General features: G+C 34.5%; 46 protein-coding genes, 3 long non-coding RNA genes, 1 other non-coding gene and 1 pseudogene across 67 annotated transcripts in view; 22 read left to right on the top strand and 29 right to left on the bottom strand.

Moving 5' to 3' along the window:
* Window positions 1-8,628: 8,628 nt before the first annotated feature.
* On the bottom strand, window positions 8,629-11,943 carry LOC106438409 (26S proteasome regulatory subunit RPN13). 2 transcript variants are annotated; one of them, XM_048775914.1, is made up of 14 exons: window positions 11,803-11,943; window positions 11,524-11,583; window positions 11,363-11,455; window positions 11,219-11,278; window positions 10,978-11,016; window positions 10,828-10,902; window positions 10,653-10,719; window positions 10,395-10,467; window positions 9,926-10,047; window positions 9,812-9,835; window positions 9,643-9,737; window positions 9,134-9,211; window positions 9,007-9,061; window positions 8,629-8,927 (listed from the first exon to the last, which is right to left on the bottom strand). In XM_048775914.1, exons 2-14 carry the CDS (start codon window positions 11,554-11,556, stop codon window positions 8,845-8,847), a joined length of 897 nt encoding a protein of 298 aa, XP_048631871.1. In that variant the 5' UTR covers window positions 11,557-11,583; window positions 11,803-11,943; the 3' UTR covers window positions 8,629-8,844. The 2 variants fall into 2 exon arrangements, with proteins under 2 accessions (XP_048631871.1, XP_048631873.1); XM_048775916.1 differs by having other exon boundaries at window positions 11,524-11,580; window positions 11,803-11,919.
* Window positions 11,944-12,719: 776 nt separating this feature from the next.
* On the bottom strand, window positions 12,720-13,819 carry LOC111214064. The gene is made up of 2 exons (XR_002663546.2): window positions 13,649-13,819; window positions 12,720-13,427 (listed from the first exon to the last, which is right to left on the bottom strand). It is a non-coding gene; the product is annotated as an uncharacterized LOC111214064 (long non-coding RNA).
* Window positions 13,820-14,021: 202 nt separating this feature from the next.
* Window positions 14,022-15,861, top strand: LOC106438410 (glucan endo-1,3-beta-glucosidase 11-like). The gene is made up of 3 exons (XM_013879550.3): window positions 14,022-14,392; window positions 14,470-15,482; window positions 15,568-15,861. The coding sequence occupies exons 1-3, from the start codon at window positions 14,329-14,331 to the stop codon at window positions 15,625-15,627; spliced, it is 1,137 nt and encodes a 378-aa protein (XP_013735004.2). The 5' UTR covers window positions 14,022-14,328; the 3' UTR covers window positions 15,628-15,861.
* A 242-nt stretch (window positions 15,862-16,103) lies between these two features.
* On the top strand, window positions 16,104-21,628 carry LOC106438411 (WD repeat-containing protein 11-like). 2 transcript variants are annotated; one of them, XM_048775913.1, is made up of 20 exons: window positions 16,104-17,047; window positions 17,129-17,480; window positions 17,551-17,638; window positions 17,741-17,922; window positions 18,012-18,148; window positions 18,224-18,290; window positions 18,374-18,515; window positions 18,596-18,713; window positions 18,791-18,866; window positions 18,937-19,119; window positions 19,215-19,375; window positions 19,478-19,583; window positions 19,662-19,866; window positions 19,972-20,234; window positions 20,302-20,423; window positions 20,510-20,654; window positions 20,732-20,824; window positions 20,893-20,966; window positions 21,161-21,214; window positions 21,300-21,628. In XM_048775913.1, the coding sequence occupies exons 1-20, from the start codon at window positions 16,122-16,124 to the stop codon at window positions 21,532-21,534; spliced, it is 3,729 nt and encodes a 1,242-aa protein (XP_048631870.1). In that variant the 5' UTR covers window positions 16,104-16,121; the 3' UTR covers window positions 21,535-21,628. The 2 variants fall into 2 exon arrangements, with proteins under 2 accessions (XP_048631870.1, XP_048631869.1); XM_048775912.1 differs by having other exon boundaries at window positions 18,012-18,290.
* Window positions 21,629-21,821: 193 nt separating this feature from the next.
* Window positions 21,822-24,492, bottom strand: LOC106438413 (hydroxymethylglutaryl-CoA lyase, mitochondrial). Of its 3 annotated transcripts, none has more exons than XM_013879553.3 (8): window positions 24,240-24,492; window positions 23,524-23,912; window positions 23,251-23,430; window positions 22,994-23,074; window positions 22,742-22,905; window positions 22,500-22,636; window positions 22,302-22,417; window positions 21,822-22,214 (listed from the first exon to the last, which is right to left on the bottom strand). In XM_013879553.3, the coding sequence occupies exons 2-8, from the start codon at window positions 23,902-23,904 to the stop codon at window positions 21,963-21,965; spliced, it is 1,311 nt and encodes a 436-aa protein (XP_013735007.2). In that variant the 5' UTR covers window positions 23,905-23,912; window positions 24,240-24,492; the 3' UTR covers window positions 21,822-21,962. The 3 variants fall into 3 exon arrangements, with proteins under 3 accessions (XP_013735007.2, XP_013735006.2, XP_022571797.2); XM_013879552.3 differs by having other exon boundaries at window positions 23,524-24,043; window positions 24,240-24,482; XM_022716076.2 differs by having other exon boundaries at window positions 23,524-24,162; window positions 24,240-24,441.
* Window positions 24,493-26,190: 1,698 nt separating this feature from the next.
* On the bottom strand, window positions 26,191-28,209 carry LOC106443708 (protein-lysine N-methyltransferase EFM3). Of its 2 annotated transcripts, none has more exons than XM_013885258.3 (9): window positions 27,996-28,209; window positions 27,784-27,872; window positions 27,634-27,701; window positions 27,441-27,560; window positions 27,105-27,178; window positions 26,974-27,022; window positions 26,784-26,885; window positions 26,579-26,690; window positions 26,191-26,503 (listed from the first exon to the last, which is right to left on the bottom strand). In XM_013885258.3, the coding sequence occupies exons 2-9, from the start codon at window positions 27,864-27,866 to the stop codon at window positions 26,383-26,385; spliced, it is 729 nt and encodes a 242-aa protein (XP_013740712.2). In that variant the 5' UTR covers window positions 27,867-27,872; window positions 27,996-28,209; the 3' UTR covers window positions 26,191-26,382. The 2 variants fall into 2 exon arrangements, with proteins under 2 accessions (XP_013740712.2, XP_013740713.2); XM_013885259.3 differs by having other exon boundaries at window positions 27,784-27,901; window positions 27,996-28,121.
* Window positions 28,210-31,043: 2,834 nt separating this feature from the next.
* LOC106443710 (Holliday junction resolvase MOC1, chloroplastic) lies at window positions 31,044-32,440 on the bottom strand. The gene is made up of 5 exons (XM_013885260.3): window positions 31,966-32,440; window positions 31,782-31,887; window positions 31,638-31,690; window positions 31,421-31,552; window positions 31,044-31,338 (listed from the first exon to the last, which is right to left on the bottom strand). The coding sequence occupies exons 1-5, from the start codon at window positions 32,293-32,295 to the stop codon at window positions 31,165-31,167; spliced, it is 795 nt and encodes a 264-aa protein (XP_013740714.2). The 5' UTR covers window positions 32,296-32,440; the 3' UTR covers window positions 31,044-31,164.
* Window positions 32,441-32,791: 351 nt separating this feature from the next.
* Window positions 32,792-35,181, bottom strand: LOC106438414 (transcription factor MYB104). Its single transcript, XM_013879555.3, has 4 exons — window positions 34,786-35,181; window positions 34,228-34,574; window positions 33,271-34,141; window positions 32,792-33,182 (listed from the first exon to the last, which is right to left on the bottom strand). The coding sequence occupies exons 2-4, from the start codon at window positions 34,534-34,536 to the stop codon at window positions 33,052-33,054; spliced, it is 1,311 nt and encodes a 436-aa protein (XP_013735009.2). The 5' UTR covers window positions 34,537-34,574; window positions 34,786-35,181; the 3' UTR covers window positions 32,792-33,051.
* Window positions 35,182-40,959: 5,778 nt separating this feature from the next.
* Window positions 40,960-42,583, top strand: LOC106386192 (dehydrodolichyl diphosphate synthase 5). The gene is made up of 4 exons (XM_013826072.3): window positions 40,960-41,135; window positions 41,506-41,728; window positions 41,814-41,881; window positions 41,952-42,583. Exons 1-4 carry the CDS (start codon window positions 40,981-40,983, stop codon window positions 42,394-42,396), a joined length of 891 nt encoding a protein of 296 aa, XP_013681526.2. The 5' UTR covers window positions 40,960-40,980; the 3' UTR covers window positions 42,397-42,583.
* A 1,615-nt stretch (window positions 42,584-44,198) lies between these two features.
* LOC106438415 (COP9 signalosome complex subunit 2) lies at window positions 44,199-46,511 on the bottom strand. The gene is made up of 9 exons (XM_013879559.3): window positions 46,331-46,511; window positions 46,027-46,198; window positions 45,718-45,958; window positions 45,576-45,650; window positions 45,366-45,500; window positions 45,100-45,287; window positions 44,893-44,961; window positions 44,742-44,832; window positions 44,199-44,665 (listed from the first exon to the last, which is right to left on the bottom strand). The coding sequence occupies exons 1-9, from the start codon at window positions 46,338-46,340 to the stop codon at window positions 44,327-44,329; spliced, it is 1,320 nt and encodes a 439-aa protein (XP_013735013.2). The 5' UTR covers window positions 46,341-46,511; the 3' UTR covers window positions 44,199-44,326.
* A 6,296-nt stretch (window positions 46,512-52,807) lies between these two features.
* LOC106438416 (ETHYLENE INSENSITIVE 3-like 1 protein) lies at window positions 52,808-55,574 on the bottom strand. 4 transcript variants are annotated; one of them, XM_013879562.3, is made up of 2 exons: window positions 55,117-55,574; window positions 52,808-54,780 (listed from the first exon to the last, which is right to left on the bottom strand). In XM_013879562.3, exon 2 carries the CDS (start codon window positions 54,740-54,742, stop codon window positions 53,027-53,029), a length of 1,716 nt encoding a protein of 571 aa, XP_013735016.2. In that variant the 5' UTR covers window positions 54,743-54,780; window positions 55,117-55,574; the 3' UTR covers window positions 52,808-53,026. The 4 variants fall into 4 exon arrangements, with proteins under 4 accessions (XP_013735016.2, XP_013735017.2, XP_013735014.2 ...); XM_013879563.3 differs by having other exon boundaries at window positions 52,808-54,773; XM_013879560.3 differs by having other exon boundaries at window positions 55,129-55,574.
* Window positions 55,575-56,596: 1,022 nt separating this feature from the next.
* LOC106443713 (lamin-like protein) lies at window positions 56,597-58,713 on the bottom strand. Its single transcript, XM_013885264.3, has 2 exons — window positions 58,484-58,713; window positions 56,597-57,882 (listed from the first exon to the last, which is right to left on the bottom strand). The coding sequence occupies exons 1-2, from the start codon at window positions 58,641-58,643 to the stop codon at window positions 57,539-57,541; spliced, it is 504 nt and encodes a 167-aa protein (XP_013740718.2). The 5' UTR covers window positions 58,644-58,713; the 3' UTR covers window positions 56,597-57,538.
* Window positions 58,714-63,734: 5,021 nt separating this feature from the next.
* BNAA03G22540D (NDR1/HIN1-like protein 13) lies at window positions 63,735-64,795 on the top strand. The gene has a single exon (XM_013885265.3). It carries the CDS (start codon window positions 63,892-63,894, stop codon window positions 64,660-64,662), a length of 771 nt encoding a protein of 256 aa, XP_013740719.2. The 5' UTR covers window positions 63,735-63,891; the 3' UTR covers window positions 64,663-64,795.
* A 473-nt stretch (window positions 64,796-65,268) lies between these two features.
* Window positions 65,269-69,013, bottom strand: LOC106438417 (protein FAR1-RELATED SEQUENCE 3-like). Its single transcript, XM_013879564.3, has 6 exons — window positions 68,853-69,013; window positions 66,677-68,782; window positions 66,504-66,593; window positions 66,143-66,292; window positions 65,657-65,773; window positions 65,269-65,574 (listed from the first exon to the last, which is right to left on the bottom strand). The coding sequence occupies exons 2-6, from the start codon at window positions 68,711-68,713 to the stop codon at window positions 65,530-65,532; spliced, it is 2,439 nt and encodes an 812-aa protein (XP_013735018.2). The 5' UTR covers window positions 68,714-68,782; window positions 68,853-69,013; the 3' UTR covers window positions 65,269-65,529.
* A 5,640-nt stretch (window positions 69,014-74,653) lies between these two features.
* On the bottom strand, window positions 74,654-76,486 carry LOC106443715 (pentatricopeptide repeat-containing protein At4g18840-like). The gene has a single exon (XM_048776980.1). It carries the CDS (start codon window positions 76,484-76,486, stop codon window positions 74,654-74,656), a length of 1,833 nt encoding a protein of 610 aa, XP_048632937.1.
* A 1,102-nt stretch (window positions 76,487-77,588) lies between these two features.
* Window positions 77,589-80,501, top strand: LOC125606890. 3 transcript variants are annotated; one of them, XR_007338150.1, is made up of 7 exons: window positions 77,589-78,355; window positions 78,484-78,569; window positions 78,657-78,717; window positions 78,897-79,026; window positions 79,153-79,283; window positions 79,368-79,781; window positions 79,856-80,501. It is a non-coding gene; the product is annotated as an uncharacterized LOC125606890 (long non-coding RNA). The 3 variants fall into 3 exon arrangements; XR_007338148.1 differs by having other exon boundaries at window positions 79,368-80,501; XR_007338149.1 differs by having other exon boundaries at window positions 79,121-79,283; window positions 79,368-80,501.
* A 2,858-nt stretch (window positions 80,502-83,359) lies between these two features.
* LOC106443717 (inactive protein RESTRICTED TEV MOVEMENT 2) lies at window positions 83,360-84,437 on the bottom strand. The gene is made up of 2 exons (XM_013885266.3): window positions 84,194-84,437; window positions 83,360-84,095 (listed from the first exon to the last, which is right to left on the bottom strand). The coding sequence occupies exons 1-2, from the start codon at window positions 84,303-84,305 to the stop codon at window positions 83,515-83,517; spliced, it is 693 nt and encodes a 230-aa protein (XP_013740720.1). The 5' UTR covers window positions 84,306-84,437; the 3' UTR covers window positions 83,360-83,514.
* Window positions 84,438-89,175: 4,738 nt separating this feature from the next.
* On the bottom strand, window positions 89,176-96,126 carry LOC106438418 (structural maintenance of chromosomes protein 3). Of its 3 annotated transcripts, none has more exons than XM_048775910.1 (29): window positions 95,968-96,123; window positions 95,793-95,868; window positions 95,625-95,663; window positions 95,432-95,499; window positions 95,263-95,334; window positions 95,035-95,114; window positions 94,874-94,952; window positions 94,656-94,773; window positions 94,369-94,544; window positions 93,936-94,181; window positions 93,655-93,776; window positions 93,358-93,502; window positions 93,042-93,214; window positions 92,877-92,976; window positions 92,656-92,792; window positions 92,380-92,581; window positions 92,124-92,211; window positions 91,892-92,041; window positions 91,648-91,799; window positions 91,361-91,552; window positions 91,104-91,287; window positions 90,937-91,007; window positions 90,709-90,860; window positions 90,469-90,637; window positions 90,240-90,395; window positions 90,039-90,122; window positions 89,777-89,951; window positions 89,437-89,635; window positions 89,176-89,358 (listed from the first exon to the last, which is right to left on the bottom strand). In XM_048775910.1, the coding sequence occupies exons 1-28, from the start codon at window positions 95,980-95,982 to the stop codon at window positions 89,445-89,447; spliced, it is 3,612 nt and encodes a 1,203-aa protein (XP_048631867.1). In that variant the 5' UTR covers window positions 95,983-96,123; the 3' UTR covers window positions 89,176-89,358; window positions 89,437-89,444. The 3 variants fall into 3 exon arrangements, with proteins under 3 accessions (XP_048631867.1, XP_048631868.1, XP_048631866.1); XM_048775911.1 differs by having other exon boundaries at window positions 95,625-95,714; window positions 95,968-96,037; XM_048775909.1 differs by having other exon boundaries at window positions 94,369-94,773; window positions 95,968-96,126.
* Window positions 96,127-99,292: 3,166 nt separating this feature from the next.
* On the top strand, window positions 99,293-100,282 carry BNAA03G22500D. Its single transcript, XM_013885267.3, has one exon. It carries the CDS (start codon window positions 99,662-99,664, stop codon window positions 100,118-100,120), a length of 459 nt encoding a protein of 152 aa, XP_013740721.1. The 5' UTR covers window positions 99,293-99,661; the 3' UTR covers window positions 100,121-100,282.
* A 1,507-nt stretch (window positions 100,283-101,789) lies between these two features.
* LOC106441955 (DNA polymerase epsilon subunit B-like) lies at window positions 101,790-104,894 on the top strand. Its single transcript, XM_048775908.1, has 13 exons — window positions 101,790-102,117; window positions 102,192-102,360; window positions 102,429-102,582; window positions 102,661-102,792; window positions 102,891-102,965; window positions 103,186-103,290; window positions 103,386-103,466; window positions 103,578-103,708; window positions 103,803-103,897; window positions 103,983-104,082; window positions 104,192-104,306; window positions 104,392-104,502; window positions 104,592-104,894. The coding sequence occupies exons 1-13, from the start codon at window positions 101,955-101,957 to the stop codon at window positions 104,730-104,732; spliced, it is 1,572 nt and encodes a 523-aa protein (XP_048631865.1). The 5' UTR covers window positions 101,790-101,954; the 3' UTR covers window positions 104,733-104,894.
* A 4,348-nt stretch (window positions 104,895-109,242) lies between these two features.
* LOC106443720 (NDR1/HIN1-like protein 10) lies at window positions 109,243-111,329 on the top strand. The gene has a single exon (XM_013885270.3). It carries the CDS (start codon window positions 110,487-110,489, stop codon window positions 111,171-111,173), a length of 687 nt encoding a protein of 228 aa, XP_013740724.2. The 5' UTR covers window positions 109,243-110,486; the 3' UTR covers window positions 111,174-111,329.
* A 1,648-nt stretch (window positions 111,330-112,977) lies between these two features.
* On the top strand, window positions 112,978-114,909 carry LOC106443721 (armadillo repeat-containing protein 7). Its single transcript, XM_048775907.1, has 7 exons — window positions 112,978-113,208; window positions 113,424-113,514; window positions 113,696-113,732; window positions 113,973-114,046; window positions 114,128-114,221; window positions 114,314-114,396; window positions 114,471-114,909. Exons 2-7 carry the CDS (start codon window positions 113,443-113,445, stop codon window positions 114,651-114,653), a joined length of 543 nt encoding a protein of 180 aa, XP_048631864.1. The 5' UTR covers window positions 112,978-113,208; window positions 113,424-113,442; the 3' UTR covers window positions 114,654-114,909.
* Window positions 114,910-115,862: 953 nt separating this feature from the next.
* On the bottom strand, window positions 115,863-117,241 carry LOC106438419 (F-box protein At2g27310-like). Its single transcript, XM_013879567.3, has one exon. It carries the CDS (start codon window positions 116,983-116,985, stop codon window positions 115,951-115,953), a length of 1,035 nt encoding a protein of 344 aa, XP_013735021.2. The 5' UTR covers window positions 116,986-117,241; the 3' UTR covers window positions 115,863-115,950.
* Window positions 117,242-120,355: 3,114 nt separating this feature from the next.
* On the bottom strand, window positions 120,356-122,170 carry LOC106438434 (small RNA-binding protein 11, chloroplastic-like). The gene is made up of 5 exons (XM_013879585.3): window positions 121,914-122,170; window positions 121,399-121,467; window positions 121,196-121,302; window positions 120,880-120,961; window positions 120,356-120,755 (listed from the first exon to the last, which is right to left on the bottom strand). The coding sequence occupies exons 1-5, from the start codon at window positions 122,011-122,013 to the stop codon at window positions 120,709-120,711; spliced, it is 405 nt and encodes a 134-aa protein (XP_013735039.2). The 5' UTR covers window positions 122,014-122,170; the 3' UTR covers window positions 120,356-120,708.
* Window positions 122,171-123,829: 1,659 nt separating this feature from the next.
* On the bottom strand, window positions 123,830-126,078 carry LOC106438426 (casparian strip membrane protein 3). Its single transcript, XM_048775906.1, has 4 exons — window positions 125,924-126,078; window positions 124,814-125,086; window positions 124,584-124,707; window positions 123,830-124,203 (listed from the first exon to the last, which is right to left on the bottom strand). The coding sequence occupies exons 1-4, from the start codon at window positions 125,983-125,985 to the stop codon at window positions 123,985-123,987; spliced, it is 678 nt and encodes a 225-aa protein (XP_048631863.1). The 5' UTR covers window positions 125,986-126,078; the 3' UTR covers window positions 123,830-123,984.
* Window positions 126,079-129,209: 3,131 nt separating this feature from the next.
* On the bottom strand, window positions 129,210-129,316 carry LOC125607742. Its single transcript, XR_007338812.1, has one exon. It is a non-coding gene; the product is annotated as a small nucleolar RNA R71 (small nucleolar RNA).
* Window positions 129,317-138,301: 8,985 nt separating this feature from the next.
* Window positions 138,302-141,690, top strand: LOC106441290 (putative F-box protein At1g46984). The gene has a single exon (XM_022717575.2). It carries the CDS (start codon window positions 139,560-139,562, stop codon window positions 140,754-140,756), a length of 1,197 nt encoding a protein of 398 aa, XP_022573296.2. The 5' UTR covers window positions 138,302-139,559; the 3' UTR covers window positions 140,757-141,690.
* Window positions 141,691-144,075: 2,385 nt separating this feature from the next.
* LOC111214599 (glycine-rich protein 3 short isoform-like) lies at window positions 144,076-144,672 on the top strand. The gene has a single exon (XM_022717574.2). The coding sequence runs from the start codon at window positions 144,139-144,141 to the stop codon at window positions 144,535-144,537; it is 399 nt and encodes a 132-aa protein (XP_022573295.2). The 5' UTR covers window positions 144,076-144,138; the 3' UTR covers window positions 144,538-144,672.
* Window positions 144,673-145,894: 1,222 nt separating this feature from the next.
* Window positions 145,895-146,772, top strand: LOC111214063 (putative glycine-rich cell wall structural protein 1). The gene has a single exon (XM_022716074.2). It carries the CDS (start codon window positions 145,945-145,947, stop codon window positions 146,524-146,526), a length of 582 nt encoding a protein of 193 aa, XP_022571795.2. The 5' UTR covers window positions 145,895-145,944; the 3' UTR covers window positions 146,527-146,772.
* Window positions 146,773-147,207: 435 nt separating this feature from the next.
* Window positions 147,208-151,697, bottom strand: LOC106438420 (U-box domain-containing protein 6-like). Its single transcript, XM_013879568.3, has 2 exons — window positions 150,930-151,697; window positions 147,208-148,273 (listed from the first exon to the last, which is right to left on the bottom strand). Exons 1-2 carry the CDS (start codon window positions 151,388-151,390, stop codon window positions 147,412-147,414), a joined length of 1,323 nt encoding a protein of 440 aa, XP_013735022.2. The 5' UTR covers window positions 151,391-151,697; the 3' UTR covers window positions 147,208-147,411.
* Window positions 151,698-155,531: 3,834 nt separating this feature from the next.
* LOC106438425 (probable calcium-binding protein CML48) lies at window positions 155,532-156,860 on the top strand. Its single transcript, XM_013879574.3, has 5 exons — window positions 155,532-155,988; window positions 156,079-156,125; window positions 156,205-156,383; window positions 156,467-156,485; window positions 156,574-156,860. The coding sequence occupies exons 1-5, from the start codon at window positions 155,673-155,675 to the stop codon at window positions 156,682-156,684; spliced, it is 672 nt and encodes a 223-aa protein (XP_013735028.2). The 5' UTR covers window positions 155,532-155,672; the 3' UTR covers window positions 156,685-156,860.
* LOC106438423 (dephospho-CoA kinase) lies at window positions 156,812-158,388 on the bottom strand. Of its 2 annotated transcripts, none has more exons than XM_013879572.3 (4): window positions 158,075-158,388; window positions 157,647-157,758; window positions 157,417-157,562; window positions 156,812-157,340 (listed from the first exon to the last, which is right to left on the bottom strand). In XM_013879572.3, exons 2-4 carry the CDS (start codon window positions 157,752-157,754, stop codon window positions 156,905-156,907), a joined length of 690 nt encoding a protein of 229 aa, XP_013735026.2. In that variant the 5' UTR covers window positions 157,755-157,758; window positions 158,075-158,388; the 3' UTR covers window positions 156,812-156,904. The 2 variants fall into 2 exon arrangements, with proteins under 2 accessions (XP_013735026.2, XP_048631862.1); XM_048775905.1 differs by having other exon boundaries at window positions 157,647-157,764; window positions 158,075-158,326.
* Window positions 158,389-159,744: 1,356 nt separating this feature from the next.
* On the bottom strand, window positions 159,745-162,069 carry LOC106438422 (glucan endo-1,3-beta-glucosidase 14). Of its 2 annotated transcripts, none has more exons than XM_013879571.3 (3): window positions 161,787-162,069; window positions 160,659-161,689; window positions 159,745-159,959 (listed from the first exon to the last, which is right to left on the bottom strand). In XM_013879571.3, the coding sequence occupies exons 1-3, from the start codon at window positions 161,842-161,844 to the stop codon at window positions 159,876-159,878; spliced, it is 1,173 nt and encodes a 390-aa protein (XP_013735025.2). In that variant the 5' UTR covers window positions 161,845-162,069; the 3' UTR covers window positions 159,745-159,875. The 2 variants fall into 2 exon arrangements, with proteins under 2 accessions (XP_013735025.2, XP_022571789.2); XM_022716068.2 differs by having other exon boundaries at window positions 159,745-159,978; window positions 161,787-162,045.
* A 2,483-nt stretch (window positions 162,070-164,552) lies between these two features.
* Window positions 164,553-168,872, bottom strand: LOC125607152. The gene is made up of 2 exons (XM_048776979.1): window positions 164,666-168,872; window positions 164,553-164,572 (listed from the first exon to the last, which is right to left on the bottom strand). Exons 1-2 carry the CDS (start codon window positions 168,870-168,872, stop codon window positions 164,553-164,555), a joined length of 4,227 nt encoding a protein of 1,408 aa, XP_048632936.1.
* Window positions 168,873-174,137: 5,265 nt separating this feature from the next.
* LOC125607151 lies at window positions 174,138-176,933 on the bottom strand. Its single transcript, XM_048776978.1, has 9 exons — window positions 176,592-176,933; window positions 176,239-176,506; window positions 176,032-176,122; window positions 175,809-175,933; window positions 175,218-175,299; window positions 175,007-175,118; window positions 174,765-174,928; window positions 174,576-174,696; window positions 174,138-174,446 (listed from the first exon to the last, which is right to left on the bottom strand). Exons 1-9 carry the CDS (start codon window positions 176,931-176,933, stop codon window positions 174,138-174,140), a joined length of 1,614 nt encoding a protein of 537 aa, XP_048632935.1.
* Window positions 176,934-180,152: 3,219 nt separating this feature from the next.
* Window positions 180,153-182,114, bottom strand: LOC106438432 (ferredoxin, root R-B2). Its single transcript, XM_013879584.3, has 2 exons — window positions 181,237-182,114; window positions 180,153-180,809 (listed from the first exon to the last, which is right to left on the bottom strand). Exon 2 carries the CDS (start codon window positions 180,782-180,784, stop codon window positions 180,320-180,322), a length of 465 nt encoding a protein of 154 aa, XP_013735038.1. The 5' UTR covers window positions 180,785-180,809; window positions 181,237-182,114; the 3' UTR covers window positions 180,153-180,319.
* A 6,012-nt stretch (window positions 182,115-188,126) lies between these two features.
* On the top strand, window positions 188,127-190,671 carry LOC106438428 (protein CENTRORADIALIS-like). The gene is made up of 4 exons (XM_013879577.3): window positions 188,127-188,846; window positions 189,729-189,790; window positions 189,879-189,919; window positions 190,244-190,671. The coding sequence occupies exons 1-4, from the start codon at window positions 188,643-188,645 to the stop codon at window positions 190,462-190,464; spliced, it is 528 nt and encodes a 175-aa protein (XP_013735031.1). The 5' UTR covers window positions 188,127-188,642; the 3' UTR covers window positions 190,465-190,671.
* Window positions 190,672-193,629: 2,958 nt separating this feature from the next.
* On the bottom strand, window positions 193,630-194,666 carry LOC106438430 (zinc finger A20 and AN1 domain-containing stress-associated protein 3-like). 2 transcript variants are annotated; one of them, XM_013879580.3, is made up of 2 exons: window positions 194,388-194,666; window positions 193,630-194,277 (listed from the first exon to the last, which is right to left on the bottom strand). In XM_013879580.3, the coding sequence occupies exon 2, from the start codon at window positions 194,248-194,250 to the stop codon at window positions 193,753-193,755; it is 498 nt and encodes a 165-aa protein (XP_013735034.2). In that variant the 5' UTR covers window positions 194,251-194,277; window positions 194,388-194,666; the 3' UTR covers window positions 193,630-193,752. The 2 variants fall into 2 exon arrangements, with proteins under 2 accessions (XP_013735034.2, XP_013735035.2); XM_013879581.3 differs by having other exon boundaries at window positions 193,630-194,261; window positions 194,388-194,606.
* A 3,099-nt stretch (window positions 194,667-197,765) lies between these two features.
* Window positions 197,766-198,890, bottom strand: LOC106441291 (E3 ubiquitin-protein ligase RSL1). Its single transcript, XM_013883124.3, has 2 exons — window positions 198,092-198,890; window positions 197,766-197,992 (listed from the first exon to the last, which is right to left on the bottom strand). The coding sequence occupies exons 1-2, from the start codon at window positions 198,700-198,702 to the stop codon at window positions 197,788-197,790; spliced, it is 816 nt and encodes a 271-aa protein (XP_013738578.3). The 5' UTR covers window positions 198,703-198,890; the 3' UTR covers window positions 197,766-197,787.
* A 1,004-nt stretch (window positions 198,891-199,894) lies between these two features.
* Window positions 199,895-202,622, top strand: LOC106438421 (protein SUPPRESSOR OF K(+) TRANSPORT GROWTH DEFECT 1). Its single transcript, XM_013879570.3, has 8 exons — window positions 199,895-200,505; window positions 200,575-200,680; window positions 201,246-201,444; window positions 201,534-201,602; window positions 201,680-201,754; window positions 201,847-201,945; window positions 202,051-202,206; window positions 202,311-202,622. The coding sequence occupies exons 1-8, from the start codon at window positions 200,034-200,036 to the stop codon at window positions 202,434-202,436; spliced, it is 1,302 nt and encodes a 433-aa protein (XP_013735024.2). The 5' UTR covers window positions 199,895-200,033; the 3' UTR covers window positions 202,437-202,622.
* Window positions 202,623-205,644: 3,022 nt separating this feature from the next.
* On the bottom strand, window positions 205,645-207,192 carry LOC106441956 (early nodulin-55-2-like). Its single transcript, XM_022717572.2, has one exon. The coding sequence runs from the start codon at window positions 207,057-207,059 to the stop codon at window positions 206,232-206,234; it is 828 nt and encodes a 275-aa protein (XP_022573293.1). The 5' UTR covers window positions 207,060-207,192; the 3' UTR covers window positions 205,645-206,231.
* A 3,354-nt stretch (window positions 207,193-210,546) lies between these two features.
* LOC106443722 (60S acidic ribosomal protein P2-1) lies at window positions 210,547-211,558 on the top strand. The gene is made up of 4 exons (XM_013885273.3): window positions 210,547-210,697; window positions 210,767-210,857; window positions 211,071-211,300; window positions 211,386-211,558. Exons 2-4 carry the CDS (start codon window positions 210,770-210,772, stop codon window positions 211,410-211,412), a joined length of 345 nt encoding a protein of 114 aa, XP_013740727.1. The 5' UTR covers window positions 210,547-210,697; window positions 210,767-210,769; the 3' UTR covers window positions 211,413-211,558.
* A 1,447-nt stretch (window positions 211,559-213,005) lies between these two features.
* On the top strand, window positions 213,006-221,025 carry LOC106438436 (syndetin). 2 transcript variants are annotated; one of them, XM_048775901.1, is made up of 25 exons: window positions 213,006-213,475; window positions 213,544-213,711; window positions 214,056-214,130; window positions 214,231-214,309; window positions 214,420-214,484; window positions 214,575-214,664; window positions 214,963-215,052; window positions 215,136-215,222; window positions 215,306-215,389; window positions 215,535-215,654; window positions 216,046-216,074; window positions 216,191-216,323; window positions 216,926-217,453; window positions 217,563-218,077; window positions 218,161-218,224; window positions 218,319-218,421; window positions 218,553-218,743; window positions 218,829-218,954; window positions 219,220-219,290; window positions 219,464-219,526; window positions 219,782-219,854; window positions 219,937-220,056; window positions 220,310-220,387; window positions 220,468-220,518; window positions 220,597-221,025. In XM_048775901.1, the coding sequence occupies exons 1-25, from the start codon at window positions 213,218-213,220 to the stop codon at window positions 220,708-220,710; spliced, it is 3,375 nt and encodes a 1,124-aa protein (XP_048631858.1). In that variant the 5' UTR covers window positions 213,006-213,217; the 3' UTR covers window positions 220,711-221,025. The 2 variants fall into 2 exon arrangements, with proteins under 2 accessions (XP_048631858.1, XP_048631859.1); XM_048775902.1 differs by lacking the exons at window positions 213,006-213,475; window positions 213,544-213,711 and having other exon boundaries at window positions 214,425-214,484.
* Window positions 221,026-222,563: 1,538 nt separating this feature from the next.
* Window positions 222,564-225,236, top strand: LOC125606889 (ruBisCO large subunit-binding protein subunit alpha, chloroplastic-like). 2 transcript variants are annotated; one of them, XM_048775904.1, is made up of 7 exons: window positions 222,564-222,812; window positions 222,988-223,159; window positions 223,229-223,350; window positions 223,449-223,656; window positions 223,742-224,194; window positions 224,286-224,737; window positions 224,810-225,236. In XM_048775904.1, exons 1-7 carry the CDS (start codon window positions 222,759-222,761, stop codon window positions 225,095-225,097), a joined length of 1,749 nt encoding a protein of 582 aa, XP_048631861.1. In that variant the 5' UTR covers window positions 222,564-222,758; the 3' UTR covers window positions 225,098-225,236. The 2 variants fall into 2 exon arrangements, with proteins under 2 accessions (XP_048631861.1, XP_048631860.1); XM_048775903.1 differs by having other exon boundaries at window positions 222,637-222,812; window positions 222,976-223,159.
* LOC106438438 lies at window positions 225,212-232,726 on the bottom strand. The gene is made up of 4 exons (XR_007338146.1): window positions 231,434-232,726; window positions 227,185-231,229; window positions 227,063-227,118; window positions 225,212-225,408 (listed from the first exon to the last, which is right to left on the bottom strand). It is a non-coding gene; the product is annotated as an uncharacterized LOC106438438 (long non-coding RNA).
* A 6,519-nt stretch (window positions 232,727-239,245) lies between these two features.
* Window positions 239,246-241,597, top strand: LOC106371843 (annotated as a pseudogene).
* Window positions 241,598-251,564: 9,967 nt separating this feature from the next.
* LOC106430485 (auxin-responsive protein SAUR50) lies at window positions 251,565-252,281 on the bottom strand. The gene has a single exon (XM_013871274.3). The coding sequence runs from the start codon at window positions 252,126-252,128 to the stop codon at window positions 251,754-251,756; it is 375 nt and encodes a 124-aa protein (XP_013726728.2). The 5' UTR covers window positions 252,129-252,281; the 3' UTR covers window positions 251,565-251,753.
* A 4,810-nt stretch (window positions 252,282-257,091) lies between these two features.
* LOC125607150 (uncharacterized mitochondrial protein AtMg00810-like) lies at window positions 257,092-257,973 on the top strand. The gene is made up of 2 exons (XM_048776977.1): window positions 257,092-257,654; window positions 257,745-257,973. Exons 1-2 carry the CDS (start codon window positions 257,092-257,094, stop codon window positions 257,971-257,973), a joined length of 792 nt encoding a protein of 263 aa, XP_048632934.1.
* Window positions 257,974-258,462: 489 nt separating this feature from the next.
* Window positions 258,463-259,542, top strand: LOC106430486. The gene is made up of 3 exons (XM_013871275.3): window positions 258,463-258,826; window positions 258,908-259,028; window positions 259,100-259,542. Exons 1-3 carry the CDS (start codon window positions 258,641-258,643, stop codon window positions 259,288-259,290), a joined length of 498 nt encoding a protein of 165 aa, XP_013726729.3. The 5' UTR covers window positions 258,463-258,640; the 3' UTR covers window positions 259,291-259,542.
* A 7,805-nt stretch (window positions 259,543-267,347) lies between these two features.
* On the top strand, window positions 267,348-269,446 carry LOC111207395 (transcription factor FER-LIKE IRON DEFICIENCY-INDUCED TRANSCRIPTION FACTOR). Its single transcript, XM_022705382.2, has 4 exons — window positions 267,348-268,359; window positions 268,432-268,626; window positions 268,798-268,974; window positions 269,076-269,446. Exons 1-4 carry the CDS (start codon window positions 267,892-267,894, stop codon window positions 269,175-269,177), a joined length of 942 nt encoding a protein of 313 aa, XP_022561103.2. The 5' UTR covers window positions 267,348-267,891; the 3' UTR covers window positions 269,178-269,446.
* Window positions 269,447-272,372: 2,926 nt separating this feature from the next.
* LOC111214062 (vacuolar fusion protein MON1 homolog) overlaps window positions 272,373-274,797 on the bottom strand; it is a 4,080-nt gene continuing 1,655 nt past the window's right edge. Inside the window, exons 6-14 of the mRNA XM_048775897.1 lie at window positions 274,777-274,797; window positions 274,144-274,276; window positions 273,808-273,899; window positions 273,634-273,715; window positions 273,489-273,553; window positions 273,122-273,400; window positions 272,958-273,049; window positions 272,803-272,867; window positions 272,373-272,720 (exon numbers count right to left, since the gene is read on the bottom strand). The exon at window positions 274,777-274,797 is cut by the window's right edge and continues 101 nt beyond it. Of these exons, the coding sequence (XP_048631854.1) occupies window positions 272,625-272,720; window positions 272,803-272,867; window positions 272,958-273,049; window positions 273,122-273,400; window positions 273,489-273,553; window positions 273,634-273,715; window positions 273,808-273,899; window positions 274,144-274,276; window positions 274,777-274,797 (925 nt within the window). The 3' untranslated portion in view covers window positions 272,373-272,624. The remainder of the gene's footprint in view (window positions 272,721-272,802; window positions 272,868-272,957; window positions 273,050-273,121; window positions 273,401-273,488; window positions 273,554-273,633; window positions 273,716-273,807; window positions 273,900-274,143; window positions 274,277-274,776) is intronic.

Below are 274,797 nucleotides of genomic sequence, written 5' to 3'. Positions count from 1 at the left end.
ATTGTCGATATTATCAGATATTTCCAGCCTTTCCCCCTTTGCCGCAAACTGATGTTGGAAAAATAACAACATTCAGTTTGTTGTGCCAGTGTCGGAAAGAGGGTCGTAGAAGAGACTTAGTGAAGATGTTGGCGAGCTGAGAAGTACTAAAAAATGTTGAATTTCAAATATAATGACAATCAACTTCAAAATGTTTGGAGCGATTATTAAACACATGATTGACAGACAAATGAACGACTGAGAAGTTGTCACAGTAAAGAATAGCAGGCTTTGTTTGAGATATCCCTAAGTTTTGAAGGAGAGAAGACATCCAAGGGTCTAACTGGTGACCATTCGGAAAACAAGATGAACGAATAAAAAAGGAACGTACGAGAATAAAATAGCAGGAATGAAAAAGAATGATTATTCCTTATCAAATTTAATAAGGAATAATTTTGTTCTTTAATTCTCTACAAAAAAAAAGAATGAAACGGAATGAGAAGGAATTATTATTTCTTGTGAATTGTGATTTTTTTCAAGAACGTTAGGGAATGCATTATTCATCGTCGTTCCCCGGTCACCATTCATATCCCAAATTAATTCAGAGGCGGTAGAAGCAAGAGCTTTTTACTCCATTTTGGTTGATGATCGAGAGACTATGGGTTATTTTTTGAAGGAGAGAAGACAACCAACGATAAAGAACATCACCACCTCTAGATAAGATAAAATCATATCTAAGTTGAAAAAAAAGTTCAATATGATGATAAACCTAAAGGGGGTTCAATTCACCAGAGGTTGCCTAGAAAAAAGAAAGGCAAAAATTGTTTTTAAGAAAAAATAGCAGCTATCTTAATAAAACCAAGTTATATAGCCTGCTTTGTTTGTTTATTTACTTCTTCGTAGATTTGATAAATTATTTATCATATGGAAAATACTTTTTACAGAAAAAACACGATAATTGTGTTTTGTTCATGATATTTAAATCTATAACAATAAACTGTTTTTAACAATAAAATGTATTTTTAATATGCTTAGCACAAAATGTATGTTAATATACTCGGTGAGATTTTTCTGTTGGTAATTTAATTATGACATTGTTCACTTGTTATGTGTTCAGTGAAAATACAAAAAGTATGTATTTGAACATTTTAAAATGATAATAAAAGTCATGCATAAAGGGAATATTATATATATATTGTATAATATTCCTCAAAAATGATTGCAACAAAACAATAATTTTGAATCAGGTAATGTTACAAACTTATACAACCAAGGTACGGTCGGCTATAGGCAAGATGTTGTAGTGGTCAAAGAATATTTGTATTCGTGAGAATATATTGTATGTCGGCCTTCCTTCCAAGAAAACTATATAATTGTATATTATCAATGACATAAAAAGATATGGTATAGGAGAACGTTCCCATATCTACTTTATTCGTGGAATACTTCAATCAACACTGGGATCGATTCCCTTTTTTCTTTGTGTCGTATGTAGGGATAATTAGTAATTTAGATGTAGTTAAATTATAAGATGTTTGTTTGTTTTCATGTTCAAAACAAAATGTTTACTTGTTTTACAATTACATTTATGTTCACTGATAAAAGTCACTGCACAAGAAACATATACAGTAAAAACCTTATAAATTAATAATATTGGAATTTTGATATTTTATTAATTTATATTGTTATTAATTATAGAAATTTTATTTTTAGATTTATTTATTTAAAATATGTGTAAATGTAAAAATAAGAATAATATTTGGTTTTACGGTATATGTATTGATTAAATTTTATAAATACAATTTTCTGTTGTTCTTCTTCACTTATTTGGTGTATTTAAATGTATTTTAAATATGAAATGACAAAATAACATCAATTTATTTAGAAATACTAAGAAAATTAAATATAGTTTTCACTATGAATAAAAACAATACAATACAATTTTTTATTTATATAAATTGTATATACATTAATTATAGTACTTTCATTGGAACCATACAATGACATAAGATTTTTCATTAAACTATTACTTTATTATTTTGTAGATCAGAAACTAATAAAATTTATAGATTATTAATTTATAGAGTTTCTTCATCCAATCAAGTTACAAAAATAATTATGCTGGAAAAATTGATGACCAGCTCTAAGAAAAAGCGAGAGTTTGAAGACATGATGATAATAATCAATATGTGTTTCATAGAAATGGGGAAAAAGAAAAGAAAAGGTCAAGACTAGTGTGGAAACAGAAGGGTGCAAAAGCTGGGACCAGCATGAAAAGCAAATTGGCCATTGTTTTTTATTCGCTTTCATTGGAAACTAAACTTTTCTGATATGTTTCAGGTTTAGTTAGGGATGAGCCAAATGGTTCATTTTTTAGTTTGGACAGCTGATTGGACATTAGGGTTTGTTAGAGCTCACCTATTTTAGTTTGGACAGCTGATTGGACATTCGTGTTTGTTAGAGAGAGAGAGAGTGCCAAACATATCAAAAGTGGGAGACCTTTATACGAGTAACCCAATCCATATATACTCATTTTTTAATCTATTTCTTCATTAGAGCATGTTTAATGGAGGATTTTTATATTCCGTTAAAAACCCCGTTAAAAATCATCCATTAAACATGCTCTTAGAAATCATTAAAATGGTGTATAAGTTTGACTGAAAGATTTTAATCTTACCTATTGACAGCTGCTCATTGATATTGTTGTCGATTACAAATTTGAGGTATACTGTGATCTATTGTGAATTATTTATCTTTAATACTAAAGAGAAGTTAGAACAGATCCACTATGAAAATAAAATCTAGAACATAGAGACTGGTGAAAAACGGTGGATAACCTAAAAATAACTTCAGAACTGAAATAAGATTCAATATTTAACAACCGTATTAATCAAATACTAGCGTAACTGCACGAAGTGAATGTTATATATAAAAATATTTTTTATCTACTATTATTTATTTGTATTTATTTACATATTATGTATATAACTAAATTAGAGTAAACACATAAATTAAAATAATACATCTTGTTTATTTAGGATACATTTTTAGTAAATAAATCAAAACAATCATGTTATTTATTTTATATGGTATATAACTAAATTTCAATGACATGAACATAGGTATGTAGTATATTTTAGTATAAATATTTATTATTGAAAAATCAAACTCATGTGATAAACACAAAATTTCTAATATGCGATTTTTAAATACAAATTTCAAAATTAAAATATTAAGGTTCCAATACTTTTCCAATACAAACTTTGAAATTATCATATTTAAGTATTTTATTATGCTTATAGTTTAATTTTAAACTATATTAATATATAATATAAATATCTAGTAAATGAGACTTCATATTCATACAATTTATGATCATTTGTATCTTGTTGTTACAAGAAAAAACTTAAACAATTGAAAATTTTAGTGTGAGACATTTAACATTTTTAGTAATTTATAGTCGTTTTAAAAATTCAAAATATAACATATAAGAAAAAAATTAATTTTGTTTATTATATGATTAATGTGGTTGTTTAATATCTTTTAATAATATAAAATTAAATAAAAAGAGCTAAGATACAAAAATTATTATCAAATATTTATGATTCATAATCATTAATTATCATATATACGTTAACCATATTAAGCAATTTCGTAACTTTTATTTAAGAAAAAGTGCGAAAATATTCTTTTGTACAGTACTTATCAATTTACTAGTTAGTTTAATAAAAAGTATAATATAAGTTAAGATGTACCTAACCTATTTCTCTAAGAATTTTGAATTTTATTATCATGGTGACACGTAGCTATAAAATAATGTTGTAATGTTTTTCAATTAATATACAAGAGATATTTACCCAATTTATCAATTTCCCTAATATATAGACATCTACATATATATCCCGACTTAATCAGGTGTACTAATTAGTTGTATCTATTTTCTGACGCTAGCTGGTCCCTCTATTAACAAGGAATGATTGGAGTATTTTAAAACTAACTATTATGCAAAATTGAACGAGTGAATATTTGTTTTGGAGTCATGCGGAGTTGAGTAGCTCATGTGATGTGTTACAAGGAGTTATCATGAAATCGATGTATCATCACATTTATGACTTCTTGCAACCCCACACCCTCTTCCTCCAGTCACCACCGCACTTGGGGGGCGATTTCTTTATATAAATGTATACATATAATGAAACTCTTGGCCTAAAATACTTTTGAGGAAATAAAAAAATGACGTAAACTTGAGTAGTAAAGAAAGATGATTCCCTTAAGTTTGCCGAACCCATCCTTAGCCTTTCTCGTCTCGTCCTACAAGCATTTTTCTTCAGGTCTAGCGTCGCTCGTTCTTGGCTCACAAGTGTTTGGATAGTGATAGAATACGGGGAAATCAAGATAACAAAATTAATTACTTTATTCCCACAATGAACTTCCCTTTGTTCGGAAATAGCTGGTAGACATCGGATGATGAGAGACTACTCGCCTACTAAAAATATAAATGTCATATAATATGAAATTATGGACTAAATAGATTTGGGTTATTCGAGTTACAGACTGAAATACTTCAGTGTCAATAATCGATAACTACTAATTAAGGACTTGAATATGTTTTGCCCCAACTCCTCTTCAAAAACTATTATTTCCCCCTATAATAAAATATATATTATTTTTTTCTTTTAAATGAATAATGTGGCTAAAGATAATCAATACTATTAAATTAGGAACATGTCCTATTGATAATAGTTAAATCCAACTTAAAATATAACTGCAATTAAAATCAATATTACATGTTTAAATATTAAAACTACTATAATCTATCTATTACGAAAATGGTTATCAAACTAATTCCCCTTTAATTCCTATATTTTCGGGACCATCTCTCTTATCAATACTAACTGATTAAAATCCACGGTTACGTATGTTTTATACATATGCGCATGCGTATAAAACTATATCACAAACTCATAATGCGCATAACAGACAATACTAACTAATTAAAATCCACGGTTATATGGAATAACAGTCGTGTACTAGACATGTTCATAATGACACAATCATAAAATCTGTCTATTACCTTTTAACCAAACTATATTAAAGCACACACAAAAATATTAAAAAATAAATTAGATAACTAAACTATCTATTTTGATTCAGGTATTTTATTTCTAAGTTACTTAACTTATTTAAAAATAACTGAAATTATCAAAATACAACATGTTGTTAAGATTTATATATCATAAATTGTCTCAAAATCACTCTCCAATTAACCTATATAAAATATCCAAAATTTTAAAAGGTACGTCTACCGTATTCTAAAACAAGATTTAGAATTTACGGTTACGTAATATATCTGAGCGGGTGGAAGAATAGAAACCATAAGATTGAAATATATATATATATATATATATATATATAATATAACCTTTTTAAATTAATACTCTTTAAATCAATATACACTAAAAATTTCTATAAAATAATATAATTTTATAGTCTCAAATTGAGTTTTTTGTTTAATTAGTATATCAATAAATTAATATCTCTATAAATTAATAAAAATTATAGTTTTGGTGTAATCCCAACATTATTAATTTATAGAGGTTTCACTATATGTATATTTGTGTGTTCAGATGCTCACTCGATTTGGTGTAATGTTGAGGAGTGAAAAACTGGACAAGAAAACCATAATTGTAATCTTTATCACACTTTTGAAAAATACGATAATTTTTAAATGAAATACTTCTACATAAAAAAATGTTTATTGCTGAAGTATACTATTTTTTACTTGATAAATTTCTCTATATATTACTATTTCAAGTGTTCAATAATATCTTAAAATTATCATAAAAATAAATTTTAAATCTAAAATAAATAACATAATCTTATAATAGGTTATTAATATTTCATATCAACTAATTTTATTTTTATATATTACCATTTACTCTTTTTTTGAATGACATCTTAACAATTTCATCAAAATCAAAAGAATCACAAAATTATTCAATTTTATTTTATTTACCGAAGACCATATTAACCCACATATATATATATATATATTTAATAGAATTTATTAAAAAAATCAAAAACATTTGTTCGGTTTTCAGTGCGGATTGGGTTTTATATTTGTTTTCTGATATAACACTTTAAGAACCACTTGAGTATATGGGTCCAATCTACTCATATGATACTTTGATTTTTGGGTTGATTCCGAGTCGGATTTTTTGGGTACGGATATTTTTGACGAATTATGTTAGGTAACTATTAAAAAAATATAATATGTTGCAAATTTTAGGAATAAAGTTTAAAAATAATTTCTCAAATGCATATGACACAAGTGTACAGTTATGCAACCATTGACATATTTAATATAATTACCAAAAATTATATTAAATTAATATTAATATTAAACACAAATATAAAAACTAAAATTCTCAAAATTAAAACAAAAATATACCCGCCCTTTCAAAGGGCGGATCAGAATCTAGTTTGCTTCTTAAAAGAATAGATTATTTACAAAGGCCAACCAAGAGATCCAACCCGTTTAAACTCAACTCTAAAATCCGATCCACCTAAAAATAAACTATCGTGTTTCCTTCCCCACCTCAAACTCTCCCTCTCATTTGATTTCATCTTAAACGTCTAGGCTTTATAATCCAAGCACGAGAAGAATAGTGGTGAGCAGAGACGTGATCTTTAACGAGAACTCATGTTCGAATTGGAAGGGAGCCAACAACGAGATGGAGATTGAACCTAAAATGTTTTGTATTTCTTGGGGAGTTACAATGGACGACAGTCATGGTCCATTCGTAATTGGAAATCAACAAGAAAGTGTGCAGCTGCAGAAGAAGAAACTCAAACACTCGAACTAGTTAATACGGAAGGAGTAACATAACAAGATATGACACAAGAACTGAGACGTTCAACACGTCAAGCAAGCCGTCCCACTTATTCTGGTAGCTGACACAGAATGATAGATGTTTCTTCTCATACTTAACGACGAACCAATTAACAATAAAGAAGCCAGCATGAGAACACGATGGAGAGATGCATGCTCGGATGAGATCGATTCAATTAAAAAGAATGAAACATGGATATTGGTGGAGAAGCCACCATGAGTAAAACGATCAAAATCAAGAGAAACGCAGACAAAACGATCAACAAATTCAAGTCTAGGCTCGTTGCAAAACAATATGTTCAAGAGCTTGGAATTGACATTGACGAAGTGTTCGCTCTAGTAGCCTGAATAGAGACAATAAGGTTGTTAATTGGAGTAGCTGTTGCGAGTGGATGGGAGATCCACCACTTAAACGTCAAGACAGCGTTTCTACACGGAGAATTAAACGAAGACGTGTATGTGTTGCAGCCTGAAGAATTTAAAAAGAAGGGAGAAGAACATACAGTTTCAAACTTTCTAAGGCATTATATGGTTTACGACAAGCTTCAAGAGCCTGGAACACAAAGCTTGACCAGATTTTAAAGAGTTTGACTTTTAAAAAAGTGCTCTAAGGTCAGAAAGAAGGAGAGACACTACTTATCGTGGCCATATACCTAGACGACCTGTTTTTGACTAGAAACACCCTCAAGTCGATCATGGAGTTCAAAGCATCAATGTCATATAAATTTGAAATGTCTGGTCTCGCAGAATTGGCTTATTATCTCGGCATTGAAATAAGTCAACAATAAATCAGCCATTGCACTAACGAAGAACCAAGTGTTTTATCGTCAAAGCAAACACATTCATAAGAGATATTGCTTCATACGTGAATGTGTTGAAAGATATCAAATCGATGTGGAACACATTCTTGGAAAAGAACAACTCGCAGATGTTTTGACTAAAGCTTTGGCAATGATACAAAGTCAAGGAAATGAGGGATCAAATTCGTGTACAAGATCTAGCTAAGAAAGACTTGAAGCTTAAAGGAGTGAATGTTGGATAAGCTTCAACATTACTTGTAATAGAAGTTATCCTTAATGAATCTAGGATAACTAAAGATATGTGTATTAGAAAAAGAAAATAATGCTATATATAAATAGGATAGAAAAGGACTTCTATTACCTATATAAGTAGTCATCGTTTCTGATGAACTACAAAAGAAGATTACAAGCTTGTTGTTTAGTTTTGAGATAATTTCTAAACATAATAAAACAAAGAACTGTTTTATACAAGTTTTATGTTTGTTTATATTTTAGTGTAATAAAAACGGTTTAAGAAAAGTAATCCCGGGTAATTAAAAAAAACTTAAGAAAAATTTAATGATTAATGTCATGTTACCATTGTAAAATAGTCACATGTCACTATTGTGAAATAGTTGAATCATCATTATGAAATGGTGAACTAATCTAATTATAACATTTTCACTGAACCGTGTTCTCAATTATCAGTTAGTAGTATGATGTCTAGATAGATCTATACAAAAAATTTTTTTATTAATTATTATATTTCGGTTTAAGTCAAATTTAAGTAACAGTAGAAAGGTGTTCCAAAAGAAAAAAAAAGTACCGGTAGTAAAATAAAAAAAATGTAATAAACAGTTGATGAACTGCCTTAAGGACACAGATGGCCTCAAGTGCCTAATTGACAAAGAAACTTTTCTTTCCTTCAAAGTTTTTCAATGATGATTCATCAGATCATCAATATATAGAAGGTCTAACTGGTAAAACCGACCTGGCTTTATATATATTTTTTTGTTATATCGAATAATAAAACTCAAACTGATAACAATGCTTGAAAACCTGTGTTTGACAAAATAAAAATCCTAACACATAAACTTCAGCAAAACTTCATAAATCCAAATTCATCGAACAACGAAAATAAGTATCTTAGTTGAAAGGTCGAACTTGGAACAACATCATGAGAATATGAAAAGATCAACTTTCATCCATTGCGTCGTTTGATTGCGATGAAACCGAGTCCTCGAGTGCCTCTAGGAATGAGACAACTGTGAACTTATCTACAATAAGAGTGAAAACTGTATTTATAAAAATGAAACAAGAAGCCTTTGGAAATTTTATTGCAAGAGCCGGACTCACATTTACTTGGGTCGATACCGAACTGAGTCAAATCTATCTGTCCTGTGCGAAGTACCTAGAGCGAGAGTAAAGTGGAGTCAGATTATCAAGCCAAGAACGCAAACAACATTGTCACAGAGAGGCTTACATAGGTAAATGCATCTACTTGTTGACGAAAAGGAGGGCTCTGTAACAACTCCAGTATATCTTCTGCCCTACAGTGACCCTGTCAAAATCCTTGGATTAGTCCAGTGCATGAACATTGTTATTAGCCTAGTGGACTCGGCAACAATAGTTGACGTCAGTGAGCTAACAGATTAAAATGGAAGTTAGGGCCAATCCGAATTTGTCTATGGTATTAATATAAAAGAAATTTCTTGGTGTCAATTCTATTGTTCTGTCTACCCAATCAAAGCTATTCCACTCTCAAACAACAACACCAACAGATAAAACGCTCTCCTTTCACCACATACAACTTTTTAATCCCACCCCTAAATCATTTAATAATCTAGAGACCCTCTGTGCCTCTTAAGTCCCCTAAATTTACAACAAGACTCGGTTGCTTCTATCACACATTTAAAAGAAAGAAAGAACTTACAAGTCCATGTAAATAATCATCTTCATTAGATATATAAAACACTGACGCCCAGCACATACCTCGGGTAAATGCGAAGACAATCGTTCTTGTACCGGTAACATCTCAAGCAATGGCATAATCAACTCCGGCTTCAGGATATCCCCTAATGCTAGGCCTTGGGAAGATGAAACATGAGGACGATGTGGTAAATAATGAATAAACAGAATACCTAAAATTGAAAATATTCACCTTCGTCTTCATCTCCAGTGATACCTAAAATAATATCAACGTACCGGAATGAGTATATAAGAGGGAAACCAGAAAAGCTTATTGAAGGGAGTACCAAGCGGTTGATAATTTTACCTGCAGGACCAGAAGAGAGGTTGTTCAGAATTCTTTGGAGGTCTGCCAGCTTGACTGGTCCAGACGAAGATGACACATCACTCACCTCTGTAGACACATTTGGTACAACCAAGTTTCCAGCTCTATGAAGGATAAATAAGTTAATACCATTTGTAGCAAAGTAATAGCGTTCTTACAACACCAAAATATAGCATATTCCTTGATAACATAATAAAATTAACTGTTAAGCCATTCTTTATATCATAATCATGGAGATAGGAGATATTTTTTTTTTTTTTTTTTTTTTTTTTTGCCATAAGAGAAGGAGATAGCTTTTGATAGCAAAATTTGTCGACCCCTTGTCAAGAGAAACTATAATTCGCAAAGTGTAGTCACAAGTAAAATGCAACATAAGGAAAACAGTAGGATAATATCTGTTTCACGAAGATAAAATGGCTATGCAAGACTAAGAGTTTGACAAAATCAGTACCTGGATGAAACATCGTCTTCTGCCATCTCTTCCACTTCCTCCGGGATAGCAACGGCATCTCCTTCACCAAACTCTGGTGAACAGAAACTTTATTAGAATTATTCAATACTGTCCTGCTATATAGCGACTAAACATTGAGTGCTTGCATTATCAGGGGCATATGTTACACCCAGAGAGATGGGAAAAACATTTTCAGGCTCATATGCGAATTAACGCAGAGTCCTAGACTGTTTGAAACAAGATAAGAATGTTACGTGCCTAGTGGTTGATTAAGGTACTGATTGACCGCAGAGCATATGTCTGCATCACCCTCAGCTCTTGGCTCCTGCAAAATTAGTTACAAAAAGAGTTCGCAGAAACAAATAAGATCAAAGATCAGCAAGGCATCAAGATGAAATTGATTAGGTCACAAACATATCATGTATAAAAGCACCTGTAACCATAAGAATAACTTGCGGTCATCACTGTTGAACTTCAGAATGTACACCCTGTCTGATGATTGATTAACCTAAACAGGAAGCAAGTTGTGGGAAATTAGAACATCAAAAATGCTAGCAACTTAAATAGAACGGAACGGGCATACCTTTTCAAATATCGCTTCATCAGGGAAAACAATTTGATCCTACAAATGGTATCGTCAAGGAGAAAACACTGTAACTGGAACAACTACCAGCAACAATTAATAAGTCTCTGAATTTGTTTTATTTCAATGGAACAAGTTGTTAGGCTCAGGTCACAAATCCACTGGGCTAGCAAAGACTTGAAATTTGAATAACCTTTGAATCTATATCTAATAATAATTATTTTAAAAGTGCAAAGGATACATCTTCAACCGCATTCAGGGTTCGATCAAGCCACTGGAAATGAACCAGTCCCTCCTCGCCCTGAAAGAGAGAAGAGATAAGATTAATTGTGCAGAGAACCAACCAGTAACGTGCCACTGGTAACAAGTGTGGGGGGGAGATTACTCTAGCAATGCGGACAAGTCCTTTTCGTGCATCAGGGACAACCCTTGTTCCCTGCAAAGACATCTTACCAGCACGAAACTCAAGCATGATTTCCTGCCAAATAAATCAAAAGTTATTTAGCAGTTGCAACTTTATATTCAACAATCTGAGTAAATTTGTACCTGCATCACGGGAAAAGCTTCACTTGAACTCATATCACCGACTCTCTCTCTTTCTTTCTACTGCAAGAGTACACGAAGAAATCACAATCCTGCTCTTCGATAAAACTAAACGCTAGAGCAGGAGGTTCTACTACTTGCAGCTTCGTAACGATAAACGACGCACTTTGTAGGAGAGAATACAAATTTAATATATAGAAAGCAGATCTGAAAGCGAATCCTTAGATACTGATGGAAGAACAAAAACCCTAGGCACAAATCTTAAGCAGATTAGATTAATACCTTCTCACAAGAAAGTCCGCTACGAATGGATTTAGCTGATAATCAATCTCTTTCTCGGCTTTTCTTTCTTCTCTTCCTTTTAACCTTTTTTTTTATTTTATGTTTCCTCCGATTCCTTCCTTCCTGTTTGTTTGCGCTTTTATCTTCTTATTATATAAAGCTCTGTTTTTTTAATTCCTAATTAACTTGGACATGTATTAATTAATTAAAAGTTTGATGTGTTAAAATATATTATTCAAATATCTTTTGTTTAAGTTTCAAAACAGATTTAAAAAAAGATAATTATTATTACAAAAAAATTCTTTAATGGTTTCTTATTTACATTTTAGAAAAGGAAAATTGATGTTATATAATCTTTGATAATTATATTTCGGAAAATTCTCCTCAATAGCCTTATTAAGTTTTTATCCTAAACTAGTCTCTCCAAGTAAAAAATCAGAAATATAATTTTCACTAATAGATCAAAAGACAATAATACCGTTAACCATTAATATAGCTAAAAACAAACGATTTTTTTTAAAAAAAGACTCGTCGAGGTTCTCTTTCTCTCGATATCAAATCATGAAGAAACTGAGCTATAAAAAAAGTTATCTTATTTAAGTCGTGAAAAAAGTTCACTAGTTGTTCTTCTACAATTTCTCGTGACCTTATTTTTTTGGATAGCAATTTTGAAGCATCTAAAAATATCGGAGGTTGTCAATGATTCAAAAAGCATCTACAAGTCTCGTGGCTTTGATTGTTGGTAAGAAATTTTGAATCCCGATGTCACATAGCAACATAAACATCAAAAACTCAAGAATGCTATTTTGTTTCTTTTTGTCTCCTACATATAAAAAATGTACTTTTTCATAGTCATCTATGTGTTGTTTGACTTGTTGTATTCATTTCCTCGTTCTAGCTTATTTCTTCTAATATCAATCTGCAACTAGTTATACATAAGGCTTGATAACAAGTGTTCATTCACTCACACGTGATATATCAGCAAATTAACTAGGACAGTTGTGACCTCATTAAAAACCTAACTTGAAAAATCTAGTGAGACAAAACCAAGTTAGAGAAAAAGAGCACACACAACAGGATTTGCCAAGTGTTTATCAGTTAGTTGGATAAAACTCTACAAAGAGGAAGGCTTCGTGATTGGAAATTCGGCCGACATTTTTCATAAATAGACTTAAGCATTCCAGTGTCAGCTTCTTTGGTCTAGCACGAGTTATTGGATCTTATGGAATAGCTAAGACATCCTCATTGTTGATCTCTTCTTTAACTGTTTCATGTTGCATTCGCATGATCACATCATCCCCTCTCTCTTGAAAAAGATTTGTCCTCAAATCTAGATTATCTGCAACAAAAAAAAGCCAAGTTAGAAACATTAAAATTATCACAAACATCATTCTTACCTTACATATCGAGTTTATAGGCATTGTTGTTGATTATGTGTGTGACTGTCAAAAGACCATTAATCCTTGACATTAGCTTTGATTTCCTTTCATTTGGAAACCTCTCATTTCTCAAATGGACCCAAACTTGATCACCCACATCAAAGATCATCTCACGCTGTCCTTGTTAACTTGTCTAACATACTGCTTGGTTTTCTCCTCCAAGTTCCTTCTAGCTTCAGTATGAAACTGTTTCACCATTTATGCCTTTTTTTTTTACCATCAACATTAATTCTTTCACTCAAAGATAAAGGCATTAGATTCAAAGGTGAGATGGAATTGGAATCAAATGGTGAAAACTTAGAAGCATATTGCATAGCGTGATTATAACAAACTTAGAGGCAATCTCAAATGGTGAAAACACAAATCTTGGCATTTCAACAAAGTAATATAGAGAAACAACTACATACCCGACTCCTCGCTTTCGTGGGGTTACACCCTTGGTTAGTAAAAATATCATAGTTTCAATGTTATTAGATAATAAAAAAAACTTACTGTAGAACGAAACAAAATCACCAGAGCCGAGAACCGGTAAATTTAAGCTCTGGGAAAGTTAGAGAGAAAGGAGAGAGAAAATTAGATGTTTTGTTATACTAATAAGAAAACAAAAGCACTTGAGGAAAAGTGATGCAATGAGGTCCATACACGTCTGATTTAGCTGTAATGCTGGTACGTCCAAAGAAACACACCGTCCAACCACATCACTACTTAACAACTACGAAATTTCCAATCTTATTTTCCCTTTTCATATTATTAATTATATTCACTTAAACACTTTATTTAAAAGATTAAAAAAAAAGTGAAATTGCCAACTTATTCTCTCTCCTTTTTTTTGTTTCACATTGCAACTTATTCATATACTCTCGACAGCGACGAAGACGAATCCCCCCCCCCCAAAAATATCTCTCTCTCTCTTTTGCAATCAATCATTCATTCAAGTCAAGCAGAAAAAAAAAATCACTTTGGGTTTCTCTTCCAGACTTTTAAGGGTTTTGGTTGATCCGAAGAATCTAATGTTGCTGTGGAACCAGATTCTCGGTTAGCTCTCTGTGACCTGAATCGTCTATCTCTTTTTCCCAAAAAATATCAGATGAGAAGTTCTCGGTTGCTTCTTCTCAACTTCCTCTTCTTCTTCTTCAGTCCGATTTTAACAGGTTCAATCCGATTTCAATAAAAGATTATTTAATACAGTTTATGGGTTGAGTCTAATAGTGTTGTTGATTGTCTCCAGCAAAAGGAGCATTCGTTGGAACTTACGGGATAAACTATGGAAGGATCGCTGATAACATCCCCTCGCCTGATAAAGTAGTCTTACTTCTTAAGCAAGCTAAAATCCGTAACGTCCGTATCTACGACGCCGACCACACTGTCCTCCAAGCCTTCAGCGGCACTGGTTTAGACCTTGTCGTTGGTCTCCCTAACGGCTTCTTGAAAGAGATGAGCTCTAACGCTGACCACGCCCTCACTTGGGTCAAAGACAATGTTCATTCTTTCTTACCAACCACCCGGATCCGTGGTATCGCCATAGGCAACGAAGTTTTAGGAGGCGGCGACTCCGAGCTCTCCGGAGCCTTACTAGGCGCTGCGAAGAACGTCTACAACGCCTTGAAGAAGATGAATCTTGAGGAAACGGTACAGATCACCACGGCTCATTCGCAGGCTGTGTTTGCTGACTCGTACCCGCCGTCTTCTTGTGTTTTCAAGGACAATGTTGTTCAGTTCATGAAGCCGTTACTGGAGTTCTTTGATCAGATTGGCTCTCCTTTTTGTCTGAACGCTTACCCGTTTTTGGCATACACTTATAACCCGACTCAGATCGATATCAACTACGCGCTTTTCAAGCCGACTGAAGGGATCTACGACCCGAAAACCAATCTGCGGTATGATAACATGCTTGACGCGCAGATTGACGCGGCTTACATGGCCCTGGAAGATGCTGGGTTCAAGGAGATGGAGGTCATGATTACTGAAACGGGGTGGGCTTCTAAAGGTGATTCGGATGAACCAGCTGCGACTCCTGAGAACGCCAGGACTTATAACTATAACCTCAGGAAGAGGCTTGCAAAGAAGAAAGGGACGCCTCTTAGGCCGAAAAAGGTGCTCAAAGCGTACATCTTTGCGTTGTTCAATGAAAATTCCAAACCGGGGAAAAGTTCAGAGACCCACTTTGGACTTTTTAAGCCTGATGGAACCATATCTTATGATATCGGATTCAACAGCCTAAAGTCCTTTTCATCGTCAAAGGTATGATGATGAATAATACTCTGATTATGTATGTATGATCTTTGAGTCTTGTATTCAGACTATTATCTTCTGTGTTTTGTTGCAGGTAGCTTCTTGCTATGTGACATTAGTCATCTCTATCTCGGTTCTCCTCGTGATGATATAACTGCTGAAATGGTGTATGAGATTTGACGATTGGATCCTCGGGTTTTTTATCATTACATTACTACTAGAAGTGAGAGGCTAACGAAATGCTAGGAGCACAGAAGCTCTCATATATAATATTATTATATCAAATCTTATGTATACATAAATTTGGCTCTCTGCTTATTAGATTAAAAGGATTATGAATATTTTTGTTTCGTACGATCTAGAATTAATAAACTCTGATTTGATGCTATGCAGCCCAAATGCTACAAACAATACATAATAATCATATTCATCTTTTATAATAGTGCGGAAAGATAAAAATAGGTAGAAATTTAGTAAGTTGAAAGTAAAGCAGAGATCCTAACGGTTTGGGGGATTCTGTTATTAGAAACATGAGATAGAGTCTTCAGCCTAAACAAATGCTCAACATCATTTAGTTTCTCCCTCCAAAACTCTAAAAAAACATACAAATCATCCTACAGTTCTCAAAGAAAGCTAATAAGAAAAAAAATGAGTTCGTCCTCTAATTCTATTCTACCTGGACCACCTAGCCGAAGCAACTTATCAGCTGCCGACCTCAGCACCTCCGGCCTGCTCGCGTTTGCTTCTGGTCCTTGTGTCTCTCTCGTCGACTCACAGTCTCTGCAGCTCATTTCCACCGTCTCTCTCCCTTCCCCTCTCTCTTCTGCAAGTCCTACAGTCACCTCTCTTCGGTGGGCTCCTCTTCCACTCCGTCGTCAGCGTGATCCCTTCTCCTCTCATCTCCTCATCGCTGTGGGTGATAACCTCGGCCGCATCGCACTTGTTGACTTTCGCGTCCCTTCGGTCCGCCTATGGCTTGAACAAGACTCTGACGGAGGCGTGCAGGATCTCTGTTGGGTATTGGCTCTACCCGAATCTTACATCATTGCTGCCATCTCCGGTTCATCTTCTCTCACGCTCTACACGGATTCAGGACACGTGTTCTGGAAACATGACTCATCTCCTGAGTTCATATCCTGCATTCGCTGTGATCCCTTCGACTCCAGCCATTTCTGCCTTCTCGGACTCAAAGGGTTTCTTCTTTCCGTTAAACTGGTTGGGATCACTGAGAACGATGTTACTTCCAAGGAGTTTCACATCCAAACGGATAGCACCGATCTGCAGAAGCTAGAACGTGAGGCCCTTGTTAGTAGCAGCAGCAGCAGTCACTCTTCAACAGCCGTTTTCCCTTTTTATTCTGCGAAATTCTCTTTCTCACCACACTGGAAACACATCATCTTCGTCACCTTTCCTAGAGAGCTTGTCGTGTTTGATTTACAATACGACGCAACCCTCTACGTGGTTGCTTTACCTCGTGAGTACGCCAAGTTTGTTGATGTTTTGCCTGACCCAAACCAAGAGTTTTTGTACTGCCTTCACTTTGATTGCAGGCTCAGCATTTGGCGACGACAAGAGTGAGGAGCCACTCTCATCTTTGTTTCTCTCTTTGTTTGGTCTTTTTTCTCATTGTAGTCTTTTTTTTTTTTTTTTTGCAGAGGGGAACAAGTCCATGTCTTGTGTGGAATCGAAGAGTTGATACCAGCAATTGGTATTTCTCCACCGTTACCCTCTCTTCTGTCGCTTCTCATCTCCCAGTTGGACTCAACCCTCCAAAACATTAGGAAGATCCATTCAGATCCTGTTCTGGATGCTTCAAAGGTCGTCGATGATTCTTTTTATTTCAGTGGAGATGATGATGCTTTTCTTGGGTTCAAGACACATTTTATATCTATATCTGATGATGGTAAAATATGGAGTTGGATTTTGAGCGTCAAAAGAGATAATGATTCTTCTAATCTTCAGAGTCATGACAAGCCACTAAAGAGCTCAACTGATACATCTTTTGAGGTATATGGCGAAATCAGAAAACATCTCTACTTTTTCGCTTGCTTGATTTTTTTCTATCTCTTTGATGCAGATCTCTTTAGTTGGACAACTGCAGCTTCTCTCGTCAACAGTGACTATTCTTGCGGTACCAACCCCTTCAATGACAGCAACATTGGCTCGTTAGTTGCATCAACATCTCTGTGAATTTTTGTATATGCTTAGATAAAAAAATGAAAATCAGCAAAAAAGTTGATGTATTGTGTAATGTAATGGTTATGAAGGTGGAGGGAACTCTCCTGCTGTAGTAGTACCTCTCGTAGCTTTGGGAACTGAAGCTGGCACAATTGATGTTGTTGATGTGTCTGCAAACGCAGTAGCTGCAAGTTTCTCTGCACACACCAGCCGTATCAGGGGTTTAAATTGGCTAGGAAATTCTAGACTCGTTTCATTCTCTTGTAGCCGGGTAAAATAAAAATATTTATTTCGTAGGGTCACACTATGTTTTTTGTTTGATTTTTTGAACAACGATAATGTTTGCTTTTGCGGTGCCAGGTGAGTACACGAACAGGTGGATTTATTAATAGGCTCGCCATCACATGTCTTAGGAGTGGCGTTAGTAAAGGCTTTCGAGTTTTGCAAAAACCAGAGCGAGCTCCCATAAGAGCTCTAAAGGTTTCATCTTCTGGGAGGTTGGTCTCTTTTTTTTCCCTAAGGAAACGAAATAGAGCTCGCCGAATAAAACAAACCACCCTTGGTTTTACTAGGTATCTTCTTATTTTATTCCGTGGTGATCCTGTAGAAGTGTGGGCAATGACTAAAAGTCCAGTGATGGTAAGTTAGTTTCTTACGTGTTAAAAGAAATATTTATGATGAAATAGAATTGTAATTACACTATGGCTTGTACCTTGATGTAGATTAGATCACTAACTCTTCCATTTACGGTTTTGGAATGGACGCTCCCAACTATTCCAAATTCAGCTGAAAAGAGCCTCTCAAAACAGCCTTCTATCTCTTCTAACCAAGAAACAATTGTCTCTGGAACTCCAAAAGCATCAGGTTTTAGTGAGCTAGTTTTTATAATAATTTTTTTCATATTTACATTGAACCTTATTATAAAAAGAATGTCTTTCCAACAGAAGTTGGCACTGCTGATGGACAACTCCAAGATGATACTTCTGAAAGTTTTGCATTCGCACTAGTAAATGGTGCACTTGGCGTTTTTGAAGTTTATGGACGAAGGATTCGAGATTTCAGGTTGCTTTTGGAAAACATTCTCAGAGTTTTTTCTTCATCGTGCTCTGACATGTATATTCATCTTTTTTTTCTTTTAGACCGAAATGGCCGGAAGCTTCTTTCAATACTTTTGATGGGTTAATTACTGCTATGGCATATCGCGTGCCTCATGTTGTATGTATTCTTTCCTATTCATATTATCTCTAGTGAACTTTAAGAAACATCTTAGACAATCATTTAACAGGTCACAGGTGACAAGTTAGGAAACATACGGTGGTGGGATGTAACGTCCGGTAACTCTTCGTCGTTTAACACATGCAAAGAAGGAATAAAGAAGATCAAATTTTCACCCATCTATCATGACAGTATTAGCAGAGGACGGATCTTTGTGCTATTTTTTGACAACACCTTCTCCTTCTACGATATAGTAAGAAACGTTTTTGACATTGTTATAGTAAGATATTGTTTTTTTTTTCCTTACAATTCCTCTGTAGACAGTGATGCTCTTATATTTGATTGTAGGATTCGCCGGATCCATTAGCCATTTCCCTTATAAGGCCTCAAATACCTGGCTCCCTTATACTTGAACTTGATTGGTTGTCCCTGGGAACTAGCCGATTTGACACCCTTGTATTGTGTGTTGTTGGAACTGATGGTAGCTTCCGCCTGGTCGAAGTCCATGTGTAAGTGATTCATGTAACATCATACAAATGATATTTGAGAGTAGGCAAATCCTATGTATAGTCATTGATGTTCCTAATTTAATTTAACTCCTGTTCCTGTAGAAATGAAAAAATGATAACCCAAAAATCCCACACAAAACCTCCCAAGGAAAAATATCGTCCAGTACCTTTATGCACTCCTATGCTATTGCCTGTATCGCATGCCTTGGTAAGGTATATTAATATTTTGATTTCAAGTGGATCATAAATACCTTATCTTATAGTATATATATATATGTGTGTGTAGGCATTTCGGATGATCTTGCAACTGGGTGTAAATCCATCTTGGTTCAACACATCTAGTCAATGTATTGGAAAACGATCACATTCTATTCCGGAAAGAACTTCATCTTCTAAAGACCTTAGGAGTTCCATGATTGATTTCCCACCAATCGGTGACCCTGCCGTGATAGAAATATTGCTTAAAGTACTAGAACCATATCGTTTAGAAGGTTAAATTCATCTTATTTCTTTTTCCATCATATCTTGTATGATTTTTATATGATGATTTAACATTTTATTCTGTAAGAAAATAATTAGAATTCTTATGGCTACAGGCTGCCTACTAGATGATGAGAAAGCAAAACTGTACTCCAGACTAGTAAATAAAGGTTATGCTGCAAGATTTGCATTCACGGCTGCCATTTTTGGAGAAACTTCCGAGGCATTTTTTTGGTTAAAACTACCTTGTGCTATGAACTATGAAGCCAACAAAATTAAAAGCAAGATTTCCGCGAAGCATTTTGAAGAGGCAACTATGCTAAATAAAATTACATCAAAGGGACCCTCAGTTTCAGGATTTGAGAAAATTGGTTCTCTGGTTAGTCATCTAGTGGCATAAACTATAAATAAATAGAGTGTGCTAATATTTTGGGGTTGGTGAACAGGGTGAAGGTCAGCTAAAATTAATGGCTTTTGAACAAAATGAATTATGGTTATACGCTAGTGAACGAATCCCGTGGCACGAGAATCTAGGAGGGGAAGAGGCCATTCAGAACCGAGTACACGAGTTAGTTATCTTCAACCATATTCCTTTCAGAACTAAAAAGTTATTTAAAAGATTTGAGCCTAACATACATTTTCTTTGATGATCAGACTTGTATCAGTTGGGAACTTGGAAGGTGCAGTAAGTTTGTTACTCTCCACTTCTCCAGATAGCTCTTATTTCTACCCCAATGCACTGCGTGCTGTTGCTTTATCTACTAGCGTGTCCAAATCCCTCGTTGAGCTAGCGGTGAAGGTATTAACACTGTTTTTTTTTGTGTGTGAATCATATAACATGAATTATTTCTTTCTTGGCATGGTTTCCGAATAAAGGTAGTTGCAGCCAATATGGTAAGACCAGACAGGTCACTTTCTGGAACTCATCTTCTCTGCTCAGTTGGAAGATACCAAGAAGCATGCTCCCAGGTTAGGTTTTGTTTCAATGTTAACAGGTTTTACATCCCAAGTTTGGCTATATGTTTTCCTCAATGCAGTTACAAGATGCTGGTTGTTGGACGGATTCTGCTACATTGGCAGCTACGCATTTAGATGGATCTGACTATGCAAGGTGTCCCCTAATTTTTTTTACTATATCGATCAAAATTAAGAATCAGAACTTTCTTATCAAAATGAAAGACGAAAAAATGTCACAAGAATAAAATTCCCAAAGAGACCTATCTGGATGCCCTCTCGACCTATATATATACATACATAATTACTTAGGAAATAAATTTAATTGATGTTTTTACTTATTTTACTTAGAGTGTTGCAGAGGTGGGCAACACACGTCATGCAAACTGAACATGACATTTGGAGGTATGTAATGCTTACTCATTTTGAGAAAATGCACACCCTAGGAAATAGGTTTCAGGTAAACTTAATCTGGATTTCGAAAGTGTAGGGGTGTGATGCTATATATAGCGATAGGAGCATTTGAGCAAGCTCTAGCAGCATTTCGCAAAGCTGAGCAGCCCGAGACAGCAGCTATTTTCATTTTAGCCTGCCAAGAAACTCTAGCAAATAGTTGGAGCATTGATGATGACAATGAAGACGTGATAGCAATTACTAAATGCTATGAGTTGTATCAGGAGAAGCTGGTGCATATATGCATGGATTCACCACCTTTTCTTCACTAAGGTTGTATGTACACTGTTATGTAAGAATCAGAACCTCCAACTCTATCATCCTACTATTGTTATAAGTGATAAATCAGTTTATACTTTCAAGTCATTCGTATAATTCATACTCAAATAGTGTTTTAACAAAGTATCGGATATCTTAAATGAATCTACACACCACTAGTTTTTTTTTCTTTCTGATCAACGACTACCGATTTAGAATTGTTATGTTTCTTTGATTGGCACAGAAGCACGTTATGATCTTCAGTGAGATTCATACTTACAAAATATATGACATGGTTTGCTTAAATAAATTCCACTGCATCATTTATACCAACGAGCCATTAATATATCATCTTGAATATATAGAAGTTGTATTTACTTTCTCCTCTTAGTCTTTTATTCATATGAAGTTTACATATGTGAACAGCCTCTTTTATAAACACTCAAATCTTGGAGGCATCAGCTGTGACCCGACGGTTGAGGGCAACGGCAGCCTTGGAACCGTTTGGACGGCCAAGATGCTTGCTGATGAAATCTCCAGCAGCTATAAGCTTTCCCAAATCCACATTGGTTTGGACGCCTAAACCGTTCAACATGTAAACCACATCTTCTGTAGCTACGTTTCCTGAAGCTCCTTTTGCATATGGGCAGCCGCCTAATCCAGCGACTGATGAGTCTACTATGTTTATTCCCATCTGTATTATTTTTCGATATATCAATAACACATGTTAGTCTCAAGCCCACACTATAAAATGAAATTTTCTTCAATTTGCTTGACTTACTTGGAGAGACACCAAAATGTTTGCAAGAGCTTGCCCGTAGGTATCGTGGAAATGAACAGCCAGCTTTTCTGCTGGCACAACTGCCATCACAGCTTCAAGCATCGGAACCACAGTACCTGATGCATTCATATATGACAACAGAAGAAGCTGTAAGACAAAACAGAGAAAAATTGATTAATTAAGGGAAATAGAAATTACCGGGAGTGCCGATTCCTATTGTATCACCAAGAGAAATCTCAAAGCAGCCCATGTCATAGAGCTCTTTTACAACATGCGCCACTTTTGAGGGTGGAACCGCCCCCTCTACTGGACACCCGACAACGCAAGATACATACCTATAACACATTTTGGTTAATGTCGCATTTACAAGAGAGGTGAAAACCATAAAGCGTTTGAAAGGCGAGAAACCAGAATCAAGTAATGAAGCAGAAGAAACGTACCCACGGACAGGAATGGAATGCTCCTTTGCAGCGGTGACAACAGCACGATATCTCAAGAGACTCTCTTCAATGGTACAGTTGATATTTGACAAGGAGAATGACTCAGAAGCCGATGCAAAGATTGCAACTTCCTTGGCACCTGCAGATACAGCCGCTTCAAAGCCCTAACAAGAAGCAAAAGCATATTCTATGTCGGTGTTCGAAAATAAGAAACAAGAATTCTTATTGGAGAGAAAAAAAAATGTAGCACACTTTTAGATTCGGAGTCAGAACCGGCAATCGAGCCCCATCTAGAGCATTTACCCCATCCATTACATCCTTTGCATCTGCAAGCTACAAGTAGTAACAGTAACAAATTTATGTTTTCAGTCAAAGAAACTAGTTTCATCTGTCTGTCGCAGAAATAAAACTGTTTCTAACATCTAACTGGTAACTAACTTTCATTTTATAAAAGTCAGTCTGTCTACAGCAAACAAATATTATTACAATATATATAAACAGCATTTTACCTGGGGAACCCATTTAGGTGATACAAAGCTTGTAGCCTCGACAACGGGCAATCCAGCAGAAACTAATCTCTGAATAAGTTCCACCTTTACAGACGTGGGTACTATAATTTTCTCGTTCTGCAGACCATCCCTTGGACCAACTTCAACAACCTTCACAAACTTCGGTACCCCTCTAACCAGCTGAGTGCCATACATAAATATTAGAATATGAATCATTTTGGAGGCACGTTTAAAAAAAAAGAAAAAACAATTTTCCAGCATAAAGAAAATTACTTTGTTACTTGAATGTGAGATGCCATTGTCATTGCTAAAGGTGTGAAACTTATGCTCCTGAAAACTTTTGGATACAGTCCCAGAAACTGTGGAGGAGGAGTTTCTTCCTGAGAAAGAAATACTCCGAAGCAGAATCTCTCCTTCAGATACTTTCCGAGTATGCCTTTTCCACGGGAATGACTCTTTACCAAAGCTCTTATCATCATCATCATTGCAACAGTTAGAGGTGGTGCAATCTCTTCCCTGGATCCAACGGTGACCCATGCCGACATCATCATCCCTGGGGCGACAGGCACCACCGGATGAAAACCTCTGGATCCTGTCGATGGTGTTCATACTTGGCAGCTTGTCAAAAGCAAGTGGCTCCTCCAAACTCGACATGGTGGTGACTGGAACATAAGCATGATGCAAATGAGTGTTGTTTGTTAGTGTCTTGCAGCACCATAAAGAATGGGCTCTCCTCACCCCATTCCACTGCATTTTTCAGCAATAGTTTTTTGGGGGTGGTTTGTTTTATTTTCTGGAGAAAAATGGTCAGATCCATTGCTCAAAATATGTTTCAACAAAATGACAACAAACTTTCCATTGGTGATCGATCAGAAACTCAAAAGGGAATCCATACAAGACAATCGTAACAACCTAACAATCATTAGTGATTCAATATAATCAGGAAAGAAAAAGAAAAAACAAAAAGGGGAGAGAGGCAGAGATTTTACCGGAGAAAAGAGTGATTGATTCCTCCCAAAGGATTCGATTGACGAGGAGAAGAAGATGAATATATGAAATAAAGAAAGAGCGTTCGATTTTGGGAGAAGGACGCGGCAACTTTATCTCCTCTAATTCTGGTTGGGAAGCTCCCTCTACCTAAACATTAATTTTACACCTCAATTAATAATCTTCTTCTTTTTTTTCTTTCTTTCCCACTCTTCTTCACTGATTGGACTATAAATTTTAAATAGAGTTTGTCTAATTCCTCGTTTTTATAATGATATATATGGTGGAGGCTTGTTTGAAAATTGACATTGGAACAAAACTCTAAATAAGTGGAGTGTGTGATATCGTGAGTGTTTTAAATAATTAGAATGAATTTTGTGCATGTTTTGGACTTAATAATATGTTATTTTATCTCAGTCAATGAATATATTGTTTTACTTATGATGTAATCACTAACTCTAATTATTTTATGATATCGTCAATATATTGTAAATAAATTTCCATAATAGTTTCATATTTACCTAAATGAATTTTTCAATGTGGAAATCCCTTTGGATCTACTCCCTCTGTATTTGAAATACTGGTGTTTTAGAATTTGCTTACATATTAATAAAAATTAAATTCACATTTTTATTTATTTATTTTTGTTTTGTTTTAAATTTTTTTCTTCCTGGTATAATTATATCACTCATATTTTTGGATTTAATTTTTTTTTAATTTTAAAACGAAATAAATTAAAGTTTAAAATATCAATCTTTCAAATACAAAAACAAAAGTTAAACATCAATATTTTGTGTATGGGGGGGGGGGAATAGTGATTAATGAAGAGTTTGATAATTTATAATAATTAGAATTTAGATTCTAAAAATGTGATTTAATATAAAATATGAAAAGTTAACTTGTATAAAATTATTTGTGTAGCAAAATTATGTTTCGCAAAAAGTATATAAAATGGTGTAGTATTGTTTGGCATAACAATTCTTATAGTTTATAATAGTAATAAAATAACTTAGTATTAAAATAAAAAATTTAGTATAATAACTAAAAATCATTTATCATCAGTGGAATGTATAATTTACTAGAGTATATTAATATTAATACCAACTATAATTTGCTAGATTGTATTTCAAATTTTTTTTGGCAAATTTTCAAATTTTAAAATATTCACTAATAAATATGAATTTACTTTTGTATGTTACATTTAAAAGTTTTGTTCTCTGTTATCTACATTTTGACTTTAGAAAATTTATTTTATATTTGTATTGTTTCACTATTTTAATTTATTTTATTTATAAAAAAAACAAACTATTTTTCATATTTATTTTTATATAATTATTTCTTGCATCAAAATTTTGATAAACTAATTCATATATATCAAGATCTTATTAAATACTAAGTTTAAGATATCAAAATTTATAGAATAAGTTTCGACAAATTAAATTAGATGATTTAAGCCTTTCTGAATTAGTAATAAAAGCAACTAAACTTTTCAGAATTTATAATTATGGTGACTTGTTAAATAAAAACTCTGACTATGTGTTATAGGTGATTATCCCCAACGAAAATATATTGGCCAAATGACTTTATTAGTTGGTCAATTAGCCAAATATGCAACCATATGTTTATATTCTACCTAACCTTGACTGAACTTCTAATTATTGTGATTACTTAATTATATACTCCCTCTTGTGACCCCAATTATAGTATATAGCCAATCGGATTCCTATGTAACATTAGCCAATTGGACGGTCGACAAAGAACACTTGTGACCTGAATTGTAGTATATATAGCCAATCGAGTTCCTATGTAATGCTTGATTTTGTCTTCTTTAAATTTAATGCTATAACAATTTACAAATCTCTTTAGTGTGACTACTAGGATCTGTTCAAAAATTACTTTTGAAGGTCACGCAAGTTAGCTCCAGTAAAAAGAAAAAAAAAAAACCAAAAATCATAATCACGAATCGGATATATCATACATCAACTATCAAAAAGAAGATAATGTAGTTGCAACAGTTCTTCACCAACCGGTGTGGATTATCTTCAAAGCATCCACAATGTCAATGCATACTTTCACCAAATGTATGCAGCTATGAAAACATAAAAGGAGGAAACTACTACTCCAAATATTATGCGTTTCCTTATTTTATATAAGAGTTATCTCAAATATAACACCTTCCAAGTTCCCCACGGTACACCTAGTCCCAGGTACTTCATTCATCAGCATCCCGTGCTGAGAGCCTTCCTTCAAGATCGCTGCGTCCATCCTGAAACAATATTTAATTTAGTTTTTATTTTGTGGCACAAATGAAAATCGAAAACGTTGTGCCTGACAAGCTTACTGTCTAGCCCGTGATACGTATGCTAGTATGAACTTGCAATTTCCATGTTCTCTGATCCGAAGAAGCTGTTCTACACTGTCAAATAGCAACGGCACGCTAGATTGCTGAAAGCGTACGTACTGTCAAGGCTAGCTATCTTTTTAAAATACAAAAATCATAAGAGTTCCGAAATTGAACCAAAACCAAACCGAACATAAAAGGATATAGATATCAGCTCCAAGAATAAGATCAAAGCCATCACTGTGTTTCAGTAAAATTTCACCAAGATGATCAGTGTTTCCCCATTCTAGCTTTGCAGCCTCTAATTCTGTAGATACAAACGCGAAACAGAAGAAACAAATAAATAGCATGTAAAAGATTGAGAATAAAAATAACAAAGTTGATTTCTTTCTCACCAGCGGAGGGGCTTGAATGTTCATGAAGCTCGATGTTTTTCTTCAGTATCTGAAAACAAGACCTGATTACTTTTCAACCAATGGTGAATTAATTATTTCTCAGAGAAAATCTTTAGCAAAAGCGACGTTACCTTGAGCACTTCATCGTTGTGGTCAGTAAAAACAACTTTGCGGCAAAATTTGCTACAGAGGACTCCTGTTATACCTGGGTTATATAACAAGATCAAAGATCAACGACTACAAATGAATTCAAACGAGAAAAACAAAGAGCCTCTACGCTTTGGGAGAACATTCAATAATATATCATCAAAGACCAAATGTTCCAAGGAAATAACAAAAAACATTTCTATCACGGATTGTTTGTGTTCACTATATCAAACATTCCTAACTGAAACTTGAAGGCACATAGCACAGGAGGTGATTTGCAAAGAAACTACTAGGATTAAAAAAAAAAAGACAGGACTTACCAACGCCAGATCCAAACTCCAAAACGGAACACCCTTGGAGAATGTCAGCATTATCTGAGAGATAACCGTTCATAAGCATAGCACCAGGCCAAACCAGTTGCCCTGTTAAATCAAAATCAGCTGCCCAAGATAACTTACGTTAGATAACTAATTACAAAAGTACGTCGGTCGATAAAAGAAAATGAAAACCCACTTGAAGCTGATTGGAGACAGTAGAGCTCAAGAACGTTGGACCCAAACGTAAAGGTCGTCAACTGATAACTGCATTCAAAACAAAATGTCTTACTTACTTACTAAGCAAACCAAACACTTGAGTTAATCAAAAGCCAAACAGTTGAATTACTCATCGTTGACGAAGAAGGACTCATCTAAGCAAACTATATCTTCCTCCTCTTCTTCTCTCCCTTTCTCAATTTCGCTGCCCATCTTTGGCTGCAGAATGTAACGATGCCCCCAGTAAACTGTTCAGTTTCTTAGATTGAATCCCAAATAACTCGTGTTCATAATTTCGAACTAAGGAAATGGGCAAGCAAGGTGCATAAAAGAGTATATTACATGAGAGAAGAAGCGGAAGGCGCGGCAACAGTGGCGTCGATGGGCTACAGCTTGCGGCGGTGGGAACAGAGAGAAAAGTGTGGTTTAATTAGAGAGCATGCTCATCGTTTTGGGGGTTATCTCATTTTTGTTCCATTATTTTTTTATATTAACCGGTTGTGGAGCCAAACCACCAATTTTGATTTAAACCATCAGAGATGAGACTCAGCACTGCAGGATTCTTTTCATGAATTATTACTTCCTTTCCGTCTGTTCCTGAAAGTAGAATTTTGTAGATTTATTTTTTGTTCCAAAATAATAAATTTTCTAAAATTTTAAAGTATTTTTAATAGTTTTTTTTTTTGAAACTCAAGTACTTTTAGTAATTAATGTTGAAAAATTGTATACTTTTAAGAAACATTAATTGAAAATATTTGAATTGGTTGAATACTATTGGTTGATATTTATTGAAAAATGTATAGTAAAATAAATAATAAATTCAATTGTAAAAAATTAATTGTTTTTTTAATATGCATGAATACTCTAGAAAATTCTTCTTTTGGAAACATAGAGAATATTTTTTATATCTGGGTATGACTGGTAACCATCATAGGAACAGTAGGAACGAATAGAAAAAAAATGAGTATGAACAAAATTTTAGAAATGATGGTTCCTTATAAAACTAATGAGAAATTGATTTATTCTATAATTCTCTACAAATAAAAAGAATGAAGAAAAAGGAAAAGGAAAATCTATTCCTTATGAATGGTAAAAAGTTTAAAGAATATTAAAGAACATAGTGTTTCTTCTCATTCCTTTGGTCACCAGTCACACCTTTAATTTTGTTCATCAAATTTTGGAAAAACAAACATCCAAACACAAACAAAATAATATAGTAAATAAAATTGGCATAAAACATGTTTGAGTTACATTTAAAATAATCCATGATAAAATTTAGTTTGAAAATATACAAACTGTTTACAGTAATCAAATATTTTTAAATTTTCACTAAATAATTTGCTAGCAAAAGTGATTTAGCAAATTTATGATTTTTCAAGTGTAGAGCTTTTCACTGTTGTAGCGGTCCGATCGACAATAATGTTGGGATATCTAGAAGATCATTCAGGACACACGGCAGTCACTACTACATGCTGTTGTTGCTTTCTTTTCAAATATCCACTTTTACATCTACGCTTCATCAAGCCGACACAACTACTAATACTTCTAATACTGCCGATTCATCAAGCCGCAGCAACTACTAATACTTCAAACAAATTTCTGCAACTTTGACATCATTTCGCTGTTTGTGGCAGGTAGTACTATTTTTTATTTATTTTACTTTTTATTTTGAAAATATAATATGATTTGTTAAATTCTTATTATTTGTTCTTTTTTTCAAACTATTATTGGTTGGTTAATCTGGGGTGAATCTAAGAAAAAGTCTAAAAATAAACTTTAGTTCTGAACAATTCCAAATTAGCTCTTTCAGCCTCAAGTCGAACGAAACAAAATCTTTCAAGCAGTCACCCGCAAAAACTAAGAATCCTACGCCATCATTCAACATCTCCATCCCTATTATATAGGGGCTGTTTGTTTCACCATTTGTCATCTCCATCCAAATGATTCATTTGTATGATCTATTCAAATGATCCATTCAGATTTTTGTGATTATTTGTTTGTTCATCCACATGGTTCATCTAGATGAATCATCTAAATGGATTTTATGTTTGTTTTTTTATTTTCATTTCCATTCAAATGAGTTTAGTAAACAAATCACCAAAATACCCTGTATTGGTTTAATCATATGTTTGATATTAATTTTAACTATACTACATTTAATTATTGAGTTTAATATATTTACATTAGAATTATTTCAAAATTAACGTTCCTTTTTGCGGTTTGGGCGGAAAAAAAAAATTTTGGTTTTAGCGAGAAAGCACATTTTTCGGTTATGGCGGAAAAACACAATTTTTCGGTTCTGGCGGGAAAACGAGATTTTTTTGTTTTGGCGAAAAAACACATTTTTTTGCGGTTTTGGCGGGAAACGCGTTTTTGCGGTTTTAGCGGGAAAACGTGTTTTTTGCGGTTTTGGCGGGAAAACGCGTTTTTGCCGTTTTAGCAGAAAAACACATTTTTGCGGTTTTGGCGGGAAAACGCGTTTTTTGCGGTTTTGGCGGGAAAACGCGTTTTTGCCGTTTTAGCAGAAAAACACATTTTTGCGATTTTGGCGGGAAAACACGTTTTTTGCGGTTTTGGCGGGAAAACGCGTTTTTGCCGTTTTAGCAGAAAAACACATTTTTGCGATTTTGGCGGGAAAACACGTTTTTGCGGTTTTGGCAGGGAAACACGTTTTTGCGGTTTTAGCGGAAAAACACGTTTTTGCGGTTTTGGCGGGGAAACACGTTTTTGCGGTTTTGGCGGGAAAATACGTTTTTGGCAGGAAAACGCGTTTTTGCGGTTTTGGCGGGGAAACACGTTTTTGGTGGAAAAACGCGTTTTTGCAGTTTTGGTCGGAAAACGAGATTTTTCGGTTTTGGTGGAAAAACGAGATTTTTCGGTTTTAACGGGAAAACTCGTTTTTTGTTTTGGTGGAAAAATACGTTTTTTGCAGTTTTGACGGGAAAACGTGTTTTTGCAATTTTGGCGGGAAATTACGTTTTTGGGGTTTTGGCGTGAAAAAATAGGTTTTAGGTTTTCGCGGAAAAACGTGTTTTTGTAGTTTTGTCAGTTTTCGTATGTGACAAAAATGATATTATGTTTAGGTTTGTAATCTGTGAATTACATTAGGGGCATAATAGACATTATACCATTTTGAATGAACCATCTCCATTCAAATGATCCAAATTGGTTCAGCTGAATGGACTTTAAAATTAAGCCTAAATTTCCAAAAGTCATCCAGATGATCCATCTGAATGAGTTGCACTTTTAGTGTCTAAACAAACAAAACTCTCATCTTCATCCAAATGACTCATTCAAATGGAGAAACAAACAGGCCCATACTCCATCACCATTTCATGATCATAAAAAATGAAGCAAACATCACGCAGCTTTTTACCAAAAGCACAATAATTGATCAAGAAATGTTATTTAAAAGTCAGTTAGCAATGGTAAGAATCGACTACAAATCAGAATTGTTTGATAAGAAACTAATGAGTTGAGGAGAGTGACAAACATTAAAATGACTAGCTTTCTACAAAACCTCAGAGGAGACAAACTCTTGAGGCGTGTACAACAATTTCGCGTGTTTAAGAGTTTCCCCATATGCCGCAATGAGCAGTGCTTCAGCTCGACCATGGTCCTTTTTTCTCTGGAGTTGCGAACTAAGCAGAGGAAACAACTCCGATGCAACTCGTCTACTATCATCCTGTAACAACAAAATACTTAGTTTTCAAATTAGATTGATTTTAAATCATAAAACTTTCCACAATTTTTTTAAAATCAATCACCTTTGTGCAGTTACCACCAGCAAGTTGAAAATGCCTCTTCCACACGGTCGAAGGAACGGGAACAACCGAAAAGCCTGACGTAACAAGTGTTCCTATCCAAAATCCAAATCCAAAACCTCCGCTATACCAACCCTAAGACATATAAATCACACAGTCATGCATCATCAGCTTTAAGAAATAAATATCATAATAATTAAAAAAAGGCAGTGTTATTGACCTGTTTCCCATCTTTAGGAAAGGGAATTGATTGCTCTATATACGCCGTACTTCCTGCATTGTGGAACACAAAATTGCTTTTAAGCCAAAAAAAAAAAAAAAAAAAAAAACAGAACAACATTGTGTAACATCATCATCTTCTTACCAGAGGGTATATCTAAACTTCGAATCAACTCAACTATTGACTTTGCATCCAAACGTTTCCGCACTCTTTTCCCAACTAAAACCGGCAGGTGCGGAGTATCAAAGACCTAAAATCCAAACACAATCAACCTTGTAATGATGAATTATTTAATCAGAGAGAAACAAATCCTCGCAGAGAGACTGACCTGAGCTTCAGAAGAACCCAAGACGTGGTTAATTTTCAAGAGAGCCAAAGCACCGGACAAGTCTGGGTCTACCCCAACGACATAACTCGACTCCGGAGTCACCACGTGTTCTTCTTCTGGTGAGGGGAGAGTGAGAGACTCCAACCATTTCTCCTTCATCAACGCTGCGTCGACGGCTTTCGTCTTTGTAGGAAGTGCGCTGAACGCGAGACTCCGCCGCCGCCGGAACGGAGCAGTGAAAAACGGCGGCGAGTGAGAGAGGAGAGGTCGGAGCTTGGAGAGGAGACTGCACATCGGAGGATGTGACGCTTGACCGTACGCCGTTGGCATTAAAAGAGAAGAGTGTCCCCCCAAATTAAATTAGATGAGCCCTTTTTGCGTCCGTTCTTGTTTATATAGAAGTGATTAGAGATTGACTGGACTAATCTACCTTTATGTGGCCTCACTGTATTTCGTTTCTAAAGGCCCAAAAGAACTGTTGTCTTGTTTGCCTATCTTGCTATGAAATGGATTTGTCTAATTCAGTTTTTTTTTTTGGAACAAAGTCTGATCTGCTTTTCCAGCAAAAAGAAAAAGCTCACATGCTCATTTTCTTTTCTATTTTAATTACTATTTTATTTAAATTCAAAAATAGAGTAAAAACCCACAAAACCAGGGTAAAACAAATAATTACAAATTTATCAAGCGGACTATCTAACCCGAAGCCTTTGTTTCCAAGACTTTTATTTCGATTTTATTTGTTTCTTTAATTTATTTTAGACTGTTAGAAAGTCCTAAGCTTGAGGGAGTTAAGCTTGAGGGAGTTACACAACCGGCAAGCAAAGTATACAGCTATGAAAATCTATTTGGAGATCCAAAAATAGCTTGGCATGATCAACAAGCCGTTTGATCAAAAATCTTTAGAAACCTTACATATCATAATCTCGTGCAGCAATAATGCTTGCTTATAAAACCGACTAAAAACTAATAGGTCGTTTATTTTTGTAAGCCACAGTACTGATTGATTATATGTAAAGACAGACAGACTAATCTACTCAGAGATCGAGCTCTTTATGCGTGTCCTGCCATCGAGAGAATCCTCCTCTTCTACTTGGTGTAGTCCCTATCCTCACCAAGAAGTTGTCTTATCCAATCACCGCTCTCAAAGGATGTGCGTCTCTCATCTGAGGAAGTTGGACCAAAATGAACCAAATCGGTTTCAGCACTGGAGTTGTGTCCTGCAGATGAAGAAGAATATGGAGCTTTGTTCGGAGAGAATTAAATACGCAAAACAATGACACGCCTAAAGAGGTTAAAAATGATCACCTGCTGTGTTTGCAGTGTCTGGCGTAATCTCGATATGGCCAAGTAGAGAGGAGTGAAGCAGCGGGGAATCTGGATCCGGATCCGTAGTAGTAGTCTGTTTTTCCCCTGATGATCCATAGACAACTGATTCCAACAATCCATCACAGAATGCAGATGGACACTCGGATGGTGTCTGGTCTGTCAGAGGGGACGACAGGACTAAAGTATTGTCTGACTCAATAGCCTGCATTGGGTTATTAGAGTGTTGTGGTGTTTCCCAATCGCCAGGGTCTTCTTGAGTGTCAAAACATTGGAATGAAGGGAGCTCCAACTTCTCAGCCCCGAGAATGAGAGGCTCAGAAGGAGAAGAGTATGTAGTAGCATTGCCAAGAAAATGGCTATCTGGTGCAACGTTGAACTGTCCTGGAGTGGTTTCGACAAAAGGAGAGTTCCAGAGCTGAGCACTTTGTTCGTCTGTAGCATAACCACCCGTGTAAGGAAACGCGGTTTCTGGTTCCCTGAAGCGTTTGCGGTTAGGCGGTTGTTGGTAAGGAGATGCAATAACGTTGTAGATATTAGGCTGAAACAAGCTCGGATTCTGTCTCATCTGGTTACCCGTGGGAATACTGCTAAGCAACGTCTGTAAGAAGGAGGAGCCACCATTGAGTTGCAAGTGCTTGAAATTAAAATCAGGGATCTCGAGACAGTCCAGCTCCAAAGACTCTTGACTATGATGACCGTCCAACGAGTCTGCGTTGTGACCATTTTGAGCTGCGGCGTTCATGGCTTGCTCACGAACTTCGTCAGGGTAAATTGGTAAGCCAAGTCGCTGCAGTCTCTTAACTCTCGTGTTCCAGAAATTCTTGATCTCGTTATCCGTGCGACCCGGTAGCTGAAAAGAAAAGGAAAACACACAAGATTTAGAACAAAAAAAAAAACAAGATTTAGGGGGAGACAGAGTAGTTTTATGTTACATACTTCAGTAGCCATTCGTGCCCATTTGTTACCCATGGAAGCATGAAGTTCGATGACACGCTGCTCTTCCTTGTCGGTAAAAGAGCCTTTCTTTAAATCAGGCCTGAGGTGATTCACCCAGCGAAGGCGGCAGCTTTTGCCACAGCGAGAAAGGCCAGAGTGTTTTTGAACAGCGTTCCAGTTACCATCACCATGTTTGTCAACATAAGCTATCAGAAGCTGGTCTTCAGCTGATGTCCAAGGGCCTTTGTGAAATGTTTTGTCTATTGCAAATTCATCGCCTGATCCCGAATCATGGCGAACTTTACCCATCTTGCCTGACTTTCATCTATCATTCTAACACTGCCTCTCTGAAAACAAACAAAACAGAATCTCCATTTAAAACAAATGTACTAATCAGAATATTATATATATTTAAATAATCCAGCAATAACACATAATAAGTAGAAACAGAGGATTCAAGAACAGTGTGATCTACAATCATTTTCATCTGAATAGATTAAGATTTTCTAAACATGAGATTAATAAGTTTAAATTAAAGCGAAGGCCGAACAGGGGTACCTGGCTGAATCTCGAACAACCAAACAGCAAAGCTCTTATTCTCTGTCAAAATAAAATCCCACCCAAAACAAAAACCCTAATGCCTAATAAATCGAAAACCTAAAAAAAGACCTGAAATGAGTTAAAGAAAGAAACAAGTTGGAGAAGAAAGAGAGAGAGAGAGGAACGAACAAGAAAATAGGAACGAACTGTTTAAATAATAATAAAAAAAAATCAGATATTCGAGGAGAAGATCTGCAAAAACCGGAATTAGAGAGACTGGTAAAAACGGCGATGAGATAAGCGTGGAGATTTTAACTCCTCTTTCGAATTTCTTCCCCTTTTTTTCTCCCTCTCTCTCTGAGAAAAGTGTGCTTTTTTTTTTTGCGTTTTAGTCACTTTCCGGCACCTGAGAATCCAAACGAAGGGAGTAATATTAATTCGCTTTCACTATTTATACGTTCTGATTGTGTTAACATATTTCATTTAATCAAAAGGTAAACGTGTTAAAAATTACTAACGATAAGACCAAATCAATTTCTCCAGGAAAATCACAATTTTTTTGGAGTATTTTTTTTAAAATGACCGTCGTTTCCAAGTTTAACACAAATCTAACTCAGTTAACTATTTTCTTTTTTTTTCATACAAAAAAAACTCACAGGGAAATATTATTATTTTATAAGAAAATTATAAATAATGGAAAAACAAATATCTATCAGATTATCACCAGTTACAAAATGCCAATTCCTACAATTTCCTGAAAAAATTATATTTTATTAATTTTAAATTATAATATAAAATTAGAATTCACCAAACATGTTATTTGCTGATTATATTATTTTAAATAAAAGGTTATGAACTAATAGTTATAAATTGATTGGGTAATATTAATTAAATGAATATCTAAAATTTAAAGATTTTCATTATCTTAATTAGTAATTAAAATTTATAGATACAGTTAAATAATATGATATATACTAGAAAATGTCAAATTGATATTACATATTTTGAACTTATAAAACAAATATTTAAAATTTAGAAAATTAAAATTAGAATGGTTGTTTAGTGATAAATGAAAAAAAATGAGAACTTTAGATTTTTTTTTCTGTTATATAACAGCGTTATGGCGCCTCACTCTCAAAAAAAAAAAATCTATTTAAATACTTGATTTTTTTTGTGCAAGCTTTTTTCTTCCACATTTGACTTTGTTCAAGGCAAATCATTTATTCATTTTGTAGTTTTTGAAATACATGAGGGCTTGGTATTTGTTGCTCTTCTAGGGGAAGTTATTTTTGATTCAAATCTCTTATTGGTAAGTTTATGAGACAGACAGACAGTTCATAGGCTGACCATGCATGTTGTAATGTATTTTTGGAGGTGTCAATCTTGGGAAAGGAAAATCCTTTCAATTTTTCAATTTTCTAGAGGACCAGCCTGATTTCTCTAAGGTAGTTGCTGAATCATACAATTTATAGGAACCGCTATATTCGTCGTGTTATGTTTTGTTCTTTTCCACCGTAAATTGATGCTTATGAAATATTCTCTTCGGTTTCTGAATATGACTCGTTTTGTAGATATCCCGTGTCGAGCTAAGGAGGCTTTTTAGAGCATGTGTGGAAGCAGGAGCAAGCCTCGTCATGTCCAGACATCACCTTGTTTGAATTTGATGTATAAGCAATGATCAACTGGACGTGCCAACGCTCCTACTGCTGATATGAAAGAACCTAAAGAAAAGAAGCGAAGGTGAAACCTTCTCTTCAGGCGAAGCTTTTATCAAGATACCGAATTCAGTTATTGAAAGGAACACAAAGTCATATGAGACTGCTTCCTTCTAGGCCAGATTTACACAGACCCATCTACTTGTTGTCTTTTTCCAGCTTTGTTGAGACACGAGACTATCTTCTTCTCACTTGTGATTTTAGCTGAAAATTTTGGAGTCAGACCATTACTCGACTAAGAACACCCACTGAACCTATTTAGCTCATATGATGAACTCTTTTTTTGGCTGCGAACCTCAACTATACAGGTTCCAAATCTCTTGCGGAAAATTGGTATCTCACTCAATAATGTACAACCTGTGAAGATAGAGAAACAAAATTGTTCACAAACTAAGAGGTTGATTGTTTGTGGTTTTTACTTTAGTTTTTAGGTTTTGTTTTTGCAAAAACTATTTTTCATCCAATGAAGTTTTTGTTTTTAGTTTTTGTTTTTGTAGAAACCATTTGATTTGCCAATCAAGATTTCTAATAAATAGATTACCTAATGCCCAAGGAACTATATCACCACCGATGTGGGATATATTAATATATGACTACAAATTCGGTGGACTGGCCGGCCTTCGCTTAAGAAATTTATGTGTTTTGAATTTTGCAGGAGGAGTTTTATAGTGTGAATTTGTTTCATATCTCCAGGAGCAGAAATGTCCGTGAGGACTTATTAGCAAAAAAAAAACAAAGATTAACGGTGTATCATTTCCATGTAGGTTAGACATAGTTAGATGAAAGTGTTGCTTGGAATAACTTTTTGTCTGATAAGAACTTGATCTAGTTGAATGGGTAACTGAAAAGAAAAAATCAATCTTACTTTCGTTAGAGATCAGTAGACAAAAATCAAGAATCTGTACAAAGATACAGACAAAATCCGTGGTAAGAAGTAAGAACTAACATTTAAAAAAGAGTACTTACGAAATGGAGTCATAAGTACTCTTTTTTAAATGTTAGTTCTTACTTCTTAGGGGTTAACATCGTAGGGTAGAGTCATAAGTCTAATAGGTATAGCATGGTTATGGACCGCTCAGGGTCATGTGCGCCTACCCTATGGTCCGCTCTTTGTTTTTATGTAGCAGGCCTCCCTGTGCATTCTTTCCTCTCACATTTATTTCGTTAGTGCTGCCCGGCGCACAACATGCAAAATTCAACAAATTTCAGGTTCTCTGTTCCTTTTATTTCCCTCTGAACATATAACGATACTGCACTCGTTTTTATTATTCACCAATTCACCTTCCAAATACATATGATTGTCCGATGCACTGCACTCGTTTTTATTATTCCTTCCAAATAAACTTCAAAATGTTAAGCTTGAGTTTGAATAAACCGAACTATTCATAAACTTATCATACCCGATGATATTAGTGATAATACCAAGGTTTGTGAAGCAGTGGCCACATGATTAACTGTTTTTCGTTTGTTCCCGCGTAATGTGGTAAGAGGTGGAATAATAGAGCTCACCTTGATATCTCAAATAACAATTAACCAAATGCAACCTGTGATATAAACTGTTCGATTTTTGTTGGGAATTTGAGATTCCAAATGCTGCATTCAAATTTGTTTTGTCAGCATATTGAGCCTTAGTATAGTAACATAAAACATAGTTCACGTGACATTGACCGGACTTTAATTTTTAATGTTTACTCTCATTGATCTACTCGAAACTGGAAATTTAAATGTCGAATACAACTTTAAGTCGGACAAAACAATCTAATTCTAATATAACCAATCTAGCTTCGGTCAATCACCCCACCGGCGCGTTCTGCTACACCGTTCTATAATCCTTAGAAAATCAATTCTCGTTCTCTCCATTAATGTTGATCACAAAAACGTGGTGTTCACCTCATGGCCTCGATTCCCATGACATCTCTAGAGTAGCTAAGTCATAACGTGGCCCTGGTCCGAATAGGGAAACACCATCCGGTCTTTTTGCGTTTCCCCGCTACATGTTGCTGGAGACCGAGGCGGAGCCGACGAAACGAACCTGAAAAAGCCCAAACACCGCACTCGAAATGGCTGGAGCCAAAACTTGAAGCTAGAGCCGCGAAGAGGAAGGGCAAAGGAAGAGAAACAGCAGGGGAGAGATTTATTTCTATATAAAGTTCTAAATTAGGCCGCTTGTCGTAATAATTATATCGAGAGAATGCGCTAGATTGCTCTATCGTCTTAAAAGAGAACCCCTCGTGTTTGAAGTAAAATATTTTGTGTCATTTATTTTTAATACAAATCAACCTCATTTTTTAAAAAGATAACTAGACACTAATCAAGAAGTAAGAACTAGCATTTAAAGAAGAGTACGAAAATTTTGATTAAAAAAAAAAAGAGTACGAAATATAAAGCTAGAGAAAGTGAGTAAAGTAGTAACTACGTAGGTCATATCCTCACAGGGTAGAGTCATAAGGCTAATAGGCATAGCATGTTTATGGACCGTTCAGGACTTCAGGGTCCGCGGCTCCTACCCTATGGTCCGTCATCTCTTTGTCTTAACGTCGCAGGCTTCTCTGTACCATGTGCATTCTTCCCTTTACCTCACATTTATTTCGTTTGGGCCACCCAGCCAGGGGGCAACAACATGTCAAATTCAACAAATTTAAAGCTCTCTGTATTTCTTTTAACACATCACGAAATGACAGATATAACCATTGTACCATTCACAGTTTAGTTGTTGCTTGATCACTGAAAAGTAAATTTATAATCATCAAATAATACATATGATTCTCAGATTTAGATTGCAATTCTGAAGGTATTTTTATGATCAATGGAATTACTCGTTAATATGATCTTTTTGCAACGGATATCTAAAAGCAAAACCATCATAAAGACGCAATCACCATTACGATTCACCTCAAAGACCTATAAAGGGAAGAGGACAAGTCAAGAGAAAGGGATCCAACCTTCTCCATAGCTAAACTATAGTCTCGTTACATTCATACTCTTTGTATTCATCGGTTGCCTTTAACCTTATTATCAATAAAACATACATTTTCTATAGTTATTTATCGCTCCAACTTGTTTCTTTTAGATAACTCCGTAAACAAGTAACCACAAATGCTACTTTTGGATGGATTTTAGTATCTAACATTGTTTTTTAACATTTTGTCCCTTAATTTACTAACATTTTTGTCTGAAAAACATATTTCACGTGGCTAGGATAACCAGTAACCCCTGACTTGACCGTTTTTTACCCACGTAAACAAGTCATCACAAACGCAAACCCTATTTCTGAATGGATTTAGTAGGGTATCAGGTTTAAAGCTGGTCAGACAGCAGTGCATTTAGTGATTTGGATATGCAATAGATTCGTTAATTCATGACGTACAGAAAAAAAGCAAAGAAAAATGTTAAAAGCATGACTGTATCTATGCGATTAGCTTCCACAGATGTTAATATAATGTAGCGACATTAGGTCTTTGGGGACACATTTACGAGACTATTGATTTAATTAATGCAAAGGTTAGACTGATCTAGAGTTTAAAAATCTGATCTCACAGAAACGTCTTAAATTAAATATGTAACTAGGTGACAAAACCATTAGCGATTTTCATGTGTTGTAAGATCTGTCGGTTACCAGAGCTGGGCGCAAGGCGAGTAATCACTATTTTGTGTGTACTTGCGATTTACCTTGTACGAGTAATAAAAATTTTGATTTATATTTGACTTGTTAAAAATGAGTATTTGCTATTTTGGGTACTAGATCAAAAATAAATTACTTGCAAGTTACTTGTTCCGCTCTATTACTTACTATTTACGAATATTTGTGAACTATTTACGAATTTTTATGAGTATTTACTAATTACTAAATAATAATCTATTAGAAATATACATGAAAATTTATTTTATTTATTATACTCAACATAACATGTGAATTACTTTATACGAAATATTTGTTCATATTATAAAGAAGAAAAACAAAAAATATATGAATATTTTGATATATAAACATTGTATAATTTTTATGATGACAAAAATATATTCTCTAAACAAATAACGGATAATAACAAGTTATGTAGTTAAATTTTTAATACTTGTTACTATATAATACTTGACTAGATGACAACGAATATTTAAAAATCAAGACAAATATGAAACAAGTAAGAATAATGTGTATTTGTGTCTAAGTGCAAGTAAAAAGGAAGACAAATATAAACACGTATTTAATAGATCATGTAACAAATGGTAAGTAATGAAGTAAGTAACAGGGTGTAACGAGTCAAGTACTAAAAATAATAATAATACTTGATAAAATTATCGATTTGTTATCAAGACGGATACGTGTCAAGTAACGAGTTTAAGGCGAGTAACGCCCTATCGGTTACGAAATTTCAATTATTTTCATGTGGCGTATGATCGGTCTTTGCGTAGCATTGATCATGTGTGCGTCTTCGAATACGACCCATTCAAGCATCTATAAATAGACGAGTAATTGATAAGATATTGAGAACAAAAAAAAATGTCGTCTCTACTCTCTATTTTCTTGACTTGTCTTGCTCTTATTCTCATCCCTTGCCTCTTTATCTTTAGGCGTCCAAGTGTTCCCCTCTTCTTAAAAAAACCCATCATATTCATCAAAACCGCAACTTCTCAATACAATGATGAAGAAGAGAGGTAGTGTGGTTCTAATTATCATACGTTTTACATGACAATCTTCATAGTTCTGTTCTGTACATTAAGGAATGGTTTCTCTTAGTTGAATCTCAAAATAACTAAGCTTAGAACATACAACATAGTTAGTGTGAATTCCATAGAAGCCAAGTGCATGCGTGTGTCATCAACCAACCAACCTAACAAAACTATGTACACGCACAGTACAACTGGATTGAATATGATTAATGACATGGCAACAGCATTATAATTAGCACATACCAGTAGACTATAAGCAATATACATATATTTTGCCCAACTGGTTCCTAATTTACTTCGACAACATGTTATATGAATGTTTTATCCAATTTTGTTCACACTAATTATTTTGTAGTGGTACAATCGGAGGGAAAGAGAAACGAGGGAGAATGCCAAAGCATGTCGCGATTATATTGGACGGAAATAGACGTTGGGCGAACAAAAGAGGACTTAGGGTGTCGGAAGGTCACGAAGCCGGAGCAAGAAGATTATTGGAGCATGTTATGGACTGTTTCGCTATGGGGATAAACACTATCTCACTCTTTGCTTTCTCCACTGAAAATTGGGGAAGACCCGATGTAAGCTTTACAAAACCAAATAATGAGCGACTGATTATTATTTTTTCCATAAATTTCAAGATTTTCTTATATTCCATCATTTCAGGGTGAAGTTAACTTCTTGATGGCCATGTTTGAGAAAAACTTCAAGTCTGAAATGGCTTACTACGACAGGTACTCAACCAGTAGTTTTGATAATTTTTGAACTGTTTGTTATATGTTAACTTTCCCGTTTGGCTTTTAGATATAAAGTCAAGATATCCGTTATCGGGAGACGGACCAATATGCCCGAGTCGCTTCTAGGTTTGATACAGGAAGTAGAAGAAGCTACAAAGAGCTACAAAGAGAAGCATCTTATTATGGCGATAGACTATAGTGGAAGGTTTGATATCTTACAGGCGTGCAAATGTCTTGCTGAAAAGACTAAAAATGGGCTCATCCAAGTCGAGGATATCGACGAAAGGATGATTGACAAAGAGTTAATGACAAGCTGTAGTGAGTATCCAAACCCTGATCTATTGATCAGAACCAGCGGAGAGCAAAGGATCAGTAACTTCTTCTTATGGCAATCAGCTTATACTGAGCTCTACTTTCCTAATGTTCTATGGCCTGACTTTGGCGAGGCTGAGTATCTCAAGGCCTTGACTTGGTATCAGCAGAGGCAGAGGCGATTTGGTCGAAGAGTCTGAACTTTGACTTTTCATGTTTTGCAAATAAATGGTTCAGTTACTCAATGCTACTTTAAGTTATTACTTATTAGTTTTTCTTTTTCTAATAGCACTATCATTTAATAACTGGAATGATTAAATGTTATGGTATGAATAAAATCGTGTAAACTGCGGTAGGAAATGCATTAATTTATGTTGTTATGTATTATGCTGGTTTGCATTCATTGAGAGGAAGGACTAACAAAAACCACTAAGTTACAGGGCACAAACTACATTAGTTTAATTTATATAACTATATATATACACATAAATTGTAATGTTTGTTCAAAGAAAAAACCCCCATAAATTGTCATGTTTAATTAAATTTTACATCTAAAAAGAAAAACAGAGTACACAACCGAGAGAGTTGCTCATTTGATTGCCGAGAAAAGAAAATTTGATTGATTGGTCCTCGCTGTATTTTTGTGCTAAGTAGTAGTTCCTGTGGACTTTTTTGTCTACGCTTTTTACTAGACGAGTTCTCCGTGAGAAACTCACAATTTCAATCATCTACTTATCAATTAATTCAGAGAGATTACTAATCTTTTTACTAGCTCTTCTTCACCTATAAAATTTAAAAGTAATTGCAGAGCCGGCCCTTAAATTCTTCTAAATGGGGAGTTGCATTTTAATGGATTTGAAAATCCGAACTAATTCTAGTGTTATTGGTTCTATGATTTTCAAATCTGTATTAAAATCATGTTTTATTGGTTTAATGATTCATAAATTCTATATCAAATCAAGTGTTATTCAATCATACGGATTTACTAATAAATTTGATTTTATAATAGATTTTTTCGATTTTTTGGTTAAAAATACAAAGACTGGAAAAACCTCCGGATTTGTAAATAATAATCCAATTTATTTTAAAAATCAGCATATTTTACTTGGATTTATAAATACTATATGGATTTCTAAATACTATATGGATTTCTAAATCAATCAAAATATATAAACCAATTCTTCTAAGTTTCAATAAATGTATTTTCAGTTTACAATAAAGTTTATGAGTTTTTTTTTTTTGAGAAAATATAAAGTTTAACCTCTGAAAAACTTCTTTCTGCTGCAGCAATGAAAAAAAGAATTGTCATCATTATACAATATGTTAACCATACGTTTGGCTAACAACTTTCTTTCTTTTTAAAAAAATCCAATATGTTATCAGTCTTCTTAATACCTTCAAGTAAACTCCCTTTCAAAAGCTTTAGTTCCAAAAAAAATAAATCATTACTATCAAAATCAGAATAGTTACCATGTTTCAGAAAACTTCAAAATTAGCACAAGAAACCATCAACTTATCATCTTTCGCTAGTTTTAATTTTTTGAAGTCGAATTAGAATCTAAAAGCGTTCTCATAACCTCGAAGTTGATCAAACCTTGTCTCAAGAGAAACCAAACCTTGATCCACACACTACAATATTGGGAAAAAAGTTGATTCATAAATCATACATCAACACAAGTAGTCTGAACACAACCCAACAGTCCTATACACATGAATTCTCAAATTAATACACCAAAAAATATATTATAATTCAATTCATACATGAAGTAACCCATTATGATAAACATAGTCAAACAGTCTGACGTGGCAATCCACTCATGAATCAAATAGTCTGACGTGACAGTAATTATTTCGTTGATTATTTTATTGTCTAGAGTTTAGTCCACAACTTCTTTCCAACCAATGACAAAGTATGAGCGGACTGATCTTTAATATTCAGATAGAGAATCCCGCTGTTTTATAGCAGCCACTAGAGGGTTATAAGTTTCTAACAAGAGTAAGATTTAGGAAAACTGAATTTTAAGAATAACATAGTAACTCATCAGTCAAATCCAGCTAAGTACAAAATAATCCATCAAACCAGAAAAGGTTAAACCGCGACGACCATCCAAAAGAGAGGTGGAGGGAAATTTAACAAACTCGGTTGGTGATACTCATAGAAAGAGACTTGAGTTGTGTGTTCCATTTATCAACCGCCTTGTGAAGCTTCCTTCCATTAGCACTGTCCCCTCTCAGCAAGTAACGGTTGATTTCATCAATGTGACCATCGATTCGGCTGTCCAGTATCAGCGACACCAGCAACTCCGTCACATCATTCTCCGGCACGTTCAGCTCCTTTGATATAAACGGAATCTTGATCTTCGTGTAGGGCTTTATCAGCTTCAGCAACACCTGTGTTCTCACCTTCTTCAGCAGATCTTCCATGTAGTTTCTGATGAATGGATCATCCATTATCGTCCTCCGGTTATTCTGCATCATTCCAAAACCATTCCATGAGTAACCATCGCTTCTAGGTGTATAAATCAAAGAATGATAGTGTTCTTACCTTTAGTATTTTCTCGAACTCTATAATTTCGTTTCGTTGATATGCTGCTATCAGATTCGTCATTGCCAAGATCTCAGGGTCGTTTTTGTACCTGTAGAATATAGCCAAATTATATATGAAACAAATTATAACTTTAGGGGAATGGACTTACGGCTTCGCCTCTTGACCGTCAAATGGATTCACTTCTGATTCCATCAGCATATTTGCAAGAACAAGATACCTTTGCAAAGCCAAAAAAAATTCAATAACTCTAAGCAATACTGTTTTGCTTTGTTCATCACATAATATATATATAGTAACAATCAGGATATCAGATAGGAAAAGACAAAAGAGATGAGAAGGCAACAAGGAGGCATACTTTAAGCACTGAATGCGCCTTTGGTTGCCAGCTTCATCATAGTTTTTGAAAGCCTCAAAGAAGTCTGTGGCCGCTTCTGCCCACTGACGTTCTGTCATGTGCATTTTGCCACCACACTCGCGGATTATGCCCATGATCCTAGGATGAGGTATAGCAGATTTGATAGCAAGTGCTTTCTGGTATAGTTGCTGCATTCATTCAAAATGCGTCTTGGTCACAAAAGACAAGAAGAGTATATGCAACAATAAAAGGCAAGGAGTCGAAACCTTGAGCTTTTTGTTGTCCTTTGTTTCAGTGTAGATCTGAATTTCAATCGCATAGACCTCAAGCAGCTGACTTCCTTTCTTCTGATCATCAGTTCCATCTTCCTTTTGACAAGATTTATGTAGTTCCTTCAGGATCTGGGAGACGGAAGAAATTAAAATAGATATTATTATTGTACATAATGAAACGAGTTAACTAAACCAAGCTTATACCTTAGTCATCCGTCTGTATTCACCAATGTCAAACCAGATATTGCAGAGCTTTAGATTCGTCTTGAACCAGAGTCTCTGCGAAAGAAACCAAAAACGTCACATCTCCAAACAATTAACGGTAGTAGCAAAAAGGAAAGCACACCTCGTTCTTGGCCTCTTCAAGGGCTTTCAAGGTGGTCTGGTAAAACTCTTGAAGCAGGCCAGTGTTCTGGCTAGCAGATCCAGAGACGAAATCCATGATATTGTTTATACATTTCTCGCTGTAGTTCCTGGTCACTGCTGACTTGATATAGGTAAGCATCTCTCTGTACGCATCCATCATCTCTTTGTACTTACCAAGTCGATAGTAAATCTTCACGGTCTGCTTCAGCGCTTTGAAACCCCTGACAAAATAAATAGACCCAATTTAAACTCTTTAGAAAGAAAAACACACAATGAGTATCTTTCTTACCACTCGGCCTTGTCTGGTTCCATCTTAACAACCATAGCGAACTCAGAAAGTGCATCTTCGGGCTCAGCCTCAACCCTACCTTTGGCGCTGTAATACTGGTTCTCAATGTCAACGTCTTGTTCCTCCGGTTCGTCGTCCGAATACTCGAACCCATAGTCCTCCATATCAGCATCTACCAATTTTTACAAAAAAAAAGACTAAATCAATTTTAAAACCTTAACTCTTATTTTTGGGAACTCCGAATCCTAAACGTTCACAGTCGAAGATTGAAAGAAAAAAAGAAAAAAGTAAACAAAAACAAGACCTGAAGCCATGACGACGACCAGATGAAGAAGAAACCAACACCGATTCGAAGGCTAAGCAGAGTAGAATTCGATCGGAGAAGTAGGGGAAAAGGTTGAAGAAGGGTTTTTCTGGAACAAGACGGTGTGGTTTAGCATTTTTGGTATTGGGCCCGACTTCTCCTAATATACCTCTTTCGAGATTTTTTATGACAATAATGAATAGGGCAATTGTCAATAACAGCACATTTTTAAGTTTATGTCTCAAAAATAGCATTAAAAGGAGAAAGTCACAAAAATGATATTCATTAAAGGGTAAAATATTCATAATATCCTTGGTTTAAAATTAAATAAACAAATAAAAATAAATAAAATAAAAATTAAAAAAAAAAAAAAAAATTTTTATAGTTTCACATTACATGTTTTCAGATTCGAAATTTTTATAAATTTTTTTTTGAAATTTTTTTTTCGAAATTTTTTTTATTTTTTTTTTCAAATTTTCTTTTTATAATTTAAAAATACTTTTTGAAACTGTTTTTAAAATTTTTATTTTTTATTTTAGTATTTATTTTTTATAAAATTTTAAACCCTAATTCCAAAACCCCACTCCTTAACTCTAAACCCTAAGGTTTGGATTAATTAACCCAAGGGGTATAAGTGTATATTTACCTCTTTAATGAAACCTATTTTTGTGACTTTGAGCCTTGAGTGCTACTTTGGGAACAAAAACTTGGTTTAGTGCTATTCTAGTCTTTTTCTCTAATGAATATTACAAAAAAAAATTTATTTAGATTTTTTTTTTTTTTAAGATAAAAAAAATATTTGATTTTAGTGCATAAATATTAATTGTTATTTTTTTAAAATTTAACATTTATATTAATTTTATTATATTATTTGATATATATAATATATATTGCATAAAACTTAACTGTGGTTTTAGATATAACATTACTAAATCTCATCAAAAATATATTAAATGTTGAAAATATAAAGACAGTTTATTTGTGAATATAGAACAAAAAATATAACAGTAGGTCTTACTTATTTAAAATATGTATACATATAAATTATCAATTTAAAATTTTAATAGGATCATATATTTACATAAAATTTTCAAAAAATAATTATCTTATTATTTTATTGATTTGTGCCAAATTTTAAATCGGGTTGGAATCAGTGAAATTTATTAATTAATAGAAATTATTAATTTATAGAGGTTGTATATATATTCTCTAGCAGTGAAAATGAAAAACTCGGATGGCCAAATCAAAAGAAAATATCACCTTACAACAAAGAGAACACATCTTACATTCCATAATGACGTCTTTTTCATGGTGGTTTCTATGGTTTCAACGATAGTCCATATATATCTATACATTGATATCGAATATATTGTGTCGAAATATATAATTTAAAAGCTTCATTTGTTTATGAGCTGGATCTTCTACTCATGATCTCAACATGTGTTGTCTTTAACAATTCTGATAGTTTGCCTGGATCCCAATATTTCTACCCAAACACCATTTACAGCGATAAACAAGCAATGCTCCAATCAAAATTTGACAATTTGTTAAACTGACATCGCAGTGAGAAATTTTCACCACGGAGATGGAAAATGTCAGAGTGGAACAGCTAGGAAACAGATAAGCATGAGTTCGTATCATGTTCCTTTAATCAATACTAAATTTCCTCTGGTGAATTTTTAAATTACACTCATGGTTTTATGATCTCTGCGCATGAACTGATGCATATCTGGTGGTTTCCATAGCTCGATATGGTTGATAATGTAAGTGTTTCGACCACCTTCCAAATATATACGACCCCAACTGACCTTGGCTTGAACAAAGTGTTCACCATGGGTGAGTAGTAGACTTGATATATTCTACATGTTTCCTCAAATAAGTATGCAACCTTTCAACCAACTCAGATATAAACATTTCTCGGGATCGACCAAAATTGATATGTTTTGGAAAATTGGCAACATTTCTCAGGACGTACTCAGTAACATTCTACAATTGGTTTCATAAAGAAACTCTTGCTGAGATGAGATGTGCAAGACCTTATCACATGTTTCACACCTTTTTCATGCCTCAACAGCTCCACTGCACTGTACTTTTTTTCCAAACAAAAGGATCGATCAGAAAAGTACCCGAGAATGTCTTTTGGAAATCACATGGAACAAAGACAGTTAGATGCTTCACTCCACAAATTGTTGTAGTTCCTTGGGTGTCTCGTCCTATACCATGTCTTGTTTTAAAGGAATAAGCACGTCTATAAAGTGTTGCTTTTCTTTCTGAATGATGGTGATTGGTACTTCGGTTTGATCCACTTGGATAGGCGTGCTGATTCCGGTTCTGCGATTTTGAATTCTTAGATGGCAGTGAGTGGCTCTTGGTTTGATACTCATAAGGATGGACGTGTTGCTCTGGTATTTCTGATTTGTTCCTCCCAATCCTTAAACACTTGTGAAAACTATTTCTTTATTTTATCACAAAATTGTTCAACATCCATAGTCGGTTTAGAGATTGTCTTCTCCTTTCTGAAACAGTTGGTGTCTTGCTAGATGAACCAAATTCACTGGTCGGACATGATCTCCTACTGTCAAATTGTTTATGAACCGAGGGTGAATGATATTGTTTTTTTCTCAAATTGTTTGTTTCGTTCAGTATTCCACTTGTCACGTTCAGTGCTCCACTTGTCTCGTTCAAACCTTCACCTTCTTTGTTGAGGAGTTTCATTGCTAATAACAGAACTGCTCTGTCTCAAACAAGGGTCTTCTTATCTCGATTTCCTCTGCCTTTGATTCATGGATTAATATATCTCTTGGCGAAAGGAATAAAATATGGAATCCATCATTTTTTCATTCTGACAGTCATTGTTTCAAGCAACAGTTTATTAGCAGTGATGATTCTTTCTTCATGTTCACCTGCCATGGTTACCTGAGACACACGGAAAAAAAAAGACAGTAACTAGTTCTGCATAAACAAACACTCAGTGTTTAAAATAAATCAGTTTCATTGCAGGTTTGAATTGATTCAAGTGAGATGATCAGAAACAGAATTGTCAGAGGATTCAAACAACCCTAACAACTCGTGATGGAATATGAACAATCAATCACTCTGAACCAGATCAAAAAATTCCTTGACTTAACAGTTTGTGATCTATGATGATTGAACAACCTATGTATTAGGGTTATCACTCAGAGTTGTATTCTAAGCATAAATGTGGTTTCATAACTTTCTAAAATAAGTGAAACACACAAAAAGTTAAATTAGAGGTTCTAAGGTTTTGTATTCAATTTTATGATGTGTGAGACTAGTACAATAACTCAAGGGTCTCTTGATCTGGTTGAATGTTTTGTTTAAAAAATACTTCTAAATTCACTTTTAGAAATCCTATTAAATACTTATATCTCTGTAGAGATGATTGTATATTTTGTGTTGTAGTTAATTCTTGCATTTACATCACTAAGTTATAGCTAGACTACATACCATGCACCAACCATCCTATCTATAAATATTCCATGTTTTCTCTTTAGGTACAACGAATGATTAACCGTAATAAAATTTGAATAAAATTCATAAAAATACTCCAACTAAATTCCATTAAGCTTTTAGTACTCAAATTTTCCTACCTGATTTAATATCCAAACTAATTATTTTGCTCATTTAATACACTTATTTAATATGCTTATTTTAATAATCAAACTATGATTTTTAATCAAAAATAGTAAGTTTCAAACAAAAAATTTAAAATCTCTAAAATTCAAAAACAAATCTTTGAATCCAAATTTTCTTTTATTTGTTAGGAATAAAAGTAATTAAAGTGTCGGTAGTCTTTAAAAAAATATAATATTAGCTATTTCAAATACAATAATTTATAGTTTACATGTTGTAAATAACTAATTGTTTAAAGCTGTCACATGCATTTGTTGTTTTTTATTATATATTTATTTTATTGTATTTGCATTTAGTTATTAAAAAAAATATGTGCATGACAAGAATATATTTAAAAATTATTTTGTATTCAATTTTAGCAATATTTTTACGTCTATTCATTTTAAATAATATATTATTGTATGTACAAAATCTAAGATATGGTAGTTTCTATACATGTATTATATATTCTACTAATGTTAAGCCGTTCTGTCATCATATTACACTTTTAAAATAAATATTTTATATTTACGTAAATAAAATTTATAAATCGATCATTTTAATATAATTTTATCATATTTAGTTCAATATAATAATTTTAACATGATTTATTTTGATTATAAAATAGATAAAAGTAAGATAATTTTTATTTTTAATTTATAAACAATAACTGAATATATATTAATGTATAATAATTATTCATTGTTAATTACGAAATTAGTGAGAATATTTACATAAACTTTTTGAAAATTAATTAAGATATTTTTAAAATATTTAGATCAACATAATAATTTTCTTTTAATATGATTGATTCTGATTATATAATAGATAAAAATAAAATAGAATATATTTTTTCATTTTATAAATGATAACTGAATATATTAATGTATAATAATATTTTAATACTAATTACAAAATTAGTGTAACTACATACAAATTTTTTGAAAATTTTAATATATATATTTATATTTTAAATAACAAGATATTAAAAATATTATGATTAAAGTAGTTTAAAGATTATATATATTATTAGTCTTATTAAAATACATTTAAGAAAAACTTTAAGGGTGATCCAACTTAAAAATCACAAATGAAAGAAGTTGTGATTTTTGACTAAAAAAAAAAGAAGTTGTGATTTCTATTTTAGTAAAATAGATTGATTCACATTTCTACTTTTTTACTCTTGAAAGTTTAGTCAAGACACGACTATCATGTTTTAGAAATGTATTTTGCATTGACATTTTTCTGGTGTGTGGCAATTTTGCTGTTTTTCCATGTTTATTGAATCAATTAAGTTTTAAAAGTTGGTTATTAGATTCAGGAAAGCCCTTTGCCTCCCGCCCTCAGGTATTACTCAAAACATCCTCCCTTGGATAGTGTGGTCTATCTGGAAGTCTAGGAACACTTTGATCTTTGATGGTCGATGCTAAACACCGGAGGAAACAGCATTGAGGGGTATCAAGTTAGCAAGAGAATGGTCAACGTCGCAAGCACAAGGTGAAAAAGGAATCAATTTATCTCAGACTAACCGTGGTCAAACGCGAGCTTCGCATCGAGGAGCTACAGATTTAAATCGAGTTATCTGCAAGACGGATGCGGCTTGGAACAAGGACAATCTGATGGCGGGTTTGGCTTGGATTTTCTCAGGCCAAAAGCTCGAGGTCCCAATCAAAGGATCAGTGATTGAACACTCGATCGGATCACCCCTAATCGCAGAAGCCTCCGCAATGAGATCAGCCCTCTGCATGGCGATCACTCTTGAGATCACCGCTCTCGATGTGTTCTCCGACAATCTAACGCTCGTTCGAGCAATCTCCGGCATCACTCAGGTTAAGGAAATCATCGGAATTGTGAAAGACATCCGGTCGATATCTACTGAGCTTGCATCATTTTCGTTTTCGCATTTCTCTCGATCTCTGAACGCTGAGGCTGATGCCTTAGCAAAAGAGACTCTTCGAGCTTCCCTTTCGTTGTAACAAACTTATTGGGCCTGGGCTTATCGGGGCTCATTCCCTCCTTTTAGTTTTAATGAAGTTTATTCGTGACAAAAAAAAAAGGTTATTAGATTCTTTATTTCTGCATCATCTAGCTATCACATGAAAGGCATAATAAAAAGAAATAAACAAACAAAACGGGTGGATGAATGTAGTCAGATTCGGCGATGAAAAGTCTGAAAGAGTGGTGGGGTTTCACTAAGCACATCACATGGGCTGTCCACAACCAAAGGAGACAACCACGTTTGTCTTCTCTTCCTCCAAAACCAGTCTCACCATTTTGCTTTTTCGCACCCTTATTTTATAAATATCCATTTTGGGGTTTTACAATGTGGATAAAACTATACTACAATTTGCCTGTGGAGAAGAAGCAGCCGACAATTCTTAGCTAAACCTTACACTACCTGTTGATTTATTTATTTATTAAAAAAATATTATGTAATGGATGTTTTGACTTAAAAAAAATTATAAGAGAATATACACTTTCTACAGCAATGAAAAAGATAACTTATATTATAAAATATGCTTTTTATAACCCTAACAATATAGCTGACCCATGTGTTCTTTTCTTAAAATATTGATTGTGAATTGACTTTACTAGCACCAACCAACAGAAATGACAGAATTTTCTGTTCATTTTGGTTACTCATGCATAAATATATGTATCTGCCTATTTTTAAATTATTTGTAAGGTTAATACAACAAAGTTATTATTTCTTTCAAAAAGTTAAAAATAGTTTTATCTTGTTTTCATGTTTATTATACTAGTTTTCATGGGACTTAAAACCAAGATTCAAACAGCTTACAGCTCAAACAATTATTATCATTGTTTTCAAATAGCATTGACAAAGATGACCAAAATGATAATGAGTTTATTAAACATAAGCTGACTCAATGACTTCACACACACACACACAACACATACAAAAAAAAGAAAGAAGATGGCTTCATCATCATCAACAATACAGATGAGCGTTGGTGCCAATAGATATAAACTCCAAGAAGTTAAGAAACATGGAGTTTAATTACACAGTTAATAAGAAAGAATGTTGCAGAGAAGAGATTACACTCAGAACCATATTGATACATCTTGCTGCTGCTGCTTCCCCATTCCTTCCATAACTCCAGCTTGCCAGTCATTTTTGTAGTCGAATGATGCAATATCAAACGAGGTCGAATCAAACACCATCTGAGACTGATTGTTAATCTCACTGTTCCCTTGTTGCATGAACATCTGATTGCGGTTGAAACAAAGCTGTTGTTCTTGATAATTCTGAGCTGCTGTTGAATCACTGATCATGCTTTGATTTGAAGCTTGGCTGCTCTGGACATTTCTGTCATACATAGCCATTAGCTCAGTGATCATCTTTTGCCCATTTTTGGGAACTCCATAGCCTGATAGGTCGACCGGTTGGACTGGCTGAGGAAAGGGTTGTGACTGTTGTGATACAACTACTGGCTTCACTCCATACGCTAAACGATTATCTCTATATGGACAAACCATTTGGTGATTGTCCCTTGAGCTCCTGTCCTGGAAACCAAGATTGATCTTGCTGTGAGGACACTGACCATTCTCACAAGTGAAACCTGGTCTCTCCATCATCATAACATTCAGATCATTGTTCTGCTTCCTCTTCAAGTTTCCCACGGTGGCCACGACTTCTTCCTTCACAGGAAACTGCTGCATTCTACAAATCCCAAAGCTTGTTGGATGATTCATACTCACCACTATCTCAGGTTTTAGCTCTTCCACGTCAAAACTCTGTTGCTGTTCCTTGTCAAAACATTCAACATCATACTCACTACAATCATTGATGAGAAGAGATCCACTTCCCACAGATGAAGAAGAAAGAGGAAGACATGACTCGGGATAAAGCTCCCGAGCCACAACCTCTTCTTGGTTGATAATGGCAAGCCAAGTGGCACTCTCTTTCGCCGTCATCTTATCCTGCAAGCATTTCGATTGCCTCACAAGCTTACGGATTTTCGCAATATCAGGCGACATATGCTTGATAACAGCAGTCAAAACACCTACTTTCCAAGCTTTCTTCAAATCATGAGGCTTTTTATAAGGAGGAGAAGCTTGATCACTAGGTAAACCAAGCTGAGGCCACCACTCTTCTCTCCCATTAGGCCACCACGGCGGTGGAACACCTTTCTCCAAAGGAAACCGTCTCTGGGGAGGATCACAGTGTTGCATCAACGCCGACAAAAGCGATCCAAGAGTTGTGTCTTGAAGCTCCTGAAGTGTGTGAGGTGTTGGTCCAACCAAACTATTACAATCATTACTCCCTCCAGCGATATTGTTCTCCGCTTGGTACTTGGCAATGGCGGCTGGACCATTACGGTCAAACCTGACTTTGTCTTTCCACCACTCCCTCAGATTGTCAGAAGCACCGGTCACTGGTTTGCCTTTCTCAGGGATGATACCGTAAACAAAGCCTTGAGCTTTACAAACTTCCATCATCTTCAACATGTATTTCAAGATCCCATCTTGTGCTCTCGACATTTTCTTCCTCCTAGCTTGCTCTTGTGACTGTCTCTGCTGCTTCGAAGCGTCCACTCCTTCTTTACACTTGCTCTGCTGCTCCTTGAGGCGTTTTAGACGCATTTTGTCTCTCCACATCCTTCTCTCCAGCTCATCAACATCCACCTCATCGTCTGTGTAATCATCTTCAACCACTGGATGATCTTTTGGAAATGGACACACATCGGTTTCTCCAAGAGATGTCGAAGAGAACAAATCCATGTTTCCATACATGCCCATCTCGTTAAACATCATCATCTCTCTCTATCAAACCAGATCCAATCCACTTCTGTTACCTGAAAAAGAATTATTAGTATTTGTTTTATCTTCATATAGTCAATTAAGTATACAATCAGATTTATAAAGTAAACAGAAGAAGAGAAGCCTTAATTAATTGCAGACTAAATTCAAAACTAATTAATCAGATCATTGACGTAGAAAAAAAAAACTAAAATATCAACAACAAAAAGAACTTTTTAGTTGATTTGACAAGAAGACATCAAACTAAACTAAAAGAGTCTAGAAAGTAGAAAGTAATTATCTCATCTACACTTAGATAACAATTCAGCCCAAAAATCTGGATAACATTAAAAAAGCATCAACATAAACAGAAACAATAAGAGCAGCAAAACCAAGAGTGTTGCCTGAAAGAGTTGCAAATAGAGAGCACCAAAAGTGGTCTCTCTCTCTATAGCTTTTGTTTGCAGAGGGTTTTAAAGAAAGAAGATGAGGAAGTGTTGATTGTTTTTGTCGAAGCCTCGGTTTTGAAAGATGAACAAGGAAAGGAGAAAAGTCAAATGAAGATCAAATGTAGCGAAAGAGATATTGATCACTGGAGTCCGTAGGTGAGAGAGAGAGAGGAAGGAAGATGCTATGCTGGTGGGGATTTAAAGATAAAAGTTTCACCGTTTCATCTTCTCTTTTTCTCCTTTTCTTCTATAACAATTAAAATAAAACAAACATTGATTGACAGTCAACCACTAAAATGTGAAGTTGGAATAAAACCAAATTTAATATTTATGGTGTTATATTTTATTTTCCGTCATCAATCCTAATGCTAAACTTTACAATAAAATAATATTAGTATTTTTAAATTTTTAATTTTAATAATTCAAAATTTAGACTATTGATAATTTGTAAATAATTATTTTATCACTTTAAATTTTATATTTATTAAAGTTTTGTAGTTTTAGTTTATAATATTTATTTACATTTTATATTTTAACTATATATTTAGGTATATATTTTAGGTCAGTTACAATTAACATTTCATACTATTAAAAATAAAAATGCATGGTAAAATGATATTTTTTAAAATCTTGTATTTACATATAATACAAAAGTAAAATTTATTATCAAAAGAAAAAAGAAAAATATTTTTAATGGATGGTAAAATTAATAGTATTACATTAAATTTTACGATTGTATTATTAAATCTAAATGACTAAGTTTATAATAAATTTAGTACTATTAAGTATTCATTATTGATCATTGTAATTTAAATAAAGACTAAGTTTATGATTTTTAAATATTTTTCATTTACCGTTTTTATCTTAAAAAAATTATATTTCATAAATATTCCAAATTTGTTTTTATAAATTCAAGTTTTACAAAATAAATAAATAAAAATTTTAAAATGAGATTCAAAATATATTAACTTCGTGAACAGTAACTCGGTGAAAAATAACAAATATATTTTGATTTTTAATGAAATTTTTATTGATTTATTAATATATTTTTAATGAAAAAATATTTTATTTTTAGTTATAATTTTCACTATTTTTACTACAAATTTATTATTTTTTAAAAAAATATATTTGTTACTATATTAAAACAATTCATAAAATATAACTATTTTATTTTGTTCACAATATTTTCTTTTCTTAAATTTAATAGATTTTAATACATTTCTTCTTAGGTTTATATTTAAAAATTCGAAAAGAAAAGCCAATTTATTATTTTTTAAAAAAATAAGCAAGCAGCATAAAAATATTTATGTATATTTGAGAAAAATATATAATACGGAATCCAGAATCATCAATGAGCGATGGGTGTTAGAGTCCCAATCATTCAGGATTGTGTCTCTATGATTCTTGATTCATCGATTTGTTGTGATCTTCACTGATTGTTACTTGTTTTGATCCACACAGCGTCCACCGGTCTTGAGCTTCAAGATTGGTCTCCACTCGGCGTACTTGGCCTTAACAGAAGACCTGAAGCTATCAGGAATGTTTTATGTTCTTTCCACGAACATGCTCTTGTTTCTACTAAACTGGTTGGATGGGGATTAGTTCGCCACCACGCTTGACTTCTTCCCAGAATCTGAGCAACTTAACCTCAACGGTAGAAGAACAGCGACCTGACTTCAGATCAGAGGAGTTAGCCTTTTGAAGATTGAGAGAATGATTATTGTGGATCGCCTTGGCTTCAGATCAGATTCTTTTGAAGAAGACAGAGTTGTATACACCGCCTTGGAGAAGACAGAGTTGCACTGAATGGCAGATCGTGTTGTTGTGGATCGATAGCCTTAATAAGGCAATAAAGGAGATGAATCTGTAACTATGAACATTACGCTTGATTACGACCGAAGACAAAAAGACACCATTGAAGACCAGAGAGATCATACACGTCCATTTTAGCAACCCAGTCACTCCAAACTCCATTGTTGTTGTCTGAGTGTGTGTGTGAACGACACCGATGTCGGAGATTGAAGGGACTGGTAAACCCTTAAATTTCGGTGTGCAGATGAAGAAGACGTAAGGGTTAATCGTGGTCTGGCTCAAAGGATTGAAACAAAATTTGCTTTAATGAAAGGCAAAGTTTAGAGGAGAAATGACAAGTGGCAGCTCTTCTCTATATAATAACTATCGAAAATGGTTCACTAGATTTAATCAACTAGAACATAAGAACAAAATAAAGAGATAATGTAATGAACATGTCAGAAATTGAACTTTAGTTTCAATTTAAAGCAACAAAATCCATTTCAACAAAGAAACGAAATAGTCACATATCACCAAAATCCAATTCAACAAAGAAACGAAATAGTCACATAGCCTACTCGAAGTATAAAGCTTTAAAAATGAAGACCGTAAGAATGGTGGTAGCAATAGCGGTGAAAGCGTTTGAGTCTATTATGAGAGTGTTGGCGGTTGAGGCGGGAATGATGGGAACAGTCGAAGTTGAAGGCGGCGGCTGAGGAAGGACGTTAACGGAGAGCTTCATTCCTTTGAGGCAATAACCTCTACCGCAAATAAAGTAATAAGGCATTGGTTGAAGAAGTTGGAACACATCTCGTCCTCCTCTTGTCACGTTGAATATAAAATCATTATCGATGCACTGCTCGTAGCTACTCTTGTTTACTTGGAGGATGTTGTGACGGGTCCGATCGAACCCAAAATCTACCAATTTTAGATGAGAAATTAGATTAAAATTTACCATAATTCATGTACAAATAAAAAAGTGGACCAACCAAACTCTAATCTATATCATCCAAACTAAAAATGGCTCAATTCTAAATCCTAAATTTTTAAATTAACCTGAAATTGCTGTATTATAATAGTTTTTCAAATAATTGGTCTACTTTTATAAGTTTAACTTTTTTTACAAGGCTTCTTTAAAAACTTAAACTTAAAAATAGTAAGTCGCTACTTTGATTTTTTTATCATAAAAATAGTAAGTTGCAAAAACAATGAGGAAATATTTCTCACCTAAATCAGCAAAATAAATCATATTTTAAAAGAAATAATTTAATAAATTATCTAAAACTCAACCCTCAAATACAAAAACATTACTCTAAAATGGATTTAAATCTTGAACACTAGGTCTTAAAAAAATAAAATAATGACCCCTAAAAACTTAAATAATATGAAATGGTGTATATATTTCTTAAGTTTAAAATATTTGACCTACTAATTAATTTGGTTTTGCAGTTTTTTTTTGTTCAAAGAAAATAATTTAGGAAATTGAAAAAAATAATGAAATAATGTTATATATACTAACAGAGCCAGTCGCCGGAGTAGAAGCGTTGGTGGTTGGCCCAATCGGAGAAGTTAACATCGGGTTTCCAATTGTATTTTCCACCGCCTACTCTGTGAAGACTCGACTCTACTTCAATTATCATCATCATCATTAATAATGCCCAAATAGTTCTTATCCCCATTTTTCTTTTACTTTTGTGGTCAACTTGGTTTGTGCTTGAATGGGTTTGTTTGCTTTATGTATATATATTGCAAGGAGCATGAACATTAGCGTGAGTTACATATTTGCATGAACCACAAAAATTCAGTTAACTTCATTGTATACGCATGAGCTTTTTTCACACACCTCTTTTTTGTTTTTTTTTTCTCTAAGATCTGGTCCCCTTCGAAGAATTTTTCCTTCTTTTTGGTCTACAAGGATTCTAATTCGGCCCTATATTTTAGCTTTTTCTATTTTAAATTATGGAATAAAAAAATTATAGAGAAAGCAAAGAATTACTTGCATCAAAAGAAAGTTATCAAAAAAAAGAATCCATATCTTACACGACATTCATTTCTAATCTTAGATTTTCATATACTCCCTCCATTTCTTAATAGATTCACATTTTAGAAAAATATTTTTGTTTCAAATTACATGTCGTTTTTGATTTTCAATGTAAAATTTATTAACTCTCATGTAATATGACTTTGTATATAAATGGTTTCACATGAACAATCTAAAGTGTTGATCACTCCTCTTGCTGCACATTTAATATTGAGTCAACGAGTCCGAAGACATACACATAGAAAGAAGATATGGCGAGAGTTCCATATGCTTTTACAGTTAGTAGTTTGATGTATTTTATGTTCTGCAAAAGACCAGATTTAACCTACGTCGTTGGAGTTGTCAGCAGGTTTCTCTCCAATTGGGAAAGATTATACTGGAATGATGTAAAGTGAATTTTGAGATATCTCTAAAGGACTCCTGATTTTAAAGATTACATTTATAAATATGAAGCTATTGCTTATCAGTTATACTGAAGCTGACATTTTTGGAGAAGTTCATTCTAGTAAGTCTACTTCGAATTACTTGGTAAAATGTGCAGGTGGATATGTGGTATGGTAGTTAAGGTTTCAAAATTGTGTTTTACTATTCACCACTAAGGCAGAGTTCATAGATGCAACATAAATCTGTAAATAGTTTTTATGGATGAAGAACTTATGTGAAGAGGCCAGCTTCAAAAGGAAAAGTATGTATTGCTTTATGACAGTGAAAGCGCTATTTGTCTCGAGAAGAACTCTACAATTCATTCGAATTCGAAACACATTCATAGGAAGTATCATTAGATACATGATATGGTTGCTTCAAAAATAGTGGAACTTGAAAAAGTTCATGCATAAGAGCTGATATGATGACAAAGACATTAGCAAGGGGGAAGCTTGAGGTTTGCAGAGCGATAGCCGGAATGGCTGCTTCCTCTACCTAGTCAGACGGGAAGTTTGTTGGTTCCTTAAAGTTGAGAAATCCAATGGGTTTGGTTGAAGAGAACCAATTAACTTGGGTTTAAGCCAATGGTATTGTTCCATGAGATTAGTATTGGGACTTTAGGGTTAGTGAGACACTACAAAAAAATTTATTAATATAATTAGTGTGGTTAACACTTAGTAAACAAAAGAAAATAAAAAATATTTAAGAAGATTTTTAAGACAAAAGAGAGAATGAGAGGAAGAAGACATAATTTATCTGAGTTTGTCAAGGCAGGTTTTGGAGGGTTAAATGGATTCTGATCTGGCTGATATTTTGTGTGATCTTTTTTCACTCAGTGGATTAGAGATTTACCGAATGGATTTGAATTTCAACGACTGGATATTCTGTTATTTGGGTTTTAGTGAAGCTGGTTGTTATAGTTCTTCAGTAGTATTGTCTTGAGTGTTTCGTAAATCCGACAGTGAAAACTTCTCTGATTTAGCCGAAATTTGGCAGAGGTGTTGTTGAATTTTTCATCGTGGATTTGTATTTTGGGATTAGTCTCTGGTTACCGAAATTCTTGTGAGCCGAGGTCGTTTTTTGGCTGCATGTTTTGAAGTTTTTGTGTTGCTTTTTTTTTGTTCTTATTGTTGTATCGTGTGTGAAGATAACTCTTTGTAAGTAGGGTTTCTAGATCTGTTCTGTGTTGAACATGAAGGATGTGATTTTATTCATTCTCATTTATACAGTGTATTGTTGAGTAGACTACTGTCCTATGATTTTTTCTTTTTAACATCAAAGAGTTTTCCACGTAAAAAGTTATTGGCTCATTTAGTTTTTGTTTATACAATATGTGATACTTTCATGTTCACATAAGTGTGGAGAACACATCAAATATCCCGTTGCGCATGTTTCCCAAAAGAGTGATCATAAAGACTCCGCTCGTAATAACTTGCTTGTCCGCGAGATTACCTAACAGGAAGGAAGGGTAGTAGATCTCTTTTTAAAAAATAAAATAAAAATACTTTTACGACTTAATATATAAACCATGAACTAAATTGAAAAGAATAAAAACTCTTCATAAAGTTACTTATTTCACATTATGTTCTTAAGACAAATGTGGAGTAGTTGTAAGTAAATCGATGACTATTTCTATTACAAAGATATAACTAGTTTTGTTTAGTCAAAGCCTAAAAATAAAGAAATTCCATAGAAACAACAAGCCTAACGTGAAGTCCACAATGACAATGTGATCTCCACATAAAATTAATTATTAGACATCATGACGTTTCTAAAAATAATGTTTATCCGGGTGGCATATCTGTCCTGCGAGTACATATATAACTTTACTGTAATAGGTAATACATTCATTACAAATCCGAATATACCTAGGGGCATATATGGGTGTCCAATACAGATATCGGTTCATTTTTGGTTCTGTTTTTTCAGTTTTTTGGTAATTTAGTTTACAAAAAATAGCTACCATGTTAAAACCATACCTACTTTGATTTGGTTCAGTTTATATACCGTTGGTTTTTGATTTATTCGGTTTTATACAAAAAATCTATAAATGTATTTATCTTTTAGGGCAATTATCAATAATAGCACCTTTTGAAATTTATGTCTCAAAAATAGCACTAGAAGGAGAAAGTCACAAAAATGACATTCATTAAAGGGTAAAATATCCCTAATACCCTTGGTTTAAAATTAAATAAACAAACAAAAATAAATAAAATAAAATAAAATAAAATAAAATAAATGAAAAAAAAGAATTTTTTTTATAGTTTCAGATTATATGTTTTCAGATTCGAAATTTTTATAATTTTTTTTTTGAATTTTGTTTTTTGAAATTTTTTTTATTTTTTTTTCAAATTCTCTTTTTTATAATTTAAAAATACTTTTTGAAACTGTTTTAAATATTTTTATTTTTTATTTTAGTATTTATTTTTTATAAAATTTTAAATTCTAATTCCAAAACCCCACCCCCTTAACTCTAAACCCTAAGGTTTGGATTAATTAACCCAAGGGGTATAAGTGTATATTTACCTCTTTAATGAAACCTATTTTTGTGATTTTGAACCTTGAATGCTACTTTGGGAACAAAAACTTGGTTTGGTGCTATCCTAGTCTTTTTCTCTATCTTTTATAATATTTTGTGAATTTTACTTTATATGAATAAATATCGGCTTTAGTATAACATGAAAATATTTTGGTTTTTAAATAGACGATTTTTATTTTTTATTTACTATTTAAAATGATTAATAAACATATTAAGTTAATAATAATAATCTTATAGAGTAAAAATTAGAAAATTAGTAATAATATTATTATATAACTAAATAGTAGCATATATATTTGTCAACAAAAAAGTAAAATTTATGTTTTGTTTAATTTGACAAAAATGAAAAAATAACTTTATACCTTACAATAAAATATTAAATTATTAAAATTGACATTTTAAGTATGAAGATCATATCAATAAAATAAATTAGGTAGACATTGTTAATTATAATTTACATATAATTATACTACTATATTTTTATTGAACCGTTTATTCGGTTTATTTAGTTTGATTGGTTTATATAGTAAACCATATTTATATACCGCGTTTCTTAAAAATGTTATCCATTCAGTTTATTATATATTATCAAATCTAAACTACTTTTTTATTTCGATTCTATTGATTTTTAATTAGTTTGAGTTTACCGGATTGAACACTCCTACGATACATGTCTTAGGATTTTGTTTAAAAGAAGTGTCATAAAAGTTATATGACTCCCTTTTTTAGCAAAAGCATTTAATGGCTAAAACTTTTAGATCACCTAATAAACAGCTAAAAGGTCTTTCGAGCCCAAATGTACTAATCACTAAAAAAAATACTTGTTCATCATTTGAAGTCTGCGGCTAATGTGCAGCACTCCGAATGTACTTAGGCTTTGACCGAATGTCGTAATTACCAATATTATATCTTCCAAAAGTTATTACTCTTAATTTAGATGATATGCTTACCATTACCAGTCAAGTGAAACAAATGATAATATTTTTTATTATGTTTATGCAAGTTACTAATTATTTAGAAGTAAACACGTTACTTTTAACTTCTGTAATTTTTAAAGAAGAAAACAATTTCTCTGATTTGACGCTTGTTTACTCTACAACTTTTCCACCTTATTTTTGGTAATACTCTTAATAACCTTGTGTTTGTAGTTTTTTTACTTTTTGCCAAAGAACTTGCGCTTGTTATCTTACACGTGCGGCACGTAATTTTATTTATATACTCTCAAATACAATTATCTATTTATTTATTTCATTTCTACGGTTTGATCACTCACTCCCTTGTAAATATTTTCTACCTTATACATATATAATAACTATTTCATAAAACACTATTAATCATTTATCTGCAGTACATAACATACATCTTAGTAATCACATGTTTTTAGTTTCAGTTATGATTAATTATTGTTATAATAGATAAAGAAGAAATAGGCAACAAAACTGCATCATATAAATTTAGGAACTACATAACTTGTCTGAGCTATTATATTCAAAAATTTATTGGTTAGTAAAAGAATGTTTATTTTATAATTCTATATTAGAAAGAAAATCTATGGACAGATAATCGTAAAAATAAAATAAAAATATTTTTTATTTTTTTGTTTAAAAAATTGTCTGAGCTACCTAATTCTATTTTTTTCATCACTAATCACGGCTTGATTTATTAGCTAATCGTAAAACTAAAATAAAAATATTTTTTTTTCAAACAAAGGATTTCATGTGGACCCTTCACGCGATCTATTTTTTCTCTACGCGGTTTCTGCCGCTTAAATACTTGCATTTATATATGTCCCATAAACGCTTCTGTACTAAACACAGTTTTGTGCGTTTTTATCATTTTCAAATTCAGTTTCGTTCACTTCCTGTTTTTCCTTGTTAGTCTTCAGTTGTTTCTAAGTTAGTGTCTCTCTCTCTATCTCTCTTAAATGGCTGAAAGAGTATATCCCGCCGATTCACCTCCAGTGAGCGGTCAATTCTCAGACAATTTCAGCTCCGGCGAGTTTCCAAGAAAACCAGCGACCTACGTCATCCAAGTCCCCAAGGATCAGATCTACCATGTTCCTCCTCCAGAAAACGCACACCGCTTCCAACACCTCTCTCAGAAGAAAGTCCATCGAAGTCGCTGCAGGAGCTGCTTCTGCTCCTTCCTCGCCGCCATTTTCATTCTCGTCGTCCTCGCCGGTATCTCCCTCGCGGTTATCTACCTCGTCTTCCGTCCCGAAGCTCCGAAATACTCCGTCGAAGATTTCTCAGTCTCGGGCATCAATCTGTTGTCGCCGTCTCCAAATTCACCCAAATTCAATGTCACCGTTATGTCACGTAACGGTAACGGAAAAATAGGGATCTACTTTGAGACAGGAAGTACGGTGGATGTTTTCTACGAAGATGTGGATCTTTGTCACGGTGCCTTGCCTGTGTTTTATCAGCCGGCTAAGAATGTAACGGTGGTTAAGACGGTGTTGACGGGATCGAAAATCCAGTTAACTAGTGGTATACGAAAGGAGATGCGTAACGATCTGAGCAGGAAAAGTTTTCCGTTTAAACTGAAGACTAGAGCGCCTGTGAAGATTAAGATTGGTTCCGTTAAGACGTGGACGATAACCGTTAATGTTAACTGCGATGTTACGGTTGATAAATTGGCGGCACCAACCAGAATTGTGTCGAGCAAGTGTAGCCATGACGTGGACCTTTGGTGATTTATAAAACAAAAAAAAGAAAAGTACAGAAGCCATTTTGGATCGTAGGATTTTTATGTATTTTTAAATATTTTTGGTTGTTTGACTTGCGTATTTTTGGAAACTTTTAATCTATAAAATCATACATTGTGAATTTGTAATTGGATGGCACGTATTTGTGAAATGAAGAAGATTCCAAATTGAAACTTATTTGATGATATTTTTTTCTTTTACCGAACTTATTTGATGATGATATGTTGAAAACTTCTTTTTTGTTCAAGTTTGAGATGCATTTAAAACGCAGTTCATCAATAAACAAAAAAAGCGATGCTTAGCTATGTTATGTCGAAAGAGTCAAACAGAGTATATAATTGAACCTCTTCACGCAACCAGAGAAGCTCCCATGTCAAACGACTGCCAGCTCAAAGAGAAGAAATCGCTTTTGTAATATCTATATTCTATACCTATATAATACATTAAAACCAAATCACAATAAAGATGTAACCTTATTCTCATGTGGTATATTACAGTATCATTAAAATTAGAAATTATAACTATTCCTAGAGTTCTTTATTTTGTCCCTCAACGCAGCTTTCTTTTTTGAAACAGAAAAAAAATAATTCACTGTGACCATCAATCAAATCTAACATTGCATTCAAGCGGATGGGTTCATGAATGTCTGAAAAAGGATATATATATACAATTCAAAACCTGGCTTGAATCAAGACTCAATGCCCCCACCTGTTTCTCCACATTTGCACATATTACACATTGTATCGTACAACATCAATCACAAAGATTGAACCAACGAATCCTAATAAGGAATCTTCCTACGTTGAAAAAGTTTTTTTTTTTTAAGTTTTCCGTGGTTGCTTCTCCCTTTCAACATCACTTGCGTTGTTTCTTCCCTTGTGGTTCTGTCGGTTGATCTCCCTGCAAATGCAAAGTTACAGTTTAAAGTCTTGATAAGTAGCAAATATGGTTTGTAAGTAAATAAAAGGGAGTGTGTGCTTACAACAATAGAGAGCTGCTCACGGATATAGGCCATTGATCTCAACATTGCCCCTAGTGTATCCCTGGACACCTGAAACTTGACCTCTGATTCTCCTGTTGTTGTCTCAGTATCTTGCAGCTGGAGTATAAGATACACAAAAAACGTATTTTTTCACTCAGTTGAAACTCTTTATTTCAATCAAGTCTCGCTAACTACTAAAGAAAGACAAGACAGTAATTTTGTTATCCCATGAATAATGAATGCATCATGAAAGAAGATGGCTACTACAGCCTTTCATGAACATGAGTCCCTATGCAGTGGTGAAACAAAATTCTCGAGCTGTTTTTGTTGTTGCTTAAATTCAAGTGGGTTTCAAAAGAACACTTTTACATATTCAAATAAGTACTGATTCTAGTCTTTACTTGAAAGTGACATACAGATAGACGAATTCCGACTGAGCAAGTGAAGACTAGTTGAGAAGCGACCTATAGAGTATAAGAAGCATACCTTCAAATTGATGACAGCAACTCTATTCGCTGGAGCTGAGAGTTGTTCGCTGATGTAAGCCATAGACCTTAACATAGGTTCAAGTGTAACGCTAGATAGCTGAAACTTGACCTCCATATCCGCTGAGGGAAACTTTCTGTAATCGTGCAACTGTAACACATCGTGAAAAATAAATCCTCACTTATGCGGTCACAAATTTGATGTCCCTATACTTTATCACTAATGCATATTTAGCTTGCCACGAAGGCCAATGTCAACTGTTCAAATCTTCAGCATTCTGATTCTTACAGATATCATTTCATCAAAAATTAATGAACGCAAAAACCATACAGAAAACGTTTCTGGTTCGTATAGTGCACACCTTTAAATTGATAACTGCAACTCTGCCACCCGGCATTGTATTTTTACTCTCCATCCCCCAAGTCATTGACTTAAGACAAGGAAGAGCTACCTGCAAGACAAAGCAAGTCAAATTATAACCCAACACCGACAGAATAAAACAAATGACTCTGTGAAACGGTTTACTCTGGGTACCATATTCTCAGGAGCACCATCATCTCGGTGAAGGGACACTGGTGCCATACGCGGCAGATTCAAATCAGCAACAGATTGAGCTCTGGCCCCACCATCGTTAAGATTAAATCTGCGTGTCATTTCATCCTGACGCGGCCACAGCAGAGGGGTTGAGTCAGATGCTGATAGCGAGGTCTTTGCATCACCACCGTGTGAGCTAGGAGGTGGTGCAGCTCTACCAACACTTTTCCTGACAGCTGAAACCTTCTTCCCACCTTCTCTTAGTGCTCCAAAAGCAATATTATAAGTCTCAGGTGTAGCCGCACCTTCCTCAGCATACTTGATGGCCTCACGACATAAATGGTTGTAGCGGTGTAACAAGCCATCACTAACATGCTCATCCATCTCTACAACGCTCTTAGCATTTCTAGTCCACCTTCCCAGAATATAATGCGGTGGCAAAGTGAGTATATTTGTGACAGTAAACACTGTCAGAACGTGTCGGCAGAGTATGCCGGAATGCTCAAACATTTGACAGCTGCAGTTTGCTCTCATCTCCGGGTAGCAAAAGGACACCATATAAGCTTTGTTGTCATTTTCAAATTTCGCAACCCTAAAAGTGGCGGTGGTACCATCATCATCAATTCTGTTTGCAGTGTGAGCAAACGTCTCCACCAACTCCGCCTGAAACTTCTCAAAGATTCTCCGTGTATACAGATTGGCAGCCTGGCTCTCCATGGGCGATGGAGTCTTCAGGATTGGAGGGGTGTTGACAGTGTCGAGATCAGCTTCAATCTCCATCTCAAACCAGCTCTCCATAGCCCTCTCGTAGAGCCTAAAGAACATGGGAAGTGTTGTCTGCTGATTCACATACCCATCGAAAAAAGAACCTTGTGTAGGGAACACTGCAGCAAAGAATGAATCCCGGAAAAAAACAGGTACCCACTGAGCTCGAGCGTTATATATAGAAGAAAGCCATTCATGTCTTCCCAAGTCATACTTTTCAATGATGGAACTCCAAGATGATTCAAACTCCTCTATCGTCTCAGTGAAGTTGATACAGTTATACAGCTCAACCTGAAAGCTAGGATAGGCGAGACAGACATGAGCCAGCTTTTCCTGACCTTCTCTAAGCACATCCCACTTGTTAATACAGTGACGAGCACCGGGAAACACCTGAGCAGCAGCGACCTGTATGGCTCTATCTTGATCAGTCACCAAAGAGAGAGGAACGTGATCTCTCATGGCGGTTAGAAAAGTCTTGAAAAGCCAGATAAAGGAAGCCTCGGAGTCGTCAAGAATCAGCGCACAGCCGAAAAGTACAGCCTGACCATGATGATTCACACCAGTAAAAGGCGCAAAAGGAACAAGAAACTGACTCCACCTGTACCTCGTATCCAGCGTAACCGTGTCCCCAAACCGAGCATAAGCAATCCTAGACCTAGAATCAGCCCAGAAAACATTAGTCATCTGATTACTATCATCATCAAGCTGAACCGCGTAGAAGAAGCCAGGGTTCTCCGCCTGCATCCTCTTGAAATACTCCAAGAGGTTATGCGCGTCACGCCCCAGCGTCCTCTTGGACTCCTTTAAAGCAACTCTAGCTCGACTACCATCCATGGAAACATACATCATACCGCTCGGGACATTAGATTTGTCAGAACTCGCGAAATGCCTGCGAGGGCGAAGGCAGTGGAGCGTGGTGGGAGTTGCTAATCCATGACTATGCTCTTTAACGAACTTGGTGACAACCCATTTGTTATTATTATCATCCACACCACCTTTGAGCTCTATCCTAAGCATTGCATCGCAGGTTTCAGCAGGTCTTCGTCTCGACCTTTTGCTGCTATTACTACATACGAATTCACGAGAAGAAGAGGAAGAATCTGTGGTAACAGTGAGGGGTTTGGAAGTGAAGGAGAGCTGCCTAGCGTACTCGTCGTAGAAAGATTTGGCTTCTTTCTCGGAATCGAACTCCATGCCAACACATGGCTCCGCAACTCCGATCTCGTCTTGAACTCCGAGTGGATTGTCCATGTCCAAATGAATATCATCCATCTTCACACTGATTCGTTTCCGACTAAATAGGGTTTATCAATCGGTGGTCTTTTGAGATCCACGACTAACCTAGAAAAAGGCAGAAACTTTTTTAGAGATGCAATCACACAAAGGAGAATGGCAATCGAACAAGGTTTACCTTAATGAGCAAATAAGTTTCAACAACTCGGCGCTGTGTTGCGCTGCGCAGAAGAAGGAGAATGAAACAAAAAAAAATATAAGAAAACAGAAAATTTAATTTCCGGCGCACGCAGTTGAGGTAAAATATAGAAAATATTACATCCAAGGTCAGTTTCATGTTTTTAATATCATCATAGGTCACTTTACGCTACAAAGGCACTTCTCTCTAACCTTTAGCTGATTTTCAACTGATTTAGTTTATTCTTAAACATATCATTGACTAACAAAACTAGATAATTGGCGGGATTCAACCTCAGCCATATATCTCTCTTTTTTATCGACGGCTAAAATCCACTCTGCCATATTTTGACAAGACTTATATCTCTCTAATTTTCCAACCATTATATTTATATTTGTACTTTTAACTAGAATGGCCAAGATTAATCCAAAATTATTGAGCTGATCTATCTCCTTCATCGTTACTTTCATTTTTATTTTATTTCAAAAGAACCCAAAAACTGATATCTATTAATCTACAATAAACTACTATCCAAATTTTTATCTCTTACAAACATTGATTTGTTTCTTTTTTTGCTAGAAAAATTCCTAAACGACGACAACGACCTAAAAACAACGATGAAGCTGTTTACGACTGTAGTGACGATGACGACAAAGACAGTGCAACGAAGACAACGGCGAAGTAAATAACAACGATGTAGACGACGATAAAACTAAAATGGGGATATAAACCCCGCCAACGTAGATGACGAGAAAACCCAAACACATCTCACCTTTTTTCTATGTCGCCAAACTAGAAGATGAATTCCTATGTAAATTAAAAAAAATATTCTAAAGAGATAAAATTTGTGTACATGAACTTGGAGAATAATGTGTACATATGTGTACACTCCCTGTGTTGACAAGCATGTTCATCCATGTGTACACCTGATTCCTTGTAAAACTACATCAAACCTTCCTCTGTCTCCCATCCACCTGCGACCTCACCCGTGTTGATATCAGCGACGAAGAAGTACACATATTCTTTTGATTACCCTCGATGTACGCATGTACACACCGCAAGTTGTACACAAATAGCTATACATAACATACTAAAACATCCAAAAAACAAGTGTCATGCACATTACATCAGAACAACAACCATACACAACCAAGTTTTTTTGTTTTCAATGCCTCCTACATAGCATGGAAACACCCACTTCTTGCAAATGTCCTTATTTAATGTACACATGTACACCACCATATTTATTGTACACATATTCACCATTAAACTTTATTGTGTACATGCATAACAATCTGGTATGGTAGATATCTTATCAACGTGAGTCGTATAACAAAAACATTTTAGTTTAGTGTTCCTTTTTTTAGATTTGTGTATTCATTAAAGTTCAAGTCTTTTTAACAAAAACATATCAAAATTATAGGTTTGTACTTTCTTAAGAATAGCATTAGAACAATGTTTGCATGTGAAGTCAAACATGATTCACATTCACATATATGTGTACACCACCAATATATAATGTTGTACATGTGTACACCACAAATATACTGTACACAAAAGTTCGTTGTACACATGTACATACATGTAATATAGACAATGTAAAAAATACAATATCAATGCTGATGTTACCAAGAAGACAACCAAGTTTATTTCTTTATAACCAACAAAGCTTATACTGCTTGTACACATATTCAAATAAGCAATTCTTTAAATATATTAAAAAAACCAGATTAACATACGTAAACTAAACTCCGACTAGGGTAGTGGTTCGACGCAAACCGTCTCTTAGGCAATCGCTCATTCACCCCTTCCACAACCGCCAAACTCTGCAAAAATCCAGTTACCAGTTTGGATTTACTGCGGCAGAAACAAGATCTGAGCAAAACATACGAAGAGACAAGCCAATAAACAACTCAACATCGGCTTTCTCTTTCTCGGGTCGTCCACGTCTCGTCTTTATCTTCATTAGCAACGCCAACGCAGTTGGAAACTTGATTTCGTCGTCGTCGGTAATTCTTCACTCTTCTTTACTCTTCTATTTTTTCTAGGTGACCGTGAAGATGAACTATAAAAGATAAATAAAGTGAGATAGTTGTCTGAGAAAACGAAATCATGCGTCTCCAACTATTAAATCGAATTAATCTTCTGACTCGGGTCCACCACTCAACAACTATTTTAAAATTCAAAACAACAAACTGATAAAAACATCAGTAACTAAATAAAAAGTCCAGTTTCACTTTTTAAGGGGTAAATTAAGTCATTTCACATCAAAAACTACCTCAGTATAAGAAAGTGACCTAAAGTGATATAAAAAGTCAGAAACTGACCTTGGGTGTAATTCACTCTAAAATATAATATGATATTTTGCAAAAAAAACATGAAAGTATTACACTAGGAGACAGTTTCAAGTTTTAATATTACACTATAAGGCTATAAGGCAGTTTGTGCTACTAAGGCAGTTTATTTTAACCAAACTCATTTTCTAGTCATAAACTAACTAAATAAAAGAATGTGGATCCCATGTATCTTCTTCTTCGTTTCTTTTCCTTCAGTTCTTCATCTTTTTTTGTAAAATCAACTAGAGCTTGACCCGCGCATCCGCGCAGGTGTTAGTTTTTTGATAAATGAATATTTATTTGTATAAGTGATAATATATATTTTAAAATTTACCCGTTTAATTTTTTTTAATATGACATTTATAAACACAATAATTTTATAGTTTATATTGAGTAGTTTTATTTTATCATGTAAACCCTTAATTATATCATCCATTTATTTAGAATACGACCTGTAAAATCACACAAATGTATTTTTATTTTTTATGGATCAAAATTTTATGATTATATATAATAAAATTATTGTATAAACTGTTTTTATGGATCAAAATTTTATGATTATGTATAATGAAATTGTTGTATACTATTTATTATGTATATGTGGAATTAGTAAAATAATTACCGTATAATGTATGTAATTACGAAATGTATATATGGAATTAATTATTTTCAAATACACATATGTATAATAAAAAGGAAAAGACAAAAAATATTAAAAGTTAGGTTTATTAATTATTGTTGCCATGATTTTTTAGTTAGAATTTGATTTTGGAAATACATTAATTGAAGAGAAAAGACAAAAATCCTAAAAGATAGGTTAATTAATAACTTCAGTGGCATGCCATTGTAAATATAGTGGAAAACTAAGGGATAATCTAATTTTGTACTCCTATTTTAATAGATTAGATGTTGTTTTTTCAGAACATTTTTTTAATAAAATATGTTTATAATCAATATCTTTATTATTCAATCTATCTTTTGAGATATGTCAAGCTATGTTTATTATACACCGCAAATCACAGCCACAACGAACTCCACCGCCACAGTCTCCTTTTTTCCACGGGACTTATCTTTTGCGGTGTCTCAAGTCCGGTGGATGACGTATGTTACGTCTTTGCCGTGATCTTAGCCTCTCTCTATTACCTCTGGTGGACTATAAAGCGAAGCCGCTGTTGCATCGAGATATTGATCGCCATTGTTGAACTTTGAGATGAAGTTTCTTTAATTTTCACTTTTGGTCCTTGTAAAATAGTGTATATGTGGACAATGAATATATGTGTACACATTGATGATTCTGATATACAACTTTTTGTAGATTTTCTATCTAAAAAATTAAGCTTCTACGACTTTTAGAATTCACACCAATGTTAACATAATGTAGATAGTGTTAACACAATAAATACATTGTTTGCACGATGTACATTTAGATTCTTTTCGTCTTCTCATGTACACATGTACACTGAACAAGATGCCAAGATCATATTCATGTGGTTACTCAATATACTCGTGTACATGAACAAGATGTACATAACAACAAAAATGCAACATGGAATTTGTTTACTTTATTCGAATAAATCATATATGTACACATGAACAATTTTTGTATGTACACATCGATGTACATATATGAAAAACATACTAGTATACACCGGTGTACATGTGAGTCGTTGTACAAGAAGACAACGATATGTGTATACATTTGAATGCTATTTAAATTTACAAATGTTATAACTTACAAATGTATGTTATATATCTTTATGGATTGCATGAGGAAAACCATTTAGGTATGCTCCTCCAGGAAACCATAATCAACGTGGAACCATAAACAAGGGATGTCTCGTTTCATGTACATATGAATCGTTGTACATGTGGATAGTGTATTTGTATGTACAACATATCATGTACATATAAATCATTTTTAATGAGGGGTATTTTAGTAATTTTAACTTCATCTTCCCCAAAATCAATTAGGGTTTTCTGCAATTTTCCTCTATGGCCGCCAGCCATTATTGTCATCTTAATCATCCGTTTTTTTTCTTCTTGCCTATTATACCTTTAAACATGTATAATATCATATAAGACACGATTTCAAGCTCTAACTGATTTTGTTTCTACGATAAAAACGTAAATCTTGCTTCTTCTTTTTATTACTGTCACAGAGCGAGGCGGATTAGTTGGGGAGCACGGCGTGAAGGAGGAAGCTCTTCGACAGCTTCCGGCCAAGCCGTTTCTATCACCGATGTTTTTATTATATGGTTACACAATTGCTTACGTGGTTACAAAAAATAATGAAGAAGATGAAATATTGAGTGGGTCCACTTAATTATAACTAAATTATACTTTAGTTAGAAAAGAAGAGAACAAGTTAGAAGAAAGTTAGAAAAAAGTGTCTAAGGAGCAACAACTGCTCTAAAGTGTAATAGAAAACTTAAAACTGCCCTAGAGTGAAAATAACTCAAAAAACATCCACAAAATTGCCAGTTGCAAAGCTAACAACAATTCCAAACCTGTATAGTTTAGTTTGTACAAAATACATATTTTCCCTTTCACAAAAATGTTATTTTAACACTTTGTATTATAACAAATATCATTCAGAATCTGAATACAAATTTAAAAATACATATTTTAACCTTCAATATAAATTATAGATATATTTTGATTTTAGAACAATATTTAATCATCACAATGTTTATTAACTACATTTAAAAGAAATTATAGAACAAAATATTTTTATTAAATCAAAATATTGCTTAGTGTATTGCTAAAATTGGTGCACCATTGATTTAGCAACATTACTTTGCAAAGCATTCTATTGAGATCTTTATGATATAAGGTTTATTGAAACAGTCTAGAGCATTTTATGTACTCCTTTAGGTTTCATGATGGACAGTTATTTTTGGGGATGTTGTTGTTTAGTTAAGACCTTGATTATCTTGTAACTTTATCATAGGTGTGGTATCTTCGTTTATCTGCTTTTTTCCATTGGAAAAGTTGTTTTAGAGTTCAACATGAAAAATCCTACTGTCTTAACAAATCTTTAGAATTAATTATTTCTAAGAAAACACTTAATGGATAGAAAAATTCCAGGTTCTGACAAGAATAAGAAAAAGTATAACTAGAAATTATTATGTTGGCCGTGTTTCTGATTTCTTCTTCATTCTGAGCATTTCATATCTTTACTAGGTGATGCAGCGTATATGTAAATCATAAATATTACTCTCTTCTCCCTCTGTGATTCATTGTAAGAATCTCATGTGTGTTTCTTATAGAACTTCCGTTCTGTAATATTTTTTTTTTATATAGTTTAGTGAATTTGAGTTCTAGATTTATGAATGAGATAACCAGTGATTAGAATCTGTGAAAGAGAAGTTTTATTACAGTCAGAAAATCTATTCTCAACCAAATACTACTACTGTTGTTAATAGCTTGTGAAGCTTTCTTTCTCCTTTGCCATGCTCTTAAGACTTAAATTGCAATTGGCTGCGTCAAAATCTTCAGTTCCAAGCCTATCTCACACAACATCGAGTACAGAATCTTTGTAATGCAACTTGAGTTACTACTTTCTTTCCTTATTCTACATAGCTTTGCATCATCCATCATCCTTCTCACTTTCTCTACTTCCTCCCACTTTCCATCAATAGCATATACATATGATAGTAACACATATGGTCCCACTTCACTTGGTTGTAATCTCATGAGCCGCTTCGCCAAGCTTTCTCCAATGTCGAGATTCGAGATTGTCCAAATAACAGACTGAGACTCCTTTCCTTTAAGCTCTTCTGAGTCTTTGGTCAAACCTGCTAGAGCAAGGAGATTAACCAAGCAGCCATGGTGCTCCACTTTAGGTTCAACGTTATAGATTCTGGTTAATCGATCATAAACCCACCAGCCTTCTAAAACCATCCCTGAACTTACACAAGCAGACAACACGCAAACTAAAGTAGCACCATTGGGTTCAACGTTTCCATGCTTTTCCAAATCTAGAACCATCTCTACCGCTTTCTCTCCATCCCCATTCATGCCATATCCCATGATCATAGAGTTCCACGACACAATGCTTCTCTCTCTCATCCCATCAAAGACCTCTCTAGCCATATCCATAACACCACATTTAGCATACATTGTAAGCAAAGCAGTCGAGAGAAGCATATCAGGTTTAATACCATTGCTGGTTACATATAAATGTATCCTCTTCCCTATATCAACCCGGCCTAACTTTCCACAAGCTGTCAAGACGCTTGTAATAGACGCTTTGTTTGGCTTAAATCCATCTCCTTTATCCACCATCTCCTCGTAAAGTCTAAGACATTCTGTATACTTCTTGTTCCTCACATAAAGAGCTAAAATAGTATTCCAACAAACAACATTTCTTCTCGGCATTCTATCGAAAAACTCGCGAGCCATTACAACATCTCCTGCTGCTGCATAACCATCAATCATACAGTTCCAAGAAACAGCATCTGGAGCAGGCATAGCCTCAAAAAAATACCGAGCTTCCTCCATATCTTTAACTCTCGTGTAACCGCAAAGCATAGAGTTCCACGTGAAAACATCTCTTTCAGGCATTACGTCGAACAGCTTGCGTGCAATATCTACTTCACCATTCTTGACATATCCATCGATCATCAAATTCCAACTAACCAAATCCAACGTAGACCCACCATCGAACACCTTGTGTGCATCTCGTATCCGTCCAAAAACAGAGTACATATGAACCAAAGAGTTCCTCACAAACAAATCTAAATCAAACCCTTTCTTCGAAAGCAAAGCATGAATCTTTTCCCCATCTTTAACAAACCCAATCTCCGCGCACACCTTAGCCACCAACGGAAACGTGTAATGGTTCTGCAAAACGCATCTAGCCACCATTTTCTCGTAGTAAAACCTCAACGCACCCAACGGTTGTCTTGAATTCAATAGACATCTCAGAATAGCGTTACCCAAAAACGCGTCAGGTTCATGGATGGAATCGAAAACTGAAGCAGCTCGTGAAACCGTGTGAAAACACGTGCAGAGCTTTTTGATCACTCGTCCTGAGACGAGAGAGTGTTGAAGGAGCCCAGAGACTACTACCTGGGTATAGACTTGATCAAACTCGTTCAAGGATCTTAAAGATTCAAGCTTTTGGAGCAAGGGATGATGAATTCCCACGGTTTCGTCGAGATGTGTTGTTTGAGGTCGAGGATCGTCAGGCCAGAGTCTTGGCGATGGTTTTGAGAGATTTTTCCTGCATTCGATGAATTTATCAAGAGATATCGAGTTTCCTCTTCCTCTTGATCTGGCTAATCCTAGACTCATACTGCTTTGTGTTGTGTTTCTCAGTGGTTTGGCGGTAAAAAGACCAGAGAAATTAAGTTTGAAGTGCTGTTTATGATTACGCACAAAAAGATATCCTTATTGATAGTCTCTAATAGCAAACTTATGAATATTAAAATAAAAATTGGGTTTTGCGTATATTTGCTTGATGCATGTGAAAAAAAAAACTCTTAACTGATCAAAAACAGAGTTAAGAGTTTTTTTTTTCTTTAATAAAAAGGGAAAATCAAAAAGAGCTGATCCAAAAAAGAAGGAAAACAATGGCTTGGAGAGGTGTTCTATTGTCTCTCCTTCTCCATGCTGTAGTAGGTTAGAGAAATTAAGTTTCGTTTTGAATCACTAGAGTAAGGTAATCAGAAATATAGTTAGTGTTGTTACTAATTGGAGTGATGAAATGATTGGCTGGGAATCTTATATATGGAAATCTGTTTCGTTGCTATTTTGTACGTGGACTATCCCTCAAATTGGTTATGTGCTGGTTAAACTCACAGTTAACCTTGAATTATAGTATTTTTGATATTAGTGTTTCTTTCTGCACTAGCATAGCGTAGCTTGTAGGGCGCACCAACTTATTTACTTCTGTTCATTCTTGCAGGGATCTTGGAAACGAGGATAGGGCGGTCCTGTACTAACTGGGGCCACAAGCAAAAAAAATATGGGGGCCCATACAGAAACATAAAAACTTTGAAAATGAGAAGAAATTCAGTCAAAACTATTTTTTTTTCCTATTAGATCCCATTGAAATGATGATATTTTTGTTAGGACACATTTCTAACTTTATTGGCAATATTCTTTTGTACCATAAAACTTAAAAACATATATAAGAAAAATTTTTTTTTAAATGGGGGCCCAGAAAATTTGGGGGCCCAAGGCCGGTGCTTCATCTCGCTGTGCCGAGGGACGCCCCTGCTTGTCCGTCTTCACCTGTGAAACACCCAAACGAAATCCCGTGGATCAATCCTTCTTGACGTGGTTACTGGGATAGCATCCACATCTACTATGATGGCGGCGAAGGAGCTTATGGTGGAGGTGGAGCTCATAAAAATGGTTATAAGTGGTAGTGGTGCAAGAAGTGTGAATAGTGGTGCGGCTGGAGGATATGGAAGTGTGATGAAGGTGATTCAGCTGGAGACGGAGGTGGCATGCTACACATAGGGCACCCGGGTTTTTATAGGGTCAGAAATCATAATTTACCAACTGAACTTTTGGACAATTACTTATAAAAAACAATATTATCATATTTTTGTGGTGTCAGGTAACTCTACTAATCATAAGGTGGATCCGCTCCTGAGCATGTGTTTAAAAAATAAATCTGATATATATCTATCTAATACTAAAAGGGTTATATGAGGAGTAGGGAGGCTGTCCACGTCCTCATTTTAAATCAGCCAATAAGTGAGTTCGATTTCGCCACGTCAACATCGCTGGATCAGAAATGGATTTCGGGTGGGTTTTATAAAAATTATAAGTTCATCCTTCGCAAGCCCAAAACCTATTTCTTCTCAGATTCCCCTCCCCCCACCCCGACTCTTTGGCTTCATCTTCTCCGATCTATATCAATCAATGATCTTTAAAATCTTTCTCAATGTTTCATTTTACCTCTGACGATTCTTCATCTTTCAAATCCAGATATTTCATGAATTTATCAACCACTTGGTATAAGTTTAGGGCCATACACACAAACCCTCACTACCCCAAACCAAGTTCTCTGTAGTTCCTACTTTTCTACTCTTCTTTTCCGTCATGGCTCACCTCGATTTTCTCTTCCTAATTTACATTCGACAATCACACACATGGCTATACTTTGTGGCTATCGATGGTTTGATAACACACAATGATTGACTCTTGCAGGTAAGTTTCACTTATTGGCTCTATGTATATTTATATATATTGTGTGTCAAGTTTATGTACTTAAATGCTCTACAAGACCCGATGAATTGTGTCAGTTTAATCCATCTGTTCTTATTCGTGATTGAAAGGCTGGTGGGCTGCTTAGATTTTGGGAAGCAAACGTCAAATGCGGTTGGGAGTTGATGGAGTGTATATGTTTCTCCTCCATGCCAAGGTTTTCTGATCTTAAATCTCAAAAAATAATAATTTAAGTTTTAAGTTTTTTGATCTTAAATCTCAAGTTTCCCGATCTTCTCGCAAGATTGCTGAAGACACTAAGGGCTAAACAATTGTCTCACCAAAAGGTCAGAGTTTCATAGATTGTAAGTAAGGTTCTCTTTGATTTGTGTAATCTACACTTTGTTTATACACTATGTTTATCTAATGCTTTAAACTCACCCGATATGCTCCTTATGTGATTTCATAAGATGCAGTCAAGTTACTTGAGTGTTAGCTTAATTCATAATAGACTGTTGCTCATCCGTTTTTTTTTGTTTGGCAGATGACAACTGCAATATCTATAGAGGATGTGAGAAGATAAGTTAAAACCTACGGGCGTTATCTGGATATAACGATCTGGTATAATTCTATGATGAGTTCGAGGAAAATGCCAGTGACTACATCGTTATAGAGTAAGAGAATCGTTTTGAATTGTGTTTCTTTTTATTGCATGTTTTCTTGAATCTAGCCTCTGAAACAATAGTAAGTAAAACTCATTGAATGTAGAATTATATAAACTGCTGTTGGTTTATTTGGAGGTGGAGAATACACTAATGGAGTGGATGCAGCAGCGGTTATGGTGGCCAAAGCTGGGAGCAGCGACCGTCCTTCCATTTCATGCTTAAACAGCCCAACTTTCCTTCATGTTGAGCTACGCCGAGAAACTATGGTACACAACTAATTTAGCTCTTAATAGTGAGCTAAGATTGATCATTATTTGAAGCCTTTTTATGAGTGATCATCCATGTGTCAGGTGAAGAAGCGTTACAGAATACAAGGCTCTGTTTCCCGCAATCGTTTTTCAACAGTACGTAAGAACATCATACTGGTTACATCTGATCAATATCTCTACCGATAATATATTGTTAGAAAGATTCTTATGCTTGAAAGTTACAATGATATTTTGTGGAAGCCGAGTCTCCCCAGACGAAGTTGCAGCTAGAGGTGTAGAGTTCATTAACTGGTGGTTACCATGTATACTAAAATAACATTTTTGTTCCTTTTTAGTTACTAATTATTTTTCCATTGATTTGAAAATATATATATGCCATTTGCTTTGTCAACTCTCTGGATAAGGAAAGAAAAGGAGATTGCAAATATATCTCACAGTGTCTTTCTGCATGGCGTCTTAACATAAATTACGACATACGATAGAGTTGTCTTTAGAGTAAGCTACCTTAATGCATAAACCTGAAGAAATGCATGAACTGTTTGCTAATGAAACTATTCAACATTTTCCAGCTTCAAAAAGGTTATGATCAATATTATAGTCTCTGAGATGCATGCATCAGACGTGCATAAAGCTATTCATCATTTTCCAGCTTCAAGGTTAGAAGGTCAAGCTCCTCAAATATTCCCCACTATTTGTCACACAACAAACCGAGATGTATCACAATTAAAAAAATAAAATATCACACTGTAATACTATTTGTAGCTCTAATGTAGTATTTGAATTCATTATTTTATTCCATCCTAAACAAATATTTTCATCGCTAATATATAAAACATGACCAGACTGTCTGCTTGAATTGTGTTAGCAACCTTCTTGACACCAAACTCATATTGTTCTTTTATTTTGATACTTTATGCTTGGTGTAATGTAATTTTGCTGCAGTAAATATATCAACTTTTCCATTTTAATTAGTTAACTAATATTTTTGACTAAGTTATATGTTAGCTTCGAGTGAAAGATGTTTCCAAGAACTGAAAAGTGGTTGGAATAGATGGAAGAAACAAGCTACTTTTGAAAGAGCCATCGGCAATGCAATTTTGTCAGATTACATTTCATCTGATTCTTGAAAAATTCAAATACTTCAAAGATTTTGTTAGACTACATTTGGTGACGTTTCCAAGTAAGCTATATATACACACACCGAAAATGAAAATATATGGACGAAAAGAATTCTTTTCTTTTTATCTTTTTCTAACGTGAAGGCAATTATTTCCAATAAATAATTAAATCCTAAATAATACTTTAAGAGAATTTTTACAATAGATAATTATTTATTATTTAAAAAAATAGTGGAAACATATACATGCATGTGTTAGACAAATCTAGGACTCACAAATTACCAACCAACAAAATAAAAAATCTACATAAACAGAATTTACAATACCCACAGAAGATCAAGAGTATATAACACACCATATATTATAAAGACAAAGAAAAAAAAAAAAACAGAAATACCAACAAATCACAAGTTATAATGTACTTCACGCTTAAATATTTGTAGTATTGGTATCTTAATGTAACTTGAAAAGACATAAACTGAAAACCATCACAAAATATCCAATTGTAAATTCAACGAACAAACAAAAAATTTTAACAAAAAAATATAACTTAAATAAAAATAAATTACATTCTGCATGTAGCGTGGACCGACCACTAAAATTTTAAAAGTATGTAATTATATTTCTGTTCATCTCTACTAGAAATTGTGTGTAACAAAACAAAACCATAATTAAAGTTTCAAAAGATAATAAATGTAACTAAACATTTAAATTTCAAAATATAATAAATTTTCTGATATTGCAAAGTCTTTCTAAAGAAAAATAATAATACAAGGTGATACAATATTTTTATGTAAAAATAATATATTTTCATGTATATATTTAAACTTTACTTATTTCTAATAATCTCAAAATCAATGATTTGTGAGTGAAATAAAATTAATATATTTATAAATTCATTCTTCAAAAATATCAAAGAAAATATACTAATTTTTTAAACTTTCTTAAGAAACATATTAACAGTAAAAATATGTATTTAAATTACCATTTCAAAGATTATTCGGAAAATTGATGCATAGGGAAATTTCTAACTTATACTATTCTGCAACATAATAAATATTTAAAAAGTTAAGAAAAAAACAAGTTAATGCTTAAGAAAAGAAAACAATATACTTATCAAAATTACACAAATTTTTTATTTTTAACAAAAACAAATACATCACATTCCGCGCGTAGCGCGGACCGATCCTAGTATATATAACGATGTCAGGTTGTGCACTTGAAGTCTTGGATTTAATTCATAAAACTGCATTTTTAGTCATTTTCTGATTTGTGTTTAAAAAAAAAAAGTCATTTTCTGATTAAAGGTAGCAGACCAAAATAAATATTTACTGTCAAAAAAATTCAGATCTGGCTCTGCCTACATAGTTAAACATAACCACACGAAACGTGATCATATCCACATACGAGATCTCTTTGCCATCAAAGTTATTTTCATCATAGAAATGGTATAACCAAGTATACCATATGCTTAAAGTACCTTAAGGTGCTAAAGAGAGAGTCCAAAGTAACTACATATGTAAAGCTCTCCTTTTTAACTACCAAACTAGATTTCCACCCGCACAACCGTGCGGGTATATATTTTCACATTTATATACATAGATATTTGTTTTACATAATTATTATATATTTTTAATGTTACTCACATATTTAAATATTTGTATAATTATACCAAATATAATAATTTTATAGTTTTCATACTGTAAATTAAAATCATCACATATATATGTTGCTTATTATATATTTGTCTTATTGAATTTGTGTTTGATTACTAAACTAAAATTTTTAATGCATGAAACAACATATATGAAAACAATTTTGTATTTAATTTATTATAATCATGATCCGTAATTCAAATCGCTAGATTTTTTTAGTAATTTTTTAATGTTTATTAATTTTATATAATAAATTACTGTATATTAAAAACTTTAAGATAAGTTAAATTTTTATACATGTATTATATAGTTTACTAATATTAACTCGTTCTACCAACATATTATATTTTTAGCATAAATATTTTATATTTATGAAAATAAAATATGTTAACTTATCAATTTAAAATAATTTTATCATATTTTGTTCAATATAACATTTTTATTTTAAAATAATAGATATTATTATAAAATTGATAAAATAGGATATAATTTTATTCTTTTAGTAACATTTCATTACTAATTACAAAATTAGTTGAAAATATTTATATTCAATTTATGACAATTAAGATCTTATTATAATCTTTTTCAAGAGATTTGTTAGAATATTATTTTTTTTGTATACTAAAATATTATGTATATTAGCATTAGTGATATACATTTAATATAAAATTTAAATGATGGTCCAAATAAAAATATCACTCATCAAAAAATCATGATTTTTATTTTATTAGAAAACAAATTTGAAAAAAATTAAAATAAAAATAAATATTTATTTATAACAAAATCTTTAAAAATTATTAATAAATATATTTGTGAAATTAATTAATTTCATTTTATTTAAATTTTCGTTTATAAACCAAAACTATATTCAATTTTAATTTCTAATTATATTTTATGATAATTTAAATTAAAACTAACTAATTTTTGAAAGTAAATTTTAAAAGATTCTAAGAAGATTTTAAAAAGATTTTGTTAGAATATTTTAAATATATTCATTTGTTTTTCAAATAAAAAGATAAAGATATTAAAAAATATAATAATGAACTTATGTTAAATATGATATTTTTTAGGAATGGTCCAAACTAAAAAAATCACACATGAAAAGAAGTCATGACTTCTGTTTTAATATATAAGATATTACGTTAGTCAAATTTTGTTAAGTAATTTCGTTACGAAATTTAGCAGAAAACGAAAAATGTGAAAACACAAACAACGACAAATTCTCTTTGTTTTTGGTGAATATAACTGATTTTTCAGGTCCTGATTTGTTTTGTTTTTCTGGACAATGTATTTATTGAAAAGTAATGAAGTTCTAACATAAATTTCTTATTATTCTGAACAACATTTGTTCCTTTGTTTTTGCGTTATTACTTATTAATTAATATGATTTCTTATATATATGCAAAGTTAATACATTTTTCTCTGCCTTTTAGGACTCTTCAAAGGGGTTGTTAATTAAGAAGTAAACATTTGACCAGCATAGAATCCAAGCGACAGCAACAGAACCGCGGCCGCGGGAGCAACCATACCAAGTGTGATTGCTTTCTGGTTATTCTTCATCAAAGCCACATATCCTCCAAGATTCTCCTTGTATGCATTCACGTTTCTTCTGTAACCTTGCTTAACTCCATCACAAACGTTTTCCTTCTCTGTTTCTTTAAGAGCTTTCTCTTTCTCATCCCGCTTGGTCTCTTCCTCTCTTGATGGCTTTGGCAATTGAGCCTTATCTGCATGTTTCTCTACTCCCGCTTCTTTATCTTTTGTTGGCTGTACCTTCTCGGTTTCCTTAGGAACCGGAGGAGGTTTTGCGGTTGTACCCATCGGAGAAGTTTGTTTGCCCATTGGTAGTCTAGGGAGCTTCACAACAAGATTTGCGCCTTCGAATTTAGCACCAATGGAGTCAACATCAATGTTTGCTTGAATAGGAAACTCCTTGCGGAAACGGATCCATTTGTTGGCTCCCGCTGGACGTTCTCCCATCACTCTTACTTTCCTCGTTGTGGTTACTTGCACTTTAAGCTGCTCTTTCCTAAAGCCTGTTATTTTAAGAATCGGTTTACACAATTAAAAAACCGAGAGTAAACCAAAATCATGAAAAATTATGCCAAAGATTTTGTTGAGTAGTAATTAATACCTGGAAGGTAAATGGTGAGAGTTTCGAAGCCTTGTTCAGTTTTCCAATTAAAGATTGGATCAAATTCATCGTAAATGCGATTAACAGTAGCATGATCAGATTTTCTCTCCATCTCTTAGTTTCTTGGTTCGAATTTGGATCTGGAATAAGGATCTTTAGGTTATGTTGATAATTAGAGGGTGCACAGCTATTTCATTATATACTACTGTTCAAATGTTTTTTTTTGCAAGTTGTTTTCTTTGAGATTGGGTTATTCCTTTTCTTTGCCTAACTGTTATGCTCCCCCTCCTTATTGTTTTCCCTTTTATGACACTTCTTACAACTTTATTTCAAATTCTCAAGAAAATAAACAAAAAGGGTTGAAAAATGCTTTGCTTTGTTGGGACGGCGGCTTCATGCAAGAAACAAGCAAAAGGTTTTAATTGTTCAGATTGAACGACCAAAGTTTTTTATTCAGGATGATGCTTTTTCTCAAAAGATTCTCTTAAGTTTAACGTGCACCCAAACCCCAATTTCACACTATAGATGTTCAAAGAGTAAGGGTTTTCATTTAGCCCCTTATGAGTTTATAGATGGTTACATATTTAATGTCAAAAAAATCTAAATAAAATTACAAAAGAAAAACCCAACTACAACACACCAAAAAGAGATTTGTTTTTTCAAAATTTCTGAAATTTACAATTTATCAGTATCAAATTTCGTTGGAAAAAATTGTTTTAAACTAATTTTTAAAATATTGAACTGCAAGTCTGCAACATATGTGATCACAGCCTCTGTTGAAAGCCAGTCCCCCGCATAATTATGCAAGCGAATATTTATATTTTGTTCTTGTTTCTGCTTTGTTACTGTGTGGTAAAATTGTGTTACCATCTGTTTGTGTGTCACATTCTTTTACTCATTTGTTGCCAACACGTTTCCTCGTCTATATATGCTTCTTTTATTCTATTAAAAAAAAAAGAGATGATGTATCATAGATATGGATGATACGATTCATCACCAAAATAGTGAAAAGCTAACTTTAAATAAATAAAAAATATATCTACTAATAATAGCAATTTCAATTAATTGCAAAGGTTGTGAATCCACTTATGTTGAAAGATTGTGTCTTTTGAAAAAGAAGTGTAAATGGTTGTGTCTTTTCTAAAAGTTCTATGTTGTAAGGTTGTGTCTTTTCAAATTAATTCCTAAGGTTGTGTCTTTTCCAATTAATTCCTAAGGTTGTGAACTTCACTTATGTTGAAAGGTTGTATCTTTTGAAAAAGATGTGTAGAGGGTTGTGTCTTTTCTAAAAATTATATGTTGTAAGGTTGTGTCCTTCTAAAAATTGTCTAAAAGTTGTGACTATTCATAAGTATTTTTTAAAAAGTGAAAAGTTGTGAGTATTAGAAGAATGCGACTATTCAGATTGAAGGGTTGTGACTATTCAAATAGATTTTAAAAAATCTATAAATAGTCTCTCCCATGCATTTTTCAAATTTAAATTTTCACTAATCTACTAATAATAATAAAATGATGGAAAAAAAGTTCTAAACAGTTACATGGATACAGATTTTTAAAAGACATTCAAATGAAACGTTATAAACAAAAAATATTAGGAAGAGTTACGTGTTTGGATAGCTAAAAATCCAAAACGAAATAATGAAATCATTAGTCTTAAATTTTTTATACTAGATGAAAATGTTTGTTTTCCACACATACAAATTTGTTTATATCCATTCATGTTATTGCGTGATTTTCCTGATATTGTTGCTATTGTTAAACCAATCACAATTTGATATTAAGACGTACGAAACTTTAAATATCAGGAAAATATTGTATATGTTGGTGATTGTAGTATTTACAAATGAACTATTACAACTATGATAAACAATTGTAACTATTCATAATGGTAAACTTTGGTGATGAACCATTGCAACTTTTGGTGTGGTTTACTAATCATTGCAACCTTTTACTCTTTATATAAAGGGTTGTGAAATTGTGTGTATTGCCAAATCATAATTAAAAATCTTGAAGAAACAAATCAAACACAAAATTTTATTTGTTATTCATGTATCTCTTAATTAGCAAACCGGCTTTTTTTTGTTAACCGTTGATGTTATCATTTTATATAGGAAAAAATTGCATCTAATTGTGAGGCTTGATTAAATTCTACAATCAAACGGACAAGATTTAGTTTTCTATAAGAAAATGACGTCTTCGTTTATTAAAGCAAAGAACATCTTTTATCATTCCCGAACCAACTCCTTCCCTCGAATAACAATGGCACCTCTCTTTTTTTTAACGAATATAATCGTGATTCAAAAACTAATAATCTTGGTTCAAAAAGACTTTGCCATCGTGATTCAATGTTTGATGTCCTCAATTTCAGAAAATATGTATATTTTGTAAAAGCATCCAATCCAGATTTTTGAGTTTATATCTCTACATAATCGTGATTCAAAACTAATAATCCATGTCGCTCTATCTCCACATCTAAAAGGTACTTTTCTAAATTGTATTTTCATCCATATTAAGAGAGAGACACTGGGTATCATTTACAACTTTGAAAATTGTTTCATTCAGCAAAAATTACAAGCGAAGGGTATCATTTTTTTAACAATAATTTTATATATAAAGTGTAACATTATATATATGTATTCGCTTCTTACTAATTTTACTTCTGATGAATAGATTTCTCACTACATTCACCTTAAACCTTGTCATAAGAATGTGTTTTTTTAGTGCACCAAGAATGTGTCTTTTATCATAATTTTTGTAGAAGTTATCTTTTTTTTTTTATCTAAAAAGATGTGTTTTTTTACATTTTAAAAACTGCATAATTTTTTTTAACGATCCTCAAAATGTAGTGGAAGTATTTTAAATTTGACACATTATTCTTATATAGCAGTTAAAAAAAAGACATATTACTCTTATATAATATGTTAAATTAATAAATATTATATATAAATGTGTCCCAATACGTATGGAACATTAAACTACGTAAAACCATACATGCAATGCAATTCAGTACATCACCGCCTAATACCTTTATAATTTTTAACTACTAAAATCAAAAGGTTTAGTGCATTCATTCGAGCATGGAAACGTTTACTTACATGGTGACAACAAAACTGCACTTGTTATTTATGCACATGAACTTTTTTATTTTTTGTGTCAACATGCACATGCAGTTTAATATGTGAAAGCTTACTTTCACAACTTTTCGTTGGTAACCGTCAATCCAGAAAAATTAAAGACATGCAGTACAAAAACAATTTCAAGTACACGCTTGATCTTCTTTAAACAAAACATGATTATCTATGATTTTAATCACCTTAATGTAACAAGAGTTTCACTTTTACAGATTTATTCACAATAAAACCATTCATGTAAATCCACTCACGCTAGCTTATACATTTATTAAATTCTCATGCCAAAAGATAATTGTTTTCAGAAAACATGCATGTGAAATATAAAACATGTAAGGTTGTGTCTTTTCAACATAAAACTACTGAAATTATAAAATTTTGTTTAAATATATCTTTTCATCATAAAAATGTATATTTAAATCCTTAAGATGTGTTTATAATTATTTAAAAGTAATCCCAATTAATATTAAAATTGTGTCTTTTCAATACGTAACTATTGAAAAGAATTGTAAAAAATGTTTAGATTATTCGTCATAAGAACGTTTCCCCACATCCAAAGGTTATGTGTTTTTCATTATTTAAAATTTAGGGTAAAGAATCAAGTCTTTTCATTGTAATTTGTATATGTTTTAAGTAGGTTTTCATAAAACATTAGGGTGCTTTTTTAATGATGTGTCTATTTAAAATATATTGTAAATGTACCATTTTAAAATAATTACTTATAATCTGAAAAGTTATGACTATTCATTAGTTATGTACATTAGGGTGCTTTTTTAATGATGTGTCTATTTCATGTCCATGAGTTTTTATGATTGAATATAGTTATAGATGAACATTGGTTTTTGAGAATTGCATTACTTTTTAAAAAGTTGTTAAAATGTTTAAAATACGTCTTTTTTTTTGGTTAAAGGCTTATAATTAATAAGGATATGATTCATCATAAAAAATTGTATTTCTTAAAAAATAATTGTCACAATGTCTAAAATGTATATTTTCTCTAAATAATGTCAAAGTTGCAACTTTTCATCTAAACAAGGTGTCTTTTCATCTCAAAGTGGGATTGCTTTAAAAATATTGGTTTTATTTAAGTAATGTGTTAGTTTATATAATAAGTATTGGTATTTTATAAGAACTCTCCCAAAAATTAAAAAAAAAATATTATAAATGAGACGGTCATATTAACGTAAATCAACATATATTTATTACAATATTCAATTTTCTGAATATTCATTTTCAATAAATAAAGCAGGTAGATAAATATACAAAATAACAATTACCAACATATAAATTATAATTGTTTAAAATTATAAACTAATAATTTTAATATTATGTCTTAAATAGGAAAAAAAATTATATATCATGCAAAAAAAATTGCATTTTGTTCAAAAAGTGGTTGAAGATAACTATCATGTGAAAAATGTATGAAAAAACTTAAAAAGGATGAAAACACAATTGTATGCAATATGTCTTTTGATAAAAAATTAAAGGGAACATTAATGTTTATAAAAAATATATATATATATATATATGAATACTTTGTAAATTATATTTTAATCATCAAAATTAAATTTAATTATTTATATAATTTAATTTTTTTATCAGACATATAAAATTATAAATTATAGATTATAAAATATTTTTTATAAAATGAGTTCCCGTGCGATATCGCACGGGCTTTTTGCCTAGTATATATAGGGCAATTCCTAAAATAGTCATTTTAAAACTTTTGTCACAAAAATAATCTTAAAAAATGACCAAAATAGTTTTTTTTTATTTTGAAATTTTTAATATTTATTTATTTTATATTTTTTTAAATTTGAAACTCTATCCTAAAACCAATCCCTTAATTCCAAACATAAGTCCAGATTAGTTAATTATAGAATAAAAATGTACTTTTACCTTTTGATTTTTTGAACAAAAACTTAAAAATGTCATCATAGGAAATTTCTCTATATATATCGTGCAAGCAAACCGGGTGGTGTTAAATGCACTTTAAATCACTCTAGATCTCCGAAGACATGCAAATACACCAATTCCCTGGAAAATAGTAAAGCATCGCTTAGCTTTACATACAGTCTAAATAGAGATTAGTACTTAGAAGAAAGAGTAAACAACCTGAGTGATCAAGTATCATGGGACTGATCATTCTGGATGAAGTTCAACGCCTGTTCCTTTGAAATAACTTTTACAATACTCGCATTATTCTTATGAAACACTCCATACATCTTATCAGCAACTTTCACTAGCTCCGGACGAAAAGTTGTGGTTATGAACTGCGTGCTTACGCTGTCATCAGCTAAACCACGAATCATGTCTGATAAAATTGTTTGGTTAAGAAATCATCATAATTCCATGCACAGCATGCTACTGAGGCAGAGAGGAGCGAGTTTTTGTGCATGTGTGAGAAAGTTGAAGTAAAAGATTATATATAAAAAGGATAGATAAGAAAGGATACTGCCGACAGCAGTTCGATACTGAGTATCAAGTGCCGCATCAATCTCATCAAAGAGATAGAACGGTGCAGGATCGCATTTCTGGATGGCAAATATTAATGCAAGAGCAACAACGGTCTTTTGTCCTCCCGACAACTGTTTCATTGACCGTGTCTCCCCTTGACCAGTAAACGACACCTACCACACAAATCCCAAATGTGATCAGCCTGAAAAACTAGATAAGTCTTTTTTTTTAATATCTAGTGTCGACGATTCTTTCTGTACCTTCACTGTTATACCATCGTATTTCTCAACCCTTCTCTCTGTAGCAGCTTCACCACACCCATCTTCGTCATCATGATCACGGTCCTGTGATGTCCACATAATTTTAGTTACCCATTTGACAATGTAAACTCACAAGGGACTAAATTAAATAAAAGATGGAGGAGTGGAAAAAGAGTGTTATCAAGGAAAGCAGAAGCATGCCTTTTTTTTCGTCTTCTTCAGCATGACAAGGTGACCATGTCCACCTTGCACAAGCTGAGAGAATATTTCCCGGAAGTGAAATGAAACCATTTTGTAAGTACGTTCTATAGATTCGTCTTTCTGCTGATCCAGAACTGTAATCAGTTCTTTTATTTTCTGAAAGAAAGTCAAATGTGTCAGTTAACTTTGTACTTTCTACATAGAATTCAGTAAGGAGTATGACGCCTACCTCATCTGCTTCATCAAGCTCAGCTTTCCGTTTCTGAAGTTCTTCTCGCTGTTCTGTGAAATTTACATATTGATCAAGCGCTTTCTTGTTAACATGGCTGAACTGTTGCAGCTGTTCACTGCACCCGTGTAGCATCTTCTGCAGCTCCTTTATATTTTTTTGTTTATACCTAAAATATACCATAGCTTATAAATATCATAGGACTCTTAGGAGAAAAAATCAAACAAAGCTCAAACATACATGTCAAAAGATTCGGATGAAAATGGACCCAATCCCATAATCTTCTTCCTATACTCTTCTTGCTTAGAAAGGAGTGTGTTACGAAGGCTGAATAGTTCCTCCAACTTTTTATTTGCATCTTGCACTTTCATCTCACAGTCATCTTGCAATGTCTGAGAGAACAAGAAATCGTGTCAGATACCTTATAGGAATAACGATATTCTCTTAATCTACAGATTGTATTATTACCTTTAACTTCTCCTTCTTATCTTTAATTTTCTTGACCTGCTTAGTCTTCTCATCAATGCTTCGACAGAGACCTAAACCCGTGAAATGGCATTGAGTCTACTAGGCCAAATAGTAAAAGAAACTTAAGAAAATGTCAAGCAATGTAGATAAGAGTGTTTGGGGCTCACCTTGGAGCTCGTTTGTGAACTCTTTAACCAATAGTTTTGCATCATCAAGTTCTTGTGTTTCTAAGCCAGCTGAACTAGGCAAACTATAATCGTCGATGGAAGCTATAGTAGCATGTAACTCATCTATTCTCCTCTTTAAGTTGGTAGACAAATTAGTCTCCAACTCTGCTTTTCTTGTCTCTGTCTGTTTGTAAATCAGACATAAATTAGAAATTAACACAAAAGAGAAAGCAAACATTCAAACTATTTTGTCTAACCTCAATCCGATCTGTCTTGAATGCAATAAGTTTGTCCTTAAGATCCTCAATTTCTGGGTTTAATCGTGATAATTCTTCCGTTTCTTCTGGGGTAAGGTGATCCACAAGTTCCGTGGCCATTTCAGCTTCCTTCATGGCCATGCTAGATCTTAACTGCTCCATTTGTATTCTAACATCACCTAGTGATTTCTCCTGCAAACAGGTGAACAAATATATTATGTTTCACACTGAAAGCTGCTAAAAAAATGAATCAAAAGAGAGAGAAAAAAAAGCATCAAAAGAATGACCTTATGTTCAAGGGCTATATGTATAGCATGTTTCTGCTTAGTCTCGTTAGCTATCTCTTGCTTCAGTTGCTCCACCTGTAATCTGCTATGCTTCCAGTCTGATTCAAGTCTCTGCTGCTCAGTAACAATCTGTGTGATCTGCTGATCTATCAGTGAGAAATGTTAAGTAGAATGCTTTGACTTGAGAAAGAAAAAGAAAAAAAAAATAACACAATTAAACCAAAGTAAATTATGGAAAGGATATCTTGCAGCTGTCTTCTAACATCCTCCAACACCTTCTCCTTCGTATCTATAGACTTCATATTTTGTATAATGGTATTCATTAATCTCAATTTCGACCGCCTGTGGTCATAAAATCCACCGGTCATGCCACCCTTCCCGCTCACCTGGTCACCTGTCATGGCACACCAGAACGTTATCACATACATGTCAAATGGGAAGCGTAGTCAATATAAATGCATTTTTTCAGTTCCAACCTTCTAAAGTTATGCAATCCAAGCCATCACTCTTAGCAACTCTTGTTGCTACATTCAGATCTTGACATACAACTGTTCTACCAAAAACCTACATCAAGACAAGGAAAATATATAATGACACTATCGAAAATAATAAGCAGAACTGCTCCATTTAAGATGTATACAAACCTAAATAAGAGGGCTTTAACAGAAAAAGCACATAGTTTAGATCAGAAGGTGACAAGAAATAGTTTACGTGAGAGAGCAAAAGAAGCACCTGGCCAAATGCTGGTGCAAATTTGGAGTCGAACTTCAATCTCCTCAGCAGTGGTATTGCATCAGAATATTGTGGATAGTTTACATGAGGTGCATTTAGCCGATTCAGCGGCATGAAGGTCACACGTCCACCCTTTCGAGAATTCAGGTGTTTAATTATCTTGGTTGAAATGTCGTCATTCTCAACTACTACGTGAAATAGGCTGCAGATTAAAAGAGAAAATTATAAGCCAGAGATAGTAAACTGAGTGAACATTATAGTAAGTTTCAAGCATACCTGTTACCAGCAGTGACTTCAACTGCGGTGAAAAACTTCTCATCGCAATCAACCAGCTCAACAAGTGGACCAAAAACTCCATTGATCTTATGCTCAGAGCAAATCCGTTTGATAGAGATCAGTCCTCGCCTTACATCCTGAGACAATGAAACAGCTGAAATTACTTCAAACTAGCAGAGACGTATCTAAGGTGAAGGGCCCAATCAATCTATATTACTCACTCCTGGAGTTGCATGATCAAGATTTTTCTTTGCCCTTTCAAGTTCCATTTTCAACTTGTCAATTTCAGAAGATAGTTGACTTTCTTCTCCCCATTTTTCCCTGGATTAACATATCTTTTGTTATACTGGAGAAATTTCTACTATACTTGTGACAGCAATATTTACCTTCTTTTTCTATGTTCTTCATCCCTCTCCCTCTTTTTAGTACTGAATTGTTCATGGGACTTGGAAATGTGAGTATCCAGTTCACTAATTTCAACTTCATGGTTCTTGATGTGTGCATCACGCTCCTTCAAATCAGTATTGAGGCGAAAAATTTCATCCTGAAGTTTTTGCTCCTACAATAGACGAAACATGTTATATATCACCAATCATATCAAACTGATTGCATTTATATCAGCTGCTAAACATAATAGAGATATTCAAATGTTATAGAACAAAAGATTGGGCAAAGTTTCCATATAAAATAATGCAAACTCACTTGATACATAGTTGAGTCTAGAACACGCATGAGATCTTTAATTTCTTTCCGGAGCCATTTGTCTCTAGTAGCCTTATCTGAGAACTGAGTTGCACGACCCTGTTTCTGATAAAGAATATTAAGCTTCTTCTCCAGCTCCATGATTCTTTAAGAGAAAAAAAAATTAGTTGTCAAAGTAAGAGGACTCTTATTTAAAAACGAAAACACAAAAAGGTTTCCAATCTGTATCTATTGCTACATACAACCCACTCATTTTCAGTAGATAAAAAGCTAATTTTCTTGACACTACACGCCTACCTTTTGGTCGTTTGCTTCTCCTTGTCAACTTGACTTTCATATAAAGGAGTAATCACCTCTAGTTCCTTCAAAGAATCCTGCATTTCTCTTTCCACCATACTAATTTGCTCAAGTGCATCATTCTGAAAGGCATAATACTTCATTAGTACATATTAGCTACAAATATATAGAAAACTGACATATTTAAATGCATACTTATGTACACTTCTTTCCCAAAGATTTTATAAAAAAAAAGTGACTGAGTATCAGCTTGTGTGATCACATGTGAAGCAATCAAATACCTTTGACTGGATATTTCCAGCAATCCGTTCCTTTAAATCATTCTCATCAAGCTCAAGTTTTGTCTTCTTCTTTATAGCTTCAGTTTTTAGTGCTTCAACAGTTTCTTTCTTTTTGTTCATTGTCTGAAGCTCCTTTGTCAGTCCTGCCAGCGACTCATCTAAGCTCCTGCACTCGTCCTGGGCCTTCTCAACTCTGTCATACATTTTTGTAGACTCTTCGGATGCTTTAGTTCTTTCAGCTTCAGTCTGGACCATGACATAAAACGCCCAGATGTAGAAAAAAGTAAGCCTAAGTGATGAGTGAACCGATAATATAATAAAAGCTGAGAGTCTGCCAGAACTCAATAAAACATTAAAATTTGAGTAGCAACAGAACTACCTATAAAACTAGAAAGACAATACTGAAAACATATCCCTAAATTTATTGGTTCACCTGTTCCAGTTTCTCCCTAGTATCGTGAAGCTCTTTTTCATAAATGGTGTATTCGAGTGATTTTCTCTGCTTATCAAGTTGTTGGTATTTTCTGAGTTCTTCTTTCTCTTCGTCCAGTTCCCTTAGTTTTTCATCCAAGTATTGGACAGCTTCGATGATATGATTTCGTTTAATCCCTGTGAGACAAGTCATGCGACTATATGTATTAGATTTTCGAGATACCCATGCATGCACGAGAAATAATGAAGGAGGTTCCAGTATTACTGCAGTGCACACTGATAACTTGCCTGTATCCTGCATAACTTTCAAACTCTCACAGCGTTTCTCCTCATAAACACGGGTACCACCAATCTCTTTTAGCAGATCTAGCCGTTCTGAATCTTTCATCATTGTCAACGAGGCTATCTACAAACGTACATTTGTTAAAGCCCACATTGTATCTTCTCTAATGTTCTTAGCAACACACAAGAATAACCCAAGAATATTTTCTCTTGCAGGAGCATACCTTTCCTTGTTGAACAACATAGTAACGATTAGAACGAGAAAATCCAGCACTCTCCAGTAAATCCATAACTTCATTTTTTCTGCAAATTTTGTTTAAAATTAAAATTTCACCAATCCACGAAATAGAGCAATTAATGGAAAACTTATAGAAGAGTTACGAACGTAATGTGTTTCCCGTCCAAGAAATATTCATCCTTCTTCAGACCAATAGCTCGGCGCAAGCGAATTTCATCTTTATCAACCTAGTGGAGAAGCATAAGCCAAAGATCAGACAACAAATGAACTGTTTAGATTTTTAAAGGTTTTTTGTTTCTTGCAAACTTCAGATTTTTAAAGGTGCGGCAAATATATATTACTCATAATTTGAAAATATCAATTATGAACTATTACAGGGATGCGGTTGTCAGAATTATCAAAGACAATCTCCACGAACGCAGATCCAACTTGATGACCAACACCTTCCTGTCCAATACAAAGCTCGTAGTTAAACAATTTGCAGGATACCTAGCTATAGCACCAAATGCACTCAAGAGTCAACAGAGCAAACTTAAGGACATACATGGAGTAACGCATTCCTATCTTCATTACGCAGATTTTGGAAGATGTCACTCAATACAAAACGAATTGCTGCATTTGAAACCAAGAATTCAATGAGAATCAAAAACTGGAGATGTTTTCTTTACATACAAGGAAACACACATGTGTGAGAGAAAAGGTAAATAATAGAGGATGATGAAGAAGCTCAATCTAACCATGGAAAAAGTTACTTTTCCCAGACCCATTTGCCCCAACTGAAACAGATTAGAAGAAGTGATCATCAGTGTCAGCGACAAGTTTAGACTCTACAAAAAAAAACATAGGTACAACAATTAACACCAAGGACATATCATTTATCAAACGTGTAGATCCATGAACATTACCAACACAGTTAACTTTGCGGCTGAAATCCTCAGTAGCAGTTTGCTCATTGTAACTCTTGAAACCTTCGATTATAACCTTGCATGCCAAAATCAAAACCCGAGAAGAAATTCAGTAGAGATTATATAGCAGATGAAAAGCAGTTCCTAATACAATTTTAGAGGGAGGGAATGTCACCAGCTTGATGTACATGGCGAAAGGTCACACTAGCTACTCCCCACCTATCGAAGTAGAAAAAAGATGGATTAAACTCCACCTAATTTCGGAAGTTGAACTCTAGGGTTTTCTAGCCATACGACGAAGCAAATGACCGGGAAAAAGATCAGCCACAGAAATCATATATTTATAAATATATACACGTTTCCTTTAATCTGTACTTTATTCATTCGGATTATTTTGTATATTGGAATCAGCCGGTCCACGCTTATTGAAGGCCCAAGTCCAAAACTAAAAAGTGTGCCCTGTTTTTTTTTTTTAATAAATACTACTGTTTTACATTAGGTACAAAAGCAAAAAAAAAAAGAAAAAAAAACAGAGTAGGATATCATCAGAAGACAGAGTATGTTATCATCAAAATCAGAATTTTGAAAAAGAACACAAATAAAAGATCCAACGAGAACGTGATCTTCATCGTCAAGGTTTTGTGATAAAGCATCTGGAACAAGATTAAGGATCATATTCACTAAAACTAAAAGAAAGAGAACGAGACTTCTTACTAATCACAAGCAAATAACCGAAGGTTAATGATTGATGACACCAATTTAGCAATTTGTAAAAGTTATAAACCCTTGTTTTGACGGAGACCATTAGTAGTCAGTGTTTTCAAAACGGGATCGATCCGATGGTTAGACCCAGTGGCGAACCCAGGAAATTTTTTTACCTGGGTCATAATTCAAATTCATTTAAACATTAAACCCAATTAAAACAAATAATGATTTTATATAAAAAAAGATGACAAATATCTGTGAATGCTGAGGTTCGAACTAGGGAAAGGGGGTCACTGGGTTCAAACTATAACCAACTGAGCCAACATCCAATACGTAAACAAGCTTACAAATTAACGTTTTATTTTTAACCTGTGTCAGTTGCACCCCCACCCATCTACGTAGGTCCGCCTCTGGTTAGACCAGGTTCGACTGTGAACCGGTCATGTAGCATGTAGCAGGGTAGAGTTTAATAAATGGTTTGATCATAGATAATTAGATTGGGTCTCAAAGCTATTAAACTGAATAAAAATCATTAAACTATCAAAAATTCATAAACCAACTATATAAACAAAAAAATAGTTTATATATACAATATTTTATATATGATATTATTTATATACTAATTATATATCATATTTACTAATATTACTTTAAATTCATATAGTATTAAAATATATTGAGCCAAATTATTAAACCTGGCCGAGTCAAACCATATTGAACCATGAACCAAATATTTTTCGGTTCAGCTTCCGATCCGATTTTAAATTGTAAATATAAACTATTCTTTGAGTAATGACTCAAATATTCACAAATCTCAAATTTGAATAATGGAATAATCTTTTGATGTTAAAAAAAGAGACATCTACCTGAGCAAAAAAAAAAAACTAGTCTATCAATACACACTAGGTGAGGGCTCATACCTTGTCAAAACTTTTCATAAATTCAAATCAATCCATTTAGTAAATGGAAGTTGGTAAAAAATATGTAGTCGATGTAGGAGATGGGTTTCACCCCACTCTAAACCTGATTTGTATCGGGACTAGTCAAAAAACCTATTAAGATGTAGAAGAATGAAGGCCCATCGCAAAACCTATGGTAAAGGATGACTTAACACGTTTGATTAATGATTTCCTTTTCAATGGTATCATTGCGAAATGACTAATTGACACAAACATATGTCTCATCCCGAAGAAGGAGAAGCATACTAAACTCAATTTAGTTCAATCAGTCTCTGTAATGAGCTATAAAATAATATCAAAAGTCTCTTATACCAAAGGCCGAAGAAAGTGTTGCCAAACCGAATATCTGAAACCATGTCAGCCTTTGCTGTTGGATGATAGAAATTTGATAATGTAATGATTGCACATGAGATGTTTCATGCTTTACGTACAAACCCATGCGGAAAAACAAGCGAATGGCTATTTGTACCTCAAATGCAGAGTAGAGGATGAATCCTTTAACATGCTACTTTTAAGTGTCCCTTAGCTATACAAACATGGGCCCTAGTAGAAACACCTTCCTCCCCATTAGTATTCCACAGTTCGAGTGCATATGCAAATACAGATTATCTCTTTTAGTGTAAGAACAACATTGAAGATCTGGAAATGGTTAGAAACTCTTACTCATGGATAATTTGATATATATATGTGGAAAAAGCAAAATGATAAATCATTTAGAGGAATCAACATGGATCCCTTGGAGACGGGTAGACATGGGGAATTAGAATACCAAACATGGCCTGAGGCTAATATTATAAGGATGGAAGTGCATGAGGAACAACATAATATCTATCCAAGCCAAGAGATTTGTACAGTTGATGGATTATGGAAACATAACTCATTCTTAATGGTTGTGAATGTGTTTGGAAATGATCTACATGGCAAATTCAACTTCTGGGAGCTAAGAATCAAATGAGAAGAGTGTCATTGATACATGTAGAGCCTGAGGCTCTTTCTTAGACTACGGATTGCATGCTACAATTATTGTTGTGACAACATTTTGGTACTAATTGATACAAGAGACCGAAGCGTGCAAGGGCAAAGCAGGTTAATATTTGTTGGGCATGTCATAGTAATATTATTACTTATAATTTTCTATACAAAATCATTACAACTTTGGTGTATGAGATGGCAAATGTTGAGAATGCACTCCTAATAATTCAAGTTCGATGCTTACTTATATCTTATTTACATATTATAGCAATATGCACACATTAGATATTATTTTTGCCCTTGTAAGCATGACCAAACTTCTTAACGAAGTTAAATGAGCTATAAGATTAAAAAGTTAACGATATTATTTGTAGATTTCTCTATTGTTTAACGTCTTTGTTTTGGAAACAACATGTGATATTCATTATCTAAGATATCAAGAGCATATCATACAGATTTGTATTATGTTGGTTGTTTTATTCTGGTTTGGTTTGTTAAACAATGTCAAACTTGAATAATAGACTAAAGATAATCCTATATCTTTCCTAGTAGACCCATTGGAAGACTTATCATACAAAAGTGATAAAACAAATATATTTTTGTTTTGTCATTTGATTTTTTTTTCTTTTTTTTTTGTTATTTCACATTTGGATTAATGAAGGGTCCTACACCGCTGGAAGTTCCACAAAACAAAAAATCAGACAGATAGAAATTCAGGAGCTTTGATAAGCAAACGATTGGTGGGTTACTGTCGAGAAGAGAACTCCAAAAATGACTTTCTTCCAAACATCAGTTGCGTCATGTGTGGCCCAAATTTTTATTTTTAGTTATTTAGTTTTAGAAAAAAGACCAAAATCTCAAATTCGTTATTTTCTATTTTTCTCTGACCAGACGTTTGGGAAAAAATCTTTCACTTCCACAGAAAATTCCAGCCAATTTCGAGAAAATCCATACAAGTGCTATTATCGTTTCATCTGCACCCTCCCCTCCTCCTATTTCTATTTGTGATCCACCCTTTTTAAAAAAAATTCTCGTCCAGGGATCATCATGATTTGATTGGCAACTTAACCAGAATCAATGATGAATGACCTGAGCAAATACAGGTCAATTTTCACTAGATTCTATTTTCTTGGGGAATAAGTTTCTCTGAGACGGTTATCTTCCCTATCATCTGAAGATCCCTGAGACTTTCGCCGCTCTCATCTCTCTCTCTCTCTCTCTCTCGGTTCGGGAATGACTCGTCACGTGATACTGACATCAGAAGAAAGAAACTCTTCACCGACCACGATGATCAAACACGCGGAGAGGAGGAAGGTGGGAGAGGTAGCGGGAGGAGCCGCAGCTGAGTGTGCGGCCGTGTGGTGTTGCGGTCCTTGCGCCGTGGTTAACCTAGTTGTTCTCGCTGTGTATAGAGTTCCCGCGGCCGTTTGTAAGAAAGCTTGGCGACAAACCAAACGGCAACGTTTTATGAGGAGACGACACGGTTTACTTGCGTCAGCGGCTGCCGAGAGCACCGTGCACGCTAGACTAAAGGAGGAAGATCCAACGGCTGAAATTGTTTTCGAAGAAAATGTAGTGAATGGCGAGTTAAACGACATCGTCGTGCTTGAGGATGAGATGTTTGAACGTTTCTATGGGGCAGGATTTTGGAGAAGCCCGTCACAAAGGGACACATCATCAGGAAGTATATGAATTCTTTGTGAAAATATTAATAATTAATTTGATTTTTATATGTGATTCTTTAAAATTATCATGCGGGTATTTGAATAGGAGAAATGTAGTAATATTTATACATTGTTCGTTTTTGTTTCGTTCGATTTAAATATAACTACGTCTCAATTGGGACTTGGGGTAGCTTTTGCAGACCAAAAAGTTCATCTCTCATTATCCTTTAAGAACATGAACTGGATATAATTGAACCGTACGGTTTTGCGCTGGTCCGTGCTAACACAATCATATACATAAACCTTATGCTAACTATGCATATTGGCTATAATCGTGTCAGGAGAGACTCTGCTACAGAGTTTAACAAAGTGTTTATCGTAAAGGGAATCTTCTGGACAATCCTAAGAGAATTAGAGACTATGACATAACTAATAGAAAGAAAAAAGAAAAGAAAGACATAACTAATAGATAACCTAGAGTAGTTAATTTGAACATATCAATTTGAAGCTAACAGATGATTATTCTAACATATCTGTGAATAACCCCAATAATCAATGATTATCAGTTTGACATTAAACTCATGAAATAACAAGATGATTATCTAGGCTTGATCAATGAAAACACAATCAAAGAATGAATATAGATAAATTCACATGAGTTCCAATAAGACTTTTGAAGGAGTTATTCTATTCTCTTCCAATCTTAAAACAAAGATTAAAAGAAATTAAATAGGTTAAAACATGTTCAATGATCTTTTGCAAATAGAAAAATTTTTGGGATTAAAGTGCCATTCTTGACCATTTTATATTCATGGATGCAAAACTAACCATGTGATTTTTTGATTGTGAAGACATAATCTACCATAACAATCAGTCTGAGAAAGTAACATCTATCTTTTCAAAAAATAAACAGAGATCATTACTCTGAAATAATAAAAAATAAAATATATCAGAAAACATAAATTAAATCTAATTTAACAAAGCATCGTAACCTATTGGTTAAGGTTTAAAGGCTTCTACACCCAGGTCTGGGGTTCGAATCCCAGACTATGTAATTTATTGCAGATTACCGGAAATCCAGGTTTCAAGTCCCGGAGAGAGCGGTTTATTAAACAATTATGCAGATTACAGAGGAAAGATTTGCAAGGGATCTTTAACATGGTGCAAGTAAATCTGGTCAGACGTGGATCTTCATAAAACGGCTCAGGTGATGCAGTTAGGCGTAGGTCTTCATAAAGCATGTAGTATTGTCGGTTGTCGAATCATCTATGTAATCTTTCTTATATCATAATTGTAAGATCGTAATAAAACAGCGTTAAAAAAAAATAAAGCTCTTCCTGATAACGTATTGTATTATGCCTAAAAATATTAAATACATATTTATTTGTTTTTGTCTTTTAATAGAGAGAGTCACAAGAAAAGGAGCAAAGAGTTAAAGAGAAATTTGTGATTATCAATTGGCAAAAAAGAGTGGTCTATTTATAAGGAGAGCAAGTCAGACAAGACCAAACCAACTCATATGAAAAGACAAAACTATAAAATTGACATGTGTTAAATAATAATAAAATTGGAAAAGAGGATAGGTGTTCATGATAGATATGTCAGACGGATCAGCCCCGTCGCCCAAATCATCATCTTTAAAATAAACCATCCGGTTTAGCTCCATTGATTTGTCGCTGGAAGGGGAAATAATGTTAATAATTTATATTTAGCAAAAAAAAAAAGCAAAAGGTTTCACTTGCACCGATTAGGGCTTTCATTTCCCGCCGATTTCTCCCGCCCAAACCAAACCAAAACAAAACAAAAAGGTTTGTGAGATTCAGAAAAAGAGTCATTGCTTGCTTGATCCGAAGAAGAAGAAGATGAGTAGTATGAGGAAGAAGATACAGAAGAAATTCAAAACCAGAGGTTACAGCCTCAAGATCGACGCCCTCAACAGCATTCTCGCCTTCGCCGACCAATTCCCCGGCGACGATGAAGGAGAAGCCATCGATCTTCTTCTCGACCACCTCCAGATGGAAAATCGTATCTATGCCCCTCCTCAGATTACTTCTATTGATTCGATTCGATTCGAATATACTAATTTGGGATTTGTGCAGTTAATTCATCAGTAGTGGATGCGGAATCAGTTCAAGGAGTGATTAATCTCTTGTTAGGAGCTAATGATGCAGCGGAGGAACCTGCCTCCAACGCTTCTTCCTTGGCTTTCATCGACGCCTTTCTCGTCCCAAAGTATCGATATGATTCTGTTAAGAAGCAGTTCATCGAGTAAGCTTCTTCTACTTTGTAAAAAGTTAGTTGAGTTTCTAAAGGTCAAGTACTAGCTTTCATTACAGGCACACGAGTAGTCTGCCTGTTCACGGTGAGGCTTCTTCGAAAACAGAAGTTTACAGGGAACGGTTCATGTTGCTGTTGCAGAGAGTTTCTCGCGCTGAGCTTTTTTCTATGCCAGCTTTTGATGCTGACAAGTCTCAGTTTGAGAACTCTGAGGTTGGTTTTTAAAAATAATAATAATAATAATAATATGTGTGTTTCTTTTGGTGTTAAAGTCATCTTCTTTCTGAGCAGATATCTCCAATACAGTCTCTAGTGGTTCAAATCGGAAGGAAATGGGTGATGGGTGTGATATCACAGTTGGAAGATGGACATTTCTATTTGGAAGATCTTTCTGCTTCTGTTGAGATTGATTTGTCCAATGCAATATCCTTTTTTTTCTTAGAAAAGTTGATAATATCATTAATTACATTTATTAAGTCATAGCAATTGCTATTTGAGTACTTTTCTTTGACAGTCAGTACAAGATAACCACAGGGTTTTTCACTGAGAATACTATCATTTTGGCAGAAGGTGAAATGCAAAATGGTATCTTTCAGGTAAAATCTATAGCTTCACATTCTGAGTTAGTTTCTTTGTTTTTTTGACTAGGGAGATTTATGTATTAAGTATATTCTAAGGTGCACACTCATACTAATTTTACTCAAATGTTCAACGTGACATCAAAATGTTAGTTATATTGGTGGGAATGTAAAACGAAGTCGTGTGTGTGGTCTCCTCTCCTCTTTTAAGACCTTTTCCCCCATGTTTTGGGTATAGGTTATTACATGCGGATTTCCTCCTTTAGAAGACAGGGATAAAACACTAAACACACATTCTGGGTACGACTTCTTCGGAAATGGCATGCTAACTAAAGAAGACAGGGTATGCCCTGAGTCCTTGTTTGTACTTTTGGTTGGATTGATAAAGCTGTAAATTCCCATTTGATAGTGAATATGTTCTTTTGTTTCCGATCACAGATTAGATTTGCAGACCTAGAAAGACAAGCAGTAAATGAAACATTTGTCATATTGTCTGACATATGGCTGGATGACGAAGAGGTATGTCTGAGTACCATCTTCTGTGCTTTTAGCATTTTTTTAATAATAATGCCTCCCTTTTGCGATTAAAGAGCATTGCTTGAACGCCAAAATGTGTTGTCCGTAGAGAAGGTTCTCGGGAAGCTGGAAAAGGTTCTTGATGGTTTTGAAAGTGTGGAGGTTGTGCCTTCCCTTTTTGTTTTCATGGGAAACTTTTCCTCTCACCCATGCAATTCATCCTTTGGTTCTTATCCACGCCTTAGGTAAGGGGGTTCATTGTAGTTACATTCTTCTCAGTTGTTATCGAGATGTATGTTCTTATATATTCCTGATGACATGTATCCATTTAATTTTCAGGAAGCAGTTTGGTAAACTTGGGAGAATGATTGGAAACCATCCACGGCTAAAAGAAAGTAGTCGGTTTTTATTCATTCCAGGTCCTGATGACGCAGGTACTACCATCTCCATCACTCTCTAAATAAAGATAGGGTCCATGAGGAAGATATATGACTAATAACAACTTATTATATCTGACAGGTCCCTCAACAGTCTTGCCAAGATGCGGCTTACCAAACTCTTTAACCGAAGAGCTTCGAGATGTTATTCCCAATGCGATATTTTCAAGCAATCCATGCAGGTAATTTCTATGTACACTCGATTGTTGTTGATCATTCTGAATTATGAGTAAACATTTGATTTATTGTTGTTGTACACACAAGTTTTTTTTAAATATTTGTTAAATGCAGAGTAAAGTTCTACAACCAGGAGATTGTGTTCTTCCGGAAAAACCTTCTGTACCAGATGCGCCGTTCATGCTTAATACCCCCTTCTGCTGAAGAAACTGATGACCCATTTCAGCACGTAATCACATCTCTCTTCTCCATTATCTTACAACTTATGCTTCTAAATGTTTTCCGGGAATAATCTGAAACTTTGTTTGGTTCAGCTTGTCTACACAATAACTCACCAGAGCCACCTATGTCCTCTACCTCTCATGGTGCAACCTATCATTTGGAACTACGATCACTCTCTTCGACTCTACCCAACTCCTCATACGGTATACTCTTAAGTCCTCTTCTCCGTTATAGTTTCTGTTCCGCCTAGTTTGGAAGAGCGAACCAAAGGATTGTTGTTGTTTTGAAACAGATAGTATTAGGTGACACGAGTGAGCAAAAGGTTTGCAAGTTTGGGGGAACAACATGTTTCAATCCAGGCTCCTTTTCAACTGATAGCACCTTCGTAGCTTATCGACCTTCCACTCAAGAAGTCGAACTCTCTGGTCTCTGATTCTCTTTTCAGTCAAGCCTGAGCTTTAAAAGATTAAAGGAAGAGTGAACAAAAAAAACATACTTCCATGTACTCTTCTATGCCTCTGCCGTAGTCGTCGGAGATGTCTTTGATTTTAACCAAATTTGGTCATAATTTATGGATAGTTTAATTTTATCATCATCATATATCATGCAACTGCGTGCATATAAATCATACTATATAAAGCAACCGGTCGGCACAAATTATCGAAAATTTGAAAATGCATAAACTCATAATAACTTTTTAGCGGGGCCCTTAGGATACTATTGAAAATATATTTTCAAATATATTTTCTTTACAAATATAATAAAATATTTAAAAAAATTCTTTCTAATACCTATTTCTAAATAATTAGATAAATTTGAATATAATATTAAATATAATTAATTAATCATACATTAATATATTATTAAATTTAAAGTGAAAATAAGAACATGACAATATTACATACTATATACACTCCAATAGTTCTAATAATTCACGAAAATATCATTTTTATCTTTAAAATCAGTGATTTTCATTCAAACATCTCTAATTTCTTTTGTTATTTACAAAATTATCATTGTCATAAGTACACTGACCACCATTAACAACCAAAATCGATGCCTAAAGTCATTTGAAATTAATTTCTACATCTTCTTATATCATTCTTATATACAAATCATTTATCTTGCATATTCTCTCCACATTTCATCATAAAAATTCAAAAATTTGAATATCAAGATTACATTTTTATTACTAAGTTAGATGATTCTCAATCTAACGAATGGATATCTTGACTTTCATACCAAGCTTTTATACTATTGTCTCACTAGTTACATTGGTACAACTTCATCCATCTATAATGAAGCTACAAACCGTTCCTTGTACCAAACAGCAAATGTGAAACAAGTTCTCTCTTTGCTCTTGCTACTCCGTTTTGGTTTGTAAGTTAAACAACCAACAACTAACCTTTCTTTGATCTTCTAGCAACCAACAACTCGCCTTTCATTGGAGATCTTCTTCATGATCCTTCTAAGAGTACTCTATCAATTCATCCTCTATTTCAAACTCGCCATTCTCCAACAAGGCCATGACTTTTTGTTGGTACACTCACTAGTATAGGGACCTCTGCCTTGACACTTGAAACACTTCAAATCACGAATCCTGAATGTAGAAGCTTCAGTCTTTCCTTTATTTTTGCTGAATATGCTGATTGGCTTTACCTTTTCTTTTGGTGTATGAAAATATTTACTCTCTTCTGATAGCTTGGTTTATCTTATTTATGATAGCTAATCCTTCATGATCCATAGTTTGATCCAGAATTACTATTTCTTGTAAATTGTTGCCCAACTAAGATATGGTTTAGATTATTTGAAAATTTGCTGCCTGAGATGTTAGAGTTATAGAAATAACAAAATGGTATATTATGGAATTTTACAACCAAAACAAATATGCTCGCTGACATTTCGAGCTAGAAATCTATAGTACATATATCAATTTGAAAACTTCTGTCAGAATTATGAAACATCAAACATGTATGTGTATATTTACAAATTCTAAATATATTATATGTCTACCCATATATCTATACTAATAGTTTTACGTCCATTGTTTATTGGTTACTTCATTTTTTATCTAAAAGAATGTATAAATATCATTAACAATGCAATGAAAGTTTGATTACAAGAGATGTGGCAATCTCATTTTGCTCTAGAGCATAATCCGATCCTTATAACCCCAAAAAGGTAAAAAAAAAAACTCTAAATACAACTTAATCGTCTAAGCCTAGAACACAGAGCAAGCCTTGGAAATACAATGAAGAACAAACAACAGCATTCTAATTTGCAAGTTTTGGGCGTTTTCTAATCCCAGGACAAATCGGCAGGACAAGGAAAAGGTTGATCCATATATAATATTAAATGTTTACTTAAATATGGAGAAAATTCCTTAAAAATACACTGACTAATTTTCATTTGCTAATAAAATACACAAACTATTTTGACTCCCCGTTTAATACACGAATTAATTTCCGTTGCCTATTAAATACACAAACTTTCGAAATTCGCAGGTTTTACACATAGTTTTAGACAGCGTTATCTATATTTAACGGAGGTGAAGACGATGTTAGTGTTTAATTAAACATGTGCTTAATTTATGAAAATAAAATTCCTTAAAAATACACGAACTAATTTGTATTTGTTAATAAAATACACGAACTAATTTTTATTTGTTAATAAAATACACGAACTATTTTGGATCCCCATTTAATACACGAACTAATTTTTGCTTCTCATTTAATACACAAACTTTTAAAATTTTCAGATTTTACACATCGATTTAGACGACGTCAACTATGTTTAACATGATTTAGTGGATGTCAACTATGTTTAGCAAAAGTGAAGTAGATGTTAGTGTTTAGTTAAACATGTGGTTAAACTGCGAAAGACAATTAAAAATCGTTATGATAGATTATATTGGTAGTTTTCTTCTTCATTACACTTGCATAGTGTAAATTAACCTTGATTGACGAAAAACAAGAATCAAAAACTAATTCCAAAATCAGAAACTCGTTTAAAATTACCTAGTTTTCTTCGTCATTTTTCATGACATGGAAATCAACTCCACTTTGAAGCAATATAAAATGAAATCAAAGCGAAGAAGAAGAAAAGGAACATAGTTTGATGAGTAAAAGAGGTTGAAATAGATTAGGGTGTCAAACTTGAATTGATGCTAGCTTGAATATAAGGATCAATCGATTCGAGTGGTTTTGGTTGAGGGTGAGCGTGCTTTTCACATTTTAACTATACTTTTAGTTAAAACTAAAGTCATTTCTGTTAAACGTAGTTGACGTCGTTTAAATCGATGTGTAAAATCTACAAATTTTAAAAGTTTATGTATTAAATGGGAAACAAAAATTAGTTCGTGTATTAAATGGGGATCTAAAATAGTTTGTGTATTTTATTAACAAATGAAAATTAGTTCGTGTATTTTTAAGGAATTTTCTTTTCATAAATTAAACACATGTTTAATTAAACATTAACGCCGTCTTTACTTCCGTTAAACTTAGTTAACGCCGTCTAAAACGATGTGTAAAACCTGCGAATTTCAAAAGTTTGTGTATTTAATAGACAACAGAAATTAGTTTGTGTATTAAACGGGAATCCAAAATAGTTCGTGTATTTTATTAGCAAATGAAAATTAGTCTGTGTATTTTTAAGGAATTTTCCCCTTAAATATGTATATCTTTACATGTTGTGGTTTATTTGAGTACTACGCATTGTTTTCCGGACTCACATGCATGTAATGACTTTTTTGACTAACACATGCATATAATGACTTTATATGAATTCCTTCATATATATTTCCTCCCTTCCATATTTTACTCCAATACACATATTAAAAAAATATTTTTTTTTATCAAAGTATCATTAAATCAAAAAAATATTTATCTGGTTTAGTTTAGTTAAAATAAATGAAATTAGTTAAACTTATATATATATTTATTCTAATAAACTAATTTTTAATCACACAACCAATTTATTGTATCGAGTTTAAATCCAAATAAACTAAAACAACTTACACTTCTTGATTAATCATCTATATACAATGATAAGTGAATCTACCTATAATATAAAAATTTAAATATCCATTTTCTTAAATTTTAATCCAAATGGTCTACAAATATTCCACCTAAAGTGATGTGAATTAATTTTTTTATTTGAGATTATATTACTTTTTGGGATATTATTAATATTATACACTAAATTTAAGTTTATGGTAGCCAGATTTAGTTATATTTTTGAAGAATCTTTCCATAAATCAAAAATATTCTATCATTAAAAATTAAACATGTCATAATAAGATGAAAACAATGTCATATTTTTTACCAAACCATGTCTATTTTCTTTTAAATGAACATGATGATGATACATAAGCAATTTTAAAAAATCATTTCTGAAATAATGTTTTAGGGATATTTTCCCCATGTAATAAAATTATATCAGCTATCACTAATGCATAACCAAAAATTAAAACTCTGGTTCACCTATTATGAATACAACTTTGATATTTTAATATTTTGTAGTTTTTTCATGTTTTATGTATAGTTTTTTTTGTAAATTTCATGGATTTTGAAATTTTTTTGAGTATATCTTTGATTATTTGAGAAAAAATTTGGGCTTTCATATATATATATTTTAATTATTTCAAATAGTACCACTTGAACCAAGCCATATGTGAAAAATATAATTTTAGGTTTTCGAATATGTTTTGGTTATTTCAAATAATAACCACTTGAACCAAGCCATATGTAAAAATAGCAGGTACTAAAAGATTCCAAATTTTGAATTTTGAATTTCGAATCTTGAACCAGCTTATAACCAATATGAATCGAACCAAAATAATAATAAATTTTATTTTAGACCCATCTTTTTTTATAAAACTTTTGTTGCCACCACATAATATCTCTCTTCCAATTAATGCATCAAAGTGAACTAGTGAAGTAACTGATTGTTCCGTATATCGATCGTTTTTTTTTTTGCAATCTTGTTCGATCATTATCTTCCTGAATCCTTTACTACAAACATGTTGCATTGCCATAAGTATTTCTTGTAGTTCACTTTCAAGAGCATTCTTAACTTGCTTTCCAGTCCTGAAATGCTCCATAATAGTAACCATTATTGTCTCGATAAACCCATCCAGCATTGCTTGTTATCATTTGGTCATTCAAAGATTCATCGATATTGCACTTCATCCTTCCTTCTGGTGGTCTTCTCCATTGACTTTCTTGATGTTCTTGCCATTTGACTATTAGTATTATGAGTTGTTTTTACGCAGAATTATGAGTACATTCCAGCTTTTCCAAACTATCCATATTGGCAAATTTTGTAGGTGTGTGAATCATGTGAAGAAACTACATCGTAGGCATTCTTAAATTTTTTTCCTCCAAAGAAGTCTTAGAGCTTTGGATTATATAATTGGAGACTCCACAAGCTTTCCATATTGTTTTGACATATATAGGTGTATTCAAAGAACATGTGTTCCCCTGTCTCTGCATGGTTACAACAATGCCTACATTGATCATCCTGCATCATATGTCGTCTTTTGAGGTTACTCCCAATAGCCGAACCGTTTGATAACAGTCTCCATAAAAAGTGCTTCCGTTTTGGTGGAGCCTTCGAGTTCCAGATTTTGTGTTTGATGTTATTGTTTCCCGAGATTGGTGTAAATGAGCACTGAGCCAATAAGCCAGATTTTACCGAGTATCTTGTAATGTCAGCTGACTAGATCCATCTTTGCATATGACGAACTGAGTTTGATTTTTAGGATCTTGTCCACATCCTCATTAATAATCTATTCTCTTAGCTTTGTCTCATCCCACCTTCTATTTCCTTCTGTTGAGAAGAAACACTTTACGTTCTTTTTTTTTTTTTGCTTTGATCGTGCTCTTGGTGGACGTGGCTGATGATGGTCAGGGATTCATGTGTCTGTCCAAACATTTATTACAGAACCATCTCCTTGACATGATTTTAGACCCATCCTTAGATTTCTATCTAAAGCCGACTTGAATATCCAAAATAATTAAACCTGTAATAAATAATGAAACAAAACCGTGTCCGAAATATAAAATACCACCGCTCAAGAAATAGTATATCCTTTTCTTGTCGGTTCGCATTTCTGGCTTTAACTTAAGACAGTCAGTTTCCCTCTTCTTCTCAGATTCTGTCGTCTCTTCGAATCCAAACTCAAGCAATGCAGCAAGACTCGAATTCTAGACCCGCCAGTGGATATCCATACCCGTATGATCCACCTCAACAATCCAACGCCAACGGTTACCAAAACCAGTACTACGCGCCGCATCATAATCCACGCGCCATCCTAATCCGCCGCCTCTTCATCGCCTCCATGGTCCTTCTCCTCATCTTAGGACTCATCCTCGTCCTCTACTTCGGCCTCGTCAGTCCCCAATTACCATACGCTTACGTCAACTCTCTCTCCCTCTCCAACTTCAACGTCTCCAACAATCATCTCACTGGAAACTGGGACCTCCAGGTCCGGTTCCAAAACCCTAACTCAAAGATGTCGCTTTACTACAACGCTGTCGTCTGCACTCTCTATTACAACAGAGATTCTCTGTCTGAAACTCGATTACAGCCGTTCGATCAAGGGAAGAAAGATGAGACTCCCATCAACGCTACGCTCTCTGTCTCCCGGACTTACGTTGACGCTCGATTGGCTGATTCTATCGGGAAAGAGAGAGCGGCGGACGGAAGCGTAGAGTTCGATTTGAGGATGACTTCTTCGGTTACTTTCCGGTATGGAGTGTATCGGCGGAGGAGGTACGTTACGGTTTACTGCTATGATGTGGCGGTTGGTGTTCCCGCGAATAGTAGCTCAGGGAAGATGGTTGGTTCCGCTAAGAGATGCAAATCTTTTTGAAAATGTACAAGTTAGTTTTTTTTAATTAAAAAGAAATATAGTGTAACCATTTTCTTTTGTTTCTTGCGATGATGAGTGTAATCAATGTCGAGAAAGAAGCAAAAAGAAAAGAAAATTTTGAGCTAATATGTTGTTGGAAATTGGAATTATCATTCTCCGAAAATTGCTTTTGGTGATTCTATTTTCTTATCTTACTGCCTTGCAATAAGGAGTAGATTATGTGGCATGATTGAAGATAATCAAACTTGAATGATTTTAGTATTATCAAGATTTGTTTACGCATTTTCACATGATGTGTTCTTCTGGATTTCAACTTTCTCCCTGCTATGATTAGGTATCTTAGAGGTTGTAGCATAAGCGAGCCGCTTTTGAGAATATATCAACTAGCAAGATTAGTTACGCTTCCTTTTGTTGGAGAATACGAGAATTTATGGGTTCTACTGCGTGAGTAATGATTCTTAGTCACGTATATTTTTGACAAGAGTTGTCTATGTCAAAAGATTTTTATTATTAGAGGTGACTATCAGTCTATCAGTTTACATTAGGGTTACAAGTACACATAACACATGATATATATCTCGCCTAGCTCTGAAACTCATGAATTTATGTCCAATTATGATTGTTTGCCTTGACGTTAGGTTCGAGAAGTTCAGTTTTTTTTTATAAAAAGAATTATGTGGAGACAAATTTCATGACCAAGGGAACTCTACTATGGCAAATTAGGTTCACTTGTATCTTACAAGTCTCAGGGGCGGACCCAAGTGAGGAAATGGTGTGTGGCACATGCACCATGCTCACTAATATAAACCATTTGTGTGTTAATTAATATACAGAGATTAAAGTGTTTTGGTCTTTTGGTCAAAACGTGCCCTTGTGCCCCTACCTAATTCGTGTTCGAGGCCACCATGTCTTTTTTGTTCTTTCTATTTTTGTTTAACCTCTTTTTTTCTTTTTTTAACTCTGGATTATTATGCTATTACAATTATGAGAAATATTACAGACGATTCTACAGCGATAATTCTACTTGCCATATGAAGATTCACGCCTAACAGCATCACCTGAGCCGCCCTATTGGATCCACGCTTGCTGGTACTCCTTGCGCCAAATTTGTTATAAGTATTTTCTTTTTTACTTCGCATAATTCCGCTTTCTCTAGGAATTGAAACTCAGAACTTTTGGTGTAGAAACATTAATGAATCTTTAGTCAAACCACTGAACCAGAGGGCTTCCACAAGTAATCACCTTTCATGCAAGATTTTTGTTCTTTTTTTGCTTATGCTATACATTGCTACCTAAAGTTATCTTTATTTTTATCTTTGTTTTATCTTTCTTTTATTTTTTTTGTCAATGTTCTTTCTTTTATTTCGTATTAGTGTCTTCCAAGATAAATAATTTATTTTCGCTCACACACACACATATATATATATATATATAAATTGTATGCTAAAAATTATATTTATCAAACTTTTTAAAAACTGTTAGATTAAAAGTAAAATCTAAAATGAATAAATGTTTTATAATAGTATTGATTATTTGCAATGTATAATTAAATAATAATACTTAAAATGTTCATATACATAAATGACACATGTTAAATTATTTCCTAAATCCACCCTGACAAGTCTCGATGTGTTAAAATTGGTTCGAAGTTGTTGGTATTGGTGATTCGACTTCGAAAATCAAAATTGGTTCGAACACAAATTCGATTCTGGTTTTGAAGTCCCGGAAGCAGACGTCCGATGAAGTGATAACATGTAAAGAAATCACTTGGTTTAGTGGATTTAATTACAGCAGGCCCAATATGATGTATTTTTTCTAGGAATATCAATATCACCTCCGGCAACAAAACGAACCCAACGACGAGGCCTGAAAGAAAATCATCATTGAAGCCCCAAGCAGATCAGAGCCCAACCGCCTCAAACCAGGCAAAGCCGCCCGTCGGAATTTAACGCTTCGTCGCAACTGCGCCACAGATTTGGCCGGAAAAGTGGTTGTGCGCCGCCGCATAAGCCAGCATATCGGATTCTACATCTAAGTTAGTGGATTCTTTCACTTTCTCTATATTTTGTTTTTTTTTTCTGATCTTTTCATCTCCTAATACGGCGTCAGGGAATTGGATTTGAGTTACTTAGCAAATATTGCATATTATCTGGATAAATTTCCAGTCAATTTGATAAATGTATCTCTATCTGGATAAATTTCATTTTACCAGCTAACTTGATAAATGTATATCTTTTCATGTATTACCAGTTGAGAGAGAGGGAGAGAGATGTTTACTAATAATCAAAGACAAGAAGAACGTACTGGCAAAACTGGAACACCAAGGCTTCAATATCTACAGGTCTCTATATTTTCTTCATGAATGGGTTTAACTTCTACTTGTTCATAATCGGTTTGTACCATTATGCATCATGGAGATTGACCCGACAAAACAAAACAAAATGGAAAAGCTGCGTTTTTAGTTTTGTCTGCGAGATCCTTTTTCCGTGGGAAAAGCTGAGTTTTTCCTCTTTTTATTGCAGGAGCTTGTGAGTCAGTTTCAGAATGCAACTGATGAACGTATGACTACTTTAGTCTTAAGTATCTTCTCATGTTTTTGTTATAACATTCACAATGTATAAGACTGCCTTTGGTGCTTTACATCTATTGACATCGCGTTGCAGTATGATTTTGAGGACTGTGTTTGGCTGCATATGGAATATGAGATCACTTTCAAATCTTCTGCTAGGCTATAGTTTCTGGTTTTGTCTCTTACACAGTTAAGTCAAGCGTTGATATATTAATGTCTTCCACATGCAGATACTAAGGAGAGAATTGTAGCAAATTTGGCGAACTTTTCCTATGATCCTTACAACTACACCATCTTACGTCAGGTAACCTCGAGTTTGCTCCTTTTTTTTTAACCATAGATAACTCGAATTTGAACCCCAAATCTTGATGGTGTACTGGAGCAGCTAAATGTCTTGGAACTATTCATAGACTGTATAACAGAGCCAAATGAGAAGCTTGTCGAATTCGGGATAGGAGGAATATGCAACGCTTGTGCTGGTAAAACAAAAGAAAGCCTTTTATATGCGAATATACTCTGTTGATTTTGTTCTTGTCATTACTGATTCTTCAAACGCATGCTCTTTCTACAGAGCCAAAGAATGCTGCTACCATTGTTGAGGCTGATGGAATTCCTCTTATAATCAAATGTTTATCAAGCCCTGTCCGGAACACTGTGAGTACACAATGGTTATCGCCTCATTAAATGTCTTTAAAACAAAAGTAAAAGACTGTTTTGTTTCCTATTAGGTGAATTACGCGCTGGGGGCTTTGTATTACATTTGCGACTATAACAGAGCAACAAGGGAGATGATTCTGAGAGCAGAAGTACTGGATCTCATCGAGAGGTATGCAGCCGCTGAGACGGTCTGTGTAAGCTTTAGTAACCTGGCTAAGGCGTTTCTTGACAAGCATGCTCATGCAATCACATGAGAGAGATTCTGGAGCTTTTCCAAGTTTTGGTTTATATTGAGTTGTATTCAGCTTGAAAATTCCAAAGTTCTATAGCAAAGGGCCAAAACGTAAACATTACGATTGGTGTTTCGAGGATTTTGAAAGTGTTTAGTTGTTGTGTCTTTTGAAAATCTAGACGCGTAGTGAGGAAGTTTTAAATGTTGAATTGGTGTGAGTTGGAGCGGGATTTAGGATGGCCGTTCTGGTTAAGATTTAAGTTTTATTCGGATATTTATTCTGGAATCCAAGAAGTTAGAAAAAGAAAGCTCTCTCTCTCAAGCATGTGTAAGTTGTTTGGGATGATCAACATGTTCGCAGGTGGAGATTTGTGAAGATGAGAACACTTGTTGATCAAGCAAATGAATATCAAAAGCAACCAAGGTCTAACTCTCGTCAAGCTGAAGTTGGGTTGAGTTACTTTTATGACCACAAAGAGGAGCCTTGTCACTTTGTCATCTTGTGCATTAGATTTGAAGGTGTCTCTATTATAAAGAGAAGCTGAGAACGTGAGAGAGAGATTGAGCCACATAAATAGCTTAGAAGGGTGAGATAAACATGTAAGCATAAGTCTAATAGTAACAGGCCACCGACTCAGGAGGGAGGGCAAACAGTGCATCCGACGGGATCCACCCTCAAAACAATAAAATCTAATGATAAAAAAGGCTCCCAATTTTTTTCTTTTTTAAAACAAGGGTCCATAAATTTTTTTTTATCATCTATAATTCATAAAAGAAAATTTTTTTGCTCATGGGGCCAATGAAAAGTTAAGTTGGCCTTGCATAGCAAGATACATTAGAGTGAGTTCATGAGTGAATCACTTGTATTTTTGTAATTATGTTACACTTTCTAGTAGATTCCAAGCTGCAGCTTCGAGGAGATGTAGTGACCCTCGTTAATGAGCGCCAACACCTTAAATTGTATTTTTGCTCCCATTTTCTCGAACCTTTACTCCAAACTCTGTTATTCTGTTTTATGCAAATCTCTGTTTTGTGCCGTCTCTTTTTTAGGAGTAGTTAATCGGTTCATACAGTTCATTCATTTGTGACATTTATACATGTAGAAAACAAAATTTAATCAATATTATGTACACTTTGTTTAGACAACGAGCCGGTTCTCTCACAAACATAGCCTCCAAATTGAATACTAAAAATGTATCAACTCTATAGCTTTATCATGATGAATCAATGATTATGTAAAATCTTCTTAGTCAATATAAATTATAAAAAACCTAAATAACTTAGAAACTAATAACAAAGATAATTTCCTTATTAGCATTTTACCTTAACAAAATAAAACTCCACAAAAGCACAAACAAAGAGAAGCCAAAGATCATACAAATCGTGTCTTGAGCTTTCTCCCTCCTCTCTTTCTTCTCTCTCATATGTGTCTTCATCGCCATGTATTCCTCATACCTTCCTTTACCTCTTCCTCCGCCACCAGCATCTTTACAACATCTCTTCCCTTCCAACATCCCTTGTAAAATTACCAAACTATCCCTCCCTTTTAAACATTTCCCCTCAATGTCCTCTAGTTGCAACCTCACGTCCCTCACGTGCACTTCTCCTCCCACTTCCTCGTCCACCTCCTTCCACGTCTCCGCCGATCCACACGACACAACCACCGCAACCTCCGCCGCATTTTTCTTCCCAGCCGCCTCCGCCACAACCGTTGAAAATCTAATCTCTAAATCTCCGGTTAACCAGTTCCGCTTCGCCGAAACAGCCTTTCTGCTAGATATATTCGCCGCACGTTTCTTGACCGGGTCGATCAATATCCAGTTAAGCTCCATGCTCTCTTCCATGTTTCTCACCCACGCTTCGTAATCCCCACCCGGATATAGTATCTGGGTCTGAACCGATTCTTTCTCTTCGAGTAAATCGACTCGAAACGGAGCCGACAAGAACCATCCTGCTTTACCGTTCTCTGTCTCCATCTCCTGAACCTTCGAGTAGATTAACTCTCCGCTATAATAAAGGTCAACGGCTGAGATTAGTCCCGTGGTCGGTGGATCTTGTTTCTCCGACTCCCACGTGTATTCAGTGAACGGGTACGAGTCAGCGAAGAAGGAACGGTAACCAGAAGGGAAGGAGGAGATAGCTTGAACCACACGTGAATCGTTGATGCAAGGCCACGTGGCAGTGGCGATTTCCCGCCAGAGTTTCTGCTCATAGCAGAGAGTTTGGAGATAAGAGGAAGTTGACGCGGTGGAGGCTAGCGTCGGACCGTCCAGACGGGTCAAGATTTGGGTTTGGATGATGTCAGGATGAAGTGTTGAGATTGAATCACCGATGCTGCATTCGACGGATGCCATTTAGGAAGTGAGGGAGAAATAAATAAATTTTCGGGTCTTTTGAAAAAAAAAACTATAAGAAGATGTTAATGAAATTAGACAGAGAGATATATATAATGAATGAATCAGAGATATAAAGAGAATGATGAAGGAAGGCGATGGTTCAGTCAGTCAACCGTGGCTGTTTTTAGACTATTCTATTTCAAGGTGCATTATTCTCCTTATTTTTTATAATTTCTATAGATATAAATTTATACACACACATGTGTGAACACACATGCCCCATTTTCTTTTCAGAAAGGACTTTCTTTTATCAACTCTCGTTTCAACATTTATAGCTTTTTTTTCGTGGTGCACAAGATAAGGTTGTAATCGTTTTCTTTTTATGCATTATCTGTCATACGAAATATACAAACTCTTTTGTCAAAATAAATATTTATGGATTGCCGTCAGGACTCAGGAGTAGAAGGTGTAACCATCAGGATTTAGATTATAGTTTGATATTTGAAAAAAAAAAATCAAATATTTAAATGTATGATGTTTGGATCTGAATTTGATTGACAGATTTGGGATTCACCTTTTTTTTATTATAAATCATAATTCATTGAATATTTTATTTACTTTTGGAGTGTATTTTCATTCCATATTTTAGATTATGATAATAATTAATTTTTGGTTGATTTTGATTACCAGTTTTTGCTCCTATATATGTAACTCATTATTTATAATTAATGTATTGTGATAGCTTAAATTTTTATTATCTATATTTTTTAAAAATTATTATTTAGTCTAATATTTTTACTCGTTCTCTAATTTAATATTGTGTTAAATCAATTCCAAAGAGAGAAAAGACTTATCTTAGTAGAGAGGTCACGTAATCTCTGCAACGAATTTCATATTCCACGTTACTTTAATATTTAGATTGACTTTTCAAGCTTTTTGGTTTTGGTATATATGAGAAAGTTTCCCATATTTTAAACAACACATTTTTGATATGCTTCTCATGGTCGGTTAAAGGGGTTTTAAGTTAACCAACGTCAATTAATAAAATACGAAATAACTTTGATCTGCAATGTACTTCATCCGTTTCATTAAAAAAAGTTATTTTGGCATTTTATACACAGATTTAAAAAATGATTAAAATATATTTAGATTCTTACTAGTTATATTATTTAGTTAATAGTATATGAGATATATAAAATTAATTATAAGATCATGTAGTTTTTAATTTATATCAAGTTGAAAATAAGTATAAATTGCATTGAAATTTTAAAATAATTTTTGTAACAAATTTTTTTTTAAATTTTTTGTTTTTTTTTGTGAAATAAAGAGAGTAGTAATTAGAATGTAGATACGTAGCGTAAGTTTGCTCTGAAATAGTGATTAGTGCGTGAATTGTTAAGAAGGTTAAGTGTGATTTTCGTTATAGACTTTGGAACTTTGTGGGTATGATATATTATATATTATATATTATATTAATATATATATATAAGTATATTTTAGTGATTAAGTGATAATCCACACGTCTTTGTTGCTTATAGGTTCAACTCTTGTTGCGATTAATATTACTAGTGTACACGCGCTCTTTACCACACTGCTAATATATCTCGTATTTATATAATTTTCAATTGCAAATTTTTTTTACAAAATATTGAGAAGAAATGCAAAATTGGACTTCAATTGCAAAGTGAACAAAGAAATATATATATTAAAAAGGAATAAAATTATAAGAAAATAAAAGGAGCCAAAGAAAAAACATCAAAACGCAGCCTTATCCCAATGTCACCAGTCATGTGCTTTTTCAATCAAACCTAAAGACTACCAACTCTTCAATGTTCATCTCCTTCTATTCCATAAACGACATATTATCCTTCTGTTATGTTTTCTTTTGTTTCGTCTAACACAGTCTACTTTTTCTTCGTTGGCTCATGAAAATAAAGATAACCAAAGAATGGTTGAAAGGATGTGGACTGCGTATAAATATTACGATTGGGACAAGGTAGGCGGGCCTTATTGTAGTTATAGTTGATGTTGGACTACACAACGAACCAGACTTAAAATATTAAGGTTAGACGGGATTGCACGTTTGTGGATTTAGAAACGATATGGTCTACGTACGCCATGTATATTTTATTTCAAAACATAACCATTCACCTATACTGAAAAAGTAATGACTCAGAAAAACAACTTGTAACGACAGGTTACTAGACCAAATCTGATTTAATTTAATTATTATTATTAACCTAAGCCCGAGCCACCGTCTCAACACGGTCGACCACTAATCTGAACCTCATGAGCCGTTAGTTATTGTTGATGGGCATGTATCGTTGAAGGGGAGACAACCATCTATTAGAAACAAAATCTCTCATATAATAAACTGGAAATATATTAATTAATGCTATATAATATAGATAAATTAATGAGTATTTGTATTTCCTACACACAACTTCTTCTCTATTTGCATCCTATACCCTATTTCCCTTCAATTTTTCCCCCCCATCACTACCATTTTTCCCCAATTCAATGGTATCCCACTCTTTTGAGTATATTGAGCTAATTTGCTCAATTAATCCAGTTATCATCAATCGATTTTTAGATTAGAAGCTCATCTAATCTAACATAGTATTAGAGCCTCTTAGAGAAAAAGTAATCGTTCCAGTTTTAACTATGTCTTCGTATTGGGTAACAAGTAATGCCGCAAAACATTAAATAGTCAAATAAACAGGAGATATTCTTATTATGTTTTCCAAAACTTCACAGTTGTTTAAATATGAACAACTAAATTTTGGCTAGAAAGATTGGGTAAATCAAAGCGTTTGGCGAGCTTTGTTATACAAAAAAATTAGCCCTTAAGTCAGAAGAATGAGATAGTAGTTTGATAATTGTACTCTACTAGACTAGATAACTTGTCGATTTCAACATTTGCGAGTGTGGAAGAGAATAAATGCAACAAACGTCTGAACATAATTTTTCAGATCCTGAAAATAAGTGGGGGCTATTTACAAGGAATGCATTACTTGAATTTGGATGTTCGGTTATGTTACGTTATGTGGCTACACATCGCCATGTATCGTATCAATACGGAAGGAAGGACAAGACCACGACCCATTTTACCTAAATCCTGAAGATGGTACACATCTTCTAGAATAATGAGGTGGATTTTATCTAGAAGCAGATATATAAGTACCATGTGAAAATCAGTGCACACGCTCTCAACAGCTTCACAAAGAGTGTGTGCCATTGAGGCTTCCCTATATAAGTAGCGTTAGAGAGAGGCTGGTCCTCATTACAAACAAGGTTAGTACTCATGACTCACCTTGTTCCCGTTTGACACTGAACATTTTGCAGAGACAGAGTCCTGGAATAGAATTGATAGTACAAAGAAACTAGCTAGCTCAAAAGTCAACTCAGTTTCTGCATTTATCAATATTCAGAAATTCTTCAAAGGTGACGAATGAATAATTACGTTACATGTGGTGCCTTTAGTTGTGTAATTTCAAGAAGATGCCAAAACATGAAGAAACTTGTGAAAAGAAGAAAGAGTAAATTTGTCCAGAGAAAAAGAGAAGAACGAGTAAATATGAGGTAAAGAAGAAGCACAATCATCCACAAAAATTAAAGACTATCAGGTAAATGTAGGTTAGCCTGGACCTGGAGTAACTTCACATGATCATAGACTCTTGATAAGTCAGAGGCTTTCTCGTCTTTTTTTTTTCTTCTGCTGCCAAAACAGTAAAACGTTGCCTAACTTTCTGAAGTAACCACGTGTTGGCTGTTCGGAACCTCTTCCACTGAGTCAAAACAAAAGTTGAGACGACATTTAGCAATTCAATGAACAGGTACATGATTGTGTCTCAAAAATTTCACCTAACAATTAGCTCGTAAGAGAAAAGAGAAGTATCAGCTATCACCCACCTGCATGCTTCGGCTTGCTGTCTGGTCGATTCTGTTTGACCGCTTTCGTTGTGTCGAGGATCACAACCCTCCCGTCTACCAACTGAGATCGAAATAACAAAGATTTTCATGAATATTACGCAACATAACCAGTTCAAAGACTTGATGTTTCAGTGTGGTCGGATTATTCCAAGCAAATAGTTCCCATTATCTCTGACATATCTTGTTCTAATGCTCCCCCCGGGGATTCACAAATATTCATCATATACATTTCCAACCTAACATAGAAAGCTATATGTTCGAAAGAAACTGAGGTAATGAAGAAGGGAATTCATACCTGTCCGTTTAGTTCTAATAAAGCTTTTGCGGCTTCTTCTTTAGAAGAGAATGTGACATAAGCAAACCCTTTTGGCCTACACCTGACTTCGTCCATTAACACATCCACTGAAGCAACCAAAAAAAAGTTGAAGAAGAGAAAAGAGATATGTAAATGCAGTTGTGTCAAGAAACGCAAATGCTGTAGAGGTCTAAGAGACGGACCTCCAAGAACTCGACCATATTGAGAAAATGCTTGCGTTAATGTTTCTTCTGTGCTTGAGAAAGTTACCCCTGCCACAAACAAAGCATTCAATTTCAGTGACACAACATAAGAAGAAGCTCATTAGATCTGCCTGCCCTAAGCCAAAAGACGATGCTTATTTTACATCTAAAGTTTGAAACTTGAAGACCATACGGGGGAAATTAACACAACATAAAACAGAACCAAATCACAATAGTGGTCAGACCATATCTTCCACGAGATGCAACTTTCGATAAATTGAAAACAAACCCTTCAATTATAGGGGAAAGAAATCACTAAAAACATCGAAAGTTTGAAACTTGAAGATTGGTAAGAAAATTAGACAGACCCTTGTCTTATCCCTTATCAAAGCACTGTCCCTAAGAGTTCGTAATCAAAGCATACATGCAGTTTACAAAACAGAATCAAACCAAGAAATGAGAAATTAGATTGGTGGGAAGATGGATCAGATGAAACGAGAGAGACATAATGGAACCTTTGACGAAAAGCGTAGAGGAGGAGGAGGAGGAGGAGGAGAAGGCTCTGGAGAAGAGGAGAGAAGGGGTGTGAGAGCGATAGAGCAAATGATTCAGCATTTTCTGCCTGTTGCCGCCGGCGACTCCCAACTCTCAATTCTCTTCTTCAGGCTTCGGCCCACCGATTCTTCCCTGCATTGTTTTTAGTTTTTACCCCTTTTTTACGAATAATTAGATAATTTTGCTTGCATCTTTTTGTATTTATTTTGTTTATCCTACAATATATTTAAAGAGAATCAGTGATTTTGTTTATATAGGTGAAATTTTAGAAAATTCTCTTGTCTTGATTAGAAAATAATTTTTATTTTTATTTAATCAAAAATAAATAAAAAATCTAAAAGTTTTTTAATAGTTGTTGAGACATGCGACAAAAAGAACACATCAACAAAATCTTTTCAAGGACCAAAAAGCTCCTACTATACAAATCTTTTTCCACCTCTCACAACACTGATCAACCATAGTAAAAACCAATGGAATGTGAAAAAATTATCTGATCTGAGAGTGAGAGCACATGAGGATCATCATCTCATTCAGAAGATTTATCTTCCTAAAGCTTATATATGATGTTTTTCACTTAATAATATTTCAACCTAAAATTACGATATAAAATTTTCAATAGTACATATTCGAAGTAACAATGAATTTAGTCAAGTTTGTATTTAGTAATTTATCAAGTTTGTATTTAGTCTACATTTAGAGTCATTTTTATTCATATAAGAGATTGTTGGATCAATTATTTTAGTTAAATAAGCTTAAAAAATAATTGTGACAGTGTGACATGAAACGCCGTACGGGTCATGAGTTAAAAGTCTTTGGCTTTAATGAATAAATAATAAAAACCTATCATATTATAAAAAGCAATTTGAGTCATATATGTGTGTGTTCACATGTTAAGCTGATCAAAAACTTTAAGGTGACAGGCTCGGCTCGCCCCTCACACACACGCTGCCGAGCCCTTTACGCACACGCTGCCGCCGCCGTCCGGCTCGGTGTGGACGTGGGCGTGGATCTTGGTGAAGGGCCATAGGAATAAGTTCTTTTTGGGGAAATTAGTTTCAATTTTTAGCTCATGTTCGAACCAAAATAGCATGATGTTTGTGTTTAAAAGACACATAGTTTGTCTAAAAACGACATGAAGTATATTTGTTCGCCAAAGATCATAACGAGTCAATAGATGGGATAATTTGTGGAGAAAGTTTCTCAATATTCCACTCCCGATATTTATTCCACTCCCGATATTTCTGAGAGATTTTCGCTAACGTGCTGCAATAGTTTCGAAAATCAGCTCCTCTTCTCCTTTTTAAATAACTCGTCTCCTCCTCATTCACTACTCACATTTTGCACAAGAAAACTAGCAAATCTCTCAGCATAAATTTTAGAAAGTGTTTCGTAGAATCTTAGTTTGCAGAGACCTTAACAAGTGATGTATGAATCGTATTACATGATTGTATCATATTTAGAGTTAGGAAAAGAAAAGTATCTCGACTCCATATCTATTTATGAAAACGTTTTTAATATCAGTTTTCATTTAACATGATTTATATTATCATTTATTATTGACCTTCATTACATAGCCCATCTCTGATCGACTAGGAGCGCCTTGCGTCATTTAAAACATAGTAATTGGTGAACCATCAATTATCTATTCCGTACAAGTGGAATTTTTTTTGTAAAATATGTGTATGATTCTTTATCTTTATTCGCTAGGCTACACAAGTTTTTAAACCAGAACCTAAGTGCGGTTTTGACAACTCTGGCAAGCTTCTAACTCTGTGAATTTAAACATGGTGAAGATGTTTCAACCTGACGACTGCCTGGCCAAAAGTGCCTCTAAATAGGACGTCAAAAACGCGGAGTACGAGATTAATGATTATCATTCTTTTTGTGAGTTGATTGATTTACAACACAGTTCACAATACAAACCCGAGTTACACAACTTAACAAAAACCAAATCATATATCTTACTCTTTTCAAATTCACACAAATGAATATCAGAGCACACAGGAATTTAATAGGCACAAATACAAATTTTCACGTCGATCTCTTGAGAGCAAACGCAGAGAGAATGACGAGGACCATGAGAAGAGCTGCTGCAATGAAGGAAGCCACCACGGCGCCGCTGGTTCCTTGGCAAAAGTCACCGAACTGCTGGCAAACGGGAAGCCAGTTCGAGCTTGAATTCCCATTGTGCGCCAAATAAACTATGGCTGCAGAAGCAGATGCCGCTATCATAGTGAGGCCCATCATCGCCTGGACCACAGAAATCAATATACGTATTAAATACGGATGTGCCATATGTACTCAACATATACATATTCAAACCTTTGAATATATACGACCATATTCTAGACTATGCATTAACGAGTGTAATATAAGCCTTTAGAAAGCAGGGTTTCTGGAGGTTTTGATTGAAACATTGATTATATTCAGTGTTGGTTTTACGTTTACATTTTATAAAAACCTGTTTTTTCTAAACGGTAGACACTAAACTGAAACGAAATGAGGAACTCTCTTTGTGGTGGGCGTTTGCGTTTATTTTTTCTCTTGATTTTACAAAAGAAATAACAAGTGAACGTTTCTTAAATTTGGCTGTTGAAATTCTCAGCAATCTAACACATAAAAAATGTTACCGTGTCACATAAGACGAGGAAGAGCCTAGGTGGCACTGCGAGAGGCCGGAGGATACAGACAATGGAAAAAGGCAATGATAGGGTTAGGTAGCCGCCCACGATTGAGTTTACTACAACAAAAGATCTGCAAAACAGAACAAATAAATTAAGCTTCAAACAATTTCGATCGATAGTTATTTGTATTATTGGCATGATATTTAATAAGAGTGAACATTTTGAGAGCAACTTACGAAAGCGTTGGTAGATCGGTGTAGTCAGCACTGAACTGCAAAAACTGAGTAAAGAAAGGGAGAGTCTCTTCCGTGGTTGCCATCTTTGCTGCAGCGGCCATGGCCGTGATGGCTGCAATGAGTCTAAGAACAAAATCGACGATAGCCACGCCTCTTTTCCACCCAGGCATGCTCACCTTTTCTTGCTTATGTTTTTCCATAATTCGACTGTAGTTCATGGGAGGAGCAAACACATGAGCTTTGCCTTTTCCTTTGTCTAGCTTTGGCTTAGGGCTGGGCAAATAAACCGAACCCGAAAATCCGAACCGAATCCGATCCGATAAAAATGAATCCGAACCGATCCGAACCCGACGTAAATACCGAATGGGTCTTGTTTTGTGGTATTTTGGGTTATGAGTATTATCCGAACCGAACCCGAATCTAAATGGATATCCGATAGAACCCGAAACATTCAAAACCTCGAAAAGATCTTGTACCAAACATGATCTCAATTCCTAATATGTATCCAAAATACATTAAGAAATATTGAACATCTAAAATACTTATCTATTACATGAAGGTTGGTGGTTCTATTACATGAAGGTTGATGGTTAAAGATGGCCGTTGAATCTTGAAGTATTTAGATTTAAATTTTGTTTTCGTTAAACAATATTTCTCATTTCATGAGAATTTGGTTTTCGTTTTATGCTTTTATTTATTTGGTTTTCTTTTTATCAGTAAATATGTTTACTTTTCGTTTGATTTTGAATGATCACGGTTGATGTTCCTTATTTTTGAATCGATTTTACTTAAGTTTTGGTTACAAAATAGGTACAAATCAGGTATTCTAAAACTGGAGAACCGATTTTACTCATGTTTTGGTTATAAAATAGGTAAAAATCAGGTACTTTTAAACCGAAAAACCGATTGGGACCCGAACCCGAAAGTATATTGGGTTGTACCGGTTCTTTGAAGATTCACTAACCCCGACCCGAACCCGATAGAACCCGAACCGGTCCCGAACCGAACTTTCATATAATCCGAATGGGGCTGATTTTGATGAACCCGAAAAACCGAAACCCGATTGGATAAAACCGAAACCCGATTGGGACCCCGAATGCCCAGGCCTACTTTGGCTTTTGGACAATGGGTTCTTCTTCTTCTCTTCTGCTCCCTGCCTTTTCGATATCCATAGGAAATAACTGAGACTCAGAAGAAGACTAAAAATTAGGGTTGACCTTGCAAGTTGAATTTGGAAAATATTCAAAGGAGAAACTAGATATTCTGAGGATAATGAATCCTAAGTCTTGCATGTAGGATATATATGCATGCATGTCAGTTTAGTTGTTGAAGTGATGGAATAGGTTTGGGTGTGTATATTTTTTTTAATGTTTCAAGCAAAACTTATTCATAATCTTAATTTCACGATCTTTGTTTAGTAAAAAAAATATATAGGAGACGGCTTGCTCCATTGACATATAAAGCCAGATTGAATATTATTAGTTAATATGTGTCAACAACCATGTACCTTCTTTAACCTATACAATACACATATATACATAATTTTAAATTATACTTTTTGACCAGTACTGACTCTGAAAGCTGAATGTATACTTTTTATAGGATTAGGTTACGTTGAATTAATTGAAATTTGCTTTTAGGTTGCAATTATTAGGTGATGCAGAATATTAATTAATTCGTCTACGCAATTCTCTCAACTTTCATAGCATGCATGCTAGCTACATGAAAATTTTAACATTTCAAAAATAATAATATGAAAATTGTAACGCGACGACTATACTAATGCAAAACCAAAACCACTAAAATACATGTTTTCTCCATTTTTTCTAAATATATCAAATATATATTGATACTAACACATCCAATCCAATGTATTTTGCTATTTTTGTCCGCAAAATAAAAGAACTCTAAATATAAATAAATATTTTTTTAATAATAACTGTTTATTAAAAATAAAATAGGTATGATTAGAAATAGATTCTACTCTATATTCAATAATTAGGGGTATCCGGAGCTACGCGCCGAATTTTTATACAATAATATATGTTATAGTAATTTTGAACGATAGGTTTCAGGTTAGGTTAGATAACCTCTTGCGATTGAATATCGATGGAGAAGATTTGACGAGAAACCAATCCAGCCCAAAAATGTTTGTTTTAAAGAATTGAACTAAAACCTATCAAAACTTAATAAAATAAATAAATTATGCCACATGGCATGATCAGTGCCGGTCCTATAAAATATAAGACCAGAAGCAATTCTAAAAAATTGGCCGCTTTACTGGGGAATCGAACACAGGTTGGGGTAAGGGAGTTTGTAAACTTGAGATTTTACCACTAGACCTAGTGAAACTTTTGAAAATATGTGGCCGAAAATTAATTTATTATAAAGCGGCCGGAAGCCACGGCTTCCTTGGCTTGACCCAAGGGCCGCCTCTGGGCATGATTCTCCCTATAGACATAGCCAAGTCTACTTTATATATTAAGAAGTGAAGAGTAGAAGGTGGGATTACTGGGTCGTCTTGATTGATTGCTGATATATGGTGTTTTTCACATCATTGTATAGGTGTTTTTGTATTGATTCGAGTCCATAATCCGAGTCAGTCTAGTCCTTTTTGATCTTTTACAGGTCTGGAGTTGGTAGAAGAATGAAGAGAGCATGCTTGAAGAGAAGCTGTCCTTTTGGAACATTTTGCGGAGAACACTCAAGACGAACAGTCCCGAGACTGTTCTCTAGCAGAACAAGCATACGGAGTGATCCCGAGGTTGTTCCCGACAAATAAGGAAGCTTCTATTTTCGGGAATTAAGGCCTTGTTGCCCTAATTTCTTTTCTACCTATTGGCGCCTCCATATAAAGACGCCATCTATCCTATTTTATTTCTTACGCTAGTTTTTTACAAGAGAACTATTAGCTTTTGCGATCTGCAACTTGTAAGGGAGAAGAATCCATTCTCTCATAGAGAAGACCTTCTGAACCCTTGTTTACTACTCTTATTATTATGCAGTTTCATTCAGGATCTATGTCTTTGATTTCTTGCATCATGATTGAGTAGTGATCTAGCTCGCCTAGGGTTTTTAGGGTGTTGAAATATGAGCTAAACATAGATAAGCTATTCTTGATTATTCTTCATCCATACTATTCATAAAGCTTTCATTAATCTGATCACTTGATGTTAGATCCTAAGTTTATCGCCTAGCTAACCGCTTAGGAGATAGCTTGACATGTATTGAATGAGCTTAGTATCCCTAATCAGCGAAAGTAGATATTAGGGTAGTAAGTGAACTGATCGGACCTGTCCTCTAAGGCTTGCAGTCGTTTCTCATCTCAACGACAGTTAGATGATGGGACCGACCAGCAAAGAGATCACCACCACGACAGTGGGGTGTTCCAGCTGAGTGATCCGAGTTCTAGAAAGCACTGCACCGCGCTTGAATAATTGTTTGGCTCTCGCTCAACACCCAATGAAATACCCTAGGCTAGCTTCTTGTTAAATTGAATCAACCTCTAGTTTACTTGTTTTCTGCGCCACCAATTGAATTGAAAACCATTTTCTTCTTAGCTTGATATTGAGATTTATAAGAGTAAAGTGTAGACTGGTCCTCTGGATTGAATCTAAAGTACTATAATCACAACTGTTAACTTGGCAGTAGCAAAGATTCATATTTAGTGTATCAAGTTTTGGCGCCGTTGCGACGGGGACCAGATTTTTTTACCTCTACTTTTCGGTTTCATTTTAAGTCTAAGATATCTAACTCGCCTCTGTTTCTTTGTCACAGCTAATGATCCAGGTGCATGACCAGTAGACATACTCGGAGCAACGCCCAAGGACCATTGCATCAGCTTACCAACGAAGAACTAGCGAGATTAGAACGTCAGAACCGTCAACTGCCTAGACCTACAAGCACCAACATGGGTGATCATCAGGATGATCTTACTGCTGCGTTTGCACTCATGCAACAACAGATGCAGCAGATGCAGCAAACTATCCAAGCGAACGCTGCAAACCAACGGAATGCACCGGAGGAAGTTGATCAGATTGGCCAAAGGAATCTCTTGCGTAATCTACCTGCTACGCGATCCGCCATCAACCCTCCACCTTGCACTAGACAAGACTTTGAGATCAAGCCCGCCTTGATAGGTCTGGTGCAGAGGAAGATCTTCAACGGACTTCCTGCAGAAATACCGATGGACCACATTGAAAATTTTGAGAAGATGTGTGGGTTCACTAAGGCGAATGGAGTACCACCAGATTACATCAAGTGTACTTTGTTCCCTTTCTCTCTCGATGGGAAGGCTGCTCGCTGGCTAGATTCCCTACCAACTGGATCGCTCACCACATGGGAACAAGTCAGATCCGCTTTCTTGAGCCACTTCTACACGAAATCAAAGACGGCAGCTCTGAGACAGAAGATCGCCACCTTTAAACAGCTGGTAGATGAGCCGTTCTGCGACGCATGGGAGCGATTCAACGTCTATCGCAGAGAGTGCCCACATCATGGTTTTGAAGAAGATTATCTACTCGGAGTTTTCTACGATGGAGTAGGTTGGGAGTACAGGAATGCTTTAAACTCAGCCAGTAATGGAGATTTCATGACCCAATCCACTCAAGGCGCTTTCGCGCTAATTGAGAACATGGCCTCAAGCTCAGCTGACAGCAACCGAGAGACAGACCGCACCCAAAAGGTGAACAGCATCGACAATAGCAAAATAGATGAGCTCTCTGCCAAGGTCGATCAGCTGATTAAGAGTAATCAGAACCATGTCTTCATCATGGAAGAGTCTCCTCAGGATAAAGGAACCATAGACGCTACATCAGAAGCGGACCAGGCGACTGAGGACCACCATGAGGTTAGCTATGTCAATGGGCAAGGATGGCAGTTTAAAAACTATCACCCGAACCCTAACGTGAGGAACAACCCCCACCTGTTCAACAACCCTAAACCCGATGGTAACACAGAAAATGCTCAAGGCAACCAGGTTCAGAACAGTGGCTACCAACGGGGGTATGGAAATCAAGGAAGAACCTTTGTCCTCAGCCCAGCTCAGAATACTCAGTTCCACAACCAGAAACAACCGACTAACCAGCAGCCTGCACAGCCTGCTCAAACTGCTCCACAAGACGAGATGAAGAGTCTTGCCAATATGATGAGCCAGCTGCTCCAAGGACAACAGATTCATGGAAAAGCACTGAATCAGGTCACAAACGACATCAATACCCGAATGAATCACATGTTCAATGACCTGAGTGCCAAATATGATAATGTCTCGAGCCATATGAGGCAGATGGATATTCAGATTGCTCAGACTGCTGAGAGTGTGAAGAGACAGCAAGGCACTCTTCCTGGAAAAACAGATAAAAATCCCAAGGAGTGTAATGCAGTCGCGCTTAGGAGTGGGAAGCAGTTAACTGATCTGGCACCCAAGAGATTCACAACAGCTGAAAAGGGGAAGCAGAAAGAATCAGAACAGCCACCTGTAACCGCACCAGCAGACGAGGAAGAAGCAGAGCTTCCTGTTAAACATACTCCGACCACTACAGAGCAGCCTACTGTGGTTGTTCGGCCAATGGCAGAACCTGTTCCCACCCGTGACTATGTGCCAAAGGTTCCGTACCCTGTTCCTGCTAAGGCCACACGCAAGGACAAGGAGGAGATGAAATGTAGGAAGATGCTGGAAGACTTAACAGTCAGACTCCCTCTCATGAGTGCAATCCAGATGATGCCATCCATGAGTAGCTTTGTGAAAGGACTAATTTCTGGAAAGATAACCGATGACAGTGAGTTCATGGTAGTCTCTAAAGAGTGCAGCGCTGTTCTCCAGAACAAAAGGATCAAGAAGCTAGGTGATCCTGGAAAATTTGTCCTTTCCATCCAAATAGGGAGAACAGTCTTCTCGTGTTCGCTAGTCGATCTGGGATCAAGCATCAACCTCATGCCGTACTCTGTGGCTAAGCGCCTAGGATTCACAGATTTTAAACCTACCAGGATGTCCCTAGTATTTGCTGATCGATCAGTGAAATCTCCAGTCGGAATCATCGAGGATATCCAGGTTCTGGTTGGGAACACACTTGTCCCTGCCGATTTCGTTGTTCTGGAACTTGAGGAAGAATCAAAGGATCCTCTGATCCTAGGCAGACCATTCCTATGCACTGTCGGAGCTATCATAGATGTGCGACAGGGAAAAATCGACCTCCACCTAGGAGACATTGTGATGAGGTTCGAGATGAATCAGATGCTCAAGAAACCTATGCTAGATGGACAAACCTTCACTGTCCAAGAGGAGGGTGATCCGCTGGAACCGAGTGATCAGATGATTGAGGAGATCCTAATAGATGATCCGCTGGAACTAGCTCTGACTAGAGCTGAAGCAGAACAGAATGTCCAGAACATCGACGCTGATGGGTACGCCAAGATGTTGGACTCCGCCAGAACCATGGAAAGATTAGTGGCATATCTTAGTCTGGGGGAGAACAATGCCTCAGACTCATCGAGCTCGCCTGTTCCACCAAGTAGGAACAATGACCCGTGGAGTGAATCCAAAGCTCCAAAAGTCGAGCTCAAAACACTCCCTAAGGGGCTCAGGTACGCATTTCTTGGACCAAATTCTACATACCCAGTAATCGTAATGCTGACTTGAACAATGCTGAAACTGCTCTTCTCTTATGCGAACTTAGGAAATATCGAAAAGCATTAGGATATTCCCTAGCTGATATACCTGGCATTTCACCTGATCTGTGCATGCATAGAATACACCTAGAAGATGAATCAATGACTTCTGTAGAACATCAGAGGAGGTTAAACCCAAATCTGAAAGATGTTGTAAAGAAGGAGATAATGAAACTTCTAGAAGCTGGTGTAATTTATGCGATTTCTGATAGTAAGTGGGTTAGTCCTGTTCATGTAGTGCCTAAGAAAGGAGGAATCACTGTTATAACAAATGAAAAGAATGAATTAATCCCTACTAGAACAGTAACTGGTCATCGCATGTGCATTGATTTCCGTAAATTGAATGCTGCGACTCGCAAGGATCACTTTCCACTTCCCTTCATTGATCAAATGCTTGAAAGATTGGCTAACCACCCTTACTATTGCTTTTTAGATGGTTATTCAGGTTTCTTTCAGATTCCCATCCACCCAGACGATCAAGAAAAGACGACGTTCACATGTCCTTATGGAACATACGCCTACAGGAGAATGCCTTTCGGGCTGTGCAATGCTCCAGCGACCTTTCAACGCTGCATGATGTCAATTTTCACTGATCTAATTGAAGACATAATGGAAGTTTTCATGGACGATTTCAGCGTCTATGGGAGCTCCTTTAGTGTCTGTTTGTCAAACTTGTGCAGGGTTCTGAAGCGATGCGAGGAGAAGCATCTCGTGCTGAATTGGGAAAAATGCCATTTCATGGTCAGAGATGGGATTGTTCTAGGACATAAGATTTCAGAAAAAGGCATCGAAGTGGACAAGGCAAAGATCGATATCATGATGAGTCTGCAACCCCCAACTTCAGTGAGGGGAATAAAAAGCTTTTTGGGACATGCTGGTTTTTACAGAAGATTCATCCAGGACTTCTCGAGAATCGCAAGACCACTCACTAGACTGCTCTGCAAGGAAACAAAGTTCGATTTCGACAACGAGTGCTTAGCTTCATTTCACACGATCAAGGGAGCTCTTGTCAGTGCACCGGTTGTCCAACCGCCAGACTGGGACCTCCCTTTCGAGATCATGACGGACGCGAGTGACTTTGCAGTGGGAGCAGTGCTTGGACAGCGGAAGGATAAGAAGCTCCATGTGATCTACTACGCGAGCAAGACACTGGATGAAGCTCAATGTAGGTATGCCACCACAGAGAAGGAACTCCTGGCCATCGTCTATGCTTTTGAGAAGTTCCGATCATATCTGGTTGGGTCTAAGGTGATAGTCCACACGGATCATGCAGCTCTCAAGTACCTGCTTACGAAAAAAGATGCCAAACCGCGGCTCCTGAGATGGATTCTCCTCCTTCAGGAATTTGACCTGGAAATAAAAGATAAGAAGGGGGTAGAAAATGGAGTAGCGGACCACCTTTCCAGAATGAAAATAAACGATGATACAGTGATTGACGAAGAACAACCAGTGGAACACGTCAGTGCGATTGGTCTTTGCTACAGAGAACCACCAATGCGCATAGAAACAGCTTGTTCTACGCAACTAGAGCAGTTTGTGGCAACGATCCAGAAGCAATATCCTGATCTACCGTGGTTTGCTGAGATTGCAAATTTCTTAGCTGCTGAAAAGGAGCCTCAGAAGTTCACGGGGAACGAGAAGAGGAAATTCTTAAGAGAGGCAAGGCACTAATTCTGGGATGAGCCTTATCTATACCGACAATGCAAGGATGGGATCTTCAGACGATGTGTTCTGGAGGCTGAAATTCCAGGGATCCTACACCACTGCCACGGATCTTCCTACGCTGGACATTTCGCCACATTCAAAACAGTCTCCAAAATTCTCCAAGCGGGATTCTGGTGGCCAACAATGTTCAGAGATGCTCACGCTTTCATATCCAGATGCAATGCATGCCAGCGAATGGGCAGTATCAGCAAAAGGAATGAGATGCCCCAGAACTACATATTGGAAGTTGAGGTGTTCGACTGCTGGGGGATAGATTTTATGGGACCTTTCCCACCTTCTCACAAAAACGAGTACATCCTAGTTGCAGTCGACTATGTCTCCAAGTGGGTAGAAGCAATTGCTAGTCCGACCAACGACGCACGAGTTGTAACCAAGATGTTCACCTCCATCATCTTTCCAAGATTTGGAGTACCTAGAGTGGTTATCAGCGATGGTGGAACTCACTTCATCAACAGAGTGTTCCAAGGATTACTGAACAAGAACGGCATGAAACACAAGGTTGCAACCGCCTATCATCCTCAAACGAGTGGCCAAGTGGAAATTTCCAACAGAGAGATCAAGAACATTCTGCAGAAAACAGTCAATACCACGCGAAAGGACTGGTCCATCAAGCTTGACGACGCTCTCTGGGCCTACAGAACAGCCTATAAGACCCCATTAGGGACCACTCCCTATCATCTGGTCTATGGCAAGGCATGTCACCTACCTGTGGAACTTGAGTATAAGGCAGCTTGGGCTGTTAAGCTGCTTAACTTCGATATCAAACCTGCTAAGGAGAGGCGAACAATTCAGATCCATGAGTTGGAAGAGATTAGGCATCTGGCCTATGAGAGCTCCAAAATCTACAAAGAAAAAACCAAGGCATTCCATGACAAACGGATCATCAGCAGAAGCTTTGCTCCGAATGATCAGGTCTTACTATTCAACTCAAGGATTAAGCTGTTCCCTGGAAAGCTAAAATCCAGGTGGTCAGGACCTTTCACCATCAAGGAGGTTCGCCCCTATGGAGCTGTCGTGTTGCTGGACACAAGAGGAGGAGAATTTGTTGTTAATGGGCAGCGCCTCAAGCCTTACCTTGCTGATATAACAATCGCTGAAGGTGTAGAAATACCCTTAAGTGATCCCCTTCAAGCCTAATCGGCTCACAAAAGTCAAGCTAGTGACTGAAAAGAAGCGCTTGGTGGGAGGCAACCCACTGGTGAGTGTAAATATTTCTTTTATTTCTAAAAAAAAAAACTAACTTGCAGGAAGAAAATCGAGCACTTTTCAGGGAAGTTCACTTCTCGCAAGGCTTATCAGTCACAAATCCGAAACCCCACTCTGCGTATCATTGCCAAGATCGTCTCGAACATCCTATTCGCAAAGGAACACACCTCCAAGGTCACAAACGGAGAGCTGCAGGTTCTATACACCGGCATCGAGGATGAGATCCGTAGAGACAGAGTCATACCGATACAGACTATGAAAACAAACCCTGGATTCCTTCTCATCACGATGCTCTCTGAGCGCAAGGATTCCATGGTCCGAACGGAAGACAAGAAAGATCGCTGCGGCAGTGTTCTCACACCCTTGTTCAAACGCTTCAACATCGACCTGGATTCCTACACGGTTGTTCCTGAGCTTGAGCACATTGACACCGCCTATTTGATCACGTGCCACATCCTGCGCGACGAAAGCACATACAAGTTCACAGACAAGGACGGGATCACTCTCTACTGCAAGCTCCCTCTTCCAGGGTTAACAGATTTCACAACCTTGGATAACATAGTGTTCTTGCCAAACGCAGAACACTTGTGCGTCGACCCCCGAACGCCAATTCCAGATGAGAATGCGGCAGGGGATGATGTGTAGGACATAACTCCACCTGCTGATGGTGCTTACGACCTAGAGGATCTCACGGATGTTACAGATGACCACGCCTACAGACGTTGGATGGTTGACTCCCAGAAGAAAAACAACAGCCTCATGAAGAGGATCCTCAGAGCACTCACTGGAGGCTGCATCAGAAGTCAGGATGAGCAGACGACACAAGGAACAAGGCGCCCAGGCAAAGAACCAGCGGGCACTTCAGCTAGAGAAGAGAGACTTCCGAGGAACCGGAGAACAGCCGGCCACTCCGGCAGCGGCGATTCAGACTGAGTCCAAACGGACTATTCCTATTCCCTTGTTTTATCCATCTGAACTATTTATTTCCCTGCTATTTGTTTTTGGTTTGGTGTGTTTTAGCCTTCTCCGATTTATTTTCACAACCAGGGATGGTGTGAAGTAAGTCTGGGGGAGAAACTCTGTACGATTTCCATGTTTTTATTGAGTCAGTCCCTAGGATCGAGTCAGTCCAGTCAAACTTATTGTGGTAATCAGGACCTTATTTTGTGATGATTTCTTAACCACCTCGTGCTTTAACCTTCTTATTCAGTGACCTTAGCAGTGATGAAAGACCCACACATGGACCTGGAACACCCTGACTTATCTCATTTGACACTCCAGAAGTTCTCCACCGATCAGGTTACACTGGGTAGACTCAACTCCACTATATCTGAACCTAATCTGGACTTTAATTCTTCTTGTTATGGGTACTAGATCAGGGAAACGAGACCTATACTCAGGACTTCTTATCCTTTTTATCCATCTTGCTGTTCCTGAGTAGCTAGCTCATCTTTAGCTAGTTCCCACCTTGTACCTTAGCCTTCGTTCCAACTTGAGGCATTTGTTTCTCAGTGTTATATGTGCAGATATGTGCAAAAAGGTTGGAGAGGAAAGGATCAACGCAGCCTTTACTCGTTACTGCTGCAGAAATTCAATCAGAAAGGAGAACAAGCAGATCAAGGGACCAACTGCTCCATGACCAATGGATCGTGCAAGTATAGCAGAATGATGCGAATCAGATCCACCAGTGGCCTTCTCAAAATCACATGCTACCTCCTTCTTCGTCACCTCATCTCTACTTTCATGCCATTTGAAAAAAAAAAAAAAAAAAAAAAAAAAAAAATTATTACCTTTCGTTTTTGGCATTTGATGATGGAGAAGGAGATGAGTTCGAGGGAACATGAGCCACTGGGAAAGCCAAGAAGGAGTTCAGGCTAATTTTCGGAGAACATAGAAGCGGGCAAGCAGAGCAGTCTGATGACTGTTCCAGAACAGAGAGCAACCGTTCGAAAGAGAGCAAAAACGAGTAGAGGCTGTGGACATCAATGGATCCGTTCTCTCTTGCCATTTTGTGCGATATCCTGCATCCTCTAAGAAATCGGTAACCCCTAAACACTCTCAACTCCACCATTAAAAAGCTTGTTCCATACCTAGACCGTCCACCCTGAGTAGCGCCCATGACAAGAAGCTCACGAAAATTCTAATTGAACAAATGGAGTTTGGTCTCGAAAGTGTCGCTTTTTCAGGTCAAGATGTAGAGTAAGGAGCCGATCTGTGAACAGCGATCAGGGGTTTCCAGTAAGTGTGTGTGGTTCTAATCAACTGCTTGTATGGTTCAGAGATTTGTGGTAAGAGTATGGTTGCTGAGAATAAGCGAGTTCCCACACTTTCAAACTTTTCTCCTGTTCTTGATACTTGCTTTGTTCGAGGACAAACAAGGATCTAAGTCTGGGGGAATTGATATATGGTGTTTTTCACATCATTGTATAGGTGTTTTTGTATTGATTCGAGTCCATAATCCGAGTCAGTCTAGTCCTTTTTGATCTTTTACAGGTCTGGAGTTGGTAGAAGAATGAAGAGAGCATGCTTGAAGAGAAGCTGTCCTTTTGGAACATTTTGCGGAGAACACTCAAGACGAACAGTCCCGAGACTGTTCTCTAGCAGAACAAGCATACGGAGTGATCCCGAGGTTGTTCCCGACAAATAAGGAAGCTTCTATTTTCGGGAATTAAGGCCTTGTTGCCCTAATTTCTTTTCTACCTATTGGCGCCTCCATATAAAGACGCCATCTATCCTATTTTATTTCTTACGCTAGTTTTTTACAAGAGAACTATTAGCTTTTGCGATCTGCAACTTGTAAGGGAGAAGAATCCATTCTCTCATAGAGAAGACCTTCTGAACCCTTGTTTACTACTCTTATTATTATGCAGTTTCATTCAGGATCTATGTCTTTGATTTCTTGCATCATGATTGAGTAGTGATCTAGCTCGCCTAGGGTTTTTAGGGTGTTGAAATATGAGCTAAACATAGATAAGCTATTCTTGATTATTCTTCATCCATACTATTCATAAAGCTTTCATTAATCTGATCACTTGATGTTAGATCCTAAGTTTATCGCCTAGCTAACCGCTTAGGAGATAGCTTGACATGTATTGAATGAGCTTAGTATCCCTAATCAGCGAAAGTAGATATTAGGGTAGTAAGTGAACTGATCGGACCTGTCCTCTAAGGCTTGCAGTCGTTTCTCATCTCAACGACAGTTAGATGATGGGACCGACCAGCAAAGAGATCACCACCACGACAGTGGGGTGTTCCAGCTGAGTGATCCGAGTTCTAGAAAGCACTGCACCGCGCTTGAATAATTGTTTGGCTCTCGCTCAACACCCAATGAAATACCCTAGGCTAGCTTCTTGTTAAATTGAATCAACCTCTAGTTTACTTGTTTTCTGCGCCACCAATTGAATTGAAAACCATTTTCTTCTTAGCTTGATATTGAGATTTATAAGAGTAAAGTGTAGACTGGTCCTCTGGATTGAATCTAAAGTACTATAATCACAACTGTTAACTTGGCAGTAGCAAAGATTCATATTTAGTGTATCAATTGCCATAACGGCGGAGCGTTTCTTTACTGGGAAAAGGGAATTGGGAACGATAAGTTTCAGGTTAGGTTAGATAACCTCTTGAATTGAGATATTAAGATAACATTTATAAACAAATATGAATTAATACTAAGATTTACACCATCCAAGAACTATTAAGTTAATGAATGTGCTACATGACGTTGACCTAAAATATTAAGTCATCCAATTTTTTTAGGTCATCCAATTTTAGTTACGTTTTGTTAACAATTGTGCAGTTATTTTGATTCTGTTTTTTTTTTCTAATGTTTTGTAAATATAAAGCTGAAACTAACTAGAAGTCTCAAAACTTCACCGACGTGGCTTCTCATCCGGTTTTCTTCTGATTCGATATCTAGAACTTCTTCTTATGCATCAGAAGCTTCGGTTTACTAAACTATAGCCGAAATTCTAGAGAAGTTATCATCAAAATTCTCATAATTGACATCTAAAGCTTTCTTGTATGCTGATAGACTTCAATTACTATATCAATAATATCCAGCCTGATTAACTTCTGAAGGTTCTCGGTTCTTATGGGGGAGCGACATCTAAAATAGAGACTTGAAAAAAAAATCTAAGAAATGAAATATGTCGACCAGGACTAGGGCGGAGGAATCTTATCATGCATAACTAAACAAAACGCTTTTGGACAGGAATATCGACTAATTGAAGCAATTATGATCCCGGCCAAGGAACAAATGCAACAATAAGTTTGTATGGTTCAAACCAGCCAGACCATTGACCAAAACACTGCTCTATGGGTTCATAAAATGTCCAGCATAATTTATGAGTTTTAAGACAAGTGATTCAGAAACCCTGCTCTTGTTTAAAACCTGCTGGACATTGATCAAAACACTGCTCTTGTCTAAAATCTCATAAATTATGCTGGACATTTTATGAGGTTTTAAACAAAAAATTCAGAAATCTAATTGGGGATGCTACCAAGCCCAACTCATTCCAAGCCTTAAGAAGCCCAAGAAAGTCCATCACATATGATTTATATGTCTGCCAAACATACCAAGAGCATGGTGTGAGAAGGCTTGTGGTGCTTAGAGCATCTGCATCGTGTCTCTAAAGGTAGGGGGTCCACGATTTTGGACAAAACCGTATACAATGTGTGCACAATAAGAAACGTATAATGTGTGATTTTTGCACTGTTCACGGACCCCACTGACACGTGGCGGCTCGAGATTAGTGCGCTTTTATTTTTTTTTTAAATAAGAAAAAATAAAAATTAAAATTAAAATAAAAATAAGAAAAGTATATGGGATAAAGATGTTCTTACCACCTCAACATAGCATACCTGTAAAAAACTTTCAAATTAAAATCTACCTTTTAAAATTGATTTTCTCTTAATATATAAGGGATTATATATTTACCACATAAGGGATGATATCTTTCCCACATAAATTTGAAGTTCAGTTGATGACTGGTTGAATAAAATAGAAGTCAAAGATACGGTCAAATATTACTAAAGTTAAAGATTTTGAAAAGTTAATGCATGATAAAAAGAACGATATTTTTTGACAAACCTATAAGTTTGTACGCAGTACGCGTCCTAATTGTATTCTTAGAACGGAACAAACTTTGCCATGAACCGAGAGAAGTACAATCCAATGAATCACTGTAAGATCATCAGACGCCGCACACAATCATCCACGACCTCCTCAACGTATGTAGGAGGGAACCTAGAGACGCTTCCCATCGATCTCATCGTGGAGATACTCAAGAGATTACCAACAAAGACCATTGCAAAATGCCGTTGCGTCTCGAAGCAGTGGGGTTCCTTACTTTGCGATCCATATTTCACGAAATCATTCCTGACATGTTCATCAACTCGGCCACGTCTTCTGTTCACATTCGAATTTGGCGGCAAGTGGCATTTCTTCTCGTCCCCTCAGCCTCAAAATGGCGATGAGCAGGTTGTAATAGCAGATTATCATATGGGTTTCTCTGGAGATTGGTACAAGGAAACTTGTATACTCGCCAACGGGTTTATCTATCTAAATGATAGGAAGATGTTAAAGGAAAAGATGGAAAGGGTTCCTGTGATATGTAACCCTAGCACGGGCCAGCAGGTACATTTACCTAAAGTGTTAGCAAAGAATAAGGACTTGAGAAGCTTTTTAGGGTATGATCCGATCGAGAATCAACTCAAGGTTTTGTGTATGACTGTGGCAAGGTATAGAGAACAAACTAACTCTAGAGAGCATCAAGTTCTGACGTTAGGGAAAGGAAAACCATCATGGAGGAAGATCGCATGTTTGTTTCCGCATTTTCCTGAGAATTTCGGAACTGGGATATGCATCAACGGGATTTTGTATTACATAGCTCGGAGCAACTTGAATACAGTGATAGCATGCTTTGACGTTAAGTATGAGAAATTTAGGTTTATACAAATAGATGATGAGAACTCTAAGTTGTATTGGTTCTTGACGTTAATAAACTACAAGGGAAAGTTAGGTGCCATAGTCTATGATCGTAGTGCCAATGGTCAGTTATGGGTTCTAGATGATCCTGAAAAGGAGAAATGGTCGAAGCATATCTTTCATTTGCCAGATGCAGCTTTTTGGATCGTGAGATCAATTTGGGCAACTGATACGGGTGAAATTGTTTGGACGCGAAGTCGTTGGACCCATCCATTCTATGTCTTCTACTACAATCTAGAGAGACAGAGTGTTAGAAGAGTAGAGATCAAAGGAATTGAAGGGAAGGTATTGATGGGTCACTATCGTCCCGAAGCAATCTTAACCTTCACAAACCATGTTGAGAATGTGATGCTTCTGTAATAAATATGTGGCTGATCTCAGTGTTTTTTTTCTCTCTTTTTTTGTTGTTTCCTTGTTTGATTCTAACTTTTAAGTCTTTTCTTCAATTGATCATTTCTGAATCTTAATGTTTAGTTTTTTTTATTTGATTTACTTGTGTATTTTTCTGTCACTTAACTCTCAACGACATTGATCTCGTTATTGTTTTCCTGCTACTGCTTTTTTTTTTATATGCATGATATCACTTACAGATTACGTAAACTTGAGAAACAAATCTTACGTAAAAATATATAAGCCACATAACGTTAGTCCTCGTGAGCTGTGAGGTTTTGATGATGCCAATAAGCAAGTATGATTGAGGTGCGCGGGTGTATTCACTTTTTAACTTTTAATATTATCATAAACATAATTGTTTATGTTATTGTTATAGATTCATAAATTTTTGACAATGGTGTGTCTTATTCAATGTGTTTTGCGTCCATTTATGAACTATGAGATTATGTTTTTATTTTATTGTGATTTTATTTACTTAGTAAAGTGAAAATTAAATTATAAAATTTGAAAGTTTTTGTTTTATGAAATTAAACTATTAATATTGGGATTTAAGTTGAACATTAAGTTCAAATTTTATATTGATATTTTTAAAACAAATATATTATTTAGACAGAAACATAAAAAATAATGAAAGCAAGTTACGCAAAATACAATTGTACCACATTTTTGAGAAAAAACTCCAGTATAATTTTGTAAAGAACAAAAACACAGTGGATAAAAAATAGAGTCTCATATTCTAAAACAATACCTATTGGGAAAAGAATGACTCAGAGTCCATCACGTCAACCTTCACTTGTACCACAAGCAATACAATTACCATCTGCTCTAGAATTTGAAGATCACATACCGCTACTTGAGCCAGGCTTAGAGCTTGGTCAAGATCACATAAAAGAGCAAGCTTTAGAACAAACCCATCAAAGTTACTTGTTTTCTTGAACATCCTTTCTCTCAGAGCTACCAAGACAGGGATCTCAATCTTCTCCTCACTACTCTTCTGCAAAGCCATTTTCATATATACAACAAAGCTACAAAATAGATAATTAAACCATTTGAAAGAGCGACTTGCCTGATTATAGAGAAACTCTGAGACTGTTACAGCAACCACAAAGAGGAGATTTTTTTGTAAAGCTACTGTAAGACCATAGAGTAAAGCTAAGTAGTTTGCTACAGTCTCTTCAGCGTAAAAGTCCAGCTTCTTCTGGACCTGAATCTACTCAAAATCTCCTGATCTCTTCAATACAACACCAATTCCTGAATAACCAGAACTTGAATCTCCTCTCTCGGTTATTGAAACTCCTTTAAAGAACAACTTAACAGAGAATTCATCCCCAAGTTCATCTATTTTCTCCTCATCCTCAGCTACTTATGCTGTATTATCACTTTCCTTAGACCATACTTGTTCATTAGCACAATAGCTTCTAAAATCTTCCTCATCTACTATGTGGCTCAATGGCAGCTCATCATCACAAGAAACCTCTGGATTCTCCATGTTTGGATACAAAAGGTACAAGCTTTCTTTACTTAGCAACAAACCAAGGAAACCTAATAAAAACTGTGACAAAGCCAAACCTTCTAGACATCATCTAACCTCAAACTTAGAGAGAAAATGAAAAAGACATGAAATTTACGTTAGAGATCAGCAGAACAGCTAATCTTACACCAACAGTTCAGCATAAATCATTTGGACAATAACAAAAGAAACAGCACGATTTGTTCACCCACTGAAACCAACCAAACCCCTCAATTATTACATTAGAGTAAAGGGGAAAAATAATTAAATAATTAGCAAAGAAAACTTAGAGATATGCTACGATCATTAGGAAGAACACAAACCAAGAAATTTCTTACCGAGTAGAGGGAGATTTACACTTGGAAACTAAAACTACGAAGAAAATGACCAATCTCTCTATGCTATGTTCAGAGGCGGTTAAGATAACCGAAGCTGCTGATGGTTGGAACATCTTCTCGACGGCAGACTTTCGAGACAAAGTGAGGGTCAATGGTGACTTCATTTTCCGGCTTTGTTGTGATTGATACGTTCACGAGTTGATTTATATAAATACCATAATGAAATACTTAGGTTTAGCTTTAATAGTCTTGATAAAATTACTAAACACATCGGTGGCATTAGATCGGTGGCATTAGATCATAAATATTTAAAAAAAATCAGGGTCAAATCTTATTTGTACTCCTGTTCTAATAGTTTAGATTATGTATTTTTCTTAATTTGGCATGTGATTTGAAAAATATAATATCAGATGATCAATTATGTTGTTAAAATTTCATTTTTTTAATCATTTGATTTTCAATATAATCATAATAAAAATTAACCCCTTCTCCCACAAGTATCCTTTTTAGTCTTGCCTATAGTTGCTTTTCTATTGCCTTTAGCTTGATGTTCCCTTACTGAAGAATTATAGTCTTGCCATTTCGGTAATGATGCCGAATTAGTTGCAAAATCCATGCGCGATGCAAAATTAATTTATATTTTTTGTTGTTGTTGTGCAGCTTGTGATTCAAAACACGCACATAATAACAATTAAAAACTAAGATAAGTATCCAAATGATGTGAAAGTCTAACAATGGGGTCGTTTGGATCCGCGAGGTTGAGACGGAGATCTCTTATGTGATCTAGAAGAATCTACGGAGAGGGAATCAAAATGGGAGCATACTTCGATTAAGTCACCCATTGATTATACAGTAAATTGGTTGTAATAAAAAAGAAATAGGGTTACAAAAAAGTAAACCAAAACAATTATCAATTACATGGTGGTCAAATATGAACGTCAGTAGACACCAATGAGCTTCTTCGGATGATGTCGGGATGCAGCTGAAAAGTAGGACCATAGAGGTTGCTTGTTAGATCAAACAGTACTTCCGGGAACGCAGTGGATGCAGGTGGAACCTCCAGCCACACACTTACGCATGGAAAGTCAGATGGACATTACAGATCATGGAATAGTCCGACATTAATATGGTTCATTCCTGAAGTTTTTTGAGAAAGGTTAGTCAATCATGTATCTCGTTTTTGTTTTCATAAACCCGCATCTAATCTATTATTTTCTTAGCAAAAAAAAAAATAATCTAATCTATTATTTTATTATCTGGATGGAATCTTTTTTAGTTGTTAGAACAAATCAAAGTATACACGTAAGGATCATAAAAGTCAACTCTTGCCGTAACACTTTTATTGCAAGGAAGCTTCAATTTGTGATAGTCGCGTTGTGATAGTCAAAAAAAAGAGAAGATGATGTTAAGACGATTGATTTTCACAAACGCGGTTACTTAAGAATCGTGTGTATATATAGTTTTGTGTTGGTACCGAAGCTTAAATATTGGTAAACACAAAATGGAACTCAAAATGCGTTGCACTGTGCTTCATTTATTTCTATCACTTCTAATTTATACGCAAATCGAAGCCGTTGGTTCACTTAACCAGGATTCTCTTCTATCCGTTGATCTAAAACGCCATCAAATAATCACAGAAACGACATTGTTTACGGCAGATTTGAACCGAAGGCAACTTGCAGGAGGAGGCGGTGGCGGCCGTGGAGGAGGTGGAGGCTCTCGAAGTAGTTCTTCAGGTGGCAGAAGCAGTGGTGGGGGAAGTCGCGGAGGTGGCTCCGTCGGTGTCACTAGACCATCTACGACTAATACTCAAGGTGGACGGGTTCCAAGCAGTGGTGCTCGCCTTCATTATTCTGTAGCGATGTTCTTCTTCTTGATCTGTTTGGTTATCATGTATTAGACTCTAAATGTTTTAATTTTTTTAGTGTTGCTTGTGTCTTTTTGTAGTTCTTTCAATTTCAACTCTTTTTTTTTTGTATACGTCCATGTCTTACTTGGTTTTGCTTTATTTAGTATTTACTTGAAAATAAAGAAATATAATCTGTTTCAAAAATAACATAATCAATATTGAACTAACAATTCCTAAAGCGGTTCCAAGCTAGAGCAAGCTATAAAAAAGTTTTTCTTATTTCTCCAGTTATATTTATGTTAGCGGTTTTTTTGTTTTCCGTAAGCGTTGCAGAATAAACGTTTTTTTATTGTTGATTAACACGGGATAAAAATGGAAAGAATAAAAAATACCTAGCATTGAAAATTCAAAATGCAAGTAACAAGGTTTTCAACATTTATTAAAATTTATATATTTTAAACATATTATATTAGTGTATGATTAATTATAGTATATGATAAATAGAAATATTTATTTATTACTAATAACAAATCTTACACAATTTGCAAGAAGAAGAATATGTCTACATAGCGATGTTTTCTATGTGCAAAATTTTAATTATACTACTAAATTAATATTTATTAATGATTTTAAAATTTTAAAACGTCTAACTTTTAACATAAGAATCCATAATCAAAAATCACTTCATAATATAATAGATCTTAATTCTTTTTAATAATTTTAAAGTTTCGTAAAATACCAAGACCATATAAAGCTATCTTTTTTTTTGTCATCCATATTCATTCTTAAAAATGATAATTTATTAAAGTTTATATTCATTCTTAAAAAATTAAATTTTATAATAAATTTAGCATTGATCATTCACAATATACTAAGTTTTGTTTTTGTATAAGTCAATATACTAAGATTCTAATAAATTTTATAAAATTTGTCATAATATCTCGAGTTAAAGATTTACTTTTTCTCTCTTTCTTCTACAATATTTTTGTATTTTGTATTTTCGTAATATATTACTCCCTCCGTTTTTTAATATAAGTCGTTTTAGAGAAAAAAATTGGTTCCAAATTATATGTCGTTTTCGGTTTTCTATGTAAAATTTATTAATAATTAATGTTGTATAACCAATGGTAATATATCTTCTATTTTTCTATTGGTTGAATTGTGGTTAGGTAAATAATTAATGATGTTTTTGTTTAGAAAATATAAGAAATTAATGATTTTTTTAATCTACGTGCATACCTGTAAAACGACTTATATTAAAAAACGGAGGGAGTATGTGTTACAGGTTAGTAGAAATCAAATTTTAGACGCAAAAAAGTCAAGTCTTATCCTAATCATGAGTGGCCAATCGACTCAAGGAAGCTTCCTCTGACTTGCAAAGGTACACGATTTATTACACTATAAATACAGTTGTACCTTGGTATTGAAGATGTTAAACTTACAAATAAATATACAAAAATGGAATTCAAAAGGAGTAGTAGCATCGTCCTGCATCTCTTTCTATCATTTCTCATTCATACGCAGATCACAGCCGTTGATTCACTTAGCCAAACAACTCTTTCATCTGTTGATCAAAAACGTCATCCCTTAACTTTAGAAACAATATCTTTTCCTGCGGATTTCATGCGAAGACAGCTTGCCGGAGGAGGCGGTAGCAGCGGCGGTGGCGGAGGTGGAGGATCTCGAGGCGGTAGCTCAGGTGGAAGCAGCGGTGGTGGTGGAGGCGGATCGAAAGGTGGTAGCTCAGGTGGAAGTAACGGTGGTGGTGGTGGAAGTCGCGGAGGTGGCGGCAGCCGTGGAGGAGGCAGCGGTGGATCTGGTGGTAACAAGGGTGGAAAGGGTAGAGGGGATGGTGATGATGGTGATAGTGGGAGCGGGGGTGGTGGCGGTGGCGGTAACGGAAATGGAGGAAACACTATACCATCTACGACTACTACTATTCAAGGTGGTCGATTTCCAAGCGGTGGCGCCTGCCTTCAACATTCTTTAGTCTTATTCATCTTCACGATCAGTTTAGTTGTCCTTATCCTTAATTTTTAGTGTTTGTCTCTCTCTTCTTAATGATTATTTAATTGGTTTGTTTAGGTTAAAATAGATTGAAGATGGTAGTCTCTTATTTATTATTTGGATTCTTGGAACCATGATGATCGTTATACTTTAGTTTTTGCAGATCGTTTGTTATTTCTAGTTGAGTTGTGTAAAAATTATAAAGTGGATTCGTGTTCTTCATGTAATACTTTTGCATATGTGATTTTTATGTTTATATATAATAATACTTATTAAGTATTTGAAAAGTCGCAACCTCCCGACCTCGCTACTAATACACATTTCTCGTTAATCATGTTCATGGGGCTTTTCAAAACGTGGCTAAACATAAAATGCTTGTCTATGATTGATGAAGATTTACTCTTACGTGACATAGCAAGAGTCGGCCAATTTAGCTCCTTTTATATCGAGTAGATTGATACATCAATATCTTGATATCCTTATGCCCTTGTTAAATAAGTTACGTATGTGATTTCTGCTCCGTCTTGTGGTTGTGAGATCCATTAAATTTTTCGGATAATTAAATCAATAAAACTCCTTCGAACAATTAAATCAATAAAACTCGTTCGAACAGTTTCAAGCTTTAGAGATCTACAGAAAAAAGAATTAGAAGTTGGATCTGTTTCATTTTGTGTACTAAGCGATACTTGGATCATGATTGATAATTAAGGTTGATCTAAAATTAAGTTTAATTTCAATATATCCAAAGCAAAGTATGTGAGAAACACTCAAAGCGATTCGCCATATTTCCACTGCACCTATCTTTTTTTCTTTTATTTTTTACGTTCCCTTGCATAAATATTTCCTTTTTCAGAGCAAGACACTCTCTAGACTCTAATCACTTCATATGGCAAAGTAAGAGCACGAAATAAAGTATGATCAATAAGTCAAGCTTTTAGAGCTTGTGCTGATGATCAAAGACTTAAGCCTACAAGCCTCCCTTTCCAAATCTACATTGCCTCGTCTAGTTATCATCTCCATGTTCTTGTATAAACTCTGTTTCACCAGATTCTTCATCACATTTTTACCTTCTTCCCCTGACCTCGGGCTCATTGGAGATCCAATACCGGTACTCACACGGCTGGTTTGTGGACCCGAATGAGGACCCATCCGTACATTTCTTTCATCCTTGAACCATTGCAAAAGTTTCACCGCCCTCTTCTGAACCAGTGGGCTTCCAAGTAGGGTAACTTCAAGAAGGACCGGTACAATCCCTGCCTTAGCCATTTTCTCACGTTGGCTCCAACTCTGATGAGCTAATACCATCAAGATATATGCCGTGTACTCTTGGCATTTCGGTTTATCTTCCCATGTTAGAATCTCTATCAAACTTTTGGGCACAGCCGAACATTTCTCCATTGCCTTTTTGCCCATTTGAGTCACAACCAATTGCCCTAGACTCGCTAAGGCCTTCTCGGATAAGTCCTTAACCAATATTAGACTTAGGAGTATCTTTACTGCCCCGTTTGTGACCAACGGTCCTGCGTTTTCCAACACGAGGCTAAGATTGTTTATGGTCGCTAGACATATCTCTTTGCACTTCATCTCTGTCGTATCTGAGTTCATCGTTTCCATCAAGAACGGTAGAATTTGTGATGAAGCTACCGGTAGTTGCAGGCTTGTTAGAGAAGACAATGAAAGCAGAAGCTCAGCGAACCCGTATCTTGTTGATTGGTCGAGAACTTCGACATTTGTAGGTAGCTTTGAGCATATTCCGGCGTTCACCATCAGTGCCTTGTTCCTGAAGTTAGAGAAAAACAAGATGTTTCAATTTTTCTTTTGTGATTTTGCTTCGATTAAGTTGTTCCACGGATAGTATTCAATATAAAGGTGATTTGATTTTTAATGGAATTTTAGATGATTTCAATAAGTTGCAAAGATTTAGGTGATTTTTGTTAAAAGACTCTAGAAAATAACCTAAAATCATGGGATTTGATTTTTAATTATTTTAACAAAACTCTACTCAAACACCTTAAAATCACCTGAAAACTTTAAAACTCCACAACTTAAAATATTTTCAACAACAGTGAATTTTAGAATACTTTATGAAATGTTAAGTTCAATAACAGTGAATTTTAAATGACTTTTTAAAATTTATTTTTTTAATAACAGTGGATTTGTCATTTTAATACAAATCACCTAAAATTTTCAGTTGAGTATCTCTTCCGCTTGATTTTACACTCTTGAACATTATCTAAATTTAAAATTTAGTATCGATTTATATTATTGAAATCAATAAACTTCCTTTGTGCAAAACTATAATCTATCTCTTCTTGGGAGTTTATAAACTTAAAGAAGTGTTAAAATAATTTTGAAGCAAAAGGAGATAAATATTTAAGGAATTAAAGAAATGGAAACAAAAAATTGAGCACATAACCAAATGAGCGTTCAGTGGTTGAATATATTATCATAGAGTTATGGAACCAGGGCTCAAATCGTCGATTTTAATTATGGTTGATGATTATGGCTTTTGATAGAACTATAGGGGAAAGAAACAAAAAATCATTCATTGGTGGGGTATAAAAAACCTCAAGTAACATAACTAAAACCACAGAGCAGTTACAACTATGCTAAATTACAACTCTAATATCATCAATTTAGTTTTGTAATCCATTCATATACTATGGTTGATTTACAATACATATATGATTCTTTTGTTTAAGTAGATTTTTAACATGTTTACCAAAAAAAAAAAAAAACTAAAACCACAGAAGCGTGAAGGCGGGATTTGAAAGGTGTTAAACTTCTTGAATTCAAAATTTAATGTCTCAAATTTATCCATTTGTGTAATCAGACGATATAGATATCTAATTATTATTGTGAGCAACCGGATCTACCAAACTCCAAAGTGGTCAAACCCCATAAGACTAATATGGATGGTTTCGGTCTGCCGGATATTATAAAAAAAACATAACTAAGTAAAATTCTCAAGAATTACATCTTATCAGTTTCAAATGCAACTGTATGTAACATATATCTTTGCAACGTTTCATTTTTTGCTAGTTTCTATGTTTTTGTTATGGCTCATGTGTTAAACAGAGTTATAAACATAATACGTTTTACGTTGTGCATACATTATATATGTAATATTCTATTGGTCAACTTGGACATTATAGTTACATACGTATATGCAGATAAGCCATAAGTTAGTGGGATATGACTTTCTACCTTTCTAAAATCTATTGGTCAGAAAAATTAATCGCCATTTGGAGATATGCTAATGGCTGTCAACTAACGTGATTTGTCTCTTGACTCTTCCAAGTTCCGACGCACTCGGAATTAATATTCTTAATTTTGTAATACTGGTATATTAACATTCGTTATTAGACTATAATGCGACATTTAGCGTTGTTGTTTATCTACTAAGAAATGGATAAAAAATTGTGGTTTCTTGTTTAAATTCCGTGTCTATGTTCTTTGTATTTTCTCTTAAGTTTTATCATATAAATTATACATACGCACACTAAATTTAAACAAGAAAACTAATTTCATATAGTTATTAACTAAAAAGTCATTTGTACTGATATCGTACATACAAGCACAATACGACTTAATAATTATATGATTTTATCTATAAGTATATGGTGGTTTTATCGTATATGATGAAAATGTGACCTTTTTTTAACACTCAATATTTGACCATATGAAACCAGAGAGAGAAGAGAGGCACGTGATGGAAACGTTGTGTATACTTCACGAGCCAAATAAGACGCAATGGTAGGATCCACTTTCTTGGTTACAATAATTTATCGCATCAGTTTCAAAATCATAACAATGACAAAAATAAATATTGGTTGACAAAAGATGAATGTTATCGCCCACGACGAAAATTAGGTTTACCAGCACTTTTGGTCAAAATAATTAATTTCGGCAAAAATCACTATATTCAAGGATTCGTCAACCAAATATATACTCGAAATAATATATTATATATGTTTTCAAATAATTTATCTCTCAGTTTGTAATGTTATAAATAAAAGATAAACAATACAAAAATACGGATAATATGTCCATGTAAGTTGTAACCACTAACTCTGAACATTTGAAAATTCACATATAGCCAAAAACGTAAATCCATATACTCACCATTGGATAAAGCTAACAATGCAAGTTTTTTTTTCGTCAAAAGGTAACAATGCAAGTTGATTGAAAATTAAAGCATAAAGTCTAATCTAAATGATTGTAAGTTTGTAACACAACAAGGGTACTCTGGCGATTACTACTATACACAAAACAATAAGCAAGACAAAGTTGCTAACAATTCTTCTTCGTCTTGGTCATGCATATGAAATTTTATTTCTACTTTTGCGCGTCATACTTGCGCATGAACCATTTAATAATTTTCTAAATGAAAAAATGTAGAAGAACTTTTAAATATGAAAAGTCGAAGAACTTACGTGTAGGTTCCATGAGAAAGCTGAATAAGAGCCATAACGGCAGATCTCTGGTGGCCGGAGATATCGGAAGCGACCATAGAGACAAGAACCTGAAGAACACCGAGCTCCGCCATGAGCTTCCGAATATTCTTGTCTTCTCGGGAAAGTTTCTCGATCTCGATGGCAGCTTTCTCCTTCTCTTCAAAGGTTCCAAAGTGAAGCTTCTTCACAGTTCTCTGCAAGACAACCTCCTCATTCTCATCTTCAGGTGGTTTCGATAATATCTCTGGAGGCGCCACCACCTTCTCGGAATATTGTTGGGTTCTTGATATCTGAGTTGAGCTTTGCAAGTCGCGTTTGCGGGATGATGCTTTGGATTTGAAAAGGGAACGGATCCTGCTGAAGAAGTGGAGCTTCATGTATTGATGTTGCCAAACTGAAGAAGAGGGAGAAGAAGAGGATTGTGTTCGAGAGGAAGACATGATGGATAGATAGATGAGAGATGATGAAATGATATATTCCTTTTAGTGGACTTTGCTCTGTCTTTTATATATGATATGTTCGTCTAACTTTAGGTATTTAGGGGGCCAATATGGTATATGCTTAGTGCGGGTAAAATATTTAGGGGAGTATTATTAAAAAAAGAGAACTAGTGTAAGTTTTAGTATTACATAACTAATGTCTTACTATGTACTTCATGTGTCCTACAAATCCGCCTAGGCCTAAACTTTTTTTTTCTATCAGAAATTCACTTTATTAAATGATTTAAAAATAAATTAAAGGCATGAACCATATAGGAATAGAAGCTATGATATTAATAAACTTGATTTTGGTATGAACACTCTCGAACTAAGAGATCCGTCTTGGTGTTCCTATCTCGTGGTTGATGAATGAGAGTCAACTCCGGGAAGTGCTCTTTAGGCCTAATTTTCTATTATTTTTCAATGTACTCAGTAGCACTCATGAGATTATAAATTACTCTCTCTGTTCCTAAAAAATTCATATTCTAATTTTTTCACACATTTTAATAAAACACATTAAATTTGCATAATTTTTATGTTTTTCTTCTTTCCATAATTTTAAGCCAATAAAAAATCAATTAGTGTAACTAAGATTTTTGAAATTTGCAATTAGTTGATAAAATATGTATTGAAAATGTAAAAAATAAATCTTTTAGAAACAATTTTTTTTTTGTAGAATATGTATTTTTAAGGAACAGAGGGAGTACTATTTATTATATGCAATCAAATTCAAGTTTGTCGAGCACAAATTCATGACAGATGATTCCAAAAGCTTCTCAATCTGTCTTTCCCATTTGTTAACTTCATGCACACATAATCCATTTTTTTCTTCATTTGTTCTTGTTTAGTTTGTGCTATCTGATCAACTAAGCCACTATGTTAGATAACTCTGCAAATTTCATTTTGAAAAAGGAGTTCCATGTATTCGGACTTCAAGTCTCGAGAGCAAGAAGCTCTGCACGGCCATTTTGTATCTACGTAGATGACTAATCATCTAATGCTTCTAAACAAATGCAATCAAATTTGCTTACTGGACAAGTGATATTGCAATTTGTAGTTCCAAAAGTGAGAGATCCAAATTTTTGTTTTTAAAAATTGGTAGAATGAGTACATTTCCTATATATATAATTTGATTGTGGACTAATTTATCTAAGGTCGATTATGTGTCAACTCAATGTTTTAGATGCAAGACGCTAGATCATCGTCTGGTTAATCACAGCGATCAATTTAAATATTCTAAACAATTTTAACGAAAGATTCGAACAAAATGAATTATAATAGTGACCTTTCATCGGTTCTCGTGGTCATTTAAAAAGACTAATTACCAGAGATTCGATCCAGAACAAGCTAAGGCTATGTGTAAGTGGTGTAACAAATTAAGAATTGTAAGCCCTTTTTCAAAAAAAAATAATAATAATAAGAATTGTTATAAAAAATTTCAATTAAAAACATTAATTAGGATTATATTAAGTAAAGAATGAATATTATGGAGGAGAAGAAGGGGACAAGCGAGGAGTCAGTATAGTGCACATGCACAAGAACAGTTTTGTCTCTTCTAAATCTCACCATCAGGTTACACCACAGATCAACCTTTTAGCTTCACTGAAAAACTAAACTAGTACTCTCTCATAGTTTCTCTTATTTCATTAATTAAACACGTTCGTGTGTGTCAGATCCAAATTATCCTCGGTATAGCCAAAGATTGCCACTCTTCTTGTTTAGAAAACTGCATTCACTAAACCTAACTAATTAGAAAACAAATCCAGCAAGAATAAGGTTCAGTTGAATGACCACAAACTAGTCTACTTTTACTTTTAGCAAATAACTAGATGACTTTATGCGAGTTGCGCAGGATAATTTGTTAATTATTCTCTTTTACAAAGATTTCGATATATATATATAGGCATTTTCTGACTTTAAATATGTTCAGAATCATTTAACCATTTGTTATATGCAGGGTTAGTAAACAAGATTTCCGAGCTTCCAAAAAATTAATGCATCGTCCGTTGCATAGAATCGGGTCTACAGGCCGAGTGATCGGATGTAGGAGATTCATTAGCCGTGGACGATCTGGTCGTTACAATTCATTTCATATAAAGCACCATCCAAAGATAGACAACAAATTCATAAATCAGAGGTCTATTGTCGTAAACTTTAAGCACTAATCATTCCATGCATTTTGGAGATGGTTTACATCCCTCGGACAACGCTAACTGAATAAACAGAATTCAGTATTTGGTCTAGTTGAATTTTAAATCGGCCCAATCAAGTTGAAGTAGGCATAAATTCAGACCGACTTGAAAGAAAAAGAAAAGAATACTTTATATAAGGAGGGGGCCGAAGACCAAAAATAACCATTCACAAACATACACACATTTCGGTACAAGATTAGGGTGTCCTCTACTTACCTTGTTCTTGCCGACAACACCATATTTTCATAAATTCTTAGCATAATCACCATGTAAATCTCTTTGATCTTCCATAAGCATCTTTCAAATAACTTATCATCAAATTCGTGTACATAATCAGTATGTGCCGTCTGTGGAGAATTAGAAAGCAACGCCAAAAAATATTAATCATCATGGCCGCAGATGATCAAACCGGCACATACGAAATAAAGAACGGCTTTACCACCTCTTTTGGTATGATAGATGGTCAGAGATGGTGTGATGTCAAATTTACTAGGGGGCAGAGACATAATCGATTTGAGGATACGAAGAGAAGCAACAGTTGATGAAGCTCTCCACAATCTGCGGAGAAGAAGCCGACATAGAACTGTCCTACTAAATGAGATAGAAGTAGAGCTTGATATACTCAGACAAAATCAGAAAACTGAGAATGCTGATACTCATCTTTGGAGATGTAAGTCTGGATACAAGTCTCATTTTCAACTCAAGAAACATGGAAGCTTGTTCGAGATGAGGGGCTGGAGTGTAGTTGGATTTATGGAGTTTGGTTTTCGCAAGCAACTCCAAAATTTTCGTTCATCATATGGTTAGCTGGCTGTCAACTATGGGCAGAATGGAATATTGGAGTGGATCAAGCATATGTCCTCTGTAACTCCTTTCCGGAGTCGCAGGACCACTTGTTCTTCGAATGTTCTTACTCGTCAAAGACCTGGGAGTTCCTTATGAAAGGGATTCTAAATCGCTCATACACAACCAAGTGGAAAGAACTCAGGAGATATGGATGGTGCGGAACAAAAGAAGACAAGAGGCTTGGAGTGGTGGAAGCTTTCTGTGATCGATATGCTCTGCAAAGTGCAGTCCATGTGATATGGCGGGAGCGAAACAGAAGAAGACATGGAGAACCTCATATGCATGTGCAAGTGATCATGAAGATAATTAAAAAAAGTGTTAGGAATAAACTTAGCCTGCTATGCAAAAAAAAAAAGAGTAAAGAAAGTACTTCTTGGGTTTTGGGTGTAGGGTGATTGGTCTAGATTCAAAAAATACATAATGATAGCACTTGATGTAAAAAAAAATTTGGTGAATAAATTTTTTAACATTCATTCAAGAAAAAAACGTATCTGCCTACTTCAATTTGATTGTCAAAAATAAATTATGTTTTGTATTTCAAACTTTATAATAATATGTCAAAACTGTATGGCCTAGCATCATACTCATACCATGTAACGTAAATGTTTTCTAAGAAAATGATGAATGGAGTACTGAAGTTGCTACTATTATCAAAGACATCCTTGCATTAGCTTACAAATTGTCTTTTATATATGTTCCAGTATAATGTAGCTTATGCTGGTAAGTGAAAACTTAGCCAGGGTAGCTCGGGAACAAAGTCAGGGATATGTAATCACTTGGAGTTAATTAGAAAAATTGTACAATGTATCCCTGGTTCTGTCCTCTTTGTACGTTTTCAGGGATATGTAATCACTTGGAGTTAATTAGAAAAATTGTACAATATATCTCTGGTTCTGTCCTCTTTGTACGTTTTCTTACACGTACTCCAAAATGGATTGACCAGAAAAAAAAAAGAAAAAAAAGAGAGTTATGACTTATGAGCATGCCCTCAATCTTACCGTGCAATTAAATTGAATAAATCCTCACCGTCCAATCGAATAATAATAAATTCTATCGAACATGCGAGCACTTTAAAAATGGAAGAATTGAAAAAGAAGTGGAATCATAATCTTATCAGAATCAGTCCCTCTTTAACCTCTAAACATTTGAAACAAAAGCAATAACCAAAAACTTTTCTGAATCCAAGAATCTTTATCGTATCATCAATGGCGTACGCACCGTCAGCACCGGAGCTTCCAGAATCGTTCGGGCAGCAGGTTGACGAGGAAGCTAGATACACTTACGCGTATCCATACGGTCAACCAACGAACCAACTCGGATCTTCCGGAATGTTTTCACCCGAAACGCATCCGGACATCGTGAGGAGCTTCGAGTCGGCTGGCGGAAACCGGAGCGGATTCCTCGATGAGTCGGAGCTTCGGCATGCGTTGTCGTTTTCTGGATACGAAGGAATCAGTAACAGAACGATTAGGTTCCTCTTGTTCATTTACAAGAGCCCTGGAGAATCTCTGCTACGACTTGGTGATTTTTTCATTTTTTATTTATTTTAAAACAAAAACCGAGCTTATATTGTTGTCTGATCAATCTCATGTTTCTTCTACCTTTGTGCAGGTCCTAAGGAGTATGCTGAGTTGTGGAATTGCCTTGCTCAATGGCGTGTAAGTGAACCCTTATACTCTCGTAGCTCATTTCTATGCCTCAAGATTTTGTGAAACTGTTATTGTGGGTGTTTTGTAGGCCATGTTTGACAGGTACGATAGGGATAGAAGTGGAAAGATGAATGCATTAGAGCTCAGAGACGCTTTCTATCATCTCGGTTACATGCTTCCAACCTCTGTTCTCCAGCTTATTAACTTATCTCAGTTTGATGATGGGACTGGCAACACTGTCGACCTCTGTTTTGACAGATTCCTCGAGTATGTTTCTTTCTCTATGTCTTTCATCGGTTCTGTGGTTCTTTATTGGGATTACTAACTATCATTGTCTGCTGGATTTGCAGATGTGGGATGACTGTGAAGGTAGGAACTATGATCTATTAAAGTATTTCCGTTAATCTAGCCGCTTGTAATCGTTTGACACATGTTGTTTTTTTATAAATTTTATCAGAGTTTGACTGAGAAGTTCAAAGAGAAGGACCCCGGTTACACAGGCTACGCAACGCTCTCTTACGATGCTTTCATGTCGATGGTCATTCCCTTCATTACCTCATATGACTAATGGTCTTATCTTCTTTAAAAAAAAATCTCAGCTTCAAGTTGTACATTTGATAATGGGGTTTGTGGTTACCGACTAGGAGTGAAATCAAACTGGTGATTAGGAAAAAATGTTAGCTGTGGAAGAGAAATAAATGAAAGTTGTAATGATTATAAATAAGAAACAAAAGTGGTTTAACTTTGCGCCATAGAGAAAGGAAAAAAAAATAGAAAATGGCAACGAGCTAATTGAGTTGTTTGCAAACAAATAGTCCCGAAGTCACCAAGCCAAGGATCGAGAAGGCGCCTTGCCTTGAACGCCAAAACTCAAACCATGTCAATGGTCTTCTGATCTCAGACAAAACCTTGTCAAACTGTTGGTGGAGCTCGTCGAGACCGCCATTATTATCAATCACAATATCAGCATTGCCTCTTTTCAAATCCAAAGACATCTGAGCCATAACTCTGTTTCTTGCATCTTCCTCACTCAGTCCATCTCTCTCCATCTGTCTAGTGAGCTGTGTCTCTTGACTAACCCACACAACAACAATGGGTTTAGTCCATTTATCCATCTTAGCTTCGAACAGCAATGGGATATCGACGACTATTACTTTAGCTCCTTTTACCCATTCTTTCAAGATCTCCCAAAAGATACCAGAGGATATGTACGGAGCCATCAACCTAACAGAGAAAAGAAAGACATTTCAAAACCCATCCTAATAAAAAAAACGAAAGAGGGAAACGCTCAGTTTCTTACTTGTTGAGAAGTTGGCGCTTGGAATCGGAAGAGAAGACCATCTGACCAAGCTTTGGCCGATCCACTTCTCTACTAGGAAGAAGAATCTCCTCTCCAAAAGCTGCAACTACTCTCTTCCATCCACCACTTCCTTTCTTAAGTACATTCTACAAAAACAACACAATTACACACCCTCTCTAAATGGTAGTTCCAAGAAAGTTAAAAGACTAAAAGAGAGAGAGAGAGATTACTCGAGCAATGACATCAGCATCAACAACAGGAATGCCATTAGCCTTGAAGAGGTTGGAGACTGTACTCTTCCCAGAAGCTATGCCTCCCGTTAGACCCACTATTCTCATTCTCCTCACACTGAGAAACCACCAATATGATTATCAAAACCAAATCTTCGACTTTTTTGTTTTGGCTGTACCCGTACACGAAAACTTGAAGCAGTCGGACCAGTTAGTTTTTTTTTTTTTTTTTTTTTTGACAAAGGGCTTGTCAGACCAGTTAGTTACATCAAGCCAAGGTGATAATCAACAAATTGGCTACAAGTCTCAAAAGCTGTTATGTCAACGGATAAATATCTGATGAAGTTTCAAAAAACCAAATCTACAATGCATCGGAAATCAAAAATCGACCAGTTACGCAGCCAATACAAGAGAGACAGAGAGTAGACCTGAACTGTAATCGGAACGAAAGATTTAGTAATTCGGAGGTGATAGGATAATCCCGATCTAGAAGCTCTTCGACGATGATGATGATCAATTCACAATAGGCAAAGCTAAAGTGATGATGATCATATTGAAGAATTGTTTATTTGATTGATTTTGAAATGGCAAAAGATAAAGTGAAACTAACCGGTTTACAAACTATCCTTGACCCAATTCAAGCCAAGCCCAATAATTTTAACAAAAACTAGGTTTCTTAAAAAATAAGTTAAGGGTTTTTATGGTGATTTATGGCAAAACAGTAGCATTCTCCACCAATAGACAACCAACAAAAATGAGCCATTACATCACTATAAATGGAGAAAAGTGATAAGACCTCTCTTATCAGTTCTGTTCGGGTCTGAACATCAAGGGTTTAAATGGTGGCCGCGATTTTGATAATATAAGCGGTGCAAAATTAAAATACATAATAAATATATTTTTTTTTTCCATTTTTTGGTCATAAGTTAGACCCATAGTCTTCCGATTTTGTCAAAGTTTTTCAGAGTTTTCTCTATGCCTATAAATGTTATGGTGTCTTTTTTTTAATGGTGTCATAAATACATTTACTTTGAAAGATAAGTAAGCATAAATATCTTAATATGTGATGGGGTTTCCAACTCAGCCACGGTTCAGCTTTGGTTCTACTGGTTCACATCGATTTAGTAAACCGTAGAGTTAGGATTGATCTTAGACCCGTTATGGCTGTAGACTTTGTAATCTCGTTTTCTTTTTAAAAAGAATCATGTATTTCCTTTTATATATATAACATAAAATCTTTTGTCAAAATAGCCTTCTTTTTTTTTTTATAAATCCTATCGGCTGATCCGGTCGGCTGTACTTAGTGTTACAAAATAGACTAATTCGAAAGCATACTACACTATTTGATCCGAATTTGGAATACTTTCCAATTAATACCAGGGAGTGAGCTGATCATTTGTTACGACCCACCGTGTAAATTACTTGGATCGAAATCCAAACCCAGACTGGTCAAATAGTGATAATTTAGTTCTAAAAAAACATCGAACCCAAAACTGATGTGGATACACACCAAGCTCCAAAAACTACCATCGCTTGGTTCAAAAAAAAAAACCTCTTACTTAGAAATTACATTTAGACACTGAGATATTTGTAAACAGAAAACAATGTTGCGACCCTATTGCGTGGAAATGCCGGAAAGGGAAATGAATAGATTTGTGAAAAGAAACAAACCGACTTTTTGACAATTTTCTTAAAATATGATTGATGGTACAATGGACTTTTGTATAGATGAAGTTGTGAGGAACATTTTTTTATATTACAAGAAAAGATTCTCATGCATGATTGAAAGTTGGAGATAACCCAAATTGTGTGACCCACATTTTAAATTGTCAATACTTGTAACCTTGTAACACATTTAGCATATCTACGTGGTGTTAAAAAAAACATATTTACGTAAACTGGTTTTCAAAAGTTTTTTTAAAAATAAAGTTAGAAAGTACATTTGAATATAGAAGCTAATTGGTTAAATTGGATCACTAAATGGATAAATTGAGTATTTCATTATTCTATTATTGAAGTACGTTAACAGAATTTATATTTATTCACATATAATCTTTTACCATAATTAACGAAAATGTTTGTTTTAACAATTTTCCAATTACGGATTAAAATTTCGCTTTTATTGTGTAGCCAGTACATGGCAAAGAATTGTATACCTCACCTACAACTACAACAATAATTTTCTTGTAAATAAGAACCTATAAGGACAGACAAGGACACAAGCCAAGCTTATCTCATCTTCATTCTGACGCCCATATCAAGTATCATCCCCGCTACAGCCAAACCCATCACGGCTCTCCACACATTCAAGATCTGCACAATCATTCAAGATCTGCATTATTATCATATGTTTTCACTTAATGTATTCTTAATGTCAAAAAGAAAGAAGAAGAGATATATTCTTAGACTTTAATCATAGCATATAAGAAAATCATGACTCTACGACTCTTATGCTTAGTTACTAAAACCGCTAACAAAAATTTATAAGCAAAAAAATACTTTTTAAAAAGGAAAAATTAGTCATAAATAATTGATTACGAGTTTTTTGGGATAAAATATATAATTTATAAAACCTTAGAAGTTTAATAGTCATTCCAAACGTTTAGTACCTTTACAATTTTTAAAATAACGTAACTACAAAACAAAGTGTACTTTTGATGGTTAAAATTTTCTAATTCGAGAATACATCTAAAGCAAACCTTCCGCCAATATGAAACTGATTTCACAAAATAAACTCATAGTAAATGCAGTTTTTCTGTTGAATGTTTGGTTTCGATTAGAAAATTCAAATTTACGTAAAATTGTAAATTCTTAAGCAATAACAGAAATCGTAAAATACGTTTAATTTCAAGAAAAAACTTAAGCTAAGTTTTTTCTACAAGTGAAGAAATTCTACGATTCAGGGCTTCATTTTTGTTGAACATGTAAAATGTTTTTGTGACAAACAAAAAAAAACAAGATTTGAAAACCCGACAAAGAAATTTGAAACCTTATAAATAAAAAGGAATTTACCTTGATAGTAGTTGCGCTTGAACTGTAGATAATATCAGGGAGATAACCCTGCAACCCAACATTATAAACCGGTTTACCATCTGGATAAAACAATCCATAATTCCTCTCAGAAATTGGACCCGGTTTAAGATTCTCATTGAACAGAGCAAAAACGTAAACATCAATCGGAACAGATGGCTTCGCTGGAGTTCCTTTCCTCTCCTGAACCAACCTCAACAAGTTCCCATTATAAAGCGCCGCGTTCTCCGGCGAAGCTCCGATCTCATTCTCCTCTCCTTTAGAAGGCCACCCCGTCTCGGAGATCCGAACCTCAACATCTGTATGTCCCAACGTTTTAATAGCCGAATAAAGCGCGTCGACTTGCGCGAACAACATGTTGTCGTAATGAAGATTCGTGTTCGAATCAACCATCCCTTGGTTCGGCTGAAACAGAGCGTACTCTAAAGAAATCTCTTTAGGACTGTCTTTGTAAGCAAAGAAAGGGTAAGCGTTGATCAAGAAAGGAGATTTGATCTGAGAGTGAAAATCAAGAAGAGGTTGAAGATATGGAATGAACTCTTCTTTGAATGATCCGGACGAAGGAGGGTACGACGTCTGAAGCATGTCTAGTGAATGAGCTGACGTTACTGTTACTTGTTTCTCTAAACCGAGACTGACTAAAGCAGAGTAAACCGCTTTCATAGCCGGTAAGAGACTTGAGATTAGGACGTGATCGTTGGTTTTGAAGATTTCGTTTCCGACAACGATTGAAGTTATACGTGTTTTCGAGATGTGTGGTTGGAGTCGTTGCTGGATCCAACTCTGAGCTTTGGTTGTGTCGGTCGACATGTTTTGGAGAAACTCGTTACCTAGTCCGATCATGAAGTCGACTTGGGAGTTAGAGAAGGAGAAGAGGACGTTTGGATCTGCGTCGTAGAGTTTGACTCTTGTGATGTTTAGTGATCGGAGGAGAACTGCAACTCTCCCCGGAGATGGGAGGTTGTTTGCGATTTGGCCGTAGTTGATTCCTACTCCTTGGCCGTTACTTCTCACTGATTTGTAAGAAAAAATGGAAAAATAAAATCCGAATTCAAATATTTTTGGATAAAAAGGTTTCTAAAAGATTATTAGAGTGAAGGAGAAAATAACCTGAGAGTGTGAGAAAGAGGAGAAGAACTCTGAAGAAAGAGAGACTGCGTGTGGCCATGACTGATGCAAAAGAGAAGAAGAACTCTCTATAGGCCAAGCAAGAATCTCCCTCTTAACGACGTCGTTTAAGAGCTCTTCCGCGTTTTTGTTTTGAGATAGTTTTCGTGTGTATTAATACAAGTAAGTACAACACGGTGGTCTTGGGAAAGAGCCAACTGTTCTTCTTACTCGTTGTCCGCGTTTCGTTAAAAAAAAAAAACTCGCACTGTGTGTCTCTCTCATCAATGCGTGTTCCTTCGAAAAACAAATTGATATAAATTACCTTCAATATTTTCTTTTTTTTGCTATGAATATATTATATGTGTCAAACTGAATATATATGATTGTTTTGACCCTTAATATATTTATTCTATAAAATTAATGTCGTAAAACATTACAGTCATTTTTAATTTGTGAAATGAAAAACTCCTAAATCAAGAAAAATGGAGTAACAAAATTATATATTCTTACCAATATATCCGAAATGTTTTTGTACATCAAAAACTATTTTGTTTGAGGTGCTCTGAAAAGTAATAGTAGAATAAACAACCACAAAAAAACAAACTAATATGAAAAGCGCATGTAGTCTTAGTTAATAAATTAGCAGTATAATGTTCAAGGATGGTAGACAATTTTAAAATCTTGAATGTCATGGCATTGCTTATTTAATTTATTTATAATGTCATGCTATTGCTTATTTAATTTTAAAGTTTGTTTTTAATTAATTTTGTCCATTAAATAAGGAAATAAATCCAAACACAACAAAAAATATATTAAAAATTAAAGTTTTGTTAGAAAATCATCTTGCAATTTCTAGATCAAATCTAGTTTCATATTATTAAGTAAAAAATTGTTAACACTAAAAGAGTTTTCTTTTAAAACCATGAAGGTTAAAGAAATTTTCCATAAATGGGAATCGTCAAATATAAATGGCATGTAGTAGCCAATTTACTATTTCTAACCTCGATCGATGTACTATCCTGCAAAAAAATGTTTATTTATTATCTACATGCGTATAATCTTACCGACCACTCGTTGTCATTACTTTATGGCCTTTACAGCCAACTTATAACGAATTCTACTAGCTTCCATTCTATCTCGTACATGTATATCGACGACGAATAACCGAATAAGTAGGTTTGATGTCGATACAAATAATGTAATCCAAGCTGTTCTACCATCCATTTATTGAATATTCTAATTGATGTATATTATTAAATTACTACAACGAAATGTCACTTGTAATGATTGTTTCAATTGGGTCAAATTACGTTATAATTTGACTTCTATTTTGGAAACACAGATACGGGATGTAATATATCTGTTGTTTCGCCATCGTCGATATTTTTCTAATATTTTATATTACAAACAAGTATTTTTTTTTTCGTCAACTATTACAAACAAGTATACATCCCCTTTTATCACTAATATTAAAATATCAGTTTTGCAGTTATAATATCCATGTGGTTGTTTTATTATCCAAATTCTAGGTGCCATTAGATATTTTTATGTTTCTAACGTATCAGGAGATGTAAACCGACATGGAAACTTAGGTTTTTACGTACGCGAGGGAGGAAAATTAAATGTGATATAGTGAGGGGGTTCAAAAAAAAGAATCGTTGTCAAAGAAAAAAAGAATTGTCAACTTAAAACTCTCCTCCACGAGTCTTTTAATGTCACTACTCCAAAACCACTGGCGGCTTGAATTAAAAGCAACTTTCACGTTTCGTACGTTCAAACCATCTTCCAGTTTTATATATAAACGAAAAAGTTGGTGATTAGGGGTTGTTAAACAATTAAAAAAGGCGCGTATTTGGGCGATGTTTCTCAATTGATTCGAGTGAAGAACTAGTTATCTAAACGAACAAAACAATACGAACTGTTTTTAAATCGTAAGCCATATATGTGAAATTATTAGGATTCTTTATTTCGTCTGAAATTTAATTATAAGACTATAAGTCTATAAGTTTAGAACACACGCACGGCTCTTTGAAACTAGAAGCGTCGTCACTCAAACGTGTGGACCCTCTGGCGGATTTTTTTACGTGTATGGTGTCTTGCATGCTGGATCCATCTACTGAAAACATTGTCGGCTAGTTCTTCAAAATTTCAAGTACTTTGTTAATGATTTTCTCAAAAAAAAAAAGTACTTTGTTAATGATTTTTTTCAATATGGCGAAGGAGGCGTGGATCTCAGGGACGGCCACTTCTCGATCACCGTCTTTCTATGTTACTGTCACCTGCTCTTCCTCTATTTACCGCCTTCGACGCCTGATCCCATGCACTCACGGGCTCACGTGCTTTCCTTTGCTCAATAATCGAATATATTCAACATGTCTCTTTTATGTTTATGTGGGGAAAACGGTATATTCATGTTTTAACTCAACTAGATGGTATGTCCGCGCTACGCGCGGAAAATGTTTTAGTTTGAATGCGTTTGAGTTGAGAGATTCTTTGTAAATCATGTCTAGAAGCAGAAGTTATTATTATTGTTATCAAAAGCAGATACTAAGGTCTTAAGAAGAAAAATATAAATCATAGACGATGTGGTGGACTTTTGAAGAAGCGGCCCTGTAGATGTGATGGTTTTCTTGAATGGGGGCCTGGAAATTTTGTAAAGTAAATAAGGAATCCAAACCTAGTAAAATGAGTTTTTATATTATTTATAGTATAATAAGACGTACCTTGAAGTAGTTATAAAGAAATCACCAGGTGAAAGTCTACCTCTCATTTATCACTGTTGATCGCTGTAACGCAGAATAGCAGATAAAAATGAACTTTTAGATAAGTAGTCACGTAAAATATATGGATTGAGGTCTTAAAGTTGAAATTTTACTTACTTTCATGGGAACGAAGACGGTTAAAGATCTCCTTGTAGACTATGTTCTTCACTTTTTGTGGATGCTGATCTCTCGCTTTAATGATTTTTAGCCCTGATTTGCTTGTTACACGTGAGAGAGCCACATAAAGTTGCCCATGTGCGAACACTGGTTTAGGCAGATATAAGAGAACCTCCTTTAAACTTTGTCCTTGACTTTTGTTGATTGTCATTGCGTAACACAATCTGATAGGAAATTGCCTACGACGTAAGGTGAACGGTAACTTTGTTTCCTCATGCAGGAGAACAATCTTTGGGATCAAGACTTCATGACCAACGTGTGAGCCAGTGACTATGTCTGCCTTAAGCACTCGTTCGCCTACGTAGGTTAGGATCATTCGGGTACCGTTGCATAATCCTTTTTTCTGATTTATGTTTCGCAGAAGCATAACTGGGGCCCCAACTTTTAGAGTGAGTTTATGAGAAGGCAATCCTGAGTATTCCAGAGAATTGAGATACTCAATCGCATATAAGGCATCATTTTGATCAGATTGAGTATCTGAAATCTCAAAGCTATCGCAGCTGAAGTAATCTCTTGATTCTCCGTCTGTGTTAGAGATTGTGTATGCATTGATTTCATCAACTGTTTCATTGCGGGGAGTGAGGATAGCTCTATCGGTGTAAGAGCTTTGAGAGATCTTTATTTTGTCGATGTCTCCATATGCGGCCTCAACAACTTGTTTTAAAGGGTCATCTATCGTCTGTTGAACCAATGAGTCGTCGACAGTTATCATTTGCTCATGGTAACCATCATCTTCATCTTCTGCTGATGATTGTGGTTGACCTTCCCCGACTTTAAGAAGCCACTCTGAGAACTCCTTCTCGTCCTGATTGACTCGCATATTTATTTTTAAAGAGAACTTGTGGCAGCTATCCCATAGATAGGAATGACTTATTGAAGCTAAGACAGTATCAGCCCTACTTCCTTGTGGAATTACTGGTAAAATCTGTCTGAAATCACCACCCAACAAAACTGTTTTTCCACCAAAAGTCATATCCTTTGCAGGAGGATTTTTCTTAGACATTATATCCTTCAACGTCTTGTCTAATGCTTCAAAAGCATGCTTATGAGTCATAGGTGCCTCATCCCAAATTATGAGATCCGTTTTCTCGATTAGTTCAGCCAGCATTGTACCTGGTTTGATGTTGCATAGCTTGTCTTCAGAAAGCTTCAAAGGAATATTAAAGCGGGAATGAGCTGTTCTTCCGTTAGGTAGGAGCAATGCGGCTATCCCTGAAGACGCAACCGGTAGAACGATTTGTTTTCTAGAGCGAAGTCTGGATATAATGGTTTGGTATAGGAATGTTTTTCCCGTGCCCCCTGCGCCATAAACGAAGAATAGTTTTCCGTCCTTTTTCTCAACGGAGTCTAAGACTGATTTGTAAATCGCACGCTGATCAGCATTAAGAAGGGTGTACTGTGTGTCATGTCTCAAAGTTTCCTCTGCAACATCATAATCCATTTCTTGGGTCCACAAACTGTTCCCTAATTCTTTTAGCAAAACAGGTTGGATCTTAGGCATACCTTTAATATCACTTATCGAGCGGTCATGCATCCGCATCAACTTTTCCACTTCGATTAAAGTGTATTGCTCAAGGGTCTCATCATCCAGTTCTAGATTTGAGTGACCTAAAAATCTTTGTCTCTTGCGGAGTATGTCATCACTCATTGATTTCCATGATTGTTCCCATAATATTTTAGGGCTCGCAACAAAGCAATGGTTCAAGAATGTAACAAACATATCACGGATTTGGAATGGGGTAGCCGTTCTAGAAGCCTCTATCATACTCTCGATCCACTCGACATCGTTGTCCAAATAGCCTCGTGCGTAGCAAACCGATTTGAAATCAGGGTATTTAACATCGTTAAACGTTTTGAGCTCATCATAACTTCGAGGACCCTTGATCTTATTTATGAGAATCCTTAAGTAATAACGATCACCTGCCGATGGGTGAACAGCTACGATTCTCCCAATGGCTTTTCCTTTTTTACGTTCAGACCAGACTTTGGTATTGTTGTTCCATACAAAATATTCCGGAATTTGCACGTAAGTTAATGTCCGTGCAAAAGCTGATCTTCTGCATAAGACCATCCACTCAGTGAACATTGTCTTCTCAATACCTGGCTTGCGGACTACACGCCCGAGGTTATCAGTATCCTTAATAGTGATGTTATGTTCACCTTCTAAGTGAATGATAAGCTTCTCAACTGATGGCTTTCTCTTGTGTATGTGGAATGCAAACGTCCGCCACATACCCTCACAAGCTGATAAGTACCGCGCATCAATAAACTCTTGGATCTCATTCCGTTGCTTGATTACTCTCTCTTTTGGCTCGCTAGAGGATGCTAAGCTAGATGTAGATCCCGTATTTCCATGCTCAATAACTGCGGAAGCTCTGTCAACACCTTTGGTTATGTACTTGAATAAGTACTTCACAGCACTTGTTCGATTACACCATTCAACATTAATATGAGCTTCGTACTTCTTCAAGAGCTTCAAGTTATGAGGTACAACAAAATTGTTGTTTAAGATTTTTCCATCCTTCAGTACAGACGCATTCTCGTTCTGCCGCCGACGATACAATACATACCCTGATTTATCAATTGAAGTATTGTCATTATACGGTCGAGGAAACTTTTTTGTGCACACATTATTATCCATACATGGTGACTTCGGATTAGTAACACCACATGGACCATGAATCATGTGTTTTGTTACTAAATTGTAACCTTCAGGGTCTTCTTCCTTGTTTGGAAGCTCAGCTGAAATAATCTCATCTACTTCCTCTGCACTTGGTGTTCTGGAAGAGTTTCCAAACCACAATAGTATATGTGCATGAGGGAGTCCTCTTTTCTGAAACTCTATCCTGTGGAGAGCAGCCGTGTATGGCTTGAAGTAAGTTCCTTTTTTGAAATCCTTGAGGAGCTGGTCTAACTTCATCTTAAAGACTCGACACTCAATGTCTGGTCTATCATTGGGAGAGTCTCCACCATACTTCATAAGATGCTCTTTAATCTCTCTCCAGTTGGGATTGGCCGTCATTGTGATAAACAAATCTGGATTCCCATATTCTCTGCAAATAGCCATCGCATCATGATATTTTTCAACTAAGTATCGGGGCCCACCGGTGAAACTTGGAGGGAGTATGAACCTCTGTCCAATAATTTTAGCATTAGTATCACCCTTGCTGACAGCGTCGAGTACATTATTGTAGAGCTCAGCTCTCAGAATATCTTGATTATTCCTTGCCCACCTTAGTCGATCTTCTTCAATCGCTGTATATATGTCAATAATATACTGATGGAGTAGACGTCCGCCTATAATCAAGGTCAGCCCTTGGTTAAGACGGGTCTGGATCTGAGCGGCATAGAACTGGCGGATAGTCAGGAATTGCCTTGTTCTTGAAGTGCCTGTCTCAAGATGTAATGGGATCTCTGGATGAAAACTGTACTCTCCATAGGGAAACAAAAGAGGATATTGTAGGGTCATGTACAAAGGGTGATCATCACGTATCTGCTGCAAAGTGTCAGATTGAAATTGGACCACTATATCTCGTTCTCCAATTGTTGATGACATATCCCCTACAATAAGACCTGCGACCTCGTCTGTACTCGGAAGATCGTACTCTTTCCCTTTCCCCTTATCTGGGAGCAATCTGATTTTAAACTCCTTCCCAACACTTTCGTAATAGTCTCGTGCCCGTCGGAAAATCTTGGCTAAGCAATTATTCTCGTCAATCATCCTGATGAGGCGCTCCAGGGTTGCTTCATCAAGATTACCATCTGTTGAGGATTGCCCCATTGCATTTAGTCGGTTTCTGACTTCATTTCCCGTATCAAAAATGTAGAGTTGGAGATACTCTGGGAGACGACCTTGTTGGGGTATAAGGGAACCAATCTTGTGGTGAGTTTGACCCTGTATCCGTATGGTGTAAGGACCAGGTGTATGAACCACACTATGATCCATTTTCATTCCAACCGATGTAAAAGCCAGTACGGAATTATAGACTCTGATAGTATCTCGAAACCACCTAAGCTGGAGAAGTTCTTCTAATAGAGCTGGAGGTTGCTTGATAGGCGGAAGTCTGATTTGGCCATGGTTACAGCAAATAGTGAACGTCGGTTCTCCTGTTTTGGAGTCTGTACCAGTGCTCTCCGAAGTCCACATAAGAGCATTACATTTCGAGCATGCTACGATTGGGTTTTCTTCGGTTTGAGATGTCGAACCTTTATCTGAGTAAATTTTTGTTAAGAATTATTAGATCCTAAGTTTTTTAATATTATAAAAATTTGCCAGAGTTCTAAAGTTGATAACCTATATTGTGAGTGATTGGTTGGGTTGTAGGAAGTGATTTTAGCTTTAATTTTTATCTACAACATTAAATACTATCAATCATGCTTTATCTTAGTTTTCAAAGTTACAGCAAAAAAACTAAAGCTACAGCAAAAACATACAAAAAATGGTTGCAAAAATCTTATTTTTTAAAGCCTCATCTTTTTAGCCGTATGAAATTTTAAAGCTACATCACTTAAAGCCAAATCAAAAAATTTTACAGACTAAATTCTAAAGTAAATTTTCTACAGTTACAGCCTGACCAATCACCCCCAATGTTATTAGAAATTTTGGAATTATAGGGTTTAAAATATGCACCTTTCTTTTTTGCTCGAATGTGACGTATTACACGGGGTTGTTGTGGAGAATCTGCATTTATGCATAAACACTGCATATTAGAATAAATGTACTAAATCTTTAGGGGTTTTTTTTAGTTATAATGCTTACCTTGAGATCGTATTGAGTATCGTTTTGACATCAAGATAGCCTTTCTCATATTGCGTGCATTTTTTTGCTTGACTATTAAGAGAAAAAATGTTAGTTTTAAAGGAAATAAAGTAGGAGATACATATTATAGGCTGCTATCTTACTGTAAGAGTCACAGTCATCGCATCCACCTAATTGATTAAATGCGTAAAGTCAGTTTGTTTGATGAATATTATTGTATAAATATAATATCAGAGTTCACACAAACTTACAGTCATAATATCTTGGTTTGAATGTTGGTCGATCATTAATCATACGAACTGAAAATATACATAATTTTAGGATTATGATGAGAAAATGTTGATTTTATTTTTACAATTATTTTTGAGAATATCGACGCACCTTTTGGTTTTGTACGTGATCCACGGGGACGACCTCGTTTCCTTTTTTGCGGGTGTCCACCTGAATTATTTGCATAGTAAAACCAATTAGCTGTTTATTCTAAATTAGCAAAAATGTCTGATAATTAACTTACACTGATACTTTAATGTTATTTGTGATCTGATGTATAGTATTAATTGTATTTGATATTTTTATAGTCATTTTAAACATGTATTTATATACACATGTAAATATATGTATTTTTGTATAGATTTTTATGAATGTAAATAATGCATGATTTTTTAATATATAGTAACAATTAATATATAGTAACAATTAGTTGGAATATGGTTATGATTATTCATGTGCTTACTAAAATATGTCTGATTTAAATATGAGGTTTTATCTGGTTTCAACCATGCTATTTATTTTAAAAATAGTTCATAGCAAACTATTGATTGAAAAAGGAGACGTATTCCCTGTAATAATGGCTTGCCTACTACGTTTTCGATCAATGTTTTGGGTGACGCAAATATTTGTTACTAATAATCTATACTATTATTTATGAAGTGATTTAGCTTACCTGTCATGATTTTCATGATTTTAGGTAATTTTGCATATTTATCATGTTTTGATTATGTTTAAATTGGGTCATTAATTTATTAATAGTTTTTAGTTGAGTCCATAATTTATTAATTTAAATAATATAACTATAAAATATATAATTAGATTTATAATTATTTTGATTCTGCTTATTTGTCATGTTTTCCATGATTTTACTCAATTTTGCTTATTTGTCATGTTTTTATTAGGTTTTTTACGTCATTGATTTATTAATAATTTTATGCTGAATCACTAATTTATTAATCTAAAAAATATCCGTAATTAATTTTATATATAACTAAAAACGAATTTTTATTTAATAATATTAAAATCTATATGTTGTATTAAAATTCGTATTTTCTTATTTGTCATATTTTATTAGGTTTTAAGATTTTATATAGGTCATTGACTTATTATTAGTTTGTAGCTGGGTATTTATTAATTCCAAAAAAAACTTAATGAATTTTATATATAATAGAAAACGTATTTTATTTTAATAATATTAAATTTATATATGTTATATTAAATAACTAATTACAAACTAATATAATAAAATTGTGAAAATATATTTAAAAAGTAAGAGAATTATTATATATATTGTGTTCCTACCTGTAAACAATATTTTTTTATTATAAGGTTAAAAAACTAAGATATAAAATAGTTTATAATTAAATATTAGTCATACAAAAATATTTATATAAAGATATTTTCTAAACTATTGCTAATATATGAGTGTTTTAAAACTTTCAACACAAAAATAAGTACATAGTTTGATGAACGTTTTTTGATATGTATAAATAATTTGATGTTTGATTTAACTATTTAAAATCGTAAATAATAACTTAACCGTTGCGGAAAAACGAAGGTATCTATTTTGAAAGACAACGTTTTGACCGGCAACAATGTTTATTCTTCGTCTACTCTTCTTAATGGGCTTCGTTTATACTGTTATACGTAAGATACTTTTGGTAAAACTGATATAGCAATTTCAATGGTTATTATTATTTGATTATACACAATCGCTGTATAAATTCTTACATATGTTTCAAGTGTATATATAAATAAATAAGATTGGTTTTGAATTTTTTTTTAAAAATACCTAATTAATATATGTATATATATATATATATAGGTAACTTGTTTGAAAATAGATAATTTGATTACCTATTCATTGTATTATGGATTACTAATATTTATCATTCTTATCAATTAAAATTATTACTAATAAGCAGATCATTCCAAATATAGTAGTATAGGTATATGAAATTTTGATATATATTCAATAATGCATACCGGAATTTTGTATCTTATTTTTTTATTCCAAAATTTTGTTAGTCTTATAAAATAAAACAGTTTTTTTTTGTTTCTAATAGTATGATGGGTCACAAATATTTAAAAACATTATTTATTTTTTGTGGTTGACCAACTTCATGCCTACGGTTCGTAGCTTCATACACAATAGATAATGAGTCTATTTTGATTCTCTCGGTTGGTTCTCTCTCATTACAGTTGACGTGGTGCAGAGTAGACTATATGATTGCATATTGAAATAACTTAGCCAAAAAGAATCGGAAACCCATCTTAATTTTTTTTTAAATTTAGACGCATCAAAATATGTTCTACTTGTTCAGGGGATAGAAGCAAGAGATTACGTATTTACCTGTGTTTTCTTGTGGTTGATCAGAGGGCGGTGCATCCATTCCGGCAGTACGCTGAAGGTTAGACACAATCTATTATCACTTTGGTAAACACATTAGCTTTTATAAATGTCGAGATACGATCATACGAACGCGTTAGACTTACACAGTTTGGGCGTCTAGTATTGCAAAGATGGCATATAATGTTTCTTCAGCTTATGTAAGATAAGGATGAGTTTTGGTGAGAGTTGATTTTTTTCTTTACCCCTTTGAAAGCATATACTCGTAGATTGATAGGGCTGATTTTCAGAATTATTTTACTTTCCTTTTATGATGTAGGATCTTCGTAGATATGGTAATTCATAAAGGTAACGTATAAGATTTGTTTCCTTTTATGATGTAGGATTTTTGTAGATATGGTAATTCATAAAGGTAACGTATAAAATTTGTAATCAAGTATCATAAGTGGATTTGGAAATAAGTTTTTTTTTGGTATTAGCAGTAGCTTCCGCATGTCGACTAATATGTAACATGTTGACCATAGAATTTTCAAAAGATAGAATGATGATAGAAAAATTGGAAATTCCAATTCTGTTCAATTAAAGAATAAGGAAAAAAAACAATGCAAAGTGAAACAAAGTATATGCACACATAGCAAGACTTAGTAATATACGTTCATAATAGAATTTTCTAAAAGTTTGTGCCAAAAAAAATATACACATAAAGCAAGACTTAGCAAAATTCATTCTTAATTTAATTTATATAATTTATAGTATTCAATTATGTTAAAAAGTATTTTATTACTTAATTGTGTTACTCTTTTTGTTAGTTATAATAGAAACATATTTGACAATAATATTATTTTCATCATATAATGATGAAAATTGTAAACTAAAACTATCCGAAAATACCAATGGCTTATATTTGAAATAATAAAAATATTCACTTCAAACTGGTAACACAGAAAAAATATTTTAAATTTCAAATATTAGTTAAATAAAATTATAAATGTGAAAATTTTCATATAAATAGAAAATAATTAATATACAATACTAAATATGTTATCCGCGATTAACATAAAATTGAATCCAAACTTTCTGAATTGACGTTATGTAGATTATATGTAATATGTTTGCCATAAAGCTTCCAAAGTGTGTCTTTAATCTAGTGGTAGAGCAGCCCTCGTATATTATCTTGGACCTGGGTTCGAAGTGTCCCACAATCATATTTTTAATGTCATCCATTGTCGCAATAAGAGATTCGTTTTTATAATAGTGAAGTTAATATTTTATCAGTTTTAAAAATGACCCGACCCATTTTTCCTGTGCCAAGTTATAGCTGAGAAAGTTGCCGGGTCGGGACCTTGGAGAAAAAATGTTTTATTGATTTGAATTTGTTAAAAGTACTGGGAATTATTTGACTGAATTTTGATAGTGTTAACATTTAAAATATATTTATTTATTATATGTCTGCATGATATCATGTATTTTTGGTTGTTAGGTGAAACATTTTTTTCATAGAAACTATATATATGAAGAATTAGAATGTTCTAACATTCTTGCTGCAAACCAAAAACGTAATTGTTGTAAACGCACATTAAAAAATATATGTATATATATGTGAATGCATACGTAGATTTATCGTCCAGTAGTGGAAATCAATTGTTAAAAAAATGGTCCAAAGCTCGTATAACCTCATGCAAGAAGGTTACGTGAAGAAAGAATCGGAGTTACATATTAACGTAGGAAAAGCTGGTACCATTAAGTAACTAATCGGAAAATAATTCAGCACTTGTATAATCATAGTATAAAGTAAACTAAGATAATCTTCACACTGAACAAATAAAAAGATCATAACAGGATAAGTAAAGTAAATTGCTCAAAGGGATAAGTAAAACCATATAACGAAAATTGTATTCAACAAAAACTTAAACATGAAAGGATAAAACTCTGAAAATGCAAATGTCAAGAACGCAAAATTATTAGGGAAAATAAAAGCACACATAAACCGCAGCAAACACGTTTACTGCATAGAAGGAAGAGTTCAAGCTATATTAGCCACTCTTCGAACGCTTGGCCTCATCCGACTCAAGATACTCAGCTGCTTTTCTAGCCCTATCACCTGCATCACCTCCGACCACTCCGGAAGGTCCAGAGTCATCACCCCCAGTCTTTGAGATACCATCAGACACTGATGGAAGAGGAGCACCTGCTGGGATAATCTTTGTGACAGTTATGGTCTGAGTCTTGCCTGTCAAGTTATGATCCGAGACCTTCACGATGAACTTGCGTGTCTGCCCGATTGTCTCAAGCAAAGCATCCGGAACAGGAACGCAATGATCAACCCCAACTCCAGCATTAGACTGACATAAAAGCACAATCTACGTGAGTTCATCTGATGCTGCCTTCTCAGAATTCTCAAATCAATGATGTCCTAACTAATTCTATATTACAGAAAGTTATTATATATGTATAACCAGGTGTAGAAGTACCTCAAAGTAATTTGCAACTAATTCTGCTGCATGCTTGCCAGTCAACTCCTTTCCAGCATCACCAAGGATGACAAAAACTGCTTGCTCACTCTTATCATAAACAGAAATCTTTGTCAGGTACCTACAATGAGAAAATATTAGTTATGAGAGATGAAAAAACAAATATGAATCTAAGAGTACAACACTCACTGAGGTACGCCTGTGACTTCTCTTTTATCACACTTCTTATTGTTGCAAACCAGGGAAGTAGGCCCTTTCACTGCCTTACTATTGCAGCCACCACAGGAAATGTAGTACCAAGCAGAACCCTGAATAACATCATCTATAGTTGCAGTGCATTCGAACCAAGCAACCTTCATCGTGGAAAACAAATAGAATTCATAAACACCCAAGTACATAGAAATAATATATGAACAGGACAATTATTGCACCTTAGAAGTTTCATTCTTGATGTAAGAGAATAGTTCCCCAAGAGTCACTGCCTCAGGCTTAGTGACAACCTCAGCTGAAACTCTATTAGCAATTTCTGAGTTTGAGACCAACCTGAACCAAAGACAAAAGCCCAGATATTTTAGGAATAATACAGTGTTAAAATATATACAAAAGTTGTAGAAAAAAGTATTTGAATACATAAATACATACCATTCGAGATAATCCTTGCTTGGCTGAACATCGGCATCCATAAACACTCGGGAAGATGACATCGAAGTGAGAGCAAGGGTCCCTGTTAATAACAAATAGAAGGATGTGATTATCAGGTACATGATTTGTCAATGCCTTATCACTGTTTCTTAACAATACACTATGACCTATGCAGTTAAATAAACAAAAGTTGCAGGAATATAAACAAAAGTCACAGTTCAATAAACAACTAAAATATTTTAGGACAGTAATAAATAATTGAAAGGACAATCAAATTGTCCTTGTAGCAATGTTAACACAAATATTCATTGACAACTAAAATAACAGTCTTCACGGTAAATCAAAGGTATAACTTTTGTCTAAAAGGACATGAGCTAATCATCTAATGTTACAGAAGAAAAAAAAAAGAACAAACCCAATATGAGCCCTTACGCAAGATCTCATCTCAAAACCTAACCGTTGACTCATAAGAGCCCTTACACGTTAAAATATAAACAAAAGAACGCTTCGAATGATGTGAATGATGTGAATGAATATGTCACAGCTAAGTTCTGAATATGTGAATGATGTTTTTATAGTTTTGATGCTGACCTCCAATATGTTTAGGATTCACTGTAGTGACCAAAAGAACGCTTGGAATGCCTCCGTACGATTTGAATTTCTGGCAAAAGTCGGAAGCAGCCTTGTCCCATAGATACATCTTCATCACTGGTCCACTATACAGGGCACAAATCATGTGTTAAAAACAACACACAAACAATGAAAGCGAGTAACAAAAAGAAAAACTTACTCATGTGTCTGTATATGAACACACAGATGCCGCTTCTCTGCTATGTCAGCTTCGTCGAGAACAATATGGTCAGTCAAAGTCTGCCCATTCACCAACTTCATATGACCAACATAATCTGTGACAAAACCAGTACGATCCGCAGACATCAAAAAAATATATCAAACATGTCTATAAGATGTTCAGTTGTTGTTCACACACAGTATGTACTCTAAAAAGCTAAACTTCACTTACCATAGAGATCAGCTCTGGAGTCACAATTGGCCTTAAACTCCTCATAGGTATGGAACCTGAACCTATCTTCTGGTATTTGAACCGGAGGATTCTCAAGAACAGACAAAGAGGAATTCCAGCTGAATGAGACGGTGGCACTATGATCAGCAACGCGAAACTGATCTTTGCTTCTGGATCCGAAAAAATTGATCAGCTTATAGACAGAACCTGCTATCAGCTCATATCTCTCAACTCGACTGGCTGGAATAAAACCTTGAATAACAGTTCCCTGTATATATCATTTAAAAACATAGATTAATAGAAATATCATCCCAATCGAGCAATACCAAATCAGAGAATAAAAGTAGACAAACCTCTTCGTCGATTAGGAGCATCTCTCGTCCAATGAGGGTCTTCGTGTTTGGGTTGCGAGCATCCCAGAAATGAATCATACGGAACATCAACTCGGCTTCGCGTGGGCCGAGAGAAACCTCTCTGAAGAACATCACTTGCTCGCTAGGCAGAGAGGAGAGATCGGTAGCAGCGTTTGGTTCCATCGGATTGGCAGATGAAGCAACAGCCTTGCCGTTACGTTTCACCATGATCGCAGACGAAGCAGTGGACTTTCCGGTTGATTTCGCAGTCGCAGAAGAGGCGACAGTCTTCTTGCTGGTGTTGTGGTCGCTGGAAGCTGGGGATTTGCCGCTGAGTTCCATCGGAGTGAGATTTGAGAGAATATTCTTAGTTGTGATGGAAGAATTTGGTAAGAGGAGAAGAGGGTTATAAATAAAAAATGGAGAGGTAAGCGAAAGGAATTCATCGGATCAGTTCACGCGAAGACTTGATTACAGTAGTTATTGTGAGGATATAAGTGATGAAGTTAATCGTCGAAACCGATTTGCTGAGAAGAACAATGGAAGATGGGGAAGTCGAAAGAGGAGAGAAGAGCAAATTTAGGGTTACGTCAACGTCTGGTCGTCTCTAAACAATCACGTGAAAGTAAAGAGCAAATGGGTCCAACCAATATTCGCACAGAACAAACGGGCCAAAACGTGGAAAGCCCAAACCAATATGAAAGTAACCTGACGTGGACAAATGCTGCTCCATGAGTGGCTAATTTTCCAGTCCGACGTGGACCATCTAAGGAGGCTTAGTATTTGCCTTTTAGTATAGTTTTGATGCAAGTAAGATAATTATTAGTTAGACCTGAAAGAAGACATTTATACGTTTCTACGGTTTGGGTTTAGTATCCATTTTTACAAATATTAAAAACATATTTAATTTTATTTATCAATATATTATTTTTGTGATCAACTATTTCTCACCACATTTAGACAATACAAATTTAGTATACACACAATATTTTAAAGTTTACAATTTATCATCAATACTTAATAAAATGCAATTTTTCTTTTAGTAGAAAAAATGTGATTTTTGGTTTTGACGGAAAAACACAATTTTACGATTTTGACAGTAAAAACATATGGCACTGCAATGGGCATGAACCCGTCATTCCAGTCGGAGGATAAATGTTTGGGATGAGACAAAGATGAGTAGGGTCGAGGGATTCATCTAGTGTACCTTCCTCAACAAACTTTATTACTTCATCATTGATCTCCGGTTTTAATTCATTTCAATATTGGTGGTAGAAGATAGCCAAAAAAACTATCAAGCCCACGATGTGCGCCAATATCAAAGATAGCCGTCTGGATATTCTCTGGTGTTACTAAACGTATTAAATCTTTAGTCACGTCATCAGTAACTCATTTCTAAAAACTGCTAAATATTTCTTCAAACTGATTCGGTGTTACAGTATCAGATGAGTTAAGCTTCTGAAAGTACTCTTAGGCAACCTTAGCTATGTTTTGTTGACCTCTCTGTATTACACCATCAGGATTTTGAATAGCTGTGATGTTGTTTCTGTTTCTCTTTGCTTTAGTAATCTCGTGAAAGTGCTTAGTAATTTTGTCTCCATATCTCAACCATGTTATCCTACTTTTTTGTTCCCAAAAGACTTCCTCCTCAATTGAAGCTGGACTGGAGCAAATAGCATTGTCCATGCGACTCTTGAGTATATTTACACCTTCTCCCGATGAATGCGGTTAGTCTTTTTCAACTGAGAGATTTGACTACGACATCTCCAGAGACGTTGAGACAGAGTCATATCTAGTAATTGAGCTTGTCCAGTGCCTTTCCAGCCGTCTTTTCGAATTTGTAAACCCCTTCTTTCCATTCATACGACTGTCATATCTGAATATCCATTTTGGTTCATCTCTTTCATAGGAGATGTAAGTCACCATAGGTCTGTGATCAGACTCACCAATGCTAAATACTCTGTTTCAGAAGTATGATATTCTTCAAACAGCTTACTATTTGCCAAAGTTCTGTCAAGGCAGCACTGCACATGATGATGACCTCTTTGACCAACCGAGGAAAATATACTCTCAATAGATTTTAGCCGGTGAAGTCACTATTTTGGACCAAGTCTCTGAAATTATGGAAAGAGATTTGTGGCCGAGTTCTCCTTCCAATTTTCTCTTGGTTACCATGGATATCACTAAAATCTCCAAGAATGAACCATGGTTGCTTTCTTCTTCTTGTCCCTATTCTTTGTATCCTTTTCTATTTGTGATGTCTAATGGCTGGATTTGGATGATATATCATAGACAAAAGACAAATAGAAACAACATTCATTACTTAGGAAATTACAATCGATGAGATTACTAGACTGACTTAAAAGGGAAATCTGTACATCGTGCTTCCAGTAGATAACTAAGAAACCAATAAGTCCAATAGGAGGAACCGATACATAATGTAAAAAAACCCCAACTGTGCCCCCCCACATCTCGAATAAAGTCATTGCGCGACTTGGTTTTTGAAAGACAAATGATGTCGGAGAGATATTTTCTCTTTATCTCCTTTAGGCGTCAAACTGTCGAGTCATTGCCTAGACCTTGACAGTTCCAGCATGTTGTCTAATGGTGGGAGTGGTGGTTCAGGGCCCACAACGCTTCTCAACATGTTTCCCGTTGCAGTATCTTCACTTGTCACGGGATCTTGATCCGGCATTTTTGTTGCAGATTCATCTTTCATGCGCTTTCCACTTCCGGAGCCACTAGCTTCACCTCTACCTCCTTTTATTAACCTGAATTTGTTTCCATCAGCATCATTCATCCAGGTCTTTCTCTTTTCTAATTCATGACCCCTCAACTCTGTCAGCGAATGGTTGTATTGGATTAGACATTTCTTCCATGTTGATATCAAAACATGGTCCGTTTCGTGATCCCACTCCAAAGTTACACTCTGAATACTTTGATCTCTTTCACCGGTTTCTGAAACCGATATGGATCACCCGCATTTCAACCAATGCTTCATCTTGTGCATTGTGATTCATCTGTTGGTCCCCATCTTCTTCATTAGTCTCTCCAATGAGAATTCCTTGGTTAAGTATAGGATCACCATCTTGTGGATTTATATCGCCATAATCCCCATCATCCTGACCTTCCTCCGGTCCTCCATTTTGGATTAAGCATCGTCCTGAATCACGTAATGCGCCCACATACTTCACAAAAACCTTGTAGACATTCGTTAAGCAGAGTGTTGACTCCTGGTGTAAATTGAAAATGCCTTTGGAACTTCAAAGGTAACTTCACTGGTCGACAAAAGAGGTACCAGGAGAATTTAGGCATCTGTCAGAACAAAGGTGTTAAGTGGTCGACCAATAGAAAATGGAAGTGAGCTTGCATCGGCACCTACACCCATAGCTAAGTGGTCTACGTTCAGTTTTATGCTTCGAAAGTAACAGATTCTCAACAAACAATCAAACATACAACATAAATCTAACTGTTTCTTTTTTCTAAGTGACAAGTGTGCGAGAAAACATAGTTGAATCAATTTTGGAAATGTAGTCCTGAACGGTTATGAACACAGACGAATTAAAAACCATATTGATTGGTTGACACCGTTTTATTAACCAGTTGCAACCCGGTAACACTAAAAGGCAAATCCTGAGCCATTATCATACAAATGCCACAACATAAAATCACACATAAAGACTGATAATAATAACTCAAAATAAACAATTTGTATGATTACAAAAGACTTAGAAGAGTTCAGTTTCCTTGTGGGTATGGATCACACAGTCAGACTGCGGGTAAGCCACACAAGTCAAGACATAACCTTTCTCCATGTGATCATCCTCAAGAAACGAACCATCAGACTGGTCAACTTGGCCTCTCTCGATATTACCAGCGCAGGTGGAACACGCACCAGCTCTGCAAGAGTAAGGCAAGTCAACTCCTGCTTCTTCAGCCGCATCCAATATGTACTGGTCGTCTTGAACATCAAACTCGTTTTCTTGTCCGTCGGGTCCAATGAGCTTGACTTTGTATACTGCTGACATTGTTGCACCAGAATAAGCTGAGCATTTCAAGCCAAAGGATCTGGAGACTTTATTGACTGATCCAACGGAGACATGCTGGCTCTTGTTAGTGGTGAGCTTGTTGGTTGGTTGGCTTCTACGAACCGCCTTAGTCATGCTAGTGGAAGAGACTCGCACTGTAGCCATTTTAAGTTTTTTTTTTATTATTCACCTGCGATTCCACAAGTTTCATGTTTAGTTTTTTTTTATTTAACATTAATCAGTAACGTAATTAATCTTTCACTACACTGATGTCATCATAGGTGGTGGACATGCTTAGCTTCTAGTACTTATGTTATTAACAAATCAAATTGTTTCAAACAAATAAGATTTAAAATAACATATTGTTGGGATAATGTGCATCACAAGTAGCGACTGAACCAAAAGAGTAATCTGTTTCAATTGCAATACTGATGTTAAATCTACTGTATGGAGCGTAATGAGAAGATGCAAGCTTGAAAGCTTTAATTAGCTCTTCACTCGATGCTCCAAGAAAACATAAGTAATGACTAAATGTGGACCAAAATCACTTGAATGTTTTATTTAATAGAAGAGAAACAGCAAACAAGTTGAATCAAATATCAGAATCTAAAACTTACAGAGAGAGAGGGAGAGAGAGAACAAAGAAGGAGGCGGAGACTGCTATACAAGGGTTGGAGGAGAGGAGAATGATTTATAAGGGCAGTGGCTTTTGGAAGGCCGTTACGGCCCAACCTTCGTCTGCTATTATTTGTTATGTTAAATATTTTAGTCATGTTGATACTTAATAATGATAATATGTATACGGATTTACAACTGTGGAAACAATAGTTGAATATTATTGACAATGAAAAATACTTGCGTTCCGTAATGGTCTTCTGTTGGTGGATGAGTTAGATCAAAGGTCAAAGTGGAGAAGTTGGCATTTCCCTCTTACGAACTAGCGTCCCTTCACTCATGCCATCGGCCGTGCAAACGCTTAGGCCCAAAAGAGTTGCCTTTTTAAATGTTTTAATCCTTTGTGTTTTTTTTTATCTCATTGCGTCCACAGAAATTGACGAAATATGCACTATTTTTCCTTATGTTCCTCCATTTCTTGTTGATAATCCAGCGTGTTATCTTCCCCCATACAGATATTGGCCTGTGATGTTGCTGCAGCTAGATAGCAGCTGCTGTTTATGCCATCATACTGTATCATCTTGATGCACTCTCAATTGAGTCAGCCACGTTTATGTATTGAATGGTAACTTCCTGCAGCTATACTAAAATATTTTTCTTCTAGAAAATGACTATCGTTGGAGGTGGGTTCCGCTTCATTCTACACTCGGTCTGAAAACCTGGTCTAACATCATTAGGGACTCGGTTCAATACCCTCAAAGAATAGAAGAAAACAAAAGGCCCATTAAAATTCATGGTCTTTGTTTTATTGATTATTTTGTTTTGGCCTAGTTATCTAAACCACATCAAGCTTAAGTAATATAACAGTCTTTTTGTGATAAAAAAAACATACAGTACATTTATCTATATATTATAGTCAGTTTTATCTTTTCAATTATAGCATGTTTCTTTACGAAAATTCTAGTATGCATATCAAAATCTGATAAATTAACGAATACATGTGAAAAACTGATCATATGGTGTGTCACAATTTGAATTTAATTATACATATTTCCAATAAATTTTACTCTCAAAATTTTCTTGTCGTCATTTTAAATTTCTTTATTTGATTTTATATTTTTTTTTAATTATGATTATATTTTCTATCATGTTTGTATGTGAAGCTTATTTAAAACAACATATCTATAGAATTTATTTTTTTGGAAAGCTACACATAATACAATTTTTCTTATCTTTAATTTAAAAGCAAATCTACTAAAAATTAATACAATATATTTGTAGTAAGCAAAATAATATTTTTTAGTATATTTTGCTTTTTCTGTTGAACTTCTTTTCTAATACAAGTTTCTCTTGTGAATTATATTATATCGGTATATGCAAAAAAATCTAGTAAACTGTTGAATATGATAAAATCATGATAAGTTTAACACTATGTGTCATAATATTCTAATGCGTGCGATTTTTATTTATGAGGTTAATTAAGGTCTTTATCAACAAAAACCAAATGATAGATTAATGAGGCATGCAAAATCAATAACTAGATCGTTTTCTCTCTATATATATGAAAGCACCAACACAAATAATTTACCAATTCTTACATTATCTAACGTGTAGAAAGCAGACAAAATTCCAACAATTAGAACAATTCTCAAGCGAATTGCACCATTCGTAAAACAACCCAAAATCTATACAAAGACTTTAACAATAATGGGAAACATGTGTGGAAAGCTGGAAGATGGAAATAACACTAGCAAACACTCGGCACGTGACGGAAACATGTTTCGATATGATCCGTCTAGCTATTCTTTGAATTTCGATGATGGAAGACGAGAAAATAATGTGAAAGTTAATATGCCTGGTGGGTTTTCTTCAAAAATTTCAACTCCTCAATCCAAAAATCTTCTGGAGAGATAAATGATGAAGATACAGTTAATAAAGAAAATATGCATGTAATCAATGTACCATAACCAACTATACATGTATATTGAAAAGTAACTGCATTATATAATGAATTTAAAGAAAAATAATAAAAAGAAACCTTGTAGAGATAAGAGTTTAGGGTCTATGATTTAGAATTTAGGGTATAAAATTTAAAATAAGAAAATTTAAAATAAATATCTATTTATATTAAATATATCTTAGTTTGTTACTTGAATGAAAGCTCTTTTGAATATTTTCTTGTATGCACTATTTTTTTTTTTGAACAAATAAAAAATAGGGCATAAAAGAAAATAATCAAAAGAGCTTATATTGCCTATTTTGAAATAAAGAAAAAAGATTTTTTTTTGTTTTTAGAACAATTGCCTTTTACAAAATTATAACATAAATTCTAAACAATCATCTAAAATGCTTATATTGTACAAAGTTTCCAATAAATTATAAGCCAATTCAAGATCACCAAACAATTCAATTTTATCGAAAAAGTGAAGTGTGGGTTTTCTCTACCTGGGAGTAAAGTTTTTCTACACGGCTCTATGTCTTGCTGTGTCACAGATTGTTGCAGGTGCATATGCTCTAGCATAACAAAAAAAGAACTCGTTAAGTTTATTTAAAATTTAGAATATCAAATACATGCAAAGTACACTAGAAACGTGTAATCTGAAGACAGTTAGATGTCATCAGGGTTTCTATAAGAGGAAAAGCAGATCTTATTAGACTATTTCATAGTTTCTTATGGAAAAGGAAAGAAATTATATACAGAGAGAGCGAGAGAAAAAGAGTGACAGAGGAAATGAATATTTATGTTCTGAAACTAAAGTGACCTTTCACATTTTGTCAGCCTTTTGTGTGTGGGAAACGCATTGTGGTTGTGGGTCGCCAACATTAATTTTCCAAATATGGTAAGTCGAAAGAACAATATGAGTTGTTTTGAGTTTTATTCTTCGCAATACATCCACACACCTGACAGAGAATATATTTCTTTTACTCATACTTTTCTAGAATATATTGAACTTTCTTATATTGAACTTTCTTATTACCCTTATTGCAAAAGTGACGTTTAGATTTATAAACAGAATAATTACACTTGAAGTTTCTGTCGTTCTTTAATCTTTCATAACAAAACACTGATCAACGAAAGTTGTGATACATGGTGGACACTGACACTTGGAATAAAAGGGTTCTTTTTCGAACATCTATCTGATGGTTAGGATACTTAGTTAATTGAAGAAATTAGATACATGTATTCGAAAAAGAATTGAGGAATTTTAAGGACCATATTGGTAAATCAGCCACTTCCCATCCACTCATATGTTCGAATGTTTTAAAAATACAACGCACAAATTCTCTTTTAGTGCTAAGAAGGGACTTAATAAACAACTTATTATTTTTATTAAAATTCTATTTATATATAATAATTCCAAATCCTTTACACAAGAGGTAAATAAGTCCTTACAATCTATTCAAAGGGACAGATAGAAATCCTTTAGAATAAGTTTGATATGCAGAAAACAACTGTCAAACGTGGTTCAATGAAAATGAGACGATATCTTCATCGCCACAAGAAAATTTGATTGAGGAAACATAAGTCTTACGCTTGGATAATATTATATGGAGAGAACGAAACAAGAGGAGGCATGGGAAAGAGCCAACACTGTCAAAGGTCTTGAGAAAATTTATAGATAAAAGTATTAGAAACAAGCTGAGTTTGTTAAGTGCCTTGGGAAGGAAGTTTGTGGGCTATCATACTGGTTTGGTAGTCGAGAGATGAGATGGAAGGTAGTAGATAGATGTTTTCATTAGCAAAGAAGCACTTGATGTAGAACAGTTTTGTGTGAATATAATTTAACATTCATTCAAAAAAAAATTGTATGGTGGATGGTTCATGGACTTCTAGAGCTTTGTACAGTGGATGCGGATGCGGATGGGTTTGGATGGACAGCTTAAGAAATATTCAACTTATGGAGAGGAGGAACCTAAGACAGCGTGAAGCTGTTTTGCATACATAATTGGAAGCACTACGATAGACTGTGGAAAGCGTGCTCCAACATTCAACATGTCAGAACTTTGGAACGGATTGCAAGGACCTCATTGGCGATGATAAAGAATCGTCATGTATGGACGAGTTTCACAACAGAAGTGGAGGTGATAAAGACTCTTCAAATGTGTTATTCGGACTTCAAGATATCTTACATCCAGAGAACGCATGATAAAATTTCTGATTTTTTAGCTAAGATTGCAAGGTCTTTTCATAGAGAACTTTATCTTATTTGGTTATTCTATTCCGTCTTTGTTATCCAGACCACCTCAAGCTTAAGTAATAGAATAGTCTTTTCATTGTCAAAAAAGAAAAAACAGATAAATAGAAGAACAACAACAATGAATTATATTAAAAGAGATACAATCAACAACTAAAAGAATCTCGGACTCCAAAAACAGACATTAAAATTGTTAGGCAACAGTTCCGGATCAGGTCTAAGCTTCAACTCTCAGTTACGGTTAATCCAGTTGGGAAATATTTTCTCTGTCTCTTTCACTATTGAGTCTGCTGCACGATACAATTTGGAAATGGACAGAAGAAAAAAGAGAATTTGACACTGCGCAACCCATACCACCGGATGAAATGAAAATTCGAGATGGTTTTGTAGCTGCTAAGTTGTAGGAGAGAAGGATACCTACACTTTGGAGAAAAAAACTCAACCTATCCAAAATAATCAAGGGATCGGTTTGACACAGGGAAGGGTGATTTCTTCACGAGTTGCCACCATGGGAAATCAAAGCTCCGATGACAAACAAAACCGCAATAACCCACTCGCATGTTAACTCCAAATTAAAAAAGAGGAAGATTTTTGATGATTGCAAACGTAAAAAATCTGTAACAAAGTAAGAATAACAACAAATGAAACCATACCCAAGAACCCAAAATGGTAGAGTGCGATTTCAGATAAGGTGTCACTAGACAGACCAGCCATGAACTGAAGAGGTCAAAGAAGGGAGTAGCTTGCTTGAAGAACCAACACCTTAGCATAAACAACTTCACGCTCCGACCACCAAAAGTGAGATATACACGCGGTCAGGCGAGCCTCCAGACATACGCCTGAAGGAGAACTGATGAAACACGCTTTGACGGACCAAACCCCCAGAAGCGCATCTTGTGAGCATCAGAAAGCTCCTCTGCTGCCAAGATTCCATGTTACGTTATACTTGGTTAAAAATAACTTTTATGCATTCATTTTATTCCAAATCAATAGTGATAAAACAACTAATGTTCTACAGATCTTTCATTAAATAATTAAACCCCATATTTTGTTACATATTATTTTCTTAGGTAAGATCTGCGCATATAGGCAAACTGAGTTAATTCTTAAATAAATTTAATTTAGTTTTAATCATGAAATTATAGTATTTATTGGTAAAACATTATATAGGATCCAAAATCTATTAATCTATCTTGAAACTTGTAATACGTTTATAAAAAAAAATTATTATAAATTATTTGTAAAATTAAATTTATATAATTTTAGTTTTAAATTTTTATATTTGTAAATGTTTTAGTTGCCGCAAAATAAGATTTAATGGAAAATCATATTAAGTAGAATACACCTTTCTATTGTTATGGGTTTTATGTGATCATTTAGGGGTGTATTCAATATACAACTTGAAGTGATTTGATTCTTACTAACTCTTAGATGATTGGTAAGTCAAATTTAGGTAAATTAAAAACTTACTATAGTTTTAGCTTTAAAAAATCTATTATCCTATACAACTATGAGATTAGATTATTATTTTATTTTTAGCTAATAAACTCTACTAAAAACCTCAAAATGATTAGAAAAAAATCTGAATTTCATCATTTAAAATAATTTTAGTAACAGTCGATTTTAAAATAATTTAGATTCAATAACACTGATTTTTATCTTAGAAAAAAATCATGTTTAGATAACAATGATTTATCACTTTAATACAAACCAACTCCGACTCTCAATTCAATACTAGTTCTTTTAATAATATGTTTATGACTATTTTCATTTAATAGTTATTTAAATATTTTATGAATATTTCTTTTCGATATTTTGAATTATAATGTGAAAATTATATATGTTTTCTCTTATATTACATATTATATATATAGATGATGTGGTAATTACTTTTACAAAATCATCAAAACATGTGATGATAATATAATAATAATTAATAACTAATATAATATAACTGAAAGAGAAAATTGGAAAAGATGGTAATTTCTTTTGTTCTTTTTACCTGCAAACGGTTAGTTTAAAATCAAACAGAAATCCCATAGGTTATTTTAAATTTAAATAAAAGTGGCATACAATATACGTATTTTAGTAATATAAGCCCATCTCTATATTTTCTAAAAGGTTTTCTAGTATTAATACATTAATATAGTACTAGTATAAATAACACGTTTAAAATGATATTTTCTACAAATATTCTTCAAATTTTATATAAAGGAATGAAAAATACTTATTTTGCTAAACATCTGTTGAAATCAAGAGTCCATTTTTCCCATAGTAGATATTCCGACTGCGTTTGGCGATCATTTTTCTTTTTTGAAACTGAAATGAAATGAATCTAAAACATTAGTTAGTTTTATTTTCTTAACCTTAATCTTTAAATAAATAACCTGCAAATTTAAATTAATTTAAGATATTAAAGAAAAAAAAGTAAAAAGGAAAAGAAAAAGCTAAATTCCCAGTGCCACCACCACCTGATACATTCGACTTCTGTTTAAATAATGGCTAGAGAAGAAAATGGCGGTATTACATATTCTCTCATACTAACATGATGACCTAAATTGGAAACGTACGTAATCACTTTTTTTTTTTTTTAATTAACCTGGGGTATCCCAGGCCCATGGAGAGACCCAGACTAATCTCCAAGGAGAGGTGCAGCCCACGGATTAACGTACGTAATCACTTGTTTACGAGTTTTATTTACATTGTACTTAGAGAGATTTTCAGTAACATATCTTTAGATTTGGAGTACAAATATAGAGAGTATGCATTTTCATGTGAATACTTACCTCCTTACAAAAAGATAGTATCAGCTACATTTTTTATGTATACATATAATTTCTTCTGGCCAAAACAAAAAGTTAATAATCTGAAAAGTCTACATGTTTACTCAGGTTTTTAGTGGAATCTTCTCTGTAGGTTAAAAAAAGGTGTGGTTGTTTTTGTAAAAGCCAACTCATACATCTCAAAGTTCATTGGATCTAAACGTCAAATCAAATTCACTATGGCCACTTATTCTCTTATATCGTCCTATAAATACGTGTTGTTCTGACTTTATGTCTTCATTCAATCAACATTATAACAAATCCGATCCCCCAAAGCAAGCCTAAGCTTGTCAACACATACCCACAATCTCATCAGTACCATCGAAACGTTTTTAATCTTTCAGACTTATTATTTGTTTCTTCGTCTGAATTCTTAAAGAAGCAATCGAGATGGCCCGAATTTCTTCAGACCCGCTTATGGTTGGGAGAGTGATTGGAGACGTTGTGGACAATTGTTTGCAGGCAGTGAAAATGACAGTGACCTATAACTCCGACAAGCAAGTCTACAATGGCCATGAACTTTTCCCTTCTGTGGTTACAAACAAACCTAAGGTTGAAGTTCATGGGGGTGACATGAGATCATTCTTCACTTTGGTACGCATTTTTTTTTTGTGGCAGCTCACTGTTACGCATATTTAATCGTATCACACATATATATACACACACACAAATACTGTTAGCTGATTATATGTTTTCTTTATATAACTTTCTCCGTTTCTTGCTCGTCATGTGGAATACATAAACCTTTGTCTCCTCTCTAGGTTTTTGTATAGAGATTAGAGACATAAAAATATATGAGATTAAGTAAGTTATATTTATTTTGGGAGCATTTGTAGAAATACATAAAAGCTAGGTAAAGTTTGTGACAGTATCACTACTCCCTTTTGTTGGTAAACATCACTAGTTAGGATACAAACTCCCAAAACTATTCTTAGCTTGATTAAAACAATTTTTTTTGTTTATTATTTATTTTCAACCAAGAGGTCACTAGCCTAATTTAGTAAGCCACTAACCATTGTTTTAGAGGTACACAGTTATAATGACCACTGAGATGAAACTAATATTACATAATGTGGTTTGGGTCTAGAAAGATTACGGGGATCCTAATATTCACAAAAAAATTAAATAGAAATTAATTATTCATCTATCTTAAGAAATCTGAAAATTAAAATTAATTTAATGATTTTTTATGAAGAATATTATGGTTGAGTAGTATTAATGAAAGATTTTTTTAGAAAATATATATATATTATTGATAGATTTTTCATCGATGATATATTTAAAATGGTACATAAAATTATATTTCATGAAACTCCATAATTTTATTATTTAGTTTGTATTTCTCGGTTAGCATTTGCTCACATTGATTTGTTTTTTCACCATTTGTATTCGTTCCAGAAACAGGCGTTGCAAATACATGTGATGTCATATATACTGGGTGTGTATTTATTCATGATTATCGAATATTTCAAACAGGTCATGACTGATCCTGATGTTCCTGGACCTAGCGATCCTTATCTGAGGGAGCACTTGCACTGGTAAAATTCGTTCTTTTCAATTTTTGTTAAAAGACATGTGATTGCATATATATATATATATATAAGTTTTTGCAATAACCAAACGCAGGATTGTTACGGATATCCCAGGGACAACCGACGTGACATTTGGTAAGTCATATATACAAAAGCAAATCAAACAAATGTCATAGCATATAACTATGCATTCGTTACTACTTTCATATACGATACAGTTTTCTAACCAAATAGTTTGTATTAATGTCGCGGACTAGTTATAATCCATGCGCTTTTACATCCAAAGTTCCATTTTTCGTGTAAAAATACAAGTAACTACTTTCTCAAAATATACAAATAACTATAATTAGGTTTATATGTCATCGTCTGTATAAACTGTATGTGTGTATTTTGCAGATGACAAAAGAGTTAATTTCATATAAATGTCAACTGATTTTGATATAAAAAAATACAAAACAGGAAAGGAAATAGTAGGGTACGAGATGCCTCGGCCAAACATAGGGATCCACCGGTTTGTGTATTTGCTTTTCAAGCAGAACTGTAGAGGAAGTGTGATTTCTGTGCCGTCTTACAGAGACCAATTCAACACTCGAATGTTTGCACATGAGAACGATCTCGGCCTCCCCGTTGCAGCTGTTTTCTTCAACTGCCAGCGTGAAACCGCTGCTAGACGCCGTTGACTGAGGGCCTGACTGGTTTAACCGCAGCGGTTGCGGTTGCGGTTGCGGGAGTTTGCGGATGCGGGTGGTTGCGGTTTCTAGCGGTTTTAAGAGATTTGTACGACTGGTTATGCGGTTAAAAATTGGTGTGTTTGCGGGATACTTATGACTGGTTAACTACCAAGTGCAACAGCGGTTAAATAATAAATTAACAATATTTACATTTTATACAATTATAAAAATATCAAAAATAATAATATTATAATAAATATAAAAGTTATATTTAGAAAGTTATAGTTTAATTTTTTTAAAATATAGAAAATATTTTTATTTTAAAGTTTTATAATATTAATTAAAATTTAATAGATATATTTTAGCATTTTTATAATTCTAATTTATTTATTTTATTGAATATTTTTATTTTTGTATTTATATTGTTTTGGAAAAAAAGAAATTTTTTTTATCCTCCCGCAACCACCCGCAACCGCAAACGCTAGCTGGAACCAGCTTTTGAATTTATGAGGTTCGGAGCGATTTGGAGCGGTTTGGAACGGTTTGGAACGGTTTGAGCGATTGTTGCAAAACGCCAACAACCGCTACCAACCGCAAAAGCTGCGTTTGCGGGTGGTAGCGGGAAAACCAGTCATGCCCTGACTTCCGCCGCCTCCGTTCCCGGACAATATCGGTTGTTCCATGCATTCGACATATTAGTTACGGGAAGCAGCTTTATATTATCATATTTATATGTGTATTGTACTGTTTGTGATCTGAATAAACTTGGCCTTTCTTGTTACTCATTTTGATCGTTGTTTTGGTCTTTTGAATGTACATGTTTGACAACAAATCACATCTTGTACTTTGTTTTTTAATTGAAAGCCTTTTTACAAAAAAAAAATGTACATGTTTGATATTTCTTGCTACTTCCGCTATTGATATATAGTTGTATTAGGGGTTGACGTTTTCAAAAAAATAATAAATGAATAAAATGGATGTTTTAGGTGAATTGGGGTTAATTTTATATATGAAATGCTCTACAATATCATTTTCTATATAACATAAGGAGTACAAAATTGGCGTTCTATATTTTGATTAGACGTCTAGTTAATTTTGGCATCTTTTTTTGTGTCAGTGTGTGTGATCGATAAAGCAACTTTGAACACCAATAGTTCATACTGGATTTACAATACACAAAGTTCGACGTTAGATATGCGATCTTACGCCTGGTACCTATCATGACATAAAATATTCTTCTGATAACATTCACATATGGAATATTCTCCGTACTCGACTCTGCTTCATCATAATCTATGACAAACAATTTGAAATGTGCACCATCAGGTGTTGACACATTTTTTAACTCATTCATGTTGAAGATCTTCATGAAATACCCAGATTAAGATATGTCAAATCTCATTTTGACGATCTCTCTGAATATCTATTTTCAAAATTTGTTTTGATGGACCCAAGTTCTTCATTTCAAATCTATTGTTGATTAGTTGCTTTAGTTTCATGATCTCTGACGTAAATTTGAAGCAACCAACATATCATCTATATATAACAACATATAGATGTATGTATCTTTGGTAACCTTCTTGATGTACACATAGTGATCATATTCACTCTTAAAAAATTTATGACTAACCACAAACTGATCAAAATCTGTTGTCATGATGCTTGTTTTTTGTCCATGAAAAACCTTCCAAAGTAGACAAACGTGATCCTCTTTCCTTTTAACTTGAAACCCTTATTGTTGCTCCAAATAAATATCTTCTTCAAGAAAAAAAAAAAATATCTTCTTCAAGTGTTTCACGAATAACACCATTTTTATCTAGTTGCTCAAGCTCTAAGTCAAGGTTTACTGTAGTTGACAAATGAAATCTTATAGATATGTGTGTTCACGACGGATGAAAATACATCTTGATAATCGATGTCCTTTCTTTGAGAGTATTCCTTTGCAGCTAAGCTGTCTTTGACTTTGGGATTCTCAACACTAGTAATACCAAGCTTAAGTTTAAACTAGTCATTTCAAATGATCACTTTACGTTTATTTTAGACATTTTCACAAGTTTCCAAATTGGTTTCTATCCAGTAAAGTCATTTCTTAACTAAAAGATTCATTCTATTGACTTATTTTTTTTGTTCATCACTCCATGATAAACTTTAGGTTCTTCAGCACATACGTATATCCTTACAATCAGAATATCCTACAAGTAACATTTATTTCTGGGACCAACAGGACAACTCCTCGTCTAGTGAAGACCATTCGACCACCGCGATATGGTTAATAAATAATATATTTTATGTTTAATTGATTATATATATATATTAAAACAATATTTAATAATTTTAAAAAGTCATTATTTGTTATAATTGTCTTACTAATCTAGTATATATCTATACTGAATTTTGAAAAAATTAAGGTAACAGTGGTTGATAAGAAAAACACCTCAAATTGCTTTCGAAAGATATATACACATTTTTCTTTTTGTTAGTTTTAGGAAAACAAAATAAATTATTAATAAAAAACTAAAATATTAATTTTGATAATGGAAACTATATAATAATTTTAATTCATTAAGGTTATCAACTTTATTACACGATTTTCAAATAATATTATAGAAATTCCATAAAAATATAAAATAAGCCAAACTTATATCACAAATGAAACTTGTAAGAGCGAGAGGGGGTGACGGTTCTTGGATGGATATAAGGTTGGCAGTCCAGCTTCGGATTCAAGTTTTCCTACTCGATTGAGTTGTAGGAAGGGACACTTATTGCTTATGCGTTTATGGTAGCTGATTGGTGATGGTCAGGACGGAGAGACGCGGCTAACGCAAGGTCATGTGCAAACAACCACATTCTTGGATAAATGGTATACAATTGGGGCCAAACTAATAGTTTAGATTAGTATTTTGGAGTGGTTTTAAAATCAGCTCAGATGATTCTCTGACCACGAGGCTAGCACGAGTGTACAAAACATGCGGCTAGCACGTAGGTGGGTCCTGATCCTCCATGATGTACCGAGCCATTCCTAGCCGTTTGAAACTCTAGTCTTTGTCAACAAAAGTGGATCTAAACCTTGATGGTGACAGAACTAGCAAAAAATTCACAGCTACGTTGTTGAGAGAATGACTTTGATTGTCCCCCTAATATCATAGCTGATCACTAAACTGAACAATCAAACAATGGTTGTAAAAACAATTATCGAAAACTAATAAGAGAAGACATCATATTATAACCAAACCGAGAAGAAATCAAATTAAAGCTTAAAATATTGATGATGATAAATTTACACCAAACACAATTCGTTCAGATCTTCTCGAGCTTGTCCGCTTTCACAATCGGATTGGCCTTAGCGATCTTCTCCTTCCCGACCCGCTTGAAATCGAAAGTGCACTCGTGCTGCTCCGCGTACCTATGGGTTCCACAAAACACGAACCCACACCTGCACCTGAAGCCTGTGATCCCCACGCGCCGCCGGCAAGTCAAACAGCGTTTAGGATCTTGCGGCGGCTTCAGCTCCTCCTCTTCGGGCTCGCTCGCTGCTGCCCGTTTCTCCGGATTCTCTGTGTTGACTTCTTTCAGATCTGACGGAGGAGGAGGAGGCGGTGGGGATACGGAGGAGGAGGAGGCAACACAGGCGGCGAGAGTCTGCTTAAGGGCGTTTTTGGCGGTGGAGGAGTTCTCCTGTTCGTGCTTTAGATCTCTAAAACATTTAGAGCAGAGATTCTGCGTGGCGGTGTTTCCGAAGAAACCGCAATCGTTAGCGCATAACCGTGGTTCCTGAAGCCTGTGTTCTTCCGACATGATGTCCTAATCTGAATAATCAAATTCCTGTTAAGAAAATTTCAGATCCAACACCGAAAGTAATGAGTTATAAACATAATCACAGAGATCCTCCGTGATGTGATTAATAAAAATCAAAGCCAAGAAGAACTCAATACCTGGAGAAACAAGATCTATAGATCTAATCGGGTTCTGTGATATTCGAGAAGAAAATAGAACGTTGAGAGAATAAGGGTGGATGGCTGATGAGTTCTGTATATAAAAGCGGAGAGAAGATCGATGGAATAGGGAAGGAATGGGAATGTTGAGAGAGAAAGGGAAGGAGGAGTATGAGAAATGGAATTGTTAATGACGAAGCAATCGGAAATAAATATTTATTTCCTTTTTGCCGTAAAATGGAAATTTGTGAAATTATGTGGAAGTTTTCTGTCAATGAAGGTTCGAGAAGCCCTCATATTCCTTACATAATGTTTAAATAATTTTTAGAAATTCAAGTGTCATTATAAACATTCATTATTTTATTATTTTTCACATCATATTTACGACTCTTAAATATTTTCACATTTTTTATTTTAATATTTAAAAATTTTGTACATCATAAATATTTCTATGTTTATAAATTCAAATTTTACACATAAAATTAAATAAAATTTTTAAATTAAGATTTATAATATTTTTAAACTAGAATTAGACAACAAGAATATTACAAAATAAATTTAATAAAAAAAACTTTTTATAAAGATACATGAAGACATAATTATTGCACAAATTTAAATATTACAACAACACTAATAATCTAGTAAATTTTTTTCGGAACCTCTAAAATATTTTTCAAATAAATTTTGTGTAACCGAAAATAAAGCATTACTGAAATAATTTTATGCAATAATGAAGCATTATTAGTACTTTAATATTTAACTATGTATTTCTATTTATAATTGTATATTTTAGTGTAAGAATTTATTAATTAATATTACTGTAATATTTTTATATACATGTTGTTATTTATAAAATCTGTATGGATTTATATTAATTTTGACAAATATAAAAACTATAGTGTAAATTATACATATTTTTGAAGTTAAGTTTGAAGTTTTGCTTTTGGAGAAGAACATATTGAACTTCAAATTTAGAGTTTTGTAAATTCTAAAATAGAGAGTTTTTTTGGAGATGTTCTCAAAAACAACGAAATCAAGAAGTAAAGAAAAAAGTTTCTGATTTAAAAGTTGTTTGAATTAAAATGAAACAAACAAAGAATTTAAATAGAAAAACAACAGCACTTGCATGAACAACATAGAAAATTGTTGAAGAGTTTTAAGGACACACCTTTCTCTCTCTACCCTATTTTCTCTCTAGCCACACACAAAAAAAAAAAAGGAATCGTCGTTTGCCTCCGGCCGGTGGCGTTAGACGCCGCGCCGGCGGTCCCTTCTCCCCTCAACTCTGTCTTCCTTTTGCTTCTCTTCCTTGGATCCATCTTTGTCATCGATATGTTTGAGCTTCTGGGGGAACGTCGCTCGCCGGAACCCTAGATCTACCTCGAGGGGATCTAGATCTGGTGGTAGGTGGTGAACGCCTGGAACTACAACGAAGCGGCGAGGTCTTTCGAGGAGTGGAGTCGGCGTTTTAGAGTGCGGCAGTGGCGGATCTCTCTTTCACTTTGCAGATCCGGTCACTGTTGTGGCGGTGATGGCGCGTGGTGGTGGTTCTCCTGCTCTCTCCTCCGGTTCTTCATTGTATGTCTTCTTCGAAGCTTTTTGTGGAGTGGTGTTTGTTTGACTTCTTAGAATCAAGGCTTGGTGTCTCGCCTTCGGTTTTGGGATTTGCTTCTGCTCAGTGTAGACGACGGTGGTCCATCGTTGGCGCGTTCACAATGAGTCTTCGTGGTCGTGTGGTCGCAGTCTCTTTGTGGTTATGGGCGTGCATCTTTAGAGGTTTGAGCTTGTCTTGTCGTCTATGGATGTGACGGTTTGGCCTCCGTTGATGCTCTTTACTTGCTGGTCCGCCCCATCCTCTAGTCCTGGTTGTTGCTCGTTCCATCTCGCGAATGGCTACTGAGCGTTTTGGTGCTGCTCTTCACTACTCTTTGCTTCCCCAGCGAGGCCTAGTGATGTAGCGCAAAGAGGACCGAGCTAGGTTCTCTAGTCTCGGGTCATGGCTTTGGACGGGGACTCCATTCGAGTCTTATGGGTCTCTGTTCAACGGGGAGCTTTGATTAGAGAGTAGCCATCCCAGTGCTTGGACCGCCGTTGGTACTCTTAGCAGGATACTCTCTCTCTTTATTTGCAGGTACTGAAGTCCCGGGTTCTGGCTTCGCTTTCACCGCAGCTCGCCTTGTCGAGGTTGGGTGGCGCTATTGCTGCTTGCGGTTCATGGTGTCCTTTCCTCTTTGTCCTTCGATTAGTATGGTACGGGTGGCTTCCCGCAAGGTTTGCTATCCTTCTTCCTCTAATCATCGAGTCTAGCGCTTCATGGCCAGTTACAAGTTTGAGAATATTATCAATACCTAGCTACTCATGTGATGTCACGAGAAGTCCGACATCCGAGGCAACAAGGTAAACTCCACCTTCTTGTGGTTCACACCAACGGCTGAGAACGGGTATTGATTTTCTAAAGATTTCAGAGCAGTCTAGCGGATGGCGTCGGTTAAGTGGGCAAGCGAAGTTAGACTTGTAATGTTTGAATTAGGAATATTTTGGTTGAATCAAACTTGTAACCGAAACTGAAATTCCGGTCTAACCGGTTGATTTATAATATTAAAAAAATAATAATAATAATAATGAAGAGTTTTCTTAAAAAAAAAAAACATAGAAAATTGTTGAAATAATTTAGAAAAAAAATACATAAATGACTCCTTGCATGCAAGAGAGAGAGAAGCATTCATTGCAATTTTGTTTATGATTTTTGCCCATCTTCTTGGCAAGGAAATAAATCATTTGTATTAAATTCTTTTTGGACTTGTAGCTTTACAAAAGTGGACTGATTTTGATATCTAATTTCTTGAACCTTTTTCTTGATCTAAACTCACCCAAATACCGAAGCATAAAACAAATTAATTCATACACATGCCCATATATTTTTTCCAGTCTAGAACTTCATGAATGAGCAGTATCAGATCAGAAAAAAATTCTCATAGGTCGTACAACAGCTCTTGATCCTCTTGGTCCAAACCAAATAATCATACATATGTGTTTGATGCTAATAAGGGTTACATCTAGTAGCCTGCTAATGAAATCTTCTAACGAAGTCTTCTAGTAAGGGTATTTTGACAGCTCCTGCAAGCCTTGATATTCAATTGTATTTCTTTTAACTATTTGATTGTTTTCAGAGTGTGATAAAAATCCAAAATAATGAACAATATTAACTAGCCTTAGGGGCCTTAGCATGTTCTTGTTTCGACAGTCGTTAATGTAACAAACTTTGTCTTCCGGAATTCGAGTTTACTATGTACATGTTGTTTTTCTTTCAATTGTTAATGCACGAGTGTAACATACTGGAAAATTGGGATTGTACTTCTATTAGTAATCTTTTCAATCTACCAAACCGATTATTAGTTTTCTATTTCTTTCTGACGAAATGTAAAATAATAAAAACAACAGAGGCGACAATACCAGCAACCGTCACCACAAGCAAAACGAGAGTCCACAAGGCAGCACACCATGGTCGATACAATAGACGTCCAGTCCTCAGATCATAAAAGTTATGACCATGAGGGCAACATCCAGCATTGGCTCCACATCGGTAGCAAAACGAATGTCCACATCTGCCATATATCAAGTAACTAGTACTGTTAATACATAGAATTTAAAATCTCATGCATGCTTAAGAATACATACATGATGAAATTCTAAAGAGATGATACCTGCATTGTACAGTTGCGCATCCTTCAGAAAGTTCAATCATGTTTTGACACTTGGTGCATTGTCGCCACATGTTCTTATTGGCTAGAGCTTCTAGCTTTGAATCGTTTGCTACAGAATTTGGATGCAAAATCTTGTAATTGTCGCACGATATGTTTTTATGCCATGTAACTTTGCAGTTGATGCAAAAGGGTTCACGGCATTTGACACATAATTTCCTAACTCCAGATTCTTCGGTAGATTTAATAATAGAGAGTTCCTTTACCGACATTAAAGCTGAGCACCTCGGGTTCGGGCAGTAAACTCTCTCCATTACCGGAATCAATTCCTCAATGATCCTCTGCTTCCAAATTTTTTTTAGTTCATCAGTCAAAAGGTTGACACAACTTTGATAACGCAGCTCAAGATGGCAGCCATCATGAGGACATGTAAGCCTATTTCCCTCGAGTAGTTTCGCCTCAATATATCGTTTCACACATTCGGAACAAAACCGATGACCACAAATATCAACAGAAAACATCTGAATAGCACTGATATTGTCATCGATACATATACTGCAAGTCTCTTTCGGAATAGGCATATCTATTCTGACCTCAGAAACTTTTCCTTCCATTGCTATGCCACTTGGTAGAGAAATTTTCGTTTAACGAATCCACGCTTTATGACCCATTAATGTATACCTAGGGCTACATATAAGAAAACAATAACACAAAACCATAAGGGAAACGAAATTTACAAAGAAAACAGGAAGAAAGAAGATAACTAATCCAAATCAGATTTGATTGGGCTGATCTTTTTATCTCCCTAACCTGCGAGGCTGCGGCTCCGCTCTTATGCTCTCTTCGCGGCAACTTAAACTATTATATACAACCTGTTGAATTATATACAAAGCTACATATAAGAAAAAAATAAAACTAAATATAATAAACTAAATCATAAAAATAATATCAACCAATCGTGAGTCGCCACATATCTTTAGAAATTTTACTAAGAAAGAGCACTTATTTAGAAATTTTAAGGATTGAATCTTTAGTTTTTGGTAGGGTCCACTGATTATTTAATTATTTTTTCTTAAGGATTCACTTTTAAGGATTCCAATTGCGGGTGTTCTTATAAATTTATATTCTTTAAATTAATATATACTAAAAATTTTTATATAATAATATAATTTTATAATTTCAAATTGAGTTTTTGGTTTAATTAATATATCAATAAATTAATATCTCTATAAATTAATAAAAAAATTATAGTTTTGGTGTAATTCCAACATTAATAATTATTAATTTATAGAGGTTATAAAACACAACTCATTTTTATTATCAAATTGCAATTACATTCAAAGCTTTATATCATTTAGAGGAATACTCTAAACCCTATTTTGATTAGAGAAGAGCATCGTCTTCATCAAAAGACCTTCTTGGTACGCCCAGAGTATCAACTTTGATAAGAATCTATCGATTTTATAAGTTTTTATCGAGCTCTTGTGAGATCTTTTGTTACATAAGTTTTCGCTCTTTTGGTAAATGTTCCTTTTTTTAATGATAAAATGAAAATTATCGTAGAGAATTTTTCATAATAAAGTCTAAATTTAATAAATCTTATTAAATATAAATCAAAATTTTTTTATTTCTGCACATGGGTGCATGAAAACATTTAGGACACAGTATGTAGATGATAAGAACGGCAAGTGTTCTCCCTGTCATTCATCAAAATGTTGACCCAACTTTTCACACCCTACAAAAACGCCTCAACGTTTCACTATTTCACAGGTCTACGCTCCGTTGTTTTTTGTTTCTAGACCTTTTCGTCTTCAACGTCAAATCTGGCTTCTCTTCATCGCTTCCCATTCGTTCTTCCATCTCTTCCCGATCCTCTCCGATCGTCTGCTCAAATTCATCTCCGAGCTTTCTCCTCGATTCGAAAAATCGGTAAAAACCCAAAGCGATGTACAGCAATTTCAAGGAACAAGCGATCGAGTACGTGAAGCAAGCCGTACAAGAAGACAATGCCGGGAACTACAACAAGGCCTTCCCTCTCTACATGAACGCGCTCGAGTACTTCAAAACGCATCTCAAGTACGAGAAGAACCCCAAGATCAGAGAAGCCATCACCCAGAAATTCACCGAGTACCTCCGCCGCGCGGAGGAGATCCGCGCCGTTCTCGACGAAGGCGGATCGGGGCCCGGACCTAACGGCGACGCGGCGGTGGCGACGAGGCCGAAGAGTAAGCCGAAAGATGGAGGAGGAGAAGGTGGGGAGGACGCGGAGCAGTCGAAGCTCAGAGCTGGGTTGAACTCTGCGATTGTGAGGGAGAAGCCTAACATTAAGTGGACGGATGTTGCTGGGCTCGAAAGCGCTAAGCAGGCTTTGCAGGAAGCTGTGATTTTGCCTGTCAAGTTCCCACAGTTCTTCACCGGTGAGGAGTGTGAAAAGAGATGTCTTTTATGAAGTGTGTTTTGTTGATTGATTTGTTTTTTTTTTTTAGGAAAGAGGAGGCCATGGAGAGCTTTTCTGCTGTATGGCCCGCCTGGAACAGGGAAGTCCTACTTGGCTAAAGCTGTTGCTACTGAAGCTGACTCCACCTTCTTTAGGTAACTCATTTTATGATGATGATGATTGTGGAAGATCTTAGCTCTCTTCCTCGTGGATTTGAATAGGTACTAAGAGATGTAGGTGGTGGTGGTATTGTTCTGATTATGCTCTTGAATTACTCTCTAGCTATGGTTTTTTAATGGGTTTTTGATCTCAGAGAGGATTCCTTTTGCTGCAAAGGTTTCTTCTTGTTTATCTCTATCCTGCCATATAGTTATTCTAGTCTAGGCTATCTATGCATGTTATCCTAAAAGCATCTGCAGCTGGATTTTGGAAAGCTTCTGTGGTAGAATCTAACTTTTCTATAGGAGAACAAACAAATGTTGTTTTGGTTAGGCAAGCGTGCAGGTCCTTAGTTGTAAGGGTGCCACAGAGTCTTGGTTTACTGTTTCCAAGCTAGCATCTTTGTGCTGGGGTATTGGGTTTTGAGTCATAGCTGCTGGGTGTGTACGTTATGTTTGTTGTTTTTTCGATCTTCATCTTGCTTTTACAGTGTGTATACTTGGAAGTTGGAAACATGTTATGACAAAAAAAGTTGTTTCCTTTTTACCTCCCAACCCTCAGCGTGTCTTCATCAGACCTGGTCTCCAAGTGGATGGGTGAAAGTGAGAAGCTGGTATCAAACCTTTTCGAAATGGCCCGTGAAAGTTCTCCCTCGATTATTTTCGTTGATGAGATAGATTCGTTGTGTGGTCAACGTGGAGAAGGGAACGAGAGTGAAGCTTCAAGACGTATCAAAACAGAGCTTCTTGTGCAGATGCAGGTTGGAAAGCTTATCACATCTTAACACTCTGTCATTCAATTTTAGTTGAAACATTTCCTCTCTTTATTTATCATCTCTTTTTCTTTCAGGGTGTTGGACATAGTGATGATAAAGTACTTGTGCTCGCAGCAACCAATACACCTTATGCTCTTGATCAGGTGAAAAAGTCATAAGAGTGAGTTGGTTCTATATTTTATTTCCCAGTAACAAAAATACTGATATGTTGTTTTTTCAGGCTATTAGGCGACGTTTTGATAAGCGTATCTATATTCCTCTCCCAGAAGCCAAGGCTAGGCAGCACATGTTCAAAGTATATAAATTTTCATTAGCTTCGAGTTTCTCGATTTAAATTATTCAAGAAAAGCATGATCCGTTTACTAATGATATGTGTATTTTATGCAGGTGCATTTGGGAGACACACCTCATAATTTAACTGAATCTGATTTTGAATATTTGGGGCTCAAGACAGAAGGGTTTTCTGGTTCAGATGTTTCCGTTTGTGTACGTAGCTTGGCCCTAGTGATTTATTGTTTTTCCACAGTTTGTCTCAGAAGTAGTTTTTAGATAGATGAGCCTTTATCTTGACAACCTTTCTGATTGTTGCAGGTAAAAGATGTCCTTTTTGAGCCTGTTCGCAAAACTCAAGATGCAATGTTCTTTTTCAAGTCACCTGATGGTACATGGATGCCATGTGGACCGAGGCAGCCTGGAGCTATCCAAACCACAATGCAAGATTTAGCAGCTAAAGGCCTTGCCGAAAAGGTACCCTATCAAAAGTTTAGCAGTGCATAAGTCTGCACTACTCTTCAGTGAATTTCGTTCATCTGATTTTCCTTTAACTAAAGACTAATTTGTTTATTTTACAGATTATTCCACCACCGATCACAAGAACCGATTTCGAGAAGGTACTTGCCAGACAGAGGCCAACAGTGAGCAAATCCGACCTTGACGTCCATGAGAGATTCACACAGGAGTTTGGAGAAGAAGGTTAATAGATTTGTCATTCCATCAAATACCTCTCAGTATCATTAGTCTCTTCACTTTCTCCTTATGTATGTACTGAGAAGTAAACAAATCTCAAACCCATGTTTGATTTGATTCCAAAACATTTCATTTGCTTTATTTCTCGAAATGTGTAAAAAATGTTCTAAATGCTTAAACAATGATTTTCTTATTTATTATTGTCACCAAAAGACCCTACATGAACAAGCTCCATCGCTACTAAAGTGATGGAAATCTATTTGTTGCATCTCTAACTACTCTTATTTCAATCTTTGCAATCAATATGGTAAAAGCATGACAATCTCCACAAACCCTTTTCTGTATCGATCAACCCAAAATCAATAGCTACTCTCTCACTGCGGTGGGCAAGAATAGCTTCTTTATGCTCATCATCAATGTCCTGAAGCACATAACTTGTATCTAGCTCATACCCTATATCCTTCAGCCGTGTACTCAAATCTTCTAGCTTCGAATAGATCTGAGCTTTGAGAGGTGATAGTTGACAGTTTCCTGATACTAAAAAAAACAGAAACTCAGCTCCAATCCAATCTACTTCTTATGTTTGTTTGTTTTTCCGTCAAAATAGGGTATAAGATGTCTCTGTCTTTAATTGGTCAATTTCTTTGATTTCGTGGAGATGGAACTACTGGGTTTTCTAGTTTTGTGCTTCAGTTAAGACTAGGCAAAAAATAACTTTATTGAATATGCTCGAATCAAGTCAAAAAATGAAAACACACACTATTCAGAAAATAAAGTAAAGGGCTGGTTGAATCATATTCGATCTGGATTATGTTATGTTAGAGTAATGGAAACGATTCAAACATGAATCGACAAAAACTGTATGAAGAAATCTCCACAGAATGAAACATGCATCATTACTTCGGTACAGTTTCCATAGTGAGGCTAAGATAGACAAACTCACAGAAACAGGAACATAAATAAGAGGGACGGACATTGGACATGTTTCACGAAAGAAATCAACATGAAAACCTATAAACTCTGAACAATAAGGAAATCAACATGTCGGACTAGAGAAACACTGTCAGTAACGTACGGTTGTTTTAATAGATTGTTGCAGAGCTTGCTTAGAGGAAAGAAGACGATACATTTATCTAGAGTCAAAACATTTTAAATATCATAATAGAGATACAATATAAAGGTTTCATAGAATACATTCATTATCTTTGAAAAAAACATGTCATATTTTTCGCAAGAGAATAATAACTGGAAAAAAACATGCTTCAAAATTATATGAAACGTGTAACAAGCTCTTATCTTCGTTCTTTCTCGAATTGATTAGGGTATCGGGTTTACTTGTCTTTCATTTGGTGTATTTCTTTGATTTCGTGGAGGTGGAGCTATTGGGTATTTGGGTGGGTCTTATTATGTTCATGTGTAATATGCAGGTCTTCTTGTTTTGTGATGTAGAGTTTTTTTTTTGTGGAGTTAAGATTAAGAAAAAATAACTTTATTCAATATGCTCGAATCAAGTGTCTCCACAACGATTGAAATAAATAAAACACACACGCACTATAGGGAAATAAACTTAAGAACTAAAACGATAAAGAAAAAAAACCCTTATAATTAAGGTAATCTCAAAAAAAAAAGGAAAACGAGTTCTTCTTAAGTGCTGTTCGTTTGGTTGCCGCCGATACCTGCGGCAGCGGCAGCGTCAACATTCTGCGTCAACTCTTGTTCGTTTCGTTGACGCCGGTTTCTGCGTCTGACGCCGCGTCCGAACGCCGCGTCCTGCGGCTGACGCCGATAAAACCTGCGGTCGCGGCATAAAACCTGCGGCCAACAACGTAATTTACTATTTTACCCTTATTATATTTTAGTATTTACAAAAAAACTAACCTAAATTTGACGCAGCCGCACTGAAGATCTCGCGAGTTTGACGCAGCTCCATCTTCTCTCTCGATCTCCATTTCTAGAATCAGTGAAGATCTCGAGAGCTTCCTCCATCTCGTGCTCTCTCCATCTCAAGCTCTCTCTCCATCTCGTGCTCTCTCTCCGTCACGAGCTCTCTCTCCATCTCGGGCTCTCTCTCCGTCACGAGCTCTCTCCATCTAGGGCTCCCTCTCCGTCACGAGCTCTTTCCATCTCGGGCTCTCTCTCTTCTCCGAAGAAAACCCATTTCCGATCTCATCTCGAAGCTCTCTCTCCATCTCAAGCTCTCTCTCCATCTCGGGCTCTCTCTCCGTCACGAGCTCTCTCCATCTCGCACTCTCTCTCTTCTCCGAAGAAAACCCATCTCCGATCTCATCTCGAAGCTCTCTTCTCCGAGCTCATCTCATCTCCAAGCTCTCTCTTCTCCTTTTCTCGTTGAGGTACGTTTGATGCTAGTGAAATAGAGTTTCCACATTCTGATTATTTGAATCTCTGATGATTGTTTGATGCGTGAGTGTTTGTGTGATATATCTTGTCTTTAAAGATTTATACTTGAAGATTTGTGTGTTTGCGAGACTTGTGTGTTTGGAACTTTTTGATACTTGAAAATTAAAGATTTTATTTCTCATTTTGATTAACTTTTCAATACTCTTGTTTCTCATTTTGGCTTACAGAATCCTTCACATCTCTTTCAGAGGATAGCCAGAGACTTTTCATCCGTCTTTACACACGAAAAGGTAATCTACTCTGTTAGTTATCTACCTTTTTGAATGATTTGTGCCTGAGTGAATACTGGTTTAACAGTTAAGCTTGTTACGGTTTATGAGTTTAGTTCCAGCAGTGGAGGAGGTTTGTTCTGTTATTGTGCCTGAGTGAATACTGGTTTAACAATTAAGTCTTGATTTTTTGACTGAGAAAAAAAATGCATTGTTGATTGTTGGTTGAAAGAACTGATTCAACTGCTCTACTCAGCTATATAACGCTAGATTTTGCATTGGAAACCATGGTTTATATCTGTGGTGCCTGCATCTTTTTTTTTTGTCTCATCTTACTGAACGTGTTATCTACCCTTTTGAATAAACATTCTGTGATTATTTATGGAGTAGATTAGAATAGTGTTAAACTTTTGTAGAATGTTATGTGGATTGTTGTCTCAGTGGTAGTGTTTGGGTTAATTGAAACTTTTGATACTTTTGTAAATTGTTTGAGTTATGGGACCGTTCTTGCTTGAGACACATTGAAACACATTGCTTATTCTTTCTATTTTTTTTTGCAGGACTCAGACCCTCTCAAGCTCACTCTCTCAAGCTCAGAACCTCTCAAGCTCACTCTCTACCACTGTTTTAGTTGATGATTTAATTTTTTTTTTTTTGCTTATAACTTTGATTGTCATTTAAATGTGATATTTATTTAAGACTTGATGTAATATTTAGCTTTCGTTTATGATAAATATTTTGAAGTATTATTTTGTTTCTAATTTAGCTTATGATGTATGAAAAAAAATTATTACATTTGTATAATTTACATTTGTATAATTGACCAAAAAATTATTACCAAGTAAACATAATATTTTAATGGATGTAAATATATTTAAACTACATTTGATTTATTTAAATACAATTTTACAAAAAATTTAAAATAAATCTGAAAAAATGAAAATAGCCGCAGCGTCTCTCAAACGAACAACCCAAAAATCTGCTTCTTGCGGCAGCGTCGGCGTCGACTTCAACTTCCTGCGTCTTCTAAACGAACAATAATCGGCGGCAGCGTCTGCGGCAGCGGCAGCGTCAGCGTCTGCGAAACGAACAACAACTGTCCTCATTGACGCTGCCGCTGCCGCTGACGCAGACGCTGCCGCCGCCGCCGAAACCTGCGGCAACCAAACGAACAGGGCTTTAGTGATGGGGTTGGGGTCTGAAGGACTGTAGCCACTTGATGAGGCGGTCCAAAGGTGACAACTGCATCTTCTTCGGACCACCTCTGGTTAGTGGTCGCACCAACACTCGAAGCTTAAGCCCATCCTCACAATGACCAGTCCTCGAGGTTATGAAATAGTGGATTCCTGGTTTTGTTAGCCTTACGAGGTCTTGTCCCGAATAGTGCACGGCAACAGGAGAAGAAGTGTCGCAAGATTTGAACTCAAGATCACCGCTGACTTCTAAGACGTCGTCGACTTCGTAGTTGTAGTAGAAAAGAAGATTGTCTCCCACGTGAAACTGTTTCTGCTCACTCCACTTGGCATAGAAGTCACTTTCGTCAGGAACCCTCCATTCTTGGGAGTCACCGACCTTGAAGTCTTTTGCGAACGGAAGGATCTTTCTCGGTGGTGGTGGAGGAATCTGATGGTATTGGACGACAAAAACGACGAGCTTCTGTCCGGCTACGCATTGAGAATGATTTGAGTTGATGAAGAAGTGATAACCTGGTTCCGTGAGAGTCACGAGATCGTGGCCCGTTTTGTAGACAGCTTGAGGAGAAGCAGAGTTGCAGAATTGGTATTCCAAAGCACTGGAAACTCGAGTGACGTCGTTGACGTTGCCATCGTATTCAAAGAGCAGAGAATCCCCCACCTGGAATTCCTTACGCCTAGCCCAAGCGTAATAGGTGCCGCCCTTCGCTCTCCATCCCTCTGAGTCTCCGACTTGGTAAATTTTTGCCGAGCAACAACATCCCATTAGAACCATCACAAGCACGAAGCATAAGATTCTTGCTGTTGTTGCCATTATCAATAGAAGACGGAGAGGAAATTAGAAAGATAATCCAAAAAGAAAACTTTAGGAAGACCAATGAAGTTGATGCTGAGTATGTGAGTAAGATAAAACAAGACCTTAACTCTCTATATATATAAGCTTTGCGGAACCTAATCCTTGCCGCTTAAGGATTTTACTTTAATATGAACTAGGATAAGACCTACGCCTTGCGCATGGTGAATTTATTTATATATATTATCGATAATTTTTTTATATATTGGATCATTTTATTTATACATATATAATATTTTTTTGTTGTTATTATATAATTTTTTTCCGATGACCGGATCAATTTTTATTAAAAATTATGGAATTAAACTATAATTAATAAATCATGGGTTGATCGGATTGGACATTAAGCAAATTATGACACAAAATTTTTATTTTTTCCACCGAACACATTCTTGAAAAAATTCAACAGTATTATTTTCACAGTTGAATTACTTTGACATTTATCTTCCATATGGTTTTGAAAGGTCTCAGATCAACCATCGAATTGATACATGTCATTTTAATGTTTTTAATCGTATTCTTAAGGAAAACTAACATTTTTGTAATTTAAAGTGGTTTTAAAAAATTCAAAATATAACATATAAGAAAAAAATCTAATATATAAGAAAAGTATAACATATAAGGTTTACTCATTTTTGTAATATAAAGTCGTTTTACGAATTTAAAATATAACATATAAGTCTCCTCATTTTTGTAATTTAAAGTCATTTTAGAAAATTCAAAATATAACATATGAGAAAAAAATCTAACTTTTTATTATATGGTTAATGTCATTGTTTATTGTTTTTTAATAATAAAAATTTAAACAAAAATTCAGAAGGATGTAAAAATTGTTATCAAATCTTTATTATTCATAATCATTAATTGTCATATTTATGTTAATCACATTAGGTAATTTCGTAGTTTTTATTTAAGGAAATAATACACTCTTCTTATATTTTAGATTAATATAATGTTTTCTAGTAATTAAATTTTGAACCAACATTTTTTCAATATTAATTTTTAAGCTGTCACGTAAGTTAAATTATTATCCTAATTAAATGACACCGAATCAGAGTCTTTTTTAATTAGTACAAACTTAGAGTTATAAATTTTTAAATGATTTTCAATTAATATACATACATGAGAAACTAAAACAGCTTGTTATATAACTACTGAGATATTTGATCGGATTAGCATAAGCAATATTTAATAGCCTTGGCCGCAAATTCTCAATTGATACGCCCTCACATATAAGCTCTATATATTATTTAGTTTCCATTAGTTCCTTAAACTTAATTAATAGTCTTGGCTACAAAGTCTCCCACTACGATGAATTTCCATAGGTTAATGTGTTAGTTTATAAAATATATTAATAATATATTGCCTTGGCCACAAAAACTTAACAAACATATTTTATGGATCTCACACGATTATTAATATTTCCATGGGCAGCTTTCCCTTGAAGAAAAATGAGAAATAAAAAAAATTGATTAAATTCGTTTAACATAAATACCAAAACTGGTAATGATGATTTAACATAACCCTAAATTAGTTTGTGATATGAACCGGTTAAATTGTAGAGCAGTACTTTTTGAATCACATGAAACTCAAAAGTAATCTGCCGTTTTTATATACCTCACTTACAGTAATAATTACATGATTTTAGAACAAAAATTCTCTAGAACCAACTGAAGAAGGACTCCCCAACCATTGTTTTACAAAAAAAAAGGACCCCCCAACCATTCATGCAAACAGACATAGTTATGACCCTTTAAACAATATCTTAGTACAGATTATAAAGTTTTTTATCAAGTGACTTAATTTTTCTGGTAAACCATGTTTGCTACATATACAATATAATTAATAAAGTGGATATGAGAAAATCAGGAAGATTAACTGAAACTTGTGTAGCATAGTTCTATTACAGTGGTGAATGTTCTTATTAATCAAGGTAGATAATATTAACTGACGATAATGTTCTGACGATAATGTTCCTGTCAATAATTTTTGTAAGTGATGTAGGTCTGTTTATTTTCGTACATAATGCATAGAAAATTACATGTTCTATTTTCTACAAACTTGAAGTAAAATGAGAACATTTGATATTTATTCCCTATAAAATGTATTCGTAGACGTTATTAAATAGTTATGCTTACATGATAAGAAAAACATACACAATAAATAATACTGATTGATTACACTATGGTTTTACATAGCATAGGCGCACCTGCCGTCTTATTTTTAGACTATGTATATGTGAATGTCAAAAATTGTATTTCGCTAGGGAGTTAATTTATAAACTATGCTATTTCTTAATGTGTTATAATTCTGCCACGTCAGATTTTAGAAGGCTTAAACAACTGCCACATAGGATGGGGTCTTTTTTTAATTTTTACAAAATTCAGGTTATAACTTTTTAAAAGATCCTCAATTAATATATAGGGGATTTTGATTATTTTAATCATGTTTGTTATATTGTATGTTTTGTTTTTTCCTTTTTCGGAAAAAAAAACAAAGCTTAAAGATCTTTCTAATCCTTTTCTAATTATGTTTGTGTTGAATTTTCATTAAGCTGAGTTGGTTATTCTAATAACTGTTTTGGACTGTATTTGCTTTCTTTATTCCTTTTTCTAATCAAATTTGCTTTCTTTTTTCCTTTTTTTTAAACTTTGAGTCACCTAGCGTAATGTATAATATATTTTACTAAAATATAGTCAATATTTGTATCTACTGTTAATACATCATAATAAAATCATTTAATTAATTATTTAATATGGTATATTTGATTATTTACATTAATCAATCAAATATACAAAAAATTATTAAAAACGCATCAATTAATTTGCAATTAGTAATATAATATTATTAGAAATTAATGTTATTTAAAATTTCACTAAAAAATAAATAAAAATATATGCTATTTTTATAAATTTTATAATTAGTCCTCATTATATTAAAATAAAAAATAATATATAAATTCAATCTAAAAATTATATCAAATTACTAAATTTTCCTATTTTATCTTCAATGATTTAATTTAAATATATGTTTCTCAATTTCATATGAAACTATACAAATATCCATTCTACCTCGCTGTGACATCTTTTGTTTTTATTAGGGATGGCACTTCCGTTCGGTTTGGTTAATTCAGTTTTAGAATTTTCCAACTGAAATTAACAATAATTAGTTTGGTTTGGTTCTGTTTCAATTAAATTTGGTTTGTGTTTCGGTTTGGTTTAATCGGATTCCTTTGTAAAGAGGTGTGAGATAAAATTACAAATCAGTCTTTTCCCGCTTTGTCGGATTGTACCTAGTCACCTAATTACTTCTTGTTTTATGCATGTGGAGCTAAATTGCCCTATTTTCAAATAGTATCAAAATAAACGCTTCTCCACTAGTTGTATTGAGCCCATATAAAGTCTTGGAAAATAATTGGGCCTAATGAAAGTGTACCGGTAATATAGAACCGGGCACATTGACAGAGAGAAGAGAACAAACGCCCTAAAACCCTAACTGTATATAAATAAACCACTTTCCTTATTACCTCATTTCCTCTTCGTCGCCGTCTACGAAAACTCTACAGCTCCTCCTCCGATATTCATTCAATAACTTCCGCAGTAACCTCCTCATATCCTTCTTCTTGAACTACATTCTATTGAGCTTATTTCTTACTTGTGTGTTCTCAGAAAATGAAGGTTGTCGCTGCGTTCTTACTCGCCGTTTTGAGCGGGAAAGCTTCTCCAACCAGTGCCGATATCAAGGACATCCTTGGATCAGGTTCGTGCTTCAGTTTTTGTGAATAGAGAGTTCGATGCGTGAGAAGTTTTGTAATGAGAATGTGTATAGTCAGTTCATTGAATAAGTAATTAGGTCTGTAATGAGAATGTGTTCAGTGGGTTAATTGATTTAGTAATTAGTTTTTGGGATTGATTGTTATGGGAGAAGAACAAGTAATGGAATGTGACATTTGTTTTATGTTTCATTTTGCAGTTGGGGCTGAAACAGAAGATGCTCAGATTGAGCTTTTGTTGAAGGAAGTTAAAGGGAAAGACTGTGCTGAGCTAATTGCTGTCGGAAGGGAGAAGCTAGCTTCTGTCCCGTGCGGCGGTGGTGGTGTTGCGATGGCTTCTGCTCCATCTGCTGGCGGTGGAGGAGGTGCTGCTCCTGCTGCTGAGGCCAAGAAGGAAGAGAAGAAAGAAGAGAAGGAAGAATCCGATGATGTAAGTTTCACTTCCTTTCTAGCTCAAGTTTTACAACATTATTTAGTGAAATTTTGACGGCTCACTCTCTGTTGTTTTCTTGCAGGACATGGGTTTCAGTCTATTCGAGTAAGCCGGTATTACTTGGCTTCTATTTTTTGTCTTCACCTTTTGAATTTTTTTTGTTGTTGCTTCTTAGTTTGTACTCGATCAGTGTCTAAACATTCCTGAAATTCTCAAGAGATTTTTACACAAATATAATCCGCATTGTTATTTCAAGTTATTGCTTTTTAACTTCAGCATTTACATATTAAAGATCCTCACTAATTATTTATAGAAAACCAACTACTTTAGATTTCTGATCTATGCACCCAAAAGAAACTTAATACTTTGTGTTATTTGTTCTGATTAAGTTATATGAGTTCCCCACCCGCCTTTACACCTAAACAGTACTCACCAAATGTCACTTGCCAAGAACTTTAGCTAAGATTTCAATTTAACTCGCTAGATCAAAGGAGAGCAGAAAGATTCAATGTTCTTAAAAGAGAAAAAGTCAGTCTGGAACTTATAGTATTAACTCCGAAGTTTCTCATACTATATGAATGAGCCACTCTATTTCATTCACTCTACTGAATCATTCTTCTACCTTTTCCACTCTTGAACCTCTGACTGCTGCTTTTTTCACTTGATTTTTGTAGCAACCAATAACAGCCGCCACACTCACTACAAGCACATAGTTTATGTCCTTTCTGAGGTGCTTTTACTTTCCAAGCAAAAGTTTAAAGTTTAGTCATACTGCGTTCTAAAACATCCATCTCTTCTTCAGTTCTCAATAAGTTTTAAATTACTTAGTATCTAAATTTAACTGTGACTGACCATTATTAGTGTAATTCCTGCAAAATGTATCACAACGAAGAATTGAGCTTATGGCCAAACTTCTTATGAGAGGTCTATCAACAGGGACAACATAATCTTCTAATAGTCCAACATCCCATTCTTTCGATACTTGATTAATGAGATCGCTAACTCTCATATTCGGGTGGAATACTAGAGTAGACGGATGAGCCGGTCTAGCTGGTATAGCAGGGATCCAAGGGTCTTTCCATACCTTTACCTCATATCCAAAATGAATCTTCTGATTCCCAATAGTTCAAACATAAGATGGATTGTTACAAACGGCAAAACTCATTATGTAGTATCTTCCTTTCAAAACTGAAATCACTAACGAATTTGGGTATTGAACTAGTTGAGCTCATGGATCATTTTGAAACCAATTCCTTCCCCACGGATCCTGACCCTATGCATCCAGAAAAAGTGTAAGTTGCTAACTTACAAATTCCAGTTGATTGATGAGGGGGGGAAGACATGCAAGGAGAAGTCGGCTGTCTAATCAACGAATAGAGATGAATAATAATTGGTTTAAGAATATTATGTAAGTATTTAGAGGATTTAGCATATAAAGATCTTCAAGCATTTATGTAAAAATATTATGTAAGTTTAGTCTCCTAATTGATATCAAACCAATGGATCAATAGTTGTGTGTACTCTAAAATGTGATATATATAATTTTCAAATGTTAATTTTGTTTGCAAATTTAACGAAAATATTTAAGCGATAAAATATCGCAAATTTAGTAAAAATTGGGTTTGGACTTTAGTATGGATTGGCCCAGAAGAGAAAAGAAAAAGTGGGATTAACCATAATTTTGCTGGGCAAAGACGAAACAGAGCCTTCCTTGAGCACTGTAAAAAAAAAAAAAACCAGAAAGCACACCTCTAAAGTCAAGCTCCTTGCCCGTAAACGGAGACCGAACCTGATCTCTAGATCTCTTCCTGTCTTTAATTTTCGCGGGAGATCCATCGATCGAGATATTATTCTTGTGCTTCCTCTCTGATCTAGAATATCTCAAGGGCTAGCTATGATCTGAAATGAAATGAGATGCAGCCTAATCTCTTCCCATTCGGCTCTGTTTTGGGTAATCCGTTCCTATTCAATGGCGGAGATCTAAGCGAGGGTGGTGGTGGTGGTGGTGGTGGGTTCGAGAGCTCTAGGCTTTTCTTCTTACTTCCTCTCTTGTTGTCCCAAGGCCAAGGCATGGATTTATCCAAGGTTGGCGAAAAGTTCCTCAGCTCTGTTAAGTCCGCTTCATCCCTTGGACTCTTACCCTCTCCTCCTTCTTCCTCTGATCGCCCTCAGGTACTACTCTCTTCTCTCTTTGATTACTCTCTCAATGTAAAATATCTTCCCCCATTGTGTCTGTGTAGATTCCGGCACGTGCTGCTGCTGCTGCTGCTGTTGCTCGTGCTTTGGCTGCCCTTCCTCCTGATCAGAGGTTAAGTATCTCTTCCACCGCTACAGAGCTTAGCTCCATATATGGTAACAGGCCTCCTCCTCAAGACGTTGAAGAGCTTGAACAAGGCTTCTACGAAGAGGTGTGTGTTGTGTATAGTTTCATAAGGGCTGTTCGTTTGGTTGCCGCAGGTACCGGCGGCAGCGTCAACACTCTGTGTCAACTCTTGTTCGTTTCGTTGCGTCTGACGCCGCGTCCTGCGGCTGACGCCGATAAAACCTGCGGTCGCGATATAATATGCAGCAGCGGCAGCGTCAGCGTCAGCGTCTGCGAAACGAACAACAACTGTCCTCATTGACGCTGCCGCCGCCGCTGACGCTGCCGCTGCCGCTGACGCCGAAACCTGCGGCAACCAAACGAACAGGACTATGGTTACTTTAATTTTATCACTGAGCCACATTTCCATTCTTGTTTCTTCTCATGTAGGATTTTGATCCGGTGAGACATATTTTGGAGAATGTGCCCGATGATCAAAGTGATCTAGCTTATTTTGAGAAGCAGGTATAACTAACTAACTAACTCCTTGTCAAGTAACTGATGCGTCTATCCTGACTTAGTATTGTTTTGTTTAATAACTTTAAAAGGTTTGTCTGTTGTATAGGCCACCCTGAGGTTAGTACAGCTGGATAGAGTGGCAGAAAGTCTGTCTCACCATGTTATGGAGCATCATGAAGTAATGGGTAAGTACCTTGAAATTGAATAGACTTCCTTTTTTAAGAAAATTGATGTTGAGTGAAAGGATCGTCTGCATTCGGATTTGTGAATACTACTAATATTCACTTTTGGCCAGTGAAGGGGATGAATTTGGTTAGAGAACTGGAAAAAGATTTGAAGATTGCAAATGTCATCTGCAAGGTAAGGTGTTCATGTTCTGTTCCTTAATATACAGTGGTTTCGGTTTTTCTATCTTGCCTATAGCTAATTTGACTTTGATGTTACTGCCAGAATGGAAGAAGGAATTTGACTTCTTCTATGAATGAGGCTTCAAGAGATCTTATTGTACACACTCATTCCAAAAAGAAGCAAGCTCTTCTGGTATTTATTCCAGTTATCTAGTCCGCTGATCGTTTCTGTAATCAGTTTACTTGAAAAATATATCCATGCTTTGAAAAACTCCCATTAATACGCTCAGAAGTTTATGTACAGTACTGTTATTCTACATGATACTTTATTAAATACATAAGTACTGTGTACTGTCGCCTCATCAACAAAGATCCAAGTGTATAATACCTTAATATCGTGAAGATTTATTTTCTATCATGCCTTTTTGCTTCTCTAAATACCCTTGTAATCAATACATCATGTACGTTTAAACAATTTACTCGACTTGCAGGACATGCTTCCTATACTAACTGATCTTCGCCATGCAAGAGTAATGCAGTCAAGTCTTGAAGACCTTGTTGAAGAAGGAAACTATTGCAAGGTATATTCTTTTGTATTAGTATTATGGTGAAATCATGCTATGAAACTAACAAGTGACCAGGAAATGCATTCCATATTGTGTAGGCATTTCAAGTTCTGTCTGAGTATTTGCAGCTTCTTGACAGTCTCTCTGAGTTTTCAGCTATCCAAGAGATGACCCGTGGTGTTGAGGTAGTTCTGACTTATTCATGACCAAACATTGTCTTCATAATTCTCTTTTGTCAGTCGGTTAAACTTCTCATATTCTATTTAAGGTTTGGTTAGGAAGAACTCTGCATAAGCTGGATTCACTTTTGATGGGCGTTTGCCAGGAGTTCAAAGAAGATAGTTATATAATGGTTAGTAATCCAACTCCTCATGTTAAACGCTCTCCTTCAAGATTTGAATTATAAAGCATTGAACTTTGAGCCTTCAAAATAGTCGGAAAATTAGAAATTTGCTTCAGCTGCAATTGTTAACTTGCTTATGTGCTCATTCTTTCAGGTCCTCGATGCTTATGCACTGATTGGTGATGTCTCTGGTCTTGCGGAGAAGATACAAAGCTTCTTCATGCAAGAAGTTATCTCAGAAACCCACTCAGTGCTAAAGACTGTTGTTGGGGAGGTATGTGAGCTAAATATTCCATTATTGGTCCTGTAGACTTGATGTTGAGGTAGTACATGCTTGGATGCTTGCTGGTGTATATGGTGCAATTGTTTCCTTTATCATTTTGGTGGTGTATGGCTCAAGCTTTTTTCTTGTAGCTTAGGTAAACTTTTGTTCCTAGCAGATACACTAGATAAATATATTGAACGCTTAACAAGTTTGGTTTTCTGAATGGTAATCACTTATATTTTGAAAATCTAAAGATGGTTACAATTTTTTTTACATAAATCTAATATTTATTTGATTTCTTTTCCATGCTATCTTTGCCGTATGCAGCACTGTTTTTTAACCTCATCCTACATATCAAACCAATCAGGTTGTTGATCTTGTGGTTTATTTTTTGTTGTAGGATAACAGTGCAGCCACCCAATTTAGTAGGTATGTTTTATGCACCTGAGTTATTCCGGGTACCTGTTACAGTATCTAAGACTCACTTCTGGTTCCTTTTTTGTTTTGGTTCTAGTATTCTTGCTGATTTATTAAATTATTTTCAGACTTACATACAGCGATCTATGTATTCAGACACCAGAATCCAAGTTCAGACAATGTCTTTTGAGAACACTAGCTGTGCTATTTCAATTAATATATTCGTACCATCAGATAATGAGTTTCACTCCAGAAATGAAGGTAGGTTCCATTCCCTACTTGAGTTTGTATTTAACATTTTGTAACTATTGACAGGGTTCTTGAAACAGCTTCTGGTTCTAGTTTCAGTGCTAGTTATTCGTTATCAGATTTTAGTCTTAAACTCCTCTGTCCAGACTTTTTAGCCTACTGTCTGAGCAAAAACTCTCTGTAATTAAAGAGTCTTAGCATACATGTGTGTTTGTTTAGTTTTGTAGCATGTAGAACTCTTACTTGTTTTGTTGATATGCATTTGATCTCAGAAGTTATATTTAATCATGTATGCAAGTCTTCGGTTAATACTTGGTCTTAGTTGATATGCTTAAGTGGGTTTTTAAAATCTCTTTTGAGTACTCTTTGTCTAGTATCCAAGAATTTCCATAAGTTCTTTGATTTTAGTACGATGCTTTTACTTTATGCCCTTTGCTTGAAGGACAATGGGTCATAAAATCTACTCTCTGATGGCTTCTTTGCTCGGTATCTTATGCATTGTCAACTTCCTTTAGGTTCTTTACTTTATGTCATCAGCATGAAATTCAATTAATTACGTTAGCGTCAATTTCGTTTAATACACTATAAAGGGCTAAGCTTCTGAACTGGAACAGGTAGAAGATTTGATCTCAACTAGTTCTGCAACAACCCAAAAGATTGATTCAGTGACAGACACCTCATGCGACCCACAGGGTGGTGGTCTCTCTTCAACCATGAGTTCAGCAAGCATACCTTCTTCTACCATTTCTGCTGAAGTGTCTGTTGAAAGTGAAACCTCCAGTCCCGTGCAGCAAGCGTCTAATAGTGCAATAGACAAGTCTAGGGATTCTGGAGATACAGTATCTAATGGCGAGTCACCATGGTCCTATCTACGAAAAGAGAGTGCTGGTTTTGTTTCAGGAACTCTGCAGAGAGGACGAAGAAATCTATGGCAACTCACAACAAGCCGTGTGTCAGTTTTGCTCTCATCCCCAGCTGCTTCTTCAACAAGTATACATCAGTTCCTTAAAAACTATGAAGACCTGAGCGTCTTTATCCTTGCTGGGGAAGCGTTCTGTGGATTTGAAGTTGTTGACTTTAGGGAGAAGCTAAAGGCTGTATGCGAAAATTATTTCACTGCGTTTCATAGGCAAAGCATGCATGTAAGTTCAGTTTCACAATTCCCATTGGACTACATTGTACCTAGTTACTTTCATGCATCACCTCTCCTACATTAAGGTTAAGTTTTTGTTTGTCTTTTCTCCCTAACAGGCGCTTAAAATGGTCCTGGAGAAGGAGACATGGACGAGATTGCCACCTGATACAGTGCAAGCTATAAATTTTGCTGGTCTTGTGGGGGATGGGGCTCCCCTTATTATTTCTTCCCGAAGTGCCTCTGGTTCTTCCAGATTCCCTCTCTCAACTGATCCGAGTGGGAACAGGAGTGGTGGATTCTCATATTGGCTGAAAAGTGGAAACCCTTTCTCAGCAAAGTTAACTTACTATAGAGAAGATCAAGACTACTCCTCAGACAGTGGAGCTGCCTCTGAAGATCAAGACTACTCCTCAGACGTTGTGAATTCCAAGGTAAGAGATAGAAAAGGCATTAATGGAGGTAGTCCTGTTTCAGGAGATGAAAATGAAGACCTTCATGCTGACTATATTGATGAAGATAGTCAGCTTCCAAGACGAAGTTTTACACGTAGTATATCAAGGAGTTCTTCTTCACATTTGAGTACTAATGATGATTTGAAAGCTCAAACAGGATCGTCGCTGTGCCTTCTAAGGTAACATGCGGTTTAGCAAATGCTTGAAGCCTTCCCATATATATTTTAAACAGGTTACTTTTGTGTGTGTTTTTTTGTCTTAGATCAATGGATAAGTACGCGAGGCTTATGCAGAAACTTGAACTCGTTAATGTCGAATTCTTTAAGGTACCATTCCAAATTCTAGGATTTTTTTGCCGATTTTCTTTACTACTTTTTTTCGTTTCTAAAGTACGTTTTACACCTGTTTGGGATTCTGTAGGGAATATGCCAATTGTTTGGGGTCTTTTTCTATTTCGTGTATCAAGTATTTGGTCAAGAGAATACAAATTCAGGTGGAAAAGGAGTGTCCAACTCTTCCAGCCGTGAGTAACTGATTCGTTTCCTTTTGATGCTCCTCTTTGTATATAATGTTACTCCCAACCAGCTTCAATATGGTTATGTTTTAGCTTACATTTTGCTCAACATAGAATATATTCCAAAATTTTGAATGCAGATCGTTTGAAAAGCTGCTTATCCCGGATATCACAAGAGTGTGAGCAATGGATAAAACCTCAGTTTTCATCATCATCTCCAGCTTCTTCACTTGCTTTTCCCAACACAGTTCATAGTCTTGCGGACGTGACTCCATCAAGTCCCTTAAATACAACATCTGGTCACGTATCAGGCATATCTTTTAGTCTCAAGGTACACCGTGGGGGACCTGAAAACTATGATCAGTGTTGTTTTCTGTGGAGTAGTAGATTATAAAAAGGTTCCTTATTGCTTGCAGGAAAGATGTGCTGCAGTGGACACTGTTTCTCTTGTGGCTCGAATATTGCATAAATCAAAGGCTCATCTTCAATCGATGCTTATGTCAAGAAATGGCTCTTTGGTTGAAGACTTCTTTGGTCAACTGGTATGTGACGCTTTCAGTTTTGATTCCTTATAAACTATTGCCTTATGTGGCTGTGCTATTGACAACATTGCATACAGTCTGATTATAGATAGACCTCTGTAGCATCATCCAGTAGTCTCTTGCCTCTTTAAAAATAATGGATTCTGAAGGATGATCATAAGTAGTTTCATTGCATTCCTTTGTTATAAAAACTTCTTAAATATATACAATAAGTGTGATATCAAATATATTTGAAAGAGTTGCATTAAGTGGAATGATTCATCAGGTTGGTTCCGTACCTGATCTGACAGAGCACTTACACAGGACAACTGCGAGGATCCTGCTGCATGTTAATGGGTAAATTGCCAGTCTAATTAAGAAAGTTATTAGTGGGTTGTCTTCTGTTCTTATTCTTACTGAACTCTGGATTCTTAAAACTGTTATATAACTATTAATTCAATCGGTATGGTTTATATTGTTTGTTCTCATTGGGGGTATGTATGTCCATTAACCTTTAATTGATTTTGCAGATATGTTGACCGGATTGCTAATTCTAAATGGGAAGTCAAGGAGCTTGGAGTGGAGCATAATGGGTTTGTTACTTCCTTCTGTTACTCCATTTGCTCCTCCAAATTTGTACTTGCAACTTTAATTAATTCGTGACATACTCAACTATATTGATGTTCATAGTCTTACAGAAGTATTCTTTTAGAGTGCTCATGTTGTACTTATTAGCTGAGTTAAGTTTTAGATATTCAGCACACGGTGTTGATGCTCTTAGAACAGATTCTGACTATTCATTAGTACGCTGCCATCTTATATGTACTTTTAACTATTTGAACAAACAGGTATGTTGATTTGATGCTTGGGGAATTCAAACACTACAAAACAAGGCTTGCTCACGGAGGCATTCCACAGGAAGTAAATGACTCTCTGACCTCATCAATTCTAGGAGTTGATTACATTTTCTTACCAAACTTTGAACTTTTTTTCGAGTATATAGGTCCAAAACCTCCTACTGGAATATGGAGTTGAAATATTTGCGGAGACGCTGGTGGAAGGTCTATCTCGAATAAAAAGATGCACCGATGAAGGACGTGCTCTCATGTCATTAGATATTCAGGTACTTTGCCTCTTTGTTTGCTTTGTTTTCCATTGTAGTTTCTTCTACACAACATCAAGAATTGTGTACACGAAAGAATGGAAGTATCAGTTAACCTTTAAACACATTCTGATACTGATATACAATATCAATAAACAATGCATCTGGAAAGATAGTCATGATAGGACAAACCTTTAGTCTTTGTTGATGAGATAAATGATAAATTGCATCAGATAGGGATATATTCTGATTGACACTATCTATTGTTTTGTAGGTTCTAATAAACGGGCTACAACACTTTGTGCCAACAAATGTGAAACCCAAGTTACAGATAGTGGACACATTTATCAAGGTAAGCAAAACAGTGACTTATATGGTATTGCAGACTGATGTGCCCACATTTAAAACCGAAATCAACACTCATTTTTGTAGGCATACTATCTACCAGAGACGGAGTATGTCCACTGGGCAAGGGGTCATCCGGTAAGCAAACAAATCTTCCTTTTCTTTTTAATGGATATAAGATTTGATGAAAATGTGTAAACAATGATAAATATACAGGAATATACAAAAGGACAGGTCGTAGGACTTGTGACTTTAGTAGCCACCATGAAAGGCTGGAAGAGGAAAACGCGGCTAGAAGTAGTGGAGAAGATTGAATCAGCTGCTGCGTAGAGATCTAAATTTAGAAGCAAGCTTCTACAACTTCCAGCAACAGCGAGTAATATTTACATGTATCGAGTGCTGTAAATTTCAGGAAAGGCTCTTCTTGATTACTGTCGTTGCTTATGGCTTTGTGTTAAAGATCCTCCTGAAGTTGTACAGTCCTGAAGAGACTGTAACACACACATTTCGCCCTACGCCCTGTATTGTCAAATCCTTAATCTCGACTATATGGTGCAAAACCATTTTAGCCACTAACAAGTGAAACCATTTTGTGATTATGAACATTACCATCTTCAGTTTTGTTTCATTCTTTTTGTTATCTTATCGACTATTTCTATAATATTATGTGAGAAGTAAACATATACTCCCTCTGTTTTTTAAAGATGGATGTTCTAGAAAAATATTTTGTTTCCAAAAGATGTATTTTTCATGTTTTCGAAGCATATTTTGTCAACTAATAATAAAAAATTATGTGTTTCAAAAATATTAATTACATTTCTTTTAATCCTATTGGTTTAAAAATATAAGAAATATAAAGTTACAAAAAACTATGCATTAATAACTAAGTTTTAATATGGTTTCTTAATAAGTGTGAAAATCCTAAAACATTCATCTTTAAAAAACAGAGGGAGTATGTATTATGTTAATGTTAATTATTATACATGGGTCATATCAATGAAATAAAAGTATTTTCATCAACAATTATTATTTTGTTCACTTGTTCTTTAACTAATCATATTTATTCTAATTTTTAGATGAAATAATTTTATTTCAAAAAGAAATATCTCAAAATATCTTGGTCACTTAAGACGAATATGGACCCATGTTATAAGGCGCATTTGAAGGTCCGGAGAAAAAGTCTATATGTATGCTGCACCTTTTTTTTGGAGATTAGTCTGAGGTTTTCCCAGGTTAATAAGAAAAAAATTAAAATCTTTACAAAATATCTGAGAAAAGTATTCACAATATGTTTTTTACTAATCCAATTCTATAAGTAATATTAGCAAATTAATTTTATTTCTAAGTATTAATATTTTAATAAAAAATTAATAACTATAGATTATACAAACTTTCTTATTATAGATGGTGTTGTTTTTAAATAATCTGCTACAGATACACTGTCAAAGTTCGAAAATTGGTATGCAATCTTAATATTTTTTTACGAAAATTTTTTATGTATTTTGAATTATTATTCCTATTAATTATTGTCATGTGGGGTCTTACACGCCCCAGTTTAGTTATTGTCATGAGGCTCCATAATCTAAATGTAACATTCTGAGTTGTGATATATGAAGAAAATTGATTTGACTACTTATGTTATCAAAGTTGACTTACTTTTTCCGTCACACATCTATTTAAAACTCTAGAGTTAAGAATGTTTGGAGTGGAGTAGTGAAATGATGAATTACCTATTGGAAAGTGATTCTTGATACCATATAATTGAGGCTAAATGACGGAGAAAGATCGAGTGATGATTGCAGGAACAATAAACAATGATTACGAGGCCTGAAAAAAATAATGCACTGTCCATCGAATGGGAAGGGTCCACAGACCGAGTGAACGGCGAGTGGCCCATTAGTAATGAACGGTCAGGGCACTATAGTAAAGTCACAGAAGCTACTTTGAGTATTGTATGGGATGGTTAATACAATATGCTTGCAAGCTATTCGTTTTTCAGTTGGTGGTAAACGTAACAACTCTTTTTAAAAACTTACAAGTGTTAATTAAATATCTTGAGTTTAAAGAAAAAGACAACCAACATATAAGTTTGTTGATGGGGATTCTTAGAGTCGAAAAAGGCCTTCTCTAATGAAATAATAAGACTGGTTTTGCGTTTTGGGCCACAAACAGAGAAACAAAACAGGCCGTTGAAAAGAACAGAAAGTAGGTGAAAAGCCGTTTTCAAATCAACGATTCTCTTAAGGAAAGACAAAAGAATCTTCTTCTTGACCCTTTCTCCATATATCTCTAAACCCTAACCCTTTCTTCCTCACTTTCGTTCTACACTAAAATTATTTCCTTATCCACAAACGTTCACCTTCGCTCCGGTCTGAATAATGGCGTCCAGTAACGCTCTCTCTTCCGCCTCCCTCCTCTGCTCCTCTCGACAGGTGAAGGCCTTTGTCTGAGATTAGCCCATTTACTTTCTATCTTACTTTACTTGTTTTGCTGCACTCTTTTTGATTTGAATTTTACTTCATTCTCTATTAAGTTTCTGGGTTGGTGTAAAAAATGGTTCCTTTCTCAATTTAGCTTCTCTTCACCTTCTTGTGGGTGTGTGTTCAGGGAAAGCTGAGTGGTGGAAATCAGCAGAAAGGTCAAAGAGTAAGCTACAGGAGACGTTTCAGTGTCAGAGCAAATGTAAAGGAAATCTCTTTCGACCAGAGCTCAAGAGCTGCTCTTCAAGCTGGCATCGACAAGCTTGCTGATGCTGTTGGTCTCACTCTTGGCCCTAGAGGTATCATTACAATCTCAATGTCTGTTGTATCTCTCTTTTGTCTTAACCTTGTTGAAATCTCTTTTCAAGGGAGAAATGTTGTGTTGGATGAATTTGGAAGCCCCAAGGTTGTGAATGACGGAGTCACCATTGCCAGGGCTATTGAGTTACCTGATGCCATGGAGAATGCAGGTGCAGCGCTTATCCGTGAGGTTAGTGTGTGTGTGTGAGAGAGTTTTTTTTTTTTTAACTTTTGTTGTTATTTCTGTTAATGGTGGATTGATTTGGTGCGTTTGTTGTGTGGAGAAAGGTTGCTAGTAAGACTAATGACTCAGCTGGTGATGGGACAACAACTGCATCTGTCCTTGCTAGGGAAATAATCAAACACGGATTATTGAGTGTCACTTCTGGTGCCAATCCTGTGTCCCTCAAGAGGGGAATCGATAAGACTGTTCAAGCTTTGATCAAAGAGCTTGAGAAGAAAGCTAGACCTGTCAAAGGTGGTAGTGACATCAAAGGTACTAACATTTTCCTTCTTAGTCCAATGTTGATTGTTAAAACTGTTTGTTAACATTGTGCTTTTGTTTTTTTGTTTTTTCCCAGCCGTGGCTACAATCTCAGCTGGAAATGATGAGCTTGTGGGAACAATGATTGCTGATGCCATTGACAAAGTTGGACCTGATGGTGTTTTGTCCATTGAATCTTCTTCCTCTTTTGAGACCACCGTCGAAGTTGAAGAAGGAATGGAGATTGACAGAGGTTACATCTCACCTCAGTTTGTTACAAACCCTGAGAAACTACTAGTTGAGTTTGAGAATGCAAGGGTGTTGATCACTGATCAGAAGATCACTGCAATCAAAGACATCATCCCCATCTTGGAGAAGACCACTCAGCTTCGAGCTCCATTGCTGATTATTGCAGAGGATGTTACAGGTGAGGCCTTAGCAACCCTTGTCGTGAACAAACTCCGTGGTGTCCTCAATGTTGTCGCCGTGAAGGCTCCTGGATTTGGAGAAAGAAGAAAGGCTATGCTTCAGGATATCGCTATCTTGACAGGTACACATGCAGATAGATGCATACAGCTTTTGTGTTGATCTTCTGTGTTGTGTTCTGAACTTTGTCTCCTCTTTGTTTGTATGTTCTTCAGGAGCTGAGTACCAAGCCCTTGACATGGGCTTGCTGGTCGAGAACACAACAATAGATCAGTTGGGTATTGCTCGTAAAGTCACCATAAGCAAAGATTCGACTACGCTTATCGCAGATGCAGCTTCCAAGGACGAGTTACAAGCTCGTATCTCTCAGCTCAAGAAAGAACTATTCGAGACTGATTCTGTCTACGACTCAGAGAAGCTCGCTGAGAGAATAGCTAAACTCTCCGGTGGTGTTGCGGTCATTAAAGTGGGAGCAGCGACTGAAACTGAGCTTGAGGACCGTAAGCTTCGTATTGAGGACGCAAAGAACGCTACATTTGCTGCTATCGAAGAAGGTATAGTTCCTGGTGGTGGTGCCACTTTGGTGCATCTCTCCACTGTGATTCCTGCCATTAAAGAGAAGCTGGAGGATGCTGATGAACGTTTGGGAGCTGACATAGTACAGAAGGTAAAGATTCCAAAGTTTTAACGATCATTTGAGATTTTTGATCCTTATGAGGGTTTGTGTTTTTATATTCAGGCTTTGGTGGCACCAGCTGCGCTTATTGCGCAGAACGCTGGAATCGAAGGAGAAGTGGTAGTGGAAAAGATTATGTTCAGTGAATGGGAGATAGGGTACAACGCCATGACTGATACCTATGAGAATCTGTTGGAAGCTGGAGTGATTGATCCAGCTAAAGTCACGAGATGTGCGCTTCAGAACGCTGCATCGGTTGCAGGGATGGTACTGACCACTCAGGCCATTGTTGTTGACAAACCCAAACCTAAGGCTCCTGCTGCTGCTCCTCCTCAGGGTCTCATGGTCTAATGAAAACACATTATAATCTTATGGTCATATATGTTGTCCCCAGTGATCTCACGATGTTCTTTTTTTTTCTTACTTTCTTCTATGGGGATTTGAGTAGATTGTTTAACGGCAACAAGAAATAAATTATCTTTTTTGATTATTTTGATTGCAAAATAAAACTTGGAATGTTTCTGCATTCAAAATACTAATTCTGTGTTTAGGTGATAAGACGCAACAAGACTTTAGGTTTGATGCGACTTCTTGCATTACCCCTAATCAATCAAAAACTGTAGCATCAAGAACTCAATTCCTCCACTCTAAAGCTTCTTATCCTGCATTGTCAAAACAAACCTCTCAGCTTTTCTTTAACCTTTCCTTTAACTAGCGAAACTATCTATCTGATTCATAAGATCAAGCGTGTTACGCTTTCTTTCTGCATTAACTCGAGAACCAAATCCAATTTTATGGAATTCCATCTCTTCACATGGTAATATATCATCCACTTAAATGTAACGATATTAGGCTTTAATCTACATCTCAAAAAATTAATTTTCTAACTGTTGTTTATACAAAATAATACATCAACTAATAATTGGCTATGCAATACTATGATTACCAAAAAAATCTTTAAATAGTAAATGACAAAGGTGTGTTAATTTGAACATGGTCGTGATTTTCCTTTTTAATTCCAGAAATTAGTAAAATGAGTATTTAATTCTTTAACTAGTTGCAGTCCACATCTATCTATACTATTATTTGGGTTGATTTTTTCGCATTCGAGTTCTTAAATTGAAAGTTAGAACGGTTAAAGTCAATATTATCATTAATGAATAATTTATTATAATGATCATAAATTAGTTTAATCCAATAGATCTATATTATTATTTATATTCTTTTACTATCGTTCATAAGTTATTATAATCAATACTATTTTATTATTTTTGTATTATATATAATAGAGCGATTTTATTCATAAGAAATATAATCAGAAGATAGATTATTCCATGTTATCATAAAGTTCTTTTCAATGGTGATGGTGATCGTATTACATGGTGATCATATAATTGATTTGAAAACATCTTATAATTATAAAGATGGTGTATTAAAAGATTATGGACAAAAATATCTCTATAAACTACTAACTGTATAAAATAATGAAATTTTGAAATCTCAATAGCCTAATAGATAATTAGATTTATTTATTATATATATAATTACCATTGACATATTTCTTATTTAATGAATTTATTATACAATTACAAGATAATTCTTATATATGTATTGTGTTGCTATCTAAAACTAAGATTTTCAATCATTAAAAAATAATGATGGTATTTATAATTAGTAAAACATTTAATAATAAATATTCTTAATATGATCATGTCTACATGCACGGATAAAACACTTAATTTTATTGGTATACTGCGAGTGTTTAACTTTTCAGTTAAAACGCCAAGTTTCTCTCCAACCCGTTTATGATATTCTTAATGTATATATATATAATTTATTATATAATTACAAACAATTTTATATCTATAATATTATATTTGTATTTATATATATTAGATAATTGATATAAATTAATATAATAAAATTTTCAGAATTGAAAAGCATATTTAAAAACAAATTCTTATGAGTATGGGGTTGTTATTTGGAAATAATATTTTCTATTATAATTTTTAAAAAAATTAAGATATAAACAATTTATAGTAAATATTAATCAAGCAAAAACATTTGAATAAAGATATTCTCTCAAATATTTTTAATATGTGAGTGTTTTAAAAAATTTCACACAACAAAGCATATATATATTTTGATGAAAAAATTTGTCATCTATAAATAATTTGATTTTTTGTTCAAACCTTTTTGAAAATATAAATAATAACTTATTATGCTGATTTTTAAATTAATAAAATATGACATAATAAGTATTCGTAAAAAGATTATACTCGCATGTGCAAACAAAACACATAGTATGGTTAATACCATTTATACTCTTCCAAGCGACTCGCAGCAAGGGCTTCATTCATTATGTGGAGGCACTGCAAGAATTCTCGAGAGTTAGAAGGGAACTCGGCAAACAAAACTGATTAAGTATGAGTACTAACCCCGTTACACATCCGCGAAGCTCTCAAAAACTGGTCCAACCCGGCAGGCTCCCTATCAGTCGGGAGCGTATCGAAGTTAGCCCCAATAGAGTCGAAGAAAGCATCGAACTCGGGAGCATTGAACATCGGCGGATGGACCTGATCGGTACCACTTCCGCTAGCCTGACTATTGAAGCATCCACAGTACCACTCCTCCACAGGCAGCTTCATCCCATCAATGGCAACTTGTTTGTTCTTAGGACTCCTTTCCCTTTCCCTATCCCTCTCCACTGGAATTTTGTAAGGAACAAGCCCATCCATGCTTGGATCCGAATCTTCTTCAACTTGCAAATTGGTCTGAGTTTGGGAACGGTCCAATATCTCAGCTGTCACTTGTTGATACGGATCGAACGTCGATCGATGTTATGGTAAGAACGTCGATTGATATTCTCTTAAACATGCGTTAGCGAGTTGATTGATATGTTAACTAGTATTGTCTAAATCAGCTTCCCCTTGTTTCTAGCAATACTATCTCAAAGGAATTAGTTCTGGTGCAGAACCTATCGTCGTAGTTGTCCATAATCTTAAGTTTCAAGTATCTAGTTAGCTACTTTAGAACAAATCCGTTAATCACAATTCGTTGAAGGATATTTATCACCTTAGTAATTCTATATTTTGGGCTAATCTCTCTTAACCTATTTGAACTCTAAATCTAACAAGTGAATTACTCAGACATAGCAAAGCAATTCATAAAGCATAAACTGAATAAAATGCAGATTAAAGTTAGAAATACTGAAGTTCCAGTACAAATCTCTGAAGGAGTCTTGAATCTTCTCTCCAAATCTACTAAAAATCTTAAGTGTTGTTTGCTGAAAGCGTGTGTTGCCTAGAACAATGGTTGAACACATAAATATTAGGTTAAAAGTCGGCCATGAGTATTTATGTAAATATGTCGTGACTTGGGATTTAAGCCGGCTGGAAACCTAGCTAGGTTTTGCGCGCTTCACTGTCGATCGATGGCATGCATGATCGATGTTTGTCTCTGATCGTCAACCCTTAGACAGGTTCGATGGTCAGCTACGAGTTTCCTCTTATTTTATCTCTAAATTACATCCAAATCATCATTTTTCTTTAAAATACTCATGAGCCTGTAAATATATTAAAAGACTCCAAAACATAATAAATAGTTCCTAAAATACCTTTATACTATAGCTAAAAAAATGGATAATTTAGGGTTTATGTTGCTTGATTTGAGGAAGAAGAAGACATGAAAGTCGAACAAGATTAAAAGAGGGCTACACAATTAGACTTAACGTTTTCCGTTAACCGTTCAACGTGGACTTTTCAAAAGTTCAATTTTGCAAAGTCAATGCAGATTCGGGGAATTTATTTGTCAATTTCAAATTCTTTGGGAATTAAAATGATCAGTTTCCCAATCACACTCATATTCTCCAAATGTTCAGAAGGGACGTCTACAGAAAAAAGTTGTTCCAAGACTAATTAATTGATAATATAAATTTTGTAACTTTAATCATTTCCACCATAGTCAGGTCCAAAATATATTATACTTAAAAAGTATCGTCAGAGCTAGAAATAGAAAGAGAAACAATCATATAATTATATTTAGAAAATTTTGACTCAGAAAGAGATAATACAAAAGAGAGTGTGTAGTCAGTAATATATATTTCTCAAATCAAAAACTTAACCGTCTCATCATATACTATTGATATCTAAAGGTAATAATGTGACATTAAAGTGCTATATTTGTCGAACAAACTGTTTGAATTTGCAAAAATTGTGGATATTACTTTCAAAAATTGCTAGCCATACAAAATACTCGAAAGAATATATCATGTAAAACTCTAAATAGTGTACAAAAGGCCAATTTGGTGATACGAATACATTAAGTGCCTAAAGTTTGAGAAAATTGGGAATAATAAGTACACAGTATAAAGAAATGGTCCTCACATACCCAGCGTTGCGTTTAGTTTCAATCGGAATGGACCACACACATATATTCACCCCTTCAAGCCATTCATTAGATACCATCTCATTTTTGTCGGATCTAGATGCGTACAGATTCTAATGAATTTTTTCTTTGCATTTGTACATAAAATGTTCTAATAGCATTAATAGTTATTAGATCAATGCGAAGATAACCAGAACACATGAAACTATCCAAATAAAACATATCATAAACTCAACCATGCTTGTATAGCTTATATCCTCACTTGGTAGTTCTAACAAATACATAGGATATGCATGTAAAAAGACTATGGAGATTAATACATTTCATAAAAAAAAATTTCAATTGCTAATACAGAAAAGATAATGAAAATATACTGGTCTGTCTGGCTTATTAAAGATCATCATAATCTGTAAATGGTGGTCATGGAGCATTACAAGAATGAGATAGAATAATTTCGCTACACTTATGTACCGTGATAACTGGATGCAGTTTATTAGGTCATCCTATTTATCAAAAACCATTTGATTTTTTTTTTACAACGAACGGTTGTTCTATTACTCAAACTTGATGTGGTCTGGATAACCAGACCGGAATAGAACAACCAATAAAATAAAGTTTTTTATTGAAAGACCGCGCAATTCTAGCTAGAGAATCAAAAATATGATTTTGCGCTCGTGGATTGAAATCCGAGAAGCATATCTACAGAGTCTCTATCCTCTCTAATTATGTTACAAAGCTTGGCCAAACATGAAATTCTTTAATCATGGCAATTATATCCTTGCAATCCGTTCTAAAGCTCTGGCATGTTCCAAACCATTTGATTTATAATGATAGATATGCCTCAAATGATATTATTTATTTTTCGAATAACTAAATGTGTGCCGAGGGAGACACAAAATCTCCATGACATAACTAATACATTACTAAACACATAATTACATGTACTACGTTTTAAACCGAAAAAAAAAAGAGGACGATTATTTAGAGTTTGATTTGGACAATAAATATGCCATGTTTCTACAGCTGATTTTTCCTCTTAGTAAAAACCACAAACTCATTTCGATGGATTGGTTTTGTCTGAATCGAATTCATCAATATATAGATATATGTATGATGATAAAGATTATACTAGGCAACCTTAGTATTATCATATTAAAAATAAGCAAAAAAAATGAAAGTAGTTTTGCTCCATTTTGCATATGTAGAAGAACATCTAAGTATGTAAATAGAGGGGACAAAATAGGTGGGGCTGAATATGCCTAATCGATCTACAATGAGTAAGGTCCACCAACAAGTTCCTTTTTGATTCTCAGTTTGAATGTATTAGCTAACACCAACCAACAAAAAAAAAAAGAATTGACAGTGTATCTTTTTTTTTTGTCAAAGGATTACAAACTAGAATTGAACCACAAAGTGAGTACAATGATCTTTTCCAATCCTAACACAGAAATTGAAATTATACCAACATCCATTGCTAATACTATGCTAAGAATCCAAGCTTTTCTAAAGATCGTCAAGAGGAATTCACGCACAACAAACGGTGAAGACGGGCAGCAACACAGATGACGATAATTTGAAAACAAAACATGGCATCCTCTGGAAAAGATGAGTGAATCTCCATCTAGAACTGATGCAGTCCAAAATGACCTGGAAGGACTATTTTTGGATTCTTTTGCTGCAAAACATCGATCAAAACCATGTCTAGAGTAAATTTTACTTCACACTGCTTGCTCTTCTGTTATCCACAATAGTGGCTTGAGTAGAACGCAGCTAAACCATGCAGAAGAATCGTAGCCAGAAGCATGGCAATATCCTTAAAAAAAAGAGGGATCTACCGTACAGCATAGTACGGATTGAGATAACACAGCCCAGATATAACAAGAGCACATTTGACCAACACATCTAAGAAAGCCGAGAAACAAGGAGAACAAAACAGGAACAGTGATAACCAGAAGACAAGAGGGCTAGCCACGACCGTCGATCGAACAGATCCGGACCTCCATCATCACACCAGAGGGGATCTGGTCATGATAAGAAGAAACAGCTTCATGCGCTTCAAAGAAGCTTTTCCACAACAACTTTTACCGAACAGAGCAGCTATAGAATCACACAAACAAAAGAGAGAGTAAAATTGACAGTGTATCTTGGAAACCTTTCTTTGCTAGAAACCAATACTTTCATATAGACCCTTTTATATTATCTCAACTTCCAATATCATTACCATTTTTATTGTTTTTTATTAAAGAAAGAATATTTTGATGTTGGGGAAATCCAAGCTGAGATTGGCAATAACATAATTACCTTAATTAGATCAATTGGTGATATGACTCTTGTTCACCTATGGATAGAAGAAAACTCGTGGATCCACTCGTATATTGTGTGAAAGGAAGCGCAAGATGAAAATTACTGCGAAAAACTTGAGATTCTGGTCAGATCTTTATGTATCAAAAAGCTATATGTGGAGAGAATAGGTTAACATAAAAAAGAATAAAGCAAAAAAAGAATTCAAGCAGACAAGACCTACCTGAAGAAGATCTGGATCGATTAAAAACTAATTTAATAAAAAGAGAGAGGAAAAGGATAGCCGTTGATTACCGATGCAGCATCATCAAGATTCCCATTTTCACAAGAGAACTTTGGGTAGAGTGAACCACCACCGTCCATCAACGGATGTGAATCTTGATGATGCCACAGCAGCAAACAACGACCGTGGCTCCGGAAATTAGTCTTCAGTTTCGTCTAACAGTCTTCTCGTACGTAATCTTTTGCCTCACAAACTCAAACTTGATGACTAACACTGACATATTTCTCTAAATAGTTAATACTTAGCCTCCTTATTTATAGACCCTGCAAATCGTATATACTATATATCTGTATATATATGTATATATAGGAGGATAAAGATTGTGGAATAGTTGAGATGGCTTGTTATGATTGGATGAGATGTAAAGTAATTACGTCTATTTTACTCTCTTCTACTTAATTGGAACCAGACCAAAAAAAGAAAAAAAAAACAGAAGAAGCGAAACCCTAAGAGAGAGAGGAGAATGAAAAATCTTGAATACTCTGAAGTCTGAACTTGGTATTATATACAGCTAAAACAGTAAAATGAAACAAAACAACACAAATTTTGATTTGCAAAAAAAAGTATGACGTATATATTACATGTTACCAGATCGTGGAAGCCAAATACTAAGCAGAGAAGACCTGATGAGATCTAAAACAGAGAGATGGAGAGAGAGGAGAGAGGAGAGACAAAGAGAAAGCATACATCTTTGTGTGAATATACAAGAGAAGTGTGTGTGTATATAAAATAAATAAATAAATTATATAATGTATGCTTTATACTTGTGACAAAATGTTAATTTTCTGGATTGGTTTAATGGGCATAAGATATAATATTAACAAGAAAAAAATGTTGGGTAGAGAGTGGATTGGCAGAAGGGGCGCTACCGTCTTGGAGTCCACCTTGTGATGGAATATCCCACTTTCCCACTTCTTCTTTTTTTGTTTACATTCCAACTTATTTTCTTTTGAGCAAACTAATTATTGGATGCAAATAGAAGATAAATAAAGTTTTTACTGGTTCAATTTACAAGTGGTCAAAAGTTTACTGTCCATGGATAGTAAAAGATTTACTGTTCATGGATAGTAAAAGATAACAGTAAAAAGACGGTCATAGATTTTTTTTAAGAAACTTATTCGCAAACTGATTCTCTAAAACATTTTTATTACATCATCTTGCAAAAATAAAAAGGACAACTGAATTATTTTTCGTATTTCTGTAACCAACAAAATGTTCAGGTATATTGCATAGTTTAAAATAATCGACTATTATTCGAGTTTCGGTAAATTTGAACTTGGCCTCCTAGTTTTAGTATACTGTGTTTCCAGTGGTACTTATTATTCATAGAAGTTTGAATCTTACATTATTGAGTATAGTAGAGAACTGAGATATTGTTTGAAATACTCTAAGTTAGCAAGCAGTTTTCCAAAATACTTTTAATCAAAAATACATTGACATTTGAATTTAGGGTTAGTGATTATTTTTTTATGGTGTACTATATATTAATGGGTGGCATCGGGTTTATAACTTTTATAAATGATTATTAAACATTAATTTATAAATGATTAAAGAGAGTTAGTTTAATTTTTCATCATAAATTTATAATATTTAGAAAAATATTTATCATTTAAAAGTAATTTCAAACTTGTGATAAAATTAAAATTTTCCTAGAGAATGTGGATCTTACTTTGTATGTAAGGGTATTTATTTATCGTTTTTGGAGATTCTTCCATAAGCATTTGTTTTTTGAAGCATTTTTAGATATAATCTCCTTTCCATTTCATAGAAAGAAATTCACATACTTGAAAAATAGTAAAGTAGAGAAAAAAATTTTGACATTTCCACTCTAACATATCAACTATTTACAAAAATGTCATTATATCCTTTTAATTTTTCACTCTAACATAACATATAAAGTTGATGTTTAATAGTATCTTACAAAATTTTAAACTACAAGACTCCAAAACACATACAAGTTAGATAATATTGCATCAAGAATAATTTACAATCAAATATTTTATGGAAATAATTTATTACAAAATAAATATGATTTTAAAATATATAGCTCAAAAGATTTTTTTGGAGTTTTCTTAATTATTTATTATATTGATAACTTATATGAAGTCAACATATAAAGTTTGCCCGAAAGCTGCTAACGAAATGTACTAATGAGGTCTGCTAATAAATTCTACTGCATCAAATTCATATCTGAAAATTTTGAAGGTCTAAAGAATCTGCATATCCAAAAAACGATAAGAACAATTTGAATATAAAATATTGTTCGAACTCTAGTAATTTTTGGAAAAAAATAACGAAAACATATAATCACATTGAGTTTGAATAAATATTTTTTTTCAGATATAAACACACAAAAAACAAATAAAAATATCTAAAATCTAAAGATCTATATCTTACTTTTTAGAGGGAGAGATGAAACCATGAAAGAAGACAGAACTTTAAAGCTAAAATAATAAGAAACAATCAAAATGACTTGAATAAATAACTTTATTTGGATCTAACACACAATTTTTTTTTGGTAAAAATGAAATCTTACCAGCTTTTGCAGACTAGTTCGAGTGAATTCTACTAATCACATCTATTAATGAAGTATGATATATTGCCCTTAGTCTTGAAAAATTCTATATCCAAAACGTTGAAAATTAGTTCATAACAGAGAAAATTGTCAAAGATAAAAGTTTTCAAGTTTAAATAATAAGTAAACAATCACATTAAATTAAATATATAGTTTTATTCGAATTTGACACACAATAAAACAAAAATAAACTTCAAAAATCTACAGATCTACCTTTTTACAAGCAAAACCACATAATGAAAAATATGCAAAAAAAATTGTAAGAAATACATAAAAGAAAGAGATGAGCAGTTTATATAAAGTTTTGTGTCATAAAGTTTGGAGAGGATATAGAATTTTAGAGAGATAAAATTAGATTTTTGTTTAAGAGATCAGATAAAAAGGTCTTAAACAGGTTTGGAGATCAGGGATTTGGTTCAATAAGCTTAGGTTTCGGTTTAGCCTTGTGTTCGTTTGAGAAATAAAAAGACAATGTGTAAATCTTCTATATATAATGTATTATTTTCTTTTATTGATTAATCTCTTTATTGGATTTTTTGAGGGAAATACGAAACCTTGAAAGAAAATGATACTTTAAGCTTATTCATTCATGTGTATTAGTCAATATTAGGACTCATGGGTGAAATCATAACTTGCTTGGTGATAATTATGAGATTTCAAATATTTATGTTTACTAATGTTTCTATCTAATCCGAAAAGACTTCTTAAGGAGTTCTTCTTAAAAAGTTTTCTACTTTAGATTTTGAAGAGTGTTAAGTAACTTCAAGGTATGTTTTAATTTTCAAAAGTGTTAAGTAACTTCAAGAATTTCAAGTCATGTGATTTAATATGTCTTTTAGATCATAAAATATAATTTTTAACTTATATGAGATTTGAAATTTCAACTTTCACTTAAAGTTTAAATTTTATCTTTTGTGAATTCAACTAGGTTTTCTTGTGAAGTATTTTCTTTTAGTTTTAGTAAATTTGACTAAATGTTTGTGTTGTTGTGTTTTATTATGAATGGGTAGAATGGTTAAAAAAAGTTCAGGTATGTTGTATCAATAACTTCAATAATGTCAAGTACTTGTGGCAAAAACGTGAACATATTTACCAAATTCTTTTGGTTAACATCTCTTCAAGTTTACAAAATAATCCATAACTAAAATAGTACACATACAAATCATAAAATAGACCTTAAACAAAACTACTATACATGGAGTTAGATATCATTCCTCAACATAGATAAACTTGGACTCCATTTGACATCATTCATTTTTACCACTTTGGACAGAAGACTTCGAAAGACTTCCCGAAGAGTCTTCTGAGAAGTCTTCCAAAATCTGACTCAAATCTAGAAAAAATCTGCATATTTAAAAGCATTCAAATGGCTTCAAAACAGAAAAAACTTCAAAAATAATTTTTTTAATGCTTAAATAATAAACAAAACAATCATATTAGGTTGAATTTATAACTTTTTAGAATCTAATATATAAAACACACAAAATACATATCCAAAATTTGTACCACTTTAGGCAAAAAAACTTCGGAAGGCTTCCTTAAAATCAGATTTAATTAAGTATACATAAAAAAAATCAAAATATTTGATGTATTTAAAACACATTTAGAAATATATATTACTTGAAATGATAAATATCTGACAAATTAAAATTTTATACTAAATGATTTCGTACAGATGAAAATCTAGTAACTATTAAATTTGACCAGATTAATATTATTTTATAAGTTATGGAGGTATATATGTATAGCTGATAAATTGATAATTAGAAGTACTTTGTTAAGAAAAAGTTTTTTTTTGACATCCTCTCGATTTTTAGTTTAAGTGATTGTTTGAATACATTTTATTTATGTTGGCTTATATTAATCGTCCACTTCCTTCCAGATAAAGTTGCTTGGTTTAGGGTAAAGAATGCATATATACTTGTCAACTTTATGAAGAAAAAGTTTACCGCAATTATTATTAATCTACTATCACTAGAATATAGTATGATGTACCTATTGTTCCATAATCACTTGCCAGTAAGTGCTGGGCACTGGCAAATACCAGCTAAATTTCAAATATTTGCTATTTGGTTTAGCTTTTCCGAGTAATCAAGTATTCGTTATATAAAATACCCGAAAACAAAATTAATACTTACAAGTTACTTGACATGATTTGTTACTTGCAAAAATCAAATATTTGTCAATAAAAACCCTAGTTACTTGCGAGTATCTGAAATTAAAATACATATTCTAATGAGGATATGCACATGATTTGTTACTTGCAAAAATCAATTATTTACTCAACGGAAAATATGTAACACGGGAACCATATCTTTTTCTAGTGGATATGCTCATGATGTGAAATTTATTGTGGAACACGAGATTAAAGAAAAATGTTTGTCGACTGGAAAGTATCAAAAGGGGAGATTCGCATTAGGCCCAGTTCACCTGAAAGAAATCCCAAATCCGTACAGTCTGACATAGATAGGTGTGGATCTAGTGAACAAATTGTTGGCCACATGCCATTTATGACGTGTTCCAGTCGAATTATTCTGATATTTCGGTACATTTTTTCCTTTCTATTTTCCATTGAAATTTCATTATTCTAACAATTATTACAAAATTAGATAATATCAAAAACTTAACACAAAAAACTGATGGACAAAAACTATTCGGAAGCGAACAGCCCAGCAAAGAACACAACGGACGCAATATGTCCTTGAAGACAGAACAAAATTTAGCTAAAACATATGGCACGAAATGTTTTTTTTTAAGAAGAAAGCCACTCTCACGACCGCTTGAAAGAAAACTATAGGCGACGGTTATAATTGAAAGACAAGAGCCACAAAAAAAACCAAACTGCTAAAACATTTCCAAAAAGTTACAAAAGAAAAAAAATACAAAGAAGGAATCAGAACGAACAACCAATAACAATCCAGAGATTGACGTTCACAATTCCTTCCTTGATTTTCCTTACAATATATTGTTACTAAATGGATTGTAAAAAGAGTTATTCAACGTAAATTAATGTTCCTAATTGGACTAGCCATCCATACTTTTGACTAGGAAAGCAAATTAGATGGATAAAAAATAAAGGCGAAAATGTGGCTCCAATGAGGTGGGGTGGATCGACCCAATGGTAGGTCACGTGACACCCCATGGTGGTTTCAGTAAAAGTGTACAAAGGGACACTCCTTGCCACGTGATCGGTGGGCTCAAAGGATAGAGGCATGGACCAACTCTATTCCGGACCCCCATCCATGCATCCATGTCCTATCTCGTCCCTCTTTTTCCTTTTCTTATTGGATGTTAAATTTACTAATGATAATGAAACATAATGCTCTCACTTCATCAGTTACTCTCTCTTGTATTTGTGGTCCGGTGTTGTTGTGTTGACCACTTCATCACTTACTCTCTCTTATACTTAGTTGGTTCTTGGCAAGAATGCCGACTGTTCAATGACTAGATGATTTATTTCTATTATTCTTCGCAAAGATTGTCTTCCGTTTTGGTTATAAGAATGTAGTATCATCTAGTGTTTGTTGTAATTATTGTATGTGTTGCCTGTTGTTTGAGTTTGAGAATTCTGTTTGTGGGCTATGTTTTGGCGATTGTAATGTGTTTCCCCCGATTTTTAGATATCATCCTTATATGCTTAAAAAATGGGACATAATGCTATTTCATGTCCAAATATTATATTATACAGGTCCAAAATTCGATATTTTTGGTTTTCAGTTTCTTTGAAAGTTTTCTTCTAACGAGAGATAGAGAGTATGTTACTTTGGAAAATTAAAAAATTACGAAAAAGAAAGAAAATTCGATGAAATAGAAAAGTCGTAATGGAATCTCATAATGAGAGTGAGACGCAAAATACAGAGCCAGCATTTAGTACTAATTTCAACGTTTCGACTTGCGATTGGCTGTTCTGTGTCAACAAATCACATGAAAGACACTTTCTGTATTATTTAAATTTACAATCAAACATAATGAAAAAGTAAATAGGGAAAATTGTTTTTTTAGAGCAAAAAAATAGTAATTATGTCCCTTTATACTAATCTATACTACTTTATGTCCCATTAGACTAATTTTTTTCAAAATGGCAGTAATGCCCTTAAAATTATAATTTTTTATTCCTTTTCGTTTTTTTTTTGTTTTTTTGTTCCTTTTTCGTTTTTTTATTTTTTTTAAAAAAAAAATCGATTTTTTTTTTCAAAATATAAAAGTGAATATTCCCAAATATTTTGTTTCCATATTTTTAGGAACTGATTTCTTATCCGTAGAATACAACTAATATGTAGAAATCGGTTTCTTCAGTTTTTTAGAACTATAGTAATGTTTAGATTTTGATTTCTACATGTTTTAGATTTATAGTAAATCTGTAGAAGTCGGTTTCTACGTGTTTTAGATTTATATTAATGTGTAGATTTTGATTTCTAAAGATTTTAGAACGATAGGTTAAGCGCGGAATGTGTATTCTAAATATTTTTAGAATACTCCTATTTACGTAGATCACGTATTCTAAACATTGTAGATTCAATGAAAAAAGTGGATTTCGTTTTCTACTTCGTAGAATGTCATTTCTACTTTATTTAGAACATAATATGAAATTTATAATTTTAACTTTTTTATAACTGGAAAAAATATCACCAAGTTCATATAGGTATTTTATCAAAAGTTCTTATTTTTCCAAATTTTTTTTGTTTGTAAAACTATTTATTAAATTTATTTTCAAAAATATTAAAGGGTGTTATAGGAAAATATGACACAAAGTATAGATTAGTCTAAAATGACATAGTTACCATTTTTTTGCTCTAAAAAAACAGTTTTCCCAATTAAATATTACTCCATCTGTTTCACAATATAAATAATTTAGACTAAAAGCACAATTATTAGGAAAGTTGATACTTTAAGATAAATAATATCTAATTAATTAGTTCAACCAATTATAAAAATGATATTATTTAATTAGTTACAGTATATCTAATAAATATAAAAGTTATCTAGATATTTGAAAACTACTTATATTTTAAAACAAAATAATTTTTCTTAAACTATTTACAATAAGAAACGGAGGGAATATGTGACAAGGAAACTCTCATATGAAAAAGTTAAAACTAGATCGGGTAAGTCAGCGTCGGCTTTTAAAACATGTAAAAGACGTCATAGATCTTTTGAAAGTTCGTTATGTCCAAATTTCTTAAAGTTTTCGATGTTTAGATTTAATAAATTAGTAGTTTTTCGCCATATATGATAGGGATAGTTTTGTTGCAATAATCTGTTTCGGTGTGTTAGCGATAAAATTATTTTACATTTTGTAAAAGCTAATTTTCTTCAAGAAAACCCTGGATCCTTATCTTTTTAAAAACACTTGTTTTGCCGATTGAAACCTTAGCAGCCGCCTCAAAGCGAAAAAAAAGATTTTTGGTGTGCCCTTTTTGGCTCCCGGCGAGTAGAGCCGGTGTTGTGAAGGGTATATATTGTCTTGCAATAGGTTTCTCTGGTCGTTTTAAGGTTTTTTTTACAGTTTTGGGATGGTGATCAGAGGTGTTTTGTTTCCGTTGTGGTCCCAATGATTTGCTTGTTGGTTTGAACATATCCGAATCTATGGTGCGCAATGTAGTACTAAGCCAGCTCTGATGTGGAGTCAACGAGTGTCTCTAAGACCATCCACAACGGGAGATGAAGAGGAATCCTTAGCTCTTAATCCTAGGTTATTAGCAATATAATAATAATATAAAGACTTAGTTAACTAAGGATTGGTCCGTAAATAAGGATTTTAAGGATCAAATCCTTATAAACGTGGCAGCTTGGCATTGGGTGGGGAGAAAAAACGGTAAACGTCTTCTCGTCGTCATTCGTCGCTTCTTCATCTTCTTCTTCTCGCTTCGTTTACGATAAGGTACGTTTACGATCCTTAATCGAGCTATAGAATCGTTGATTTGTCTTTTAAACGACGAAAGCTAATGGTTTATATCTCAAGCTAGATCTGATTTGAGTTTCTTTGAGAGGAAAGCTCTTTACTTGACTTCTGGGTTTGATTTATCTCACGCTAGATTAGCTTTAAACCTTACATAGCGTCTCCTATAATCGATGGGTACTTGTATTTCTGCAGGGTTTTAACAATGAAGCTTGATACTAGTGGATTCGAGACCTCCATGCCTACGATTGGATTCGGCTCAAGCAACGATATGCTTGATGGGTTTTCCACTGTGCCTTCGTTTGATCTTCCCCGGACTACAGATGTGAGTTTTTCCTTTTGGTGATTTGATGAAATTGTTTTGGGTTTCTAGGAGAAGCAATGTTGATGATTTGTTTTGGTTTGGGTTTTAGTTTGATGGCTTTCAGAAATAAGCAGTACAGATGGTGAAGCCTGCGAAAGGAACAACCACACTTGCTTTTATATTCAAAGAAAGTGTCATGGTTGCTGCTGATTCTCGTGCTAGCATGGGAGGATATATCTGTATGCTCTCTTTCATCATATTTGTTTTATTAAAAAGAACTTGAAGGTGTCTAGCATCTTTAGTATAGTTGACTCTGGGAGAAACAAATAGTATGGAGATTAAGTTAGCTTCTTGTTGGTTTAGTTTTGAGCTGGATTGTTAAGTAAATCTTATAATTTACATTCTGTTGGCCAATGATAGTGAGGCAGTATAGGAAAGGAAGCGTTTGTATTGTTGCTGCTGATGTTTCTTATTGGTTTTCTGTATTTAGCCTCACAATCTGTGAAGAAGATTATTGAGATCAATCCTTATATGCTTGGTAGAATGGCTGGAGGAGCTTCAAAACATGCTCGCAAACATGCTCTACTCATACCGTAGAATGGGACTTTCCGTCAGCACAATGATCGCTGGATGGGACGAAACTGTCAGTGAAACCAACTTCATACTTCAGCACTCTTCTTTTATTATCACCCAAATGAGTTTCTAACTCCTCCTTGGAACAGGGTCCTGGACTATACTATGTCGACAACGAAGGAAGAAGGCTCAAGGGAGACAGGTTCTCAGTCGGTTCTGGTTCACCATACGCTTACGGTGTACTAGACAGCGGGTAAATCATTAAACATGTTCATCTCTATTGTCTGGTTCACCATAGAATCTAATCTTGTTTCTATCATTAGGTACAAGTTCGATATGTCAGTTGAAGAAGCTTCCGAGTTAGCAAGGAGATCAATCTACCATGCGACATTCCGTGATGGAGCCAGTGGTGGTGTTGCTAGCGGTTAGTAGTTATTGTATCTTAATATTTGGACTAAATTTGGTGATGAAGATTAATAATTATTGTATCTTAATATTTAAACATGTAATAAATAAAATTTTAAATTTCACATGTTTTTAAATTTTAAAAAATTGCTAAGGATTCCAAATTGAAAAACACCATTGAACATACTATTTTGATTAGAGTCCTTAACTATTCTAAAAAAAAAAAAAATTAGTTTAATAATCATAAGGACTCCAATGGTGGTAACACCATTGGAGATGCTCTAAGGATTCTCTGTGAGTCAACGATTTCATCAATAATCACCGTACCTGTTCCGTACGGTTAGTAGAAGGTTCTCTCATCTTTGTCTCGTCTTTTGCTCGTTCACTGGAATAAACTTTATCCCGTTATCCTAAATGAGTGGATTTTGGTCCTTTAGTCATTCTGTTTAGGGGTTCGTACGTCTGTGTTGCCTTCAATTTCATGTTTCTTGGCGTTGCGGTTGAAGCCTCTCTGTTATGTCAAGGTGGAGATGATTATAGATTTATAGGTTCAAGTCTTGAGTCTTGACCCTGTGGTCTTTGTCGTATATCCTTATTATTATGGCTCTTGTTTCTCTCCCTTCTCCGTCATCTTTGGATTCTTACTCTCGACATCATGATTTGTGTCAACCCTAGGATATACTCTGGCTTTGCATCTAAAACTTGGTATACTTTTGTTTGGTCACTTTGGTGAGTTATAATAGTTATGGAGTTCTGCTGGTGTTCAAGAATACTTTGGAGTTCCAATTAAAAAAAGAATAATAGTTATAGAGAATACATTCTAGTGCACAGGGAAACCCGATCAAACGTATAAAAATGTAGATTTTATAGTTAAATAAATAATAAGCAAATATACAATATAAGAAATAAAAATATTCCAATAAACATCTAACGTAATGTTACCATTAGATTTAAAAACAAAAAAAATTAGAATAAATAAATATACAATATGAAAAAAATTTCTAGGATAGCCTTTTTTAAGTTTTTGCCATAAAGATATCTCTCAATGAGAAAAATAACCAAAATATTTTTTGTTAAAGAGTAAAAATACATTTATACTATAGGGTTAACTAATCTAGACTTAGAATTTAGAGTTAAAGGGTACGGTTTTGAGGATAGGGTTTCAAATTTTAAAAAATAAAAAATTAAAATTAAAATTTTCAAAATAAAAAGAATTATTTTGGTCATTTTCTTTATTAAAGAATATTTTTTTTTACAATAACTTAAAAATAGATATTTGAGAGAATTACTCTACAATATACGAAAAATAAATAATAAGTAAATATACAATATAAGTAATGAAAAAACTATATAAACATCTATTTGAAAAATACATAGTTTTCTGTTTTTTTAAGGAAATATATATTTAAACAAACATACAATTCAGAATTTTGTTGTTGTTCAAAACACAACGTCCAAAAGAATAGCTATATAGTTAACATTTGAAAATCAAAATAGATCTGCACGTAGCAGGTTAACTCCTACTCTATACTATTAAAATTGACATTTTTAGGTCACATGGAGTGTCCACCTCAGCGAAAAAATATTCCTAGAACATGCCACGTGGCATTACAATATAAGAAAAATTAAATAATAAATTTATACAATCTATACTAATAAAATAGACTTTTAGATGCCCCACAGAGTATCCACAACAACGAAAAATACTTCTTTCGAAAGATGACACATGACATTATTATTAAAAAATAATAATAATAATATACAATATAAGGAAAAATAATAAAATGGTCCTTTTGAGGTTCCATAGAGTGTCTACATCAGCGAAAAATATTTTTTCTCAAAGATGACACGTGGTATTATTACTAAAAAAATAATCATACGTAAATGTACAATATAAGGAAATATAAATATTAAGTAAATATACAACATAATAAATAAAAATAGAAATATTACACTAAACAATAGTATGTAAATATACAATCTGAGGAAAATAAAATAATAAGGGTTGTTACTAAATAATAATAATAATAATAATAATAAATAAATATACAATATAAAAAATAGTAATACTAAATTAAACATCTATATGAAAAATGTATTGTTTTATATTTTTATTATTTACAAATATTTTTATAAGTAATATATATACAACATAGGAAGAAATAAATAATAAGTAAATATACAATATAAAAATAGAAATGTTACATATTATAATAAGTAACTATAAAATATATATAAAAATACTTAAGTAAATATAGTATACAAGAAATAAAAATATTATATTAAATATATATCGTAATATTATCATTGATATAAAAGCAAGAAATTTAGAATAAGTAAATATAAAAAATAAGAAAAGATAAACAATAAGTAAATATATAATATAAAAATGAAAAAACTAAATTAAACATTTATCTGAAAAAATGTATAGTTAAATGGAAACAATATATAGTTAAATAAATAATAAGCAAATATACAATATAAAAAATAAAAAAATTATATTGAACATCTATCGTAATATTACCATTTGATATAAAATCAAGAAAATTAGAATAAATAAATATACAATATAGAGAAATTCTGTAGGATAGCCATTTTAATGCTTTTGCGAGAAAAAATATCACTCAATGAGAAAATAACCAAAATATTTTTTATTAAAGAGTAAAAATACATTTATAACCTAGGTTTAACGAATCTAGAATAATCTAGACTTAGGGTTTAGAGTTAAGGGGTGGGATTTTGAGGATAGAGTTTCAAATATTGAAAATTAAAAAATAAATATTAAAATTTTCAAAATAAAAAGAGCTATTTTTATCATTTTTCTTTATTAAATATTATTTTTTTGCAAAAACTTAAAAAAATAGATATTTGAGAGAATTGCTCTGGAATATAACAAAAAATAAATCATAAATAAATATACAATATAAAAAATGAAAACCTATATCAAACATCTATGTAAAAATATATTGTTTTTTATTTTTTCTAAAAAAATATTTATTCACACAAATATACTTGTTTCGAATATAATATCCAGAAAAATAGCTATATAATTAACATTTGAAAATTAAAATAGACCCGTCCGTAAAGCGGATTAACTCAGTTTTATATATTAAAATAATATTTGCGGTGATGTCAGACGAGGAGAGAGTAACATGTGGCATTGTTTCTAGACTTAAATTCTCGGATGTTTCTTGGTGGGCTAGGTATTTAGATAAGTGATTCTTACGATATGGGTCTCGATTGAACGGTTTTATGGGCCATGTATATCCTCTTCGCCTTGGAGACTCCCATCGTTACACTGATGATCGTCGCATCCGAAGTCCAAAGCCAAAGCCAAGTTCATTCTAACGGCGTCGAATCTTGGTCAGTGTTATTGTGATCGATTTATTTCCGACCATGTTAGAATCTAGCACCGCTGTCTTATCGAATGGTTTTGTACTTGCCTGCGAAAGAAATCCCCGAACGTTACAGAAGCCGTCTGAATTCAAGCGTTGTCTTTAACGCCCTCATTAACATCAACTCTCCACTCTTCACACGATTTTTCATTGAATGCCTCCACCGTAATTCCAATGTGTGAATCTTCAGAGTATAAATAGGTAAGTCTCAATCTGAGAAATTCATCAGTTCAAGGAGAAAGAGAGGTAAAGCTTCTAACTTTCACATCTATCCTCTTTAGTTTCAGCAGTATCGATCATTTATTTATGATTCTCAGAAAGTTGATTGAGGATAATGATGATTATGATGGTGATGACCTTCTCTTTCCTTGGATCAAGTGAGTTCTTTTTATATTTCTTGATTATCAAAGTCTTAAGACTTTGAACCAATCTTTATGGGTAAGCTTCCTTCAAGTGTATGAAATAGGTGCATGAAGCTTTTCTCCATGACGAGAATGCTTGGGACTGTTAGTTATATAGGAGTAAACCGTTCGCAAATTCTAGCATTCGGAACATTACAAGGAGAATAGTTGTTATCTCAAACTTTGGTAAGAAAATGTAATATTTCTCTTCTAGCTCGCTCTGATTTATTCATTTTATGGGACATTCTATAGAAAAATCCTAACTTCTGTTATATATATAAATACGTTCCATATATATAAATATGTTCCACATAACTTTAACCTTTGAAAATCACTGAAAGTTTTTGATAAGTTTCCTTACATGATAATGTTTTCTATAGATACAGAAAGACAAACGCTAGGATCACAAACAATAAACCCAAAACCTAATCAAAAAGTGATTCTGCATTTCTCTGCTTTCTAACTTTTAAGCATATACAAACTTCACTAAAAACTCTTAATTTATTGTCAATTCACTATGATTTGTGCAGCTCATCCAAGTCACATTTTCCTACCCGCACTTAGATTATAGAAAATATATATTTTTGTTATATAAAATATATATTTTTTCTTTTAAAACTGCAGTGTAAATTTAAAAGCCCAAAAATAATCAACAAGAAAGCATTAAAAAAAGAAAAGGAAAACAGTTACACATGTTCAAATTCAATAATGCTCGAGAGAATTTTTTTTGTTCATTGGCATCTTATGACCCACTCTCAAAGTTGGCCATACGCTTGCAGGATAGAGCCAGTTTAGCTCAATGTTTGCCCGACATGTTTTTCCAAGTGGGACACCCTTACCAATTTGCATACATAATAATTTTCTTAAATAATATTCATAAGCTTTGATAAAAAAAAATATTAATAATATTCATAAGCTATTGTGATTGTGGAGAGCAGTAGGGCACGACCAAAAAGCACAATTTATTTATATTATTATTATTTCAGTTCCACTTTAAAGCATATATGTGGTTTGAATGTCCTTGACTAGAATTTAACGTTTACAGTTAGGCTACGTGGCTGACAAGTAATAGGGTTTACAGCTTTGATTTTTTGGTCTTCGTGATATTTTGAAATTATACAACAAACAATAAACGCAAAGTATAGTCCCCTTAATATATGCATATATATAATATATATTACTTCCCGGTTTTATTAAGAAATTTGTAAGGTATGGCCAGTGCCTTACTTGACATTTTAATTAAAGCTACAAATAATTTCAAAAAGTTGTCCTTTTACCGATTTTTGAAATTTTCATTAAAATAACATAGACACGAGTAATTTCTTTTAAAATCTTGTTTATCAAAAAATAAATTGGTGGATTGGAAGCTAGTGTCTTTTGTGGTTCGGTTCCCATCAGAACCGACACTAGGTAAGGTATGGTATTCTCATGGTCAACATGGACCTCAGTGTTCTTGAACTCTAAATTCATCCAAAAAATAAAAATCTAAAATTCATGCCTTCTTATAGTTATTGTCAGGGCTGCCCGGCTTTGTGATTATCGTTGTAGTGGACGCCATTTATTTCTTTATCTTGCATCTTTCGTCAGGCTTTGTTCTTTCCAAAGTGTCTCTTATTTGGGTTTTTGGTTCTAGAAAAGTAGATCATGCTGAGTGCAGTGACATGGTTTAAAGTTCTTTCCGAGCACAATGACTTTTCAAAGGTCTTTCTCGAGCACCTGAAAGTACTGATTGTTCTTACTTTATTCTCACTGTGACTTTTATTTTAACTTTTGACTTTGATTTTACCAATACCAACGATACAATTCACATAATACCTCATTACCTCTATAGGCAAAAAAATTGTCGGTTTGTGAATTTATCATCAATTCTATGAAACGACCTTAGTTTCACAGATTAATGCCAACAGGTAATGTATGATCTTTTCTATAACAGTGTGATTTGTACAAAAGTGACTCCACATTCAATTAACACATATTTCCAAATATATTCATTTAGTTAACAAGCAAACATCAACTTGTATATTGGATTATAGTCTGTATCGGTTCAAACTTCAAACCTAACTTTTTGCTTTTTGTATATAATATTTTGTTTATTTTAGAAGAAAGTCTTATTTTGATCAAAAAAAAAAAAAGTCTTATTTTTTTTTTATTAAATATCTCACATCACTTATGTTGATGATTTTTGGGTAATATATATACGTATGTGTATTGACAATCCTCTACTCATGAACTAGTTTTTAGGTATGAGTTAAACCCGTGTTATAATAGTGATAAGTCTAACTTACACCCAAAAACTATCTCATAAGTGGAGGATTGCTCATACACATATATATTACCCAAAAATCATCAACATAAGCAATGTGGAACATTTAATGGGTGAGAAACTGTCCATTAAAAACAGTTCAAACCCAACATCTCAAAAATCATATGCTAGACTTTTACCTTGAATTCTGATATCATATCAGTTAGGTTCATTACTAATAGTTTCATTAAATATATTTTTAAATATTTTTATTTAACTTATTATTAATTATTTTTATTTCCTAAACTTTTTTACTTTCACCTCCCTTGACTTTGTTTCGTGTTTATAACGCGGTTATATAGTACAGGAAACGCCGAGCGTAGCTACATATTTACTTACATCCCAAACCAGAATCCAAATTGGTATCAAAAGGTAAAGGAAACATGTATAATTTTTTTTTTTAACCAAAAAAAAAAAAAACATGTATAATTTTGATAGTTTAGGCGTCCATAGTGACTAATAGAAAACCACGATGGTTTATAGAAGGGGAAACTCGATCCCTGGCTTTCATATACATGGTGTATCCTTTTTTTTGTCAACTTGGTCTTTACCTATTCGAAATAAGATTTTGATTCATTCGAGAAAAAATAAAAAATCACTATGACTGTAAAAATAAATCTAACATTATTTGAACACCGCAATTGTGGAGGACTGATTGTGATTTCTATTTGAGAAAACACCACATATGATGTGATTTCGTTTGAAGAAAACACACCACTATTATATTTAAATTTTAAATCAAGAAAATTAAGAATCGAATCTTATTATATATTTATATAGGCGATTAAACTTTAAAATAGTGCCCATTTTAGACCGGTCCACCCAGGCAGAACTGCACCCAGGTCATGTGTCGTGGGTGCACTGATTGAGAAACAACAAGTACGGATTAGTGTACATTGTCCTACCTTCTCTATTGGCTTTTGTACATTGTCCAACTGTCAACTTACATTTATGTAAATATCAGTATATATATTTAATAGGGAACATAGATATCTACAGTATTCAAAACCATGAGTGACGTTTCATATCTCCTCTCCACATCAACTTTTACTTTTCCTGCGCAGCGCTACCAATGTAGAGTTATCAGCTTGAACCAAAAGCTAGAAAAAATATCTGCCCCACTTTCATTTTGATTAATCATTTGTACAAATTAAAGTTACTATTTAAGCCTGTATTTAAAGTATCAATAAGTTGTAAAGTGAAAAAGATAAGTTTCAAAAAAAAAATTGTAAAGTGGACAAAGTCTCCGTTAAGACGTCGAGGCGTGTTTGTGCCTAGCTTGGTATCCTTACATCATAAGTTGCATTGAAACAATAGGTGGTTTAATTCCGAGGGTTAACATATTAAACATTGTTATGTTTTACACACGTGTCACAAAATAATAATAGCGAGAACATTGTATTTTAATTCTAGGGTCCTGTTACCAAACAAAGATATAAAAACATTAAATATATATATATATATTCTCTCTAAACTCTCATTTCTTGCTCATTCACCGTTTATCTCCGGCGAATCGTACTTTTTCCGACGCTGGAGGACTCCTCCTTGTTTCCCTCATCTCGTCTTCCTCTTTGCCTTTCTCTTTCCCCTAGTTTCTCCCCGATGCTGGAGGGTTCCTCTTTGACGGCACGTGATTTTGTGAAGTCGCTTCTTCGTCCTAGATCTTTTCGTCTACCTGCTATTCTCTCTTTCCGGTGTTCCAGTAAAGTGGTGCAGCGGCGCATGTTCTCGCTTTCGCTTGGTATCTCGTCAAAAGCAGTCTCTCGGTCTGCTTATGCTCGGGAGGTTGCGTCGTGTTTTGTTCCACGTCGGTGTGTTCCATGGCTCTCTGGTTCTCGTCGAATGGCGAGCCGACAGTTCATGATTTTAATGCATTCACCTTCAACCTGGTTTAGGACAACGAGTCATCTATGGCTTTGGTTTTTTCTTGGTTAAAGTGATTCCTACATGTCTTCCTCCTCTCTCTCGTAGCGCTTGTGGTGGTTCGCCGCTGTGAGTTTCCTATGGTCTTTCTCCTTGCGGATGTGCTTCATTATCTCCTTTTTGTTATGTTTGCCGGTCAGCTCTCTGGTTTTGAGAATATGTCCATGGTGAGTCAGATCTTTGCAATTAGTCCCAAAGTGATGACATGACGAATGTTGAAGCATGCTTTCCATTCCCATCGCAATGCTTCTACTTTCAAATATAAAGCAGTCTCTCGTCTCCTTAGCTGAATCTTTCCAAAACTATCTTCCAAACTCATCCACAACCACTGAATTGTGCTGTGGAAGTACATGAACCATCTACCATGCATATATTAGCCAGGCTTATGACCTGGAATTCTTCGCCCCACTATGCTCTTGTGGAGCAGGAATGATCATTTCATTTGCATTAAACCATGCTTGGCATTCACTCTCTGCATATCAGACTAACTCCAAAGGATCCCTGTCAGTCTCCCCAAATAATGTATCATTCTGAGCCTTCCAGATATACCAGATTAGCCAGAAATAAGGATCTCTGTCTAATTCGGGTTCAACAATGCTATTCTTTTTCCAGAAGAGGTAGTCCATATTGGCACATAAATACTTTGTAATGAAAAAATGTTGGGGGCTAAATGGTGTTGCTGATATGGACCATTCTTGAGTTGGAGGGCATTCGAATATCGCATGAGTAACAATTTCCTCTGGTTCCCCACATATGGGACAATAGTTGTTGCATCTCATATTGTGGCTTTTCAGATTTCCCGTTACATCCACATGTCATGTTATCAGTTACCACATAAGATGACATATCTTCAGAGGTGTTTTTACTTTCCAAGCAAAGGCTTAGAGCTTGGTTTTACTAGGCTCCAAAACCTCAGTCTCTTCCTCATTCCTTAATAAGTTATGAGCTACCCAGTATCCAGATTTAACCGTATATTATTCATTTTTAGTGTAGTTCTAGCATAATGTATCACGACGATGAGTCGAGTTTATGACAAAACTCCTTATAAGAAGTATATCAGTTTGGGTAACATAATCTTCCAGTAATCAAACATCTAATTTCTTCAATTCTTGATTAATAAAGTTGAAAACTTTCATGTTCGGATGCAATACTGGGGCAGAGGGTCAAGCATGCCTAGCTGGTGTAGTGGGGATCCACGGGTCCTCCCACACCCTGACTTTGTATCCCAAATGTATCTTCCGTCAAATTCCCCAAAATAGTAGTTTTCGTGCCGCTGAAATACTAGTCCACACATAGGATGGGCTACTTGCATATATTGTTCGTAAAAGCGAACTTATTATGTAGTATCTTCTCTTCAAGACTCGAGCCACTAACGAATCAGGAATTGAACTAGTCTCCATAGTTGTTTTGCTAGTAAAGCCATGTTGAACTCATAGATCGTACATAAACCAATCTCACCCTTCTCTCTTGGTAAACATAGTTTTTTTCCCATTTTGTTCAATGAACTTCTTTCTTTGGTGGATTTGAGCTCGACAAAAATTGTGCAATGGCACTTGCGAGGTTTTCATATATCTCCAGCGAGAGCAAGAAAGTCGACATAACATATGTCGAAAGAACTAGCAAGATAGATTTATGTTTGTAGTTCTGTCAATAACTAAAAATTGGTAGTGATAATTTTAATATTTTTACCAAAAAAAAAGATATGAAAAATAATATGCAAGCTAGTTTTGATTAAATACTGTTTCAAGCACAAAAATAGTCGAACTGAATTTTTTTTTTTTTGCAACGAACAACTATTATATTATTCAAACTTGAGGTGATCTGGGTAACCAAACCGAAATAAATGACCAACAAAACAAAGTTCTATATGAAAAGACCTCCCAAAGTCAAACTAAAGTGGAAGAGCACTAAACAACACACTTTTAATCAGTTGTTTAAAATATGAAAAAAATATACTAAAACACTGAGTTTTAGGTCATTTTACTAAAACAATTCAGTTTTTTGAGGTTAGTTAAAACTATGACATATCAAATTCGCCGGATGATTTGCATCTTAACTGTCGAGATGCAAGTTTAAGGTGTGATAAGATAAATTTATCGTTAGATACCCAAACATAGCATAGTTTTTTTTTCTTGAAACATATACCCCCAACGCATAGTTAAACACTAGAATGAATGCTTTAGAGTCCCTCTTGTAACGAATCCAGTTTTATTATATTATATCAAGTAGACCATGTATATAATCACTACAAATAAAAGTCCTAACACCATTGTTCGGTCAATATCTTCCGGAGGTGGCTTGGCCGGCATGGTACCATGAGTGCTCCATCGTGATTGAACCCATACTCTTCCTCCGCCCGTTCGAGAAGCTTCCTGAACATCGGGTGTTCTAGAAACATTAGTGGGACAACAAATCTCTGTGTAGCCTCATGATATCCATCAACGGCTATCACCGCAACATGACCTTCCTTCACATCTTTTGGGACACAATCACGGCCGTACTCCTCGGAACAGGGTTTCTTGGCCGAGGAAAAGCCTTTAATCTGCACCAACCTCTCTACAACATTCTTGAGCTTCACAATTCCACCCACTTTCTTCTTTGACGACTCAACTGTGATAATTATTTGCCTAGCCATGATAAAAACTAGGTTCCCTTTACTTTTTTGCTTTTATTTTTTCTCGGGATTTTAGGGTTCTTGGACAAGTATATGTTCGAGTATAGACATGTAAGAAGGATTATTTATAAAGAGGAATGGTACAAATAGGATAAGAAAGAAGAGGAAGAAGTGAGAAGGAGAGTATAGGAGACCAAAGCATGTGGCTCGCTTTCTTCGCTTTGAATTTTCCATAAAAGCGTTTCCATTGTAAGTTTTAGTTTTGCTTTCATTTGTTCTTTTTACCTTCTGTACAATTAACATCGACTATCGATGATAACTCAACCATGACGACCAATAAAAACACTTAAATCATGAGTTATATATATATATATATATATTTTTTTTTTTTAATCATGAGTTATATTCTTTACTCTTCAGGGCAAGATTTAGCAATTTCCACCTCCAAAATGTCTGAACTATAATCCCTTTAGAGCTTTTTTATTACTTTAGACACACAGTTTAATAAGTATTACAGTTTACAAGTTTATGTATTTTATGTTGATCCTAATTAAAATATTTTTTTCTCTTAGATCTTTATAGGTAAATCCTGTGGCAGGCAACCTCCTTTAGGTTAAATTTGAATTAATTATCGATGAAAGAGTATTCTTGTAAAATAAATTCAACAGTAGAAACAGTAGATGTAAAATAACTAGAGACAAATACACATTAGATCCTCTCACGAATGAGCATTCGAATTAGCCGCGATTAGAGCCAAATGCACCTAGTATAAGAGAAACCTCAATGCAAATCTCTCAACAAATAATGAACAACTAAATGCAAGACTTTTAATGAAATTTTCAAATTGTGAGATATCCAAATTTTATTTATATCATTTTAACTCTTTTAAGAAACTCTATGATCATATGCCAAGGTTGAGGTTTAAGGTGCTCTTGTAAAGTAGTTTTTGCAGTAGTTTATACAAATCGGACGAAGGAAGAAAAAATGAAGAACATTTTGCTCAATCAAATGCAATTTAGTTTCTTTGAAGTACTGGCTGTAGAAGAGAGAGAAAGAGAAAGAGAAACAAAAGAAATGATGTATATAACTTTGACCCAACTACACAAAATATTTAAGATTCGACTGGGGACATGCATCTGCAGCCATAACATTGAGTTAATATAGGATCCATCCTTGTATTAAAATCAACTTAGCGACAGATGTGTTGAAAACGTTTTCATAGCATGGCCGTAAATTTTGATCCATGAAGGCTCGATGATAAGCATAATTTACTTGTATAGTAGTAGGGTATTCACATGTATCCATAAAATTTAGTTTTCCTTATAATTTTTACTTGAATTGAGAATTAATTGTTTTTGCGTGATTCATAAAATGGAAGGAACTGAAACATAAATTAATTCAAAAAATTCAGAAAATTTTCAAGCAAGTTTGTGATAACTGCCTGAACGTTGATCTGTATTGTTGTTGGGGAAAATATGTCAAATATACTGTTTTATAGTTTTATATATAATCAGTTGTGTTTCTTATTCATATGTTTGACTAGGATTTTCGTAAGAGCGTAACATTTTTTTGTATTAACAACTTACATATTATAAGATTTGAATATGGATATGTATACATTGGCGACACTATATAGTACATACAAATCACTTAAACTATATATTCTAGTCTTAACTTCTTTTTTTGTTAAGTTATAATGGGAACCACAGTTTGCACTCAACAAAGTTTAAATACGTAGAAGAGCATCTTCACTGCAAAACTTCATTTTTCCTCCAAAATGGAATAAAAGTGAATATAAAATAAAAATGCTCTAATCTTATTCTATTTCTCACTCTATAGTGGAGTGATGAACAAACAAAAAATAGATTACTCTAAACTTCATTATAGAGTGAGATATTGAGTTGGGTTGGAGCATTTTTCACTTCATATTCACGTTTACTCTATTTTAGAGGAAAAAAATAGAGTAGAAAAAAATAGAATAGAGATGGAGATGTCCTAATAGATGTAGTTAATTAGGGCATCTTCATCCTCATTCCATTCTAGAGGAAAAAATGGAGTGAGCATGGAGATGCTCTAACTTTTTTTTATTTGTTCACCACTCCATTATAAAATGAAAAATAGAGTAGAATTGAAGCATTTTTACTTCATATTCACTTTTACTTCATTTTGAAGAAAAAAATGGAGTTTTACATTGGAAATGCTCTTAGTTATCATACAATGATGATGAATACATAATAGCTTAGTATTAAAATTTACAAGTATTCTTTTCAACAAAATTTTTTACAAGTATAGTGACCCATCAAGAAAGCTTTTCTACAACGTTATCAACTTTTTTTGCACGGATCGAGGACTTTTTTCCCAGTTTTTTCAATCAAGTAAAACTTGAAACTTAAAAACTTAAAAACTAGAACCATGCCTTAGGTTTTCCCCATATTGTGTCTAAACCGGACAAGAGATCTCCACAATTGAAAGTTGAAATGTCATTTCCATATACACACATTATCGTGTGTCTTTATGACCTGTGTAATAGTACTGTGTTTTGTATCTATGCATGCAAAGCCGTGGTCGGTTTCGTACTATATTGTCATTAAAGAAATTTAGATGTGATCAAAATGATCGGTGTTTCCAATTCTATAGAACAAAATATCCCTAGACACTACGATATTTTTGGTGGCCCGGCCGTTTGAAATAATAGTGATTCATCTCTTAAGTGTATAAATTCCAGTTTAGTAACGCAAAAATCAAGGCCAAAGAACGAAGTAAATACCATTATTGAAGTGAAATGTTCGGATCAAAGTCAAGCAGGAAGCCCAAAATCATATAGTCAAACTTATTAGAGACAAAGTCTCTCATAAAATTGGAAACAATCTTAATTAATATATAAAAGAGATGGATAATCCACTTTTAAAAGTCACCTAACTTAATATAATATCAGAACCTGATCTAAGCAAATCCAACTCGATTCACATCGATCCGGCCCAAAAGTTAGTCTATCAAATTTTACCCAAACATTATGAGATTGACGATCAAATAGTCATCATCTCGAAAAGGCGTATTAGAAAAAAAAATTCACACTGAATGCTAGTAAAAATATACATATAAGAGATAAAAGAATTTACTTATCACCAACTGGTTTTAAGTTAGAAATCCATCTAACTTAACATAACATACTTATTCGGACTTAATTAACACCAACTCCCGAACAGACAAAATGATTATTCAAGAAGTAATTATGTATGTTGGCTAAACAATTTAAATCCATCGAAGTAAATTTAAACCCACACTTCTCACTCATTCTGTATTAGAACATAGGTTGACAAACTATTAATACGGGTACCCTTAGAAGTCCATAACTAAACGTGAATGTTTTGTTGTTGTCAACACCTTTATTATTATTATCGAAACCATTTGATTACATAGCCTTGGTTCTCTTTCTAGTTAGCTTTAGCTAATTCATCTACATACATTAATTATATAATTCCTAGAGATATATTGAAAGGTCTGTTCCACTTTGAATTCTCTAGAATGCCCTGCACCATAGAGGATATCTCACTGCTGCGGACTGCTTTGATGCTTGAATCAAAGACGAACTGATTCCATTCATCCACCAGGGGTTTGCAATCATTGAGGAACTTGATTTGCTTCTATCCCAATCTTCTAAGTTGTTGTACATCCATTAGTAAAGCTTGTGCTTCGCCTTCAGTGACGTGTTAATTGGCTTTATGGAAGAAGAGCCTTAGAAATGACATATGCTTTCTCTGCTGTTCAAGGACCATTCAATACCTTTTATCTCTTCTGAATTTTTCCAAGACTGCATCCACAAGACAGTAGTACGGGAGTTCACACTAAATACATCAAAATTATTTCCTCTCTGAGGGCTATTGTTCCTAACTTATGATTTTCAAGGATTTGCAACTGGTTTGTGGTGGGGTAAAAATCGGTAATCTCGAAATCAACGTCCAAAAATTTATCTTAAAAGTTTCAACAAGAAATATCCAAGGAAGAAACTTCGGAACTACGAAAAATCGTTCTTCACGATGCTATGCTTTAGTAGTTTTTATGTTTGCCACAAAATTTTACAGTCGTATTCGTAACCACTGTGTTTCAACATAGTCATTTTTAAGTGTTCTAAAAAAATAGAAATTAAGTTTTATCATAGATAAAAATAGTAGTCGGCACTTAACAAGGAAACATGTGGGCATAAAGAAATGTCATCTTCCCAAAAAGCTACGCAAACTTGTTGACAACTTCATGACTAGAATATAGCAACACCGTGACCTAGTGATTAGACATATGATTGCGTAAATAATTCCACATTGTTTATTCAATTATTTATATCATGCGAAAGTGGGGGAAAAAAGCGCAAATAATGTCGTTAGCAGTCCACAGTCCAAATTTAATTTGAAAGCTATTGCTCAGTCACCCGCTAACATCGGGCTGGTCCGACACGGTTTTTATTTGATTTATCGTTTTCTAATTTTCGTATTTATGGGTTTGCACTTTCTGTTCAACATGCGTAGCGTATATATACTTCCTGTTCATGAAATTTGGTAGGGATATTTTGACAAAAAACATTGTCACTTAAGAAAAAAGGTTAATGACCTCTAAACAGAACAAATATAATATCTAGATATTATTATTATCTAGATACTACTGCAAGGGGCAAATCAGAATATCTCTTCTATAAAACGTACTATATTTAATTTGGCATTATCTTTGGACAAAGAATGAATGATCTTTACGGAACTACGTAAACTGCATCAACGACACACGGAAGTTATAGGCATAATAACAATGGTTTTTCTTCAGAAGAGTAAAAAATATTTCTTGTGAATAGAAATTTTTTATTATGAATGATAAAAAAAATTTAATGTTCATCTTCATTCTTTGATCACCCATTCAAAGACTTAGAATATGTCATATGTTTAATTCTCAGCAATGTAAATATTAGTGATGGGCGTAACTCACACTCAAAAGCTAGCTCATGAGTGGAGGTTTACCCATACACGTTTCTTTCTTTTTTGGGATTGAGATTGCTCGTTCTCAAGCAGGCATCTCTTTGTGTCAACATAAGTACATTTTGGAACTCCTCACTGATGCTGGTCTTCTTGACTGCAAGCCTTCCTCTGTACCTATGGATCCAAGCATCAAACTAGCGGCTGAAGTTGGTGATAAAATTCCAAATGCTGAAGTTTATAGACGAATGATTGGGAGACTTCTCTATCTCACAATCACTCGCCCAGACATCTATTTTGCAGTACATAAATTGTGTCAGTATTCTTCAGATCCTCGGGTTCCTCATCTCAAGGCTGCACACAAGATACTGCATTATCTCAAGGGAAGCATTGGTCAAGGTCTTTTCTATCCTGTTGATGATGATTTCCAGATTAAAGCATTTTGCAATTCAGATTGGTCTCAATGTCCTGATACAAGACGTTCAATATCTGGGTTCTGTATCTTCGTTGGTAACTCTCTGATCTCATGGAAATCTAAGAAACATGATGTCGTATCTCACTCTTCTGCAGAAGCAGAGTACAGAGCCATGGCGTACACTTCGAAGGAGCTTATTTAGCTTTCTCGTATGGTCAATGATTTACAAGTTGCTCCACCTTCTGTGCCTGTTCTTTATTGTGATAGTACTGCTGCTCTACACATTGCCAAGAATCCCGTATTCCACGAACGGACGAAACATATCGAGCGTGATTGTCATTCTATTAGAGAGAAGCTGGTGCGTGGTCAGTTGAAGACACTTCATGTACGGACTGAGAATCAGTTAGCTGATCCGTTCACGAAGGCTCTCTATCCGGCTATGTTTCATCGTTTCATGTCTAAGATGAGTTTTCTCAACATTCTAACGCCATCTTGAGAGGGACTAATACATATATAATGATAATTGTATATAGTTTACATACACATACTTGTATAGTGTAGACGTTAGTATAGAGTAGTCTAATGTATGAGTATAAATACTCCTCTTTGTACACACTTTAATCTTAATGAAGATATTTTCATATTAGAGTCTGTTAGCTAATACTCAGCAATGTAAATTATACTCCCTCCGTTTTTTAATATAAGTCGTTTTAGAGAAACTTTTTTGTTCTAAATTATATGTCGTTTTCGGTTTTTTATGTAACATTTATTAGTAATTAATGTTGTCTGACCAATGATAATATATCTTCTATTTTTCTATTGGTTAAATTGTAGTTAGGTAAATAATTAATGATGTTTTTGTTTCGAAAATATAAAAAATTAATGATTTTCTTAATCTATGTGCATAGCTTCAAAACGACTTATAATAAAAAAACGGAGGGAGTACTGTTTTTAACTAGACAATGTCGTTTTAGTGTAATCAATTTTAAAATAAGTTTTTGTTCTCGCCTCCCACAGCGGACCTTTCCTGATCCTCCTCGCTGAAAAACTCCTTGAGCCTTGAGAAAACCGTAAGGCCCGAGCCCATTTTGGCAATTCCCTCTGTTTTCTCCTTTTTGTCTGTCTATAAGCAAACTTCGAAACCCAGAAGAAAAACCTTAAAAATGGAATCCGATCAAACGGTTCTTTGCCAATTGCTTGCCGTCGACCTCAGCGACTATTGCTACAGAGTTTGCTCTCGCTGCGAGAGAGTCCTTCCCGGAGATAATAACAAATGCGTCTTCTCTTCTTCTTCCTCCTTATGCAAATTCTGCCAATCCAACGAACCCAAGCTGCTCTACCGTATTCTCGTACGAACCCAAAACTGAGACTTACTGTCTATAGCTGTGTCCTAAAAAACTATCTGAATCTGTGTTTGTTTAATCTATCAGATGTCTGTAGTAACAGATACATCAGTTAAAACTGTCATATGTTTTGATAGAGCTGCTACTGTCCTCTTCGGTTGCTCAGCTGATGAGTTCTTCCACTTCACCAAACTCAATCCTAAAGCCGGTAATTTTCTATTTACGCCTCTGATTTAGTTTCTTGAGATGTTTATTTTGATGTTGTTGTTTCCGTTGCAGCATCTATGGTTAATCAGGTCTTTGATGGAGAGATGCTTCGGATGACGCTGACTCGGCCTAAAAACCTTAATGCGCAACACATGAGAGTGACTTCTGTTGTTCCCCTAAGATCAGGTTTTCAGCCTGCTATTGTTACGCTGAGACAGCTCTGCTGCACAAAAAGTGCTTCTTTGGGGGGGATTGTTCTATAACAAATAACAGTTTCTAATGTTGGGGTCAAACATTATATTGGTGACTACAACAATCATAACATAATGTTGGAGTTGTAAAACTTGTTTGCTTTTGATTTGTGTCGGTGAAGTAGTCTGATGTGATTAAGTTCCATTTGGGTGGTCAAGAAAATGCCTTTTACTACATGAGTGTTTTAAGAGTGACGGTTTGCTAACTCGAGTTCTTGTAAGAGGAAAGTTATCACATTTGTTGTAACTTCTTGAAGCTCAAGACTCTCAGATAGCAAATTAGCTAGACACAACCTCCCACTCGAGAGGTAGGTTCTAACACATCGATATATATATATATACAAACTGGTAAAACTCGGTGTGAGTTCTTTTCTCCAGTAATTTTCTGTTTTGGTTCGTTTAGTCTTCGTGTTCAAATGATAAGAGTTTGGCTACTTCTACAAATCACACAACAAACTCAATCACCCTGACTGTGACACAAGGTGAAGATTGAATGACAAACGAATTACACTTTTTATAATAATTGGTGGCCTAACCCTGACGAGTCTTTCTCAAGACCTAAGTCTCAACCAAATCCAAACAACTTATGTTTTAGAACTCTTCCTCTGCTTCTGTTTTTGTGCACTTGGATCATAAAGACAAAACAGTATACTGACAAACAACTTTTGTTGGTCAAAGTTGTATAAAGTTGTTGCCCATTGTTGCTGGTTGTCCACTTGTCTTCAACTCTTGTGCAGTGTGCAGTTTGAATGCAACACATGAGCTTCTTCCACCCTCCAACGGCTTGTCTAGCATCGTTTGAAATACTTTATCATGCTCTATGACCATATTATAAACCACCAATAGAGTGGAATATGCAGACACTTTACTACTGGAAATAAGTAAATTGGATAATATATCTATCTATACTATCATTTGAAAAGTGAATTTATTGAATTGTCATGTTCTCTATTATTTTAGGTTTATTCATATGTTATGTTCAATTATTAGTTTTAATAATTAGTTATGGTGATTTAGTTAACAATTTATCATTATCATCAAAATAATAAAATAATTCTAACGATAATATCATATCATATATATTAAATTTATATGAGAATTGAATTTGTTGGTTTGCCATGCTCTTCATGATTTTAGGTTTACTCATAATTTTATATTTTATCCTCAATTATTAGTTTTAATAAATAACTTTAGTGATTTAACTGATAATTTATCATTAACTTTAGAATAATTAAAAATTCTAACAAAAATATCATAGTTAGATTTATATTATAATTAATTAGTAATATTAAAATATTATATTTATTATATTTAGTTTAGTAATATTAAACCGACTTTGTCTCTCTCTCTCTCTCTATATATATATATAATACTACCTATGAACAATACATATACACAAGTTCTCATCAAAATAACAAGTTTCTTCGGGCATTATCTATATTATTAAAACTGAAATATCTTTTAGTAATATTTGAAAACATGGATAATAATTTAAAAAAAATGAGAATTGTTTGAAAACATGGATAACAGAATAAAAAAGAAGTATAATGTCTTTTTAGTAATTACGTTAATTTTCTTTCCATAATTATACTACTTTAACAATACATCATATCATTAATTATATTACCATAACAATAATAGTGAAGATTTTTATTTATTAGTTAATCAACATTAACTTTGTGCTAATTATAAAATAAAAAAATGTAAATAACTCGGTTTTGTATAAGTTTAAACGTTCGATTTAATTTGTTTTACTAATAACTTTTTTTTTAATTTTAGTTTCAATCGGTAGAAAATTACGTAGCCAAAAACATAATTCGAAGACATGTTTTTGTGAATAAAATAATAACCTAAACTAAAATAATAAAAATGTATTACATTAATATCACTTAATTTTTCACTCTAAATAATTATTTTACTAAATAAAAAACTCTTTTATTTTACTTAATTTAGCCAAACACATAGAAAGAGTCATTTTTATTAGTTTATAAAATCAATTAGGCATGAACATTGGCTATCCATTTAAATACGAGTTGTTTTTTTGGTATCGTTTTTGTTTTGAAATTAGGCTACACTTGAATATTATAAATTTATGTGTTGGTTTTGAATTGGGTCCTTATGGATTGGATGAGTTCTGTTTTAATGTATAGGAACCTAAAAATATCTAAATAACAAATGTATCTTAAACGGGTTCGAATATTTGTACAAAAAATAAATCATATTATCCGATTCAGTTTAGGTCTTTTGAATACAATTAGTTATATTACGACGCATCTAAGATATATAACACTAATAAAAAACAAATATCAATATATAAAAATGTAAGAACCAATATCCGCGCGGATGCACGGATCAATTTCTAGTATATTTTTAAAGAAGAAGTTGACTTCTTTGGTTTCTATTAGAAATATTGATCCAATTTAAAAGTGTATACTGTATAAAGGTTTTCACACACATCAAAAAATAATAAATACATCCTTTTAGCTATTAGTTTTTGGTTTTATCAATAAATTTTCTCCACTCAAAATTTTGCTTTAAAATTTATATATAAGTTTTAAAAACAAATGCATTAATTATATCCTAAAAATTAATCTTTTGTATACAAAATCTATTCGATTTAAATTGAAGTAGAAAATAATACTTTCTTATTTGTAAGTGGTTTTTATAGATTTTCATTCTTTTTTAACTAATTTGAACCATTTCATTTATTGTCTTTTCTATTTCATTTATTACAAAATATAAAACATAACTTACTTATTTTTATATGTTTAATTACATTTTTTATATTTTTTCCTCTTTCAAAATATTTCATTAATTGTATTTACTATAACAATTCAGCTTTATTTATTTAACGTGTTAACCATAATAATTTTACATATTTTTGAATAAAATTATTCTATTAGTAAAGAATTCAAATAGGTTAACAAATTTTCTTTATTGTTTTCATTATATCTTGTGCGTTTTTATAGGAATATTTGGGTAGTAGTAGCTGGCGTTATCGAAGTACGTACTTTATCTTTTACTCAGTAAAGTTATAAGGGAGAATTTGTGAAATAGCCAAAAAAAAAACTAAAATTAGATTTATAGAGTGAGAGTAGAGAGAGATAGGAAGAGGATTGAAGAAAGAGAAGAGGATTTTGGTTAGTTAGCTAATTTGGGGTTTTTGTGTAGCTATAGGGTGCAATTTCTCAAGTTAGGATTAAATGTGCAGTGTTTTTTCTCTTTTTCTTGTTGTATAAAACTATAATTTTTGCAAAAGATGGTGATTGGTGAGATCAGTGTGGTTTTCAAAAATTACCCTTGAATACTGTCTCGTATTTGTTTGTTTACACATATGCACTTCTTCCATTTTCGAAAGATAGATTTTACAAAGTATTCACGCATTTTAAAAATATAATAAATATTTACAATTAAATTTATTATTTATATCACTATATATTTTTTAATAACTATCAACTAATATTATTTAATCAATTCAAATATTTTTAATTAATGTTTTTTAAAAGTATATAATTTATCAATATTAACTATTAAAAATATCTTAAAAGTTTAAAAAATTTATTTTTTTAGAACAAAAAATAACTCTACAAAATTCTATATTTCTTTCTATGCACGTATATTTACTCCCGAATATCCCCCCTCCCCCCTGAAATTCACGTTTTATTGTTTTGTTAATAAAGTGTTGCTCGAACGTTCGACATCTTTTTAAAAAAATCGACACCGAAAGGAATAATTGGTTGACTAACATTTTGTTTTTGTTTTCACAGTACATACTTGCCGAGCTGTGCCTAGGGATACATAACAAATTGCCTCAATTCATATATATACACAAACTTATATAATAATGTGTCACTATCCCAATAAATAAATAATTAGAGTAAACATCAAAATATAAAAATTAAATTTCTAAGATCGACATTTAACAGCTGTTTATAGACAAAATGACATTATGTCCACTTACTCTCTTTTGTGATATTTTTTTTTTGTCAACCTCTTTTGTGATATATTTGTACAAACGTAAGATATGGACATATTTAAATTTGAGAAAACTTATTTCAGCAGATGCATCATTACCTGAAATTATAAATATAATAGGGGTTGATTAGGCCAGTTAATATTTTTAACCTTTCTTATAATATAGTATTTCAATAAGCCTCTTAGATTTTGGTAAACTTTAATTTTCTAATAATGCAACTAATTTACAAACAGAATTTTTTTTTTTTTAAATTAGAAACTTGGTTGAACAAGTTTATAACTTTATATGGGTAAAAATAAATGGAGCAGACGGGGTCGATAATTAGAAGTTTATATTAGCTCAATGTTCAATTAGATTTCTTGGAGTATCTCATAAGATCACATTGCATTTACTTTCTTGTTTTGAAACTCAATTTTATATTATTTTATTTACAAGATGATGCAGGTGAAAGTTTATTTTCCCCTCGCGAAGGCACAACTCTGCATACGTGATAAAATATCATACATTTCAATAAGTTCACAATTACTTTTTTGTAACAGTTGTTTATTTTTCTCGCCGGCCAAGACTTCATCTTTCTTTATTTGATGTATTTACGTTATTGTACTATCCTTTGTCTTATTATTATGAACAAAAATGCATTGAACAGGCTTCTTCTTAAAATAAATTACATGTTACTAGTTGCAATTATCTGTTAATGAGTTAAAGCATGAAAATGCTACTAATAATTCTTTTCTTTCTATAAAAATGTAGTCTTAATCGGCTGCAAAGACGTACAATATTATAGAAAATGTTGTTAACAGAAAAAATGCTACTTTCTCCCTTTCTAAATGATGTATGTTTTAGAGTTTTCACACAAATTACGAAAACATATTATTAAATATATTGTTTTTTTTGTGATTAGCTATGTTCCATATTTTCTAACCAATTAAAATTTATTAAACCCAATTAATGTTTTCAAAAACATTTTTTTCTCTAAAATATGAATTATATTGAAACATATTAAAATTTCATCGCCTTTGCAACCGATTAACATTTTAAGTATCTATCTGCAAATATTTCAGCCAACAAAAATATTAAAACGGATAAGTTTTGGTAATAAGTAGACACTAACACATGTATCACCTCTTCAGTTTAATATAAACTAAAATCCCTGTGAATAATTTATGTGTAGGTAGTATCCATTTTTTTTTGTCAACAGGTAGTATCCATTTATTTCTAGTAAACTAATAAAATAAATACTTTTAGCAAAAAAAAGGTAATAAAATCATTATTAGGTAACTGATAATGGACGGACGATTTATTTTTATATTTATTTTTATTCCGCTATTCGTAATCTTTGTAACATCTGTCAAAAACAAAAATTTGGTATAAAATTTAATATTTACACCTAAAAAAAATCATCGCTTGTTTTACCTATATATATATATTAAAAGCTGATTAAAAAAACACCTAAAAGGGTTTAACAGCAAGAGAGAGAGAAACCAGATCTCAGTTCGGGTCCGGTGTACGGCCGGCGCGTGAGCGTGCGTGCCGTCGCTGGAGCCCTTTTCTTTTTTATAAGTTGTCCCCTCTCGCTCCCTCTTCGCAGTTCCGTCATCGACCGCCTTGTCGGAGCTCTGGTACCGCAACCATCCTCATCGGTGGCTCAGCTTCTGGAGTAACGACGCGAGCGATTGGAGGTTCCCGACGGAGATGGAGTGGCTTGCATGTTTAGGTAGTGTGTTCCGGGAGATGGAGGCTTCCCTAGCTCCATCGATGCCGGCCTTTTGCGGGAGGTGAAAGTTTTCTCAGTTTCACCGTCGCCGCTCTAGCTTCCGGGAAGGAGAGGCTCAGTCAGATCTGTCTTCGCCGGCTTTTGGTCACGGAGAGTGGAGGCTTCTAAAGTTCCGCGCTGCCGTCTTGAAACCCGAGGTCCTTTGGGTTGTGGTGTCTAGCTTGAGGTGTGAGAAGTACGGTTTGCTTCTGGTAGCGGTTCTCGGCTCGCCTGTTTAGGGTTTGTGGTGGTTCATAGTCGGAGGAGATCTCGTTAGTTCGATGGATCTCTCCGGCGAGAAGACAGAGCGGAGTAGAGTGGTTATGGTTACGCCGGTGGCTCTTCAGGTTCTGAGCGCCGGTGAAACGAGGTTGTCGGTGGTAAGTTCCGGCGGCTGTGCGAAGGGGGTGAGATCAAGTTGAGGCGGGTGACGCGTGGCATGCTGATGGCCTAGATTCTTACACGTGTGCAATTCCCAGCCTCCTTGTCGCGACCCGAGGGCAAGCTGTTCGGGTTAAATGTTTGGGCTTTTGGGCCGTCTACTTTTCTTGGGCTTCGGCCGTTATTGCTGTAGCCCTTTTCGTTTGTGGGTCGTTTTTTTTTTTGTTAGCTCTTTGTGTAATTGGGCTTCGGACGTCTGGGCTTGGCCCGTTGGATTAATTTAAACAACACCTTGGCGGAAAAAAAAAAGTTTTACCTATATCAATTCAGAAGAAAACAAACGAACCATATAGGACCACCCCTATGGATCTAGTTTCATTGTTGCTTAATTGCTTTCCCCGATGGTTCATGGATACATTTGGCTAGATGCCTGTCATGTTCATTTTTTTTTTCAAAAAAGAGTTAACATAAATGAAGAGGAGAAAGAGAACTGATGATCAGAGTTAAAAAAATGGATGAATTTCATGATTACCAACTTTATAGTATCATTATTAATCTTTACATTCACTAATAGAATATTTTTAAAAATACATTTTTCATTAACTAGCAAAAGATTTTTATATCTTTGTTCTCTATATATGTAATAAATAATTATTTAAATAAATAAAAAAATAAAAAAATAATTTTTTAGTGTTTCCGAATTATACATTTTCAAATTCAAACTTTTTTATAAGTTTTTTTCCGATTTTTTTTTTCTAAATTTCTTTTTGAAAATCAAAACTTATGTTTCAAACTATTTTTAAAATATTTTATATTTTTTTATATTTATTAGAATTCTAAATTTCACATTCTAAAAACTCTACATCACCCCTTAACTCTAAACCCTAACTCTAGATTAGTTAACGTTAAAGATATAAATATTTTTTTTATTGTTCATTAGAAGTGAAGATAAAATTGGTTAGTGTAAATATGAAAAGTGGCACTATGAATATGATATTTATTGTAATTTTTTTTTAAAATAATGAAAAGATGATAAAGTAATCTCAATTGTTATAATACTGTAGAGAAGTTGACAAGTTGATGATATATTCAACAATTGTCCATTTTATCAATTAGAATTACTCTTTTCGTGTTTTTCTTCTTCTTTTTTTTTGTTGCTTAAGAGCTCGACTTCCTTATCAGACGTAATATTGTCATACAACACGACAAACCAATTTTGGGAGTCAATGTAGCATAGATTTTTAGCAACAAAAAAAACAAAAAAAATTAGCTAAGATTATACGCAATCGATCGTCATGCATGACATTATCAAGACGTTAACGAAATGAACTTAAAATAAAACAAACAAGCTCCCTAAGTAAATTTCATTATATCTTGTTAGCTAAATAATATTCAGTTTATTGTGTTTTCATTTAATTATGTTAATCTAAGGTACACCTAAAAGATCTAAGAACCTTAATTAAATCTAGATCACGCGAGAAAATATATTTTGGGAAAATGCTATTGGGAATTGTTGTTTGGGTTGTGCTAGTGCGATAATATAAACGTTTTTATTATTAGAAATAAAATGCTAGAAGTGATCTAGTTGGTAGAAAATACAACTACATGACCTTATTATACCCAAAAGTTAGCTATTTCTGTTTGCAAAATATTTAACTGGGAAAACTTTCACCCCCCCCCCCCCCCCCCCCCCCCCCCCCCCCCCCCCCCCCCACCCCCTCTAGAATTTTAAGTTTTTAAAATATAATTTACGCCAATGCTTAAAATGATATACAATTTATACATAGTCCAGGATGGTTTTAAAAATCACAAGTTTAAAAGAACCTTCCTTAAATATGGTTTTACAATAATGTTTTTAAAATTTTTTTATATAATGCACTTTAAAATTTTATTCATTGTGTTGTAAACCAATAAAATTTTCAGCTTTTCATACATTTAAACAAAACAACTCAAATTTAACTATAAATATAGTATTTATCTGTGATTAACAATTTTAATAACTTAACTACAAAATGATTTTTTTGACACTTTAAAAATAACTTTTTTTTTTGATAAGGTACTACCTCTTATTTTAATGTCGATTTCAATACACTATTCCCTTTGTATCATTTTAAGAAGTGTTTAAAGTTTTTGCACAAATATTAAAAAAATATAAATTTTTATATAATTGACTTTGGTTACATAAAATAACATTAAATAAAACTAATTCAACCAAGAAAAAAAGATGCAGTATTTTATAATTGGTCAAAAATTTCAAATGATACTAAATTTTACATAGAATTGTGAGAACATCATTTATTTTGAAACAAAATCAAAATCTTTAAACATTAGTTAAACTGATATGGAGGGAGTATATCGTAATTTCATTTAAAATATACTAGGAAACAAAAATTCACTGTATAAATAAACTCACTTTGTCTCTCTTACGTGGTCAGAAATATCTAAGACTCTTTTTGTTTTTCTTTCATTTCGACAAGAAAACTAAGAAACAGACAAAAAGACAATGGACGGAACAGTCAATGTTCTTTCAAACTTAAGCGACATAGAACTACACAACTTCTTGGTCGATCCAAACTTCGATCAGTTCATAAATCTCATTAGAGGAGATGATCAAACCAATAAAAACCCATCTCTTGAGTTCGATCTTGGTGGTCCTTTCCAAAACAGTCCAAGTTTCGTCGACGAGAACCATTTTATCCCATCACATGTCAATGACCTTTTCGACGAACTGCCTGACTTGGACTCCAATGTCGCCGAGTCCTTCCGTAGCCTCGACGCAGAGAGTGTTAAGGCAGGCGGTGACGACGATTACAACGACTACGACGACTCTTCAGCCACCACGACGCATACTGATGGAAGCCGTAAGACGAGGACGGATCGGTCAAAAACTTTGATCTCTGAGAGGAAAAGGAGAGGCCGTATGAAGGATAAGCTTTACGCATTGAGAGCTCTTGTTCCTAACATTACTAAGGTAAAATGTATTCTCTTGAAATAATTATAGGAACATGAAACTGAGAGGAGTTTTTTTAATTTGTTACATTAGATGGACAAAGCATCTATAGTTGGAGATGCGGTGGCTTATGTTCAAGAACTGCAATCCCAAGCCAAGAAACTCAAGGCAGACATCGCTGGCCTTGAAGCTTCTTTAAACTCTACTGGAGGGTACCAAGAACCTGCACCAGATGCTCACAAAACTCGTCGCGGTCTCAATCCTCCTGTTTCCAAGAAAATTATTCAGGTATTAAACCAATCTTCTTGAAAACATCAAAACCTTGTTCACGAAGCGGAATATCAATATTTTTCAAGAATATATGTGACGAGAATTTCATTAGGTTTTCGGGCGGATTTTTCTAGTTTTATGTTGCCATTTACATCCCAATTATTACAAGTTTGTATTTGTGTGTGTTAGATGGATGTTATTCAGGTAGAGGAGAAAGGATTTTATGTGAGATTGGTGTGTAATAAAGGAGTAGATGTTGCTCCATCACTCTACAAGTCTTTGGAGTCTCTTTCAAGTTTCGAAGTGCAAAACTCCAATCTAAGCTCTCATTCTCCTGACACATACCTCTTGACATATACATTGGATGTAAACCAACTTGTCCCCTTCTGCCTTTTTTGTTTTGTTTCTCTATATATCCCAGATGTACGTCTTACTAATTACCGGTTTTACTTGTTTGCTGGAAACAGGGGACATGTTTTGAACAGAGTTTAAACTTGCCTAACCTGAAGCTGTGGATCACTGGATCACTTCTAAACCAAGGTTTTGAATTCGTCAAGGCATTTACTTGATTCTATAATGCAATCTGATTAATAACCGGTTCTGCATTTCACTGATTGTCTTCCTTTATGTATGTTTCATAACTTCCATGGGTATAATTTTTAATTCTAAAGCTGATGAGTAGTATTTTTTCATTTTGCTTATAATCTCAACTCTTTTAAGTTTGTCATAAGAGAGTGATGTTATTGGAAGACCATTCACATTCTTGATTCTACGTCTTGATTATATTCTTCATGTAATCTCCATTCATCTAGTTCTTTTGTAACCGCGCTATTCATAACATTCATACCAAAAAAAAAACCATTATCATAAGCTATTGATCTTAATATCATTTTAGTCTCAGCCCCTTCTTTGACACTCTTTATGTCCATTCATACAAATATTTCATACACCTCATAACGGTTCAGGTAATTCCAAAGTTTTTATTATTAAACAGGTAATTAGAATACTTATTTCTTACTCGTTTAAATATAATTAAATCTTCAGTGTGTAATTATTTAATGCAATTCAGAGTGAGATTATAAAAACTCCAACACACCTTAGCTGTTTAAGGGAGAGGAAAAAAAATAGATTTGTGTAGATCCAGACTCTGGGCTTCGACACGTTGATTTGTTTTTTATGCTTTTTCTATTCAATTTTTATTAATTTATATTAAATTTGGCATAACTTGTCATCATTTGTGCTTTTTCCTGATGATTTGGAAAACAGTGTAACATTTTTCGTTACATGATCGTGACCAAAGTTGACCATTACAAATCATGAACAAAATAGTCACATTTTAGAAACGTTTTTAATCATAACAAAAAGGATTCCTGACAAAAAATGATCACGAAATGGCATGAAAATAATTGCTTCTATTTATCTACGTTTTATTCGTGTCAAAATTATAACTATTATTTACACCAAAAAAATTATAACTATTAGTCCCGATATTGTTCGTGGAAATTTGTGGCTCGTAGTCACGTATAATTTTGTGACATAATCATGGATTTAGTACTCACGAAATTGTTTGTGGTTTATCGTGACTAGTTAGCCACAAAATTTAATGTGGCAATTCATGTATACTCTAAGGACACGAATTAAGCTGGTCAAGGTTTTAATCGTGAGTAAACTGAAACTTTTTTTTTATATAAATCCTTAAAGCCCAGCAATTTCAAACCTAATTATTAATATATTACAATATGAAAATGTTTTACAAACACTAGAGCCTAAACTCAAAAGCTAATACCAGCTTACAAAACCAGAAGTATAAGTTTACATTACATAAAACAAAGGACTTGAAGCATTTTTAGACTAGTTCAGTTGAGGAGAAGCAGCATAAGCTGTGGCATCCGAAAAAGCAGCAGAGGCAGCAGCATCCTGAAAAAGCAGCAGAGGCAGCATGAGTTGTTGGATTCACACCAAGAGCCTGTAAAATCGTGTTGAGGGAGGTTCTCTTGTTGCAACCATCTCCAGTTTAATATCAGTCTCCAAAGCTATAAAATCTCCTTTGAGTGTAGTCATATCAGTCTTGAGAAGTTCCACATTAGTGTTGACAAGTTTAGCATTTGTCTACATACCAAAGATGTGCAAGTCCATGTCTAGGCTGTGTTTAAGAGATGTTGGGACTGACTGAGGTGGGTATATACTCCCTTTGCTTGTCTGTCCATGCTGAAAACAATGGAAACAATGAACATAAAGCACATGGATAGATACATATAGCAAGACAAGTACCAATGTAAACAATGGAAACAAGTAATGACAAGCACCAAGACATAAAAAAGTTGTGAAAATAAAACAAGCATGTTCTAAACAATAGTGATTAAGAAGAGATTTTAAGCAGACAAGTAATTACACATAAAAATATAAAATAAATCAATAAAAATTACCTTGAGATATTCTTGATCAAGTAGGACGCGTCTTGTAGTTGTTCAGTTGAAGCAGTTTGGCTGACACCATTGGGAGAGTCCTCATTGAGTGTCATTGGGTCCACAGTTTCCCCAACCTCAAGGACAAGTTCCTCAGTACGTTCATCAATGAATGAATCATCTTTGTGAGTGTGTGTCTTCCGCACAGGCTCGGTGGAAGGTGGGGGTTCCCAAATCACCATCAACAATCTACAAAACAAAATAAAAGGTGATATTTGATAAATCATGGCTTTCATAAGTTTTTGACGATGGTAAGTCTGGTTTTAAAATAATTTTTGGTCTTTTTAGAGTTTTGTATGAGTCATTACAAATTTAGGTACACTGTAGATTTGAATGGAATTTTTGGAACATTTTGGAGCTTAAGCATAATTTAAGTTTAAAAATATATGTTAGACTCGCACAAAGTACATGGTGTCGATCGACATCCATCTTGATCACAAGGCAACATACAAGTTTTAAAAAATTGCAAGATTGGCACATAAGTTCCCTTATTTGCATAAGAGTTCTAAATGTGTTTTAGTGTATACTATGTTTTCTTAAGAAAAATTTTTAGGCTACGCTTTACTTTCTCTTAATTGGAATTTTAGAGAGTTTTGGAAGGAAGAATCAGAACTCCTTCAGAGATTGATTTGGAACTCAAGTACTTGTTACTTTAATCTAATTATGCAGTTTATTCAGATTATGATTTTTGTTTCATTGATTATGTCTCAGTAATTCACTTGTTAAGTGTAGGGTTATTTAAAGGTTATTGACGAATTTTAAGACTGGTCAAACTGTTATGGTATCTCATTGTTCTTCATCTAGAGTGTTCTTCATACTGATTCTAGATTAATCGCATGAAATTTAGATTATAGGATAATTGCTAGACATGACAATGTTATTGATTTCCTGACATATCTTGAATGAGAAAAATATCTATATACAAAGTAATTTGGTTTAGGGATTTTGTGAACCGATCAACTCACTCTTAATGTTTGTTTGAATTGATTGAATTTGCAAAGGAATGTGGAATTCTAGATTTAAAAATAGATAATCTCTACAGGAAGTAAGTTGATTGATTTTACTGTTGTGTTTTAAATTCAAGAATTGTTCTTCATTAAATCCCTTATAACTTGATTGATTTGCAATTCTGTATTTTATGTTTTTGCTTGATGGTTACTGTGATGTTAATATGATTAATCGTTTGTATCTATTTATGATCCTCTTAGTCGATCATACTTAATACTTTTAATATATCTCTACTTTGGTTAAAGTATGATCTATGGATTATGATCAAAAGGATTCATAAACTAATTGCTCTGTCTTCAAAATTATAATATAAAAAGTTGTCTACATCACTCTAAATGTTTGACTATTCATTACAAAAAGTATTCTGGTTTCATAGAAGAGAAGCATCACAAGAGCTTTCTGGTTACGATACACCAATGAATTACACATTATTGCCATATTACTTCAGAAGCAAAGTAAAGGAGGTGTGCTTCTAAAAGTACAAGATTTGGTAATTGTAAGTGTCAAACATAGTAGAAAAAACCCCAAACGTATATATATATATCACCAAGAGAAAGGGCTAGCTCCTTGCAAAAACACTTCATTCTCCACCTCTTTTACCCTCTGGCATACCTGATTGCATATCTTTATCGCCATCGCCTGCAGCAACATTATTTCATTGTGTTATAATCATCCCAATTTTGCAGCACTTCTATTCGAATAAGCTTAAAAAGAAGCTTACCTTGTCTGCAAGGGGATCAAATGATGCGTAGAGTTCAAAATCTGGTGTGACCCAGCATAGCAGAGCTGCAGCAATTTTCACAAAACTCTTTTTCTGTCAGCTCGCATCAACAAGATTTTCGTATTTTGTTAAAATGTGCATATTCAGGAACTTACTGTAGTTTTCGTCTCTTCTATATTGAGTCTTGTGGGGTCCCAATCCTTTCTCATGCATTGAAGCATAGAGTTTCTGGTATGCTCGGTATAGACTGCAACACAAATAGATCAGTATCTTTCCCGTTCCAAATACTAATCACTCAATGGAGATTCATGGCTTTTACCTTTTCTGTTGTCTGTGACTAGTTACTGGAGGTGAGAACTCAGAGGAAACGTATTGATCTAAGTATATACTGCGATACATGAAATGCCAAAGTCCAAAGGGACCTCCAGTTCCCACTGATACCTCCGTTGAATCTTGTCCCTGATTATTAGTAGATGATGGTTTCTGTCTAAGCCGGCGGTCTATTGGCAAATCCTCAACACGCAATCCACCTTCAGCGATTGATCTTTGAACCGTAGTAAGGATATTTGACTTGAGAAGAACAGCCTCGATACGAACCCTACACAAGTTTATGGATCTCAATAACATGCCTATAGAAACAGTATGTCAAAAACACAAGTATCTTCAAGTATGAAACCGATTTTTACCTGCAATCTTTGAGATGATAGAAGGCATCTGAACGCGTGGTAAGCAATATCACATATGTATCATCCTACATCATCCAGTAAGTTAAACATATCAATACTTTAGATGGTTTAAGAAGCTCTTTACAGGCATTAAGTTATGACTCACATCGAAGAAGTGGACATAGGCATGCAAAAAGGCCTGAGGATTATATCTTGGTAGACAGATTGGTGAGAAAGATTCTGATGTCCTGCTAGCAGAGAGGACTTAGTGAGATCAAGTTACACACAAAACAAATGTATGGTTCACTGTTTGTAGATAGGCAAAATATTTAGCACTTGCCTGAATGATTCTGAAGACATAACAAAATTTGAGAGTAGAAGCAAGTCATCGGGATGGAGAGAAGCTTTCTGTGCACCAGCAAGACTGATAACCTGCACAGAAGGCCATGGAGATATGGTTTGGAAGTAGATAATCTTCTAATTTTCTTCTTAAAAACAATTCCATAGGGTTTTCTTTTTGTACAAAATAGCATTAGGTTGTACAAAGGTTTTTTGAAGTGAATAAAATTTAAAATTCTTTCAAAAAAAAAAGATAACCTGCAAGTTAACATACAGTCAACAAATATGATGGGTTTCCAGGCTGAAAAACTTTGATCTATTGTACAGCGGCGTGTACCTTGTGTCTGCACATTAGCAGTGAAAACAAGACCCCAGACGCGCAAACGTCTTGTAATACTGTCCCTGTAGCTTTCCTCGACGCATGCGGAAGGGGAAGACAAGTGTAGGCATGTAGAAATGTAGCTGGGTTCCTAAAAATTAGGAAGATCATCTCAAAGCTTGTTAGAACATTGTCTACCTGAAGCTTAGGAGTATACCGAAAAGAGAAAAGGAGTAACAAGAACATTATGGCTATGGGAAAGACAATAAATAGACTACAACATTCTAATAAAACTTAGGCTTGTTATACAAATTGGATTACTTCGTATATTAGCCTCTTTTTACATTTTTGCTAAAATATGTCTATCATTAATCACAATGTTAGCTTCTAACAGACAACTGATCCATGAAACGATGTGTACTTTTATAACAATTCCAGTGAAAAACGTCCTCATTATCCAAGTTTTTCTAGAGATTAGATCATCACTTCTAACACAAATAAAGATAGGTGTAATTTTCCTCCAGATTTGGGAGCCATAGCGTACAGGAGACTAGTAGAACTTCGGCAGCCTCACTCTCCACATTAATATTAGTAAAATAACAGGAAAACAATGTGAAAGGCAAGTGATTGAGTGGGAGATCAGAGACAAACCAGCTAAATGAATGGACAAGA

The sequence above is a fragment of the Brassica napus genome, chromosome A3 (genome assembly GCF_020379485.1).
Source record: "Brassica napus cultivar Da-Ae chromosome A3, Da-Ae, whole genome shotgun sequence".
Taxonomy (NCBI): Eukaryota; Viridiplantae; Streptophyta; class Magnoliopsida; order Brassicales; family Brassicaceae; genus Brassica; species Brassica napus.
Note: the sequence above shows the minus strand (reverse complement) of the source record. Positions and strands in the feature narration are given on the sequence as shown.

Bases quoted from the DNA above. Each gene is read 5' to 3' on its own strand.
- LOC106438409 (XM_048775914.1), bottom strand. From the start codon at position 11,556: ATGAGTTCAAGTGAAGCTTTTCCCGTGATGCAG. The intron at 10,903-10,977 runs GTATGCCCGTTC...CTTCCTGTTTAG, and splicing joins ATGAAGCGATATTTGAAAAG to GTTAATCAATCATCAGACAG. The intron at 9,836-9,925 runs GTAAAATTATCA...ATATTATTTTAG, and splicing joins CCTCTCTTCTGGTCCTGCAG to GTATCACTGGAGATGAAGAC.
- LOC106438410 (XM_013879550.3), top strand. From the start codon at position 14,329: ATGAGAAGTTCTCGGTTGCTTCTTCTCAACTTCCTCTTCTTCTTCTTC. The intron at 14,393-14,469 runs GTTCAATCCGAT...GATTGTCTCCAG, and splicing joins CTTCAGTCCGATTTTAACAG to CAAAAGGAGCATTCGTTGGA. The intron at 15,483-15,567 runs GTATGATGATGA...GTTTTGTTGCAG, and splicing joins AGTCCTTTTCATCGTCAAAG to GTAGCTTCTTGCTATGTGAC.
- LOC106438411 (XM_048775912.1), top strand. From the start codon at position 16,122: ATGAGTTCGTCCTCTAATTCTATTCTACCTGGACCACCTAGCCGAAGC. The intron at 17,481-17,550 runs GTATATGGCGAA...TCTTTGATGCAG, and splicing joins CAACTGATACATCTTTTGAG to ATCTCTTTAGTTGGACAACT. The intron at 20,424-20,509 runs GTTAGTTATCTT...TTTGATGATCAG, and splicing joins ATTCAGAACCGAGTACACGA to ACTTGTATCAGTTGGGAACT.
- LOC106438413 (XM_013879552.3), bottom strand. From the start codon at position 24,003: ATGCAGTGGAATGGGGTGAGGAGAGCCCATTCTTTATGGTGCTGCAAG. The intron at 23,431-23,523 runs GTAATTTTCTTT...TATGGCACTCAG, and splicing joins TCTCACATTCAAGTAACAAA to CTGGTTAGAGGGGTACCGAA. The intron at 22,637-22,741 runs GTACGTTTCTTC...AATGTGTTATAG, and splicing joins CATTCCATTCCTGTCCGTGG to GTATGTATCTTGCGTTGTCG.
- LOC106443708 (XM_013885258.3), bottom strand. From the start codon at position 27,866: ATGGGCAGCGAAATTGAGAAAGGGAGAGAAGAAGAGGAGGAAGATATA. The intron at 27,561-27,633 runs GTGGGTTTTCAT...TATCTTGGGCAG, and splicing joins CTGTCTCCAATCAGCTTCAA to CTGATTTTGATTTAACAGGG. The intron at 27,023-27,104 runs GTAACGTCGCTT...TCTTGTTTTCAG, and splicing joins ACAACGATGAAGTGCTCAAG to ATACTGAAGAAAAACATCGA.
- LOC106443710 (XM_013885260.3), bottom strand. From the start codon at position 32,295: ATGCCAACGGCGTACGGTCAAGCGTCACATCCTCCGATGTGCAGTCTC. The intron at 31,888-31,965 runs GTCAGTCTCTCT...TTTGGATTTTAG, and splicing joins TGGGTTCTTCTGAAGCTCAG to GTCTTTGATACTCCGCACCT. The intron at 31,691-31,781 runs GTAAGAAGATGA...TCCACAATGCAG, and splicing joins AAGTTTAGATATACCCTCTG to GAAGTACGGCGTATATAGAG.
- LOC106438414 (XM_013879555.3), bottom strand. From the start codon at position 34,536: ATGGGTAAAGTTCGCCATGATTCGGGATCAGGCGATGAATTTGCAATA. The intron at 34,142-34,227 runs GTATGTAACATA...TTTTCTTTTCAG, and splicing joins GGGCACGAATGGCTACTGAA to CTACCGGGTCGCACGGATAA. The intron at 33,183-33,270 runs GTGATCATTTTT...CTTCATCTGCAG, and splicing joins AGACACTGCAAACACAGCAG to GACACAACTCCAGTGCTGAA.
- LOC106386192 (XM_013826072.3), top strand. From the start codon at position 40,981: ATGTCGTCTCTACTCTCTATTTTCTTGACTTGTCTTGCTCTTATTCTC. The intron at 41,729-41,813 runs GTAAGCTTTACA...CCATCATTTCAG, and splicing joins AAAATTGGGGAAGACCCGAT to GGTGAAGTTAACTTCTTGAT. The intron at 41,882-41,951 runs GTACTCAACCAG...TTTGGCTTTTAG, and splicing joins GAAATGGCTTACTACGACAG to ATATAAAGTCAAGATATCCG.
- LOC106438415 (XM_013879559.3), bottom strand. The intron at 45,501-45,575 runs GTATAAGCTTGG...TCCGTCTCCCAG, and splicing joins AATACAGACGGATGACTAAG to ATCCTGAAGGAACTACATAA. The intron at 45,288-45,365 runs GTTTCGACTCCT...GAATGAATGCAG, and splicing joins AGGACAACAAAAAGCTCAAG to CAACTATACCAGAAAGCACT.
- LOC106438416 (XM_013879562.3), bottom strand. From the start codon at position 54,742: ATGATGATGTTTAACGAGATGGGCATGTATGGAAACATGGATTTGTTC.
- LOC106443713 (XM_013885264.3), bottom strand. From the start codon at position 58,643: ATGGGGATAAGAACTATTTGGGCATTATTAATGATGATGATGATAATT. The intron at 57,883-58,483 runs GTTAGTATATAT...TAAAATTGGTAG, and splicing joins CTACTCCGGCGACTGGCTCT to ATTTTGGGTTCGATCGGACC.
- BNAA03G22540D (XM_013885265.3), top strand. From the start codon at position 63,892: ATGGCTGAAAGAGTATATCCCGCCGATTCACCTCCAGTGAGCGGTCAA.
- LOC106438417 (XM_013879564.3), bottom strand. From the start codon at position 68,713: ATGGATGATATTCATTTGGACATGGACAATCCACTCGGAGTTCAAGAC. The intron at 66,293-66,503 runs GTGTGCACTATA...GATGTGTTACAG, and splicing joins TTGCAGTTATCAATTTAAAG to TTGCACGATTACAGAAAGTT. The intron at 65,575-65,656 runs GTAAGCACACAC...TTGCATTTGCAG, and splicing joins GTGAGCAGCTCTCTATTGTT to GGAGATCAACCGACAGAACC.
- LOC106443715 (XM_048776980.1), bottom strand. From the start codon at position 76,486: ATGAGTCTAGGATTAGCCAGATCAAGAGGAAGAGGAAACTCGATATCT.
- LOC106443717 (XM_013885266.3), bottom strand. From the start codon at position 84,305: ATGGAGAGAAAATCTGATCATGCTACTGTTAATCGCATTTACGATGAA. The intron at 84,096-84,193 runs GTATTAATTACT...TTAAAATAACAG, and splicing joins TCTCACCATTTACCTTCCAG to GCTTTAGGAAAGAGCAGCTT.
- LOC106438418 (XM_048775909.1), bottom strand. The intron at 92,582-92,655 runs GTATGCTTGAAA...TTTAATCTGCAG, and splicing joins GAAGTCACTGCTGGTAACAG to CCTATTTCACGTAGTAGTTG. The intron at 89,952-90,038 runs GTACAGAAAGAA...TTTGTGTGGTAG, and splicing joins ACGATGGTATAACAGTGAAG to GTGTCGTTTACTGGTCAAGG.
- BNAA03G22500D (XM_013885267.3), top strand. From the start codon at position 99,662: ATGACTCGTCACGTGATACTGACATCAGAAGAAAGAAACTCTTCACCG.
- LOC106441955 (XM_048775908.1), top strand. From the start codon at position 101,955: ATGAGTAGTATGAGGAAGAAGATACAGAAGAAATTCAAAACCAGAGGT. The intron at 102,583-102,660 runs GTTGGTTTTTAA...CTTTCTGAGCAG, and splicing joins CTCAGTTTGAGAACTCTGAG to ATATCTCCAATACAGTCTCT. The intron at 102,793-102,890 runs ATATCCTTTTTT...GACAGTCAGTAC, and splicing joins AGATTGATTTGTCCAATGCA to AAGATAACCACAGGGTTTTT.
- LOC106443720 (XM_013885270.3), top strand. From the start codon at position 110,487: ATGCAGCAAGACTCGAATTCTAGACCCGCCAGTGGATATCCATACCCG.
- LOC106443721 (XM_048775907.1), top strand. From the start codon at position 113,443: ATGTTTACTAATAATCAAAGACAAGAAGAACGTACTGGCAAAACTGGA. The intron at 113,515-113,695 runs GTCTCTATATTT...TTTTTATTGCAG, and splicing joins CAAGGCTTCAATATCTACAG to GAGCTTGTGAGTCAGTTTCA. The intron at 113,733-113,972 runs GTATGACTACTT...TTCCACATGCAG, and splicing joins TCAGAATGCAACTGATGAAC to ATACTAAGGAGAGAATTGTA.
- LOC106438419 (XM_013879567.3), bottom strand. From the start codon at position 116,985: ATGGCATCCGTCGAATGCAGCATCGGTGATTCAATCTCAACACTTCAT.
- LOC106438434 (XM_013879585.3), bottom strand. From the start codon at position 122,013: ATGCTGAATCATTTGCTCTATCGCTCTCACACCCCTTCTCTCCTCTTC. The intron at 121,468-121,913 runs GTTCCATTATGT...TGTTTGTGGCAG, and splicing joins CTCTACGCTTTTCGTCAAAG to GGGTAACTTTCTCAAGCACA. The intron at 120,962-121,195 runs GTATGAATTCCC...TTTCGATCTCAG, and splicing joins TATTAGAACTAAACGGACAG to TTGGTAGACGGGAGGGTTGT.
- LOC106438426 (XM_048775906.1), bottom strand. From the start codon at position 125,985: ATGGATATCGAAAAGGCAGGGAGCAGAAGAGAAGAAGAAGAACCCATT. The intron at 124,708-124,813 runs GTAAGTTGCTCT...TCTGTTTTGCAG, and splicing joins ACCGATCTACCAACGCTTTC to ATCTTTTGTTGTAGTAAACT. The intron at 124,204-124,583 runs GTAACATTTTTT...TCTGTGGTCCAG, and splicing joins TCCTCGTCTTATGTGACACG to GCGATGATGGGCCTCACTAT.
- LOC106441290 (XM_022717575.2), top strand. From the start codon at position 139,560: ATGAACCGAGAGAAGTACAATCCAATGAATCACTGTAAGATCATCAGA.
- LOC111214599 (XM_022717574.2), top strand. From the start codon at position 144,139: ATGGAACTCAAAATGCGTTGCACTGTGCTTCATTTATTTCTATCACTT.
- LOC111214063 (XM_022716074.2), top strand. From the start codon at position 145,945: ATGGAATTCAAAAGGAGTAGTAGCATCGTCCTGCATCTCTTTCTATCA.
- LOC106438420 (XM_013879568.3), bottom strand. From the start codon at position 151,390: ATGTCTTCCTCTCGAACACAATCCTCTTCTTCTCCCTCTTCTTCAGTT. The intron at 148,274-150,929 runs GTAAGTTCTTCG...CTCTAACTTCAG, and splicing joins CTTTCTCATGGAACCTACAC to GAACAAGGCACTGATGGTGA.
- LOC106438425 (XM_013879574.3), top strand. From the start codon at position 155,673: ATGGCGTACGCACCGTCAGCACCGGAGCTTCCAGAATCGTTCGGGCAG. The intron at 155,989-156,078 runs GTGATTTTTTCA...ACCTTTGTGCAG, and splicing joins AGAATCTCTGCTACGACTTG to GTCCTAAGGAGTATGCTGAG. The intron at 156,126-156,204 runs GTAAGTGAACCC...GGTGTTTTGTAG, and splicing joins ATTGCCTTGCTCAATGGCGT to GCCATGTTTGACAGGTACGA.
- LOC106438423 (XM_013879572.3), bottom strand. From the start codon at position 157,754: ATGAGAATAGTGGGTCTAACGGGAGGCATAGCTTCTGGGAAGAGTACA. The intron at 157,563-157,646 runs GTAATCTCTCTC...TTGTTTTTGTAG, and splicing joins ATGCTGATGTCATTGCTCGA to AATGTACTTAAGAAAGGAAG. The intron at 157,341-157,416 runs GTAAGAAACTGA...TTTCTCTGTTAG, and splicing joins AAGCGCCAACTTCTCAACAA to GTTGATGGCTCCGTACATAT.
- LOC106438422 (XM_013879571.3), bottom strand. From the start codon at position 161,844: ATGGCCACACGCAGTCTCTCTTTCTTCAGAGTTCTTCTCCTCTTTCTC. The intron at 161,690-161,786 runs GTTATTTTCTCC...CTTACAAATCAG, and splicing joins CCTCTTTCTCACACTCTCAG to TGAGAAGTAACGGCCAAGGA. The intron at 159,960-160,658 runs GTAAATTCCTTT...ATGATTGTGCAG, and splicing joins CAAGCGCAACTACTATCAAG to ATCTTGAATGTGTGGAGAGC.
- LOC125607152 (XM_048776979.1), bottom strand. From the start codon at position 168,872: ATGTGGACTTCGGAGAGCACTGGTACAGACTCCAAAACAGGAGAACCG. The intron at 164,573-164,665 runs GTAAGTAAAATT...TCTGCGTTACAG, and splicing joins CCGTCTTCGTTCCCATGAAA to CGATCAACAGTGATAAATGA.
- LOC125607151 (XM_048776978.1), bottom strand. From the start codon at position 176,933: ATGGAACTCAGCGGCAAATCCCCAGCTTCCAGCGACCACAACACCAGC. The intron at 176,507-176,591 runs GTTTGTCTACTT...TGATATATACAG, and splicing joins TGCTCCTAATCGACGAAGAG to GGAACTGTTATTCAAGGTTT. The intron at 175,934-176,031 runs GTGTGTTCATAT...TGCCCTGTATAG, and splicing joins ATAGCAGAGAAGCGGCATCT to TGGACCAGTGATGAAGATGT.
- LOC106438432 (XM_013879584.3), bottom strand. From the start codon at position 180,784: ATGGCTACAGTGCGAGTCTCTTCCACTAGCATGACTAAGGCGGTTCGT.
- LOC106438428 (XM_013879577.3), top strand. From the start codon at position 188,643: ATGGCCCGAATTTCTTCAGACCCGCTTATGGTTGGGAGAGTGATTGGA. The intron at 188,847-189,728 runs GTACGCATTTTT...TATTTCAAACAG, and splicing joins TGAGATCATTCTTCACTTTG to GTCATGACTGATCCTGATGT. The intron at 189,791-189,878 runs GTAAAATTCGTT...AACCAAACGCAG, and splicing joins CTGAGGGAGCACTTGCACTG to GATTGTTACGGATATCCCAG.
- LOC106438430 (XM_013879580.3), bottom strand. From the start codon at position 194,250: ATGTCGGAAGAACACAGGCTTCAGGAACCACGGTTATGCGCTAACGAT.
- LOC106441291 (XM_013883124.3), bottom strand. From the start codon at position 198,702: ATGGAAGGAAAAGTTTCTGAGGTCAGAATAGATATGCCTATTCCGAAA. The intron at 197,993-198,091 runs GTATCATCTCTT...GATATATGGCAG, and splicing joins TGCGCAACTGTACAATGCAG to ATGTGGACATTCGTTTTGCT.
- LOC106438421 (XM_013879570.3), top strand. From the start codon at position 200,034: ATGTACAGCAATTTCAAGGAACAAGCGATCGAGTACGTGAAGCAAGCC. The intron at 201,755-201,846 runs GTATATAAATTT...TATTTTATGCAG, and splicing joins CTAGGCAGCACATGTTCAAA to GTGCATTTGGGAGACACACC. The intron at 202,207-202,310 runs GTACCCTATCAA...TTTATTTTACAG, and splicing joins CTAAAGGCCTTGCCGAAAAG to ATTATTCCACCACCGATCAC.
- LOC106441956 (XM_022717572.2), bottom strand. From the start codon at position 207,059: ATGGCAACAACAGCAAGAATCTTATGCTTCGTGCTTGTGATGGTTCTA.
- LOC106443722 (XM_013885273.3), top strand. From the start codon at position 210,770: ATGAAGGTTGTCGCTGCGTTCTTACTCGCCGTTTTGAGCGGGAAAGCT. The intron at 210,858-211,070 runs GTTCGTGCTTCA...TTCATTTTGCAG, and splicing joins CAAGGACATCCTTGGATCAG to TTGGGGCTGAAACAGAAGAT. The intron at 211,301-211,385 runs GTAAGTTTCACT...GTTTTCTTGCAG, and splicing joins AGAAGGAAGAATCCGATGAT to GACATGGGTTTCAGTCTATT.
- LOC106438436 (XM_048775901.1), top strand. From the start codon at position 213,218: ATGCAGCCTAATCTCTTCCCATTCGGCTCTGTTTTGGGTAATCCGTTC. The intron at 214,310-214,419 runs GTAAGTACCTTG...ACTTTTGGCCAG, and splicing joins GGAGCATCATGAAGTAATGG to TGAAGGGGATGAATTTGGTT. The intron at 220,388-220,467 runs GTAAGCAAAACA...TCATTTTTGTAG, and splicing joins TAGTGGACACATTTATCAAG to GCATACTATCTACCAGAGAC.
- LOC125606889 (XM_048775903.1), top strand. From the start codon at position 222,759: ATGGCGTCCAGTAACGCTCTCTCTTCCGCCTCCCTCCTCTGCTCCTCT. The intron at 222,813-222,975 runs GTGAAGGCCTTT...ACCTTCTTGTGG, and splicing joins TCCTCTGCTCCTCTCGACAG to GTGTGTGTTCAGGGAAAGCT. The intron at 223,351-223,448 runs GTTAGTGTGTGT...GTGTGGAGAAAG, and splicing joins GTGCAGCGCTTATCCGTGAG to GTTGCTAGTAAGACTAATGA.
- LOC106430485 (XM_013871274.3), bottom strand. From the start codon at position 252,128: ATGGCTAGGCAAATAATTATCACAGTTGAGTCGTCAAAGAAGAAAGTG.
- LOC125607150 (XM_048776977.1), top strand. From the start codon at position 257,092: ATGAGTGGAGGTTTACCCATACACGTTTCTTTCTTTTTTGGGATTGAG. The intron at 257,655-257,744 runs GTACACTTCGAA...TTATTGTGATAG, and splicing joins GCAGAGTACAGAGCCATGGC to TACTGCTGCTCTACACATTG.
- LOC106430486 (XM_013871275.3), top strand. From the start codon at position 258,641: ATGGAATCCGATCAAACGGTTCTTTGCCAATTGCTTGCCGTCGACCTC. The intron at 258,827-258,907 runs GTACGAACCCAA...TTAATCTATCAG, and splicing joins AGCTGCTCTACCGTATTCTC to ATGTCTGTAGTAACAGATAC. The intron at 259,029-259,099 runs GTAATTTTCTAT...TTTCCGTTGCAG, and splicing joins CAAACTCAATCCTAAAGCCG to CATCTATGGTTAATCAGGTC.
- LOC111207395 (XM_022705382.2), top strand. From the start codon at position 267,892: ATGGACGGAACAGTCAATGTTCTTTCAAACTTAAGCGACATAGAACTA. The intron at 268,627-268,797 runs GTATTAAACCAA...TGTGTGTGTTAG, and splicing joins TTTCCAAGAAAATTATTCAG to ATGGATGTTATTCAGGTAGA. The intron at 268,975-269,075 runs GTAAACCAACTT...TGCTGGAAACAG, and splicing joins TCTTGACATATACATTGGAT to GGGACATGTTTTGAACAGAG.